Raw genomic sequence first — 260770 nt, forward strand, 5'->3', positions numbered from 1 at the left:
CGAATTGAAGCCAACTCCCCAGCACCTCACAACAACAACAATATACATATGTACCTGCAAGATGTGTATCTACCTAAGTTAAATCAAACTTTATTAGAAATTCATGAGTCTGTTGGAACCGATTGATGGATGTTGTTGTTTAGGTAACTTTAGACAGTTTTTCATCTTTAAAAATGATGCTTCTTGTATAGCAGAAATTAGCAGAATGTCGAGTAAGTACCCTTCCCTATTCTACTTTTAAATACAAAATTAGAGGACTTTTTAGGAATTAAAAATGGACAGCCAGTGCCAGTTTACCAAAACAAAAAAAACAAACCAATTGTTGTCGAGTCGATTCCAATTCATAGCAACCCCATAGGACAATAGGACTGCTCCATAGTATTTCCAAGGAGCAGCTAGTAGATTCGAACTGCTGACTTTTTGGTTAGCAGCCATTGCTCCAGTGCCAGTTTAGTGTCCGCTAAATCCCTGTAGTATTTTAGATCCATTGTACCAATATGCATTGGCAAATTTAACCCAGATTGAGCATAAATTTCATTTTTCACAGGTATGTCCAGTGCTTTAAGTTTCTTTGTTTATATTACTTTGCCCTACTTTGAAAAGTGTTATTTATGCATAAATTTATTGATTTAATTGGACTCATTTTTAATGGTGCTAACTTCTGAATTTCTAATGGTGGCCTGCGCCTGCATAGTCAACCTTTCTTCCTGCCGGAACTTTTTTTACCTGATGCTTTTTTACTGTGTCTCTTTTGCCTTTATTACCTATATGGTACTTCTCCCTTTTCTTTAAGCAATTCACAACCTAACTCTGTGCTACTGTAGTATAATGCTTCTGCTCCTTGTATGATTGCAATGCACCACGTATTTGTACGATTGCAGTCAAACTGTTATTATCTCACATTGGTCATTGACCACATAGTGTCACCACGTCAACTGGTTTGCCATTCCCAGATATTGCATGTTCCTATTAATGCAGTTTTACTCTTTAGGGTCACTCTGAGTCAGAAGCGACTCAATGGCAAAGGGTTTGGGTTTTCTACTCTGTCCTACAGGGTCAATATGAGCTGGAATAGATTCTACAGCAATGGGTTTTTTGTTGTTGTTTTATTAATGGATGGGAGCCCTAGGTGGCACAGTGATTAAGTGCTCGACTGCTAACCAAAAGGTTGGCAGTTCGAATCCATCAGTTGCTCCTTGGAAACCCTATGGGGCAGTTCTACTCTGTACCGTAGGGTCACTATGAGTCAGACTCAACTCAGTGGCAATGGGATTAGTGGATGAACTTCTCACATTTCCTTTATGTTCTATCTTGAGTAAATGTAAATCGCACTAGCCCATCCAATTTCATTTTCTTTTTTTAGCTTTCTGTTTCATCATTTATTATTCTGATCACTATAGTATCTTTTTCCTTAGCATGTGGCACCTTCAGACAAGCTGTTTATGGAGAACTGCTCATGTGAGGTGAACTGTAATGAGATCACCTCCCCACTCTAACAGAGGAAGATGACCAGAATGAAAACCCAGCTCCCATCTGGAAATCATTGAATCCCACTGTACAAAACGGTGAGTTTATATGTTACTCAGTTATATTCTCTTTATCTCCTTTATTGCCTTGTAGTACAATTGTATGTGAATGCACGTATGATTACAAGCTTATTATGAGTTTTTATCTCCTAATTTATGTAGAATATTAATAATAATAATGACTAATATTATGAGAAGTTCTTATGAAGTGCACACTTTTCTGAGTGCTTCATATGTAATATGTAATTTAATCCTAAATTACCAGTTACTGAATATGTTACAAAATACTGTCGTTGTCACCATTTTGCAAATAAGGAAACTGAGGCACAGTTGTTAAATGGCACAGCTGGTAAGTTGTTGAATGGGAATTCATATATAAGTGTCTGACCCCAAGACCTGAGTAATTTTAACCACGATGATATATGACCTTTTAAAAAAAGTACAAGTAAGACAGTGTGTTCATGATGCTGAAACAACCAGTTTAAAAATGTAAAATTAATCCAAACCAGATTGTTCTTTACTGGGATTTAAGAAAAGAATAAAATTGATCAAATTACATTTTTTCATTAAAATCATCTAAATCATTTTTAGCGTAGATAGGATGTGAAAATTAGTTGTCATAAATATATTTAAGTGACACTTTTTCTTTCTTTTAACATCATTGACTCCTTCCCTGTTTGTTTAAACCTCTAATTTGTACTTTTGCATGGTTGTAAACTTAATTTCTTCTGAAAGCACACACATTCACAAATACAACAACTGTTAATTTGGAAAGAAATAGGGTTGGTTATATGGACACATGAACTGTTTTTATAAATTATTTTATAAGATTATTTTCAGATTGATTTTTTTTAATTTAGGAATAAAACTGTGTTTTAGGACACAAAAACTTCAGATTTATGAAGAATTTTACTGATCTCCATGCTGTGAGCTGACAGGCTTTTGGTGCCCTTGTCGCCACCCGATGGCCTACCTCTGACCCCAGCCATGGCGGTGGAGAACGCTTCTGGGTACTCTGACAGTGTTCTACCGTAAGCTCCGGCTGTACATTTCTTCATCCTTTGCCTGAGGACTTCCCCTGAAGCCAAGGAAACTGACTCAGCCCTTGTGCCCAGGAAGCCTGGAAGGGTGAGGTAGCTACTGCTACTCACAGCAAACTTCAAGTCATGGGAAACAAGATATTGTGAATAAATGCTGTAGCCTGACACCCTTCAGGTGAACAATTCTGAAACACCTCCCAAATAAATTACCTACATCCAAGTTCGTATCTTAGATTCTCTTTTGGGACAACCCAAACTAAGATAGGAATTTAGAAAGGAAACCTCAGATAACTGACAGAACTCAGTGTTCTTTTGAGTCCCGCATTTTAATTTTGGCTGTTCAGTGGCTCCCTTAAAAATCTGCTTAGCCCTGTGTACATGTTATACTGTAGCCTGAAACATCTGTATCAGGCAGATAATATATTTATGCATACCTGAAATGTACATTTTAGTTCTTCAACTCTATATTTCAAAGTAAAAACTTTTGAATAATTTGAAAAACATTTGGTGCTATAGGTTTACCTTTTCTGACTGTGGATAGCTCTCTTGTTAAAATCCAGTGATAAGGGAAGGAATGTGTTTCCTTAACTTGACCTTTTATCCTATAGGATGTTGTTTTTTCCAGGAATTCCGTTTTATGGGACTACATTAGGAAAGTGTTGATTTGACAACTGTCATTATAAGTTTCATTTACTGTTTTCTTTTTCTTTTTGTGATTTTTCTGTTCCGGGTCAAAAACCAGTGTGTTCAGGAAACTCTCTAAGTGGTTACCAGTGGATTTGTGACATTACGGCCAACTTTCTCTCATTCAGTGAAGAGTGTTATACATGCAGCCACTCAAGCATTTTCTTCTCTCCAAGATGCTAATTTAGTTACTATTTTAGTAAGGAAACTACCCTTAAAATTCAGAAAAAGTGATTAAAATAGGTTTATATATTTCTATTTATTCTAAACCTCCTCAAAATGCAAACCTGTTTAAAAAAATACAAAAAAAAATGCCCTCCAGTCGATTCAGACTCATGGTAATCCTATAGAATTGAGTAGAACTGCCTCACTGGGTTTCCAAGGAGTACCTGGTGGATTCAAACTGCTGACCTTTCTTCCATTAGCCACTGTAGCTCTTAACCACTCTGCCGCCAGGGCTCCATATTCAGTATTAAAATGACCTTTAGTGGTTACCTGTGATTTAAAATTGACTGTCCAGTGATACACACTTATTTGGAAATTCACAAACATCAAGGTGGTAAGGAGAAAAAGAAAAACTTGTAAACTTGAATTACCTCTGAAATCTATTCTAAAGCTTTATGCAGATGGCCATGGCTGCTTTCTATAGTTGGTTCTCTTAGATACATGTGTGTATGTGTGCTGCGTATGTTGCAAGTTCCTGAAAGTGCTTTTGTTAACACCATAATTTTAAATTAAGTTTTCCAGAAAGCTGTTCCTGCTGTACATTTTGGCATCTAAGATTAGGTCAGTGGCCATAAATCTCATTTATGTACTTAATGCAAAGGAGATAGTGCTGTCTTGGGAATCCTGTGAGCCAGATTCCTTACTTTGCCCCTCTTACGAGATATTGACATATAAAACAAAATGCTCCCATTTTGTTATGCATCTTTCTTCATTTAAAACTTTAAATAAAGAATGTTTATGCAAGGTTCTTTTTCATTCATAAAAATGGAAATCACCCTTAGTGTCTGCATGAGTAGACTTGTATTCTTGTTCATGAATCCGCATGATGGATTGGCCCATAAAATCTTTACGTTTGGCTTGTGCAGCTGAGTTCATGACTGAATACAGAATGATAAAGAAGCTTTAGCATTTTGTAGAAAGCAAAGAAATCATGCCTTCTAGATGGCCCTTAAGCTAGCTTTTAACTGCCTGGAAATCAGCAGAAAAGTATAATCAAACTTGGCATTAAAGGCAGAGTTTAACGTAAATCTTTGGGCCATAGTCTGTAAATTAATGCAAAGGGATTCTTTCACATTTACTTGGTTTTCATTATATTTGCATGGAAGTCTGCCAATCCAAACACGGTTTTTTTGTTTGTTTGTTTGTTTTACCTTTCCATCCAACAGAAGTTAAAATAGAAATGATGAATTGTGTCACTGGCCAGCCCAGCAGCCTATTTCTTTCAACACATTGCTGTGTATTTACTGTTTTAGCTGTATTGTTTTCAATTTCTGGCCAAAGAGTCAGTTTTTGATCCTGGGTAGAAAATGTCAGTGCTCACATTTCCTGTGGGGTTCTGGCCTTTTTGTGCAAAGGTAGGGGAGAGCTAAATGAATTATGATGTTGTCATCTGAAGAAACCACAGTGTGTGTCTTTGCCAAATTTTAGCAAGAACAGAACTGCTCATCTGCTAGTATAAGCCTTTTCTTGCGTCCTCCCAGCAGTTCCCCCAAGCTTCCGCCTGTTCTTTTTAATGCTGAGAATGTAGCCGACAGAAGTCCTTTTAACCTTCCCCTCGCAAGGTTAATTGATTTAATAATGCCCAAAGAGGACACATTTTGCCACAGGAGTTTAGAAATCTACTTTCACAACCGAGCTTAGGTAGTATTACAATTAAGACTAAGTTGCTTCTTACTGCAAATAGTTCATGGAGAATGCAATATCTGTTAATAATTTATTGAAAGCTGACACCCTTCTCGTCCTTCACAACTTCATTACCCTATAGTCTGTGGAAAAACAGACATTACCGGATTGCATCTGTGCATTATAATCTTAGAAATCAATGCATTTTAAAGGTTAGTAAGAGCGAATGTTCATTGTAATCATCTTGTACCATGTTTACCATGCTTATGTGCTCCTCAAACCATCCGTTTATACCTTCTAATACCTTCTACTGACATCCCTGGGTGGTGCCAACAGTTTGCTCTTGGCTGCTAACCAAGAAGTTGGCGGTTGAAATCCACGCAGTGACACCACAGAAGAAAGCCATCTACTTGGGTAAAATCACAGCCTTTGAAAACCGTAGGGAGTGCGGTTCTGCTCCAAAACACATGGGGTCGCCATGAGTCAGAAGCAGCTCCACAGGAACGGGTTTGGTTTTGCTTGGACTAATAGCATTATATTCCTACCTATCTGGAACAACTCATAGAAAAAAAAAATATATCAATTTTAAGACTTGTGATCTATGAGGATTCTTCTTCAGTTTAATTTTTTAGCCATTATTTTGTAACACTAGTTTTAAAAGACGTTTTAAGAGTTGGATTTCATCTATCTTCCCTGACGAATACGTTGAGTTTCTGCGGCGTGCCAGAATCTTTACCCCTCCCTTCCACCCCACCAAGGACTTAAATTCTAGCCAAAGAACACAGAAAATAAGCACAGCTGAAAAAGTAAAAAATACCCTACGTTAGGTAGGGATGAGTACTAAAGGGACAGTGTCTTAGTCATCTAGTGCTGCTATAACAGAAATACCACAAGTGGATGGCTTTAACAAAGAGAAATTTATTTCCTCACAGTTAAGTAGGCTAAAAGTGTTCAAATTCAGAGTGTCAGTTCCAGGGGAAGGCTTTTTCTCTCTGTCTGCTCTGGGGGAAGATTCCTTGTCCTCAAACTTCCCCTGGTCGAGGACCTTCTCAGGCACAGGACCCTGGCTCCAAAGGACGTGCTCTGCTCTGGGTGCTGCTTTCTTGGTGGTATGAGGTCCCCATCTCTCTGCTTGTTTCCCTTTCCTTTTATCTTTTGAGAGATAAAAAGTGGTGCAGGCCATACCCCAGGGAAACTCCCTTTACATTGGCTCAGGGAGGTGACCTGAATAAGGGTGGTGTTGCAATCCCACCTAAATCCTCTCAACATAAAATTACAATCACAAAATGGAGGACAACCAGATAATACTGGGAATCATGGCCCAGCCAAATTGATACATATTTTGGGGGAACACAGTTCAATCCATTACAGACAATGAAGACAGGGACTCAGTAGAGGCAGTGTTAGAGTGAGAGTGTGGCCATCATAGGTAGGGCAACCTGGAAGGCCTTACTGAGAAGGTGATAGTTGAGTAAAGACCTAAGAGAGTGACAGACAGTGCTTGAGGGAGTGAGGTATGCTGGTATTTGGGAGAATATTCTAGCCAGAAGAAATCATAAGTGCACCTTTTCTTACTTTTAGGCCAGCTACATCCTTGGGTTCCTTTTTTCCGTAACATTCATTCTGCAAATGAAAAACTGTGCTGGATTTGGGGTTTACTACAGAGAATAAAATAGACTTATTTTCTGTGTTCACAGAATTTAGAGTCTGGTGGGGAAAATACACATAATTAACCAAAATAAGGGTGTGTGTGAGAGAGAGAGAGAGAGAAAGCAGGAATAGGAGGAAGAGATTGACCTAACCTACATATTTTTGGGTTCTGCGTGTCTGAAGTCATAGCATCAAAACATTATAGCTGGGAGGGACCATAAAAATCGTTTGGTCAGGCAGATAACTAAGAGCCAAATGGTCCAAGTATAAGATGGTAAATTTTGATGTTTACTATGAGGAAATATAGAGTTAAACTAGAAAGTGTATGCTCAGTCTAAAGTTATTCAAAATACTGTATTTCTCTAACAAAACACTGACTTAAGACTCCTGAATCAACCTTCCTGAAGGATTATGTAAAAATATAGGTACTTTTCTCAAGCTACTTAGTCACAAAATTTTCAGTTAGACGTTACACATTTAAGTCTAGAAATTTGTCAGATGTAATACAGTAAATTACTTCCAGTGGAATTCTAATATCAATGGTTTCTCAGTGCCAAAGCTCAGCAAATACTGGATGATTCTGGTGCTTCATTTAGCTTTTAGTTAGTGACTATAAAAATAACGACTTAGTATTTTTAAAGCAGTTCAGTGATGGAATGACTTTAGAACATTAGTCCTTACTTAAAAATAGATTCACCTTGGGCAAACAATACATAAAGAAAAAATAATACGGCTTAAGGTGAACAATAGGCTTTTGTTACCGTGTCTAAATGTGACAGTAACTACAGAGGTCAGCTGGCAACTGTACAGTTTTGGAAAGCTACTGACTTTGGGAACAAAGCGAGGCTGACAAAGTCACCTCTACTGTTCAGATCTGGAGGCTTGATGTCATCCCATGTTCACCCTGTAAACAAAAATATCCAAAGGAAACAAAATGTTTCCCCGTACTTCCCCAAGTGACACATTTTTTGGCTGTTGTCCCAAAAATATGTTCACTGAAATAAGACCAAAAAGAATTTTTAAGTCAGACATAAAACCCAAATTCTCTATAAGAAAGCTAATTCAAAGGCATTCACAGGAAAATGACATGTCAAAAGCCTATTACACCTTCCTAACATCATCCTTAAGTAGAACTTTAGGGTGGAAAAAACAGGCTGTATTCACAACTTGGCCTTATCTTTTACAGTCTAATTTTATGTCTCCACTGTATACGATTTGAGGAGTAAGGATTTAAAATCCTTCTGAAACTCATTCCTGAGCATTGTCTTCATTATTTTGTTGAAATAATATAAAATATTATAATGAAAACAAAACAAAAAATTTGGGAACAGTCTAGATGCTTCCAAAGACATTGATAAGTTAATTATGGAAACTGATGTAACTTTTCAGATTTTTTTTTTCCTTTCTTTTTTTGGATTCCTGCAATCAAGTAGATATAGCCTGAGTCTGACAGTATGTTCAGAGGCATGTAGTACAGTTCAAAACACAAGACCAAGCTGGTGATCTGGTAATTTCCAAGTAGTCAAAGATATATCCCAGAATATAGAACGAACAGTTACAGAAGATACGGAGAAAAGCTAAGAGGTATGTAAGAAAGATCTAGGAGGTCCCACTTGCAAATAAAGAGAACAGAAATAGCAAGTAAGGAGAAATAATTTTTGAAAGTAGAGGAAAATTACCCTGAATTTTAAAAAGACATGAATACTCAGATTAAAACTCCCACCAGAAACTACTCTTGGATGCTATCTACGTGATATGCTATAACTACAAAGAAAAAGAGAAATACAGTCATGTGGAAAGGAGGATGAGAGGAAATACAGGTATGATCAAGTTGATAAGCATGAAGAAATATGTCTGTCCAGAGTCACATTTTGATAAATAAAATAATATTGGGAGGATCTGTGTTAGGGAATCCATATAATTATTTTTTAACTTTTTACTGAAGTATGCTGCACATACAGAAAAGAACAAGAATCAAATGTATAGCTTGATGGATTTTCACAAAACGTTCACACCTGTGTACTACTACCCAGGTCAAGAAATAAAACAGTAGAGGACAACAGAAGTCTTCCTTCCCCTTTGCCTTGTGACCTTCCCAATCACTAGCCTTTACTTTCCTGAAGGTAACCACTATTCTCACGATTAATACCACAGGTGATTAGTTTTGCTTGTTTTTGAACTCTATATAGATGAAAATATTTGGATTTATTTCTTCAAATTCTTTTGTGTCTGGCTTCTTTCACTCAGCATTACAGTGATAAACTTCATCCATGTTGTATGAGTAGCTTGGTTTTAGTTTTTGGTTTTTTTTCGTAGACTTTATTTTTTTAGTGCAGTTTTAAGTTTACGGAAAAATTGTGGAGAAAGTACATAGTTCCCATATGCCCTTTCCCCACAGCCCTGCAGATTATTTAGTTGTTCCAGCACCCTTTGATGAAAAGACTGTCCTTTCTTCATTGAACTGCCTTTGTTACTTTGTAAAAGATCAGTGGACTATAATTGTGTGGGCCTATTTTGGGGCTCTTTGTTTCTGTTCCACCCATCTATTCTCCTGTTCCTTCACCAATATCACTCTATCTTGATGACTGTAGCTTTATAGTAGGTCTTGAAGTCATGTAGTGTCATTCTGCCAAATCTGTTCTTCAGTATTGTGTTGGCTATCCTAGGTCTTTTGCCTTTCCATATAAACTTTAGAATCAGTTTGTTGATATCCAAAAAAATAACTTGCTAGGATTTTGATTAGGATGGTGTTGAATCTATAGATGAAGTTGGGAAGAATTGACTTATTAATAATATTAAGCCTTCCTATTCATGAACATGGAATATCTCTCCATTTATTTAGAACTTCTTTGATTTCTTTCATCAGAGTTTTGTAATTTGCTTCATTTACGTCTTGTATATATTTTTGTTAGATTTATACCTAAGTATTTCTGGGGCAATTTTTGTTTTATTTTTCTTGAAGTGTATTCCATTGTGAAAACTATACCACATTTTTTTATCCATTTTACTATAGTGGACATTTGGGCTGTTTTATGACTATAAATAATGCTGATATGAACATTACTGCACATCTCTTCAGTGCAAATATGTATGCATTTTTATTGAGTAGAACTTCAGGTTTTCCAAAGTGGTTAAAACAACTGACACTCCTACCAGCAGTTTATTAGTGTTCCAGTTGCTCCATAGCTTCACCAACACTAGTATTGTCAGTCTTTTCCATATTTGCTACCCTAGTGAGTGCATAGTGGTTTTAACTTGCAGTTTCTGATTATATATGTTTTCTGGCTACTCAGACATCTTCTTTTGTGAAATGCCTGTTCAAGTCTCTTGCACATTTTCTTATAAGATTGTCCATCATATTTTAAATTGATTTTTAAGAGTTCTAACATTTGAGAGGTAAGCCCTTTGTCAGATATGTATTTACAATACTCTCTTCACGGTGTCTTTTGATGTACAATTTATTCTTTTTTGTCCTTTAAGGTTAGTGCTTTCTGTGTCTATTTAAGAAAAATCTTTCCTATCTCAAGTTCATGAAGACTATGTTGTCTTTCAAAAATTGTATTATTTTATCTTTCACATTCTAAAAATGGACTATGACCATTTTGCTACATTACCCTCCAAAAAGGCTGAACCAATTTATATCCCTACTAAAATATGCATGAGTGTGCTAGCTTCTTCACACAGTTGCCAAAACTTGTGCAAGCTACCTACTAATCATATTTTATCTTTATCAAGATGGTAAATTACAGATAGCTAGGTTTTGTTGTTCTTTAAATTTATGAAATATTTGAGACATACAAAAGTGATTAAAAATATTATTAAAAACACCCAATAATCTACAACCCAGATTTTTTTTTATGTATAGGCTAGTTGGAATAGAGTCTTGAAAACTGAAGAGACCAAGTACTTTGGGAATTGTGATCAGTTATCTCTTATTTATAAAGTTAATGTGATAACAAATTCCGACAAAGTTACCAGCAAAATACATTTTCCCAAGTGTCTGTCCTAAGTAATTTTTTAATTGAGAGGTTTAAGTGTATAAATAAAATTCTCTTATAAATTGCATCTAGGATGAAAAGAGTTAAGGTGCTAGTAGAAAATCTCCCAGGTTAAAACTTTTGACATTAAAGAGTCATGAACCTTAATAGTCCAATGGCATAATAGGATTGATAATCTCTACAGGAATAAAGAGCTGTAGAGGGTATCCTGATGCTCCTTGGGTAGCATTCCTTGGCACTCTTATCCAAGCACTAAGACTTGCTTGGAGAAAAGGAGACTGGCCACAGTAACTAACAATCTTCTACCTTCTGAGAAGCCATGGATAATAGTGGAACTCTCAGCCCATCTCTTATCTGCTACTGTTTGGATGGTAGCTGCATGTCAGCTGGACACCTAGTATTCACAGCATAGTAGTACAAGTATGTCAGTGCCCCCCAGGATGTCAGAAGTAGAGACAGCTCCATCCCAAGTGTTCTTAGCAGACAAGCAAGCCAGTCAGGTTTTGCCAGCAAATGGGCCAGACAACCTTTATAATCTGCACATCCTCCTCAGAGAGCACCTTTGGATTGAAAAATCCAAGTCTCAGTAGCAGACACATTTTGCACAACCTATGAGTTCCAATTTGAGATTTTTCTTCAGCTGTCAAACACTGTTTACACCACAGATGTGAGTGAGGAAAGTTTCTAATTTTCTTTGTTATTTCTAGGACAAGAGAAATTATAGAAAAGTTGTGACACATGAACTTAAAAATCCCTTGCCTCTTAGCACTGTCCTCTGCCTCCTAGATGCAAATGTTTTTGGGTGTCATATTTATCAAAAATCACCAAACAGAAAGGAATGGAAAGAGCTCATCTGGGCCAATTCTCTACTCAAACTCAGAAAAATAGCAGTCTATTTTTCTTCTAAATATATAACAAGACTCAAAAACCTCTCCAATAATCCAATGCTTCATAATTCTTGCAGCAAGGAAGTTCTTTATAAATGTAAAATTTGGCTTTGTTTTTTTGTTTTATATTTTAAGACTAAAGCTTTTAATACTTGTTTAGGAGTCTCCCCCTTAAACCTGTATCTTTGGTTTGCCTTTAAGTATTTACTTTGTATCTCAAGCTGTGTCATCTTGAAAAAGAAAAAAAAAAATCTTAGAATCCTTTTAATTCATTTTCTTAGTTTTTTTTAAGAAAATATATAACCAATGAATTTTGAACAAGTGACTTTAGTGACCAGGAAAAAAAATGTATCTGGCATCACAAAAATGGTTGTTTGTTGACACAGGAGGCAAATTTGGTATTGTATTTGACTTAATTTTTCAGTGTAGAAAAACTAAGAAACATTGATTGAGAAAGTAGCTTAAGAGACTCAAATGGAATTCATTGTAAGTTATTATAGTTTCCATCTATTCTACTCTATTCTAATGATGTAACATATATAAAATCACATTCATTATGTCCATTACTCTTTTTTTTTTGAACTATAGATGAAGGTTTACAGAACAAACTAGTTTCTCATCAAACAGTTAGTACACACATTGTTTTATGACATCAGTTAACAGCCCCACGACAACGTCAACACTCTGCCTTCTCAACCCTGGATTCCCTATTACCAGGTTTCCTGTTCCCTGCTCCCTTCCAGTCCCTGCCCCAGGGCCGGTGCGCCCCTTTAGTCTTGTTTTCTTCCATGGGCCTGATCAATCTTTGGCTGAAAAGTGAACCTCAGGAGTGGCCTCATTACTGAGCTAAAAGGTTGTCCAGGGGCCATACTCTCATTGTTTCTCCAGTCTCTGTCAAGCCAGCAAGTCTGATCTTTCTTTTTGAGTTAGAATTTTGTTCTACATTTTTCTCCAGCTCTCTCCAGTACCCTCTATTGTGATCCCTGTCACAGCAGTCAGTGGTGGTAGCCAGGCACAATCTCGTTGTACTGGACTCAGTCTGGTGGAGGCTGTGGCAGATGTGGTCCATTAGTCCTTTGACTAATCTTTCCCTTGTCTCTTTAGTTTTCTTCATTCTTCCTTGCTCCAGAAGGGTGAGACCAGTGGAGTATCCTATATGGCTGCTCACAGGTTTTAAGACCCCGGACACTACTCACCAAGGTAGAATGTAGAACATTTTCTTTATAAACTCTGTTATGCCAATTGAGCTAGATGTTCCGAGACCACGGTCCCCACAGCGCTCAACCCAGCAATTCAGTCCCTCAGGGAGTTTGGATGTGTCTATGGAGCTACCATGCCCTTGCCTTGTACAGGTTGTGCTGGCTTCCCCAGTATTGTGTACTGTCTTACCCTTCACCAAAATTACTGCTTATCTTTTGTCTATTAAGTGGTTTTCCATCCCCACTCCTCCTCTCCATCGTAACCATCAAAGATTGTTTCTTTTTGTATGTAAACCTTTTCATGAGTTTTTACAGTAGTGGTCTCATATAATAATTGCCCTTTTGTGATTTATTTCATTCAGCATAATGTCCTGTACTGAGTTGCTTTTGTTTGTAGATTTCTTTTCCATTTCTTTTGTTTTTGTAGATTTTGTTTTTATTCAGACTTTATGTTTTTCTTCTTTATTTTGGTGAGGAGGTTCGTTAACTTTCTTTGTGGTTACATTGAGATTTACCCTTAACTTCCTAGGTCTGAACCAGTCTGTTATTACTTGATATTGCCTTGCCTTCCTCTCCATTAGAAAGTTCTATACCTGTACCATTTATTCCCTCTTTTATTGTTCTAGCATTGTTGTCATTTACAGATTAACCTCTCTGGTTCCCCGTTGCAATTGTTTTGCTTTGGCTAGTCCTTGAGGGTTCATTTCCTAGGTTGGTATCTGGCTGGTACAATTTTGCATCCTAGATTCAAGCTGTGGTCTGATGTTTGTTCTCAGGCCAAAGGACTCCCTTTAATAATTCTTGAAAGTTTGGTTTGGTTTTTACATATTCCTTTGATTTCTGTTTATCTGGAAATGTCCTAATTTCACCATCACATTCCAACAAAAGTTTTGCAAGATGTATTATTCTCAGTTGGCAATTTTTTTCTTTCAAGGTTTTATATGTGTCATCCCATTGCCTTCTTGCCTGAATGGTTTCTGCTGAATAATCAGAGCTTAGTCTTGTTTCTCCTCTGTATGTGACATTTTTTTTTTTCACAAGCTGCTCGCGGGACTTTTTGTCTTTGGTTTCAGCGAGTGTGATTATGATATGCCTTGGTGTTTTTCTTTTGGCGTCTATCCTATATGGGGTTTGTTGAGCTTCTTGGATGGTCAGCTTTTCATCATTCATGATATTAGGAAAGTTTTCTGTCAGCAGTTCTTCAATGATCCTCTCTGTGTTTTCTGCTTTTTCTCCCTGTTCTGGAACTCTGATCAGTGGCAAATTTTTGCTTTTGATTGTATCCCACATAATTCTCAGGGCTTCTTCATTTTTCTTTGTTCGTTTTTCTGATTTTTCTTCAAACGGAGTTTTATCCAAGTGTTTGTCTTCAATTTTACCGATTCTGTCTTCTATTGCTTCAGACCTGCTCCTCAGCCTTTCTGTGACACCGTCCATTTGTGAAATCTTGTTGTTTATCTTTTGGATTTCTAATTGTTGTTTTTGTATGATTTCTAGTTGTGAATTTATTTTTGGCATTTTGTTCCTGTATTACTTTCTTGAATTGTTTCATTTTTTGGTCTGTATTTTCCATGAAATTTGTCTGACTTTTCCAAAAATTTGTCTATTTTTTCCTCATTTTTGTCTGCTTTTTGCTTTAACTCTTGGATTACTCTGAATACTAGAGATTTGAATTCCTTGTCTTTTCTTCTACTGGAAAGTCATCAGGTATTTTATGTTGGATGCCTACTGAAACCATCCTGTCCTTTTTTTAATATATTTTTTGATATTGTCTGCTGTCTTTGGGACATTCAGTAGTTATTTTCTTCATTTCTTGATTGTAGATTTTTTTGTTTTGTCCTGTTTTTTGTTTTATTTGGTTATGTCTGTGAAGGCAGGCTGTGAATTCTTTATTGTTTGCTCATCTGTAGTCATGATACTTTTCACCTCCTTGTCCAACAGGAAGGGCCAGTCATTCAGCTATGGTGCAGCAGAGCAGGTCCAGCTGAAGGGGAGGGGCTGGGATGTGTTGTTTGTGGCACATACTAGGGCTGACAGGGTGGCCCAGGAATCAGTGCTGGGCAGGTTCCAGTAAGCCATGCCTGTGCTGCTCAGGGGTGTGATGTTCAGTGCATGGTGCAGGTAGGCAGGAAGGAGGGGGGAGGTTGTGATGTGTGGAGCTAATAAGGGTGTGGGAAAGAGGAGAGCGAGGAGAGAAAAACAGGAGCCAAAAACAAACAAGCAAAGAAAAAAAAAAAAAAAAGAGTGATAAGGGATCTTGCTGTTGGAGTGGAGTGAAGAGAAACTGAGAAATGGAGAAAAGCAAAAAGAAAAAGGCGGGGGGAATAACTAGATCAAAATCTGGAAAAGAAAAGCCCCCAGGACTCCCAGAGTCCCTCCAGTGGGGCTGCTAAGACTGGGGGAGTGGCTCCCAGGCTGCACAGTATAGCCTGGCTAGAAGGGGGTACAGATGTCACCCAGCACCAGGTATTCAGGAGACAGGAAAAGAAGATAAGTGTAGAGAGATGAGAACTGAGAAGTGAAGACAGACAGAAAGGGAAAAAAGAGAGAAAAGAAAGAAAGAAGAAAAAAAGATATTTCCCCAGGGATCCCACCTACATAGGTGTGCAGATTGGGGGAGTAGCTCCTAAGCCGTGCAGTGCAGCCAGCTAGAAGGGGCTCCCAACCTGTAAAATGAAAAAGAAAACAAATGAACAATGCAAAACAAGGAAAAAAAAAGCCCCAGGGAACCCACCAACGTGGAGTCACAGGCCGGGGGAGTGGTTCTCCAGTTGAGCGTCTCTTCATAGCCTTTCGTGAAGAAGCAGAGATGGCACAGGGAGCCAGGTGTTCCAGAGAAGGGAGGGGGAGGTGGTAGGAGGCATGAAAGAAACTAAAAGAGACGGAAAGAACCAACACCAGCTCAGGGGCCTGGCCAGTGTGGGCAGAGCGAATCCAAACAGCCTGAGGGCAAAGCCGTTGCCTCCAGGCCAAAAGACTGCAGCTGGTGGGAAGCAGAGGAGGCTGAAGGGTGGGAAGAAGGGAGGGCTAGGAAAGCATATATCGCTCACTACCAGGTGCCCTGTCTCCTGTTGGGAACTTCGTGAAGCTGCTGTCCCGTACTACCTGTCCTCTGATCTCTGACGTGGGTGGGGCGAATCCAAGCATCATGGATACTGTGCTTCCTGGCCAGCCGAGCCACTGCAGCTCAGAGGTGGAGCAGTGGGGAGAGAATGGGGGGTGGGAAAGCGTGTATCACCGGTTACCAGGTGCTCTGTCTCTTGCTGGGAGCTCTGTGAAGTTGCTTTGCTATGCTCCCTGTCCACCCATCCACAACAGGAGTCCAAGATGGTGGATCCATGCCTTATTAGCTGATAGGGCCTCCTCACGTATCTCCTCGCTTTCCGTCCTCTGTCAGTTTCTTATTTCATTCACTGCTTGGCTGAGCTCTCTCTCTTTTCATTTGGCACTTCAGGTTCCAGGAATGACGTTTGTCTCTGTTTTACTTAGTTTTTCTGGTCTTTGCTGTGGAGGGAAAGCGTGGCACTTCCGTCTGCGGTGCCATGTTGGCCGGAAGTTCTGTGTGTATTACTTTTATCTGCTTTATTGATGGTTACTTGCTCAGGTACCATCTAGACACTCTTTATAATTTTCATTTTAGCTGGGACACCCTTAGAGAGAGATACTTTCTCTCAAGTTCTTTAATAGTTGAGCCCTGTAAAGTTAACGATCATCCCGGGATTAAGTTCATCTCAAGGATGTTATTGCCCTTTTCTCTTTTACTGCTTCAGTCTCATCAGGTGTGGTTCTTCTGGTTTCTTGCTTCTTTATCATTTAAATCCCTTTAGCTTCTTGGCTCCACAAAGATTTTTGCCATTAATATCTAGAGTTTTGAAAAAAGTCAGAGATAAAAATATATGAAAATAATCAGCATTCATTAAGAAAATAGCATTTATCTTAACTCTCTAGTATTCACAATCTATCGTCTACACTGGGTTTAACAAGGAAGTTTCTATATCTCAGATCTAGTGTAGAGGAAATTCCAATCAATTTCAGAGGTCGAAAACAAGATCAGTTTGTTTTAATTGAAATTTGGAGAATCTTTTTTTTCCCCTACTATTGTTTTCCCTACTGTTACTAAATGATAAGGTATTAAAGTCATTGAGATTACTCATTAAAGAAGTATTTATTCTAAAACAAAAACTAATGGATTGTTTCTTCCATAGGGTAACATTTTTTAAACGTGTTCGTTGATTTAACCGTATTAATATAAAGTAGATAAAGAAAAAAAACTTTGGTTAGTCATAGTTGACTGATACCACAAAACGTAAAATTTAAATAAGGCCACACTTAAGTTTTTTCAAAAGGCTGTCAAGGTGGCTTTAAAGCCCGGTACTCCAGGACTCAGCAAACTACAGCCTAGAGACCAGAACCAACCCACCACCTGTTTTTCTGCCACCCGCAAGCTAAGGATGATTTTTACAAATGAACATTTGGAATTTATTTGATGTTAGAGAATACTAACTTTGAACCCTCATTAAACAAAATGTTATCCCCAGAGAAAAAAGAATTTTGCTCTTCTTATTAGTAGTCAAGTATTTTTTTTAATGTATTCAATTTTTATTATGACTTTATTTTAAATTTTGTCAATAGAACACTTTGTTTTTTATTTTGTAAGTAACTACATAATATCCTCACTATTGCCTCTTGGCCTGCAAAGCCTAAAATATTTGCGATCTGGCCCTTTATAAAGGAGCTCTGTCAGTGCAGTGATTAAAACGCTCAGCTGCTAACCAAAAGGTTGGCTATTCGACCCATCTGCTGCTCTGTGGGAGAACGATGTGGCAGTCTGCTTCTGTAAAGATTTACAGCCTTGGAAACCCTATGGGGGAGTTCTACTCTGTCCTATAGTGTGGCTATGAGTCAGAATTGACTCAACAGCAATGGGTTTGGGGGTTTTTAGGGGCCCTTTACCAAAGAAGTTTGTTAACCCCTGCATGATTCCATCACGAGAGGCTGCAATCATACTATTGATAATCATACCATTATAAAGATGAAATATATTTTGTGTGAAGTCTACTCAAGATACCATTAATAATTTTTAGCACAATTATGATTTTTCTAAACTTGTGAATATGTACATATATATAAAAAAAAAAAAAAAAAAAAATATATACATATATAGATTTTTTTTTTTTTTTTCCTGCAGCTACTCTTATATCTAGGAGATTGAAATTCAATGACATTATTTTGGCTCATCACTATGTGAAAAACATGAAGGATTTTTCAGCAATAAACTCAGCATATGTGACCACATTCAAGCTCTGTCTACCTGCAAGGTATTACAACTATTACCATCATGCGAAGAGCAAGTTGCCAAGTGACTGGTGCCAGGCACTTTTCAGTTTATCTCATTTAATCCTCACTAATGTTCACGCTCCAATTTCTCTGGCTCTAAAACTTGCTCCGTATCGTGTTCCCTCCCTTACACTGGCATAGTGGCCTTACTGTTTTTTCCTCCTTGTGTATTTTTTCATGTTTCCTAAATGGATTATTATCACAAGTTTCTGTTCTTTTCCTTTCTTATTTACCTATTATTACTATTTGCTAACAACTGGTGTCAGTAATCCATAGAAGGAGACACATATTTGTGGTAATTCTTGAGAAGTAAAGAGATTCTGGAATATAAGGCAGAGGAGAATTAATATTGGATAGTAGTGTTGTCAGTGAGCCCGAAAAGTAATCTTTGTGGAGCTGGTACACTCACTGTCTTACTGCCTAAATGCTCTATGCCTCCAGCCTGTAGACATTGCTAATGGTCTAAGATGGACCTTTGAATCAATGATTTCAGACACAATCTAAAACAACTGACGAATAGAGGTTTTGTTGTTATTTTGCCCTCATAGGACTGACCTTGGAAATTTATTAATATTAATATTAAAGATCTTGTCCAATTATTTTTACATACTTAGCTATCAAGTTCAGAAAAGAAAAATGACTTTTGTAGTATAATAGAACATGCATAAAGAAAATCCCAGTATGTAGCTTCATAGAAAAGTTGATTTTATAGGAAATTTTCTATAAGTAGATTTTTATTAATTTTGATGGCTAACGTTGTACTCTGTTGAATAGTAGGAAGAACAGGCTAAAGATCAGTTTAGTGAACACAGAGATTGAGCAGACTAATTTTTACATAACCCCATGTAAAATGGCAAAGAGGTGAAAAGCCCAAGAATTTGTTGTACTTAATGTCCTTTCTTTTCCCTTTTGGGGTTTGCAGGTTCTCAGCTTTGTCATGATTCTTTCTCAGTCTTGCTTTTTACCTTCTAGAAATTCTTTCCTGTTCTTTATTCTGGTAGCAGCCCTCCAACTTTGTAGTGTGACTACATATATATCTTTGGAGTTATATTTCTCTTGTCATTTCAGTAGAATTTGGGAAGGGACAAGAGCTAAATGCCTAGGTTCAATCAGCCACCGTGGACCACAACAATATAATCTTAAGATCTGAAAGAAGAGCCTTTCCATATTTATTACCTTGGTTTTTAAATTTTATTTCTTTTTCAGGGTGTGTGTAGAAACCGTGTTGCCAGAAGAACTACTTTTCTCTGTGGATTGCCTTGTTCACCAGAGTGACGTGAAGATTGGTGATGGTCTCTCTCCACCCAAATACATCTTGCATGTTCAGATTATTTCTCACTGGGTCCTAGCATTGGACCATGTAGTCAGTCCATTAAGGTTAGTAGGTTTGCTTATGATTTCCTTGGTTTTGTGACCACTAACAGAATACGAGAAGTAAGTTGAGAAGTTGGCCCTTTTTTTAACAACAAAACTTATAACTGAAATTTTTATTGTGTTAGGGGTCCCAGATAGCACTGGAAAGGGGAAACTTGATTCGTGGGCAAAAATAATTAAGAAAAGTAATTCTATACACTATTTCATCCAAAAAGTTTATTCAAAACAAAAGCTGTATGTATTTTTTGGTAATGAACCGAAAATAAGCAAATTTATTTTATAAGGCAGTTTTTTTAAGTTTAAAGTGATTCCTTGATTAGTTTTTGCAGTGAAAAACTTTTGGTGGTTCTTCTTTGTTGTAGTCTTAGCTTAGGATATGAAGCAGAGATGTTTGTTTGTTTGTTTTCATTGTTGATTCCAACTGAATTAAATAGTGGTCGAAGAATGTCCTCTGGATGATTTTAGTCTCATGAAATTTGTTAAACCTTACTTTACAGCCCAGCACAGGATCAGTTTGATAAATGACCCACATGCACTTGTAAATTCTGTGTAATTACTCTTGAGTTCGGCATCGTATATATGTCAGTTAAGTAGGATTTATTAAACGTGTTCTCCATATCTTCCATATCTTTGCTGATACATTGTTTCCTTGCTTTACCGGTAATAGAGTGAGGTGGTTGTGTAGATTTGTCTTTAAGCTTCTTTTAGTGTGTACCCTAAAAAAATACACTATACAACCTTGACTGACTACATTTTAATATAACATCATGAATTTAATACTTATGAGACAATCAATTTTTGCCTTATATATTTGAAGGTATGTGAAAGGAAATTTAAAATAGTTTTATCTTCCGGGTGGATTTCCTTTTACCAAACAATGTCTAATTTAATAGTAGAATAACTGCACCAGTCTTTTGCTGGTTAGTGTTTCCATGGTATCTTTTTCCATCCTTCTATTTTCAAATACTCCCTCTCCTTATATGTAAGGAGTGTGTCTTAAGCAGCATCTATCTGTGTGTGTTTTTAATACCTTTTGAAAATATTTGTCTTCTAGTTGGAGCAATTACATTTAATGTACAACCCATTGCCATCGAGTTGGTTCCAATTCATAGCTACCCTATAGGACCGAATAGAACTACCCCATAGAGTTTTTAAGGAGTGGCTGGTGGATTCGAGCTGCTGACCTTTTGGTTTGAAGCCATAGCTCTCAAACACTGTATCACCAGGGCTCCATATTTAATTGGAAATTACATATTTAATGTAATTACTGATACCTTTGTGCTTATATTTATCCTCTATTTTCTGTGTGTATCACTTGTTTTATATTTCTTTCCTTCCTTGAATTATTTAAGGTTAATCAGACATCCTCTATTATTCTATTTCCCCCTTTATTGGCTTGTCAGTTATATATATATTTTTACTATATTTTAGTGTATACTCTAAAGAATACAACATACAGCCTTGACTTATTACAGTTTAATATAGCATCATGGATTTAACACTTATCAGACAATTCTAGGACCTTAGAATAGTTTTACTCCATATATTGCCATCCTTTGTGTTATCATTATTAAAAATTTTAATCCTATATATTTTTTATTCTCCAGAAGACATCATTATTACTGTTTTGTACAATCAGTATTAATTAATTTTTCTCCCATTTTCACTCTTTCTGTTGTGTTTCATTCCTTCCTGAATTTCTGTGTTTCCATTAGGGATCATTTTCTTTCTACCAGAAGAACTCACTTGATTATTTATTTTAGTGAGGTTAAGTTGGTGACAATTTTTCTTGGTTTTTGTCTGTCTGAAAATATCTTTATTTCATCTTCACTTATGGAGGCTATTTTTGTTGGGTATAAAATTCTGGGATGACAGATTTTTTTCAGCAGCTCAAAGATGTTGTTCCATTGTTTGTCTTCAATTATTTCAAGTAAGAAGACAACAGCCTTTCCTGTTGCTGTAACTTTGAAGGTAATGCATTCTTTTCCTTCGGCTATTTTCTAGGCTTTTTTTTTTCCCCCATTATCTTTGGTTTTTGGCAGTTTTACTATCATGTGCCTAGGTGTGAGTTTCTGTGCATCACCCGGTTTGAGACTTGATTTCTTTCATTTCGAAAATGTTGTGCCTTTATTTCTTCAAATATTGTTTCTGTTCAGTTTTTCTCTCTTCCCTTCTGGGGTTCAAATTAGACACATCTTTTTTAACAGTTACATAGTACAGCTATAATCTTTTCTATATGTCCATGCTTTTTATTCACCAAGTTTCAGGTGAAATATTTTCCAGACCATTTACCCTCTTATCTACTTCTAATATTCTATTTAACCCTCCTAATGAGTTCTTAATTTTAGTTATTACATTAATTTTAGTTATTACATTATTTAATCCTGGAATTTCTATTTAATTCCTTTTTTTTGTAAGTTTTAGCTCTCTAGAATCTGTCAGTTTTTCACCATGTCATATGATCTTTTGTGCATATTAATTGCAGCTCTTTTTATCCAACCTAATTATTTCAGTAAATGGATCTGTGGATCTTTTTTTCCCTCCTGTTTTGTGTTATGTCTGTTACTTCTTTTATACGAATATCAGATACTGTGTTTGAAAAACTGTAGTGACTCTGGATAATGTTACCTTTCTCTAGAGATCTCTGTTGGCCAATATAATGTTGGCAGATGATTGTATTCTGTTCTGGGACTAGGTTGCAGATTTTATAGTGCTCAGTCTACCTCTGGAGTGTCTCTGCTTCTAATATATGGATATTTGGATTCCCAATTAAGTTCCTGGATTTTTATAAGGGCCCCTTCCCTTTGGAAGTTTCTCAAGTTTTTTCTTCTTAGCAATGCGAGGCTGTGAAAAGCCTTGCTTGGTCATTCAGTAGCATTCTGCATAGCTTCTCATTCCCCTGTTTCATGCAATTCATAATTCAATTAATGACTTCTTATTCTTCAGATCATTCTTTTAGAAATGTATACTTTTTTGTTTATAAAACACTTGCATGCATCGCAAAATATATACTTTCTAAAAGGTGGTAGCTTTCCTTATCAGCATTGAAAACAAAAGGCCCATATAGTTTGCTTTTCCCTGATATCCAAGTAAAGTTTCCTTGTTTGCTTTCTTCTTCTTTTTTACTTTCTTAACCAGGCTTCAGACTTTGCATCGTTAAAGTAATTATCCATGTTTAGATTAATTATAAGATTATGAAATTTAGCATTGTGAGGGACCTAAGATACCATCTACTGTTGGCTTGCCTCCCACACAGTGCTGAAAGTTTCCTGCAGCATCCTTGGCATATGCTCATCCGGTCTCAATTTGGATATCTTCAAGCAAAGGAGCTCATCATTTCCTGAAACAATCCATTCTGTTGGACAACTCTATTTTAAAAATCCTTATGTTGAGCTAAAATATGCCTCTTTGTAACTTCTCATTTACTCATTGTTTCAAGTTTTCCTTCTGGAGTAAGTCAAAACAAGAGAACATTTCAGATAGCTGTACTCAAAGCAAATCTAAATGGCATTTCTGTCTTTTTTTTTTTTTGCTTTCTTGTCCCAAAGCATTGAACATAAATTACTCAACTTGGGTTAATAATCATAATGAAGGGCATCTATCTGGTAATGATTAAAAATTAGCTTTGTATTATACAAATCACCCTGACATTTTGAAGACACAAGTCCTTTTGTAATTATCTTAAATTATAGAAAATTCTGTATAGAAAAAAAGAGTAAAAATATGGCCATCCATTTTCAAAGATACTGTATAACCACTGTGAGAATGTGGAAACAGCCAATTGCAGAGATGTGATTAAAATCTGAGGGTGTGTATTTTTGCTTCCATTTGGTAATTGTAGACTATCTTTTTTAAAACCTGTTGTTTCCAGATTAATGATAACAATCATATAGCAGCTAAAACTTGTTAAATATTTGCTGTTGGATCTTGTCTCTATAGGGTCTTTATAGGATTGCTATAAAAGTTTTTAAAAAAAATCAACCAATTGTTCTTGTCCTCTTTCCTCAGCTAAAATAGGAGTTCAGGGCATCAAAGAAGTCCCAGATGGCACAAATGATTAAGTGCTTGGCTGCTAACTGAAACACTGGAGGTTTTAGTCGACCCAGAAGTGCCTTGGAAGAAAGGCCTGGTGATCCACTTCTGGGAAGTCAGCCATTGAAGACCCAGTGGAAACAGTTCTACTCTGACACACACGGGTGACTATGAGTCGGAATTGACTCCATGGCATCTGCTTTGTTTTTCTTTTTTTTTTGACTTTAGGGCATTGAAGGCTAGACTGACTGTGAATCTTTAGACAATATCTTATCTGCCCCTCAAAATGTGAGAAGAGGTGGAATCAGAACTGTTGTATTTATAAAAGTTAAAGGGCCTAGTTCAAAGGCAAGGAGCCCTGCTGGTACAATCGTTAAGGGCTAGGCTCCCAACCAAAAGGTTAGCAGTTCGAACCCACCAACTGCTCCACGGGAGAAAAGACCTGGTGATCTGCTCCCATTAAAGATTAAAAAAAATATATAGCCTAGGAAATCCTATGGGGCAGTCCTTTTCTACCCTATAGGGTCAGTAAGAGTTGGAATGAACAATGGCACAGAGCAACAACAACAGTTAAAAGGAAATGGTGGGAACGCCTAGTGCCTCAGTTATTTTTCCCAAAATGCCATTTTTGCAAAACTAATCCTATGATCCTAAAGAATGCCCATCCTCATTCCAAGCAGATTTCTCAACCTTTGCTGCACCGTCAAATAGGGAGTTTTAAAAATACTGATGCCTGAACTCCATTCTGATGTAATTGGCCTGGGGTGGGGCCTGGGTTTGGGGAATTTTAAAAGCTCCCCAGGTGATTCAAATGTGCAAAGAAGATTGAAAGCCATGGTTCTAAAACCACCTTGGCACAGGACAAAACATTGTTTTTCTTGCTGGAGTCCGAGATTTGTGATTGCAAAGGCTGGCATGATTAAAGTGCTATTGACAGCTAAAAAGTGTGGCAGGATCATGCAGCTTACAGATATTCACACCTCTGGATTGATGAATCAGCCTGTGAAACATCTGATTCATTCTAAACGAATCTTTCAGAATCCTGCTCCCCCAAAAGTATGTCTTTTTTCAGCCTCAACCTGATAGAAGGTCCTTTCTTCATAAAACAAAGAACTTGGTGAGTTAGTTCCTTTTTGCAACATCACACACTCTAAAAACTATCAAATCAACAATCAGGCAAACTTTGAAGAAAAACACACGTCTTTTCCCTTTGTTAGAAGAAGAGAAAAACAGAGCGTGGAAATACTTCTGTTTGACTCCGTTCTGCCTTCTTTGGGTATAAGGCAGTTACTGTTTCTCCTTTTTTTAAGGAGGAGTTTCATAAAATTAATTTTCATCGGTAGTAATATTAGATGATCCTCATACAAAAGGGCCTCCTCTCTGGTAATGCGTGTTAGCTCTAGGCTGTGTTGAGGAAGATGTTTTTTCACCTTTATATCAAATACTCTTTTTCCTAATGACTTTACATCATCCTCTTTTCTTTCTTTCTTTCTTTTTTTTGGCATATCTTTTCTTTCCTCCTGAGAATGACTAAATTATGTCTGGAAAAGGTAGCTGCCAAATCATGATTCTGACCCATTTGTTAGGTGTTTCTAATTCTGCCTCCTAGACTGAAAGGAATCTCCCATGAGCCAGCAGCTCAACTCTCAGACTAGCCACTGCTCCGTAACGTAACAGTGCCAGAAGGCCCCGCTGCAATCAGACTTCAACTCTGAGAGTTAACAGTTTCCTCACGCCCCCCCCTCTGTTGAGTACTTTTAGCTGAGCCTGTGCATATGACTTCAGTTCATAAAAAGTTTACAAGCGCAGCTGGAATGCTTAGCATTTGCTTGTTACATAAATAAGTATTTGAGAACATATGTAAACTTGACACTGTTAGTACTAGATGTTCCAATAACAAAATAATGTACTTTGAATGTCCATTCTCACATTCAGCCTGCTTATTTTGGCAGTATCTCTTTATCTGCTAACTTCCAGATAAGCACATATTTACTCTATCCATAGTGTTGATCCACTTCTTGGTTTTTTTTTTTTTTAATGACATTCAAGTTACATTTATTACATTTAGCGTATAGAAGTACAAATAACATGGACATTAATACCCCATGTCATTCTTTTTACATGTCTCCATAAAACACACAATATTTCAGCTCCTAAATGTTTATGGCATCTAAAGAAGAGAGAATGCTTCTCTGGACATATGTTTGTACTCTCATTGCAATAGGAATTTGTCTTTCTAACTGTGAGATTATCCAAGTAGTTTCTTCCTCTTTTTACCATTCAGGCACTTTAAATTCAGAGATTTTAATCTATTGTACAAACCTTTTAGGAATATCTTTCCAAATTTTCCTGCCTTTCTCAGATCCTGCCCACCCCCTCCCCATACCTGACTGTACTTTGATCTAGTAGAAACTATTGACAGTCAAGAGCACAGTTCTTGTTTCTTTGTGGTTTTATTTTGTAATTATTTCAAACTTACAGAAAAAATTGCAAGAATAGTACATAAAAAAATTAAAAAAAAAATCAAGCCCATTGCCGTCAAGTTGATTCCAACTCGTAGCAACACTATAGGACAGAGTAGAGCTGCCCCTATAGGGTTTCCAAGGAGCAGCTAGTGGATTTGAACTGCTGACCTTTTGGTTAGCAGCTGAGCTTTTAACCATGGTGCCACCAGGGTTTCAAGAATAGTCTATAGAACACTTAAATACCCTTTATCCTGACTCACCTGTTGTTGATATTTTGCCCCATTTGCTTTATCAGTTGAGTGTGTACATGTACCCCCCTTTCTCTTTCTCATGTGTATAACATGTATGTGTATATACACACATACACACATATTTGTGTGTGTATACACATGTGTACATACATGTATACATACACACACACTTTTTTTTCTGAACTTCCTTATAGTTAGTTGCATGGCCCTTTACTCCTAAATATACTTAAAATATACTTAAGTGGGTAATATTTCCTCATAATTGTCTTACAAAAGCAAGACCCAATTGTCTTGCATACTAAGTGCATTTAAAGTTGATGCAGTAATTTATTTTTTCTGCTCTTCCGTTTGTATTCTTACTGACCCAATCATATCCTCTATGGCATTTTTTTTTCCCTGCAGTACAGAACTCAGTCTAGGATCAGTTGTAATGTTTAGTTTCTTTAGTCTGCTTTATTCTGGAACATTTCTATATAGCTTTTCTTTGCCTTTTACAACATTTTTTTACAGACTGCCATTCCTTCTTTTAGTCATAGAATGTTCTCCATTTTGGTTTTGTGTGATGTTGCTTCATGGGCAGACTCGGGTTATGCATTCTGTGCCTGAATACAACATAAGTGATGCCGTGTATTTCTCAGGGCATTACATCTGGAGGTGCACTATGTCCATCAGCTCTCACTGATGATGTTAATTTTGATGACCCAATTAGAATGTTGCCCAATTTCTCCACTGTACAGTAATTAATTTTTCTCTTGCAACTAAGAAGAAATCTGTGGTGATACAATTTATTGTGTATATACTAGAGCACAGTTTTTTAAATGAGTAGAAGGAAAGTTTTATCGCTATACTGTGAATAGCCAATGATTATAACAACAATTGTAAAGATGGCGCAGGACTGGGCAGTGGTTCGTTCTGTGGTACATAGGGTAGCTATGAGTCAGAACAGACTCGATGGCACCTAACACCAGCAACGACATGAACAGCCAAAGTAGCAGAGTCCTAACGTTGGCCAAATTTTTCTTTTCTACCTTTCCTTAGTCCTGAATTGCTCCTTTTTCTCTCACCCACTTTGCTTTTCTACTGCTTGGTCATCTGAGGCCATTCGATAGCATCCACTTAATCTTTGCTCCCTGGGCTGCCACAGACCGGGTCTTGCTTTTGGAGGCAGATTGAATATGGTAGGTATGTTCTCTGCAGGGGAGTATGCTGAGGTAGCAGTCATCAGGCTCTGGAGCCATAGTGGCCCAGCACTTTACTGAAGGAGGTAAACTGTTTGAAGGGGAACTCCAAATATGGTCAAGCAAGAAAGCAAAACTATGAGCCTGAAACTTGGTTCTAAGCCTCAGAACAACAGATTGTGTAAGGCCCAAAAAGGACAATCGATCATGAGATTCAAAGGCAAGATGAGCAGGTTGGGAGACAAGGTACAATATGTGTTAAGGCAAGAGGTTTAGAGCTAATGCCCTGAGATTGATGGAGGTCTAGCTTTATGTGAAAACATCTTTATAACAAAGAAAGAAGCTTGACAGCCTAAAAGAGCCTGAGCCTGCCTTCCTTGGGCTTTGACTAATAGAAGACCATAACTCATTAAAGGGCATGGCTTTATGAGATGAGAGTTCCCATCAGTGATCCTCTGGATCAGATCCTAGAATAGACTTCAGAGAGAGAGGAGTCCAGGACCTTCTGCACTGGTTGTCTCTAACCATGAGGAGGGGGATAGAGCAGGATTCAAATAGGGTAACCATAGTAAGGAATAACAGGAAAAAGGAATAAAAGACAAGTGGGTAAATGATTTCTAATATTCAGAGTGGGTCTAGGACTCATGCTTCAGGTTTGCAGCGTAGATGCAAGGTACAATGCTGAAAAGAAGGGAACCAACAGAGTTCACTACTTGAATTGTTTCCCTTGGTGGAGAATGGGTTTTCTTTATTTGTAATATTGTAAAAGTTATTTTAAATACCACACTGTGTTATATAAACCTCAAGCTGGCCTCCAAAGATACAGGAAAACAAGAAAAATGTGTATGAAGTTAGTAAGAGTAGATCTAATTAGCATTTTTATAGAATGAGATGTAGATTTACTGGAGATTCAGTAAAGGGGAAAATACCAGAGCACCAGACTAGCACATTAATCATCTGAGAATGTCCAACAGTCTTGAAGAGGATATCCTGGCTGCAGAAAGCACATTGCTGTCTTAAGGCTAGGGGCCCAGGTCAGAACATAGTAAGAACAAAAGATGAACAGTTTTGAGAGGAACCAGCTGGCTTAAGGTGATCCAAAGTGCACAGATGTTAAAGGCTTACTGTCCCAACAATACCTTTACCTAGCACAGGAATAACAGAATAACCATTAAAGAAATTGCAGAACTTGATTTACCATGTTGACCTCGAGGTTTAACTATTTGTGTTTCTTTTCCGTCATGCTGATTTTCTGTTTCTACTGTAATGCTATTTTATTTTGTGTCTTCTGTGTGATGGTTGGAAACACTGGTGGCATAGTGGTTAAGTGCTACAGCTGCTAACCAAAGGGTCAACAGTTCAAATTCACCAGGTGTTCCTTGGAAACTCTATGGGGCAGTTTTACCCTGTCCTATAGGCTTGCTATGAGTCAGAATCAACTCGACGGCAATGGGTTTGGTTTTTGGTTTTGGTGTGATGGTTGTAAGTAAAACAAGAGTTTCTTTTAAAAATTGGAGAGTAATATGTAACTGATCTTGGTTAAAACTATGTACAGCATTCTGTTGCTGTAAGTCTTTAGTAAGTTTACTAAATGGTCTAAGCACAATAACCAAGAATCTATCATTTCCTTCACACTTGCATTAAAATTCATCAAACTATAACACAAGTGGATTTGTGGCAAGTAGAGAGATGGTAGCTCTAGAGTCAATTATGAACCTTCTGAAGTGGTAATTGAATGTACCAGGGAATGATCTAAAACTGAAAACCTACATAGTTGGAATCATGGGATTAATTCAGGAACTAAAAACCTGTTCTGGAAAATGTTAATTATGTTATTGCAGAGTGTGTGGGTGTGTGGTTCAAGTCATGAAAAATTTTTCTACCTTTAAGGAGGTGGTCATTGTTTTCTATTCAATGATAATGAGGGTAAGGAATATTATTAAAGTTATTTGGAAGCATTACACATTCTAGATAAGAGTCACTGTTCATCCTTTAAAGATATTTAAAGTAAAGCACTATATATGGTAGAATCAACATCATACTACCTGACTCAGAGGTACCCAAGCTTATTCATTCAACAAGTATGAACACTTCATAAAAAACCTTTATGAATCTCTCTGAAGCATTATTTAGTCCATGGATTGGCCATGTGAAAATGCCATGCTACATGTATCCAAGCCATACAAGAAAATCTCCCCATTTGCTCTCATACGAAGACGTGAAAACAGTAATATTTAAGCGTCCCGCCTGTGTCTGCCTCTGTTTTTAATTCTAGGACATAGTATAAAATAAGCAGAACTACAAATTTGACTATCAGAATCTGAAAGTACATCACGTCTGTTATTTGTATTCAGGGAATGTGAGGGTGAGTCTATCTAATTTAGCTGCAGCTTGCTTTTTTTTTTTTTTTTTAAACTATCAAACTAGCTTCATGGAGATGAGCTTTGAGGAATGGCTTCAACATACTCCTTTTTTTTCTTTCTTCTCAGGTTAGTGTCACTTCAGAAATAAAAACAAAAATAGGCACACTTATTGGAACATCAGGAGTAACGCTGGGTATAAACGGGCTTAGAATATACTTAACTGTCCTAATCCTTCCTGACACACATCGAGATGAATTGATAACCGGATTTGGCATTTCAAATATTTTTTACCCAAGGCAGGGGCTTTAGGATATTTTCTTGGAATTAGAGAGTTTAGAGATGAAAAAGGTACCATTTATTATTTTCTCTTCCTGTCAGCTTGGAACTTCTCTTTGCAATCATGTCTATAATACTGGACCTGTCTGTTTTTAAATGTTTCACCTGTGGAAGGATGGTCCATCAGAGGATGTGCTAAAATCTTCGATTGTGTGTACAAAATCTTCGGTTCTGTGTACAAAACTTCGATTGTATGTACAAAAATCTTAGATTGTGGTTTTGACTGGATAACGGTCAGATGAACTCAGAGAAGGTAATTTATTGGGAGAGGACCATAGACTTAGAATCAGAAGTGATGAGTTTAGTCAGGAATCTGCAACATCGTTTGTGTATTATCTGGAGCAAATGGCTTCGTGTCTCTCGATTCCCTATTTCCTCATGTGAGACATGAGAAGTTTTGGCTAGCCTGTAAGATTCCTCCAGTGTTAAACACGTTCCATCAGTTAGACATCAGTTTAGTAAGTTACTTTATCAGATTAGCCACATCAATTGATCAGTTCAGCCAAAATATGTAAACCATTTACGTATTGACTGTAAACAATAAGAAAACTGGATTGTATACAGAGACCTTCAATATTTGCTTTCTTAATATTGAAACTACTTTGCCAGATAATGGCAATTTAAAAGATTCTCCTCTCAAACATGGTAGTATTATGTCATTTTGCTGCAGTATTCTCTTCTAAAATATGATCAGCTTACCTATTAGTAAGGCCATAAAATATAAATGAAAAAATCATTTATTTTTAGAACCCTACTTTCTCACAGAACTTAAGGAAGAAAGTAACTACCCCTTAAAAAAAAGATAACCATATTCCCATTTGGAACCCTGGTGGCACAGTGGTTAAGAGCTCAGCTACTAACCAAAAGGTTGGCAATTCGAATCCATCAGCCGCTCGTTGGAGGCCCTGTGGGGCAGTTCTACTCCGTCCTACAGGGTTGCCATGAGTTGGAATTGACTCAACGGCAACAGGTTTGGTGTTTTTTTTGTTTTTTTAATATTGCCATTCCTCCAAGAAAAACAATATCCAAAGAAAAACTAAGCAGTCATTAACCCCCCCCCTTTTTTTTTAATTTGAGAGCACAAAATGATTGGAATGATTTTCTCTTCATCAAATTGATTGTATATTTTTCTACATCAACAGGTTATTTCTGATTGCAAAGACATAACATAGTCTTACAAAGAAGAAGGATTTAGAGTCAGGAGATCTGGCTTCAAGAATCAGTTCTATCACCTACTGCATATATATGATTTTAACAATTTCCTTAACATCTCTGTGCCTCAGTTTCCTTATTTTTAACAAGATAGTAGAAATAATACATGTTGTTGGAGTTTCTGTCAGAATGAAATGAAATAATGAATGTAAACCATAAAGGCTAGTATGCATTATTATTAGCATTAGCTCTTATAAAAAAAAAAAAAACTCGTAGTATTTTATATCTAGTAAAATGTGTTATTACCATCTAACTGTATGTAGATATCTTTTTTTTTTATATTTACTGAAATTATTATTGGACTGAAATATTAAAGGTGAAAGGAAGAGGAATGGAACCAACATCTATTGAGCACCTGGCCACAGCACCAGGAAAAGCCAGACAATGGTCAAATGTATTTTCTAACTTCTACATCAGAGGCAGGGCCTGGCCATGTTATCCCCTCCATAAAAGGAGAGAACTCTTTAGATCACTGACTTTCTGGGAGCCAGAAATCACGGAACAAAGAACAGTTTCCCCAAAATGAGGAAACTCTAGGCTTTCCTTCACCACCTCGCTCCTGCACCGTTTCTCCAAATTTTATTATTTAGTATATAAACTATTCATAAGTATACAGCTTGTAAGTCTAATTGATGCAGTTCCACAGCAAGCTGTGAACTGATGTGTGTATCAGAAGACTGCTGTTAGGGTATGAATCCAGGTGGATATTTAGTTGAAACGCCATGAGAAAAATAGGAAAAAAGAAACACTTTCTTCATTCTGAATATGAGATAATTACTTTTCAAAAATCATTGCAGCCCCAATCCAAGAAGGGACCACAAGGTTTAATTGTGGGTGTGCTATTTACAGATTAATTAGGACATTTAACTTCATTTTTTATACCACAGAATTAATCCCATAAAAATTAGCGATCTCGAAGGAGTCAGTTGTCAGCTCTGACAGGATCTCTTTGCCATAATCTATTAAAATGCTGCTTTTATCTTGTCTTGCCTGTGTTATATTTTATGGATTTTTTCATAAACACTGCCTATACTTCATAAATGTCTCAATTTTCTAGTCTATTAACATTACTTCAAAAGCAATTGATAAAAGAGTAGGGCATGCATAAAATAATACACCAATAATGTGAAGAGCTGGAGGCAAGAACAGTGGGTAGGATCTGCACAGCTTGTGAGTGGAAACAATGAAAGGATGTTTTATCTACTACAATAAAGAAACAAATGATCATTTTTGATAGTAGAAAAAAGATTGCTGGTAATTGGGCAGATGAAAAATGGGTGACACAGAAAATATAGCGTATTTTGAAAATGATAACTGAAATGAGAAAATAAACATCCCCAAGTATATATTTACATCATGGGGACAGTTTTCCCTTTGGTTTGATGTGCTATTCAGCTTGATTTGGCTCAGTTATAGTTATGATGGTCTTATGCTATGTGTAAACAAATTTCCTTTGTATGCATGTTTTAACAAAACTATCCATAATGTACTTTATGTATTACTGCAATAAGTGTTGGAATTAGGTTTTTTAAAATCTTTATAATTTTATTATTTTGGTTTTGGGGGGTTTTGAAATTTGTTTAGTTTTTCCCTTAACGTATGAATGATATGTCTGTAACATCCTGTTTATAAAGTCCTGGTATATGGCCTAAATTGATGTAATGAAATGAAAATCTTATCTGGATTTGTACCACAAATATAATTCACAGGGATATAAATAAATTGACTTCAAAATTAGTCAGTAATTATATATTTAAACCAACCAAATGGAAGACAAAGAAGAGAAAGAGCATTAAGCACATACAGAATTCCTGATTTCCCTTTGCTTTATTTTTCCTGTTTTACCACTCGATTTAGCTAAATGAAACCAGGTATTTTTCCAGGCTTTTATTCCTAAAGCCTCATGCTTTATAAATGGAGGTTCCATAGTGCCTCATAGTGTCTGGACAGTCCCAGCTTACACCTGTAATGATCTAAGCTCCCTGTTTCCCTCACAAACATATCCTGACTTGGAACGCAGGGTATATGGTCACCTATTAAACTGTGATCAAATAAATATTGGAAGGAATGTTTTAACAATATATACATTTTAATTTTTTTTTAATATACATAGCACTATCTGAAATAATTTTGATTTGGTGTTAAGTTCAGAAAAGTCTTGATTTCTATGATTCAGTTTTGTTTACTGGGAAACAAAATCATTTGATTGTTATTCCAGTAAAGAAATAATCTTGAATAACTCCAGTGTGTCATTCAGTTCCAACACTTGGCAAAGGAGATGATTTTCTAATGCCCTGAGAAGTGGTGATAGAATTGGTCATTGACTCATACTAGTGGTACTCTTACGAGGCGGGTAATAGAGCTGCGTAAAGTACAGGATCCAGAATAATGATGATACTGTATTTGACTGAGACCTTACAGGGGTCAGGATGGTCATGATTGAGGGGATTCTTTAGCTCACAAAAGTTTTCAAACAGTATTTGAGAGCCCCAGGAAACAGGCTATGTGGGTAATATCCAGGCTTAGCACGAGGGGCAAAAGACAATAAGCAGCATAATTGTTACCCTGACTTGATTTCCACCCCTCTCCCAAACCCATTATGCTTTCAATCTTCCCCATCTCAGGAAACAGTATAAATATGTGCCCAATTGCTCAAGTCAAAAACCTAGGAATTTTCCGTTTCTTCTTCTGCTCATCACATCCATCAACAAATTCTGTCACCTGTACTTCCAGAACTCGTTCAAAATCTACCCACTTCTTTTTATCTCCATCCTTACAGTCCTGGTCCAAGCTACCTTCATTCTTCTACATGGTTTTACAGTAGCCATATTATCTAGTCTCCCCACTGCTCCTCTTGCCCTTACCCTCACAATTTATTCTCCATAAGCACTCAAAGTGATCTTTTAAGAATGTAAATCTGATCACATAATTCAGCTATTTCCCATTAATTTTACAATAAAATCCAAGTTCCCCACTGTGTGCCCTACATGGCAGACTCTTTATCTGCCCTGTCTCCTACAATTCTCTCCTTTTACATGAGCTCCAGCCACACCATTTTTTATTTATGCGCATCCAGTATGCCAAGATTGTTCTTGCTTGCTGTTGCCTCTGCATGGCTGACTCAGATCATGTCATGGAAGTGATCACATTATATCACAAAATGGAGGCTAACTACATCATTACATAACTGCCCAGTTACATCATCACATAACTGCCAAATTACATCAATACGTAACTGCTAAACCAATGAGAATCATGATCCAGCCAAGCTGACATACAACCTTAACCATCACAGCTAGCATTTATCAAGTACTTACTGTATGCCAGCACTACTGTGTGCTAAGCACTATTATTTGCATGAATTAACTACTTCTCACAATTACCCTATGAAATAGATACTATAACTAGTCTCTCACTACAGGTGAGAAAACCCCAGCACAGAAAGGATAAATAACTCACTAGGAAACGGAAGAACCAAATTTGAACACAGACTGGTTCTTCATCACTATACTGTGCTGCTTCATATGCAGTAGGGTGGACCATGCCATGTAGTCAGGGGAGCCTTTGGGGGATTTGAAGCAAACATGGATGCAGGAAAGGTAAAAGCAGGTCAGTACTCTTGAACGGAGACTATAAACAACTTAAGTGAAGCAGCACAACTCAATATGGACAGATCAAAAGCAGAGCCTGGCACCAGTATCTGGTAGACATCCTTGTAGCTATATCAACTAGGTAGTTGTGAGTCTGGAACTCAAGAAAGTGGCCAGGGCTGGAGATATAAAATTCGAGGTCACAACACATAGATGGCAACTATAATCTAAAAAAAAAAAAAACCCTTAATCTAGGAACCGAATAAAATCACTTGCAGAGAAAAGATAGAGAAGTGAAGAGAAGGATCAAGTCCTGTAGCACTTTTAATAAGATCAGATAATCTTTTGTGAATATATTAAAGGTTAAAAGAAAATCAAGAAAGGGTGGCATTTCAGAAGTAAAGAAAGTATTTCAAGAATGAGGAAGCAGAGAAAAAAAGAAAGAATATGGAAGTGGGACAAGTGTTGCTCTGAGTAAAATATGATAAACAGAGGGAACTGACCTCCAGATTTTGCAAAATGGAAGTTGTCGAGGACAACAAGACTGGTTTCAACAGACTTTTGGTGGAGACGAAAGCCTGATTGATGTTGGCTAAAGTGAAAATTGGAGAAGAATAAACAGCAAATATGGAATATGCTTTCAAGGAGTTTTGCTCTAAAGGGGAACAGAGATAGGGCAATTGCTAGAGGAAATTGGTGTCAAGTGAAGATAGTTGTTAAAATGGGTATTATTACAGCATACTTTTATGCTGATGGGTCTAACCCAGTAGAGTGGGTAAAACTGAAGCTACAGAAGAGAGAAATAGTAATTTCAGAATCCAAGTCTTTGTGTTGGGGAGAGGGGGTGGGAACTATTGTTTAAATAAGAGTGTTTAGCTTTAAATAGGTGCCGGGATAGTTCTATTGTGATCTAAAAAAGGTGCAGTACAGGAGTTTATCTGTTTGTAGATTTGGTATTGGGAAGATGAAATGAGAAGCCAGGTCATCAGCTTAGAGAAGACAAGGTATAAAATTGTTTCTCCAGAGACTAAACCCAACAAACCCAGTGCAAAGACTAGAAAAGTTAAAATACTATGAGAAGGTAGTAGAATGTGGCAGCAATGAAGGCCTACTTAAAATTTGTGATCACAAATTATGTATGTGCTTTTCTCCTGCGACTTTCAGCAGCTTGGGTGGTGACACAAAGCAGCTGGAGAATTGGGTGTAGATTTTGGAATTTTGACCAGAAAACACAATAGAGCCTGGAACCCGAGTGAGGTAAGGTAGGGTGTGAACACATGATGTATGCATGTGGAGGGAGGGGGATAATAAAAAGTAGTGGGATCAGTGAATTGGAAGTCTAAATGAAGTTAAAAATTTTGACAGGTGGATACGAGAATAAGTAGGCTGTAAATTTAAGAGGTGTTACTTAGCAAAGGGAACCCTGGTGGCGCAGTGGTTAAGAGCTACGACTGCTAACCAATAGATCAGCAGTTCAAATCCACCAGCTGCTTCTTGGAAACCCTATGGGGCAGTTCTACTCTGTCCTGCAGGGTCACTGTGAGTTGGAATTGACTCAACGGCAATGGTTTGGTTTGGTTTTTAACTTAGCAAACGAAGTGTTTAAAATCAGGATTGTGGAAGTAATATGGCTGTTGATAGTGAGAAGACCAGTCAGTGCTTCTCGGTCTTTTGGAACTGGATGCTGTAAGGTAAAATGGTTTTTGAAGCACCCCAATATGCCCATATATATAATATGTAATTGAAAAATTTTCATGATGCAAATTTTACCTTACTACATGAAATAAACTCTGATTTTTTTTTTTTTAATTTATTCTCTGTTGCTTAAAAGAAACGACCTGGTTATAATTTATTTAATTGATTTTATTATCACTAATGGGCCAAAACTTGCAGTTTGAAAACACAACTGCACTGTCCAATGATATGGGGTGATTGAGGTGGGATGGAGAAAGAGGTTGTGGGAAATGAAGAATTCAGATACCTGAGAGTCCACAGTGTTAGATGGATTGTCTCCAAGCTGTGAAAGCCACCAGGGATAATGACGGGAGTAATGGCATAGAAATGGGAAATATGTGCTAAATTAGCCCATGAATGAGGGGAGTGCCATGCAGATAGGTACTTGATGATATCAAGGAGGGGAAGTAGGTGGGGTGTGGAGGCTGGAAATTTTGAGGAAATAAGGAGGTCACAGCAGCCCCAGATCCTTCAGAATGTGGGATAGAAAAGAAAAACCAGCCTCCATTTGTGAAGGTTTCAGGGCAAAGTGTAGACTTGGAGTATAGTCTGGTTTCACTCTGAGCAAAAAGGTGAGAAAAGTGTTCAGAGAAAAGATTACGGACATGAGCGATTTTGTTGCTGGGAGATCCTGAATTTCATGGTGCTCGGGGAAAGGCTTTAGGAGGTCAGAGAGGGGTAGGAAATGGGATTAAATGAAAAGAATTTGGGAAGCTTGGGCTGAGATTAACAGGAATCTGATTAGTCTTGGGAAACCCTGGTGATGTAGTGGTTAAGTGCTATGGCTGCTAACCAAAGGGTCGGCAGTTCAAATCCGCCAGGTGCTCTTTGGAAACTCTATGGGGCAGTTCTACTCTGTCCTATAGGGTTGCTATGAGTCGCAATCAACTCAACGGAACTTGGTTTGGTTTGATTAGTCTTGAGGGTAGCACAGGGGAAGGTGGGTTATTGCTCCATATTAGCTTCTTCCACATGGTTGCTTTCTTGACTAGTTTATAGAGGTGAGATGGTGGTGTTTCAGTTGAAGAAGAACAACCTCACTGAGAGCAACAGCCCTGGTGTCTTCTCTTAAATCCTAAGGTAGCTGATGTAGCAATGGGTCAGGGTTTTGGAGCTGTAAGGAGAAGCAAATTCACTGAGCCCTTTGATCTCACCATGCCTCACTGTTCGTCTTCTCTAAGATCTCTGCACAAGCCTCATATCCTCAGGAAAACCTTCTGAATCCCTGGCCTCCCTGACCAAGGTCTTATAGCACCTTGTGCTTCATCATTACCCATACCTCACAGTTGCGGTTTTAAATTTATTTGTGCGATTATTTCATTAAGCTTGACCTGTTACTAGACTAGACTCCATGCCACTGCAAATATGCCTGATTTGTTCACCATTGTATCTCCAGCACATTGCATGACATATAGTTAGTGCTCAGCAAAGATAAATTGAATGAATTAAGGATATCAGGGCTATCAGATGTTGATGACCAAAAAAAAGGCAAAGGAAGCTTCTTAGGAGCAACAGAGGTACTGTTGAAGTTGCATGGAGATCTTCCTGCAGTTAGTGAGCCTACTTTTGAAGGCCTGTGTCTCAATCTTCCTCTTAAAGGGACAATATTATAAGCCCAGTGTCTGAAAGGAAAGACCTATTTAAAAACTATATTAATGGCAACAGTAATTGGCAGACAGGTATGAGATGAAAATACTTGAGGACAGCAAAAATCTGCATACTTACTCTAGTATCCACCTCCTTCAAAGGGAGGTCCTGCATGAACCTCCTCCTGGTTACTTAAATGAGCTGTTATAGATCTGCAAGGGCCTGGGGATGCAGGGTGGAGCCATGAGAAAAGAGGAGCTTTTGGGGTGGGGGTGGAATGAGAGGAGAGGAGGACAGGAAGTAGCATTGCAGCATTCTGAACCAGGGAAACAATTAGTCAAACAGGGAGTCAATTCAGGAACTGGGGCACTTCTAGGCATGTGGTCATGATAAAGCCCATTCGTTGGGAAAAGTTGGAGTTAGTCAAAACTGGAGCTCTTTCCTTATGCTAGCAAGTGTCACTCAAGACAAATGTTATAAGACAGTAATACAGATTTAGGTCATCTGAAACAAAAGTCATAGCAAAGTTGAAGAAGCACCTCTGGAGAAGGTTTCATTCTGTTTCCATTTTGACTCTGTCCCAGTCAGGAGCACCATTCCATTTCTTCTGCACCCACCTCCTCTGTACATTTACAGTGCGTGCTCTTCATCTGTCTTGTTAAGTCCTACGTGTGAGAAGTGAGTTTCTATTCCTTGTTGGATCATCAATCAATAGCAGAGTGGGACACCTCTGAACAATCACTGAGTCTCATCTTTCTGACAGAAAGGAATTCAGTGACTCACCTCTTGCAGCTGCCATTAACTCCTTCAGGCCAAGAGGGCACTGGCCAGCTTTTTGGGGGAAGTTGTTTACTGAGAGGTGCCCTCGTGGCAAAAAGGCTCACCACACCTAAAAGAGAAAAACCATGCGTTCTATTTCTCCTCCTTACAGTGTTGGGAACAATTTGGATTAATTATCTGTTTTTTGTGTGCAAGTGATGATAAGAATTTCAGTGGCATATAGGAAAAGGAGATAAGTCTATTTTTTAAGGGGAATAGTTGCAATTTAGATCCATTATAGTTATACAATGTCATTATGAGATATGAGGAGATAAGTAAATTATTCATATTATAATTTTATTTGTATTCCATTCTTTATTTTTCCTGTAAAAGTCCCTATTTGTTATGAAAACTAGCATGTTTTGTAAAGACATTTATGTTAATTATACAGAAAGATGCTTTAGTCAGAATAGCAAATTCTGTAGTGAATTTCAGGGGTTTTTAATGTGTGATCTCTATGGTGTAGAATATTTCTTGCTAATGGTTCATGCCGTCCATATATCTAGTGATCTTTGAACCCTATGTTCATTATTATGGTTATAGCTGTACCCAAATGGCAACATATTATTAAAATATGAGGTAATGACTGAAGAAACTACATATAATTATGCTTGTAAAGGAAAACAAACCTTCTCGAGTAAGTTTTCAGAAGACAAAAGAATAGCTTTAAAATGTTATACTCAGAGTAAACACATTATGACAGATGAAAAATGCCAGTTTTCAGAGAAAGAGGGGAAGAGACTGAACACAGTATCAAAGGTTATCTGAAAAAAGTTGCTCACTTCCAAAAAATGTACTTTTTTTTTTTAATGGGAAGTTTCCCAGGATTTCCTTTTGATAAATTTGAAGCTTTTTATTATTATTATTATTATCCACATAAAATAAATAAAATAGAAAATCATTTTTATTTCAACAAGCTTTAACCCTGATCCTGCCAATGAGTAGCATCACTGTTTACGTTGTGGTATTAACTTTTAGCTCAGTAGCCCTATTTCTGTGCCGTAAAGCTAGCAGTTTGAAAAAATAATGAAGACTAGTCCCTTTCACCAGCTGGATCGGTTTCAATGCCATATTAGCCCCAAAAATTTAGGGGAAAAAAAACAGGTATCAAATACTGTCATATCAAGAGGCAGAAAAATCATGTCTCACAACAGAGATCCAGACTTGGAGGGCTGATCTCAAGCTAGATGTTCCTGTGGACTGACCAAGAGTAGATCATTGGCCCACTGAACTTCTGCCTAGAAGAGGATATATACATTATCAGTTAAGCCCAACCAAGGAGCTCTGATGACACAGTGTTTAAAGCACTTGGCCACTAACCAAAGGTTGGTGGTCCAAACCCACCAGCCACTCCGCAGAAGAAAGATGTGGCAGTTTGCTTCCTTAACAATTTACAGGCTTAAAAATCCTATGGGGCAAGTCCTTCTCTGTTTTATAGGGTCACTATGAGTCAAAACCAAAGTGGGTTTGGTTTGGGTGGAAGACCAGGCAGACAATTCACATTTGTCGAATATTTTTAATGTACCGATAGCTTGATAATACTGCCAGGCATTTGAAAAACCTGTTTACTTTGGCTTAAGTATAACGAATATATCTTTAGTATGATGGCCTTTTTTCCTAAATACTTTATCAACAAATAATTTAGGAAAGTAGATTTTGGAATGGCATGAATATTTAGACATTTGTGCTGATAATTCTTTTAACACTAGTACTTCTATAAGGACTCTGTCCTGAAAGCTCTCCTAAGAAAGAAAAAAAACTGCTTACTTGAGGAAGCAAGAAAGTTGGTAAACCAAAAAACCCCGCTGCCATTGAATCGATTCTGACTCATAGCGACCCCATAGAAAGTTGGTAGTGAATCAAAAAGAGCGGCAGTGGCTCAGGTCGGGGAAAACAAAGGAGCAGGCAGTGAGAACTGAACAAAATTACGGAAGAGAACAGTGAGAATAGGATAGGATACCTCCCTGACTACATGATTGCCATAAATCTCGACCTGAAAACCCTTCTTCATGTCTGTCTGACCATTCATAAGCAGAAAGGCTGAGCTACCTGCCTTAAGCCTTATGGTATCACAACGTCATCTTCCGTAGGTAGCTGAGATGCCAAAGGTAAACCCTGGAAAATTTGGAAGGCATTTCAAACTGTTAAAGATTATAAGACTAAGCCATTAAGTCAAAGGCAGTTTCCTCTTCCTAAGAGTATACTATTCATATGAGCAAAAAAATATGAAAGAAGAGCCCAAAATCCATCAATTAAAGGGCCCATACATAAACACAACTCAAGAGTGTAATGTTGAGGGACTTTATCATAGCATAAAATCTGTAGGCTGACCGTGTGAGAACACGCTTCTCTTCTGTTGTCATTTACCTGGGTTGCTAACCAGTGCTTAACATACTTTTTCTACCTATTGTTGATTGTCAGGTTATAAGCATATAGGTTTTTACTTTATTCTCAAATTGTCAAAACTTTTTTTTTTTAAGTCAAGGAGGTTATTTTTTTAATACTTCTGCCTTCACCTCGTTGAGGACTAGGTTAGTTTTCTGCTAATGGTTTTGGAGCCTAGGTAAGTAACTTTCCTCATTGCCTGTGAGTAAGTTACACGGTGGACGTTGTTTCTCTTAGACAAATCTAACTTGTGTGAGGAACCTCTAATTATTAACTTCATGAGAGTGGAATGGGGTTTGATTATTTTCTTATTTTTTTCATCCATTCTAATTCATTATTTGGGATTATATGTGCCAACAATAAAGCAGAAGTGATAACCACCCTAACCTTCCAGTGACAAACAGTACGTTAGGCACAAAGGACGGATGCATTAAGTGACGGAGGGCGGGACGGAAGGGGGTAATTATTTGTAGCAATGCTTTTCCCGTTGTTCGGATGAGACAGACTAACAGTGGCAGCAGTCATTTTGCTGAATCAAAGTCCATGTTAGTCGCATTATACACTGCCACAAAAGGTTGTTAAGGCTGGTATTAGCATGTACCACTGAGGACATTCGAAGGACTCGATCTGTCACACTAAATGGCCTTCTTGCCCTCAACCATTGAAGTCTCCAGCTCCTCTGACATGTTCTTTCATTAATGGTCTGGCCTTGACAACTGATCCTAATTGCCTCTGAACCGCACTTCATGTATTATTGGTGTCTGACTGCCCTGGTTCATGTCAACAAGCCACAGCACACACAGGGTGTGCCCACTGCCTTTGCTGAAACCACACTCACATCGTCATAGTCCTCCCAGGGGCTTGGGTCTCACTGGGAGTAAAGCAGAAAGCAAAAGATCTTTCTGTCTCTTAGTAATACTTGATTGCCGGTTTATGCTGTGTACTTATTAAGCTTCCATAAAGACTCACTAAAACATTAAACCAACCGTGCAACATTGCACTGAAGCACAGATGTAAATGCCAACATGCCCTTATTTTAATACATGGTAAAATGTGCGCTTATTGTAAAATCCTTTTTCAGGTTTAGATAGTATAGTTTCCATTCTTTTTCTTTGATTATGAGTCACAATTTCAGTTTGATATGTACTAATGGCCAAAATAGGTCTCTAATGTTATATAGTTTCCAGACAGAAGTACACATTAGACCAGAACTCCCCAAAAGTAAATTATTGAAAGTTTGAATAGAATATTTTACTCTTAACGCTTATCAAATGATTTATATCTGCTGCAGTTTGTAGAAATAGTTAAAATAATTAATGTTAGTGCACTGTATTTATTAAAAAGCCTTTATTTTGTTCCAATATTTCAGAAGACACTTGAAAAGAGACAAAATAATTTAAGATACATTTTAATTTACTATCCTACAAGGTATGCCATTCGCTTACAGCAGAATAATTTAAAATCCAAAACATACTATTGGAAATGCTCAAGATATTTACCATTATTTTCTCAATAGTGTTTCTGCGATTTAAAATTTGCCTCATTCCTCTGACAATTTTTTACAATCACATCTCCGAACGCTAATACAAGATTCTTTCAATCTTTTCATCCTTTTTTATTTATTGAAGGCAGTTTTCTGGTGAGCCTGTTAAGCATGCAAGTTCTACCCAGGATCATAAAAAATAAATCATAGAAGCTCTTTGGTGCTAGGTATCATTTAGCCTAATCTAGACAGTGACATTTGGGCCACTAACAGCATAATCATGGTTATTGCTACAAATTGCTCCATGTTTGAGTTTTAATGTTATAAGTAAATTATGCCACCGGATAAAATATATGTTTCTTTGGGAATTAAACATGTTTATTTCAGCAGTGCGGCTATGGAATCGCACGGAGACTTTAGGCTTCTTTCATGTAGTAATACTGCCACCTTCTGAAGCATGGAGAAATTGTCCTGAAGGTTAGCCATCCTTCTCAGGTGGCCATTTACAGTAAACCAGAAGCAAAAAGCTCCCAGTCAAAGGTATACACATCTAGAAACTGGCTGTTATCATGTAAATGATAAGTTTGATTTTAACTGTCCGTTTTAAGTAGCTATAAATGAGTGACAGTATCCAACCATCATTCAAAATACTATGTCCGCTTTTCATTTTATCCCCAGATACCTTTTATTTTCTAGACTGCAGAGCTATCTTGGGTGGTGATACGGAGTTTTCTGTCAAACAGCTCAGTTGATGTAAAGTTAATTCTGGCATGGAAGTGCACAGCAAGAGCCGTTGCCTGGCAGAAGTGGGACAGAGGTGGCCGTAGCTGGGGTTGTGAGAAGGGGATGGCAAATGTTGTTTTCCTATCATTCAATCAGACAGTATGCCCTTCAGCAGAACAGCCAGACCTCCTAATTCTTTAGAATTAGTGAGATTAGCATGAAGCATATAATGCAGGATGATGGAATTTGTCATAATTTGCATTGTCCTGGAAAAATGCGGGTTGATCTAGCAATGCATCTTGGAGCTTGTCATGTCCCACGGGCAGGTCACGGAGGAAGCTTGGCAGAAATAATTTTGTGATATGTGCATCAGTTGCAAATGCTTCATAAGTGATTTGTCTAAAATAAAACAAACAGGAAGAGGTTCGGAAGGTAGAGAGAGTAGGGTCAGTGCAGAAGCATCTCCAAGAATGGGGTATGCCACCCTCCAATATCATATTCCCAGTGATTAAATGCAAAGACATACAATGAAGGCCTTCATTTTCTTTTTGGTTTTGGTTTTAATGTCTCACAGCCTTAGACCCTTCTTCCATGGTTCTAAGAGTAAGATCTTGGAAAATACACGTGTGTTCTTGCAAGGTTTATTTCTAGAAGCCCCTTACAGAAATTATTAAATGTAACCACATTTAGGAAAGGTTTTCTGCGAGATTGCTCCTGACCTTGATAATGTTCCCAAACTGCAGAAAGGAAAGGATAATCAGCATGTAGTTGACAAAACGAATATGACAATGTTACTTACCTGCAGCAGCGTTTCTGGAAATGGGCATGTAGAATTCAGACAGGCAAGGGGAGCGTGCTTATTTAGCATAGCAGGGCAAGACTCAGAGGTCCAATGTCAGGAACTGACCATGGCTTATTTATGAAGCGCCTGACAGTGATGCCACCATCTTTGATGTTTAGAAATTTCTTCTACCCAAGAACATTATAACTAGCATTTGCAGGTTCTGTTACTTATCATTTCCGTGTCTGCCTCTCTTTCACAAAGACAGTTTACAGTGTCTCCTTTATTTGTCTTTCTTTATACATTTCAAACAAAAGATTAATGCTGGCGGTTCAGTGACACTGATCTTTTATGACAGTTGAACATTTGTGGGTTGAGGGTCTAATAAAAAAAATTTAAGTAAGGAGTTTAAGGAAAATGAAAAAAGTAATCACTCGTGAGGATGAGGCTTATAATAAAACTTCTCACTACAGTGTTAGATAGGAAGAATGCTCTCGGTTTTTTTTTTTTCAGATGGTTATAATTGCAGAATTAGGTCTTATGAAAATGAAAATTACCTTAGGGCACAGCTCAACATGAATAAATCTTTCAACACCAAGTAGCTGAAAACGTGATACACGTGAAACTAATCATGCCAAACAATTACAAGTAGATCAAGGAGAACCATGTGAAGTTTTTAAAAAGTATTATTTATTGAGTCCTATAACATGAAAGTGACTCCGAATAATGTCAGTTCAGACCATTTGAAATCATTTGTTGTTTGTAAAAGAATAGGCTCAGTATAACCCTCATGTTTTAAAACTTGCCTTCCTGTCCATATTCTTCAGAGCTGATTCCTTTCAGACAAATTGTTTTACTAATCAGAGTTAATAACTGCTTTATGGTGTCAATTGTCAAAAAGTAGGTTTTTTTATGGCCATTATTCTGCTCGTATATCATCTATTCACTCATTAAAAGTTTTGGGTTTTTTTTGTTTTTTTTTAACGAACCCTTTTTGCTGGGTTGTAACATTTCAGCCCAATTTCAGCGTTGTGGCTGTAAGTGGATCTTATGTGCAATAGTTGTTTCAGTAAGTGCTGGCATTGGAGATGACACTTTTATTCTGTTTTATACCACATTGTAACTAATTTTTTTTCCATTGTCTTCTTTTCACTGGATACTACAGTACAGACGGTAGGTACCTGTTGCTTCTCCTGTGAAATTTCATTGCTCACAAGAAATGTTTGCAGTACCTGATACTTTGCCTCGGTGGGAACCTTTCTCATATTTTTCCCAAATGGCAAAGACATAGGACTCTTAGATAATCCTTGGGGATTTGGGGCGCCTGTTAGCTTTTTTTTTGTAGAAAATTATGATAGGTAATAAATCTTTTTCAAATAAGTATATATCTCATCACCCACCCCCCCAAAAAAGTTAAATAAAGTGTTAAATTATATTTTTCATACAAAACTTCCTATATTGAATAAACAGGATAAAATAGATCAATTTTTACAGTGCTTTTCAACTTTAAGATTCTGTTATTCTGCTTGGTGACGACTAACCTGGTAATACTAGGTTAGTCGTCACCAAGCAGAATAAAACTCTTGATGTTTTATGAACTATTTATTTAGTCATTTGTTCACTGAGTTAGTATGTGGTCCTACTGTTTATGGGGTCCCTACTATGTCCTGTGAAGGATACCATGAGAGAGTTTATTTCCGATAGGGATGGACAGTGAAGTGAGTGTGGGAGGCCCAATCCACTAATTTAATCAAGAGGTATTAATTGGGCAAAGTGCCTCCTCTAGACTTAATACCATTGTCACTCTGGGAATGAGTCTCAGAAAATGAAGAGATAGCTAAAAGAATTAGCTTATTAACACGCTGTCATCACAGCTGGACTGGATCCAGGTCTCAGTGCTTGCCTAGAAATCCATTGCTGCTACATTATCAAAGTACCTGGGTATCCTCCTGTTTTAAAAGAAGGGCACCTGATTTGTGGGTCTTTGTCCAGACTGTGAATCAACCCAAATCACCAATTTATTTGACAATAAGAGTATTTTATTTGCCCAGGACAGGAGACTTTAGGAAGCAAACTGTACTCGTTCTCCATTCTGCTTTCACTATCTTATCTTCTTTAGTAAGCTTGTGATTCCAAGACTGTCAATGGTATTTGGATTCTTTTTCCATTCTGTTCCAGCTTCAATAGCTACCTCTATTAAGTCTTACTATCATTTTATACCTGTTCTTTAGGATTCTCTATGGTGGACAAGTAGCCTCAAGGAAAAAAATCAAAGATAAAATGATAATTGAGTAAGCAAAAAATCTCATAAAGCCCATATAGCCTAAGGAAGAGTGTGTCTTAGTGATATCTATTGTTGATGTTTCAGGGAAGACAAGTGACTGCCTTGAGTAAACAAGGATCTTAATTAAAGTATTATCCAATGAATTTGATGCTAAATGCTTATTTCTAAATATAAGGAGAACAAATTAAGTAACTAACAATTTATATTAAAATTTTTTATTTAGAAATTACTGCTGTAAAGACAAATGTTTGGCCACCATAAATTATTTGAAAATCTGTCGGCAATGGAAAATAACTAAGAAAGAAACATCAAGGTTAGGACTAGAATACGCTTATTTTAGGTATAGTTTTTTTTGTTTGTTTCTCCACCAGAGTTGGTGATTTTAATGCACATCAATGTGTATAAATTTTGGAGGACTCATGTATGATCTTCCCTTTCATATCTGTTACAGGTTTACTTTCTCTTAGTAGAAAAGTCACTGTACTTGTGACTGGCCCTAACTTGCCATGCAAGTTCTGAAGTTCTTTTACTGGGGTTAAAGGGGAAAGAATATTTTTCCTCTCTCATCTATTCTTATCCTTCCAACTTCATGCCCCCTGTCATGGATTGAATTGTGTTCCCCTAAAATATGTGTCAATTTGGTTAGGCCATGATTCCCAGTATTGTGTGGCTGTCCTCCATTTTGTGATTGTAACTTTATGTTAAAGAGTATTAAGGTGGAATTGTAACACCCTTACTAAGGTCACATCCCTGATCCGATGTAAAGGGAGTTTCCCTGGAGTGTGGTCTGCGCCACCTTTGATCTTACAAGAGATAATCTGCGCCACCTTTGATCTTACAAGAGATAAAAGCAACGGGAAGCAAGTGGAGTCGGGGGCCTCATACCACCAAGAAAGCAGCAAAAGGAGCAGGGTGTGTCCTTTCAACCCAGGGTCCCTTTGCAGAGAAGCTGCTAGTCCAGGGGAAGGTTGATGACAAGGACGTCCCTCCAGAGGTGACAGAGAAAACCTTCCTCTGGAGCTGAGGCCCTGAATTCAGACTTCTAGCTTCCTGACCTGTGAGAGAATAAACTTCTGTTTGTTAAAGCCGTCCACATGTGGTATTTTTGTTACAGCAGCACTAGATGACTAAGACACCACCCCCCCCAAAAAAGTAGGAGTCCATTTGACTATTATAAAATAATTTATATATATCTATATACATCTATATACATATATGTATACATATATGTGGAAACCCTGGTGGCTTAGTGGTTAAGAGCTATGGCTGCTAACCAAAAGTTTGGCAGTTCGAATCCATCAGGCACTCCTTGGAAACTGTATGGAGTGGTTCTACTCTGTCCTATAGGGTCACTATAATTCGAAATCAACTTGACAGCAACAGGTATATACATATATATAGATATATATCATTTGTATTTTGAAAATAAAGCTGAAGTTATAAAATAAATAAAACAGTGAATTCTCACACTGCTTTTTCTCTTCATTAATTTTTATTGCCCAGAAAATTTTTGCAGTCTGCTAGTCCATGATGTAGACAGGGCTCCTTGGAGTATTTCAGAATGAGAATTTAACCAAGTGACAGTCATTTTACCTTTAAAAAAAAAAAAAAGAAGCATCACTTCATTTCCCTCACATGCATGGTAATTTTATTCCTCATGGACGATTCAGAAGGATTTCATTTTGCATATATTATATGGGAAAGATATTATTTGTAAATACGTGATAAGATCATACTCTATGCTTATTAGATTGGGATGTCATCCGGCTTTCAAAGTTTCCGAACATGCATGGCAGAACGTGCATGGTGAGTGAGAATGAGGTGAAAATAGCTATGAAGCCTTCAGTTTGACTGTGGGAGATGATCAGATCACACTTGACAGAACAGAACTGAAACCCAAAAATACTGTCCTGTCAAAGAAACCTTGGTGGCACAGTAGTTAAGCACTCATCTGCTAACCAAAACGTCCATGGTTCGAACCCACCAGCCACTCCGCCCTAGAAAGACGTGGCAGTCTGCTTCCATAAAAATTACAGCCTGGGAAACCCTTTGGGGCAGTTCTCCTCTCTCCTATACAGCCACTATGTGTCAAATTTGACTCGACAGCAATGGGTTTGGTTTGTTTTTTGTGTCCTGTTGGCCCATGGAAATGGAAGATAATTAATGAATTCTAAAATGTATCCTATTGGGTCACTATGAGTCAGAATCAACTTGACAGCAGTGGGTTTGACTTGATTTTTTGGTTTGTCCGTATAAAGATGAACCGTCTTTCTTGCTATAAATGGTGGCCATTGTTTTTACTTTGGGTTGAAGGTGTTTTGATATTGGTGATGAGACTCTAGAGGGTCTTTACCTGAGGGAAGGACCACCTGAGTAATGAGTCATCTGAAATGACCACAGCAAAGATATACAGAGCCAGAAGATACCTGGAGAACTAGTTCTCTCATGATCAGCTTGTAGTGCTATGGAATATATTATATATACAGGATGTCAGAAGTAGTTTTCCAGGGCATTTAGAGTATGAGTAATGTTATGCTTATATATATGCTATCTACCCATATAAAAAAGCCCTGGTGACATAGTTGCAGTTCAAATCCACTAGCTGCTCCTTGAAAACCCTATGGCGAAATTCTACTCTGTCCTATAAGGTCTCTGTGAGTCGGAATCAAGTCGACGGCAGCAGGTGTGGTTTGATTTTTTGGTTTATCCATATGAAAGTAAACAGTCTTTCTCACTATAAATGTTGGCCACTGTTTTAACTTTGGGTTGAAAGTGTTTTGATATTGGTGATGGGATTCTAGAGGATTTTTACCTGGGATTGCAGGAGAGGGAAGGACCACCTGAGTAATGAGTCATTCAAGAACACCAAAGAAACAGATAGCTGGTGCCAGGAAGACAGACAAGCTTGCTTCTGAGAGGCAGTTCTATTCTGACCTATAGTGTCACTATGAGTCGGAATCTACTTGTGGGCAGTGGGTTTGGGTTTGGTTTGATCTGACCAGGAAAGCGAGTTAATGTGATAGAGTCAAGGGCCAGGAAAAGATGGTATGCCCCTCCAGGACCACATAACTACTAGGAGAAAAGACCCAGAACGTAAGTGACAATCAAGTGAAAAATATTAGGATCATTCTTATCTGTATGTTCAGAACTATTAGAGAAACTGGTCAGGGCCAAGGGTCCAAAGCCATGTAGACTGAATATATATTCCTGATACTATGCCAAGCACTTGATATGGTTTATGTAATTCAATTCTCACAACCGTCCTGTTAGATAAATATTGTTATCCCCATTTTCAGGTATGCAACCTGAGCTTCAGAGAGGTTGTGTAACTGATCCAGAATCACACAGCTAGTAACTGGTAGAGTAAGAATATTAACCTCAATTCTGACTTTAAACCTATGTTCTTATTATACAGTATTTTTCAGTTTTGGAAAAGAAGGAACCCAATAAAAAATATTGATCTCCTTTAAAAACTATGTGCAGAAACTGAATCCTGTCTGAGGAGTAACAAAAACAAGTAAAGGGCTGGAAAATTAGTTTTATATGAGGAGAGAACAGAAGAATTGGGGATTGTCCTGGAGAAGCAAGAACTAATAAGATGAGGTGAATATTGTACTTTTGAATATCGTTATATTGTCGACAATCATACAAAGCATCTTCAGAAGAAAAAGGCTGAAGCTATTCTTTTATTAACTAAAAACAGTATACAAAGAAATGCATTTAAGAGAAAACAAGCAAACAAGCAGAAAACAATTTGTTGCATATGAGAATATTTTGACCAGAGGATTTTGCAAGATTGATGTAGGCTGCCTTCCTGGAGCCTCTGTCACTGAAATATACGTACAGAAAACCTGGTTTGTTGTTGTTAGGTGCTGTCGAGTAGATTCCAACTTACAGTGACCCTATGTACAACTAAATGAAACACTGTCAAGTCCTGCGCCATCTTCACTATCGTTATGCTTGAGCTCATTATTGCAGCCAGTGTGTCAATCCATCTCATTGGGTCTTCCTCTTTTTCCCTGACTCTCTACTTTACCAAGCATGATGTCCTTCACCAGGACATCACTGGTCCCTCCTAATAACATACCAAAGTACATGAGACGAAGACTCGGCATCTTTGTTTCTAAGGAGCATTCTGGCTGTACTTCTACCAAGGCGTATTCATTCTTCTGGCAGCCCATGGTATATTAAATATTCTTCACCAACACCACAATTCAAAGGCACTAATTCTTCTCCAGTCTTCCTTATTCATTGTCCACCTTTCACATGTATATGAGGCAATTGAAAACTCCATGACTTGGGAGAGGCACACCTTAGTCAAAAGTGATGTCTTTACTTTTTAATACTTTAAAAAGGTCTTTTAGAGCAGATTTACCAATGCAATGCATCGTTTTTCTTGACTGCTGCTTCCATGAGTGTTGATTGTGGATCCAAGTAAAATGAAATTCTTGACAACTTCAGTCTTCTTTGCTTATCATGATGTTCTTTATTGGTCCAGTTGTGAAGACTTTTGTTTTCTTTGTGCTGAGGTGTACTAAAGGCTGTATAGTCTTTGATCTTCATCAATAAATGCTTCAAGTCCTCTTCACTTTCACCAAGGTTGTGTCATCTGCATAACACAGGTTATTAATGAGTCTTCCTCCAATCCTGATACCCCATTCTTCTTCATATAGTCCAGTTTCTTGGATTATTTGCCCAGCATACAGATTGAATAAGTATGGTGAAAGGATACAACTCTGACCCACACCTTTCCTGACTTTAAACCGTGCAAATCCCTTTGTTCTGTTCGAACAACTGCCTCTTGATCCAGGTACAGATTCCTCATGAGCACAGTTAATTTGTTTTTTCAAGCCACCCTTTGAAATCTTCCATTCAGCTCTTTTACTTCATCATGTCTTCCATTTGCTTTCGTTACTTTATGTTTAAGAGCAAGTTTCAGAGTCTCTTTTGACATCCATTTTGGTCTTTTCTTTCTTTCTTGTCTTTTTAATGACCTCTTGCTTTCATCATGTATGATGTTCTTGATGTCGTTCCACAACTCTTCTGGTCTGCGATCATCAGTGTTCAATGCATCAAATCTATTCTTGAGTTGGTCTCTCAATTTAGGTGGAATATACTTAAGGTTGTACTTTGGACCTTGTGAACTTGTTCTGATTTTCTTTAGTTTCAACTCAAACTTGCATATCAGCAGTTGATGGTCTGTTCCACAGTCGGCCCCTGGACTTGTTCTGACTGATGATTGTGAGCTTTTCCATCATCTCTTTCAACAGATATAGTTGATTTGATTCCTGTGTATTCCATCTGCCGAGATTAACATACATACTATGTGGTTTAGTATGTGGTTTCTAGAAAAGGTGTCCAGCACTCCTCCTTTCTAACACTAACCCTGTATTCTTTTTTTTTTTTTTTTAAGGTTCTTTCTTTTTTTTTTTAATAATTTTTATTGAGCTTTAAGTGAAAGTTTACAAATCAAGTCAGTCTGTCACATATAAGCTTATATACACCTTACTCTATACTCCCACTTACTCTCCCCCTAATGAGTCAGCCCTTCCAGTCTCTCCTTTCACGACAGTTTTGCAAGTTTCTAACCCTCTCTACCCTCCTATCTCCCCTCTAGACAGGAGATGCCAACACAGTCTCAATTGTCCATCTGATACAAGTAGCTCACTCTTCATCACCATCTCTCTCCAACCCATTGTCCAGTCCCTTCCATGTCTGATGAGTTGTCTTCGGGAATGGTTCCTGTCCTGGGCCAACAGAAGGTTTGGGGACCATGACTGCCAGGATTCCTCTAGTCTCAGTCAGACCATTAAGTATGGTCTTTTTATAAGAATTCGGGGTCTGCATCCCATTGATCTCCTGCTCCCTCATGGGTTCTCTGTTGTGCTCCCTGTCAGGGCAGTCATCGGTTGTGGATGGGCACCATCTAGTTCTTCTGGTCTCAGGATGATGTAAGCCTCTGGTTCATGTGGCCCTTTCTGTCTCTTGGGCTCATAGTTGTCGTGTGACCTTGGTGTTTTTCATTCTCCTTTGATCCAGGTGGGTTGAGACCAATTGATGCATCTTAGATGGCCGCTTGTTAGCATTTAAGACCCCAGACACCACATTTCAAAGTGGGATGCAGAATATTTTCATAATACAATTATTTTGCCAATTGACTTAGAAGTCCCCTTAAACCATGGTCCCCAAACCCCGGCTCTTGCTCCTCTGCCCTTTGAAGCATTCAGTTTATCCTGGAAACTTCTTTGCTTTTGGTCCAGTCCAGTTGAGCTGACCTTTCATGTATTGAGTATTGTCCTTCCCTTCACCTAAAGCAGTTCTTATCTACTAACTAATCAGTAAAAAACCCTCTCCCACCCTCCCTCCTTCCCCACCTCGTAACCACAAAAGTATGTGTTCTTCTCAGTTTATACTATTTCTCAAGATCTTATAATAGTGGTCTTATACAATATTTGCCCTTTTGCCTCTGACTAATTTCGCTCAGCATAATGCCTTCCAGGTTCCTCCAGGTTGTGAAATGTTTCACAGATTCGTCACTGTTCTTTAGCGATGCGTAGTATTCCACTGTGTGAATATACCACAATTTATTTAACCATTCATCCGTTGATGGACACCTTGGTTGCTTCCAGCTTTTTGCTATTGTAAACAGAGCTGCAATAAACATGGGTGTGCATATATGTTTGTGTGAAGGCTCTTGTTTCTCTAGGGTATATTCCGAGGAGTGGGATTTCTGGGTTGTATGGTAGTTCTATTTCTAACTGTTTAAGATAACGCCAGATAGATTTCCAAAGTAGTTGTACCATTTTACATTCCCACCAGCAGTGTATAAGAGTTCCAGTCTCTCTGCAGCCTCTCCAACATTTATTATTTTGTGTTTTTTGGATTAATGCCAGCAAAAAAAAAAAAAAAAATTTTTTTTTTTTTTTGTTGGAGTGAAATGGAACCTCATTGTAGTTTTAATTTGCATTTCTCTAATGGCTAATGATCGAGAGCATTTTCCCATGTATCTGTTAGCTGCCTGAATATTTTCTTTCGTGAAGTGCGTGTTCATATCCTTTGCCCACTTCTTGATTGGGTTGTTTGTCTTTTTGTGGTTGAGTTTTGACAGGATCATATAGATTTCAGAGATCAGGTGCTGGTCAGAGATGTCATAGCTGAAAATTCTTTCCCAGTCTGTAGGTGGTCTTTTTACTCTTTTGGTGAAGTCTTTAGATGAGCATAGGTGTTTGATTTTTAGGAGCTCCCAGTTATCTGGTTTCTCTTCGTCATTTTTGGTAATGTTTTGTATTCTGTTTATGCCTTGTATTAGGGCTCCTAACATTGTCCCTATTTTTTCTTCCATGATCTTTATCGTTTTAGTCTTTATGTTTAGGTCTTTGATCCACTTGGAGTTAGTTTTTGTGCGTGGTGTGAGGTATGGGTCCTGTTTCATTTTTTTGCAAATGGATATCCAGTTATGCCAGCACCATTTGTTAAAAAGACTATCTTTTCCCCAATTAACTGACACTGGGCCTTTGTCAAATATCAGCTGCTCATATGTGGATGGATGTATATCTGGGTTCTCAATTCTGTTCCATTGGTCTATGTGCCTGTTGTTGTACCAGTACCAGGCTGTTTTGACTACTGTGGCTGTATAATATGTTCTAAAATCAGGTAGAGTGAGGCCTTCCACTTTCTTCTTCCTTTTCATTAATGCTTTGCTTATCCGGGGCTTCTTTGCCTTCCATATGAAGTTGGTGATTTGTTTCTCCGTCACATTAAAAAATGTCATTGGAATTTGGATCGGAAGTGCACTGTATGTATAGATGGCTTTTGGTAGAATAGACATTTTTACTATGTTAAGTCTTCCTATCCATGAGCAAGGTATGTTTTTCCACTTATGTAGGTCCCTTTTAGTTTCTTACACAAGTACATTGTAGTTTTCTTTGTATAGGTCTTTTACATCTTTGGTAAGATTTATTCCTAAGTATTTTATCTTCTTGGGGGCTACTGTGAATGGTATTGATTTGGTGATTTCCTCTTCGATGTTCTTTTTGTTAATGTAGAGGATTCCAAGTGATTTTTGTATGTTTATCTTGTAACCTGAAACTCTGCCTAACTCTTCTATTAGTTTCAGTAGTTTTCTGGAGGATTCCTTAGGGTTTTCTGTGTATAAGATCATGTCATCTGCACATAGGGGTACTTTTACTTCTTCCTTGCCAATCCGGATGCCCTTTATTTCTTTGTCTAGCCTAATTGCTCTGGCTAGGACCTCTAGCACAGTGTTGAATAAGAACGGTGATAAAGGGCATTCTTGTCTGGTTCCCGTTCTCAGGGGAAATGCTTTCAGGCTCTCTCCATTTAGGATGATGTTGGCTGTTGGCTTTGTATAAAAAATAGATGCCCTTTATTATGTTGAGGAATTTTCCTTCAATTCCTATTTTGCTGAGAGTTTTTATCATGAATGGGTGTTGGACTTTGTCAAATGCCTTTTCTGCATCAAGTGATAAGATCATGTGGTTTTGTCTTTTGTTTTATTTGTATGGTGGATTACATTAATGGTTTTTCTACTATTAAACCAGCCTTGCGTACCTGGTATAAATCCCACTTGGTCGTGGTGAATTATTTTTTTGATATGTTGTTGAATTCTATTGGCTAGAATTTTGTTGAGGATTTTTGCATCTATGTTCATGAGGGATATAGGTCTGTAATTTTCTTTTTTTGTGATGTCTTTACCTGGTTTTGGTATCAAGGAAATGGTGGCTTCATAGAATGAGTTAGGTAGTATTCCGTCATTTTCTATGCTTTGAAATACCTTTAGTAGTAGTGGTGTTAACTCTTCTCTGAAAGTTTGGTAGAACTCTGCAGTAAAGCCATCCGGGCCAGGGCTTTTTTTTGCTGGGAGTTTTTTTATTACCTTTTCAATCTCCTTTTTGGTTATGGGTCTATTTAGTTGTTCTACTTCTGATTGTGTTAGTTTAGGTAGGTAGTGTTTTTCTAGGAATTCATCCATTTCTTCTAGGTTTGCAAATTTGTTAGAGTACAATTTTTCATAATAATCTGATATGATTCTTTTAATTTCAGTTGGGTCTGTTGTGATGTGGCCCATCTCGTTTCTTATTCGGGTTATTTGTTTCCTTTCCTGTATTTCTTTAGTCAGTCTGGCCAATGGTTTATCAATTTTGTTAATTTTTTCAAAGAACCAGTTTTTGGCTTTGTTAATTCTTTCAATTGTTTTCCTGTTCTCTAATTCATTTAGTTCAACTCAATTTTTATTATTTGTTTTCTTCTGGTGCCTGATGGATTCTTTTGTTGCTCACTTTGTATTTGTTCAAGTTGTAGGGACAGTTCTCTGATTTGGGCTCTTTCTTCTTTTGGTATGGGTGCACGTATCGATATAAATTGACCTCTGAGCACCACTTTTGCTGTGTCCCAGAGGTTTTGATAGGAAGTGTTTTCATTCTCATTGCATTCTGTGAATTTCTTTATTCCATCCTTAATGTCTTCTATAACCCAGTCTTTTTTCAGCAGGGTATTGTTCAGTTTCCAAGTATTTGATTTCTTTTCCCTAATTTTTCTGTTATTGATTTCCACTTTTATGGCCTTATGGTCTGAGGGGATGCTTTGTAATATTTCGATGTTTTGGATTCTGCAAAGGTTTGTTTTATGACCTAATATGTGGTCTATTCTGGAGAATGTTCCATGTGTTCTAGAAAAAAAAGTATACTTTGCAGCAGTTGGGTGGAGAGTTCTGTATAACTCAATGAGGTCAAGTTGGTTGATTGTAGCAATTAGGTCTTCCGTGTCTCTATTGAGCTTCTTACTGGATGTCCCGTCCTTCTCTGAAAGTGGTGTGTTGAAGTCTCCTACTGTAATTGTGGAGGTGTTTCTATCTCACTTTTCAGTTCTGTTAAAGTTTGTTTTATGTATGTTGCAGCCCTGTCATTGGGTGCATAAATATTTAATATGGTCATATCTTCCTGGTCAATTGTCCCTTTAATCATTATGTAGTGTCCTTCTTTATCCTTTGTGGTGGATTTAAGTCTAAAGTCTATTTTGTCAGAAATTAGTATTGCTACTCCTGCTTTTTTTTGCTTATTGTTTGCTTGATATATTTTTTTCCACCCTTTGAGTTTTAGTTTGTGTCTCTAAGTCTAAGGTGTGTCTCTTGTAGGCAGCATATAGACGGATCGTGTTTCTTTATCCAGTCTGAGACTCTCTGTCTCTTTATTGGTGCATTTAGTCCATTTACATTCAGCGTAATTATAGATAAGTATTTAGTACTGTCACTTTGATGCCTTTTATGTGTGTTGTTGACAATTTCATTTTTCCACTTGCTTTTTTGTGCTGAGATGTTTTTCTTTGTAAATTGTGTGTTCCTCTTTTTCGTAGTATTTGACTTTATGTTTGCTGAGTCGTTATGTTTTTCTTGGTTTTTATTTTGAGCTATTGAGTTGTTATACCTCTTTGTGATTACCTTAATATTTATCCCTATTTTTCTAAGTAAAAACCTAACTTGTATTGTCCTATATCGCCTTGTATCCCTCTCCATACGGCAGTTCTGTGCTGCCTGTATTTAGTCCCTGTTTTTGATTATTGTGATCTTTTACATATTGACTTCAATGATTCCCTGTTTTGAGAGCTTTTTTCTTTTTAAAATTAATCTTAATTTGTTTTTGTGATTTCCCTATTCCTGTTGGTATCAGGACATTCTGTTCTGTGACCTTGTGTTGTGCTGGTATCTGATATTATTGGTTTTCTGACCAATCTTCTTTAGTATTTCTTGTAGCTTTGGTTTGGTTTTTGCAAATTCTCTAAGCTTGTGTTTATCTGTAAATGTTTTAATTTCGCCTTCATATTTTAGAGAGAGTTTTGCTGGATATATGATCCTTGGCTAGCAGTTTTTCTCCTTCAGTGCTCTATATATGTCATCCCATTGCCTTCTTGCCTGCATGGTTTCTGCTGAGTAGTCTGAACTTATTGATTCTCCTTTGTAGGGGACCTTTCTTTTATCCCTGGCTGCTTTTAAAATTTTCTCTTTATCTTTGGTTTTGGCAAGTTTGATGATAATATGTCTTGGTGATTTTCTTTTTGGATCAATCTTAAATGGGGTTCGATGAGCATCTTGGATAGATATCCTTTTGTCTTTCATGATGTCAGGGAAGTTTTCTGCCAGCAGATCTTCAACTATTCTCTCTGTGTTTTCTGTTATCCCTCCCTGTTCTGGGACTCCAATCACACACAAGTTATTCTTCTTGATAGAGTCCCACATGATTCTTAGGGTTTCTTCATTTTTTTAATTCTTTTGTCTGATTTTTTTCCAGCTATATTGGTGTCAATTCCCTGGTCCTCCAGATTTCCCACTCTGCATTCCAATTGCTCGAGTCTGCACCTCTGACTTCCTATTGCATTGTCTAATTCTGTAATTTTATTGTTAATCTTTTGGCTTTCTGAATGCTGTCTGTCTATGGATTCTTGCAACTTACTAATTTTCCACTATGTTCTGGAATAATCTTTTTGAGTTCTTCAACTGCATTATCAGTGTGTTCCTTGCCTTTTTCTGTAGATTGCCTTATTTCATTTCTGAGGTCATCCCTGATGTCTTGAAGCATTCTGTAAATTAGTTTTTTATATTCTGCATCTGGCAATTCCAGGATTGTATCTTCATTTGGGAAAGATTTTGATTCTTTGGTTTGGGGCGTTGTAGAAGCAATCATGGTCTGCTTCTTTATGTGGTTTGATATCGACTGCTGTCTCTGAGCCATCACTAAGATATCATAGTGATTTATTCTATATTTGCTCACTGAGTCTTGTTTTGTTTTCTTTCAATGTACGTAGATGGGCTACTAGTTTGTGCTGTCTCGATTGTTGTAGCCCTTGAGTCACTTATGTCCTATTACCAGCTGGTTTGGGCTGTTACCACATATATAAGCCTAAGAGTCCATTCACTATTCTTGAGTAGAATCTGATTTGGGGTCATCAAGTGTGTGGTGCAGACTGTCACCTATCCACCTAAAGAAGTAGTGGTGATAGTTGTGTGCACCAGATTCTAGTAGCAGCAGGGGTTCACACTCTAGGGCGGGCAGGATGCTGACAGACTTCCCCCAAGTGCCAGTGAGGTAGGTGTGTCTCTATTCCTAAAGCACTTTGGTGGGTGGGCTCTGCAGCTGTACCTTAGGCCCCCAATGCAAGTACCTCTACAGATTGGTAGGTGTCACCCTCCTTAGACCCCTAAGGCAGGAGGCTAGGTGGTCTGGGGGGAGCTTCAGCCCTCAGTTCCCTGTTGTGGGTCAGTGAGGGTTCTGTTGAATATGTAGAGATATCAGACCTGGGGAACTTGTCTTTCCAGTAATCCGCTAAAACAATTACAGTCAGATCCCTATCAGAAATGCCTTTGAATTATAATAGCCACCTGGTTCCCTGTAGGGATGAAAGCCCAAGACCGTGGGTCACATATGCTTGGCTGGAGCTGGTTCTGTGTTTTTAGTCCAATTAGGGAAGGATTTTTGGTCCCTGGGTTTTTTATAGCTGCTTCTCTCAGGCCAGGAGAACGGGTTAGGAAAAGACCAAAAAAAAAAAGAAAGAAAGAAAGAAAAACTGCAGCGCAGTTCACTTTCTGGCTCAGGAAATTCCAATATTAATGAAGCCGCCTGGGAAGGGGAGGGGAGGGTTCAGATAAATAGGAGAAAGTAGCACCCCGGAATATAGACAAAGTTACTTATCTTGCTTGGGATGACTGTTTTATCTGAGGTTCCTGAGGGGGGCACATCGACTGTGTGCGCTGGCTGGGTAGAGATTGCCCCCGATGGTCAGGCCCAGGTCCCGTGCTTGCACTGTCTCAGAAGCCGCAGTTAGTTCCTCTGCTCCCAGTCCAAAGCCCAGCACCAAGGTTCCCTGGCTGGGACGCTGCCCTCCCGGCTCCAAAACGAGTCGCTGCCTCCTGGTGACTTCTCCTCCTGTCAGCCGCGTCACTGCGCTGCCTGCGTGCACTGGCTGGGCTTCCCCCGAGGTCAGTTCAGGGGGCTAGGGCTGCGCCCCGTGTTTGTGCCATCTCAGGATGCCGTGCTCAGCTCCCCTGCACCCAGTCCAAAGCCCGGCGCCAAGGTTTCCTGACTGGGACGCTGGCTCCAGGCTCCAAAAACAGTCGCTGCTTCCCCGTGGTTGTTCTTTCTCAGTCTCTGTAACTTGGGTCAACTCTTTACATCTGTGTTTGATGGTCAGGGATCATAGATTGTCATGTATGTGATCGATTCACTTGTTTTTCCGAGTCTTTGTTGCAATAGGGATCTGAGGTAGCTTCTACTTAGTCAGCCATCTTGGCCCCGCCTTCCTAACCCTGTATTCTTAAGTCCATCCTCTCTTCTACATCTGTATTGCTCCATCTGTCATCTACCCCTCCTCTCTCCTCCCATTGGCTCCTTCCAGTAAGCCTCCAAAGTGTTCAAACTTCCCCATGCTAAAAAATTTAGTTTTTCCACTGTTTCCTTCTCAGGATATGGCCCCATCACCTTTCTTCTCTTCACCAAACCTCTTACAAAAAGCTATCTACAAAAGTCACAGCCACAATTTCAAAAGGTTGTATATTGTATGATTCTATTTATATAACATTCTTGAAATAACAAAACTGTAGAGATTTAAAGCAGATTAATGGTAGCCAGAGGACAGATATAGTGCATAGGATCGGGGGACGGGGGAGGCTAGGTATGAATACAAAGAGGTAGTACAAAGGAATTCTATTGTAGTGGTGGAATGGTCTGTATCTTGATTGTTACGGTGGTTGCATGAGTCTGTACACGGGCTAAAATTGCATAGAACTATGCGCACATACACGAATGAAAGTTGAAAAAAAGTGGTAAAAACAATAAAGTCTGTAGTCTAGTTAACAGTAATAAACCAATGTCAATTGCCTGTTTTTTGTTTGTATGTTTTTATTTGTCATTGGGAGAAGCTGAGTGAAGTGTACCCAGGACTCTTTGTACTATTTTTACAACTTCCAGTGAGCCTATTAAGTCCCTGGGTTGTGCAATAGTTAATGTGGTTGAGTGATAACTGAAAAGTTAGAGGTTTGAGTCCACCCAGAGGTGCTTCAAAAAGAAAGGCCTGGTAATATACTTCCAAAAAAATCAGCCATTGAAAACTATTAGCACAGCTCTACTCTGACACACATGAGGTCAGTGTCATGGATTGAATTGTGTCCTCCCAAAATATCTGCCAACTTGGTTAGGCCATAATTTCCAGTATTATGTGGTTGTCCACCATTTTGTCATCTTATGTGATTATCTATGTGTTGTAAATCCTACCTCTATGATGTTGATGAGGCAGGATTAGAGGCAGTTATGTTAATGAGGCCAGACTATCTACAAGATTAGGCTGTGTTTTAAGTCAATCTCTTTTGAGATATAAAAGAGAGAAGCAAGCAGAGAGACAGAGGGACCTCATTACCACCAAGCAAGAAGAGCCAGGAGCCTGCATCCTTTGGACCTGGGATTCCTGCATTGAGAAGCTCCTAGAACAGGGGAGGATTGATCACAAAGACCTTCCCCCAGAGCCGACAGGGAGTGAAAAACTTCCCCTGGAGCTGGCACCCTGAATTTGGACTTCTAGCCTCCTAGACTGTGAGAAAAGAAATCTGTCTCTTAAAACCATCTGCTTGTGATATTTCTGTTATAGCAGCACTAGATAACTAAGATAGCCGCTATGAATCAAAAGCGACTCAACAGCAACTGGGTTTTTGTTTGTTTGGTGAGTCTATAATTATGTCAAAATAAAAAGTTAAAAAAAAAAAAACAAACCTCACATCCACCGCTTCTTCCCATCTTCCTTCAAAGCATTGAACTGTAACTTCATCCATCACTCTTCTACTGAAGTTGTGCTTTCAATGTTAGCGTTGACCTCTCTGCAGCCTTCGGCATCCCTGAGATTACCTCATTGAAATACTTTCTTTGATTTTCATGTCTCTGCACTCTTTGGAGCACTGATCTGTCCTTCTTAGTCTCCTTTCCTGACTTATTCTTCTGCCTACATCTTAAAGTAAGCCCTCTTCCCCTTCCTCTAATGCACCAAGCTCATTCCTGCCTCAGTATCTTTGCACATGCTAGCTGCTATGCCTGAAACGTTCTTCCCCCAGGTCTTCACATAGGTGACTGTCTTCGTTCATGTCTTAAATCAAAAGTCTCCCTTCTCAGAGCAGCTTTTCAACTATTCTCTCCAATGTTGTACCTCCTCTCCCAGACATTCTTTATCACATTGCCCTGTTTTGTTTTCTTCATAGTTCTTTTCACTATCTGATATATGTTATTAGTTTTTGATAATCTTATACCTTCCTGCCAGAAGCTCTATGACAGCAGGAGACTCAGCTTTGTTTAGCAGTATATTCTAAACACCTAGAACAGTGCCTAACACATAGAAGATAGTAAATATCTCAGGAATGAAACAATGAATGAGTATTTTCCCACCCAGCCTGGGAATTCATGAAGGCTTTCCTGACATCTGCATAGTGGGCCAATTTTATGGAAAGAAGAATGGATTTTGAGAAGTCATGACTTTGTTAAAGGCCATAGAAAGGCAATGAGCTTCCTGGCTTCCAGCCACTGACACAGGTCAATGGCATATCTCCTCTCAGTCATTTTCAGTGACATGAAAAAAAATGGATTATTAGCACATGTTTTCTGAATTAAAAATAAATTAATATGGGTCAAAATACACTAATGCATATTTAAATAACAATTTTCAGGTGATGTTTTTCGTGACTCTTAACTGTACAAACTATTTGAGGGGATATACCCTGAGACTTTGTTTTAAAATGGGTTGATTATCTTTAAAGTTTTAAAAGGAAGTATGATGAAATTCACCCTTGAGGCCTTCTATAAACAAGAGTTTGCTTAGGGAAGCAAGTCTTAGATGCCCTTTGATTTTTACATGACAGATTACTCAAAAATGTAAATGAAGTGATTCTAAAAGACAATTGTTTGTCTATTGCAATATTTCATTTGAAGAAAAATTCAAAAAACAAAACCAAACCCGTTGCCGTCGAGTTGATTTCGACTCATAGTGACCCTATAGGACAGGGTAGAATTGCCCCATAAGGTTTCCAAGGAGCACCTGGTGAATTCGAACTGTTGACCTTTTGGTTAGCAGCCAGTCTCTTAACTACTATGCCACCAGGTTTTCCCATATACCAGGAGAATACAGAAAAGTAGTCATTTGTCTGTAAAACAAAGACTTAGAAGAACTAACCAGCTTGTTGTGATATCTGAGAGAACTTAACCTGTTAAAAAAAAAAACTGTTTTAAATAAATATTATAAATAAAATTGAGAGAATTCATAGGATTTCCATCCTCACTGAATATAACATAAAAGAAAAATACCAATTTCTTACCTTAGTTAACACTGCTGTAGGCTTTATTAAAGCATCCTGATTTTTAAATTTGAAATTTGTGCTTTTATTTAACATGTTTAAGATGAATCTGTAAATAGTTCTCAGTAGCTATAATATGGAGTACCCAATTTTACATTTAGATTATTACCATCGGGGCTGATGTGTGCTGTTGGGATGTGTACGACTACATGTTGTGGGCTCAGTTGTCAGTGCATTTTCTCTTCCTACCTTTTAAATGTCTACCCTTTTTTTAAGTTCCAGCTTAAATCCCATGTCTTCCATAATACCTTTATCCCAACCATGAGCCAGAAGTGACTTTTGTCTACCCTAACCTCCAATATCCTTTACTGGTTAAGACTCTTCGGTTACCAATTACAGAAGCCTACTTAGCCTATTTAGGCAAACAGTAAGAAGTGTGTTATTATGGTGCTGCTCTACCTCCTAGAACCTCAAGGTAGGAGCCCTGGTGGTTCAGTGGTTAAGAGCTCAGCTGTTAACCAAAAGGTCTGCAGTTTGAATTCACCAACCGGTCCTTGGAAACCCTATGGGGCAGTTCTACTCTGTCCTATCGGGTCACTATGAGTCGATATCCACTTGACAGCAACAGATATTTTTTTTCTAGAAGGGTGCTAGAATCGGGAACCAGAACCATAATAATGATGATAGCTAAGTTTTATGCCGTGCTTCTTGGATACCAAACCTTATTATAAGCACCTTACATATATTAAGTTATTCAATGCTGATGAAGCCCCTAAAAAATAGGTACTATTTTCATCACCATTTCATAGATGAGGAAATGGACGCAGAAAAGGTTTTGTAACTTGACCAAGGTCATGCCTCTTATAAATGATGAACCCAGGTTTTAAACCCAGCCATCTGGCAGTACAGCCCATGCTTGTTAACACTTAGCTAAATTGCCCTTCTGTTGTCTCAACTTTTTACCTGACTCTTCACTCTCTTGTTGCATCTCTTTGCAGTATAACTTCCTCTCTTTCTTCAGTGCACTTGGAAGAATATGGCCGGCTTTCAGCCATAGAGTTTACCTGTTATAATTCTCTCAGTCCCAGTTCCTCAGAATTCTACTACCAATGTGGGTCAGCTTTATCCTGCATAGTGCCTGACAATACTGATCGAAGGAGTGAAGAAATAAATGGTCACTATGAACTACACTATCCTGCTTATGCTCTATATGTGTTACTCTGACTGTTCAGATGGATGCATCTTGCTCTCCTTGTGTTCACTCGTCTTTTATTTACTGTTGTTTTTCCTTGAAATGGTACATTGATTCAGATGCTTTCCTTTGAAGCGAGTTTAATTGTTAACGGGTGTTTTTATTAAATGTTCATTTTATCTACTTGCATGAGACAGCGTTTACAGAGGATATATTTTCTTCCTCGTCTTCTTCAAATTATAAAAAGAGATTTATCTAAATGGTAAAGCAAAAAAGAACAAAACAACAAAAAAAGCCAGAAAGAGTGGATAACTTGTTGGTTTGTTTAAATCAATGGACAGAACTCTGTTCAGAGCTCTGGCGGCACAGTGGTTAAGAGCTTAGGCTGCTAACCAAAAGGTCAGCACTTTGAATCTACCAGCCACTCCTTGGAAACCTTATAGGGCAGTTCTACTCTGTCCTATACAGTTGCTATGAGTTGGAATCGACTCAATGGCAATGGGTTTGGTTTTGGCTTATTCCCAGGGGAGCTGTCTCTGATTTTGGCAGTATAGCAGCATTGTGGGACTAAGGGTTAGTTTCATACATGAAAGGAGCTTGGCTGAACTAACCCTTTTGTACAGATGCCATATATTTTGCTACCAGTGGTTTTCAAGGTGTGTTCATACCTTACCTCCACATTAAGCCCTTCTCTCTATCTCACTGGAACTGTGGTTAGACCAATAGCTAAATAACAAGAGTTTTTTTTTTTTTTTATGTATGTAGTCTTGGCTTCGACTCCCAGTTCTGCCATGTTACAAGCTATGTGACCTTTGGCAAGTTGCTGAGCTTCTCTTGAGTCTATTAAGCAATAAAATGGAGATGACCCTTATATAATAAAACTGGTATGAGAATTACATGTAAATGTATCTAAGCATCTTTCATGTGTTGGAAGCTCAACAATGTTGGCTTTGTTCCCAGTTTCTTTATCAATAGAATATGACTGCCTTAGTCATCTAGTACTGCTACAACAGAAATACCACAAGTGGATGGCTTTAACAAAAAGAAATTTATTTCCTCACAGTGAAGTAGGCTGAAAGTACAAATTCAGGGTGTCAGCTCCAGGGGAATGCTTTCTCTCTCTGTCAGCTCTGGAGGAAGGTCTTTGTCCTCATCTTCTCTTGACTGAGGATTTTCTCAGGCACAGGGACCCCAGATCCAAAGGACATGCTCTGCTCCTGGTGCTGCTTTCTTGGTGGTGTGAGGATCCCCAACTCTGCTTGCTTCCCTTTCCTTTTATCTCTTGAGAGATAAAGGCTGCGCAGGCCACATTCCAGGGAAACTCCCTTTACCTTGGATCAGGGAGGTGACCTGAGTAAGGGTGGTGTTACAATCCCGCCCTAATCCTCTCAACATAAAATTATAATCACAAAATGGGGGACAACCACACAATACTGGGAATCATGGCCTAACCAAGGTGATACACACATTTTTGGGGGGCATAATTCAATCCATGATAATGACCATAGTAAAAAAAAAAATGTGGTAGTCTGGATCCTCCTAGGAAGTTGTCATCCCTTACATATACAAGAAATTTTGAAGGAACATTTAGTACTTCAGGATGTCAGAGTGTATTCGAGGGATAATTTATGACTTTTCCTAGTTGGCCTTAAGAGATAAGATAGACAAGGTCTCCATTATTGTGGACAAAATGCACTAATTAATTAAATCCAAAAACCTGTTAGCTGTAAAACCTACTGCCATCAAGTCGATTCCGATTCATAGCGACCCTATAGGACAGAGTAGAACTGCTCCATATGGTTTCCAAGAAGTGCCTGGTGGATTCGAATTGCTGACCTTTTTGGTTAGCAGCTGTAGCTCTTAACCACTATGCCACCAGGGTTTCCAAAATCCAAAAAATAGTTTTTTCTAAATCCAAAAACTGTATAGAAAAAATTGTTAAAAATTAGCTATACTTGTATTATTGGCATACTACTACTTGAGGGTACAGTTTGTAAATCTGAAAAATATTTATGACATTCAGTCCTGTCTGTCTCTGCCCATGATTTGTGAACCAAAACCCAGATGTTTCTTTCCACCACTGCCACGATCTTTCTCCTGTGGAGCAGCTGGTGGATTTGAACTGCCAACCTTTTGGTTAGCAGCCAAGTGCTGTAATCACTATGCCACTAGGGCTCCTTACCTTTGACTTACAAGTATCAAGATACCTGACAAAATTAGCAAAACTGACTGTACTCTTTCACAGTATTGTTTCTCTGAAAATGAATTTCTACTTCAACACAGCACAGACTGAAGATTTATGGCAAGTGTTAGCCTTTCCTTTGTTTCTTTTTCTTTCATTTTATTTCCTAGTTGGTGCCAGCATACCATTCTTTTGGTTGCTAACAGACAGCAGTTCTGACTCTCAGGATCGCTTCTTGTATTTCAGTTAGCATTTTTAAGAGTTTAGAAATACAGCCTTAACAATGTGAGGAGGAAAAAAAGAGTACAAAATGTGAGGTTCTGAAATTTGTTAAAGTACGTTTATTCTTACTGAAGAAAGCCTTTATTTATTTTATTGTACTTTTGGTGAAGGTTTACGGAACAAACTAGTTTCTCACTAGTTAATACACATTGTTTTATGATATTGTTTAACAATCAGACCACATGTCAACACTCTCCCTTCTCGACATCGGTTTCCCTAGGAAAGCCTTATTTTCTAAATAAGTCTAAACATGTCATTGTGCTTAAGAGTCTCAGGAGGTTGCACACATTCTCCCTACTCTTGGAGATTTAGAAAGACCAGATATTTTATCCTAACAGCAAGCAATATCTTGGGCAGAGTTCATAAGACAGCAGTGAAGATAAAAGACTACGGGGTCTTAAGGAATTGGAATTCTTTAACTTAGAAAGGAATGCCTTCAAGAAAAATTAATAGTCTTTAAATATATGAAAGGATTTCATTTAGGTGATCCTCATAATATGCTTTCACTTTTTATAGGAAACAAGGGGATAAGCCTGAATAGCAGCAAAAGACTTGGAGATTGATATTACGGAACTATTTTAAATGATCCATCAATATAATTACCTGATGAGAGATTTGTGTAATCAGAAAGGTGGTTTCTACATTGAAAACATTCACCTCGACATTCTTTTGCATGTAAACTATTTAGCATTCTCATTTTATTTCCCTTTTGCCTAATGGCCTTTCTTAGCTCTCTCCTTGTACCTTGCCAACCTCACTTTTTTCTATCTCATTTTCCTTCACACATGCCCTGACTGTGGGTAGTTTCACCAAGTCCAATTCCTGGCCCTTTGTTCTTTTTTATACCTTCTATTAATTAGCCTGTCTGTCCTTAAAGGGTTTATAGCACGACTTCATTCATGACTTCATGCGTTTTTAATTCCACCACCCTCCTGCCTTCCAATCTTATGTTTAAAAAAATACGGTATTAGAAGGCATCCTGTAGTCATCTACCATTCACCAAATTTTATCTGCTTCCACCTTTAAAAAATCAAAATAAAAAAGACTCTTCCTCCCCAGTGTTCTATTTATTGGCATAAAATCACTAATCTTACAGATTCCGAAAATAGGGACTCTGAAGTCACCCTTGAATATTTCGTCACCTTGTGTCAAATTTGGCACCAAGTCCTGCCATTTTTTTCCTAAAAAATGCCTCTCAGCCTTGTCCTTTCATCGTCAATCTCACCATTGCATCCCACCATGACATCTGGACTCCTGCAATTACCTTCTATCCGGTCTACCTATCTCTAGTTTTCCACCTTCCTAGTTCTTCCTGAGGAGCCTTGGTGGCACAGTGGTTTAACACTCGGCTACTAACCAAAAGGTCAGTGGTTAGAGCCCACCAGCTGCTCCGAAGGAGAAAGATGTGGCAGTCTGCTTCCATAAAGATTACAGCCTTGGAAACCCTATGGGCCAGTTCTACTCTCTCCTACAGTGTCACTATGAGTTGGAATCAGCAGCAGGGGTTTGGTCTTTTTCGTTTGAATTCTTCCGGACAACAAAATGTGGCTCCAATATTATTGTTTTATTGTAACTGTCCTGCTCAAAATCCTGGCTTCCGTTAGGTTATATTGATAGCATTAGAATCCTATTGGACCACTGGGCTAAAAGACCCATATCCAGCTCTACAATTCACTTCTTTTCCTCATGAAGCTCCCAACAGAGATATTTACACAAGGAACAATAAAAAATGAGAAAAGGGGTTAAATGTAATTTTAGCAGGATGTCTGAAACCTTCAGATTAGAGTGTTCTAGAATACTGATCACAGTGGGAGGTTAGCCTAAACAAGGCCTCGACCAGATACTGTCATGAATAAATCACCAAGCATGAGATAATAAGAACTCCGGGAAGCTAAGTGCTGGTAGGATTGCAGAAGACGGAAAGAGACAAAATGAAAGATATGCAATAGTAGGTAAGGATAAGTACCTGTCTTCAGAATGTCTGACCTCTTCTAACTGATGGGTGAGAAAACAGCAACAGAGAGAGAGCTAGCTAACCAAAGAAGAAAACCTTGCCTCTTGCAGGTCTAGTTTCACAGATAGAAGAAAAGCAGGAAAGAACATTCACCTTCCTACATGACCTTTTGGCACACATAAGTAAAAGTGGCCCAGTCCCACACAGTCTGATTGGTGGCTCCTCCCTGCCCAATTGCCACAGTTTACAAAGTTTGCAAGACTCTTGTAAGCAGGTCCCCGACGGTCTTGTTTTTCACTGCTCTTTCGTTTTGTTTTAATTTATTAATGTTTTTCTCTGTATCTTATGCCGTCCAAGCTCATTTCCATTTTCTGGATTCTAACTTTTCCATCATCTCATCCTTCATCTATCCAAATCCTTGCATTCTCTCAAGACCTATTCATTACCGTCCTCTTCATTTAAATCTTCTACTACTGCTTCCTACAATGATTACAAATTCCTCTGAACCTCTGTGATTTTTATAATTGTCTATCCAGTTTTGTAGCTAATTATTCTTATCTAATTTTTTTGTATCTTAGTAAACTCCTGAAAGCATGTACCATGTCTTTCTTTTCTTTCAAGCAAACTTCCTAGCACATGCCTGTTACACTGTAGAAACACAGCAGTGGAAAGGGCCATAGAGAACAATTTTAGCTGTTTGTTGGTGGATTGATTAAATAATTAACTTTTTTACTCTTAAGCTGTATCTACTGGGTACTGTTAAAAATAAAATTTTTATAAAAGTATGTACCCTGATCTCCCTCCTTTAGACACGTGAGACCAAATCAGAGTGATAATCAAAATATTTAACAATCATTATAAACAGGCACTGACCAATCAGAATGGACTGTGACTGGTACAATATCCAATTTATATTAATCAGTTGAGAGTATAAGCTTCAATTAGTTCAAAACTAAGATAAACTAAAAGTTTAACCCCTGCTCTACCAGAGATAAGCAGTTGGTCTGTATAGCCATATTTTATATATCTTAACTGACTTTTTATTTTTTAACTGACTTTTTATTAGCTCTATCTACAATGCCTATCAAAGCCAATTAAGCTAATTCTATGTTTAACTGATCATATTTTCTTTTCCTCCTTCTATCATAGCTCTCCTCTATGTATGTGTGTATGTACGTGTGTGTGTATACACATATACATACAGGCACATACACACACACACACATATATATATACATACTATAGTATGATTGCCTATTCTATGCACTGTCTATTTAAAACTTTATAAACCTATAAGCATCATATTTGGAATGTCATGTTCCACAGTACATGGTAAGCCTCTCCATGGGCTGCCCCCATAACTATGCAGTGGGTACAATATCAAGCACCAATGAATAGCAACCCCATGCCCTGGGAATAATGTAATAAAGTCCTGTATGATTGCTTCTTATGGAAAAATTACTTTTGGCCCCTATATTTTTAGATTAACACAGCTTTTAAAAGGATATAGCCATTACATGTATCCTGAAGTGCCTGTTTTCAGAGTCAACCAGTTAAAACTGTAAACAACATGGTTGGAGTGTAGAAATAGCCATCTACACATTTCAACATTAATAAGACAATTCAGACGTATTGTTACACTGAGGCAGTCACATTACTCCAAACTAGTGATAATGCCACAACTGTTAAATGACAGCAATATAAAAGAAAGACTACATTTTTTTCAAACTTGTCAATTTACTTTTTTTTTTCACATTGGTTTCATCTTTTTCCTGTCAAGTGTTGAAAATTTGTATCCTTAAACTGAACTCTAACATATTATGGCGATATGTGTATGTGTTTTTAAAGACGACAAATTAGTCTTAATCCAACACATAGAAGCTATGTAATTTCTTAAAAAGGCCGGGAGTGATGTCTGGCCGGGTACTAACACCTTCAGAAGCCATTAGCACAGAGCAGCAGAGAAGGACTATCCTGCAGATGGAGAGAGTAATGTTAAGATTCACACCAGACCTTGTCCTTCTTTGCCTTTTCCCCCTGTGCAAAGGAATCTGTCAGATCTTATTCCTTTCTTTGAAGACATGCCTAAAGAATGTCAGTTCAGTCTGGCTACACTTAGACATCATGTGGAAGACTGTGGATGCCTTCAAGAAAAAGAGACACATTCTGAAAAATGTAATTTAAGAGTCATCAAAAGGAAGTATTTTTCTGTGACTGGGTTGAAAGTTGATGCCTTTTTCAGAATAGTGATGTCTTACATTTGTATTGCCCTTTTTCCTTTTCAAAGCATTGTAGGAGTACATATCTTATTTGGTTCTCATCCCATTCTAGATTCAATTTAAAGTTACAATGCTATGTTTATAATCAAAAATAGTACTGTTGTTTTGTCTCTGACCACTAGAACCAGTAGCTTACGTTTGGTTATTTTTCTAGTAGCCATGACGGATTATTTTTCACTGGCGTGGACAGCATGGCCCAATCTAAAATGGTATAATTATTTCTCTCAGTCATAGTTATGAACATTGGATTATAATATGCTTTCATTCAGTTGTTTCTGAACGCCCAGGAGGAGTCTTCGAACTGTGCTTCTCATGTTATGTTCATAATCAGCCAATGGAGGCGAAATGTCTCCTGTCAAGGAAAACGTCCCTGACCCCACCCAGCAGAGCCAGGTACTCACTTTGTGCCCTCAGAACATCATATATGCTTACTGCATTGTATTGGGAATTCAATGACAGTTGTATGTCATATTTATCTCTACATTCGCGAAACCTGACTCAGTAAATGTTTGTTAATGAGTAAATGCTACAAATGAAAAACGAATATGTGTGTTGTGCTTTGTTGTGCTGACCTGGCATCTCATTTAACCAGCATTCTACATGACTGCTGCTGGATTTCCTCTTACTGAATCTCAGTGTAAGCTCAGCAACCGGATTGGGAGATTCAGTATCTACCTAAGGAATTTCTCTACTAACTATAATGACGACAAAAATAATAAACTATTTTTTTTGTTTTACAGACAACACTTGTAGACTAGTATTCCAGAAGAGAAAGTTAAGACTTAAAGGAAGTTTATTATGATATGACCACAAGATAACATAAAGGAGATACGGGGTTAGGTCAAGTCAGATTAGAAACTTTAAGTGCTATTTTGAGCAAACCTTTGAAAATACCAAAGGGGTAGAATGGCATTGCCTGTAGTAGAAAAAGAATTTAGGGGAAATGAATGTCAAATTCAATCTAATTTCTGAGGAGCAAGATAGTACTGAGAAAAAGAAACAAACTTTATTCTTTGTTTTAAAGCATCCTATTTTTTTTTATCGGTTGTTTAGAAACATACTACATTAATTCTTTGAAAGAGATTTTGCTCCTTGCTCTAAAGAGGGGGGCAGGGGAGGGGAACGGTAACATTTAATAAAATGCTTATTTTAATACTTGTATCCTTTCTTTTAACCCCAATAAAAAACGAGGTTTGCTCCATATGAGTAAATTTTCTGTGTGAAAAGTCAGCATGGACTAGAACAAAAAGGCCATTAAAGAATTACAAGCAGTTACATTTCATTTAAAATATTTCCTTGGTATTTTCATCTTATAAATTCAAGGATAATACAGAAGAATCTTCTAGAGTTAATACCTGTATATTCCCTGTACCACAGTCTCACTGGGGGTTTGTGAAGATAAATGAGATGTTTATAAAGTGTTCTGACACCTCTGTTTGAAATGTGATATGTGAGTATTGTTATTATTAGTTGGTATAATAAACTATCAAATAAAATGTCTTCCGTATTTATCAAGGGTAATGAGCTCAAACCCATTGAGAGGTCTCTCTTCATGAGAAAACGTTCATGTCTTTTTTTCGTAAGGTGTCAAATGGAAATCTTACTTTTGGCACTTGATTATCTGCATCAGGCTAAAATGCCCCAAGACTTAAATATTTTAAAGGCATATTCCTATTTTGAGTTTAAATTTAAATTTTCTAATGATTCCTAAGGGCCAAAATTGCATGACTATCCCATTTTAGTTGTCTGTTTTAAAACATGGAAGTATAAGAATAATCTTATCACAGCCCCCTGCACAGTATTTTGGTAAAGATCTCTCCATTAAGTCTAGTAAGAAAACAGATGTTTATTCATTTGGGATGTAAAGAAAATCTTTAATAAATAGTGATTCATTAAGATTTCTAAAAAATCATTTAGAAAATGTAAAAAGGAAAAAAAGAGAGAGAGACTTAGAACAAATCAGTAAATGTGAATTAAATGTATCCTGAATCACTATTAGAATTTTTTTTTTTTGAAATTTGTTTATCTTCTTTTAGAAGCAGATTGGAGATGACATGAAAATCTGTGATCACACTTTTCAGATAGGAAATTTGTAGGGACTCTAGAAGCCACTATCTGAGAAATCTAAATTAAATCTTTAATGGGAAAAAAATGGCACCAGTCTACGTAAATTTAGTGACCATAATAGAATCTTGAGTTACAAGTAACCTTTCTAATACATTCATTAGTTGTATTAGACAAAACTCCCAAAGTTGTGAATACAGAGACTGCAGCAGTGGTACACGGTAATTTTCAAGAGGACCCTTTTTCATATGACTCCACCTCATATCATCTTTTACGTACACGTGGTATTCATTTCTCTTTCACTACTATAATTAAGTCCCTGAATGGCTCAAACACTTAAGTACTCAACTGCTAGCGGAAAGGTTGGTGGTTCAAACCCACCCAGAAGCGCCTCGGAAGACATGTTTGGTTATTTGCTTCTGAAAGGTCACGTCCTTGAAAACCCAATGGAGTTTCTATGAATCAAAATCGACTCTATGGCAGCTAAGAACAACAGCAAAACTGAAATTAAATGAAACTATTTTTTTTTTTATTCTAATTCATGTGCTGGGCAACTTTAACTTAAAATTTCCGTTCTTTTCTGTGATTCAAAAGACGCTTTTCCTTTTTCCAGTAAAGTCCTAGATTTAAGTCACTACCCCATCAAGACACATCAGTTTATCTAAGTACTTCCACTGCAGATGAAGCGAAACTTTAACATTTCTCTGATTGGCTCTCTTTATAGCTTCATTAATTAAAAAAAAAATGAACCTAAAGAAAGTTTCTGTAACCTTAATATCTAATAATTTGGAGAAGCCAAGCTCTGTATTTGTGTCTGCATTCTGTATGAATGATCAAAGTGAAAGTATTAAATTATCAGTGGCATCTGTAGAAGATAGCAGAAATAATCATCATGAAGCCAACTAGGCTCCACTTGAACTAAGACAGAGCAAAAAAGATCTTCAAGAGAAGAAGAAGGAAAAAGCAAAAAAATAAAACTTAAAGGTAACAAAGACTTCTAGGTAATACTGGATATCAGATGAGCTGAAAGTTTCTAGTTCTGCGTGATAGCAAAGAGAGTGGTGTAATTATGGGCAACGTGCTGGGAGGCTGCTGTATCGCTGTACGGCATGGGAAGGATAAAAATCTCTCTATAAAAGCCTAGTGAAATTGCATAAGGAATGTATTTCCAGCATCTCACGAAAGAAAAAAACTAAGTCATCTGGGTGCGAGATGGGGAAAAAAGGACTGAGGTATGCAGGAATGACTTCCAAGAGGAGATGATTTAATAGGTTGTAGGATTTGACTTCTGGGAATTTCTTTTCATAAATCAGTAATCGAGACATGAATAACTATAAGGATGGGTGGGTGTTAAAATGTTATATAGAAAAATATAGAGAGAGAGAGGTACGACTTACAGTTCTTCGAGAAAAATTAATGAATATCACCAGGCAACAATTTTGCTGGACTCCTCTACAGATCTTATTGATGTCTTTAGGCCCAATACACCCAGAAACAAAGAAAAGGATACTCTGAAGGAATTGAGAGGCTTTCTGAAATGGATTGCCTGAGGTCAGAGGTCAAAAATAAGAACCAGAAGATAATATACTTGTTAAGGAACTCTGCCTTTGAGATAAGGAAGGAGAAGAAAAGGAACTAGGTAAAATAAATACAAATTAGTATCTGAATTTTCATCAGCACTGAAGTAGGTTGAGGGACCATTGTACAAAACCACTTCATTTATCCTAAATTCATAGGAAATAAAATATTCTATTTAAGCGAAGTATTCAGATTATTTAATATGATTTAGTTAAACATTTTGAGTGAAAATCATTCTGAAATACATTCCACTGTCCCCTGGATGTTAAAAAAAAAATGCTGAAGATTTTACTTATTCTTAATGATTTGTGGTCACACTGTGAACATCAATTATTTTACTCTGAAATAGTAATTCTCTCAAGGGCTTTTGAGGTTAATAGGACTGTTTTTCCCTGCTTGGATTTCTGAGTGTTTGTACTTGCTTTCTGTAGTCTTTATGTGTTCTCACTGGCTACTGGTTGACCTGCTGTCACTTCTTAATATCCATGAGCTAAGTCTAGTGACTCCCTCCCTGCCTCTCTGCCAAAGAAAGGTGACCCAACAGAATGCAGAAATTGTCAAACAATTTCATTAATATCACACGCAAGTGAAATTTTGCTGAAGATCATTCAAAAGGAGTTGCAGCAGTGCATTGACAGGGAACTACCAGAAGTTCAAGCCGAATTCAGAAGAGGACATGGAACAAGGGATATCATTGCCAACGTCAGATAGATCATGATCAAAAACAGACACTACCAGAGAGAAGTTTACCTGTGTTTTATTGACTATGCAAAAGTATACGACTGTATGGATCATGACAAATTGTGGATAACGTTGCGAGGAAACAATTGTGCTCGTGAGGAACCTGTACAGAGACCAAAAGGTAGTCTTTTGAACAGAACAAGGGGATACTGCATGGTTTAAAGTCAAGAAACATGTCCATCAGGATATTGTGTCTTTCACCACACTTAATTCGATCTGCATGCTGAGCAAATAATCCGAGAAGCTGGGCTATGTGAAGAATTAGGCATCGGGATTGGAGGAAGACTCATTAACAACCTGTGTCATGCAGATGACACAACCTTGCTTACTGAAAGTGAAAAAGACTTGAAGCACTTACTAATGAAAATTCAAAGACCACAGCCTTTAGTACGGATTATACGTCAACATAAAGAAAACAAAAATCCTTCACAACTGCAACATCATGATAAACAAAAAAAAAAACAAAATGAAGTTACCAAGGATTTCATTTTCCTTGGATCCACAATCAACACCCATGGAAGCAGCAGTCAAGAAATCAAAGGACAGCATTGAATTGGACAAATCTGCAGCAAAATACCTCTTTAAAGTGTTAGAAAGCAAAGATGTCACTTTAAGGACTAAGGTGCGCCTGACATGGTGTTTTCAATTGCCTATATGCGTGTAAAAACTGGACAATGAATAAGGAGGACTGAAGAAGAATTGATGCCTTTAAATTATGATGTTAGCGAAGAATATTGAATATACCATGGACTGCTTTCAGAAGAATGAACAACTCTGTCTTGGAAGAAGTACAATCACAATGTTCCTTAGAAGAAAGGATGACGAGACTTCCTCTCACATACTTTGGACATGTTATCAGGAGGGACCAGTCCCTGGATGAGATGGACATCATGCTTGATAAAGTAGAGGGTCAGTGAAAAAGAGGAAGACCCTCAACAAGATGGACCGACACAGAGGTGCAACTATGGGCTCAAGATGGCGTAGGACTGGGCAGTGTTTCGTTCTTTTGTACACAGGGTCGCTATGAGTCAGAACCAACTCGATGGCACTTAACAACAACAACAACATACTGTGGGCAGGAAAATCAGACAAGAAGCTTGATGTAACCATAACTAATGTAAACCATGTTTAGAGGGGACATCTGAGAAATTTTATTAAGATTGTGAGAGCTTAAGTATGTAGCTCTTTTAGAGCCTATATTGATGGCTTGATGCCTTTATTTTAGAGAGGAAGGTGAGAAGGGGCTTGCTCTGTGGTTCTTAATGACTGCATTGTGGATAGTAAACGTTGTGACAACTTATTTTGATGTTTCATTTATCAGTTAACTTGTTTGAAATTATCAGTGTCATCACTATTCCAAATATACAAGGAAGTTGTAGAGCATGTTCTGGAAGCCAATCCTGTGAAGCTATGCTTTATAACTGAAATCTTATCTATTTTTACATTTATTGTGATGAATAGATACTAACATTAATTACAGGAAAAATATATATATGTAAAACATACACACAAATATACATATATATGATATGTGTTAAAGACAGCTACTCCTAGTAGGAAGCGTACTGTATATGCATAGTCATGACAAAAACTCCCCTTTGAACAATTCACAGGCAAACTAATCCTTCTCTTCCTTGAGTTGCCCCATAAGGTTTTGCAGAAAGTGGAGCAAGAAGCACTGAATTGGGCTTGCCTCTACAGAAATATGACAGAAGTTAAAACACACCAAATAGAAATCAAGAGGGGTAAGTGAAGGAGGGATGATCCTGTAGGAAGAATCTAAGGAAAGGATGAATATGGAGAATATAACAGAAGGGCCTTGGTGGCATAATGGTTAAGCACTCGGCTGCTAATCTACAGGATGGCAGTTTAAACCCATCCAGCAACTCTGTGGGAGACCTGGCAATCTGCTCCCATAAAGATTACAACCTAGAAAACCTTATGAGGCAGTTCTACTCTTTCACATGGGATCACTATGGGTCAAAATCGACTCCAAGGTACGTAACAACAATAACAAGGGAAGTAGAGTGGATTTTAGAACCTAAAGAAAGCGTAAGTGAGTATTCAACTAGTGGAAACAAAGGAATCCTTATGAAACCACGTTGTTGTTGTTAGGTGCCATCAAGTCGATTCCGACTCATAGCGACCCTATGTACAACCGAATGAAACACTGCCCGTTCCTGCACCATTCCCACAATCACTGTTATGCTTGAGCCCTTTGTTACAGCCACTGTGTCCATCCATCTTGTTGAAGGTCTTCCTCTTGTTCATTGACCCTGTACTTTACCAAGCATGATGTCCTTGTTCAGGGACTAACCTCTCCTGACAACATGTCCAAAGTATGTAAGATGTAGTCTCGCCATCCTTGCTTCTAGGAGCATTCTTGTTGTACTTCTTCCAAGACAGATTTGTTTGTTCATTTGGCAGTACATGGTATATTCAGTATTCTTCACCAACACCACAATTCTTCTCTCTTCCTTACACATACATATGATGCGATTGAAAATAGCATGGCTTGGGTCAGGCACACCTTAGTCTTCAAGGTGACATCTTTGTTTTCAACACTTTAAAGAAGTATTTTGCAGCAGATTTACCCAATGCAATGCATCTTTTAATTTCTTGACTGCTGCTTCCATTGGTATTGATTGTGGATCCAAGTAAAATGAAACCCTTGACAACTTCAGTCTTTTCTCCATTTATCATGATGTTGCTTATTGGTCCAATTGTGAGGATTTTTGTTTTCTTTATGTTGCAGTATAATGCATACTGAAGGCTGTAGTCTGATCTTCATCAGTAAGTGATTCAAGTCCTCTTTACTTTCAGCAAGCAAGGTTGTGTCATCTGCATAACGTAGGTTGTTAATGAGTCTTCCTCCAATCCTGATGCCCTATTCTTCTTCATATAGACCAAGTTCTCAGATTATTTGCTCAGCATACAGATTGAATACGTATGGTGAAAGGATACAACCATGACATACACCTCTCCTGACTTTAAACCATGCAGTATCCCCTTGTTATATCTGAACAATTGCCTCTTGATCTATGTACAGGTTCCTCGTGAGCACAATTAAATGTTCTGGAATTCCTATTTTTCACAATGTTATTCATAATTTGTTATGATTCATGCAGTCAAATGCCTTTGCAGAGTCAATAAAAAAAACAGGTAAACATCCTTCTGGTATTCTCTGCTTTCAGCCAAGATCCATCTGACATCACCAATGATGTCCCTGGTTCTATGTCCTCTTCTGAATCTGGCCTGAATTTCTGGCAGTTCCCTTGTCCGTATGCTGGTGCAGCCACTTTTGAATGATCTTCAGCAAAATTTTACTTGCATGTGATATTAATATTGTTCAACAATTTCCGCATTCCTTTGGATCACCTTTCTTGGGAATAGGCATAAATATTGATCTCTTCCAGTTGGTCAGCTAGGTAGCTGTCTTCCAAATTTCTTGGCATAGGCAAGTGAGCACTGCCAGTGCTGTGTCCATTTGTTGAAACATCTCGATTGATATTCTGTCAATTCCTGGAGCCTTGTTTTTTGCCAATACCTTCAGTGCAGCTTGGAGTTCTTCCTTCAGCACCATTAGTTCCTGACCATATGTTACCTCTTGAAATGGTTGAACATTGACCAATTCTTTTTGGTATAAAGACTCTGTGTATTCCTTCCATCTTCTTTTGATGCTTCCTGCATCATTTAATATTTTCCCCATAGATCCTTCACTATTGCAATGCTAGGCTTGAATTTTTTCTTCATTTCTTTCAGCCTGAGAAATGCTGAGTATGTTCTTCCCTTTTGGTTTTCTATCTCCAGCTCTTTGCACATGTCATTAGAATACTTTACTTTGTCTTCTCAAGCCTCCCTTTGAAATCTTCTGTCAGAACAAAGCCAGGAACCAACTGTGGAACAGACCATCAATTGCTCATATGCAAGCTCAAGTTGAAACTGAAGAAAATTAAAGCAAGTTCACAAAAGCCAAAGTATGACCTTGAGTATATATCCCACCTGAATTTAGAGACCATCTCAAGAATGGATTTGACGTGTTGAACACTAATGACCAAAGACCAGGCAAGTTAAGGAATGACATCAAGGACATCATCCATGAAGAAAGCAGGAGGTCATTAAAAAGATAGGAAAGAAAGAAGACCCGAATGGATGTCAGAAGAGACTTTGAAACTTGCTCTTGAATGTTGAGTAACTAAAGCAAAAGAAAGAAATGGTGAATTAAAAGAACTGAACAGAAGATGAAACCATGTACTAACTGTAAAAGATAAATGTCTAAGTATTGGGAAAAAAAATGAGTAAGCATGTTTCAAGGAAAATTGAGTTACTATCTTGACTAAGGTTCATTGCTACATTAGCATATCTCTAAATTTTCTGAGACAACTTGGTGTAGAAGAAAGGACATTAAGCATAGCTGGGCTGGTAAAGAGCATTCCAATATTTAGCAGATACTTAAGCCAAATTTGGAGCCCAGGTGATGCAGCAGTAAAGAGCTTGGAGGCTAACCAGAAAGTCAGCAGTTCGAATCCACCAGCCACTCCTTGGGAATCCTATGAAGAGGTTCTACTCTATCCTATAGGGTCACTATGAGTTGGAGTCCACTCAGTGGCAATGGGTTTGGTTTTTTGGTTTGGGTTTTTAAGCCAAATTTCCTTTTCTCACTTATGAAATGAGGTATTTAGACCAGATGATTTGCAACATCATTTCCAGCTCTAAAATTCTATGATTTTCTGAGGAGCACATTATATGATATTCATTTGGAATCTGTATAGCCTACTAAGTGTCTTTGAATTTTCATCTTACAATAGTCATGACTATTATGATGGCTGTCATGTCCATTGTTCTCTTCTAAAAGAAACTCCTGTCCATTACCCTTGTGGAGTAAACCAGCCCCACCTCTCATACCATCCATGCCTTATTGATCCAAGGAAGGCTCAAGGACAATCAATCCATCAATAATCCAATGGCCTTTTGAGGTTGTGACACACAAACCAAGAAGCAACAAGAATAACACCTTACCCAAAAAGATATGAACTGGGCCAGAATTGGGCTGCTAGGGTGAGAAGAGTGCATAGAAAGATGTCATAAAACAGGAAAAACCATGATTGATGTTCCATAGGGGAGCTAAAGGTAGAGTCCATGAGAAACTAGAACCTAATAAGTAAAGTTCTATGGTATAGTATATGAGAAAACCATTTGGTAGAGTTCCTTTTATTGTTTGCATTTATGTTGTAAGTAACACATTCAAATTGTTTAGTAGTACCACCACTCAATCAATAGATAAAATTTTTAGATTGCTGGTGACTTACACTTTCTTACTTACCTACTTATAGGAGAAGTGCAAAAGCACACATACACACACAAAGCTGAGACTAGAAAATAACTTCCATTAATGTTTGAATGCTACGAGGGATATCCCTGCACAACTGCTGTTGAGAAGGTCATGTTGTTATTGTTAAAAATATATATATTGTTAGGTGCCATCAAGTCAGTTCTGACTCCTAGCGACCCCGTGTACAACAGAATGAGGCACTGCCCAGTCCTGAACCAACCCCACAATCATTGCAGTGCTTGAGCCCATTGTTGCAGCCACTGTGTCAATCCATTTCGTTGAGGGTCTTCCTCTTTTTCACTGACCCTCAACTTTACCAAGCATGATATCCTTCTCCAGGGACCGGCCCCTACTGATAACATGTCCAAAGTAGGTGAGACAAAGTCTCTCCATCCTTGCTTCTAAGAAGCAGCATGGCTGTATTTCTTCCAAGACACATTTGTTCGTTCTTCTGAAAGTCCGTGGTATATTCAATATGCTTCGCCGACACTGTAATTCAAAGGCATCAATTCTTCTTCAGTCCTCCTTATTCATTGTCCAGCTCTCCCATGCATATGGTGCAATTGAAAATACCATGCATTGGATCAGGCGCACCTTAGTCTTCAAGGTGACATCTTTGCTCTTTAACGCATTCAAGAGGTCCTTTGTGGCAGATTTATCCAATGCAATGCATCTCTTGATTTCTTGACTGCTGCTTCCATGGCCGTTGATTGTGGATCCAAGTAAAATGAAATCCTTGACGACTTCTGTCTTTTCTTATTTACTATGATGTTGCTTATTGGCCCAGTTGTGAGGATTTTTGTTTCCTTCATGTTGAGATATAATCCATACTGAAGGCTGTGGTCTTTGATCTTCATTAGTAAGTGCTTCAAATCCTCTTCACTTTCAGCAAGCAAGGTTGTGCCATCTGCATAACACAGGTTGTTAATGAGTCTTCCTCCAGTCCTGATGCCGTGTTCTTCTTTATATAGTCCAGCTTCTCGGGTTATTTGCTCAGCGTGCAGATTGAATAAGTATAGTGAGAGGATACAACCCCGACACATACGTTTCCTTATTTTACACCATTCAGTATCCCTTGTTCTGTTTGAACGACTGCATCTTGGTCTGTGTACAGGTTCCACATGAGCACGGTTATATGTTCTGGAATTCTCATTCTTTGCAATGTTATCTATAATTTGTTATTATCCACATAGTTGAATGCCTTTGCACAGAGGTTCTTGTAATGGCCTTCAATCTAGAATAACACTTTAGTTCCAGTACTTATGAGGTATTTTCTGGAGTTAAATTTCCTGTAGTATCTCTTTTATCCCTTGTATGTTGTTGTTGTTGTTAGGTGCCATCGAGTTGGTTCTGACTCATAGTGGCCCTGTGTACAACAGAGCAAACCACTGCCCAGTCCAGCACCAGCCCCACAATTGTTGCTGTTTGAGCCCGTTGTTGAAACCACTGTGTCAGTCCACCTCGTTGAGGATCTTCCTCTTTTTCACTGACCCTCTACTTTATGAAGCATGATGTCCTTCTCCAGTACCTGCTCCCTCCTGATAACATATCCAAAGCACTTGAGATGAAGCTGCGCCCTCCTCATTTCTAAGGGGCATTTTGGCTATACTTCTTCCAAGACAGCTTTGTTCATTCTTCTGGCAGTCTATGGTATTTTCAGTATTCTTCACCAATACCGTAATCCACACGCAGCAAATGTATACCTATTAATCCCCATTTCTTGAGCCTGGGTTGCATATAGCCCAAAGAGCCTACTTAAGAAGTCGTTATACTTTCCAGATCACTCCCACATCTACTAAATCTCTTGACAACATTTCGAAGTAGGTTGAACCCCTTTTCATCATGTGTGTGGAAATTCAGAAGCTGCAAGTGACCTTCCAGGAGCTTTTGGGCATAACTGGTGTTTTACAGGCCTATAGGAATGAATATAGTCAAAGTAATTGTCCAAAATGGTATTTCTTTGACTATATGCTTTACCCTCTCTGTGGAAAATCCAGCTCCACAAGTTTTTCCCAAAGAAGTTATATGTTCCTAAGAAATAGCTTAAATAAACACACACACAAAAACGAATACCCTTGTGGCAAAAAAAACCCTAAGTCATCTGGCTGTTTATGGAGCTTCCACCGTTTCTTCCCCTGCTCCTGGTTTCCTATGCTGATGCCATGTATCAAAGCTGATGCCTGCCCATGTCATTACTGACACTTATTATGCTCAGTGTTGAAGGCACTAAATTTTATGGCAACAGTACCTACTCTTTTCCCAAGTCACCAGCACTCTCCTGTATCACTATCAAACCAGTGATGTTGTCTATCAGACCTGAAGTAGCTGACACCATTGCCTCTAATGTCCACGAACAGACTCTTTTTTAGTTTTTCTTTATGCCCTCTGCATATTTCTTACCCCCAAATTCCGGAATGATATATTCAAAATCATTACTACCTTCAGCCATCACCGTCACCCCCTTAACACACACACACACACACACACCTGCACACAGTGAAGCTTACACATTAACCCTGAACCAAATTTGTGAATTTCTACTTTCTTTCCCTTTAGGTCAAGATATGGGCTCTTTCACTCCTATCTCCAGCATCCTAACTCTCTCATGTAAATGGATCCCTAGTGGACCCAGCCTACTGGTCCTGCAGACAAGTCCAAACCGAGAAAAAAAAAAAAAAACCCACTGCCCTTAAATAGATTCTGACTCATAGCGACCCTATAGGACAGAATAATACTGACCCATAGGATTTCCTAGGCTGCTATTCTTTTTGGAAGCAGATTGCCACATCTTTCTCCTACAGAGTAGCTGGTGGATTCAAACTGACTATCTTTTGGTTAGCAGCTAAGTGCTTAACCATTGTGTCACCAGGGCTCCTAACATAGCTAAGTCCTAGAGTGAACACAGATCTTAACATCTACATTACTAATTATTAGTGGAGCATTTTCAATTATATCCACGCAGCCTTTTCTGTAGATTATTGCTGATAATTTATATGTTACTTTTTATTTCTAAACATACAAAATATTGTATTTTAGGCACATTGAGTATCTTGAGAACCCTCAAAAGTAGATTTCAAAACATATCACTTAGGAGAATGGTATTTTACCTCTGTTATTTTCGTCTCAGAAATTCATAACCTCAGTCTAAGTATGAGAGAAAATTCAGGCAAATCCAAATTGAAAGTCAGTCTACAAAGTACCTGACCAGTACTACCTGAAATGTCACGGTCATCAAAAAAAAAGGAATGTCTAAAAAACTGTCACAGTCAAGAGGAGTCTAAGGAGACATGACGACTAAATGTAATGTGTTATCCTGGATGCAATCCTGGAAGAGAAAAAGAACATTAGGCAAAAACTATGAATCTGAATAAAATACGGTCTTTTTAGTTATAATAGTTTGTCAGTATCGATATCTGCTCATTTGTTGTGAGAAATGTACCATGATAACGTAAGGTGTTAACAATAGGGAGAGACTGAGTGTGGGGTATTTGGGAACTCTCTGTATTATCCTTTCAACTTTTCTGTAAATTGAAAACTATTCTAAAATAAGTTCATTAACATAGATATATGTATATAGGTATATTTACATATATACATGTATGTGTTTATATTATATATTATTTTTATCTATACCAAAACTCAAACCCATTGCCATCGAGTCGATTCCAGAGTAGAACTGCTCCCTAGGGTTTCCAAGGCTGTACTAGACTGCCATATCTTTTTCCTGCAGAGCAGCTGGTAGATTGCAACTGACGACTTTTTGGTTAGCAGCCAAGCTCTTAACCACTATGCCACCAGGGCTCCATATTGCTCTATACATATATAAATATAATACATATATATGTATACATTAAATATATATTTATATACATACATATATATAAAATATACACACACACAAACATATACACACATATATGTAACCACTTGCCTTTACTCGGTATATATTATTGCCTAGTTGGACAAAGATGGAAAAAAATGGACCCTACTTGCTAGCATGAGGATTGTATAAGGTTACCATTCAAATTATTTAGGAGTACCACCACTCAACTAATAATTCATCTGGTTAATTATTTAGCAATAGACATCAATTTGTAAAATCAATGCAGCTTTTTAATACAGTTTACACCGAAATTACTGAGAGTAAACTGGCACATCCAAAAACGCAAAGACATATTTGGATGCTCTAAAGATGGTAGGATTGCTGCACGTAGTTTGAATAACTTCTAGTGGCTGCGGAAGTGATGCCTAGATAAAGATCAGAGAAAATATCAGAGAGGAAAGTAACATTTTTCTGTGGGGGAAACAGCTTCCCAAATAAAATCAGTGTTAATTCTTGAAGAGGTTGCAGACACGTTTGAAGGAATATCTTTGTGCCAAGAACTACTGAATTTCAGATCATTTATCTTGAAACCTTTGGTTAAGTATCATCTTTAGTCCTCATTTATCTTCAGTCACTTTTACTCTATTGATTTTCAAACTGATGGATGATTGAAGGTTTTGAAGTATGGTTTCAGTGCAGCTGGTCTCTTTGAAGAGATTTGAGGACGCTCCAGTTCAGGGCTAATATATAACCTTCATTTCGTGATGTTAATGTTTATTTGCTAAGTATCTTGTCATAACGGATCATTCCACTGTCACAAAAGGAAGTCTGATACCATCTTATTTCATTTTTCCCTGTTTTCAAAAGCCCTCAAAACAATTTTTACATCACCTTTTATACTTCATATTTTCTAGAACGTTGATGCCTCTAGAGTTCAATGTAAACCATAGTTGCAAATTGGACTGCAAACAAATTTTGCTTAAGGCACAAATCATGAATTGAAGTAATAATCACCTCAAGATGAAACTTTTTTTCTGTCTTTTAAAATCAAGATGAAAGTAGGTCAATGAAATTTAGGATATTTTCGACTATGGATTGTATTGTTTGCCAGTACCTAATTTACAATTACAGAACCCCATGAATATTGAAATGATTCAGCTTCCCATTATAAATGTATGCGGCAGTTTGGTTGTTGATCAGTTTATGAAGTTAATGCAAATGGAACTGTCTTCCTGTCAGCATTTGAAATCTATAATGCAGTCGTGTTGTATATTCAGGGACAGGCCATTGACAGTCAATTAACAAGTTTGATTGGTATGTCAACTCATTCTTTTGAATTGTTAATAGTATGTTAATAGCATTCATTTCTTTGTGCAGCCCCATTTGCAGCTTCACAGTTACAGCTATTTTTTATAATTCTGAGTAACCTAAAATAGTGCCTTAATAATAGATTATTAAACACCTGTCTAGTGTAGCTTAGGGAGGTTTTTCTAGACTGGGAGTTTGCGGTGGATCCCTTTGATATTCAAATCAACAAATGATAGCCTTTTTATTCAAAACGTAAAGTCTTTTGATGGTTAGCTTGTTAAGAAATATTCAGCTCTAGTCTGACCTGATCTGGTTTCCCATGGAAAAGATCTGATGCCGTTTGAAGGTTCATAAATGGAATGCCAATGACAATTTGTTGTTGACGTTCTGCCGCCTCAGCCCTCAGATGCTGCTGGTTGACGTACCGCTTTAGCTTCGCCAAATAATCCTTGCAGGTAAATGATCTACGGATTGAGCAGATAGCTTCAAAGCAAAAAGGGCTCTTCTGTGGTCTGGATTTTTAGGCTTGGAGGGGTACTTAAAAAGATGCATCAACGCTGACAGATGAATCTTAAGGCATAGAATGACGGGAGAAAGCCGAAATGTGGGAATATTTTTTAAGTGACTAGCATATTATTTAGAGTTTTGAAAACCTTCAAATGTCGATCAAATCTCTTCCCCATAGCAGATTTATTTCTACCTTGGTTTTGTTATGGTTGTTTCGTCTGTGTGCACAGGTTTACCCTCACTTTCCTGGGGAAGTTGATGAGACATTAAATGTATTATTCCCGAATGGTGCTTTGGAATAAGGTTGTGAGTTCATTTGCACAGCCATGTTTTATTCATATAGCCTCTGTACACCAGAATATAAGAATCTGCCATTTCTCTAAGCCTAAAAAAAATTGTCTATACCAAGAAGGCAGTAAAAATTTTATTCCTTTTTCCCTCGTTTTCCACTCCCCTTGATGATGCTTTCTAGGACCTACTATTTGTATTTAATTTCATGAGCAGAGTTTCTTTCGGATAAAGAAAAAAATCCCTATCAATGTAGCTCAGATATTTAAAATTTTTTTATGCTTCAATGAATTTGGAGGATCAATTCGCTTCTGTTGGAATTTTAGAATTAGATGGTGCTTGTTTTTTTTTTTTTTTTGAACAGATTGCTACTCAAACACCCTTAATATACAGATAAGGAAACTGAGGCAAAGAGTAAGATATCACACGCGGTGGTGCAGACCTAGGTCTCTTTATCCCTAACCCTTTACATATTGTGCTTGCTGCCTGAAGTTTTCTGGCTGTAACGTGAAAATCTTTTATACGGTGGTTTAAGTTGGAGAGCTATACTCAATACCAGTTTTTTTTTTTTTAAAGATATATATACAAAGAGTATACATTTCTCAATATGTAACTAAAATATCTATAAATCAGGAGGAGAGAAGGGAGAAAGGAAGTTAACTACTGTCTTGGATGGTTTATTTGTTCACCCTCTGCCCTTAGGCTGGACCACAGAACTTATGACCTATTTCAGAATGGGCGAGGAGAGGAAAAGAAGGGGCATGCAAACAGTAATTGAGAACAGATTTCATTGTGTCTACCTTAAATAGCCATCTGGCCATGTTTCTCAAAGTGTGTTTAATGGCTCACTAGTCCCACAGGGTGCTTGGCCACCAAAAGTTTCCGTGCCTAGCGAGTCAAGGCACATATGCCCCTGATTGAGTTTCACCTATCATAATGCTTGTTGGCATAGTAAAGACTCTGAGAAGTCCTGCAGTAAAGTAACTTGTTCAACTCTATTTTAACCCAACATTTCCCAGACTAATTTGAATACATTTTTTGTTTGTTTGTTTGTCTTCAAACCTATTAACATCTTCCCATGGAAATTTGGGAGATGCTAGAACACGGTGTGTAACCTTGGGCAAATTATTTAATTTCTGTATGCTTCAATTTCTTCATCTGTAAATGAGGATAATAATAGCACCTATTGGCATAAGACGTGAATGAGCTAATGTACGTAAAACACTTAGAACAGTGTCAACCATGTTGTGTTATATAACTATTTGCTATATTAGACTATATAGCTATTGCTATATAAGAGATGCGTAGATTAAAGAGACAATTCTGAGGTAGAATTGACAGCAATCTGGAAGGGAGGCGGAGAGACAGAGGAATGGAAGAACCAAGGATAACACTGGTATTTCAAGTTTAGGGGATGATTGAATTTAATTTTATAAATAGAGATCGTATATTTTTCAGAGAGAGACTGTTCGTGTGTCCACAGCTTGCCAGCAGTTTCATAACAGCGGCCTTCATCTCAAGGGTGACTAATTGAACATACGTGTGGACTGCTTGGCACAACTACTGGTAAAATAAGACAAAAGTGACTAACTCATTAACTAAATTGGAAGTATATAGGTAATTTTTTTTAATATTAATGGCATGTACAGTGTTAAAAATCATAGTAAAAAAAATTTCTTCCTTATTTGTATGTTCACAAAAGTTTACAGATGGCTCTGCTAAAGCCCTTCTAATGTTTTTTATTCTATTTACTGTTTCATAAACTTCCTCCTCTCTCCTCTTCCACTTTCACATTTAGAGTTTCTTGGGGTCTGGATCTTTTTTATTTTTTTATTTCCATATCCATTCACAATTGATATCTGAACCAAAAAAAAAAAAAAAACCCATTGCTGTCGAGTCGATTCCAACTCATAGCAACCCTATAGAACAGAGTAGAACTGCCCTATAGAGTTTCCAAGGAGCACGTGGTGGATTCAAACTGCCGACCTTTTTGGTTAGCAGCCCTAGCTCCTAATCACTACGCCACCAGGGTTTCCAGTTGATACATAAAAAAAAAAATTTTTTTTTTTTTTTTTATAGTAGGTGCTTAATGAGTGGTTCGGGTATATAATACTTTAAACATCATTACTCTAACTTTATTCAGAAAACAGAAATTCAAAAATATTCAGTAAATTTAAAACCCTAAAATGGTATTGGCCCACGGCATAAATATGAACTGCCATGTTACTTGAACGTTGATAAAAAAAATTAACCTAAACTTTTGGTTCAATGCTTATTAAATAAGTTTTTCTGATTTATACAGCACCTCATGTTGTGGCGAGGACATTTTAAATCACCTACTTTAACACTACACCTCTCTTAGCTGCTGTGAGACCCCCTTCTTGGCATGACCTTCTCTTTGAAGACACAGGAAGCTTTAGTCTTTTAGAGATGTTAAGCCATTAGGTTATATATTACACATTTTTATCAGAAGTTGGTTCACTGCTCACCCTACTACCTCAAGCTGTGCTTATAAGTATTTTAATTGACTTTTATGTTGTGCCAGTTTTCCTGATCTCTAACACGTCATGCAGATGTAAATGATGGCAGAAAAGGCATTATCAGCTCCCAATTCAAGACTACATATGCTATTTTTAAAGCTCTTTTTAACTCTCCAATTGAAGAAGCATATTACTTTGTACTCTCCACTCTATTTAAGCAATATCGAGATTATAAATCTCACCTACAAAGAGACAAGAAGTAAAAAATAACCAATATAAAGACTGTGAAAGGTCTTCAAAGTTTTAAAGAAAATTCTACATAAAATAATTTATTCATGCCTAAACTACCCCCCAGGAATATAAATTTATACCACACGTCTCCTTAAGTATTTCTAAGGTTTATTTTTATATTTAGGAAAGGAATGTATGCTTTGAAAAGGGTGACCATGAAAAATTCTGTTATTCCAAAACCTGTTTGTATTTAAATACCTAACTTTTCAATCTAGGTATTTTTCTGTAATCACACATCTTTCCTAATTTCCTGTAACATGCCAGCTTTTCTCCAGGTGGTCATTTCATCCACGGGAAGAGAGATTGCTTGTTCCAAGGCCACGTCAATGACTACAGTGCCTGCAAGTATGAGGGCTATTGTTATTCAGTAAAAGAAGCACAGGCCTAATGTGTTCAACCGCTACATAAACTTTTGTCTTTATATGGACCATTTCTTCTTCAAGTAATTGTCAAATATCCCAAAGGTCTGGAATTCTGTAATATAATTCTATATTATGAGCTTTCACCATCCTTATCCATTGTCAATTGTGATATTTCAGACACATTTTCATTAGAGGTATTATTAGAGCAAGGAAACTATAATGTGTATACTTGTATTACCTGTCTTTTCATTATATAACCATTGCTGGCAATTATATTTAGAGCTCTCCTAGACTGGGTAAAATTCTAATCCTATGTAAATTTACTGTTTGTTTAAAAAAAAAAAACTCTTGCCATTTAAATAAGTCAGTAATAGTTTGCTGCTAATGTAGTTTTGAACATAAGAATTCAGCCACTGACAAACCATTATGACTTTGCACTCTTTACCACTGATTTTACACTGTCATCCACCCTATTCAACTTTAGAATCAGTAAAATTTGTCATATAGTTAATCAGGGTTTCAGACTTGACTCCACGATCTGACCGAAAAAAAAACCCATTGCCATCGAGTCGATTCCGACTCATAGTGACCCTATAGAACAGAGTAGAACTGCCCCATAGGATTTCCAAGGAGTGCCTGGTGGATTCGAACTGCCGACCTTTTGGTTAGCAGCCGAACTCTTAACCACTGTGCAGCAATCAAAACAACAGCAACTTTGATCTGATATCTGGTTTTAATGCACAGTTTCTTATTTTTATTATTACTTTTTTTTTTTCTTTATTAGCTCAGAGAAACTAGTTAAAACAACCAAAAGCAGTATTTCAAGAGGGGAAAAGAAATTGCATGCATGTGACTTTATCTTTGGGTATGGGGGATAGTAACAAACTGTTGTTGTTGTTGTTGTTGGGTGCAGTTGCGTCAGTTCCAACTCATAGTGACCCTACATACAACAGAATGAAACGTGGCCTGGTCCTTCGCCATTCTCACAATGGTTATGCTTAAGCCCATTGTTGCAGCCACTGTGTCAATACATCTCCTTGAAGGTCTTCCTCTTTTTTGCCTACTATCTGCTTTACCATGCATCACGGCCTTCTCCAGGGACTGATCCCTCCTGACGACATGTCCAAAGTATGTGAGACGTAGTCTCAAACGTCATGACAAACAAGAGAAATAATAAAAGATCTCCCCACTCAGGTGTTTTCTCCTCCTCCTCCCAACTGATTGGAAACCCTGGTGGTGTAGTGGTTAAGTGCCACGGCCCCTAACCAAAAGGTCGGCAGTTCGAATCCGCCAGGCGCTCTTTAGAAACTTTATGGGGCAGTTCCACTCTGTCCTGTAGGGTCGCTATGAGTTGGAATTGACTCAACGGCAGCTGGTCTGGGTTTTGGTTTTCTCCCAGCTGAAGCAGATATACTAAAGTTCTTATTAATTACTTGGGGCTAAAGAGATTTTTTTTTTTTTTTAAAGAGATTCAGTTTCAGTAAGTTAAAGAAATGCAGATTTATCCTGCAACTCGCTGGAAGTTATTTGGTGGCAAGAAAGTGGGTTCCAGTAAGGAAAGCCGGCAGGCCAGGAATGGTGCTTCACTCTGATAGTGTATGAAATTATAGCACGTGGTTCAAACAAAATCAATAATCCAACTTTTATGTCCCTTGCTAGGTACAGTGAAAGTTTTATTATTCTGCCATCATTTTATTCTTGCTGGATTAGGTAGGTCATGTACTATATAGCAGGACGAAGCAGCTCAAAAAGAATATACAAGATCAAAACTTGTGTTTTTACTAACATACTATAATGATCATATAATATTCAAGGAAAGATGCTATAAAAGTCGGACTCTTATTTCCTTAAATCACTATAATGTCTTGAATCATATTTAGATACTCAATTTTACCTTTTAAAAAAAGGAGAGAATTTTGCTCCTTGGCATGGAATGAGGAAACTGAAGTATTCCTTAATTGGAACTAACAGAATCAGCAAGAGAGAGTTTGTTTCAACATGAAAATTGCTGTACATGAACAAGGAGAGAATATCTGATCATACTTCTGCTCCTTTGATTTAGCTTTTTCTGCCTCATTCTTTTTCTTTGGAACAAGAGTATTTTCATAGAAAAGAAAAATTGTTCTGAGGGACGATCTGCACAAGCCATAAAAGCCAGATAATAAATTTACCTGAAAGCATCAACTTCTAAAGTATGTTTGCATAGTAAAGTATGGACCAGGCCAAAATACAAGCTTTAGCATTTTCTCCTTGTTATCACCTCGTTAAGCTCCCCATGTCTAAGCCATGCCTCCTACCGTCACAGGTATGGTGCCACTCATTAAGAAGAAGGGGCTCATTACCAATTCTCATTAACATCAATTGGAGTTTTAAAGCCAAATCCCTGGGCTGAAAATTTACCCCCTTAATGTTCAACACAGGTGAACGAATAAAATCGTTTAAATGCTTGTGTCATGGGGTAGTGCAAATGTGCTCTCCCAGAATGAACTAATTGCTTACTGCAGCCTGCCACTAAGGCCATTGCTCAGTAAAAGGCAGGCAAGAGCCTTTAAGGAAACTCCGACCCAAAAGGGAGACACTGATGGAGAAACAAGTGGGGGGCTGGGGGAGGGAAAGCGCTGATTTCAGAGTACCCGAATTATCATCTGGATATGAGTCATCTTTTTTTTTTTTTTTTGAGAATATAGGGATGAACAAAATCAGCAAAACGTTGTTGGAAACGCTGACAATTAAGTGATCAACAAATAGGATTGGAATGAATGAATTATGAAATAAATGCATGTTCCCAAGCATGTTTTAACTTGCTACTGAAACTTATCTCTCAGAATCATTCAGCGTTTACTTGAGAATATCCTGGATCATACTCCTTAAGCTTTTTTTGTTTGTTTTGTAATTGTAATTTCCAATGGATAATACTGTAAATTATTTTCTGGTGGGAAGCTCTTAAGTTAAAACATTTCAAAATGCTTCATTTCATAAGAAGTTAAAATGTGTTGATTTGGTTGATTTAAGAGAGTCTTCCTACATTCTTTGAAGTGATAAGCCATATGGGAATACATTTTCTAGGACTGTAAAAGCAACTTCCCCTTGTATCAGATAAGACTTTCTCTCCTTTATAAATCCAGAGAGTAACTAATTTTTAAACTAAAATTTCACTTTCCTTCCCAATTTCCCTTCTTTACTTCAGTTTAAACATTGATCCAACAATATCCATAAAATTAATATTTGTCCCTAGACTGTTTGTGGGTTGGAGAATTGTTTCTAGTTTTATGGAATCCTGAGTTACATGATAGATTCTTTTATACATTGTCCATATTTTTCCTAAGTGGACACATTGTTTATATTTAAATCATATTAATGGTGTGTACCATGTTTACCCTCCCTGCAAAATGTAATGATTTTAGTCTAAATTTTTCATGAGACTCAGATTCCTTCATAATGTTGCTGTCTGTCAACAGCAGTTGTTAAATCATGGAACATTGTGGCTGGAAGGAGCCTTCAAGCCATCTAGTTTTATTGAAGAAAACTGAGGTCCCAGAAATTTATTTGACTTCCTCAAGCTCCCAGCAATGACAAAACCATAAGTAGAATTTTGGTCTCCTGATCCCTGGTTCTGCCTTGGTGTTAATAGTTGACTCAACCCAAGAATCAGTAGCATCGCCGCCCCGTTTTATGCCATCTTCTTTCACAATTCCAAAATTATTTTAAATTTGTAAGTCATGAGAGTAAAAGGAAACCTCTAAAAAATATTCTTCTGAATATATGGGGAGATCAGATCTTTTACTTCACCTGCTTAAAATTTGAAAGACAGTGATAATGGATGCATAAATGCATCATGGGATGAATAAATTGTGTGAGTTAGAGAAGAGAAAATGAATGTGCTCATGAGAGAGCAAGAACATCAATCAATGGTTGCATGGTGTTTGCACCAGTGTGTCTAGGGGACACCTCACCAATCAATCATTCAGGAAGTTCCCTCCAGCTTTCAGAAGGAGAAAAAGGTTTTATACTAAAACACTATAGAGAAAGCCAAGCATTTGAAGAGGTCATTCAAGGGATTCTTCTAGTTCCCAGTGGGGAGGTAGGGAGAGGGGGTGCAAAACGCCACAGCCAGCTTATAGTTTAGACTTTTTTTTTAATGCTGATTTTATTATCATTCTCATTTTATATTGATTCAAAGGTATTAGTTAAATATCATTTCGTACATCCCATTCTGAGCATTAAAAAATGGTATTTGTATATAGCCTGTGCCCTCTGCTTCCGTAAAGATAGCAGCCTTGGAAACCCTGTGGGGGCAGTTCTACTCTGTCCTATAGGGTCGCTGTGAGTCATAATTGACTCCATGGCAACGGGTTCGGTGGGGTTTTGTTATTGTTTTTTGTTTGATTGGTTGGTTTTTGTTTGTTTTTTAGCCATCGCTTTATCTTTATAAAAAAATTATTTTTTTATTGTGCTTTAGGTGAAAGTTTACAGAGAAAATTAGTTTCTCGTTAAACAATTAATACACAAATTGTTTTGTGACATTGGTTGCCAACCCGGCAATGTGTCAACACTCTCCCCTTCTCTACCTCGGGTTCTCCATTTCCATTCGTCCAGTTTTCCTGTCCCTTCCTACCTCCTCGTCTTTGCCTTTTGGGCTGGTGTGCCCATTTAGTCTCAGATACATGGTTGAACTAGGTGTGTTATTGTTTGTTTAATATGCCTCTCTATTCTTTGACTAAAGGGTGAACTTCAGGAGTGGATTCACTTGTGAGTTAAAAGGGTATCCAGGGGTGTTGTTGGGTTTTTGTGCCCTCGAGGGAGTTAAAAGCGATACAGTGTTTACTCTTCAAAGTTTTCATCACTAATCCTAAATTATAACCAATATTCAATTTTTCTTGAGCATTAAACATCCATATATTCACTGGAAATATCTCAGTTTCATGAACCATTTATCCAATAATTATTGTTTATGTGCAAGGTCCTACATTAAAAAAAAAAAAAGAAAGAAAACATTAGCTGCTGCCTTTAAGTAACTTGCAGACAAGTAAAGCAAATAAAATTTGTTTATAAATGATTATGATGCACAACAGAAAAGAATTAAGTGACAGAATTTTGTAGAAGACATTGTCTATTCCAAAATTCCCAAGTAGATAAAGAGAAGCACAGGAAAATGAAGAGGTCTGCCCAAGGTAATTTTGTTACTGAGTTACATGTCTGCGAATTGGCTACCCAAATGGCCCAGTTCTCAGTGTGGTATTTGACCCTAAAGGTGGTGTACCATTTGCATAGCTCATTGAAACAGGAAACATGTTGAAATGTCTTATGAAATGTTGCCTAGGCATGAGGAAAGGCAACTATTGCCACAAAAAGTGGAGCCCTGATGGCCTGTAGTTCGAATCTACCAGCTGCTCTTTGGAAACCCCATGGGGCAATTCTACTCTGCACTATAATGTTGCTATGAGTCAGAATTGAATTGACAGCAGCGACAGGAGCAACATAAAGTGATTTGGTAAACAGGAAGACATTCTTACCACACAATCCTGACAGAAAGACTTAATTTACTGCTTAATGGCCATTCTTTCTATGATGACTTTTCAAATTCAGAAACTGGGAGAGATACTATGTAAGGATAACCATCAAAGTGAAACTGTAGAAGTGAACCCAAGCAGCCAAACAATAACTATGTGTATTCATCCATTCCCAACCAAGAAAAATGGTATCAATTATGATTTACAGTATGAAAACTACAGCATCTAAAACAGCGTGTGGATCTTAGTATAGGCGTTGAAAGCATGGGCTTGGAGACTGGACACATAGGGTTTTAATCCAGTCTTTGCCATTTGTTAGCTGAAGGACCAAAGATTTCTCTTTCTCATCTGTAAAAAATTAAAGTACATTCCTCCTTTACCACTCTTGATACAAAGACCAACCTTCCATTTAAAAACCTGAGCTCTTATCATACTTTGTTTCGTGTTATTGTTTGCAGTAGGTTTTTCTGTTGTTCTGCTAGCTGATAATAGTAGACATATTAAACTAAGTGGGGACAAGAATCTCTTAGTGCCTAAGCAGTATTGTACACATAACAGGCACTTGATAAATGACTGTTGATTTGAACTTTGTGGATAAAGATCAGAGAAGCCAACCAGAGTTAAGGTCTTGTGATTAATCAATAAATCCTTACCAACCCCGTGCCATCCCAATTTCACTAGTATCACTATGGGTCAAAAGCAGTATTCAGCCCATGAGTAATTTTCTAGTTTCATGAGTTTTCCAAGACCACCATCAGAAATAACAATAATAAACCAGAAAAAAAAAAAAAAAAGTTGCCAGAAAGTCGATTCCAACTCATAGTGACCCTATAGGACAGAGTAGTACTGCCCCATAGGTTTTCAAGGAGCAGCTGGTGGATTCGAACTGCTGACCTTTTGCTTAGCAGCCGAGCACTTAACCACTACGCCACCAGGGCTCCGTAACAATAATAGCTATCATTTATTGACAGCCAGTTGTAAGTCTGGTGTTTTCCACATACTAACTCACATAGTCCTCATAACCACTGTCCACAAGAGATATTTTAACCCCACTTCCTTTTATATCATCAAAATGAGACTTACTTAGATGGATGTTAACTAGGGGGACAAGGTCACACAGCTTGGAAGTGAAAAAGCCTGGATTTTAACTCAGGTCTAGCCCAAATGTCCTTTTTTTTTTTAATTCAGTTATATTTACAATATTACAGGTCTTACCTTGCAAACTTTCCTACTTTGTATTTTATTGAAAGGATGATATCCACTAGTGAAATTCAAAGGTGTGTAAAACATTTATACAGCTTATCAGTAGCATTTAATTTAAATCCCCATGAGACTTCCTTCTGGAGTCCCTGGGAGGCACAAACAGTTAAGCACTAGATGACACTAACTGAAAGACTGGTTGTTCAAACCAACAAGAGGCGCCTTGGAAGTAAGGCCTGATGATTTGCTTCTGAAAGGTCACAGCTTTGAAAACCCTGTGGACCGGTTCTACTCTGCACGCATGGGGGCACCAATTGTCGGAATCTACTCAACAGCGAATAAAAACAAAGACTTTCTTAACACCTTAACTGTTTACTTTCAGAATTCTCAGGTCCAGTTCCCTCAACAACTTACCGTATGATGTAATTTGGGGGTGCCATGTATTATCTACTTATCAGTTCTTTCTGCTATAAACTACAAATGGCGTCTATTAACAGAATACATCAAAGCTGTCATGGGAAGCAGCATGTGAGAGGTCCAGGGCTTGGGATCTCCATGTGGCATTGACCTTCCCCAGTTTGTCCTCGCTTGCTTCTATGCCTAAACTGCTCCTTTTATATCTCAACACTGATTGGCTTAATACATACCTTACACCGATATATCCTCATTAACATAACAAAGAAAACTCTATTCCCAGGTGGGATTATAGCCACATGTATACAAAAAAAAAAAAAAAACCCTATTGCCACCAAGTCAGTTCCGACTCATACCACCCTATAGGACAGAGTAGAACTGCACCATAGGGTTTCCAAGGAGCGGCTGGTGGATTCAAACTGCCAACCTTCTGGTTAGCAGCCAAGCTCTTAAGAATTGAGCCACCAGGGCTCCTGCACATGTACAGAGATTAGGATGTACAACACACATTTTTCGAGGGCACAGTTCAATCCATAATACTGACCCCATGTTTAACGGAATGAAAGTTTTCTTTGTCCTGCACCAACTTCATTATCATTGGTATATTTGTGTCCATCGTTGCTGCCATTGTGTCAGTCCATGTCACCGAAGGTTTATCTTGCCTTGGCTCGCTCTCCATTTTACGCAACATGGTGTTCTTTTCCAGCAATCAGCCCCTCCTGATGATGTGTCCACAGTAATTGAATCAAATATCCTGGATCCGTAGAGTTTCCTTGGCTAATTTTTTGAAGTAGATCACCAGGCCTATCTTCCTAGTCTGTCTTAGTCCGGTAGCTCCACTGAATCAAGTCCACCATGGGTGCCCCTGCTGGTATCTGTAATACTGGTGGCATAGTTTCCAGCGTCATAGCAGCATACATGCCACCACAGTACAACAAACTGACAGACAGGTGGTGGTATATGAGTAATAGGTACCTGACTATCAAGAACACTTAAGGTTTTCTAACATATGATTAGAATAAAGTACATCCCCTTAAAGGTTACATGGCCCTATAACTATTGCTTTTTAACTGTCCCACATTATTCCTATTGGAAAAATTTCACCAAAATCCAATTTGAAACCTCCTACTTCTTGGCTACTTATATTGACCTAGGAATCATCTTTATAAAATGATATAATTTTTCCACAAATAGTGTAATGCTGACATAATATGCCAGACATGTGACATCTTATATTTACACATATAATGAGATTAAGAGCATAAAACTTAAAGCCAGAAATCTGTTGTACATTTCTATATAAATAGTACATTAGAAAGCACTTAGTTCTTTAATTCCATCTTATCACACATCAAGCTAAGCATATGTTGTGGTGGTGTTATTTCAATATACTATTAGTCACGGTTTTCTTTTTTTGTTTCTTTTTTCAGTAAAAAAAATTCATACCACAAACTAAACTTAAAGACACAATCAGTAATTTCTAAGTTGAATATCCTTTAACAGTAATATATTTTCCTACAACACAGACAGCAAACCTAACACAGTGTATGTCACGCATTGTGGGAAAGAATAATGTTGTAAGCAGAGACCTTGGTATACAGGAATTCTAGCATTTGGGAAATCATTACTGGACAACACTAAGTAGTCCTTATGAATTTCGAGTTTTTAAACATTGTACATTCTAGAGTTTGCCCATATTCAAAATTGAATTTTTGTGAGCAAGAGTGTGAAATTGTAGTGCAGTAAGGCTCTCTCTGTTCGCTCAGGAGCTATATGAGTCAGACAAAAGAGAAACTTTTCATAGTTCTAATATTTTTATTGGACCCTTTCTGGCTACTCATTGACCCTTATACATACATGTGGAGACTCTATCCTAGAATCATCTCCTAAGACAAGGATTTGTATACAAGTGATTTGTGAAAGAAGTTCAGGGTGGGGAAGGGAAGGAAACCAGGCACGGTGCTGTCTCAGGCAAAAGTCCCCAAGGTCCAAAAGTCCTAAACTCTAGAGTATACATTATACTGTAGAGAACCGAAAAGCCAAACCCTTGCTGCCGAGTCAATTCTGATTCATAGTAACCCTATGGGACAGAATACAGATACCCCATAGGGTTTCCAAGAAGTAGCTGGTGGACCTGAGCTGTCAACCCTTTGGTTAGCAGCTGAGCTCTTAACGACTGTGCCACCATTGCTCTTTAGACTGTAGAGTTGTCCCCAAAAGGCAAGCAAACTGGACTTTCCTACCCCTGGATGGTCACTGAGAAACTTCCAGACTCTTTGCCTGCTGAGAGCCAAATGACTCCAGTAGCCCAATGGATGTGGCTTTGAAAGCTCACCAAAGGGAAGTGAGCACACAGAAAAGGTGGAAGAGAACCCAGGGGGATCTGGCCAGGGAACAGACATCGTCTGCCACACAGGCTCTCTCCCAGATGCCAGAAATGGAAGTAGAGCCTGACTAAAGATCTGTTTTCCTTGGTATCAGTTAAGAATATTTTGGTTTCAGAATACAGAAATAGAACAGATCTCCCTCCATCCAGTATCCATGCAACATCTTTTGGTTCCATTTCTCAGCTCTGCTTCCTCTGGGCTTACTGCATCCTGAAGTGACCTCCCATCAGCTCAAACCTCTCCTCTTATGGCCATGGCTATTCCAAGCTTCATATCCCTGTACCACCAAAAACGAGTAGAAAAGAGGGACTTTATATCCCAATTTTCCCAGCAAAAATTGTAGATTACTTGACTGGACCAGTTTAGATAACATGCACAATCCTATTCTAATTTATAAGGTCATAGACATGCATTACGTTCATTGGCTTAAGCCTATTACCATTCCTGCATTCCTGGATCTGGCATAAGTCAGGAGCGGAGTCAATATCATTCAAACGTCATAATTTGAACATTCAAGACAACCTTAGAAAGGAAGAAGAGGAAAGTGAGTGTTAGGAAAGAAATTAATAAATAACCACCTTTCTCTTGTTCTTCTTATAAATTTGGATTAACTGTATTCTGAACCTAACTAATTTTAGCCTACAGATATGGCAGTGTTTGAGTCAAGTTGTAGGCCAAATCTGTGTTAGCATGATTGGTTTTAACTGGAGGAAGGGATAAGGAATTCCCCAAAGTTAGGCTGTGGTATGTGAAACACGGCATATATTACCACCATCATCACTCCACGCCCACAGACAAAAGAAGCCTTATACTGTACTTACTCTGATGAACAAAGGTTTGCCATTAAATATGGCTTTTTAATTTGATGTCCCAAAAATTTCCTATGGCCTCAATATTTGGGGCAGGCCAGAAGAGCAGCCATTCCTTCATTCATTCAGTAAATATTAAGCACCTAATATATACCAGGAGCCCTAGTGGCTCAATGGTTAAGAGTTTGGTTGCTAACCAAAAGATTGGCAGTTTGAATCCACCAGCCACTCCTTGGAAACCCTATAGGGCAGTTCTACTGTGTCCTATGGGGTCGCTAAAAAATAGACAAACAAAATATTTTTAGAGGGTGATAAATACTACGAAGAAAATAAAACAGAATGACTTGAAGTCAGGGCAGCGGAGTGTTTATGTGAAGAACTGAGACTTGGTTGACAACAGGAAGCCAGCCATGCTAAAATCTCTGAAAAGAACATTTAAGGCAGTGGAAAGAGCAAGAATAAACGCAAGAAATAGGAATTAACTTAGCGTGTTAGAAGAAGAGAGGAAAAAATCCAGCATGGTGTGTGATGAAGGCAGAGGCGGGTGCAGCTGGAGAGGATGCCAGGCCAGAGCCCATGCCCGAGCCCTCCATGTCTCTCCCTGGGGGCAATTAGTGTTCGGTCTGCCAGGTGAACATATAGGAGCTGGAGATGAACTTCAACTTCCTGCTGTCTTCATTCTTCAACTCCATTCTTAGGGCAGGGACTAGGGTTCTTTAAGCCACTGGTGCACCCTCCAAAGCCCTGACAAATCCTTGATGGTTTGTTCTGTACAACACTAATTTCTTTAACTTTTATTGATTTTGCATTGGAATAGCTTTGCTTTTTCCTTACTTTAGAACCTGTACAAGTATATAATATCTAGGATTTTCATCTCTTTTAACAACAAAAAAAACTATCTCGTGCATACCATTTTATACTTTTTCTTCCCCCACTTAATAAGAGACCATGGACATTATTCCAGGTCTGTACATGTAGCTTCTCTTCATTCTTTTTCATCTCTGCAGGATATTTCACTGATGTTGTTGTTGTTGTTAGGTGCCGTTGAGTCGGTTCTAACTGACAGCGACCTTATGTACCACGGAGCAAAACCCTGCCTGGTCCTGCGCCATCCTCCCAATTGTTGCTGTGCTTGAGCCCCTTGTTGCCGCCGCTGGGTCAGTCCATCTTGTTGAGGGCCTTCCGCTTTTCGCTGATCTTCTAATTTACCAAGCGTGATATCCTTCTCCGAGGACTGATTTCTCCTAATAACATGTCCAAAATATGTGAGACGAAGTCTCCCCATCTTTGCTTCTAAGGAGCACTCTGGTTGTACTTCTTCCAAGACAGATTTGTTCATTCTTTTGGCAGTCCGTGGTATATTCGGTATTTGTCGCCAACACCACAATTCAAAGGCATCAGTTCTTCTTTGGTGTTCCCTGTTCATTGTCCAGCTTTCATATGCATATGAAGCGATTGATAACACCATGGCTTGGGTCAGCTCCACCTTAATCCTCCAGGTGACATCGTTGTTCGCTTTTTAACACTTTAAAGAGATCTCTTGCAGCCAATTTGCCCAGTGCAATGCCTCTTTTGATTTCTTGACTGCTGCTTCCATGGGTGTTGATTGTGCATCTACGTAAAATGAAATCCTTGACAACTTCAATCTTTTCTCTGTTTATCATGGTGTTGCTTATTAGTCCAGTTGTGAGGATTTTTGTTTTCTTTGTGTTGAGGTGTAATTCATAAGGAAGGCTGTGGTCTTTGATCTTCATTAGTAAGTGCTTCAAATTCTCTTCTTTCAGCAAGCAAGTTTGTGTCATCTGCATAATGCAGGTTGTTAATAAGTCTTCCTCCAATCCTGATGCCCCATTCTTCATATAGTCCAGCTTCTCGGATTTGCTTAGCATACAGATTGAATAGGTATGGTGAAAGGATACAACCCTGATGCACTCACTGATGAGTGTACCATAATTTATTTCACCAATTGCCTATTGATAAACTTCTACGTTATTTAAAATTCTTTGCTACTGTAAACATTTCCACAGTCAAGCATTCTTGTACAAATATGTTTGCATCCTTGTGGATCTATTTATGTAGGATAAATTCTCCATGATGTAATTGCTGAGTCAAAGAGTATGAGAATTAAGATAAATAATGCCAGATTGCCCTATGAAAATGTTTACCATCTCCCACACTTAGCCAATACTAGAACTAATCAAACTTTGCAAATCTGATAGAAGAAAAATGTTGCAGAAGCTCTTATTTTAATCATCTACAAATTCCTAGATTATTGCCCTTCATTTCTGGAATATTTTAACTCCAGGCCCTCTGTCAATTCTTCGTGATTACAAAGTCCTTCCAAGGTAGGTAGTCCTTCCAAGACCTACTTTTCTCTACCCTCAGACAGCAGACCTCATGCTCATACACTGAACCTTGTCATTATCCATCAGTGAAACCCCTCTGCAATCTTACTTCAAGCATCTCACTCTTTGACTTCCATCTGTTATTTCTCCAGTTCACTGCCCATAGTCCTGTCAATGCTTCTTAGCCCTCTCTTCTCCTCCTTTTCTCCTTTTCCCTGGATCTCAAGGCCGCTCATTATGATCACGCTATGCATTCACTCTCACCTTCCTTGTCCCTCTTTCCTTCCCTCCATTACATTCACCTGACAGAACCCCAGCCCCAGTTAAACTCAGCTCACTGCCTACTCTTCATCTGCACCTGGACAGCTAAACATGGCTAAAGAACAACCACAGCCATACTGTCTCATCTCTCTTTAAATTTGTGAGCATTTACCTTAACTGAGCACTTAGTGCTAAACCAGCAATCTTACTATATTCCCTAATCTACATATCCCAGGACACTTCTTAATGACTAGTTCACAATTTCCCCTCTCATCCCAGACCTCCAACACCTCTTCCCTCCTCTTGACTTTCTGATGATGACCTTAATTTACTGAGATAATGGATGCAATCAGAGGAAATTTTCTACACCCCCTGTCCATATTTAATATTCTATCCACATCTGCCTTCCTCCTGTTACTGCAGATGAGATATCTTTGCAAGTATCTGAGGCCAATTTTGAGGCAAGGTAACTTGAAACTGTAAATAGAAATACTGAAAACAATTTAATTGAATCTTTGCATGTGAGCAAGTCAAGGTAGAAAGGGATAAGTTTGCTGTTAGCCCTCATTGTATGCTGGACATGACAGTACATGTAATCTAATGCTTCATTTCATCATGGAAATGGAAGACAGGCCTTGAATTATTTGACCTCCACCCTCATTTAATAAGTTGTGACTCAAAGGAGTAAAACGACTCTCCTTTAAAAAAGGGGAGAGAGGGCAACTAGAGGAACAATGGCAGGCAACATAAGGGTAGGTTCACAAACTTTTTCTTTTTTTCTGTAGAAATTATCAAAAATAAATAAAAGGAAGTAAAAACAAAAATGTGTGATCAATACTATAACTAGAGAAGGATCAAAACGCATTATCTAGATATAGAACAATTTAATCCAAATTGAAATAAGACAATAGAAATCTACACAGAATTCCTCTTCTAGAGAGCTATGTACTGAGGGGATAAAATGTGAAGGAAATTGTTTTTAAAAAACAACTTACTGGGTATCTCCCAATTGTATCCTCAGTTTGGAGGGATAGAAATTGGGGCAAAGAAAAAGATGTTGTTAATTCCATTTGGAAGCATCAGTCTTTTATTGTTTCAAAAATTACCTGAAGCCCTGATTGGAAGAGCTACCAAGCTTGATCATTTCTGCCTGGACTCAGGAGGAAAGTGTGAGAAAAAGTCTCTATGGAGCAATCGTCTTTATCAGAAACAGCAAGCAGCAGCCAACAAAGTCAGGAAAAAAATGTTTTACCAAGCCGTACAGAACACACAGGAAAATATCTGGGTTACACTGAAGAGGGGAAACAAAGTGAAGAACAGAGTACCACTCAACCCTAACTCTACTGACATATCAAGGAAATGGAGAGGCTAACAAAAACAAAATCCCTTGACACTTCCTCACACCCTCCCCCTCAACAGCTATGAGACAAGTGACACTGCACATTGGCACATGCCCACAGTGTATGTTCTGATGGCAGATTCACTGACTTCCCAAGCATTCAGGGAGGAAATCAAGAGAGACTTGGAATGAATGACCTCATTGAGAAATGAGACCTAGCAAATAAATTTTGCTCCTACCAAAAAGAAAACCGGGGACAAAGAAACGGAACATACAAGATTCAAATAGAGAGGATACGTTGGAAGAAAATGTACTTCAAAAAATGGTATAAAAATTTTTCAACTGCTTTGCACTCTCCATGAAATTGAAGAGAATGTGGACTTTATGAAATAATAGAATCAAATACGGCATACGACAAGGAATAAGATGAAAATTAAGCTGGAAGAATTATAGAAATGAATTGAGGGGAAAATAACACAAGGAAAAAAATTCAAAGTATTAGAAAAAGCAAAGAAGAGGCTCAGCAACGTAGAAAACCCAGACAGTGATGAACAGTACTGGGAAAAGTCACACAGCAAGAAGAGGTTAGAAAGAGTTAAGTACTTCAAAATACCAAACTAGATGTGAAGAACAATGAAAATTTAACATGTGGAGCCCTGGTGGGGCAGTGGTTAAGAGTTTGGCTGCTAACCAAAAGGTCAGCAGTTCAAATCCACCAGCTGCTCCTTTGAAACCCTATGGGGCAGTTTTACTCTGTCCTATGGGGTCGCTATGAGTTGGAATGGACTCAACGGCACACAACAACAACAAACAACATGTGGTTAGTGTATGCTGAAAAAAGAAAACAGAATAAATGAAATCCACAAAAATTCAAAGAAAAATCTCTGGAAGTGAAAGAAAACCTGAACCCACAGATCAAAAAAGTTCAATTTGTTTCAGAAAATGTTCATAAAGAATGACAAATATGGAAATATATCTTTAAGTTATTAAACTTTAAGGGTAAAGAAACCATTTAGAAAAAAGAAAATGACTATATAGGTTAAGGGGGAACTCACAGGCTCAGGTTTTTTTCACATTACAGATGTGAAAACAGTGGAACATTGTCTACAGAATTTTCTGGTGAAAACCGTACACTTCAGCCAAATTGATACACTTGAGAAAAAAATTCTTAAATATGTAAGGACCCAGGAAACACATCACCCATAAGTGATTTCTCAGAATCTTAAGACATAATCCACACTTCCATTTCCAACAATATGATAGATTAGATTCTAGGGTTGAAAGATTTAAACAAAAAACCAAAATCGTTGCCATTGAGCTAATTCCGATTCGTAGCAACCCTATAAGACAGAGAAGAACTGCCCCATATGGTTTCCAAGGAATGGCTGGTGGATTCGAACTGCCAACCTTTTGGTTAGTAGCCGAGCTCTTAACCATGCAATATTTGAGATGTACTTAGCCTAAATGATTATTCCTTGTTTATCTGAAATCCACACTTAACCAGGCACTTTGTATTTCTAGCAACCTTAGATAGTCTGGAGAACATCCCAAAACATACATGTAGAAATGTTGGATTAAAAAAAAGACAAACAAAAGCAAGAGAAATCTTTAGATGAATAGATAGAAAGCAAATTGGTAAACTGAAGCTGCAACTGTGGAAATCATTTGCTAATCATGGTAACCAAAATGCTTTTGTGTGGTTATTTAAAGACAAAAAAAAAAAAAAAAAGCTTGGAGCTGTATAAACTGAAGAGCCAGATCTGAGGCCTGTATTCAAGGACTCTTGAAGGGCTACAATGCCTGTGAAAGGATGGTGTCGTGGATTGAGTTATATCCCCCCAGAAATACGTGTCAACTTGGTTAGGCCATGATTCCCAGTGTTGTGTGGTTGTCTTCCATTTCGTGATTGTAATTTTATGCTAAAGAGGATTAGAGCGGTATTGTTACACCACCCTTACTCAGGTTGAGGTCGCTATGAGTCAGAATTGACTCAATGGCACTGGGCTTGCTTTTGGTTTTTTAGTTATGTTGAGGTGTAATCCATGCTGAAGGCTGTAGATTTGGATCTTCATAAGCAAGTGTTTCAAGTTCTCTTCACTTTCTTCAAGAAAGGTTGTATTATCTACATATCATTGGTCATTAATAAGTTTTCCTTCAATCCTGATACCATATTCTTCTTCATATAGCCCAGGTTCTCAGATTATTTGCTCAGCATACAGTTTGAATAAGTATGGTGAAAGGATACAGCCCTGACGCACACCTTTGCTGACTCTAAACTGCAAAGTATCCACTTGTCCTGTTCAAACACCTGCCTCTTTGTCTATGTTCGGGTTCCTCATGAGCACAATTAAGTGTTCTAGAATTCTCATTCTTTGCAATGTTACCCATAAGTTGTTATGATTCACACAATCAGATGTCTTTGTGTAGTCAATAACACACAGGTAAACATCTTTCTGGTATTCTCTGCTCTCAACCAAGATCCATCTGACATCAGGAGTGATATCCCTTGTTCCACGTCCTCTTCAGAATCTGGCTTGAATTTCTGGCAGTTTCCTGTTGCTGTACAGCTGCAACTGCTTTTGAATGATCTCCAGCAAAATTTTACTTGTGTGTGATATTATTGATATTGTTTGATAATTTTCATATTCTACTGAATCACCTTTCTTTGGACTGGGCACAATTATGGATCTTTTCTAGTCAGTTGGCCAGGTGGCTATCTTCCAAATTTCTTGGCATAGACAAGTGAGTGCTTCTAGTGTTACAACCATTTGTTGAAACATCTCAACTGATATTCCACCAATTCCTGGAGGTTTGTTTTTAGCCAATGCCTTCAGTGCAGTTTGGACTTCTTCCTTCAGTATCATTGGTTCTGGATCACACGCTACCTCCTGAAATGTTTGAACGTTGACCAATTCTTCTCGGTACAGTGAGTCTAGGTATTCCTTCAATTTTCTTTTGATGCTTCCTGCATCATTCAGTACTTTGTCCATAGAATCCTTCAGTAGTGCAACTCAAGGCTTGAATTTTTTCTTCAGTTCTTTCAACTTGAGAAATGTCAAGCATGTTCTTCCCTTTCGGTTTTCTAACTACAGGTCTTTCCACATTTCATTATAATACTTTACCGTGGATGACCCTGCTGATATTTGAAATACCAGTTGCATAACTTCCAGCATCACAGGAACACACAAGCCACCACAGTATGACAAACTGACAGGCAAGTGGTGGTTTAGTATCTGAGTTTTAAAAAAGTGTGCCATTGTAATTTAAGATGTTAGCATTGGGAAAAGACTGAGTAAAAATATACAGGAAATCTCTGTTATCTTGGCAACTTTCGTAAAAATTTTTAATTGTTCCAAAATAAAAAAGTACTTTAAAAATAAATCAAAATAGCCAAAATCTTTTGAAAAAATGATCTTTGTGGTAGATGGAAAAATACATGATATAGCAAGTATGTTAATGGTGGTGGTGTTATGGATATTCGCTGCAAAATTCTTTCTACTTTGCTCTGTGTTTTTAAATATTTCATAATAAATATGAGAAAGAGGTCATTGTAGGTAATATGAAGAGAAAGCTTAGCATAGTAAGGTCTAAATGAGCCTGTGGGATTTAATTCTGACTCCATTGTGGATTTCTCATATGATTCTGTGCAAAATATGTAGCTTGATTTAACTACCTGAATTACTAATTTAAATTATGAAACCAGTCCATCCTATCTTCAGGTCTAGATAAAATTGCCTTATTGTTTTAGAAATACTAGATGTAAACCCAATACTGTCAATTCCAACTCATAGCAACCCTATAGGACAGAATAGAACTGCCCCATAGGGTTTCCAAGGAGTGGCTGGTGGATTCTAACTGCTGACATTTTGGTTAGCAGCCAAGCTCTTAACCATTGTGCCACTAGATACTAAAAAAAAGGTTTTTTTTTTTTGTTGTTATCTCATCAGCAGAGGGATGTTAGTTGCGCTTGGTACTTTTTTAAATGATACTAATGACATGGTGGTAGAATCGGAACAACTACTGCCCTGGACTTGGTCAGCATTCTTGTTATGCTTCAGCACCGTTTTATTTACCATCCAAAACCGTAATTTTTTGGTTACTCACTCCAATACGACAGTAACTCCAGTTTTGAATGGTGCATATTTCTCATTATGAGTCTAAACACACAGAAATTGCTCTGTTTTCAGTCACTACACGGTGTTAGAATAGCATATGAAAACTAGTATGACACATTTGCATATTTTTCTGTATTAAAAACCTCATGAAACAGTTATGGAAGATACACAGCTGGTGCTTTTGAAGTATTTTTTTTAAAGAAACCCTATCTCCTTTCCTATATTAAAAAATACACTTTCAAATGTATCGTCTGAGCCAAAAGAGTTGCAAACCTTTAAGCAGGAAAACTTATTCATAGAAGAGAAGAATTTTAAAGGAAAGGAATTGTAAATCTTCAGTCATTGTGTCCAAATGATAGATTTTTAACCTAAAATGATAAACTATTTCTTCACCAAGTCAGATATACATGGTAAGCAAAAAGTAATCAGGAAACTCCTACAAAATATGGCTGCATTTCAGCAGAGAGACTGTTTACCTAGTCTACAGAATAGTTAAAGGGCTGCTGCTTTATTGTAAAAGAGAAGACTCCACTTTGTGACTTAAAGTGACAATTTCTGATCTAATGTAAAGGACTTTTTCTTTTCCGAGCATTTTCTGTATCTTCATGAAAACCAATAGTAACACCTTACCTTATAATTAAAAAGGAAACTGTATGCCCTTGAAAAGCTAACTACTCTCATTTTAACAGTTGCCAAAAAAGAGACCCAAATTGAAAAACAGTGTTGTTGCATTTTATTATTTTCTCTAGGATCTAAATATGGGCTCTTTCAGTTTTAAGAAAACATGTTTTTTTCAACTCTATGATCACATCTTGTTCACTTGATTAACATATAATTCAAATGCAGACTATAAGTTCTCATTTTGTTTCTGAATTATAGGTTTGTTTTTCTTAAAAAGCTTTTAAACATAGGAAGTAGAGTCAAAAATTTCACATTTCATAGTTCAATTTCACATTAGCTAAAAAAATAAGAGGGTCCTAAGTAAAGGAAATTGTCATATAAGAAATTAAAAGTTTGCCACTTTGAAGCTCTAATCCTACTAGAAAAAAGATGATTTCTGTCTAACTTGATCAGCAATAGGTCTTTATTGCTTTAAGTATTAATTGATTAGGTTCTTATTAAGGTCAAAGGTACCCTTGGCTGACCAGAGGTGACCAATTAGCCCCCCTTGTCAGCCATGCTTACTTACATTGACTGAACACGATGGTAGTTATTCGACTGTCAAGTCAGAAGGTCAGTGAATCTTTTGTGCCCTTTGTCCTCCAAAAGGGCAGCAGTCATTCAGACACCAGAACGCATTCGTAACAAAGACTTTGTTTATTACTTATTGACTTAAATCACTCTTAGAAACAGGTGTTTCATTCTCTTTGGACAAATGATATATCATTTCTTTGTGAAACACTTGAGGTCAGGTTGAAATCCTGTGGTTAATTGTGTCTGAGGATTTTGTTCAGCAAGCAGCTTGCCCTTAAAACTCTAAATGGCTTTCTAAAAAGCAAACTGAGCAGGTGATGATATCCTTTTACAATATAGACATTTCTTCTCCTGCTGAAGTGACTTTGCTGTAATTGCAGCAAGCCGGAACAAGTTGGGGACCCAGGTGCTGAAATGCCTCTGGGGCACCAGTCTCAAAGTTGAGGTTGAAAACCACATTTGAGCCTCACCTTAATGAGGACTTTGGTATGTTTTTTAAATACATTACCGCTGACATGGGAGATTGAATGTTTGCATGGAACAAAAAGGAAATGAGAATTCAAAGATTATGCATAAACTGGTCATCTTAATTTTCCACCTATACTCCCAATAATTTTTATCATCATAAAGCGTTACTCCTAATTTGTATTTTACTGATGTAACTAGTTGCATTTGTTGGGATCTAATCATTTTTAATTCTTTTACTTTTCCCACTTATCCTCCCCTACTTAAATTTAATGTCGTTATCCCTTATATTTTCTGTTATTGATTCAGATATCCCTGATGATTCCAGGAATTAGATTTTACAGAAAAAATTGTTTAGTACAAGTGAAGTTGTGCCTCCAGATCCAAGTAGAAACTCAAGAGTCAGCCAGGTCTTTCCTTTACTTTCTGTCAATCCCAAGTATATATCCCAACAAGCATCATATTCCACAATTTTACTTGCTGAATATCAATAAATACAAGTGCCCTCCACTCCGGCCCCACGACCCTGCTCCACTTCAGCAACTTGTCTCTTAATTGAACTGTTATCTTCTTTCCAGCCTCTCAAATGATTGTCGGGCCCTCTGTTGGCATAGGCTAAACTGTGATTCCTTCAGGATAGGGGCAGTACATTTTCATATAGTATTCCCACCACATAGTTCAATGCCTGGAACATACAGGTAGTCAGTAAAACTTTACTGAATTAAGACATGAATGACCATCGTTAGCTTTATGCTTTACATAAAATGTAAACTCTGACAGATGGTGATTTTTCTAATTTAAGAACCCATTAAATCAATCTTTCCACTAGTATTAAATTATCAATTAGTACTTTCTTAGACCATCATAAGAAACCATAAATTATAAATCAATAGCATTGAATATGAAGACAGTATAGAAAGTTAGGGTTAAATGAAAAAATTACTACCAAAATTCTTGAGTAATTAAGGTATGAAGACAATATAAACTTGTTGCCATCGAGTCAATTCTGGCTCTTAGCAACCCTAGAGGACAGAGTAGAACCGCCGCATAGAGCTTCCGTAGAGCGCCTGGTAGATTCTAACTGCTGACCCGTTGGTTAGCAGCCGAGCTCTTAAACACTGCACCACCAGGGTTTCCACCAAGACAATATAGGGATTTATGTACACTAAAAATACTTACTTTGTTTAAAGTGAGATCACTTGATTTTTCTGATGATTCAACATTACGTTGAAAGGTTGTTGGCTGCCGTCAAGTCGGCCCTTGACTCATGGCTACTCCAAGCCCAACAGAATCGACGCTCCCCAGTCCTGCGCCACCGCCATGATCTGTTGCAGATCAGACTGTCTTAATCCATAGGGTTTTTACTGGCTGATTTTCGGAAGTATATCGTCAGGTCTTTCTTCCCAGTCTGTTTTTGTCTGGAGGTGCTACTGACATCTGCTCTGCATCTTAGCAACACACAAGCCACCACCGGCAGACAGGTGATGGCCGCACATAAGGTGCATTGGCCACAAATCAAACCCACAACCTGCATCGAAGGCGAGAATCCTACACTGCACCAACACTGCCCTCATAGATTAAAACTCAGCACTTTTGCTTTGGAAACCCTGGTGGCATAGTGGTTAAAAGTTCAGCTGCTGACCAAAAGGTCAGCAGTTCAAATCCACCAGGCGCTCCTTGGAAACCCTATGAGGTAGTTCTACTCTACCCTGTTGGGCCGCTATGAGTAGGAATCAACTTGATGGGTTTGGGTTTTTTTTTATTTATATATTGTCTACCATGTACTGAACACTTATAATATACTATGTGTAGTCCTCTCAAGAACCATGTAATACAGATATCCTAATTATTATTTTACAGATGAGAAAACTCTGGTTCACAGGGCAACTTGTCCAAAAGCACATAGCCCAGGTTTTGCTGGCTGCAAACCCCAAGCTCTTACCTACTGTACTAATTGAACTCCACTTTGCATCCTTCTTTAGAACAACCTATTTAAAATAGTTCTGAAACTCCACTAAAGTTTGTATAAAAATGCTTCATATCCAATGTTGGGGAGGGGGGATATGCCAAAGATGAGAGAAGTGGCAGTAAGAATTAAAGGTAATATGACTTTGTAGTTAAGACTACATAGGCTTTGACATCACGCAGCCCTACTCCTGAGTTCCAGGTCTGCCTCTGTAACCTTGAGTGAGTTAGTTGAACTCTCCAGGTTTCAGTGTGCTTATCTTTAAAATAAATATAATAAAAGTTGTGCGAATCAAATGAGATTATGCAGGTAAAATCTTTACCACCATTTGTGCCTCGGTAAAATGGTAGCTATTGTTGTTGTTAATAAAGGTTTCTCGGCAACTAAATAGTTTGTGGTATATGTGCTTCCCTCCTTGGCTGAATCTGTGTACTCTGGTATTGTGGTGTAGGCAGTCTCTGGATTACAAACAAGATCCATTCTCGTGTCTAAAGATAAGTCGGAACAGGTGCACGCGGTTCTTGCTTAGCCTTACTTTAGTGCAAGAAAAGGCTGCAAACCTATTCAGTGATTTAAAAGCTTCAGGTACAGCAAGTGAAGGTGATTGTGATGAAGAATTTGTTGCAAATAGGGATTGGTTCAAGTGTTTCAAAGTGAGGTCATATTGCACGTTTACATAACATTGAAGGGCAACTAAGAGTTGTCCACAAGTCAGACTCTTGTAACCCAGGGACTGCCTGTATATTCCAAACGCCAGGTATTACCCTGAGATCTGTAAGACCGTACGATTTTACGGTTGGTTTAAAGATGCTGTTGTTAGTTGCCACTGAGTTGATTCTGACTCACAGTGACCCCAAGCGTGCAGAATAGAATTGCTCCATGGATTTTCAAGGCTGTGGCCTTTTGGAAGCAGATCACCAGGACTGTCTTCTAAAGTGCCTCTTAAGATATCCGAATACTAAGTTTGTGTGGGAGCCTCGACGTTGATGATGTTTACCAAGTAGGCAAGTGGCACAGAGAGTATTGTGTGTAGAGCAAGCTATTCCTGGTCCCTCAGGATGCTACTCAGATGAGCCATAAAGGACATTCACCTTTTTGGTGAATTACCATGTTAACTGTTGTTATGATGATTTAAAAACTAAATTCACAGAGTTTGCCTGTTTGAGCACCAAGCTCTATGATACTCTCCTAGTTACACTGCATCAGAGTTGTTGTTGTTAGTTGGCACTGAGTCAGCTCAGACTCATGGGGACCTTATGTGTAACAGGACAACTGTGTTGCCTGATCCTGCATCGACTTCATAATCTTTAGTGTGTTTGAGTGCATTGTTGTGGCTATCATGTCAATCCATCTCATCGAGGGTTTCCCTTGTTTTCACTGCCTGTCTACCAAACATGATGTCCTTTTCCAGTGATTGGTCTTTCCTGATGGCATGTCCAAATTAAATGAGCCAAATTCTTGCCATCTTCACTTCTAAGGGGCATTCTGGTTGTATTTCTTCTAAGACTAATTTGTTCATTCTTCTGCAGTGCATGGCGTATTCAATATGCGTCACCAACATCACAATTCAGATGCATCAATTCTTCTGCCTTCCTTTCTCATTGCCTAGCTTTTGTATGCATATGAGGCAATTGAAAGTATCAGAATTATGAAGATATTAATTCATGATTGAAAAGATCTCTTGAATTCTCTGATGTGCCTCAACCGTTTGTCTCTTCTGCTTCCTTACCACCTCCATGGGTGAAAAGTCCTGAAGTTCAAGGGGATAGGAGCTCTTCATCTTCTCCCATCTGATCCTTGGCCCATTCTGGTGAGGTTAATTAGGAAAAAAATATGGTTATTTTATTTAACAATAATTTTTTTAAGAACTGGCCAACTCTTACTGTTTTATTTATTTTACTTATGCACAAGGAGGTCATGTAGAGCACAGGTTTTATTATTTTTATGCCCTTTATTGAGGTGATGTCAAAGACTCTATAGTCAGGTAGAGGAAGAAGGAACAACAAAGTGAATTTCACCACACTGAAAGTATGTTGACTTTGGGCATCATCTACTCATTAATAAGCGTTTATTGATTGCCTGCTGTATGCCGATAGCTTAGACCTTATGCTAGGTGTTGAGAATGTTATTGTTGTTGTTATCCTTGTTGTGTCTTGTTGAATCAATTCCAACTTATAGCAACTCTATATGACACAGAAGAATTGCCCCCATAGGGCTTTCTAGGCTATAGCCTGGTCACCAGATCTTTCCCCCCTGCCGAGAGCAGCTGGTGGGTTACAACCGCCAGCCTTCCTGTGAGCAGCCAAGCACTTAACCCTTGCACCACCAGGGCACCATAGGTGTTGAGGATACTCTGCCTGTTTCCCCGAGTTCATTTTCACTCATCCTTAAGAAGAAATACAACACTGATTTACACTCACAATAAAATGCTGTGATTCAGCCATTAATGCCAAGTTAAGCTCTTGTTCAGATATCCTTGGAATAATCACAGTTTAAACTTAATGGTTGGTATGCGATCTTAAAGGAATAAACTTCTCATATTTTACTGTTTTTTAGCATGTCCAGACAATCCCCTGTTGTATCTTGCTATTAGTTTGTCTAACCTTTTTCAATCACTTTTTATTGCTATAATAATAGGTATAGTTGCCTAGTTGTTACCTATTATCTCTGGCTCTGTTCTCACAGCTAAAATAAAGCATGATGCCATGGATCACCTATTTAAAAATATATATTTTTGTTTATTTTAAGCAAGGGAATTGTGTACATTGGAAGTAGAGGGATATTCTTTATTCTTTTTTCCATTTTTACAGAGTTTCCAGTGATTTTTAGTATTTGGTCTTATCAGGACCCTTCCCTTCTCATCCATGACATTGCTTCAAAAATGAGTTGTTTCAGTAAATATTATTGAGTACCTACCTTGTGCTAGGAAACCGTGGTGGTGTAGTGGTTAAGTGCTATGGCTGCTAACCAAAGGGTTGGCAGTTCGAATCCACCAGGTGCTCCTTGGAAACTCTATGGGGCAGTTCTACTCTGTCCTATAGGGTCATTATGAGTCAAAATTGATTCAGCGGCGCTGGGTTTGGTTTTTACTTTGTGCTAGGCTCTATTCTGCCCTCATAGAACTTACATGCCAGTAGGGGGAGACAAAAAAATAAACAGGATAAGGAAGATCGAGGATGGGAGTGGTGGAAAGGGGAGGAGAGGGGGAACTGGGGTTACAATTAAATAGGGTGCTCATAGAAGGCCTCATTGAGAAGGTGTCATTTGAACAAAGGCCTAAGGAAGGTGAAGAATTCAGCCAAGGAGGTTAGTGGGATAAGCCAATCCAAGTACAGGAAATAGCTGGTGGAAATATGCTGAAGTGGGAGTGCTGGAGGTTTGTGGCTTCTTGGAGGGAGAGTAAGTTAGGCCATATGGCTGGAGAAGAGTGAAAGAAAGAAATAGAAAGCGAGGTCAGAAAGATAGGGGTAGAAGGCCAGGGATTGTGTCAGGCCATATTGGCCCTGGGAAGGAATTTAGACTTTACTCTGAGTACAATGGGTAACCAGGGAGATTTTGAAAGGACGACTGACCTAATCTGACTTATATTTTGAGAAGATCTCTCTAACACTGTGTTGAACATAGACTCTACCTGGGCAAGGGTAGAAATGAGGGGGGCAATTAAGAAGTTATTTCAGCAATCCAGGTGAAAAATCATAATGGCCGGGATCAGGGAGGTAGCAGTGAACTTGGTGAGAAGTGGTTGGGTTCTGGATATATTTTGAAGATAGAACTGACAGTATCTCCTGACAAAAGAAAGAAGGGGTAAAGGAAAGAAAGCACTAACAATATAGTCTAGTGGAGCTGGGGGCAAGATCAGAGAAATACAAATAAATGTAAACAAGCACAAAAATGTGTGATAAAACAAAAATTCATATCCACAATGAATTATCTTTACTGGGGTTCTTCATTACTTATATACTTGCTTTGCTGACATTTTGGGCAATACTGTTAACAGCATCTCGTTCGATAATTACAAATTTGATGACATCTTTTTTTTTTCCCCCGAGATTTGGTTGAATGCAAAGAAAAGCTTTGAAATGTAAATACTTGATAATTTCTTCTTCCCCCAAAATGGATTGAAACATGGCAAAATCTTGAGTCAGTCTTAGAAAGGACCATCTAATTCCAGAAAAACGTAGGAATCCTGGGTCTAACTCTCAGGCAGATAAGAAATAGCTGAATACGAAATACAGACTTTGGGCAACTTTAATTCTTTCCCAAATCAGGTTTACATGAAATATTTTTTAATTCCTTGAGTCAAGTACATGAATGTCTCTAATAGTTGATACGAAACCAAAAACCTCTTGCCATCAATTAAAAAACACACTCTAATGTCAAGTAAAAATTATTTTGTTGTTATGTTTAATAGTAGATAATCCTTTTCTGTTATTTACATTAGAACAAATTGTAATTACTGAAGTCCAAAGAATTGTACAGCACTATTTAAGCACTCATGTAAGAATACAAAGACTAGTATGTTGAAAGAGTAAAGTTTCTGAGACAACGTGGGGCAAGTTTGGAAAGATTTTTAAGGAGTGTAAAAATGGTGTGGGGGCGGGATCTGACCTCCAGCCCCACAGAGGGGAAGGAGAACAAAGGTCAACAGTGCAAGGATGACTCCCATGAGGCAGAGGCCAGACAAGCCTCCTCTCTCCACCATCTTTATTCAATTTTGACACCAACCATCCCGCCCACAGCACTCTCTACTGGCTTCAATAATTCATTGCAATGGCCACACAGAACTCACAGATCATACTTATGATTACAGGGTTTATTAGGGAAGTAACAGTTACAATTCAGGCTCAGCAACACTCAAGATACAGTTCTTCCATCAGGATAGCTTCTTCCCAGTCGTGCTCACAGGCACACCTCTCCCTGCCCCTCAGTATCTGCCCAAAGGCACTCAGCTTTCTCTCTCGGTGGGGTGAGAAGCCCACCAAGCCGTCTCCTGCTGCCAGGTCTCTCCTGTTAGTCTCTCCTTCCTTGGTGGTGATAGGCTCCTCTTCTCTGTTCTGGAATTGGCTGTCTTCTAAGGCAAAACTGACCAATCCTCTTGGATTTCCCTATCACACAGTCCTGCCCAATTACCTGGGTGGGAGTTATAAGACCATGGCTAGAAAAGCCACACAAAAATAATCAATCAGTATTCAATCACATCACAAGAAGAAACTACGATATTCAATTTTAGAAGAAAGGGAGATGACATGGTTTGACAGTGGCTTTCTTATTACACAGAATACTATTTTGGTTATCTTCATAATTGAGTCTGATGATATACTTTGTCCTTTAACAGAAAATTATATTTCTAGTATCTTTCTGGGTACATTTCTCTGACACTAAGCAAACTATTTGTCGGAAGGAAGTTGAATTTACCAAACCAGTCAACCCCAATTCACGGCAGCCCCATATGTGTGTCAGAGTAGAACTGTGCTCCATGGAGTTTTTCAGTGGCTGATTTTTCAAAGGCAGGTCGGCAGCCCTTTCTTCCAAGGTGTCTCTGGGTAGGCTCGAATCTCCAACCTTTTGGTTAACATCTGATTACATAAAATGTTTCCACCATCCGGGGACTCCAACTGAATTGAAGATGGTTTGTATTATTTTAAATAACCTTTTCCTCTGCCCTTTGCATCAGAAAGCCTTAGTCACTCAGCACTGGGTCAGACCAAACCCACTTTTATTACTTTTACTGCAGAACATCAACCCGTATTGCTGGATCAAACATGTTGGTGTTTGCTCCTTCATCTACTCAAGGTGACCTCTAACAAAATTCTGACTGCTTTTCTATCCATTTGTCTGTGAAAAGAGTTTCCATTTTAAACTCCCAATTTAACAGTGGGAAAAGGTTAAAAAGAAAGTCAAACCCTCCTCCAAAAAAAAAAAAAATCGTCCACAGTTTCCCACTGAATCGGAGCCAAAAGCTCTGCCAATTTTGCTCTCATATCTCCGAGCTGTAGCCTGACCCTTTATGTGACCAGTCGGGCTTGTTGCACAAGATCTATCTGGGCGCCTTTCTGAAAGTGCTATCTTCGTCCATATTTCAAAACACTCACAGATATTTTATCATTAATTAGTATTCATATTATGTCTCAAACAATCTGTTCAAGAATAGGGGAAGTGAACTAGTTGAACAGCTCCTCTGTTTGTCTAGTAATTAACATGGATGATGTATGTAGAGGGAAGGCCTTGTAAGGGGAGAAGGTGGACAAATGTTGGGTAGGTAACTCCTGGGACATTTAAAAACTTACCTATCTCAGAGGCTGGGCTTCTACAGAAAATTGTACTTGGCAAACAGGGTGGGGAGACACAGGCCTCTTTAAAAATAGACCCAGGCCTCTTGGATTCACAGCCTCCTAGATTTGCTTTTCATCATGTTAGCATGCCACTTGGGAGCTGGCTGGACTCCCTCGTGCAGTGACATATATTTCATAGTGTGTTTTTTTTTTTTTTTTTCAAACCATTTGTTCTTTCAACCACAACATGGTTTTCATTTCTCTTTCGAATTTGAGGGTGTATATATAGATTGATCAAAACAATGTTTTCAACATTCCAAACAATTTAGAAAGATAGTGGATGGGTGTCAGTTAATCTATTATGTTCCTCTCCTCCTCCTCCCCCTCTTCAGCTGCTAATCTTAGATCTTGTGTGCCAAATTGTGTAAGATATTCTTCCAATAACTACATGTGTGACTCTTTTGTGAGCTCTACAGACAGTTACGAGGACAGATTTGGAGTTGCATATGGGACTGTCACATGGTTTGATTGCCTTGTCTTCCAGGCACTGCGATTTCTTTCCACGGAGCTTTAATATTGAGGAAATTTTAGTTGTGATAAAAGTTCAGAAAAGTCTCTGTAAAAGGATTTAAACAACCCAGGAATAGGAAGGATTTTTTTTTTCTACTTACCACCAATCTATATTTTGCATTTATATTCACTGAACTGTTCAAATGTTTACTCTTTCTAATAGTGGAGCGGGGGAGTTGGGAGGGATTCAGGGCTTCTTTTGAAAATCAGGAGAGTTAAGAGACTTTATTGTCCTTCTTGCTCTTTTGGAGCAAAATCTAGTAGATGTCTGAACCGAAAAAGAAAGCAGATGCTTTGTAAAAAGGTCTCATAGCTCATGTCCAATTATAGAGGCTGATTTGCAGAAAAATGTGATCTACCAACTGTTAGGAGCCAAAAATCCTGTATCTTTAGTCTCTGAAATGGATAAGGTGCAAATCCATTTTCAACTTCACAGGCACTTGCTGAAATTTTTCTTTTGAGACCCAAGCCCCATGTATCCCTCTCATCCCGTGAGGGATACATAGCCGTAAAGCAAGGTCTTTCTCCTAATCTTATTTTACAGGTTTCTCAAGGGTAAATGATGTCCTCATTATACCTGTGTTCAATGAATTAGGACTTATGACGCTGTACAAATGTTAATCACACATACTCACAGATAATTATTTTGAGGCTCAGTATGTGTGGCTATGTGTCCTCAGATTAATTTCATCCAGTAAAACAAATACGGTGGTTAATTTTTCAGAATTGCATTTTTAGTCCATGAGTAAACTCAGTCATCTTTGTCGCTCTGGAGGAAAAGTCTTCATTCAGAAATAATAATAATGGATCTCAATTATTGATTGCCTGCTCTTAACCAAATCCTCATATAATAGATGTTTTATGTATATTATTCCTAAGCCTCAGAAAAATCCACCAAAGTAAATATTGTTATCTCCATTCTTCCAGTTGAATAAGAACTTGATAGATAACTTGAATGAAGAGAGAAGTGTGGTTTCTTATTTTGGAGCTTAATTTTCTTTTCCTGTTTTAGGTTGGAGAAGCACGGTACCTTGCTGGGCAAATCGCATTAGTACCTTGCACAATGAAGCTTGTGAGTGGTGGAATACAAACAGAAGCTACCTCGTCCTTAAGTCACACCCTGAAAATCCTGGAGGCTTCACACAGAGGTGCTGGATTTCACCACATCCTGGTGGCTCACTGCTACATCACAAGCAGCAAGTTCATTGCCACTGCTCTTGCTACCTGGCAGAAGAACTTGAGAACACAGAAAAAGGTACCTACGGTATCCATTTTATTTCTCATCTGCAAAAGAGCAATTTATGCAATGGTTTTCTTCAGGCGGTATCAAGTCTTTCTAAGCGCATTTCTTAGGGGTTTGAACTAAATCTGGCATAATGAGGTTTGATTGAGCTGTTATGTTCTGCCTCGTAAGTGGCTGTGCACAATTGAGAAAGAAAATTGCTTAATAGAAAGTTATAGTCATCACTAACTTTATCTTAATTCCCCAAAGCAGTAAGTTAAGAATTCTTAAGAGCAGCTTGGAGCTCTTAGAAAATCCTGAAAAATACTCTGTTTAGAAATATTTCTTTCTGCTCATAAGTCACACTGCACTTTATGGGGATGGGGGGTTATCCTTCTCATATTTTGTTCACTTGGGGAAGGTTTTATCTATTTCTCCAAGGACCTTTAAAAAAGGCCTCATCTTTCCATTCTTCTAAAATATTTAAGAGATTCTTTTTCTCAGCAGGAGGTCTGGTTTAGGATTGTAATTTTTAGGGGTCCCACAGACATCAAAACTGGTTTCTGAAATATATTGAATTGTGATCGTATAGTATAGTGTCATCAGAAAGAAAGAGATTAAATAATAATAACATATTAAGTTGATGATGGGAATTTATTCTGGGAAGAACTTATAGGGATCCATTCTTTGCTGACACCAAAGCTACATTGACAGTACAGTTATTATTCTAGGATGATAGAATTATCCACCCAGTAAACCCATGAGCCTCACCTGAATAAGCAGAATAATAAGAGTTTAGTAAGGTTACTAGATACAAAGGATATGTGCAAAATATATCTTACCTTCTGAATATCAGCAATAACCAGTTAGAATAGATAATGGGAAAAAAGATCCCATACACAGTAGCATCCAAAACTACAAGAAATTTTAGGGTTGCTATATTATATGAGTCAGAATCAACTTGACAGCAGTGAGTTTAGTTTTAATTTTGGTTTATAAAGAATACCATAAATCTTTATAGCAGGATGAAGGAAAAATATACCATGTTTCTGAATGGAAAATATTTAATGATACCTATCTTCTATGATTTTAAAAATAAACTTATAGAATCAAGTCTTATAGGGAGTGAACTTAAAACAGTATGTCTGAAGTAGATGTGAAAGAATAAACCAGGCAAAAATAGCCTGGAAATTTTTACCAAAAGAAGAAGAATGAGGAAGAGGAAGAGACGGAAGAGAAGAGAAGGTGAGGGGAAGGAGAGAAAGAAGAATGAGAAAGACTTCTACCACCAAATATTAAAATGTATTGTAAAGATACAATTAAAATCATGTGGCATTGGGGCAGGAGCAGATAATAACGAGTGGCTCAAAATTGAAATCACTCTTAAAGTTATGTGTGTCCATGTTTCAATCAAACAGGAACACAGAGGTCTTGCCGCCTGTTTCTGACTTGGCAAGCCTTATTTGGTGATACCTTGTTTTCCATGAATGGGCTTTCTCCTTGTCACACCTGAAACAAGGTGGCATTTGCAAGCAGTCAGCACTGTCTGCCTCCTTCTTTGGTCATGACACTTGTGGGTTTTTTGAAACTAGTGGAAACTAAAGCTTGCATCTCTGGGAAGCTTTCTTTGTAACTCCTGGGTCTCTAGAATTCTTGCAGAAGTTGCTTTCTCTAATTCGTAGGGAAAATATTTCCTGGATTTATACTTTGTTTTAATTTATTTTTGCTGTGGCTGACACATTTAAATTTTAGCTATTTCACAGATTTTTCCCACTGGCTTCATTTGGTATTCAATGAAAACTAAAAATAAAATGATATCAAATTTTAAATTATTTAAGCTAAACTTAAGTTTTAATGTAGAATAAACATATTTGTTCATAATGTATTTCCTCGCACTTATCTACAGATGTGTGTCCCAATTTGGGAAGAGTTGCACCAAGGAAACAGTTTGTATGACGTCTTTCAGAGAGGCTGGTGGGCAAGATAAGTGCTGGTCATCTTTATAAAACAAACCAAAATCAAACCCGTTACCACTGAGTTGATTCCAACTCATAGTGACCCTATGGGACAGAGTAGAACTCTCCCACAGGATTTCCAAGACGCAGCTGGAGGATCCGAACTGCTCACCGTTTGGTTAGCAGGTGCATCTCTTAACCACTATGCCACTAGGGCCCTGGTCATCTTTACAGATCTTGCAAAATGAAGGGAATTTCTAGACATACCAATCAAACTCACCTTACAACTAAATATAATGCAAATTACCACAATAAACAGAAAATCTGAGCATTCCAGTTAGTTGTACTTAGTTTCCTACTTAGTTAATGTCAATTAGGTACTATTTATAGTAATTTGCTACATAATCATTATATGTTGTTCTTTTGATGCTGTAAGAAGGTACACTTATAGTTAAGAAGAAAACGAGTTTGGAGAAAAGATCATTTTGCTGAGTTGAAATTTATAGCCAGTATTGTAAGGCATAAGGTATAAAGGAATGTATCCAGCTTTGCTTTAAAAATGGCATGCTATCAGAAGTTAAGTGATCCTTTTATAATTTTCTATAAAGTGAAAGAAAAGTGTTTTTAATTTAATTACCCATGCCTAAAAAGATATTTGAGTATATTCTTAATGGCATAATTAGTAATGGAAACACATCGTAATATGCTATTACACTCTTTCCTGAAATTTTTCCTTTCTTCAGTTTTCTTTGAAGGTACTAGGAGAGTGTAGGACTGCCACAATATTATTCAACATGCCGATACTTTTTAGAATCATAATGTTGGTTGTTCAAACCTTACTAAATTGACTTGACAGTTCCAAATTAAGTATCATCTTGTGTTTTTCCTTTCTCCATATCTTTTTAATGACAGTGTCATATAATATGATGGTTTTATGAGTGATTTTGATACCTCATTCACCAGAGTAATCAATGGGGAAAGGAGCCATATGGGTTGCAGTCCATTTGTATTGGATAGGACAGATGGCATTATTGATAGATGGAAATATTCCAGATATTTATTGTGTAATGGTATCGCAGGGACTTTGACTTCTGAATTGTAATATTTTAATTTCTACAATAACTGGCAAATCGAGTAATTTATTTGGTTATCATGTATCCATTTAATCATAACAATGTGTGAATTTTAGCATTAATTACCTTTCAGTTAATACTTTTTTTTTTTTTTAACATCATGGGCATTTCTAAGGCTTTATGTTTATTTACGTGATTTCTGACCAACCTATCATTTTGGTCTTGAGGACCTTAAAGCTAACAACAACATTTGGAGCAAACAATAAAAGTTGAAGACAGGATGCCAGCAGGTTTCTCCCAACAGCACCTTCGGCCCATGGGAAGTAGAGAAAGAATGGGTAATGTTACAGACTCTCTTTATATTTGCTCCTTATAGAAGTTTCTACCCTCAATAAACTTCCTAAAATTATTTTATAACATGATTGAGGACAAAAGAACATGATAATGGGATTCAGGTTCTAATTAGATTTTATTTTTTTAATTTTAAAATGAGTCATTCATAGAAGCGTTCCTGCTGCAGTAGTATCATTAATGCACTGTCATCTCAAATGTTTGCCTTCATTCCAAAACTATATTAGCACTGGCAGAAATAAATGAAATCCAGGGTGGATAAGAACTTGACTTTTTACTGTGTATACTTTTGTATTGTTTGAATATTTAGTGTAAGCATATAGTCAGTCATGCCTTATTTTTACAACTGCAAAGTTAAAAATGATAAATTGAATGATTCCAAAAATTTCTATTGCCATTGTTTTATTTTGAAAATGCTATCCATCCCTATTATTGAGGGCCTACTGTGCCTTTAAACACTGCCAGGAGCTCTCTGATAGTACCTGCAGGTTGCTTACTATTCTATGTAGAAAGCAATGTAAACTCCTTAAGGGTAGCGACAATGTTTTCCAAACTAAAAATTGGAACACATTGTACAACAGTGGCTTTGTTTGTTTGTTTTAGTTTATGAGATTGTTATTGTGAAAAAATGGCAAATGCCTAAAAACTAAAGGTTCTTACGTACAACTAAAATTTATCAAGTTGCCTTCATCAATGACTGACACCCCTCAATTTCCAGTATCTAGCATTCCATTTTGCACATAGCAAGAGCTCAATGTTTGTTGATTGTGGTATTGATAAACAAGGTAGGATGATGTACATTTACAAAGAAAATTGGAAATATTAGCTTAGTTACACACTTTCAAAAATGATAGCATGGTCCCTCTAATCAAATAGAACTTTATACTGGATTTTGATAAGATTGTCTTTTAAATAGATTTTTATAAAATAATAATAATAATTGCTTTGAAAGAGTAAGTTGACCAAGCTTTATTCAGTCAAAAATATCTTATCGTGCTCAGTGGGCCAGGAGAAGGAGCTATTTTAGAACAATCCAGAGACATGGCATTAAAAATAGGCTCTACCTTATGATTTAGAGAAAGGACAGTAATTGCATTCCTCCTCCTCTTGCAAATACAACTGGGCCAAATAGATCCTGATGACTCCAGATATTTGCATTACTCTAGAACAATTTCAGAAGCATTAATTAAAATGGCATAGATAATTTTTCTGATAAAAATTTCAGGACCAATAATAAACCAAGTAATAATAGACTAGCCCTAATTGAAATGATATGGAATTTAAAATATTCTATATATATATTCACCATTTCTCTAAAAAAAAAAAAAAAAAAAATCAAAGTCTGAGTAATATAAGGAGCCCTGTGTATTTTGTTGTCACTATAGGGCCACCAGGAGTTGGAGTCGACTCGAGAGCGATGGGTTTGATTTTGGGTATGGGGGTGCTATGACTCAAAATTGACTGGACAGCAATGGGTGTGGTTTTTTATTTTTGTTTATTAAAGCCTTTTATTTCCTTTACTTCTGAAATAACATATATAAGAGCTTGCTGATAAAATTTGGGAATGCATAGTTTTCATGTTGAAATTTGTATCTATTTTGCAGCTTTTAACTTTCCCTGATCTATTCTCAATATTTTCATTGTCTGTGTTTCTTTATCTCCCTCCCTCCTTCTTCCCTTGGTACTCTCACTCACTGAAGGACAGAAAGGCAAAGACAGGCAGATCAGCTATTACTTTGGATCACCAGACAGGAAAACTTCTTCTCAGGCAACACTGCAATGTGATTGGGTTGTTGTTTTTGCTTTTTCTGTTGTTGTTTTAAGACTTTATTTCTTCCTTTTTTTTTAATGTTTTGTGTATATGGAGAAATTTTGTTAGATCACTCTACTAATGGAAAGAAAAGAAGAATCCATCTCTAGAACTGAGCTGTTTGGTTACTTCTGTAGTGAATGAGTGACTTTTTCATTATATTTTGCTACAGGTTTTTCCCATGAAGCTTCTTAACCAGAGTTTTGAATACGACTCCTCTCTCCCACCCCACACCACACCCCGAAAAAAGAATCATACATTCCTAAGACTAAACCTCAAATCGTAATTTGTGGTTCGAGGATTTTCCCAAATCGTTTAAAGATAAACTCTGTGTATTAAAAGTGCTTTAGGTAAGCAAAGCCTGGGTGGAAGCAAATTTTCTTTGTAATATTTTCAGAGCACTGGAATATTTATCAGCTTAACCATCTTTAAAAACAACACCAGAGTACTTAATATAAATTTTTAAATTTAGTCCTGAGTCATCTGGACTTTGATTCAATCAAATTTATCAAGAAAAAAGAAATTTTTTCCCAAGCCACCTACCTAATTTCCAAGGCAAGACAATGGCAGTTGATCATGCTGATGAATAAAGAAATTAATTTTGGCACACTAAGGCAGTGTATAAGCTGAAGTTCTTGAACAAAAGCAGCCTGTCAACTATGGTGCATTTAAGTACAGGAAAGATTGATGTTTGCCAAATGTAAAATCAGAGAGAAGCAAGTATGTTTTCAAGCTTAGGGGATTGCCAACAATGAAAGGGAAAATAAATAAAAATTTATTTGTACAATATTGTTATACCTTGTCAAGGAAATGTTAATTGAAATCAGGCCTCCTTTTAAAAAAACATAACATGAAGATTTCCCCCAAAAGACTACACAAGAGTCTGACGATTAATGCAAAATGGGGTTTTAAAGGCACAAAATGATTGCTGACATTAACAAAAATTGTGCTGTTAGATCATCAAAAAGCTAAACCCTAGATTTTGTTGTCAATGATCTGTACTGATTAATTAATATAATCAGTTATGTTACTAAGAGAAAGCTAAGATTTTTGAAAAGTATCTACATGAACCATGTGAAACTCCATCATAAATTCGATAGCTAAAAAATACTCAAGCTTCTGTTTATTCCTTCAGGTTTATGGCATTTATCTGGTAGCTAGATATTATTTGAATGTGCAATGATTTGAGTTATTAAAATACAGTTCGTTTATGATCCATGTTAAGAACACGCAGTGCATTCAAATAACTGGGTAGCACTGGGTCTTTCACCTCAGACCTGGTATGTTTCATTTCCCTGAGGTTGGGGTTAAATTGAGATTTTGTATTCATTCAAAGTAATTGTAATGAGAATATTCAACATGAGTCAAATGGAGAATAGTGGCACCCTAGAAGTGCTTAGAAATAATTTCCTTTTTTTTTAATACATTGCTCCATCGTGGGATGGAAAAAGATTACCACGCCTTGTTTAACGATGTTATATTGTTCTGTTTGTGAATCTAATGAAGTCTTTGGCAGTAAAGAACACAAATTGTTCAAATGAATTTTAGAAAATAAGAAGGCATCTGAATCAAATAATTACATATTTGAAATGCATGAGATACTATTAACAATGTTTACCTATAGAAAATCAGAGATTTGTATTTAAAAAAAAAACCCTCTTAGTATTTTCTTTTTATTCTCATAATGGAAAGGGGGATGGGTAGGTGGAATAGTACTTTATTAGCACACAGACATGGGAAAGGATTACCCAGTAGTAGAGCTATGTACCCACGACAGATTTTTCCAGACTACTTTTTCCCTTGAAGCAGTGTTTCCATTTGAGCATCGTAAGTGATTTTCCGTCTTTCTCACTAAAGTGCTCAGGTATATTAGCACCTCTTTCCCTCTCAGGATATTGACTTTGCTGAAGCCAAGAGGAAATAAATTATTTTTGTGTGTCAGTTGTTTATCAGCGTCTTCTCTCTTGTGTTTAAATAGTAATCGTCGTTGCTAAACTAGATCAGCCCATAAGAACTGGTCTCTCACTGAACGACCTGCTACTGAAAACCCTATTATGTTATGTTGAATGGTATCATGTGATCTTAGAGAGATCCTTTACAAAAGAATGCAAATGTCGATAAAACTCATTGAGTTCTAAATGATATTCAGAAACTGTTTTAGAGATAAAACATACATAGTGATCGCTAAGGGCCAGGTCATACTCTCTCAGGAGTATCTGGTAAGTTGAGTCTATGGAACAGGCTGAAATAATACAACATTTTCTAATACAGTTGTAGGCTTCTACACTAAGTGGCAATGTGTTTATGATGGGCATATTCTGGCATAGAAGCATATTTTGAATATTCCAATAAATTCAGCTATTACTTTGGGAAGAAAAAAGTGTTGCTTCTCCTAAGAATTACTAAAGAAGAGAAAGTCTTCCATTTGGTGAACTCCCTGTGGTAACTTGAAAGTTCTGCTTTAAAATGACCATTCTTGGTCTTCCCATTACTATTCCAAAAAAGCCCAGATCAGTTGCCATCGAGTCAATACCAACTCATGGCAACTCCATGTGTTTTAGAGAAGAACTGCGCTCCATAGGGTTTTCAATGTTTGCGATCTTTAAGAAGCAGATCACCAGGCCTTTCTCTCAAGGTGTCTCTGGGTAGATTAGAACTGCCAACCTTTCCTTTAGTAGCCAGTCGTTTAGCTGTTTGGGACACCCAGGGACTCCTTTCATTACCGTTAAACCAAAACCCAACCCACTGCCTTCAAGTCGGCAGTTACTATTCTTTGTTTGCTTGGTGAAGGCCTTTCAACTGTGCCTAGAATATAACCACTATACTGTAAACAGCAGAGACAGTCAGCATCTGCAACAAGGCAAGGATTTCTGCCAATAACATCATAATTTAACATTATTCTGGAGGTTCTACACAATTCAGTAAGGCAATGAACTGAAGTAAGATATATTAGAAAAAAGGAGAGCAAAAAATTATTTTCATGTAATCATTTCCAATACAATTTTGATCTCAGGCATTCCTAAATTGCCCAGGTCTCAATCACCTTGTTTCAGAAGAATATGGTAAGTTGGGATAATGGAAATGGCCTAAAATAATATAACTTTTTCTAATACAGTTCCAGGTTCTCACCTTAAGTGGACACGTATTTACATAGAGCACATTCTAACATGAAAACATCCAACATAAACGAACTGAAAAACTACTTGAAATTAACAAGAGTTAATACGGCAGAAGGTAAAATAAATAAAACATTTTTTAAAATTTTCATTCCATTAATAATATCTTGCTTTGGGGGTGGGGAAGGGAGAAATGAATCCACGGTGATAACCCCAGTTACAAAATACCTAGTAATATCCTTAATAAGAATTACACGAGTAATTACAAAACTTTCCTGAGCACCACATAAGAAGACAAATAAATGTCATGAATTATGCTTCTGGATGCGAATGTTGTAAAGACAGCAGTTAATGTACAGGTATAACTTTAGCACATCAGTCAAAATTCTAATGGGATTATTTTAGGAGCATGAAGAAATTATTCTAAAATGTTTAGGATTCATAACAGCAAAGAACAATTTTAAAAATATAGTAAAGGGGAGTATGACCTGTTAAATATAAAAATATTTTCCAAAACTACATATTTAAAATGGTACAGTACTACTACAGCTAGAATCCACAGGTCATTGGAATGAAACAGGTAAACATAAAGTTAAACCTAGTATTTCTATGAACGAAATATGACAACAGAAGATCCAAACAATGTGAATAGGTTGGATTGTTCAAAGAAGGATGGTAAGAGATTTGACAACAATTTGGTGAGAAAAAAAAAAGAGTGATTTAAACTAATACAGACATTAAATATACTTTTTGAAGAATTTTAAATTACAATGAAATTCTCAGAAACTATAGAAAAAATATACAGTTGTTTCTAGCATATAAGTCTAGTCAGGGAAATATGTGTGTGTTTGTATGCACACGTGGAGCCCTGGTGGTACAGTCAGTAAGTGCAAGCTACTAACCAAAAAGCTCAAACCTACCAGCTCCTTCCTCCTCAGGAGAAAGCTGTGGCAGTTTGCTTCCATAAAGATTACACCCTTGGAAACCCTGTGGGCAGTTCTCCTCTGTCCTATAGCGTCGCTATGAGTCAATGGCGTCTTCACGGCAACAGGTTGTTTGTTTGTTTTTTTATATGTATGCACATGGAAAATAAACTGGTAGGAATTATACCAAAATAGGATAAACGGTAAAAAGAAGGAAATGTTGGTGAGATTGCAGGTGGTTTTAGTTTTCTCTTTTATTACTTTTTCATTTCTAGCTTTTTCCTTCAATTATAATATTCCCTAATCAGAAAAAAAGGAGGGGGGGGGGGGTCCTGTTTGGTTTTTAAAGCAGTCATGTTATCCAAGTACCTTAAAAAAAAAAATCGAACCCATTGCTGTTGATTCGATTCCAACTCATATTGGCCCTACAGGACAGAGTAGAACTGCCCCATAGAGTTTCCAAGAAGCGCCTGGTAGATTTGAACTGCCGACCTTTTGGTTAACAGCCATAGCACTTAACCACTATGTCAACAGGGTTTCCATCCAAGTACATAATCACTATTATATATGTCCTAGCATAAAGTAGAAACTTGTTTTGACAAAAATAGTTTTGTTGTTCTTTTTAATCTCTAAAATGCAAAGGATTTCGTTTTCTTTCCCTTTCATAATATACAATTAGAATAAGATCTATAAGCTGGGAGTGTAGAGCAGCGCCCACGGTTGTATCTCCACCACGTAGCAAAATGCCTGATGTGTAGGAGGCATGCAATAAGTGTTTGACTGAGGAAATAACTAGTTAATTAATACAAAACCGGTCCATTTCCCCTCCCTCAAAAAAAAAGGCAATGAATTGATTCTTTCAAATAATCTTCTGTGTGTTAGTCTTCTGTTTTTCAGGATACAATCTAATCAAGGAATGCCAATACCTAGGTTAAAAACAAAAAACCAAACCCAGTGATCCCTAGATTATCTAGTATCAAATGTGGACCAATTCAAAATTTTCCTGTTTTTATTTGTAGTCCACCTAGTTAGAAGTAGTACAATTTAAAAGACAAGAACTGAGAAGACCAAAGAAACATCTTTCCATTCTCCATTTTGCCCAAGCTAACCCTAGAATTCTGTAATCTTCCTAGGGAACTATTGGTTTTGGAAATCTAAAACCAAACCCAGAGCCATCCAGTCGATTTCAACTCACAGTAATCCTGTAGGACGGAGTAGAAATTCCCTAGGTTTTCCAAGGCAGGAATCTTCATCAGAGCAGACTGCCACATCTTTCTTCCGAAGAGCCTCTATACCACCCAATAAACAGCAACACCAAGCCTTTGTTCCAGACTTGATCTCCACTATCATCCTTTCTTTCGCTGTGTTTCAGAGACTCTCTGAGCATTTGGTTTAGGTTCTCTGTTTTCTTGAGATTCAGTTTATCTCTTTTGGGGAGGCCACAACAACTTCTTCCACGGGAGAAAAGAAACCACTCATTTGCACTTCTCAATTTAAGAGTTCACCTTTAAATTCTGGGGAATCTTTTGCATCAAAACAACTCCCTGGAACCTAAAACAACTCCCTGCAACCTAAATTGTAATGATATCACAATGATGGATCTTTTCTTTTCCTCCAGGCCTACAGTAATTTCGAGAGCTGTATTTTTTCTCTTTCTTGCATCATATACCCCACTTTCCTCTTGCTTTCCCTTAAGCATCTTCTATTCTGCGTGGAGAGGTGTTTCTTTGTCCAAAATAGTTTATATTCTGCCATTTTGCTTTGTGTTCTAAGTGAATTACCTCGTTCTTTTTACATAACACAAGGACTCTCCAGTTAAGAGTCCTAATGTATCATGCTTGAAATACAGCATAAGATAGCATAGTGACATGAAAAAACACTGGTCTAGGAGTTAAGAAATTTGGGTTCTAGGCCTTACTGCTTTTCTTTCAGCCAAAAGCTAAAATGAATGGCAGGTTATACCACTGGGTCCTCAATTTCTAAAGAACTATCTCTAAGATGGCTTCTACCTATCACAGTCTTTGATCATATCATTCATTTATTTATCTAACCAAGACCATTTATTGAATTCTTACTAATTTCCAGGCACTCTGCCAGATATTTGGGATATAGAAATGATCAAGTCACAGTTCTTGTGTCCCTGATACAAAACGCATTGCTTTCCCCATGAGACCATGAGGGAAACAGTTATTCTACCACTGAGATATTTAATCTTGATTTCTGATTGAGCTTCCTAGACGGGGACTTTTAAAACTAGAACATTAAATTGTGTTATATGTTAGTGTACTCAAAAGTATCTGGACCATTGATATTTACAGGAACACATTTATTTTTATAATCACTTCCTGATGGTACTAAGAGTAGGGCACTACCTGTATACAATTTCTAAAAATCAGTTTTGAGCACCTCCATGATGATTTTTCAAATGAAGACTTCTGAGTCTGTTATGCTACTACTTTCAAAAATTTAGGAAGGTGCACCTTTGGTATTCTTCAGGAAGAATGTAACACATTTCATATTTCTTCACCTAAGGAAATTGCTTTTAAATAAAAGAATAGCCAGATAGCTTTCTGAGACAAATAGTATTGCTTTGCACTTGACTCAATGGGTAGAATAAATGAATAATTTTCTATGCAAGTATCTTGGTTTGCTTACAACTTTCTGCTAAGGCTCTGAGACCTTTAAGCAAAGGATTCCACCAATTACATTTGTTGTATATATGTGTGTGTACATTTTTTTCAGAAAGCATATGTTAGTAGGGCTATTAAGCAATTAGCTTCATGCATATAGATAGTTCATTTTGCACCAAACCATATGATGTGACTGGAATTTATAGAAAACCATCTTTCTTGCCAGGAATTGAGGCTAGTTAATTCTCTAGCTTGGAAAAGTGTGGTCTTATGGCTGCAATCTGTATCCTTCAAAACTAAAAGCCGAGTATTCTATATGTGATAGCTTTGAAAAGTCCATAAAATACAAAAATTTTGTTTTTATTAAATGAAGAAATGGGAAAGAGGGTAAGAAAATCTAAGTAGAGTACCTGGTTCGCAGTGCCTCATCACTAAATGTTTGTTAACTGCCAATAACATGAAGCCAGCAGGCAGTAAGTTCGTTTTTTTATAAAAGATGTGCCACGAGGTCTTACGTGCTTGTCAGATTTGGCTGTGAGCTTTCTAGCAGTCTATGCAAAAAGGGAAATGCAATCAGCAGCAGAATCTGTAATGCCCATGAGATGAAAACAAACTGGCTGCTCAGGAGAAGCCTGGCTATTTTTAGGGGTTTAATAACTATTTCCAGAATGACCGAATACTGCAGAAATCTGAGACATTTGGCACGAGGTCACTGGGGTCTTAACCATCTTTACAGCAAACACAGAAAAGAGCTTCATGTGGCTGTTTTTCAGACCAACAGGATGATGTCATTGGAAAACTGGTTTTAGGGAGGTAAAATGTCACAACTACCTGATAATGTGCCTTAATTAAAATAGATATATACTCTGAAACACCCAGAAATCCTGAAGCAGTGGGACCTACTGAATACACTTCAGGCACGTATACCTTTTCCATACATAAAATAAGGTTCATTGCCACTTCTTGAAGTGCTAGTTATACTTTACAAAGATAGCGTATTACTGTCTTGTCTCATTTTTATAGCACTTACATCATCCTAGATCCCTGGTCATAGCCGTTAATCAGGTTTGGGTTTTGTTTCTTTTTTTTTTACTTTTTAGAGGGAGAAAAGATCTTGGATTATTCTAAAAATCCATGGAATGTCTACCACAAGATGCAAAATTCTACATGATTGGCCTTTTGTAAATATTAAGCAAAATCAGTAAATCAGAATGATCAGATTAACATATCTTAGCAGAAGCATGCATACAAAAGGAAGTGTTGACGGTCTTTATGAAAGCTGTGTTTCCCGTTTACTGCTGCCATTTTTATTGTGGATTTCCCTGTTCAGCACTTAGTTCCAATTTTTTTTTTTTTTTAAATTTTTATTAAGCTTCAAGTGAACATTTACCATTCCAATCAGTCTGTCACATGTAGGTTTACATACATCTTACTCCCTTCTCCCACTTGCTCTCCCCCTATTGAGTCAGCCCTTACAGTCTCTCGTTTCGTGCCAATTTTACCTTCTTCCCTCTCTCTCTATCTTCCCATCCCCCCTCCAGTCAAGAGTTGCCAACACACTCTCCTGTGTCCACCTGATTTAATTAGCTCACTCTTCATCAGTATCTCTCTCCCCCCCACTGACCAGTCCTTTTCATGCCTGATGATTTGTCTTCGGGGATGGTTCCTGTCCTGTGCCATCAGAAGTTCTGGGGAGCATTGTCTCTGGGATTCCTCTAGTGGCAATCATACCATTAGGTGTGGTCTTTTAATGAGAATTTGGGGTCTGCATCCCATTGGTCTCCTGCTCCCTCAGGAGTTGTCTGTTGTGTTCCCTGACAGGGCAGACATCGAATGTGGCCGGGCACCAACTAGTTCCTCTGGTCTCAGGATATTGTAGGTCTCTGGTTCAAGTGGCCCTTTCTGTCTCTTGGGTTCTTAGTTGTCGTGTGACCTTGGTGTTCTTCCTTTGCCTTTGCTCCCGGTGGGTTGAGACCAATTAATGTATTTTAGATGGCTGCTTGTTGGCATTTAGGACCCCAGGTGCCACAATTCAAAGTGGGATGCAGAGTGTTTTCATAATAGAATTGTTTTGCCCATTGATTTAGAAGTCCTCTCAAACCAAGTTCCCCAGACCCCAGCCCCTGCTTCGCTATCCTTTGAAGCTTTCATTTTATCTCGGAAACCTCTTTACTTTTAATCCTGTCCAATTAGGCTGACCTTCCTTGTTTTGAGTGTTGTCTTTCCCTTCACCCAAAGCAGTTCCCATCTACAGATTGATCAATAAAAAGCCCTCTCCCTCCCTCCCTCCCTCCCTCCCTCCCTCCCCCCTTTGTAACCACAAAAGTATGTGTTCTTTTCCGTTTTTTCTATTTCTCAAGATCTTATAATAGTGGTCTTATACAATATTTGTTCTTTTGCAACTGACTCATTTCGCTCAGCATAATGCCTTCCAGATTCCTCCATGTTATGAAATGTTTCAGAGATTCGTCACTGTTCTTTATCGATGCGTAGTATTCCATTGTGTGAATATACCACAATTTATTTACCCATTCGTCCGTTGATGGACATCTTGGTTGCTTCCAGCTTTTTGCTATTGTAAACAGAGCTGCAATAAACATGGGTGTGCATATATCTGTTTGTGTGAAGGGTCTTGTATTTTTAGGGTATATTCCGAGGAGTGGGATTTCTGGGTTGTATGGTAGTTCTATTTCTAACTGTTTAAGATAACGCCAGATGGATTTCCAAAGTGGTTGTACCATTTTACACCCCCACCAGCAGTGTATGAGAGTTCCAATCTCTCCGCAGCCTCTCCAACATTTATTATTTTGTGTTTTTTGAATTAATGCCAGTCTAGTTGGTGTCAGATGGAATCTCATCGTAGTTTTAATTTGCATTTCTCTAATGACTAATGATCGAGAGCATTTTCTCATGTATCTGTTGGCTGCCTGAATATCTTCCTTAGTGAAATGTGTGTTCATATCCTTTGCCCACTTCTTGATTGGGTTGTTTGTCTTTTTGTGGTTGAGTTTTGACAGAATCATGTAGATTTTAGAGATCAGGCGCTGGTCTGAGATGTCATAGCTGAATATTCTTTCCCAGTCTGTAGGTGGTCTTTTTACTCTTTTGGTGAAGTCTTTAGATGAGCATAGGTGTTTGATTTTTAGGAGCTCCCAGTTATCTGGTTTCTCTTCATCATTTTTGGCAATGTTTTGTATTCTGTTTATGCCCTGTATTAGGGCTCCTAGGGTAGATCCTATTTTTTCTTCCATGATTTTTATCGTTTTAGTCTTTATGTTTAGGTCTTTGATCCACTTGGAGTTAGTTTTTGTGCATGGTGTGAGGTATGGGTCCTGTTTCATTCTTTTGCAAATGGATATCCAGGTATGCCAGCACCATTTGTTAAAAAGACTATTATTTCCCCAATTGACTGCCACTGGTCCTTTGTCAAATATCAGCTGCTCATAAATGGATGGATTTATATCTGGATTCTCAATTCTGTTCCATTGGTCTATGTGCTTGTTGTTGTACCAGTACCAGGCTGTTTTGACTACTGTAGCTATATAATAGGTTCTGAAATCAGGTAGGGTGAGGCCTCCCACTTTCTTCTTCTTTTTCAGTAATGTTTTGCTTATCCGGGGGTTCTTTCCTTTCCATATAAAATTAGTGATTTGTTTCTCTATTCCCTTAAAGTATGACATTGGTATTTGGATTGGAAGTGCGTTGTATGTATAAATGGCTTTTGGTAGAATAGACATTTTTACTATGTTAAGTCTTCCTATCCATGAGCAGGGTATGTTTTTCCATTTAAGTGTGTCCTTTTGAATTTCTTGTAGCAGAGTTTTATAGTTTTCTTTGTATAGGTCTTTTACATCCTTGGTAAGATTTATTCCTAAGTATTTTATCTTCTTGGGGGCTACTGTGAATGGTATTGATTTGGTGATTTCCTCTTCGGTGTTCTTTTTGTTGATGTAGAGGAATCCAAGTGATTTTTGTATGTTTATTTTATATCCTGAGACTCTTCCAAACTCTTCTATTAGTTTCAGTAGTTTTCTGGAGGATTTCTTAGGGTTTTCCATGTATACGATCATGTCATCTGCAAATAGTGATAGCTTTACTTCCTCCTTACCAATCTGGATACCCTTTATTTCTTTGTCTAGCCTAATTGCCCTGGCTAGGACTTCAAGTACGATGTTGAATAAGAGCGGTGATAAAGGGCATCCTTGTCTGGTTCCCGTTCTCAAGGGAAATGCTTTCAGGTTCTCTCCATTTAGAGTGATATTGGCCGTCGGCTTTGCATATATGCCCTTTATTATGTTGAGGAATTTTCCTTCAATTCCTATTTTGGTGAGAGTTTTTATCATAAATGGGTGTTGGACTTTGTCAAATGCCTTTTCTGCATCAATTGATAAGATCATGTGGTTTTTGTCTTTTGTTTTATTTATGTGATGGATTACATTAATGGTTTTTCTGATATTAAACCAGCCTTGCATACCTGGTATAAATCCCACTTGATCAGGGTGAATTATTTTTTTGATGTGTTGTTGGATTCTATTGGCTAGAATTTTATTAAGGATTTTTGCATCTATGTTCATGAGGGATATAGGTCTAAAATTTTCTTTTTTTGTAATGTCTTTACCTGGTTTTGGTATCAGGGAGATGGTAGCTTCATAGAATGAGTTGGGTAGTATTCCGTCTTTTTCTATACTTTGAAATACCTTCAATAGTAATGGTGTTAAGTCTTCCCTGAAGGTTTGGTAGAACTCTGCAGTGAAGCCATCTGGGCCAGGACTTTTTTTTGTTGGGAGTTTTTTGATTACCGTTTCAATCTCTTTTTTTGTTATGGGTCTATTTAGTTGTTCTACTTCTGAATGTGTTAGTTTAGGTAGGTAGTATTGTTCCAAGAATTTATCCATTTCTTCTAGGTTTTCAAATTTGTTAGAGTACAATTTTATGTAGTAATCTGATATGATTCTTTTGATTTCATTTGGTTCTGTTGTGATGTGGTCCTTCTCGTTTCTTATTCGGGTTATTTGTTTCCTTTCCTGTTTTTCTTTAGTCAGTCTAGCCAATGGTTTATCAATTTTGTTAATTTTTCAAAGAACCAGCTTTTGGCTTTGTTAATTCTTTCAATTGTTTTTCTGTTCTCTAATTCATTTAGTTCAGCTCTAATTTTTATTATTTGTTTTCTTCGGGTGCCTGATGGATTCTTTTGTTGCTCACTTTCTATTTGCTCAAGTTGTCGGGACAGTTCTCTGATTTTGGCTCTTTCTTCTTTTTGTATGTGTGCATTTCTCGATATAAATTGGCCTCTGATCACTGCTTTTGCTGTGTCCCAGAGGTTTTGATAGGAAGTATTTTCATTCTCGTTGCTTTCTAAGAATTTCCTTATTCCCTCCTTGATGTCTTCTATAACCCAGTCTTTTTTCAGGAGGGTATTGTTCATTTTCCAAGTATTTGATTTCTTTTCCCTAGTTTTTCTGTTATTGATTTCTAGCTTCATTGCCTTGTGGTCTGAGAAGATGCTTTGTAATATTTCGATGTTTTGGATTCTGGAAAGATTTGTTTTATGCCCTAATATGTGGTCTATTCTAGAGAATGTTCCATGTGCACTAGAAAAAAAAGTATATTTTGCAGCAGTTGGGTGGAGAGTTCTGTATAAGTCAATGAGGTCAAGTTGGTTGATTGTTGTAAGTAGGTCTTCCGTGTCTCTATTGAGCTTCTTACTGGATGTCCTGTCCTTCTCCGAAAGTGGTGTGTTGAAGTCTCCTACTATATATGTGGAGGTGTCTATCTCACTTTTCAATTCTGTTAAAATTTGATTTATGTATCTTGCAGCCCTGTCATTGGGTGCATAAATATTTAATATGGTTATGTCTTCCTGATCAATTGTCCCTTTTATCATTATATAGTGTCCTTCTTTATCCTTTGTGGCGGATTTAAGTCTACAGTCTATTTTGTCAGAAATTAATATTGCTACTCCTCTTCTTTTTTGCTTATTGTTTGCTTGATATATTTTTTTCCATCCTTTGAGTTTTAGTTTGTTTGTGTCTCTAAGTCTAAGGTGTGTCTCTTGTAGGCAGCATATAGATGGATCGTGTTTTTTTATCCAGTCCGTGACTCTCTGTCTCTTTATTGGTGCATTTAGTCCATTTACATTCAGCGTAATTATAGATAAGTAAGTTTTTAGTGCTGTCATTTTGATGCCTTTTCATGTGTGTTGTTGGCCATTTCATTTTTCCACATGCTTTTTTGTGCTGAGACGTTTTTCTTAGTAGCTTGTGAGATCCTCATTTTCATAATGTTTAACTTTGTGTTTATTGAGTCGTTACGTTTTTCTTGGCTTTTTTCTTGAGTTATGGGATTGATATTCCTTTTTGTGGTTACCTTTTTATTTACCCCTATTTTTCTAAGTAAAAACCTAACTTGTATCCTTCTATTTCGCCTTGTATCACTCTCCATCTGGCAGTTCAATGCCTCCTATATTTAGTCCCTCTTTTTGATTATTTTGATCGTTTATCTATTGATTTCCATGATTTCCTGTTGTGTGTATTATTTTGTTTGTTTATTTATTTTTTAGAATTAGTCTTAATTTGTTTGTTTTTGTGCTTTCCCTGTTTGAGTTGCGTTGATATCAGGACGTTCTGTTTTGTGACCTTGTATTGTGCTGATACCTGATATTATTGGTCATCCGGCCAAACAATCTCCTTTAGCATTTCTTGCAGTCTTGGTTTAGTTTTTGCAAATTCTCTAAACTTGTGTTTATCTGTAAATATCTTAATTTCTCCTTCATATTTCAGAGAGAGTTTTGCTGGATATATGATCCTTGGTTGGCAGTTTTTCTCATTTAGTGCTCTGTATATGTCGTCCCATTCCCTTCTTGCCTGCATGGTTTCTGCTGAGTAGTCTGAACTTATTCTTATTGATTCTCCCTTGAAGGAAACCTTTCTTTTCTCCCTGGCTGCTTTTAAAATTTTCTGTTTGTCTTTGGTTTTGGCAAGTTTGATGATGATATGTCTTGGTGTTTTTCTTTTTGGATCAATCTTAAATGGGGTTCGATGAGCATCTTGGATAGATATCCTTTCATCTTTCATGATGTCAGGGAAGTTTTGTGTCAGGAGTTCTTCAACTATTTTCTCTGTGTTTTCTGTCCCCCCTCCCTGTTCTGGGACTCCAATTACTCGCAAGTTATCCTTCTTGATAGAGTCCCACATGATTCTTAGGGTTTCTTCATTTTTTTTAATTCTTTTATCTGATTTTTTTTCAGCTATGTTGGTGTTGTTTCCCTGGTCCTCCAGAAGTCCCAGTCTACATTCTAATTGCTCGAGTCTGCTCCTCTGACTTTCTATTGCGTTGTCAAATTCTGTAATTTTATTGTTAATCTTTTGGATTTCTACATACTGTCTCTCTATGGATTCTTGCAACTTGTTAATTTTTCCACTATGTTCTTGAATAATCTTTTTGAGTTCTTCAACAGTTTTATCAGTGTGTTCCTTGGCTTTTTCTGCATTTATCCTAATTTCATTTGTGATATCTTTAAGCATTCTGTAAATTAGTTTTTTATATTCTGTATCTGATAATTCCAGGATTGTATCTTCATTTGGGAAAGATTTTGATTCTTTTGTTTGGGGGGTTGGAGAAGCTGTCATGGTCTGTTTCTTTATGTGGTTTGATATGGACTGCTGTCTCCGAGCCATCACTGGGAAACTAGATTTTCCAAGTTTCCAAGTAGTCAGCTAAAAAAAAAAATGCAGTCAGATCCCTATCTGAATTCTCTCTCTGGCTCCGGGTATTCGGATGTTAATGGGGTCGCCTGGAGAGGGTGGGGGAGGGATCTGAGAGCTAGGAGTGTAGCACCACAGAATATAGAGCTGAACACCACGTTCACGCTCCACCCCCGTTCGCCAAAATCCGGGCTGGACGGGTCCCTGGCTAGGACACTGCTTTCCTTGCTCGGAAACCAGTCACTTCCTCCTGGGGACTTCCTCCCGTGCGCGGCACCGCTCGTGGGCACTGGGTGGGCGTTTCCCGTTCGTGTGGGCCCGCCCTCAGGGTCTATTCAGGCGATTATAATTAGGTCCCGCGGTCACGCCCCACCTGTGCGCGCGCCCAAATCCCAGCGGGATGACTTCCGGGTTAAGACGCTGCTTTCCCTGTTCGGGAACCAGTCACTTCCTCCCTGGGACTTCTCCTTCCAGAGTGCCACACCTCTCGTGCGAACTGGTTTGGCGTCACCTGCACGGCCAGGTGGGCCCGCCCCCTGGGTCAATTCAGGGCAATAAAAATGGACTCCGTGCTCACGCCCCGCTCGTGCGCGTGCCCAAGCCCCGGCAGGACGGCACCCCGTCTGGGACGCTAGTTTCTGCGCTTCGGGACCAATCAGTTCCTCCCGGGGACTTCTCCTTCCGGTGTGCCACACCTCTCGCGCAAACTGGGAGGGCGTCACTCGCACGACCAGGTGGTCCCGCCCCCTGGGTCAATTCAGGGTAATAAAAATGGACCCCGCGCTCATGCCCCGCCCGCGCGCGCGCGCGCGCATGCCCAGATCCCAGCGGAATGGCTCCCCGTCTGGGATGCTGCTTTCCCTGTTTTGAGACCAGACACTTCCGGGGATTTCTCCCTCTGGTGTGCCGTGCCACACGCGCGGACTGGGTGCGCGTCCTCCCGCACGAACGCGTGGGCCCCGCCCTGGGGTCACTCCAGGGAAACACAGCTGACCCCCCTGCGCGCGCGCCCCGTCGGCTTCTCGCCTAACTCCCGGCGGGACGGCACCCCATCTGGGAGGCTGTTCTCCCCCCTCTCAGATCAGTCACTGCCTCCCGGGTGTTTCTCCCTCCGGCTGTGCCCCTACGCCGCCCGCGCTAACCTGCTAGGCTTCCTCCCGGGATGGGTTCGGGGGGGAAGGGGTGGGCCCCCTTTCTGTGCCGTCTGCCCCCCTGGGCTCTGCCCCAGATCGAGCTCCGAAGGTCACCTGCCTGGTGCGCTGGCTCCTAGTTCTGAAAACAGTCGCTGTCTGCCCGTATTTGTTCGTTTTCTGTCTCTAAGTCTGTGCTTGTTGTTCAGAGTTCGTAGATTGTTATGTATGTGATCGATTCCCTTGTTTTTCCGAGTCTTTGTTGCAAGAGGGATCCGCGGTAGCGTCCACCTAGTCTGCCATCTTGGCCCCCTCTCCCCAAGCAATCTAGTTCCAATTTTTTAAATGATCCATTTCAACGCTAGAAAGCAATATTCTTCGACTCATATGAGTTTTGGGTTGCATTTTATTGCATTAAAGATTGCGGAGCTTTACTGTGAATTACAGTATTAGCATTCTTTATATTTTAGAGGACTGTGTTCACAAGAATTATTATGACTGATTCCAGAGGTTCTTTGCTTGGACCTTTGAAGACAAAAGTCCAATGCAATTTAACCTTCAATAGAAATGAGGTCATTGTACAATTTCAAAAATTTGAAAAGTACAAAAAACAGTGGGTATTTCATTCAAGAAAAGAATTTCAAGATGTACCCATTTGAAGATAATTTCAAGTAGCAACCAATTTACCTAAATATAGTTTGCAAGAACTTTGCTTATAACTTGGTTGCTTGGAGCTCAAAATACGGTTTTCATAGAAACAATGCTATAAATTCAAGTCCATTCAATGGATACTTAAGTGCCAAGGCTATCTCTACCCTTCAAGAACTTGCTTGCTGGTAGTGTGAAAAAAAGGCAAGAACACAAATAACTCAGCAAACCCCTTTTCAACACATTGTCAAGTGCCTTATAAGGCAAGCTCAAACATGGCAGAAAGCCACCATCGAATTTCAGAGTCAAAGAATTCATAAATTGTTACAAGTTTATTCTATAATTGACTACCAGAATTTGGATGGTTTGTACTAATATCTTAACCTCTTCTCATTTTTTTCTTCTCCCAGCCTAACTACCTCACTGTCCCACAAAAGGAACAGGAAGGTATGAAGCTGAGCTCTAGCTAACAGTGATCAGAACTTTACTGAATCAAAAAAAAAAAAAAAAAGTTTTATTAAGCTTAACACCTCTACCAAGGATTCCCCCATTGCTTAAGTAAATGACTGATACTCAACCAAAAAAAAGACAAATGGCCAAAGCTTTGGTGCTTTTTACCTCTTTGCTAGAACTATGTATGAAGGATGGCAAGCTACATACTAGCAAAGTTTCTGACACCATCATCTAATTTCACCTGTGATATTTTTGTTTAGGAATTCCTAGGTGGCACAGATAATTAAGTGCTTGACCACTAGCCAAAAGGCAGGCAGTTCAAAGCCACCCAGAGTATCGGACCTGCTCACAACCCATTGTAAGGAGCTGAGTCTGCAGCCTTTAGGCAGTTGTGTGGGGACAGATGGTGGAGTTCGCCTGCTACTTAAATATTTCCTTGCCTCCAACACCTGAATCTGACCTTCTGCTTTGCATGTAGGTTCAATGCCTGCAAGACTTTCAGTATCTGTTTACCCAAATTTTTGACTGATCTTTTAAGCCTCAGTTTCCTCTTCTGTAAAACAATTTTATTAATAATACCTCAACATACTGTTGCTGTGAGGCTTAAATGAGATAATGAGAGTGAAGTCCTTAGTATAGTGCCTGGAATATGGTAAGTACAAGCCATTATCCACTTTTCATGAAATCTGCTATTAACAGATTTTATCATCCTTTATGCAGCTAGATGGCTGATTTGGGACATTTGACTAGAGGAAAAAATAGATTAGTGTTGGCTATGGGAAGTTTTCATGCTTTCAAACACTTTAGTGCTGTGAGTACTCTGACGACTTGAAGAAAGCCTGGGGTTTCAGGGGCTGATGTCAGCCAGTGGCTTCTGAGCTTTTATTCTTAATGAGGAAATGGTATTCTCTCTCTCTCTCTTTCTCTCTCTCTGCAAAGAGGGAGAACCTAAGTCAATCTTCAGGTCTCCTTGTCCTCATATATTATCTTTTCCTTTGACTTCTGCTCAAAATTGGGGAATAGAGCACCAAAGTCAGAAAACCCCAGGCTCTTCCCATTTTGGGGCAACACGAATGAGAAATCTGACATAAAAGAGATGGAACGTTAGGAGGAAATAAATGAAAATGGATCCTAGAGGGCAGCATTAAAAAAAAAAAAAGTGTATAGAAAAACTCTGTTAACTAGTAAATGAGTATTTTTGACAAGGTTTTCTTGTCATCTTCTTTGACTGGTATCAGAGTTTTCATTTAAACCGTGTCATATTAGATGCTCTGAGCAAAAGCCAATTATATTCTAGATGCCTGATGAAGACTGAACATCAGAATAGAAGTTTGAAGGCAGTGCTGTGGCAAACCATTTGCTGAGAGCCTGTTTGAACCATGTCTATTGGTTTCCTTTTCTCCCTTGGTGTTTTATCATATTTACAATGTATTTTCATGTGTTGTGTCTTCCTTCTTGAAAGTCTTATTTACAAGTGGGTGTCATTGTCCCAGAGACATATTGGTTTAAAAAAATAAATAAAAAATTATTTGTTTAGCAATGACTAATTATTTTTCTTGATGTTTTCTTTATCATCTGTAAGGTGGAATAAATTTCTCTGATGCATTTTAAAAACTCCCAGTTAATTCTCTAATTCTGGTTTCTAAATCAAAACTGGTCACAGCATTCTGACTCTAAAATTTCTTAGTCTGAGGAGTATGTTGAATTGACATCCTTCTTTGAAGGGGTCTTATCTAGAATACTTCCTTTCAGATATTTGCATGTGGCTACTTTCATTACTACTAACAAACAACTACTGTGACCCTCTGGATCAGTAAGTAAAAGTCAAGAATACAAAGGAGAGAAAAGTGGGAAACTGATTTTACATATGAAAAATTATTCAACAATAATTGTAGAAATTAAGCAATATCCAAGTATTGGTCATTTGTCTTTGATTTGCTTGTCTGTTGGGATGACTTGCTTTCTTTATTAAATGAAAACTCCTTGCCCTCTTTTGTAAACTTTGGATCCTTTAGCAAAGCAGAAGTTACTGAGTGTGCCCATTTCTTTATTTGAGTGTCCCAATTTTTTATCTTGGCATTGTTCTTATAAAGGAGAGAGGCCTGAAAACTTTTTTTTTCCTTTTCAGTGATGCTATTTCCCACAAAAATTTCATCATTTCAGATACTAATCATATAGATTATATATTTTCAACATTATATTTGCCCTTTTTATTCATAATAATTTTGAGATGAAAGATAGGAGTTTAGTGTTATAAATGTGTGACGCGTTCTGTTGGATCTCTTAGAACTTTGAATATAATTCGATATAGCATGTATCATCCTGAGTTACAGTCTCTGGTTTATGTGTCTCTCTACTACCCTTTTTCTCCCTCCCTCTCCTTTCCAAAGATTGGTGGTTTTCAGAAAATAAGAACGTTGCCTACCTTACGCTCATTCCTTATCATCACACAAATTCTTGGCATGCTGCTTAACAAACAGTGGGTGCTCAATAAGTGCTCTGTAAATGAATAAGTGAAAGAGGTTGATGTTACAGATACACGCAAATTGTGTTGGATTGCTATAAATTTTCAAATTCATTGTTGTCATCGGGTGCCGTCAAGTCAGTTACAACTCATAGTGACCCTATGTACAACAGAACAAAACACTGCCTGGTCCTGTGCCATCCTCGCAATTGTTATTACTCTTATCAAACAGTGTTCATTTTCTTATCTTGTTCATTACTCTGGTCAAATAGTGTCAATTAGTTATCTCTATCTTGATATATACAACTAGGGGCAGCAGCAAATTCTATAAGTATCAATCCTGAAACTTAATCTCAAGCAGGTGAAATGGTTTCATGCTGTGAATGTGGTCACTGAAGGCCTTTTCTAAGCTTAGAGTGGGATTTAGAGTTGCTTACACACGTGAGGAATAATGGTTAAACTGGAAAGTAACACTGCCAGTAGGGGAAAAATAGAGCCATTCTGCCTTCAAATGGCACAACTACCACCTAAAAAGGGGTGAGTCGGTGTCAAAAGGTAGAGTAGGATGAAGAGGGAATTAATACTTATTATCACTACTTTGCTTATCACTACTTTGCACCAGCCACCATGCCAGAACCTTTACATGTTACTTCCTGTAGTTCTTACAGCAGCATAGGAGCTGCGTAGTATTATTCCCTTTTATTAGGGAGGAAATGGGATCGAGTAGGTGTGCTGGGATTTTAGTTGGGGCTCTGCAATCCAAAAACCATTCTCCTGCACTGTAACAGAGAGCGTAATCGTGTTTTACCTGCCTTAAATCCTTTCTGGAATAAGGCAGGGAGTGAATCAATTATACAAATTATTCCCACCAGCTTTTTCTGAAGTCCCATTCACCTCAGCGGTGGAATGAGTCAGTGTCAGTAAGGGTCTTCATAGTGGAAGAACGCAGACACTGACTTGAGATGAACTTTGGTGCGTTCCCCTGTTTTGCCTCTTCATGACCCTTTTTAAGTTATTCATCCATGCTAATATTTAATTCTAACATTTGTGAATGAGGATGTTTATAGGATTTTCAAATGCCAAATACAATGCCCAAAACAAAGAAGGCCTTCAAAAATGGCCGTTGAATCACCATTTGAACAGAATATTGCTTCATTCTTCTTCCTGGAGGTCTGCTTAAAGAAGGACTTGGCCATTAGAGCAGAATAGAAAAAGAAAAGGATTATCTCCAGGGAGAGCTTGGCTGATTTTATGACAAGGGGGATATACCTCAGGGGTATGGGTCAGTTTGATGTAAAATGCCTTTGACATACAATGAAATATGGCATATTACATTGAGTTTATATTCTTGCTTGTTTTTTGCTTCATTAAATCGTGATTGATGGTACATCATGAAATTCATCAAAATTTTGAACAAACTATTTTTGAGAGAAAAGTTACAAAGATACCTTCAAGGATTTGCAAATATGTTTTAAATTATAATCAATGCCATAATAAATGCACTTCAGAAGTAATATAATTCCAAATTTGGGTTTTTCCTGGGTCTTTAGAATGGACTTTCCTAAAGAAAAATAAAAAGGGGAGGGGGGATTACATATGAGGCTGAGTCGCTGGTACGGTGTTGAGTTGAAGGAGAATAGTGTGAGGGAGAAAAGAAAAGAGAGGTTGGAGAAGTTAAGGCAAAGTACAGAAAACATGTAATGGAAGCCTAAGGAATTAAAAGCAAATAATCTGACAAATTACTAATTTGCTATTCTCTAAATTATATAATTTCATCTCTCAGAAGCTAAAGAAACATGAGAAAGATGGGAATGGCGCATCAAGACAGACATCTTTGTGGTACAAACATAGGAATAGTGATAGAAAAAGTACGTGTAGCATGAATGAAAGCTGTTGAAAACACTAAAATATTTAACAATAACAAGTCATTTAAGCACAATTTTTGGAGTGAGAATTAGAACAAAGAACTGATAGTCTCATTGCTTGGGAAGCATAAAAAGTCGAAAGAAAAGGTGTCATCATTCACTTCTTACTCTGCTTCTATCTTCTCCAGCAATGACGATGATCTTCAAATTAGAAAGGGCAGAGAAAAAACAACAGTAATAACAGTAAAAGCGGAAATCAAACCAGCTACTGTGGAGTCTGTTCCAACTCATGGCAACTGCGTGTGTTTTTCCGAGTAGAACTGAGTTCCATAGAGTTTTCAGCAGCTGCGATCTTTTGGAAGCAGATCTCCAGAACTTTCTCCCCAGGTACCTGTGAATGGGTTTGAACCACCAACGTTTCAGTTAGTAGCCAAATGCATCACCATTTGCCCACCCAGGGACTCCAGTAATAACAGTAGTACCTTGTTATTGACATCAGGCTTGGCCTGTTTCTTCAAATTCCATAGCAAGTGTTCTCCAAAATCAGAGCAGACAGAAATCACGAATTCTAACTGGTGAAAAGTAAGACTGTCCCATTTCCACCTTCTTCTTTTAAATTCTAATTAAATTACATTGTATACCCCCTTCTTAGATCATAAAATCTAATAAATTGAAAATCATAATAAAAGAAGCAGATCTAAGGAGCAGCTAGATGACCCTGGTAATTACTGCCCCTGAAAAGCAGCTGGGGATAAATATTAAAGAAATTTAAACCATTACATTTGGGAGCTATTATCCAACATATAAATGGATACCACTAAGGAAATCTATCCAACTCATTTTCAGCAGTTATACCAATTTATTCAGCTACTGGTGATACATTTGCAACTTATCCTGATTAAATCATTCAGAATAGAATACTATGCAAAATTAGACCATATGTGGAGACAGCATCCTGAAGCGGGAAGATCATAGGCTTTAGACAGACCTGTGCTTGTATACAAGTTCCCAAAGTTGTTAGCTGTGTAATATGGATTGAATTGTGTCCTCCAAACATGTATGTCAGCTTGGTTAGTACGTAATTCCCAATATTGAGTGATTGTCCACCATTTTGTCATCTGATGTGATTTTCCTATGTGTTGTAAACCCTACCTTTATGATGTTAATGAGGTGGGAATTGCAGCAGTTATGTTAGTAAGGCAGGACTCAATCTACAAGATTAGGGTGTTTTAAGTCAATCTCTTTTGAGACATAAAAGAGAGAAGCTAGCAGAAAGACAAGGCCTTCCTACCACCAAGAAAGCAGGGTTCTGCTGGGAGCAGAACTCACCCTTTGGACCTGGGGCGCCTGTGCTGAGATGCTCCTAGGCCAGGAGATCAATGATAAGGACCTTCCTGCACTGCTGACAGAAAGAAACAGTCTTCTCCTGGAGCTGATACCCTCAATTCAGACTTCTAGCCTACTAGACTCTGAGAGAATAAACTTGTTTGTTGAAGCCATCCACTCGTGGTATTTCTGTTATAACAGTGCTAGATAACTAAGACACTGTATAATCAGAAACTGAGCATAATAGCACCCATTTATCAGTTGTTATAAGAATTCAGTGAAATGATGTACTTGATACTTTCGGAACTCAGAAATATTCATGTGAAAATTGCCATCTACTAGTAAGTCCTGTAGGGTCTCTATGAGTCAGAATCAACTCGACGGCAGTGGGTTCTGTTAGTCGTTTAGTAGCAAGCACCTACCACCTGAAAGGTCCATCAATGTTTCAGCTCTACCTTCTAGATAATAATCAGCTTGAAATTTTTTTACTAAAGAACCACAACTCTTCCTCATAGCTACATACCAGGCTGCTCTGTCACCTACTGTCAGTCATCCACAGTTAATTCCAGATTGCTGTAGGCTCTTCTTCAATAGTAATTTAAAGCATTTCTCTGTCCTCCCTGTTTGGAAATACCACACTTCAGAACACTATAACCCAGCTTGTTGAGTATCCTGCTGTTGTCTCTTCCTCATACATAATCAGTCAGAAGAATTGTGTTTTGATGAGTATCCCTTCAATCTGTTGGTCTGACTGCTTTCAAGGACTTTATAGTTATTACTCTTTTCCTGTCACTTGATATTCAGTTGGGATGGCAGGTAGCCTCGATTAAATTATTTCAAAAGGTAGATGTAATGTCAGCACTTGTCCATGTTTTATATACTTGTAGAATATTAGAGAGCACTTTTTTTCAGTCATTGTGTCGTGGATTGGATTTTTCTGCCACACTGAAGCTGTATTTTTTGTCAATGTATATGAATTTTGTCAATTATATACACACACACACATACTTTCTATTCCATTTTCTTAGTCAATTTCTAGATAAAACCTGAAAGCTTTCTTTTATTTCCATATTTCCAATGGAAAATCTTAGATTACCCATTGGATCTTTGCTAGAGATTGCTAAAGGAGCTTGATTGTCTTTAGAGCAATTGAAAATACATAGTGAAATGCTGACTCCATGATGTGATCCACTGTCCTATGAACAGTTCAAGGCTACACAAGTCCTAGGTGACTGTTACCATGGCTTCCAATGTTACCTATAACCTACTGAGTATGAAGAATTAACCCAGGTTTCCAAAGGCATCATCTGATTGATATATGCTCTTAGGACCTAGCTGCATCTGAAGGTGAACAAAAATGTTTGCATTAGAGAGAATGTATCAGGAAACCCAACTTTCCTCCTTTTACAATGGAAAATGGATCAAGCAAGCAATCAACCTTAGTGTATATAAGTGAGAGTTTTTTAGGTCAGCTTCTTCATACCATGATGATCCTCTTGACCTTGCCATTTGAATGGAGAAATTAGCCCCTATTTGAAGTTTTAGGTCTGCTCTGGGCTTTGACACCAATTCAATCACTGCAGTGCAAGGATCATGAGTTGATTATATAGCCTGGAATATGTGTCCCCACTCTTGCGGTAACTGCACTTCTAGGAAACTCAGCTTCCTTTTCTTTCTTGGACAGATTTAGAGTAGTTTTCCTGGAACATCATTAATGTCATTCTTCTCAAAAGGGTCCTGCCTATCAGACTTGGCTGAATGAACCCATTGCAAAAAATAAATCTACACAAACACAGCAAATAACCAGAGAGCATCAGCTTTTAGAGTAATTTACAGAGTTGTGAGAATAAGCAGATAAATTTATCAGTCGTTACACTTACATCTGTTGCAGTTTGATTTGTTGGAAACCATGTGAGGTGGAATCTACAGTATATATTCATTTTTCTAACAAATTATGTGCCAACGAACTATCCTGGACATCTAGAGTCTCGCGGGTGAATTCATACTGATGCTTCAACTCTCCAACAGTATCTTGGTTAAGTACTGCTTTTAGCCCCAGGAAATGATTTTAATCTACAGGAAAGAATTTTTAATAAATTTGTACTAATATTCACAACTACAGGCATGTTAATTTAGTTTTTAATTTAGATATTGCTGTGTTGCCTCAAAGATGGTTATATTTCAACCTTGTACACAAGGGAAGAAATCCTAGCTTAATAACTGGAGATTGTGTTTTTTGGGATTCCAGATTTTGGTTTATATCATAATTGATTTATGACTTTGGCTCTTGCAGAGTTACTTTTTCTCTATTCTGAAACAATCATCATACTGAATGGCAGATATTGCAGGACATATCAAGCGAGTTGAGCTTCAGCAATTACTGATTTCATCCAGACTCAAGAACTTCTGTTTGTCAAGAAGTTAATATTTTTTAAAGAAGATAAAATGACTTTACAACCTATAATTATTTTCTTATTAATTACATTTTTATAGTATCTTGATTAGCTGGCACTTGATGCTTAACTTTACAGTTTAGCTCTGCAGGGTCCTTTTAGACATTATTATTGCAAAGAAAAATCAAAAATCAAGCGAATTCTGAGTATTATACTTGAAACAATGGAAGGTGCAATTGCGGAAACAGCTAAGTGTGGCGCTATAGAACTTGCTCGCAGCTTGGTGCCCAGTCCCTGCTGAGAAGGCAATGTAGGGGAACTGGCAGAGTTTGACTACATCTGCTCCCTGCTGCTTTAACCTGTTTCATTCTTATTATCCTTACTGTTTAGATATTTTGCCTGCAAAATTAATTCTTTAGCTGGGAGAACACATGATGAAAGAGGACGTGATTTGGAAAGAAGGGCTGTTTAAAAATTAAAAGGTATCAGCAAGGGAGATTAAAGGCTATAATGAGTGATATGTTTACTTAATATCAGTTCAAGAGCAGAAGCTCAGGGGGTAAAGCTAAGCTGTTTCCCGGTTTCAGTTTTCTGAAAAGTGGGCTACAGCTTCACGAGGTGTGTTCTTTGTTTTGCATTGTGTGTCTATACCAATACTGTTATTATTTATCAAAGAGATAAATAAGAGGTACCAAAGTTTTGGTGATGCGGAGACCCTGAAAACAATCAGCTTTTGCCAGCAGTGTTTTATTGTAGCCACGTACTGAGGAGCGACCTATACCCAACCGCTTATAACGTATGCCTGATCACCTAACAGAAACAGGAGCTCAAAGCGCAAGTAGCCCCTAAGATTATTAATGAGATAATAATAATGTCATTTGTATGGCCATGGAGGAGCCCTGGTGGCGTAGTGGTTAAGAGCTCGGCTGCTAACCAAAAGGTCTCAGTTCGAAACCACCAGCTGCTTCTTAGAAGTCATGTGGGGCAGTTCTAATCTGTCCTATAGGGTTGCTATGAGTTGGAATTGACTCGACAGCAAGGGCAACAGATACAGCCATTGAATCTTGCTATTTAGACAACTTTCCCACATTCCTTTGTTCCTCACCTCAGCTTTCTGAGAGACTATCCAGGTAGGTTTTATTGTCCATTTTATAGATGTGAAGATGGGAAACTTGAAAATACATGCCATTTAGGTCTTGGGGAACATCTAGCTCAATTGGCATAACATATTTTATAAAGAATATGTTCTACATTCTACTTTGGTGTGTAGCATCTGTGGTCTTAAAAGCCTGTGAGTGGCCCCCTAGAATACTCCACTGGTCTCACCCCTTCAGGAGCAAGGAGAATGAAGAAAACTAAAGACACAAGGGAAAGATTAGTCCAAAGGATTGATGGACCACATCTACCACGACCTCCACCAGGCTGAACCCAGTACAACTAGATGGTGCCTGGCTACCACCACTGACGGCTCTGATAGGAATAACAATAGAGGACCCTGGACAGAGCTGAAAAAAAATGTAGAACAAAATTCTAACCCAAAAAGAAAGACCAGACTTGCTGGCCTGACAGAGACTGGAGAAACCTGAGATTATGGCTTCTGTACACCCTTTCAGCTCAGTGATGAAGGCACTTCTGAGGTTCACCCTTCAGCCAAAGATTGCACAGGCCCATAAAACAAAATGAGACTCAAGGGGCACACCAGCCCTCGGGAAGGACTAGAAGGCAGGAGAGAACAGGAAAGCTGGTAATTGGGAGCCCAGGGTTGAGAAGGAAGAGTGTTGACATGTCGTGGGGTTGCTAAACAATGTCATAATACAATATGTGTACTAACTGTTTGATGAGCAACTAGTTTGTTCTGCTCTTCATCTAAAGTATAAGAAAAAAAGAAAGAAAGAAAATACATGCCATTTATCATAACTGGATGGAAATTGTCAGTAAGCTGAAACCAAACCCATTTCCGCTGAGTAGATTCTGGCTCATAGTGACCATATAGGACAGAGTAGAACTGCCCCATAGCTTTTCCAAGGAGAGGCTAGTGAATTCAAACTGCCGACTTTTTGGTTAGCAGCCGAGCTCTTAACCACTAAGCCACCAGGGCTCTGGAAATTGTCAGTAGGTCATAAATCAGTGCACAATCCTATTGATGAAGGGTAGGAACACCATCTTTGGATTTGCAGTATCGTGATCACCATTATATTCGTTGTCTTTCTTAATAATAAACCCACAAAGGATCCTAGTTCTTGAATTGTTGTTGTTGTTCATTGCTGTCGAGTCAGCTCCAACTCATGGCAACCTCATATATAACAGAATGAGTGCTCACCATCCTCATAATTGTTCACATGTTTGAGCCCATTGTTGCAGCCACCATGTCAATCCATCTCATGGAGAGTTTTCCTCATTTTTGTGGACCCTTGACTTTACCAGTCCTCAAATAGAAGCCAAATATATTAGGTTTTCACCCAAAATTGCACATTATTTTTGGCAGTGATATGGTTAGAAATATTCTGCAAAGAAAAGTATGTGAAGTCTAGAACATTTCTCAAACTCTTTACCCTTAAAAATATGAAAAAATTCTTGCAAATGTCAAGTTTTTGCCTACACTACCTTTCGTATACTGTTACCTGCTCATGTAAAACTATAAAACTAACTCTGAACTCTTTACCTGTAGCTTTTATACAACTATACAGCCAAAAATGTAAAGATTAAATAAAAGCAAACTTACAAAACCAATACGATTATACTTAAAAGCATTTCTTTAATGTGATACATGCTGTAATTACTTTATTTTTATCAACAAATACATGTGCCTTCATTTAGAAGGGTAATCATTTTAATAGCCCTCTTTATAACATTGATTAATAAATAATATAATTTCACAAAGAATCCTTATTATGTATTTACTTCTACATAGTGCTATTGATCTACTGCAAATTAATACTTACAAAAGTCACAGTCATGTGATTTATCACCTTGCCAAAAATATGGTGCAGACCCCTATGGTACAGCTTCTTTCCTGGCTGGCATGGCTATTTTGCCAACTGTCATATAATGACTCATTTCTCCCACTCTTTCTGTCTACGTGACCCTCTGTAAAGCCTTCTTTTGTGCAGCATGTCATAATATCATTTGGCCTCTACTTGGGACAAGGGCATCATTTATGTGTTAAGTCCACCTCGGTTCTTTCCCTTTTAATATAAGATAGTTAAAGTAGTGCATTACTTCACTGCAGTATCAGTCCCTGATGTCAAATCGTAATTTCAATTTATTAAACAACTTAGGAAGCTGAAGTTTTATTCCATTAAAGTATCTTTCAAAGGCCAATTTTTACTACAAGTTTTGTCTTTATAACTGGCAAAAGAATCTGAAGGCAATAACAGTGTACACAGGAGAAATAAAAGCAGTGTTAATGCCCATGTTTGCACATATTGGTGTCAAGTGAACACTTTAATTGACAGGTCCTTTAGGTACACTGGCACAAACACAGATGTAAACATGGGCATAAACACATGTGGCACTACGAAATGTGAGGTGGTCATCTAGATGAATCTAAAAATGTTTATGTTATCCTCAGAATGACCCTATGAGATGGGAATTAATGCTATCTCCATTTTATGTACGAGGAAATTGAGAAGTTAAATGACCGTCCTAAGATTGCATAGCTAGTAAGTAAGTAGTAAAGCCAGCATTCAAGCCCTGGTTGTCTAGATTGAGTATCAATACTCTTAATCAACGGGAGTAACAATTGGGAGGACAGTAATGTCAACACAACTACATTCAATAGCTTCTTAAATGCACATGTTATCTGACTTATATTGCCTTTAGTGAAAAACATAAGAATGGAATTTTAAAAATTGTTTTCAATGCCCATTTCATTGTGGACACAAGAAATAGATGTTAAAAATGTTGCTAAAATATTGATTTGAAAGGACAAGATACAATTTTTTCAAGACAGTAATATGGGCAAATTTATTATTTGTTTAATGAGGTATTGTAGAAATCATTGGATAAATATATATATACAAAAAAAAACCAAACCCATTGCTGTCGAGTCAATTCCAACTCATAGCCACCCTAGGACAGAGTAGAACTGCCCCGTAGAGTTTCCAAGGAGAGCCTGGTGGATTCAAATTGCCGACCTTTTGGTTAGCAGGACTAGCACTTGACCACTATGCCACTAGGATTTCCAAATATATATGCTTATGTAAAGATTACAGCCTTGGAAACCCTGTGGTGCAATTCGGCTCAGTCCTATAGGGCCGCTATGAGTTGGAATCAACTTGATGGAAACATTTTACGTATATATGCACTAAAGCCAAGTGTCTTATTTCAAAGGGCAACTAAAAACTGAAGGAGACTCAGATCTCATATAGACAGTGTATATTAAAGCCATTTCCATTTGAAAATGTACTTTAAGTCTTTCTCAAAACTATCATTTTGAAATGTGGTACAAATGAATATCTCTTAAACCCAAGACTCTGAAGTTTCAACAGCAATGTACTTCCCACGCCCCATGAACCTGGCCATAGCAAGCATTTACAGGCTTCGGTTTTCAGGTTTACAAGAATGGAAGCGATATGAGGAGAGATGGATGGAAATGGATTAATCTTCTGGGAAAGGCTCACTGATGGCAATTTCCCAGATGAGTAGACTAATAAAATAAATTAACAAATACAGATACATTCAACCCTATGCGTATACCTTCAAGCCAAGCAATTCTTATCACCAACGTTTTTAGGCAGAACCACGCACCATAAGATTGTTGTTTCTGATCATGTATTTTAGGAGCGCAGAAAGGTATTAGTCACCTTTACATTTCATATGTCACCTGAAAAACATTATGGTCTGAAGTGGTAGTTAAAAGAGATAATTTTGTGTAATTAAGGCTGGTAAATAAGCCAAATGACAACAGATGCTTTAAAAGACCTACATTGTGAATGATGGCATGAAAGGGAACTCTGAAAGGGTAAGAAAAACAGGGGTGATGGCAAAGTTAGGCCTAGTGATAGTAAAGCCTTTAGATACCCTAGCTCTTCCTTTTTTTTTCCATGTTAGATGACTAGATAATCCTCATTTCTCTGAGTGTGACAGCACTTTTCCTAGGTATAAATTAGAGATAGTTATTTTAAGACCATCGAAGAGGCATAGTGATAAAAGTTAGGATGGACATGGATTTAATTTCAATAGCTCCATCACAACGCTATGCACAATACCTTACATTTTAAACGGCTTAGCACACTCACAAAAGATGGAATATGTGTATTTGTGTGCACCAGGTAATCGATCACAAGGAATGATTATCATTTTCTTTTGGGAAATAAACTGCATTTTGCCTTAAATTCTCACATTTCTTCCCAAGGTTGAAGTGTCAGCTGACAGCATGCAGAAATTTAAAGTAATTGATTTAACAACCTCGGACAAGGAGAGCATGTATGAAAGTTTGTCTCAGTGTTTGACTTGACTCTGAAAGCGTTTCTCTAGACTTATTTTCTAAACAGCACCCTAGTACTTTGGATGAACAAAATGGCCTTTAAGCTTGCATGAACAAGGTGTTTCTTTTCCTCTAGTGCGAAGCTTCACTATTTCATCTTTTCAAACTCTTTTACTGCACTCGGTGCAGACTTATATTGACAAGGGTAGAATTTATCTCCTGGAGGAGAATGCCATGCTTCTGTTAAGTGCTAATATAACATTTATGTGTTGGTGCCTTAATAACAGCTCCAGCTTACCTAATGAAAGTTGAAAGCAAACAGTACTCTCTGAGATTTTATTATGACTGAAGTGACTGCAATTTGAGGCAAATTATCCTTATTTTTGTTCCCATATCAAAAACAGAGATGCTAAAACAATTGCTACGTGTTTGGTATCGAATTAGGTTCCACTCTCCTTAATCTACAAGGAAGAGCATTTTTCATGTAAACAGCTCAGGAGGGTCAGAGAGAAGAGCTGTTTCTGTGAAAAATGCTTGTCAATAACTTTGTGAGTGAAGTTTGGAATAAAGTGCTTGTAACCTGTCATTATTCCTTCCTCTCAAAGTTGAGAGTGAGTGGATGAAAATTGAACATGTGGACTGAAAGCAGGGTGAGTGTTATGGCCTTATCGACTTCAGGTAAAATGACTGTTTTAACTTGTTATTATTTTTCCATTCAGAGGTCAGGCAATGTACAGTATTACCAGCATAGACTGCAGTGCAAGCAAATTGGTATACAAAAAGGCTATTACCCACACTCACAAAGCAGAGGAAAGTATAAGTCAGTAGTATCAAGTGCACTTGTGATCTCCACAAAAACGAAACAACTGACAGTGATTTGAAAAAGAATAGCATAGATAGGTAAGCATGAAGCAGCTTGTGTTGTTAGGTGCTGTCAAGTTGGTTCCGGCTCATAGCAACTCTATAGGACAGAGTAGAACTGCTCCAAGGAGCAGCTGGTGGATTTGAACTGCCAACCTTTTGGTTAGCAGCCAAGCTCTTAATTACTACGCCACCAGGGCTCCATGGAGCAGCTGGGAGGCAGAAAATATAAACTTGCTTAAATAAAGGTGCATATGTTCAGAAGGCAGGTGAGAAATATACATTGTAGTGACCTTTTTTTTTAATCACATATTAATAATACTTGTTTTACAAAGGAGTTGTGGCACAATGATTAAGTAGTTGGCTGCTAACCCAAAAGGTTCAAATCCACCAGCGGCTCCATAGATGAAAAGACTTGGCGATCTGCTCCTGTAAAGATTACAGCCTAGAAAACTCTATAGGGCAGTTCTGCTCTGTCCTATTAGGTCACTACGTGTCAGAACTGACTCAATGACACATGACAACACAACACTGAATGTTAGACATCCTAGTTCTTCATTTTACCTAATTTTTTTTCCTGTTTACGAATAAGAAGTACCTGGGTAGCGAAATGGTTAAGTGCTCGACTAGTAGCTGACAGGTTGGCTGTTCAAATCCACCCAGAGGTGCCACAGAAGATAGGCCTGGTGATCTGCTTCCAAAAGGTCACAGACTTGAAAACCCTATGGAGCCGTTCTATTCCGCACACATGGACCATCAAGAGCTGGAATTAACCTGAGGACAACTAACAACAATAACAGTGAGCATTTTGAAAGTAATTAGCTGCTGAATTTTCAAGAACATCTGATGTGCTATTTTCAAAAGCAAAATATTGCTGTGATCTTCCTTTTCCTTAGAGGATAAAAAAAAATCAGTGAGGCTTCCAAACATCAAATACCCTTTTCTTGTCTTCTGGAGTCTTATTTCTAGTTATGAAGAACAGCTTAGGAGTTTAGTGGCTATTTTAGGTTTGCAAGAAAAACATCCTTTTCTCCAGGTAGTCCAAGCCCATTGCCGTCAAGCTGGTTCCGACTCACAGTGACCGTACAGCACAGACCAGAACCTCCCCATGGGGTTTCCAAGGAGTGCCTGGTAGATTCCAACTAGGTTTTTCAGGTAATCCAAGGCCTACAGAAAGTATATATTTAGTGGTATTGTTTAAACACTTTTATTCTTCCATTTCCGAAGGCCATCTGGTGTTTTGACTTTGACTCCGATACTGCCATTATAGAACCTCTTGGTCAGAAAATGGGGAGATTGGCCTAGAAATTAAAAGAGGTTACATAAGGGCTCAATGATTGGAAGCAAGTTTGGAGGGAGGAAGGCTTATACCTAATTTTTTTTCTTTTATTGTGCTTTAGATGAAGGTTTACAGAGCAAATTGGTTTCTTATTAAACATTTAATAGGCATATTGTTTTGTGCCATTGGTTGCCAACTCCACGACGTGCCAACATTCTCACCTTCTGGACCTTGGGTTCCCCGTTTTCATTCATCCAGCTTTCCTGTCCACTCCTGCCTTCTTGTCCTTGCCCCTAGGCTGCTGTTCTTGTTTAGTCTCGTATACATGGTTGCGCTACGTGTATTATTGTTTGTTTTATGGGACTGTCTAATCTTTGGCTGAAGGGTGAAGCTCAGGAGTGCCTTCAGTACTGAGTTAAAAGGCTGTCTGTGGGCCACATACTCGGGAGTTTCTCCAGTCTATGTCAGACCAATAAGTCTGGTCTCTTTTTTGTGTGTGTGTGAGTTTGGATTTTGTTCTACATTTTTCTCTAGCTCTATTGCGATCCCTCTCAGAGCAGTTAGTGGTGATAGCTGGGCACCATCTAGTTGTGCTGGACTCAATCTGGCGGAGGCGTGGTAGTTGTGGTCTGTTAGTCCTTTGGACTAATCTTTCCTTTGGGTTGTATATAATTTTAAAGAAATGTTTATGTGACTATTCAATAAAGTCTCAAATATTACAAAGAGTTTGTGTTCCTTTACTTTTAAATACATTTTCCCTGGGTTCAAAATAATTGTAATAATGACCTACAGTAAAAGAAATATGTTGACATTTCCTTGCTTCCGATTTGCTCCGTTAATTCATTTATTTAAACAAATATTAACTGGTTGGACATTGTGCTAATCATGATGATACAATAATTTTAGGAGAGTCCCTGTCTTCATCTAATGAGAAAGGGCATCAGGAACATAGTGAGATAAATTGCCATGATAATGCTAGAAGAATTCAAGCTCCAGAGTGGCAAGGACTTTTATCTGTACTGTGCCATGTCCTAACCACCTAAAGCTAAACCTGTACATGGCATACAGTTGACATCTGACACATATTTGTTGAATGCTGAATGGACTTGATAGGGACATGTACAGGGTGTTTAGGAGGCTAAAGTCCTAGTGGTGCGTGATTAAGGGCTCAGCTGCTAACCAAAAGATCAGCAGTTTGAATCCACCAGCCACTCCTTGGAAACACTTTGGGGCAGTTCTACTCTGTGGTACAGGGTTCTGTGAGTCAGGATTGGCTCCACTGCAATGGGTTTGGTTTTTGGTTTTTGGTTTTTGTTTGTCTTAGAAAAAGATTACTCGGGCTGAAGTGTTACAAATAGATTGAAGAAGATTGGAGTTTGGAAGACCAGTTAGGAAGCTTTGCAGAAATCTAAGCAACATATAAATAACAGTGACCTGAGTTAAAATAAAAGCAAAGGGACAGAGATAAATAGGCATACTTAAGTGATTCTAAGGAGTTAGAAATAACAAGATTAATGATTGCTTGGAATAAAGTGGGGAGAAGGAGCTAGGGAAGACTGAAGAGACAAGGACAAGACCCAGCTCTCCAGCCTTGAACAACTGAGTAGATAGAATACATTTCCCAAATGAGGAAGATATGACCGATAGGGGAGGTGGCAAGTTCATTTTTTGACACACTGAGTTGCTTAAGGCATCATGTTGTTACATCCAGGGTTTCTGTACTGATACCCTCCTTCCTGTAGTCCCAGACTAGACTGCACAAATCCATTACAACTGTTGTCTTTGTTGTTGTGTGCCATTGGGTTGATTCCAATTCATAGCGACCCTATAGAATAGAAGAGAACTGCCCCATAGGGCTTCCAAGGAGCAGCTAGCTGGTGGATTCAACCTACCAACCATTTGGTTAGCAGCCTGAGCTCTTAACCACTGCACCACCAGGGCTACCCATCACAACTGGATGAAACAAATACAAGTACCTATCATAGTAATTATAAACATGATTTTCTTACATACGACATAAATTGCATTCTACAATATAAAATATTTTTTCCAGATAAAAGTCTTTATGGATTCAAAGGTCAGCGGAGCAGGGGCGGGGGTCTGGGGAAAATGGTTTGAGGGAACTTCTACGTCAATTGGCAAAATAATTCTATTATGAAAACATTCTGCATCCCACTTTGAAATGTGGCGTCTGGGGTCTTGAAGGCTAACAAGTGGCCATCTAAGATGCATCAATTGGTCTCAACCCCCCCGGAGCAAAGGAAAATGAAGAACACCAAGGTCACACGACAACTAGGAGCCCAAGAGACAGAAAGGGCCACATGAACCAGAGACCTACATCATCCTGAGACCAGAAGAAATAGTTGGTGCCCGGCCACAATCGATGACTGCCCTGACAGGGAGCACAACAGAGAACTCCTGAGGGAACAGGAGATCAGTGGGATGCAGACCCCAAATTCTCATAAAAAGACCATACTTAATGGTCTGACTGAGACTAGAGGAATCCCGGTGGCCACGCTCCCCACACCTTCTGTTGGCACAGGACAGGAACCATCCCCGAAGACAACTCATCAGACATGAAAGGGACTGGTCAGCGGGTGGGAGAGAGATGCTGATGAAGAGTGAGCTAATTATATCGGGTGGACACTTGAGATTGTGTTGGCAACTCTTGTCTGGAGGGGGGATGGGAGGATAGAGAGAGAGGGAAGCTGGCAAAATTGTCACAAAAGGAGAGACTGAAAGGGCTGACTCAATAGGGGAAGAGCAGGTGGGAGTACAGAGTAAGATGTATGTAAACTTATATGTGACAGACTGATTGGATTTGTAAACGTTCACTTGACGCTTAATAAAAGTTAATAAAAAAAAGTCTTTATGGAATACAAAAGTATATGAAGAGTAGACTGTTTCTTTCATTTATTTATTTATTGTACTTTAAATGAAAGTTTACAAATCAAGTCAGTCTCTCATAGGAGAATTTATACACACCTTGCTACGTACTCCTCGCTGCTCTCCCCCTAATGGGACAGCACATTCCTCCTCTCCACCCTATATTTCCCGTGTCCATTCAGCCTGCTCCTGTCCCCCTCCTCCTTGTCATCTCTCCTCCAGGCAGGAGTTGCCCACATAGTCTCATGTGTCTATTTGAGCCAAGAAGCTCACTCCTCCCAGTATCATTTTCTATCTCATAGTCCAGTCCAATCCCTGTCTGAAGAGCTGGCTTTGGGAATGTTTCCAATCTTGGGCTAACAAAGGGTCTGGGGACCATGGCCTCCAGGGTCCCTCTAGTCTCAGTCAGACCATTAAGCCTGGTCGTTTTATGAGAATTTGAGATCTGTGTCCAACTGTTCTGCTCCATCAGGGATTCTCCGTTGTGTTTCCTGTCAGGGCAGTGATCGGTGGTAGCTGGGCACCATCTAGTTCTTCCAGTCTCAGACTGATGAAGTCTCTGGTTTACATGGCCCTTAAGAGTAGACTGTTTCTGAGAGTTAAGTTATTGTGATTATTCTGAGTCATGACTCATCAATGAAAACTACACCACCACTAACGAAGTCACAGCAAATGAAGCTTTGTAGCCTTTAGGAGTTAATTATGAGTGTATCTGTGCAGGTAAATAGACTTAAATATTTTTGCATTTACAGTTATTTGCCATGCAGGCACTAAATTAGTGTGCTGAATTGAATGTTTGTACCTACATATGTATTTAAACATAGTATAATTTTTTCTTTTATCTCACTGAATTCTACCAAAAACATTGAAATAAACATGAAAGAGCTATTCAAAATGCAAGCATATACCAGAGCTCCCACTTTGTATTGTTACTTTAGAGTATAATATTCAACTATTGAAAGAGCCCTGGTGGCACAGTGGTTAAAGCGCTCAGCTGCTAACCAAAAGGTCGGCAGTTTGAACGCACCAGCTGTTCCACAGGAGAAAGATGTGGCAGTCTGCTTCTGTAAAGACTTACAGCCTCAGGAGCCCTATGGGGCAGCTCTACTCTAACCTATAGGGTCACCGTGAGTCAGAATCGACTCGAAGGCAGTGGTTTTGGTATTCAGCTATTGATTGATTAAATAAACAGCTTATAAATTGAAATACTGTGTATCTCACCTTTATTTCAACTTATTTCCATTTCTTTATTATGTAATTATTTAATTTACCACATACTTAAGCACGTATGTGTAAATTATTTCTAATAAGTTCCCTGGAACACCAGCAGCTGCATTCTGACATCAGCATCTGACGGTTATCTTTTATTTCTGGGAAGAACCCGAGTGTCATGGCAATGCCAATGACACTAGCAGTCTACTGGTAGTGGTGGTAGCTCCCCATTTTCCCAGAGATGCTGCCATCGAGTGTCATGTCATTGCAGTGGCAGATGGACCATTTAAAAGGATGTATTTTGCATTGAAGGAGATATCTGAGGGTTTGCAAAATGAATGTGAAGCTGAGGAGTCCAGCTCTGCTTCCAGTGCATGATCTCCATTTCTTTAAGACGGACATCATCTTCAATTTTGTTACCTAATTTAAACAGGGCTCTAAAAGATCTGATGGCTGTGTTTATACGAGCAAGGAGAAGATTCTCAGAAGACAACAAGGCAGTGCCGTTGTGTTCTAGAATACTCTATAAGAAAGACAGCACTGATGCCGAAGTTCTGCAAGCAGGTAAGGGGACTATTAGGAAGGTGGAAGAAAAGTACAGACTGTGGAGTCCTGTCATATGTAATTGTCAAAGACGGGAAAAGAGAGGTTGAGAGAGCATGGGAGATTTTTGCCACCCATCCAGCCAGTGCTAGCGAGCAACAGATGGCAGATATGAATCCACTTTCTCTCTGATGATCTCAAGTCTCTTGTGCCTTTTGTGTAAAGCTCTAAGTGATTCAAGTTTAAAGAAATGTAATTTTTTCCTACACTATAACTCTCTTTATTATATTTCATGTTGTATACTGTAAACATTTATACTTACATACATTCATTCATATTAACAAATTGTTACATATACAGTACCATCAATACTATACTTTAGAGATATTTAAGGGATCTAGGCCAACCCCAATGCCAATCTGACCCCACAGTGTACACACATAAATGAGCGCCAAAATCTCATCCCCAAAACTGGCTCTGACTCAGTGTGGACTTCCACCAACCATGTACTGAAAAGGCTTTGATTCATCGTCCCAAGAGATAGAAACATAACCACATGCACTCGGTGTAGCTCACTGTGTGGCTGGTGACCAAAATGGGAGGTCTGAATCAAAAGGTACATCTCATTGTCATCAAGCAAGCCAGACTCAAGAGTCAGAACTTTCAGGCCAGCAACTAGTTAATTTCCAATCTGAATATCAATTGGAAATTCTCACTCTTCCCAAGCCAATGAAAATTTTGATTTTCGTTGGACCAGCCTCACATAAATGGGACTGAACTGACTGCATTGATTCAGAATAATTAATCCCAATTCTTTATAGTATTAGCCTAAATTGTGTGCATAGCCCTTCAGTGGGTTTTTAAATGCAGTAGTACCTCAGGTCTTGCGATAGGTGCATTTGAATTCAATATTTGCAAATTGAATTGTACCTTGAACACTTTATGGAAGTTAGCTTTTCAAATGCATCATTTTCTACATCAGCTATTTCTAAAGTAAAGGGTATAACTACCTGTTCACCTATCTTTTGTTTAAATACAGGCTTTAATGTATTGAATATATTTGAACAAGAAGCTTTCTGTAGCTAATTTTTTATCTTTAGGTTTTTGGTGATTGTTTCTTTGCAGATGAGAAAGAATAACAATTCTATCACACCAACCTTGTGGATTATTTTCTTTATATTACAGGGAAAAGAGCAAGTCACAGGTGGTTCTGGTCACCATTTCAAGACCATTCACCTGTTTCCTTAGTGAATAGTCAGGTATAGAATCCTTGTTATCTGGGATCTAGTTCAGCGTTCTTTTCACCGTTCCACCATCAAATGGAAGAAGAAAGGGAAAAAGGTTGTTGGAAAATAGAGAAGTGGGTATTTACCACAAATGCCATTAGAAGGCCTATTAATGTCTTTGAAATCAGCTCATACAGGAAAAAACAGAAATTATACTAACAAACTTAGTGACTACTGAACACAACTAAATCCTTGTGCAGCTTTGGGGTTTTTTCACAGTTTCATCCTTTCTGAAATAAAATGTACCATAAATGGCCTTCACACACCACCCTATGGCAACTTTAGTTTGGGGAAAATATTTGCTATACATGCCTTCATAAAAATAATTCTGGAAATATCTTTTTTTTACCTGTATGCTGCTATGTAAGGACAGGGGTCTATACATTTACATTTTCATGAATATGAATATGAAATAGTAGTTGATCTGTATTAACTTAACCGGTGTAAAAGATGGCATTCTAAGATCCCAGTATTCTATTTTTTCCCCTTTTACCCTGGAGCAATATTAGAAAGAAATTTCAACTTGACATTTTTAATAGATTTAAAATATAAAGTGAAGAAAGCAATGACAATGTAGCAGAGAACAAGCTCCTCTCGTTCAGGAAGGAAGGAATGAACATAGAGCCAGGCAGAGGGTGGTTGTTCTGCTAAGACTAGTTTTAGAGGAAAAAAGAAATCAACCTTATCAAATGCATATCCTTTTTTGCAGTTTGCCTACTTGATGGCTGACATTCCACCATCTCATAACATTCTTTCAATAAGTTATACTCATTTTGTTTAAAAAAGAAATTTAACATATATTTAAATAGTGCCATTTTGTGGTGGAGAGGAACTGTGTGCTGAGTTGTGCGTTATACTAATGGCGTTGGGTGCAGAATGAGTCATCATGGTTTTTATTTATTCATTCATCCTTGGATCCTTTTAAAACTCTCCAAGGCCCTAATGACCATCATCATTATCATCAGTAAAAACTGCTTTCTGGTGAAAAGGCAATAGGCATTAAATTTAGAGGCAGCATTAAATTATTGGTAAAGAGGACTTGAAATAGCACTACACGTATATTCCTGGACACAATATACTGAGGGTTCATATAGTGGCCATGAGGCAATCTTCTTTATAAACTTTGTAGGAAGATACTCTTTTTTCCTTTACAAGGCAATATCATTTAGCTCAGGAGAAAATAGAAGCCAGTTCCTATGCTCCAGTATTAAGCACTGGAAGTCAAAGTTAGCAGCCATAAGAAGGGTTGTTAACTGCAAATAAAACTTAAAAAAAAAATTATTGATATCAAATTTGAATTTTAAGCATTTCCCCTACCCACTACAGTTCCTTGCACGTAGTAAATAAACACTGTCCAGTGAATGGGTAAAAAATTAGGGAGAAGAGTTTTGAGCTAAACCTTATAGAATCCTTTCTGTCTTAGTATTTTCAATATTGTGTTGTCATTCAGCAAACATAACAGCAGCAATACTTCTCTGGGTAATCTCCAACAACAGCGTTAGAATTACAACCTCTGGGCCAAGTTCTGCTCATTTTGGGGTGAATTTAGTGTAGCATCTGAAAGTGAGGGTACCTTGTGATAAATCCAGAGGGTCAGTATGCTCGGGAGTCCCCCTATCCTTCACTTATCAACAATTGCATCACAATTTGGACAGTCTTCCTCTCGTGGAGACATTGTAGATTAGAGCAAAGTGTTCGGAATTTGGACCAAGGCTGAGTTAGAGATTATTTTCTGCTGTGAATGGTCCAATACCTTAAACTCTGTATCAAAGATCAGGGACTGGCAGATGTCTGACTTTGAAGTATCTGGTCAGATATTTGAACTTCCTGCCTTGTAAAAAAAAAAAAATATATATATATATATATATATATGAAGCCTGGTGGCGCAGTGGTTAAGAGCTCATCTGCTAACCAAAAGCTTGGCAGTTCGAATCCACCAGCCTCTCCTTGGAAACTCTATGGGGCAGTTCTACTCTGTCCTATAGGGTCACTGTGAGTCGGTATCAACTCAGCGACAATGGGTTTTATATATATATAGAAATTTCCGTATGGAACAAAAGAATTACCATGTAATGTAAAATATAACTTTTAGTATAGCCTTTTGTCAATAAATTTTCCATCCCTATGAATACAGTTCTTTTTTTTACAATTTGGTAATTTTTTTTTAAATCACAAATGACAGGTATCTTTTTTAAAACAATTAGCAATTTCTTCAGAATCTCGATGTCCTTTTCTATAAAATGGAAGTGATAGCTAACCTTGTCCATATTTAGGATGGTAATGGTGATAAGTTCAGATAATGTCTGTGGAAGTGATTTTGTTCATTGGTAAGTATTGTTAAGTTGTTATTGTTGCTGCTATTTTTCTGAGACTCCTAATGACCTTAAAAAGGCTTTTAAAAGGGTATAATTGGGGTCTCCTTTTTTAACATATTTTGGCATTTGTTTGTCCAAAAATTTTAAGACATGGTTTAAAGATATGTCTAGTTTTATTGTTGAACTTTATAAGTAGAATCCCTAATCTAGGCATATACAGAAGTAGAGGACACCCAAGGGAATTCACTTCCAATGACATGCTTAACTCCTCTGGCTCCTTAATATTCTAAAAAAAAAAAAAACAGAAAAAATTTTTTTCCTTGATCAGAACATTTTTGTCTATTTCCTTTTGCAAAGTGAGGTCATATCTCCCTTAAGCTCCTCTTTCCAACTCTTTTAGAGTGGCGGGATTTTAAACCTCCTATTTATTTGGCTAGCCTCCCTTACCACAGCGGATTGACCAATGCCTCCCCAAGCTGACATGCTTATCATGGAGATCCTTTTGAGAAAAGTTCTGCAGTTTGACATTTTTCAATAGTCTTTTCTTTTTGTTAAGATCCTTAACATCAGAATACAAGCATTCCTTACTTTTTGTTTAAGAACTTTGAACAAGGTGCAGGTAGGGTTTCTCACTGTATTCTTGTTACATTCACAGCATCATTATCTTCTAATTCTCTATAAAATGTTAATGGAGGCCCAAAGAACATCTTTTACTTCTGTAGTTAATGTTTTTGAGCTAGAAAAGTCATTCTTAGCTATTGGTTTGAAATAAGTTCTGTATTATCATCAGTTTTATAGGACGTACGTTAGGAAATCCAGTCTATAGAAGTTCTCTTAAATGATGTTTTAGTCAGTAACTTGATTGTTTCTATTACTCTAAGGAACCTGCCCCAAAGTTATTTGAGATGAGATGTGTAATAGTTAAGACTTTACAGGCATATAGAATTCTACTGATCTCCGGGAGTTTCCGGACAATTCAAAGCTTCCTAAATCTTGAATACACTACAGACTTGTGAAGTGAAATGGCAGTCCTGAAACTTAGGTCGTTCTGAATTATAGACTAGTATTAGTATTTTTTTTTTTTTTTAGCTGGCTAAGTAGACTTGAATCCACCAGCCGCTCCTTGGAAACTCTATGGGGCAGTTCTACTCTGTCCTACAGGGTCGCTATGAGTCGGAATCGACTCGATGGCACCGGGTGTTCTGGGTAAGTAGACTTGGGTATTCTAATTACTGATCAGAATAACTTAACTAAACATATTTAAGCTAATTAAAGGTTTAAACAGCTTTTGTCATTAAAATAACTTCTGGGCTGAGCATTTGCTCTGTTTCAAAACAGGCTGAATTGAGTCCTGGCAAATTAAATTTCGTACAGCATCTGCAAGCATCTTTATATAGATTTGAAATTAGTTAAGTAGAACAATTTCAGTTTCCATACTGGTACTTAAAGAATTTGGAATTTAAAACCAGAGAACGTTTATTGTTGCTGATGTCCTTGAAAGGTTCACCACCAGTTCTCCCTTCGTTAGCAAATTTTTATATAGTTTAAAAAATTTTTCTCTTAAAAATTGAGTTCCTTGTAAGTGAATCAAGGCACCCTGAGTGGCGCAAACAGTAAAGCACTCAGTTGCTAACCAAAATATTGGTGATTCCAACCCAACCAGCAGCTCCATGGGGGTGGGAAAAAGACTTGGCAATCTGGTCCCATAAAGATTACAGCCAAGAAAATCCAAAGGGGCAGTTCTCCTCAGCCACATGGGGCCACTATGAGTCGAAAACAACTCAACAACACCTAACAACAACATAAGTAAATCAAAAAGGGATTTCTGCCAAAGTGAACCATAGAATGAGAGGAGGCTTTCAACTACACAACACTGAAAGTTCCGTTTGACAAATATGTATTGGGGTACGAAGATTAATATGACACAACCACTGTCCTCTTATGACTTAAGTCCTAGAATAAAGAGGGGATATGTATTGAAGCAATGGGTTTGGTTTTGGCTTATGTAATGAAGGTGAGCGCTGATGGCCCAGTGGTTAAGAGCTCAGCTGCTAACCAAAAGGTTGACAGTTCAGATCCCACCAGCCACTCCCTGGAAACTCCATGGGGCAGTTCTACTGTGTCCTATAGGGTCACCACAAGTCGGAATCAATTCTACGGCAACGGGTTTGGCTTGTTGGGTTTTATGTAATGAAAGTGTTAGACTGAGGGCTGACCTCAATTTGTTTGACTGCAGTATTTGTGTGATCCTAACAATTCTAAATATTAATCTGTAAGAATAACAGAAGATTTTTCATTATCACCCACTTTTTACCCACAGCTCGGATGGGTCTCATTTTGAAGAAAATGTTGTATAAGTAAATTTATTAAACAGGTAATCTGGGATAACAGTGGCAGCGTACTTATTGCATAAAAAAAGAAGGAAGGACAGGCTCTTTCCTAAAAAAATTCATTGTTAAGGTCATTTAAATCGCATCTGCCTATAGTGGTATTAACATAGAATCAATCTTGCAGATACTCAGTTTACGTCCAGTTCTCCAAAGGTGACAATCTGTAAGACCAAAGCCTAGGATAGTGATGGTTATAGACTGAACATTTTGTAATACGAGAACACCTTTCAAGAGTTGACATATTTGATTGGCATTAGCTGTTAAATTGACAATATACCTGATCACTCTACCCAAAGCCAAAGGATGGATATAAGGCACAGGGGAAAAATTATCGCATTGTGGCCCATCTAAAAGTTGGCTTTTCTCCCCGCCAACAAAACTACTATATTACAATTGAAAATAGAATATGGGCAATGAACTATTTTTATTCCAAACTGTTAATTTAAAATGAATACATTAAAACAAAACAAAACTGGGAAAGTTGCTGACTGCATAGGGGAGGAGAATTTCACTGCTGTTTCTTAGGTTTTTTTGTTAAGAAAGCAATGATTTTGCCAAGTTTTGTGGTTCAGGCATCAGAACTCTGCTGCTATTCCAAAAAATAAAAATAAATAATAACTAGTTAAATTAGAGTTTGGGGAAATGGATTAGATTGTAATGTATGCAACCAATTAGGCAACACTGACTTGATTCACTGTGATGTCTAAAATGGCATTTTAAAAAATGAAAGTAGCTAAATTTGGCCCTGATAAAATATATAGCAGCAATGGGTTAGGAATTTTGCAGTTTTGCCCAAAGAGTCCAATCAAACAACCCATATATTAGATGGCCGTTAACATGCTGGCAGCTGAATTTTTTACATCAGTTTCCAAGGTTGCACAGTAATTACATCTACTGTGAGTCATTTTTGCAGCATATTTTATAAAACTTTTACAGGTTTGCTGGGAAGGGATTATTCAAAGTCACCTTTTATAGATTCTGCCATGAATATTAGACAATTCTGTGAAAATGTTAGTGTTTATCACTTACATTGCTTCTGGTTTAAGTGTACTTGGCATTTGAGAGTGTAGTATAGTATATGAGTGGCGCTTCCTTTTCTGTGTAGACCGTCTGTTCCCTAGCATTGCTAGTTTATGTTCCCGCTGAGTTGCTGCCAGAACAAAATAAATCCAGTTGCCTTTTGCTGCTCAAGGCCAACCTAGCAACCATGGAAGGAATTAGTTGTTGGGAGCATTCGTCCTAGCGTGGCACTAGAGAATGGTGGTGTTCAATATCATGACCAATACAGTCCACAAAGGGCTTGCTCGTTTGGACGGCCGACCGATTTAGGTTTAATATTTTGGTGCATGCCCTTTTATTCTTATTCCCAATTATATCCAGTCAGTGCCCAGAGATGTACTTGAGACTGTGGTTGAGCAAGCTACTTAGCATAACTTTTAGATCCACTGCTTCTTAAATCAAACGTGCTTTAGTTTATTCTATTTGCATTAGTACATTTTCACAGCTGAGTGAAAAGTCATGATCTTTTCTTCAAATTAATATTTGGAACATACCTACTGTCTTATCTCAAGCACGGTCATGCATTCATTCCTAGAATATAAAAGCCAGGTGAGAAATATAAGATGCTGTATTGGGGGAGGAGGAGAGGGACGTGTATAAGGTACATTTACCCAAGCAGTATCAGTACTAGATTTCAGGATGGAGAAAGTATAAATGGCAGTAAAGCTTGGACTCTATGGAAAACTTAAAGGCAAGAGAGAAGGGGCTAAGTTGGTCTTGTTTGCTAGAGAATGCGTCAGCACAGAGTTCAGTAAAGCCCAAATAAGAAGTGGTGATTCTTGTTCAAACAATGTGGGAGAGAGAAGATTAGGATTGCCACAGCAGAACCAGCCTCTTTCACCTTGCTGCTCACACAAGGACCCAAAAGCAAACATAATTTTGTTTTCTGCCTTGACCTCACTTTTGCCATCGCTCAGTACAGGTGTAAGCTCTGCTGGAAATCTCTGCCTTTATCACTTTGAAATCTTGATTTGCAAAGAACTCTTCTTGGCTGTTGTGGCTATTTGTTTATGTTTTTTTTTTTTCCTTGTTCAAAGGAGAACACATTTTTGAAAGCAGAGCTCAGACCTCTAAAATTCATAAATAGCAATTTCTACACCTTTAGAAAACTATTTGAAAACTGCTCATTTCTTCAATGTGTATGTCCATTGAGCATCTGCTTCTTACTGGGCACTCGGCTAGGCACTGAGGAATCACTGGTAAACAAGACAAAGATCTTGCCTTCAAAAAGTTAATGTTCCAGTGGGAGAGAATTGATAAATAAATTATTATAAGTGCTATGGAGAGAAATACAGCAGACTAAGGGAGAGAGAAACACAGGGTAGTGGCTGTTTTAGATAAAATGCTCAGGGAAGGCCTTTGTGAGGAGGTAACACTTGAAGAGAGATCTTGAGGTTTGATGGACCAATTTTATATGGCCTTTCTTGCCATGGCCTTATAACTCCCACCAAAAGATTAGGTGACACTATACAAATAAGGTGTTTGTGGCCCGTCAAAGGGATTGGACGGCTTGCTAATAACATGAATAAGGCCTATGGCACCCTTGTGGGGGTTGGGATCATGCAAATAAGGTGTATGGAACCCTAACAAGGCGATTGGTCAGTTTTGCCATCCATTAGGCTCAGTGGCTTAAGAGCTTGACTGGTAGCCAAAAGGTTGGCAGTTCAAATCCACTAGCTGCTGCTTGGAAACCCCATGGGACAGTTCTACTCTGTCCTATAGGGCTGCTATGAGTCAAAAGCCACTAAACAGCACTGGGTTTAGTTAGTTTTTTTTTTTTTTTTTTTTTGGCTTAAAATGAGCCATCCCAAAGGCAGAAATGGGAACTTCCCTACCACCAAGTAGAAGAGGTGGGAGTAGAGTATGTCTTTTGGACTGGCCCTCTGCCTCTCAGCCCTCAGTCCGTAGGCTCCTTAGGCCTTTTGTGCTGGTCTGGCTTCTGCCCTGTTTGGGCAAGTGTTACAAAACTCCTAGAGAACCTTGAGAACCTCCCAGATCCAGGAGACAGAGAGAGAGCTGTAACACTGGAAACAGCAAGAGATGTTGAGAAACAGCAGCAGAGAAACAGTGGCAACAGAGGCAGAAGAACCAGGAGACTGGCAGGAGACAGTGTGGTGGGCTTCCTGGCCACAGAGCAAGAAATCTGAGTGTCTTCAGGCAGGAGGCTCATCAGCAGAGTGGAGTGCCTGTGGGTACCTGGTGGAGCTAGATTTGCTGATGCACAGAGTGAGATAGCTGTGTAACTTCAGGTCGAAGCTTACTGTTGGAATGGGTACCTCTGGGTGCTTATGGATGAGTAAAGAGTTTTGTAACACTTGCCCAAACAGGGCAGAAGCCAGACCAGCACAAAAGGCCTAAGGAGCCTACGGACTGAGGGCTGAGAGGCAGAGGGCCAGGGAGAGGCCTGCCTGAGGGCCTGACTGAGAAGAAGCTATCCTGAACTGCATACTGAGTCATTTCTGATTCTGTATTATAACTAGTTACCTCCCTAATAAACCCCATAACTGTGAGTATGGTCTGTGAGTTCAACGTGGCCATAAACCCAAACCAAAACCAAACCCGTTGCCATCGAGTTGATTCCGACTCATACGATCTCTGTAGGACAGAGTAGAACTGCCCCATAGAGTTTCCAACGAGTGCCTGGTGGATTTGATCTGCCGACCTTTTGGTTAGCAACCATAGCTCCTAACCACTACGCCACCAGGGTTTTCTATGCGGCTGTAGCAACAAATTATCAAGCCCAGCAGAGAAGCAGACAGTGCCCTGGGAAAGACCGCTGGTATCAAGATTAGTAAAAAAGGTTGGAGAGAGGAGGCGTGTCTGACCTCCACTTCATAGGAATCAGGCTTGGGCTAATGCTAATGGTGATTCTCTCTCCCCCTCATGAAGTTAGAGGAGGTCTGATGCCCCAACATGCCATTTTTACAGACCTAGATGAAGTGAGGGAATCTACATCGTGAATATTATGTTGGGGGAGGTGAGGGGGGTGAAGGAGTGGGGGCAGGAAACCTATTCTTAGGCTGTACAATAGTTTAGACTAAAGATACTGATGCCTTGGACTACATTGGTAGCTCTTGAGGTGCTGAAAGTTGGTCAAGATTCGTGATGTATTTTGAAGGAAGACCTGATAGGATTTGTTGGGTGATTTCTATGAGAAATGTAATGTGGCAGGGAGTGGAGGTGGCTGCTGGCACTCTGGCCCTAGCAACTGGAGAAATACTAAAACCTCTTGTCAAAAGGGGGAAGGCTGAGGGGCCATATTTTTGCTCTTCTTTACAGCAGATGCTGACATGTGTATCAGCCAGTCAGGTGAGATGAGTAGACATAGATACACAAGTGTGGATCTCAGGAAGAGTTCAAGGCTGGAAATACAAATTTGGAAGGTGTCAAAAGGGATGAAATCACCTAGGGAGTTGAAGGAGAAGTAAAAACCATCAAGGACTGGGGGTTCCTTTTAGAAGTGGAAGAGTTAGAGGATTCAGCAAGGGAGACTAAGAAGGAGAGTCCCCTGAAGTAACATGAATACTAGGAGAGCATGGTGTCCCAGAAATTACAGAAGGAAAAATGTGTTTCAGGAAGTCCAGACAGCTTAACTGCATCAAATGCTGCTGACTGATCAAGTAAGAACTGACCATTAGATTTGGCTAGAAGAAGAATGCTGGGGATCTTAAGTAGGATTTTTTTTGAGGAACACTGGAGAAGAAACCCTGATTGGCATGGGTTGGAGAAGGAAGGAAGGGAAGAGGTGGAGCACAGACATAGGAGCCTTTCGAAGTTTTTACTACGAGGGAGAACAAAGAAATGGGACAATGGAGGGGACGTGGGGTTTAGAAAAGAGTAAAATGGGAGGTGTTACAACCTATATTTTTTTGCTGATGGGAATGAATGTGTAGAAAGGCAGAAACTGAAAGTTCAGAAGAAAGGCAGGCTAATTGTAGAGGTGAAACTTTGTAATGGTCTGGAGGACATGGAATCCATTGTGCAAGTGGGGGGGTCAGCCTTACGTAAACACGTGGTTCATCCAGTGTAAAGGAAGAGAAGGCAGAGTACATGGTATAGGTTTGGGAACGGAAGATGAAGGAGTCCTCTTCTGATTTCTCCATTTTGTACTGAAATAAAGGCAAGATCATCAGCTGAGAATGAGGAGGAGAGAGGTGTTGGAGGTTGGAGGAAAAAGGGAAGAGTCCAGGTGTAAAACAGTTATCTTAGAAAACAGAAGAATAAACTGACTAGACAAATGCAGTAAGAACGCTGAAGGCCCATCTAAGACAAAAAAAAAAAAAAACACTCATGCCATCACGTTAATTCTGACTCACAGCAACCCTATAAGACAGGGTGGATTTGCCTCACAGGGTTTCCAAGGAGTGGCTGGTAGATTTGAACTGGCAACCTTTTGGTTAGCAGCCATAGCTTGCTGTAGCACTTAAGCACTGCACCACTAGGTCTCTGGGGAATATAAGGGACCAGGGAATATAAATTTAAGATGCAACCAATGAGCATTTCTGTATTTAAATAAGTCAGCCTGTGTCTTTGCTGCTCTGTGTAGGAGGGAGGTAGGTAGACAAAGGGGCTTTGCTAGGTAAGATAGAGAGAGAAAGGAGATCCCTCCCTCCTCCCAGTTGTCTTTTGCTAAAACCAATTTCCCTAACTAAAACCCATTGTATGTGCTGGTATGTAGGTGCTCAATTTTTTTCTCAGTCATACCCTAACTTGAAAACTCAAAAGCTGAAAAATAGCTTTCCTGACATAAGTACTATAATTTGTTCTATCTCTCGCTTATTTAATTCAGTTGAGGAATCTTTTTTTTAATCCTTTTTTGCCAGTTTTTCTTTTGTAATACGTATCAGCACAAGTTGTGGAGAAATAATTATGGATGTTATTAATATTGGTAGTTTTTCAGTTTCAAAACAATTTGTTATAAAATGTTTAGAAGAATATACTAGTTATACAAGGAGGTTTATTTAAAATGAGTCAGATTAAATTTAGTAAATGTATATAACTCCTAATTCCATGAAAGCCATTAGTGAGTTTAGTTTTATCGAGAGCCATGATGAAGGTAACAATTCAAATACAGATAAATCAAACCCAGAGGGGTGGGTGGGAATGCCTATATATCTCAACTGGTACTTAAAAAGCAGAGATCTTAGTCCATTCAAAATGGAGGTTTGGGTCATGTACTTTTTTCCCAATTCTGTTCTTCCACTCCATTTACAGAGGGACCAGGGTGCAAAATGGGAGCATACAGTAGAGAATTGGTCACTATAGGAATACAGAAGACAAGAAGGTATCACAATTGGAGTTTAGGCAATGGCAGATATCCTCTGTCCTTCCTCTACCTGGTTGGAATATTGTGATATTTAAGTATTACCTAGGTTGGGATATTGTGATATTTCAGTATTTACCTTAATACTGAAAGTAAAAATATTTATGAGAAAAGCAAAGAAATTATAAATCTGGAAGACCTGAGGAGGAACGTTTTTGCTAGGTAGATATGGGGACCTACTTAGTAGACACTTTGACTTTTGATTGTTATAACTGTGTGTCCAGGCCTAGAATTTAGGAAACTGGCTGACTCTGGAGAGTAAAAATGAAAATATTTCCTTTTCTTTCTTCATTGTTCAACTTGTTCACAAGAGCAATAATGGCAACAAAGATTCAGCGTGGACACCTTATTCAGAATTAAAGACTAGGCATTGAGTACAAACATCTATTGTCTTATATTTTCTCATTACCTTGATTGTGCATGTGTAGGAACCTCAACACTGGGCATAGTGGACAGGATTGAATAAAGAGCCAGAAAATAAGGCAAAGGAGTACTGAAACATGGTCTCTAAAGCCTGGTCTTTGGACAGTTTCATGTAAACTTGACTGCTTTTTATTATCAGTGATTCTTAACTTCTGAGGGGTGGGGGTGGCCATGGACTGTTTTGAGAATCTGGTGAAGGTTGTGGCCCATCACCCCCGCAACAAAATTTTATGCATATACATAAGTTTTGAAAACAATGTCAAAGTTCATTGAACCTGAGATTAAGAGTCTCTGCATTATACGGTCTTAAAAATGCAAGCAGCCAATGAGTTATTTATTATGTGAAGTTCTGAATTTGATGTAGGGGTAGAGTGGTGTCTTGGGTACATATTTTCTGTGAATCATCTTGATTCTCCTCATTAATTTCAAAGACTTATATACTGAAACAGAAAAATTAGAACAACTACTATTTGAAAAGCTTATGGTATTGTAAAAGAACACAACCATCAGAAATATTCCCAAATATTTTTAGGACCCAACACTCTGTATTCACCCTTCTTGGCCTCAGTCTCATCTCTTGCTATAGAGATCGCTTTTCTGAAACAGATTGTGTAGTGGTTCCGGGTAATCAAGATCCAGTCTTGTAACCCAAAGTTACTGCAGTATTTGTCAAATAATTCAGAAGATAATGTTTTAAAATCTCTAAAATATAGTTGAAAAAAAAAAAAAAAAACCTTTTCTTTGGTGAAATTACCTATTCGGGTTCTGTAACTCTGTAATAGAAGATCTCTCTTATAAATGTTTAGGTCAATGCCTAGTTTCCATAAACAGAAAGCACCTACAATTGTATTTCTCTATTCATGACCCGTTGGGGGTTTCCTGTGCATTAGACTTCAAATAACAATAGAATTGTTAGGGCAAAGGAGAAAAAGAAGAATCAAATCAAGATAAATTATCCATGTCTCCCAATCAAAAGTAAAAACAGCCTTTCTTTAACAGCTCAAGTGAATTTTCATTCCCACGTCTTTATGTCCACGTTTAGATTTCCCTCAAATAAGTGTACCCCCCAACCATTTCCCATTCCCCCCAACACACACAAACACTGAAAGTTATTTAAAGCAAATATTATTAAAGTCTTAAAAAGTGTTGGCAGTTCAATTAAATAATAATAATAACCCATTGCTGTCAAGTCAATTGCGACTCATTACAACACTGTAGGACAGAGTAAAACTGCCCCATAGGGTTTCCAAGGAGCAACTGTTGGATTCAAACTGCTGACCGACCTCTTGGTTAGCAGCCAAACACTTAACCACTGGCACCACCAGGAATCCAAGAGGGGTTTTTTAACCTTAAACTACAAAAGAAGATATTATTATAACTCTTTCCTTTTATGCCATTCTATCCCAAAAAGAGGACTTTAAAATTAACATTACAGATTTTTTTTTAATTAGTTTATGCTTTCAAATGTTTCTTATCATCTAAAAATAGCTTCCCAAATCTTCTTCAGCTTGGCCATTCATATGTTCTGCTTCCTTTTGTATAACGTATGCCAAAAAAAAAAAAAAAGTATAAAACCTATTTTTGTGTTTTTTAATTGGTTAAAAAAAAACTGATACATAACATATATTTAATATGAGAAAAATATTTTATGGTTTCCTTAAATCTGGACCGAGTTTCTATAAGAGAGAACAGGAATCGTTAAGCATTCTGGATTCCCTTCATGTTTCAGATGTGAATCTCGTCACAGGTGAAAGAAAATGAAGTCTCTTGAGTGTTGTCTGTGGACAGGATCTTGGTCAGACACCTAGTTTGCTCCATATCTAAAAATATAAGTGACTTGGTAGTATAATAACATTTGAGATGAATTTTATTTAAAATATTTCAAATTCTGCCTAGAAAATGTGGTAGAAATTAGTATGGGTCTTATTTATTTTCAGTGATACAACTATTACACGATTCAAAGTAATTATATTAACATCTTATATAATATCGCCTTTCCTATGGAAGAACATAGGATCCAAACAAGACTGAACTTCATCTGTGCTTACCTTTTTAATGAATGTGGCCTCATATTTTTACGTGCACATCCAAACATGGTAAACATCACCTTAGCATGTGCTTCATGTAAGGACGGCCAAGCCTGTGGCTAGCACATTGTAAGACCTGGAGATGCAAAGTCTCCGTTTGCCTGTAACCCTGGGGATTTATGGACCAAGACTGTGATTGGTAGAAAGAGCAATGGACCAAGTGTCGAAAGCCCTAGTACCATTTCTAGAACTTTTTAACCATGTAAAAGTGGTTGAAATCCTTACTCCTGGAGTTTCAACAGACTTCTCTGTAAAATGGAGGCCTCATGAAGCTGTTTGAGAATCAAATGAGATAATGAAAGTGAACATGCTTCAGAAACTGCACTACACACACAAAGTAAAAGAAAATCTGGATGCAGATTGTATTGAATAGTTCTCTGACTCCTTTTCGAGTCAATTCCAAACGAAAAAAAAAACAAAAAACTCATGCCATCTAGTCAATTCTGACTCATAGTGATCATATAGGACAGAGTAGAGGTAGGGTTTCTAAGGAGTGGCTGGTAGATTCAAACTGCCGACCTTTTGATTACCAGCCGTAGCTCTTAACTACTGTGCCACCAGGTTTCCCATTTTATAAACCCAGTCCTTTTTAATAATACTGTATAGTGATGCAAAAAGATTTGGGAAATGTGCACTATAATCGTACAGGAGAAGATCTGGTACTTTTCCATCTCAATTAATCTCTGCCGAAGGTCATAGACAGGCCAGAGCTGAAGGTCCATTTTCCTTTTCAGTCTTGTCTAAGCCTTCAAATGTAGAGGGAAGAGGCAGCCGGTTATAGGACTTCAGTTTTCTGAAAACCTCTGAGGGAAGGGAACATTTTTCTCACTTGGCTCCCTTATTCACATTATCCCAAATTGAATAGATTTCTTTTTTTTTTTTTTTTTCTGTCTTCATCGCCTCTTTGTCTCAATCAAACTTGTGAGTGCCTGATTAAAATCATCAATGGACTGTGATATTTCTGCGAGATGTCTTACAACAGTGTAGGGCCAATGTGTCTCCAGGGCCTCATAGGTTTGATAAGGTTAAGGCTACTAGAACTAAAAGGAAGTTACTACTATAATATTCTCAATTTCATAATAGTTCAGGCAATTTGTCTATTGGTACTCCTCTCAATTATAATCAAAATGTAAAAGTGCAGCACTTTCAAAAAGATATATATATTGTTTCATATTGCATTGACATCCTTCACGGGGAGAAGAATTTTCTATTTTCTATTCAACACATAATATTTGAGCACCTACTATGTGCCTGACAATATGCTGAGGATGAAGGAATAAAAGCAATGGTTACAATGATATTCACCACTGGTTGAGGCCCTACTTTGTGCCAAATACAGGGCTCCACGCTTTACATGAATAATCTCAGGTAGCCCTCGCAACAGCCCTGAGAAGTAGGTATTATTGTCCTCATTTGAGAGATGACAAAAGGAGATTTAACAAAGTTAATTAAGTTGTCCAAATTTACCATTCAACACATATTTATGGACTATATAAATCAGATGTAAGCTGACCATTACACCCTCTGGAGATCTAGTGAAGATTGTCTTGAACCCCTCAATTTTGCAGCTTTTGAAATTCCAGGACAGGGAAAAAGATAATGGCAATCTGCTTCCGTAAAGATTACAGCCTTGGAAATTCTATGGAGTAGTTCTACTTTGTCCTAGAGGGTCGCTATGACTCAGAATCTACTCAACAGCAATGGGTTTGGTTTTGGTTTTTCCCCAAATTTTCTATGGATTCTCCTGAACTTCTGTCTCTTGGGTTCCAGTTTATGCCCCAACCCAAATTGAAACTCTACCCTTTCCTGGTTTTCACAGCAAAATCCCTTGCATCAAGTATTTATGTCATTTGCAGACTTTTGGAAGATTTTGAGGGGTCCCCTAAAAGAGGCTTACATTACACTACTCACATCTTCCATTTATTCATGTTCTTTCTCTCTGTCTCCCTCCCTCTTACTTCCTTTCTCTTTCACCTTCTCTTTCTTTCTCTCTCCTTCCTCTGTCTTTCCTTTTTCCTCAATTTTTTTTTTCCTACAGTGTTTTAGTCATCTAGTGCTGCTATAACAGAAACAGCACAAGTGGATGGCTTTAACAAAGAGAAGTTTATTCTCAGTCCTGTAAACTACAAGTCCAGGGGAAGACTTCCTCTCTCAACAAAGAGAAATTTATTCTCTCACAGTCTAGTAGGCTACAAGTCCAAATTCAGGGCATCAGCTCCAGGGGAAGTCTATCTGTCTCTGTCCACTCTGGAGGAAGGTCTTTGTCATCAACCTTCACTTGGTCTGGGAGCGTCTCAGCACAGAAACCTCAGGTCCAAAGGACGTGCTCTGCCCCCGGCACTGCCTTCTTGGTGGTATGAGGTCGCCATGTCTCTCTGCTCACTTTTCTCTTTTATACCTCAAAAGAGATTGGCTTAAGACACTATCTAATCTTGTAGATCTCATCGATATAACTACCACTAATCCATCTCATTACATCATAGTGATAGGATTAATAACACTTAGGGAAATCACATCAGATGACAAAATGGCAGATAATCATACAATATTGGGAATCATGGCCTAGCCAAGATGACAGATATTTTGGGGGGACACAATTCAATCCATGACATTCCACCCTTTGGCCCCCAAAAATTCATGTCCTTGCCACATGTAAAACATATTCACCCAATCGTGTCATAGCAAAAGTCTTAAATCAACTCCAAATCCAAAATCTAAAAATTCTTCATTTGTGAAATCTAGAATACAAGTCATCTGCTTCCAAAGTACAATGATGTAACAGTCACAGGTAGGTATTTCCATTACAAATGGGAGAAATTGGAGGGAAAGAAGACCTAACAGGCACCAAGCTAGTTAGCAGAACACATTACATTAGCCATTAAGGCTTGAAAATAATCTTCTGTTCTCTAAGACCATTTACACAATAGCCCTGCCCTCCAGACTCTAGGTATTAGCCATACTCTCCGGATTCTGAGAGCGCGCCCCTTGGCCCTGGGCTTCAGCTCCGCCTTCCAGGCCCACTGGGATGGCAACCCTGCTCCCTCGGCTTTATGCGCACCATTCTCCTAATCCATCTGAGTGCCAGCTCCACCTTTAGAAACCCCAGAGGCCATGGCTCCAACCTTTGAAACCCAAAGGTCGTGGCCATACCTTTTGATACTGAGGCTGCTCGGCTTCCTGTGTTCCTTGTCTCTTCAGCTTCTGTTTCCTGGTTCCTTGGCCTTGCAGCCCTTGGACCTCATGCCCACATCTGCCCTGCTGGGGCAAGTGTTCCAAAGCTCTGTAGCTCCACCCATAAGTGCTTGGAGGTATCCCACACCACCAGTAAACTTTGGCTGCAAGGCACTCGGCTCTCTGGCTCTGTGGGTTAGCAAGCCTAGCTCTACCAATAAGTGCCCAGGGGCACCCCACTCTTCCAGGAAGCCTTCTACACACAGGCACTCAGCTCTCTCATTCTGTGGGTTGGCTCCTGTGTCGTCTCGCACTGGTCTCCTGGTTCTTCTGCTGCTGGTCCTCTGCTGCTGCTGCTTCTCTGTTGTGGCCTGTCCTTTCTCGCTGCCATTTCTCTGTTGCCACCAGTTCTCTACTGCTACTGGTCTTCTATCCATTCACAGTTTTAAAACTGCTTCCACATTTTAGGTGTCTGTTAGAGTAGCACCCCACTCTCTCAGTACCAAATTCTCTCTTGATCATCTGCAGACCCCAGGTTGTTAATGAGTCTTCCTCCAATCCTGATGATGCGTTCTTCTTCATATAGTCTAGCTTCTCAGATTATTTGCTCAGCATACAGATTGAATAAGTATGGTGTAAGGATACAACCCCAACGCACACATTTCCTGATTTAAATCAAGCAGTATCCCATCATTCTGTTCAAATGACTGCCTCTTGGTCTATGCACAGGTTTCTCATGAGCACAATTAAGTGTTCTGGAATTCCTATTCTTTGCAATGTTATCCATAATTTGTTATGATACACACAGTCGAATGCCTTTGCATTGTCAATAAAACACAGGTAAACATCTTTCTGGTATTCTCTGCTTTCAGCCAAGATCCATCCATATCAGCAGTGATATACTTCTGTCTTAGGCTGGGTTCTCTAGAGGAGCAAAACCAAATTTATATGTCTCTCTCTCTCTACATATATACACAGCTTACTGAATTGTAGAGGCTGGAATGTCCGAAGTCTGTGGATCAGGATAGAGGCTTCTCTCCATTCACATAGCTTCTGGGTCTGGCAAACCCAAAATCAGCAGGGTGTGGAAAGCAGGGCTCTTGCTCACAGGCTGTGAAGATTGACAAATCCTAAGATTGTCAGGCAAGACTGCAAGGCTTCTCCTGATTCATATAGCTGCAGGGGCTGGCAAACCCAAGGTTGGCAGGTCGGTGAGCAGGGCTCCTGCTCACAGGCTGTGAAGATCAACGAATCCCAAGATCAGCAGATAAGTTGATAGCTCAAGTCCCAAGAACCAGAGGTCAGATGAACAGGAGGCAGCCGCAGGATCCAGAGAGAGCAAAAAAGCCAGAACATCTGCTTATATTTTTATGTAGGCCAAACCCCCAAGGAACCTCTCTTTCAGCTGATTGGCTACTCACAGAAGATCCCATTGTAGGAGTGATCACATATAAACACTGAGAATCATGGCCCAGCCAAGTTGACAAACAATTTTAACCATCACATACAGAATCAGAGGTCTTCAAAAGCAGAGTTCCTATTGTGTATTAACCACTGAGAATGAATTATGTACAAATATTATCTGTGCATTTATTTTTCTAGTTCAACAGCATCACTAAACAAAAGATAGAGTCTAATTCTACTGATTCTTAGGCAATAAACAGCGTATAATTTTAAAAATTGTGGGGGAGGAGGAAACATAATATACCAAATATCCATGTGCCCTCTTTATTCTTTAGAATTAGGTACTTTGTGTCCATTATGGCAGAGGTTGGCACTTTTTTTCTGTAAAGGGCCAGATAGTAAATATTTTTGGCTCTGCAGCCCTTACAGTCTCTATCACAACTACTCAACTCTCTGTCGTTGCATGAATGGGTGGGGATGTGTTTCATAAAACATAAATATGGATGCTGAACACTGAATTTCACATGTCATAAAATATTATTCTTTTGATTTTTTCAACCATTTCTCAGTTCACAGATCATACAAAAACTGGCAATGAAGGCTACATCATGGTGTCATTTATAGTTGTGAAAGAAACACGGAATGTTGTCACATTTTACTGCCACACCCTAGCTAAGTCTTAGAAGAGTTAACACATCTTCCAGAAGAGAATGATACTCTCCCCACTAAATACCACTAAGCCTTGTTTCTAACTCTTTTCTCTCAGCTCAAAAATGCAATATAATACTGTTTCTAAGAAGATAAGTTATGGACTAACAGCCTGAGCAGGATGTATTCTCCTTTGGGCCAGTGTCTCCCAAAATGTGTTCCATAAAACTCAAACTCCCCTAGATTTTAATGTCTTACAAAAAAAAAAAGCAGAGTAGGAGAGGAGGAACACCTATGATAAACAATTAGGTATATGCTCATAGAAACAAAGCTAAGCATGTTTCCTTTTTATAGAACCTTAGGTTTTTCAAAGATTTTAATATGCTAATGTTGATTGTGACTCTCTAAGAGGACAACATAGTACCCAATGTTTCCTAACTTACTAGCTACAGAGCTCTTCTTTCTTAAAGCATCTCAAGGGACTAATATTCTCAGATCTAAACACCCGCTACTCAAAATGTGGCTCCCGGACCAGCAGCATTGACATCACTTGTAAGCTTGATAGAAATGCAGAATCTCATGCCTCATCCTGACCTACTGAATCAAAATCTTCATTTTAATATGATCCCCAGGTGTTTTGAATATACATTACATTTTAAAAGTACTGCTCTAGTACATAGTTTGCAAAGAACACTTTCATTCAAGCTAACATGTAGAATAGTATTGATCCAGAAGCGAAAATAAATCATAACATGAATTACTAAACCTTTTGTTTACTAAGAAATTAAAATCCACTTCTATGGGTTAAATTTGAGTAACTCAAGCTAGTTACCTACATCTTTTTTATTTTAATCTCTCCTTTTCTAATTACGTCCCGATGTTTGCTTTTCTTTTTGTTGGGGGGAGGGAAGCAAGGGGAAGGGGCACAGCAACTGAAAAATAGACTTCTGAGAGATACAGTAGTTGTCTCTTTTGTTCTGAATGTCTTCAAAACCTTTAAAGAAAATCATTTTGGAGCCAAAAATGTAAACTAGAAAAAAGCCTTCCCTATTTGCTTCTGATTCTTAATAGAGACACTAATTATCGTCATCATCATTCTTGAATGTATTTGCTATTCTCTCAAGGAGCATACAAATCTTTGTTATCATTTGTATTACTTTCAGTAGATACAGTAATTTCCTACATAAAAACTCTAGCACCTGTTATTCCCCCACAAGCTTGTGTATTTAGGTAGGAGTAACAGCTCGATTTGACTGCTGTTCACTGTAGGTAGATTACTAAGGAGTCTTGCATAAAATTTACTACGGAAGCTCTGCCTTCCAGACATATATTTGCTTGAAACTCCTGTGATCCATGGTCAAATAGTTTTCTTATACTGGTGAGCACTTATTATGAATAACATAAGAGGCGTTGTTGTACCCTTCACCATTGGCAGATACTGTTTGGAAACCAAATGAGATTCGCAAATGGGCTCATATAAATTTTCATTGTATACCACAAGTTCAGATAACTAAGGAACTTCTCTATTGCTATTCTGAAGCCTCCCTTTTTGTTACTACTGTTATTAAACTGTACCATATGATGAGAAATATGCTCCAGATTTTATTCTCTACTTATAACTCTGATCTGTCATCCTCTCTCTCTCTCTGACTCCTCAGAAAGAGTAACCTGATTTTAAAAGGTGGACATGAGGCACAAATGAAAATAACATTCATGTTGTCTCTCTTTGCAAAATTTCTTCCAGTTTCCAATTTGCTGGTCCCTTTTGTAAAACGGTTCAGGATATAAGATTAAAAAGTCATAAGACTCTCAGGGGACCAGGTCCTCATTCTCCTCAGAGAAAGCCAGTGAGAGCATTCTACATTAAAGAGATATGTGGGCCATGAGGCAGAACAAGTATCTGGGCCACATCCATAGTTAACAGGGATGAATATGCCTAACAAAAATATTCCTCCATGCACCATGCGATGGTGGTACTGAGAAGACCCTAATGCCAGTGCAGTGAGACTCTGAACAGGTGACCCTAGTTGTGTTTTATTGCAGAGTGTTAAATTGATGCTTGTTCTTGTGCACATTTCCCTGACGTTTAAGGCCTTCAATTGTTATAAAACTCATCTGCTTCAATATTTCAGCCTAATTTTCTATAAAACTGAGATCTTTTGGATGATTCTTGACCACAACAAAAAAGTCAGTAACTAGCTATCTCATCCAGACCATCTTAAGTATAAGGTAACAAACTTAAATTAGACCTCAAATTCTAATTCAGGCTAAGAACTGTAGGCTACCATGTGACCCATGTTGATTGAATTAGGATTTATATATTTTTGTCTTGTTACTGCTCATCTCCCATCTTTCTGGCCTCACCTCGCATTTTGCTGCTTCCATTTTACCTTTTTTGATTTCCCCAACCTGATGGCGTCTTTCCCTCTTTTGAATCTCTAAAGTTCCCATGGGGCATATATAATACTGTCTACCTCATGCTGTGTTTATCTGTCTACTTCACATAAATAGCACCCTCTTCATATGGTTGTTATGAGGACGAAATAAGTAGATATATGTAAAGTGTCAGTCCCTTTGTACCTGCCATGACAGTGTCATTATCATCATCATCGCCATCGTTTATAATATTTAGAAGGCCTTTCATACTTCTAAGTTATTAAGGAATTTGCCTGGATTTTCTTCTAGTACTTCTATGGTTCCGATTTTTACTTTTAAATATTTGATCCATTTCGTGTTTTAGGCTGATAAACAAGGTAAGGTATGGATACAATTTATATTTCTCCACAGGGCTACTTCGTAATTTCGCTATCATTTAAGCCTTCTGTATCACCCCCACTGATTTGCAATGCTGACTTTATCATATACTGCTTTCCTGTAGGTATTTTGAATCTCTTTATATGCCAGGATGACACTTAACTCATAAAAATTTATACTTTGTTTCTTATCTAGTAGATGTCATTTCCCCTCATTGTTCTTCCTCTAGTGACTCTTGCTTATTTGTTTTCCTAAATGGACTTTGGAATTAACGTGTATCGTTGTTTGGCACATGGGGAAGGAGGAAGGAGAACACCACCACCAGGGGATACAGGTCTGGGCTTGGGGAAGTTGTACAAACCAACGTCTTTGTGTTGTTGAGCTTTCCTATCTCAGTACATGATTTGTCTTTACATTTGTTCCAAAACTACTTTTTGTATACCAGGAGTGTTTCTTCATACCAGTCTCACACATTTCTCAAGGTTTATTCCTTAATACTTTACCTTTTTTGGTACATTTTAATGAGATCTTTTCTTCAATTATATCTTCTAATCGATTATTTGTATGCATGAAGGCTTTTTTCAGTATATCAATTTAATACCCCCTGGTGTGATTTTTTTTGGTGCGATGGTTAAGAGCTATGGCTGCTAACCATATTGTAAGCAGTTCAAGTCCACCAGCCGCTCCTTGGAAACCCTATGGGGCAGTTTTGCTCTGTCCTATAGAGTCACTGTGAGTCAGAATCAACTCAATGGCAACAGGTTGTTGTTGTTTTTTTAATTTTTATGTGCTTTAAGTGAAAGCTTATAAAGCAAGCCAGCCTCACATACAAAAATTTATACACACCTTGATATATACTCCTAATTACTCTCCACCTAATGAGACAGCACACTCCTTCCCTCCACTCTATCTTTTCGTGTCCATTCAGCCAGCTTCTGACCCCCTCCACCCTCCCATCTCCCCTCCAGATAGGAGATGCCAACATAGTCTCATGTGTTTACTTGATCCAAGAAGCTCACTCTTTGCCAGTGTCATTTTCTAACCTATTGTCCAGTCCAATCCTTGTCTGAAGAGTTGGCTTTGGGAATGGCTCCTGTCTTGGGCTAACAGAAGGTCTCGGGCCCATGACCACGAGGGTCCTTCTAGTCTCAGTCAGACCATTAAGTCTGGTCTACAAGTTTGGTTTTTAATGAATTTTTATCTTGCTAAACTTTCTTATAGTACAGTAGTGTTTTTTTAGGTCATTCTCTTGGGTTTACCAGGTATATAATCATATCTTCTGTGAACAGTATAGCTCTGTATCCTCCTTTCCTGTTTTTATATCTCTGTTCTTTTTCTCTTATATGATTGTGTTGTCTAGGAAATCCTGGTGGTGTAGTGGTTAAGTGCTATGGCTGCTAACCAAAAGGTGCTCCTTGGAAACTCTATAGGGAAGTTCTATCTGTTCTATAGGGTCACTATGAGTTGGAATTGACTTGACGGCAATGTTTTTTTTTTAATACTCCAAGGTCAATGCTAAACAGTAGGGTCCTAGACATTGTATTAGATGCTATCAGTGGTATGGAGGATGGATTTGAGGGGCAACATTTGAGAGAGAGAGCACTTAGGAATTCTCATGGTCATATAGATGAGAGATGTTGGTGGCCTAAAGTAGGGAAGTTGCAGTAAGCATGGAGAGCACAGTGGTTAAGAGCTGTGGCTGCTAACAAAAAAGTCAGCAGTTTCAATTCACCAGCTGCTCCTTGGAAACCCTGTAGGGCAGTTCCACTCTATCTTATAGGATCACTATGAGTCAGAATTGACTCGATGGCAATGGGTAGAAGATATTTAGGAGGTATGATCAAGAACACATGTTGACTGGATATGTGGTAATAAGGAATAGGAAAGAATCAAGAATGACTGCGAGGTTTCTAATTTGAATATCTGGGTGGATAGTAGGAATACCAGAGAGAAAACAATTATTCTAGATTGTTAGGATCAAATGAGATAATGTATAGATTCAGTCTATATATAAGTTAAACACGTTCTGCAAAAGACATTAATGTTAAGAAAGAAACTGATATATAACATCTGTTGAATATATGGAATCTATAAAAAAAAATTTTTTTTATTTATAGATTAAACTATAATTAACTAAATTGGGGAACCAAACCGTAGTAAATTCTTACAGCTTGTGAGGTAAGTGGAAGAAATATAAAATAGTGTTACTGTTAAAAAAGATGGTGGGGATAGATTTACAGGATTCTTAACAATTTAAATCTTCCTGTTTCTTATTTATCCTGAGGTGTTATTTAACTTACCCTTTATTTCTTCTGAAACAATTGCATTACAGTAAGAGTAGATAAATATAACCCTGGAGTACTGTAGATCACTGAAATGTTGGTTGCTTTAAACAAAAAGAAGTATCAAATCAAGGCAGTTTCTAGATTGCTGTTCTCCTGGGCACTGGCTCATCATTCAGAGCTGTCAAGGGGTCTTGTCACTCCCGAGCTACTGTGACATGCAGGACTAATTGTTTGCCAGCCCAAGGCATTGCGTGTCCCACTTTCACAGGCTTAAAGACAAGCATCTTCTGCATTATCTGCTCACTCTAATTCTTCTATATTAATGGCACAATAATGTGTTTTAAATTCCTTTGTTTTATATTAGTAATTCTCACTCACCTGCTGGGGTTTAATCAAGTATTCACTCAACCCACAGATGATTCACATTATCTCAGACCATCTGTCTCAGATGTGACTTTCAGATGCATTTTTAAGCTATCCCTAGTTTGGAGAGCTTGCTTTAAAGAGCATATAAAAATCTTGATCTATAGTCCAATCCTCTCAAAAGTCCAACTATATAACGTTTTTCCAAATTTCTCCAGGCCTTAGTGACATGGCCACCTTAAAAATCCTAAAGAACTTGTCTGAATGACCCCTTTATCACAGATTCTGCTGCCTGGTGTTGTTTACAATTTTATATTGCTTGCCCTTTCTCTCTAACTACATTGAAGACTCTTGAGTGCAAACGCAGTCTCACATCTTTTTTTTTTTTTTTTGCTTTCCCTGTGCATGAGATAATGCTCTGTACATTAAAAAAAAAAAAATTACTGATAACATTAAAAAAATTGTAAAATAGCATTGTGATTAAGAAAAAGGGCTATGGATCCTGGCTTTAAATCCTCCCTCTGCTACTTAGGTGGTCGTAATGTTGGGCAAGCTCTCTAACCTTCCTGCTTCTCAATTTCCTCATCTGAAAAACAGGGATAATGTTGTAACTACTCATAGGATTATTGAGGCGGATAAATGGGTTAATAGATGCCAAATGTTTAGATCAATGTTTGGCATATAGAAAACCCATAAACCTGTTGCCATCGAATTGATTCTGACTCATAGTGACCCTATAGGACAGAGTAGAACTGCCCTGATAAGGTTTCCAAGGAGTGGCTGGTGGATTTGAACTGTCAACCTTTTGGCTAGCAGCTTTAACTCTTAATCACTGCACCACCAGGGCTCTGACATATAGAAGGCACTATATGAGTGTTTTCCTGACAGTGATGATTTATTTAATAAATCTCAAACTGCTATGTGTAATATGTACTAACCATTGTTTCCCTGGAAAAAAAAAATTCAAGAGCATCATCCCCTCTTCCCCTCACCCCTCCCAAGTTAGATTTCAACTGCACCAAGACATCTATGAACAGACTAACATTAATATTAGATGGGAAGGACCGTTTAGTTAGCTGCTTGGTGACATGTTGGATGATAAGGTAATGATGGACATTCACCAAATAAACACCGTTCGAAGGACTCTAAAAAACTTAGAGTTTCCATATACCATTAAGGATTTCCTGGGTGGCAGAAATGTTTAAGTACTCAGCTATTAACTGAAAGGCAGGCAATTTGAAACCACCCAGAGCAACCTTAGAACCCTGGTGGCACAGTGGTTAAGAGTTCGGCTGCTGACCAAAAGTTCAGCAGTTCAAACTCACCAGTCTCTCCTTGGAAACCCTATGGGGAGTTCTACTGTGTCCTGTAGGGTTACTATGAGTCAGAATGGACTTGATGACAACAGGTAGAAGCACCTTGCAAGAAAGGCCTGGTGATCTACTTCTGAAAAGGTCACAGCCATTGAAAACCCTATGGATCACAGTTCTACACTGACACACATGGGGTCACCATGAATCAAAATTGACTTGACCACAACTGGTTTTTTTGTTTATATATCACTAATATGTAGACCCCCCCCCCGCCGCCGCAAGTGTCTGTCAGTTTGTCATACTGTGGGGGGTTGTGTGTTGCTGTGATGCTGGAAGCTATGCCACTGGTATTCAGATACCAGCAGGGTCACACATGGAGGACAGGCTTCAGCTGAGCTTCCAGACTAAGACAGACTAGGAAGAAGGACCCGGCAGTCCACTTCTGGAAAGCATTAGCCAGTGAAAACCTTATGAATAGCAGCGGAACATTGTCTGATATAGTGCTGGAAGATGAGCCCCCCAGGTTGGAAGGCACTCAAAAAATGACTGGGGAAGAGCTGCCTCCTCAAAGTAGAGTTGACATTAATGACGTGGATGGAGTAAAACTTTCGGTACCTTCATTCGCTGATGTGGCACAACTCAAAATGAGAAGAAACAGCTGCAAACATCCATTAATAATTGGAGCCTGGAATGTACGAAGTATGAATCTAGGAAAGTTGGAAATTGTCAAAAATGGAATGGAACATGTAAACATTGATATCCTCGGCATTAGTGAGCTGAAATGGAGTGGTATCGGCCATTTTGAATCAGACAATCATACAGTCTACTATGCTGGGAATGACAGCTTGAAGAGGAATGGTGTTGCATTCATTGTCAAAAAGAACATTTCAAGATCTATCCTGAAGTACAATGCTGTCAGTGATAGGATAATATCCATACTCCTACAAGGAAGACCAGTTAATACAACTATTATTCAAATTTACTCACCAATCACTAGGGCCAAAGATGAAGAAATAGAAGATTTTTATCAGCTGCTGCAGTCTGAAATTGATCAAACACGCAATCAAGATGCATTGATAATTATTGGCAATTGGAATGTGAAAGTTGGAAACAAACAAGAAGGATCAGTAGTTGGAAAATATGGCCTTGGTGATAGAAACAATGCTGGAAATCGAATGATAGAATTTTGCAGGACCAACGACTTCTTCATTGCAAATACCTTCTTTCACCAACATAAACAGTAACTATACACATGGGCCTCACCAGATGGAACACACAGAAATCAAATTGGCTATATCTGTGGAAAGAGACGATGGAAAAGCTCCATATCATCAGCCAGAACAAGGCCAGGGGCCGACTGTGGAACAGACCATCAATTGCTCATATGCAAGGTCAAGCTGAAACTGAAAAAAAATCAGAGCAAGTCCACGAGAGCAAAAATATGACCTTGAGTATAACCCACCTGAATTTAGAGACCATCTGAAGAATAGATTTGACGCATTGAACACTAGTGACCAAAGACCAGACAAGTTGTGGAATAACATCATAAAGAAAGCAAGAGGTCATGGAAAAAACAGGAAAGAAAGAAAAGACCAAGACGGATGTCAGAGGAGACTCTGAAACTTGCTCTCAAACGTCAAACAGCTAAAACAAAAGGAAGAATTGATGAAGTAAAAGAACTGAACAGAAGATTTCAAAGGGCGTCTCAAGAAGACAAAGTATTACAATGACATGTGCAAAGAGCTAGAGATGGAAAATCAAAAGGGAAGAACACGATTGGCGTTTCTCAAGCTGAAAGAACTGAAGAAAAAATTCAAGCCTTGAGTAGCAATAGTGAAGGATTCTATAGGGAAAATATTAAACTACGCAGGAAGCATCAAAAGAAGATGGAAGGATACACAGAGTCATTATACCAAAAAGAATTAGTCGATGTTCAACCATTTCAAGAGGTGGCATATGATCAGGAACTGATGGTTCTGAAGGAAGAAGTCCAAGCTGCTCTGAAGGCATTGGCAAAAAACAAGGCTCCGGGAATTGATGGAATAACAATTGAGATGTTTCAACAGACAGATGTGGCATTGGAGGTGCTCACTAGTCTATGCCAAGAAATATGGAAGACAGTTTCCTGGCCAGCTGGCTAGAAGAGATCCATATATTATGCCTATTCCCAAGAAAGGTGATCCAACCAAATGTGGAAATTATGGAACAATATCACTAATATCACACGGAAGCAAAATTTTGCTGAAGATCATTCAAAAATGGCTGCAGCAGTATATTGACAGGAAACTGCCAGAAATTCAGACCAGTCTCAGAAGAGGTCGTGGAACCAGAGTTATCATTGCTGATGTCAGATGGATCCTGGCTGAAAGCAGAGAATACCAGAAGGATGTTTGCCTGTGTTTTATTGACTATGCAAAGGCATTCGACTGTGTGGATTATAACAAATTATGGATAACATTGCGAAGAATGGGAATTCCAGAACACTTAATTGTGCTCATGAGGAAACTTTACATAGATCAAGAGGCAGTTGTTTGGACAGAACAAGGGGATACTGATTGGTTTAAAGTTAGGAAAGGTGTGCGTCAGAGTTCTATTCTTTCACCATACCTATTCAATCCGTAAACTGAGCAAATAATCCGAGAAGCTGGACTATATGAAGAAGAACGGGGCATCAGGATTGGAGAAAGACTCATTGACAACCTGAGTTATGCAGATGACACAACCTCGCTTGCTGAAAGTGAAGAGGGCTTGAAGCACTTGTTAATGAAGATCAAAGACCACAGCCTTCAGTATGGACTACACCTCAACATAAAGAAAACAAAAATCCTCACAACTGGACCAATGAGCAACACCATGATAAACGGAGAAAAGACTGAAGTTGTCAAGGATTTCATTTTACTTGGATCCACAATCAACAGCCATGGAAGCAGCAGTCAAGAAATCAAAAGACGCATTGCATTGGGTAAATTCGCTGCAAAGGGCCTCTTTAAAGTTTTGAAGAGCAAAGATGTCACCTTGAAGACTAAGGTGCCCCTGACCCAAGCCATGGTATTTTCAGTTGCATCATATGCATGTGAAAGCTGGACAATGAATAAGGAAGACCGAAAAAGAATTGACGCCTTTGAATTGTGGTGACAGGGAAGAATATTGAATATGCCATAGGCTGCCAAAAGAACGAACAAATCTGTCTTAGATGAAGTACAACCAGAATGCTCCTTAGAAGCAAGGATGGTGAGACTGCGTCTTACATACTTTGGGTGTGTTGTCAGGAGGGATCAGTCTCTGGAGAAGGACATCATACTTGGCAGAGTACAGGGTAAGCGGCAAAAAGGAAGACCCTCAATGAGGTGGATTGACACAGTGGCTGCAACAATGAGCTCAAGAATAACAATGATTGTAAGGATGGCTCAGGACCAGACAGTGTTTCATTCTGTTGTGCATAGTGTCCCTATGAGTCGGAACTGACTCGATGGCACCTAACAACAACAACAATATTTAGACCAAGTCTGTGTAAAGACACTGTGAAGACAAACATCGTAAAGTCTTCCAAGTTTACCTTTAGTAGCAACATTAGTGGTGTTTCTGGAATACGGTATATCAATATGATTATTCTAGGAAAGGAAGGAAAGGGGGAGGGGTAGGAAAGGAGAGAGAAGGGCAAAGATTGATAAAAATAACTGTAAAAGGTTGTGCTGAAATAATGCAGAGGTAAAAATCAAATATCATCTTCTACTCCCACTCTACATAACATCCAAAACAAAAGATATTGTTTAAAGTATGAATATGAGAACATTCATGAAGAAGAGAAACTAGAAGTGAGAAAAGGAAATATTGATCTAGACACGAGGCATCCATAACACTTAAGCAAATTGTCTTGACAGTCTTAGGTTCTGATACCACATTTTTTTTGGAAACATTTTGTGGTTCAAATATATTTTAAAGACCCAGAAATTGAAGATTATTGCACTGGGAACATTATAAATTCTTCTTCATGAACTATTTTTGTTTTCTCCATTACAAAATTAATACATATTCACGTGTACACATGTACATACATATACACACATGCACACATATACACGCACACAAAACTGTAAGTCCATTACATTCGTCTAACCCTTATTACATTTTGGTGTTTCCTTTTCAGGGCTTTGGGTTTTTGTATTTGTTTGTTCTTGTTTATTTGCGTATACATTTATGAAATATTACACAGATACTATTGCAAATGGGATTTAAATGTTTCATTACGTTCCTTGTGCTTTAATCAGTCTTTATTTTTTGAAATGAAGCTATTTAGGAGAAGTGTTTTTTGTACCTCAAGAAAAGTGCATTGATAGAGAGATGGGTAGTAGATATATATAGAAATATCTCCAGCCATCCTTTGCACAGTGCTTCAATAAAAAATTGTTCTTTAATTTCTGGCTGGGAGTGCTACTTCAGAACTTGAAGCTGTTTTCATCTCTCTGTGTTCGAATGAAGTCAAGAATTGTTCATTAACTGTTTAGAACTGGATTGCACCAAAAGGAGAAATGACAGGCTTTGACAAACTGAAGGAAGTTCCCACAGGCAGACAGGAATAGGAAACAAGTGTTTTCTGAGGAAATGCTTCCTGAGCCTTCAGGAGGAGCCTACCAGCTTAACGAACAGAGCTAGAGCTGTTTCCCCAGACACTCATACCGTCTGTATCAGCTAAGCAGCTCCCAAGCAGTGTTTTCCATGTTCTGACTTCTCTAATGGACAGCATTTGTCAGTGACTGGTTTCATAAACTCCAGCCCAGTGCATTTTACATATACCCCCCCATATAGAGGAAGATTAATCTGTTTCATTAAAGGACACTAGGAAAGCCAAAAATAAAACTGTGGGTGCCAAACAAAAGATAGCATGTCTACACTATTAAACCTGAACTGATTGTAAATATGGTCCACCTAGCCCAAATTAACAATTGTGAAAATTTTCAATTTATTGCTACTGGTTTGAAATAAACCAACTTGAATTTTTGAGAGAAAAGAGACAGAGAAGAAAAGTCTAATTCCCAGAGCAGGTGGAAAAGATATTTTAACAACCCCTCTTGTTTTCAGATAAAATATTATGCACCTACGAGAGGCAACAGAAAGTAATGCTTTTTGGAGAATGGCCCCCAAAAATAAGAACATAATTAAATTAAATTTTTTAATTAAATTAAATAACACCAGAGAAATTTCTGAGCTAAAAAGTCATTAGGAAGTTAGCATCTTTATAAAACTATCATAAATAAACTAAGCTCCTGGTTTTTGGAAAAGTGTACCCTTTTTTGAAGAGTATTTTATAGGCTGAGTATAATAAGTAATTTTCAAGTACAGTAAGTCTCTTAGAGTTATCAGTGTTTGTAAGTTTTTCTTTTCTATATTATTGGAGTTTTCTTTCATTCTTTTTTTGTTGTTGTTGTTATCTTTTGCTTACCTTTTTGGTCTAATTTATATCAAATTTAAGTTAAAAACCCAAAAGTACTTCTTAAATGGTTCTCAAAATGAGCCTTCTTCAGAGAAGTATGAGGTAAGACGTAACCGCATTCTATTTGTATTGCTGTGATAAAATTTATATTTAGGCAAGGTATATTTCACATCTAAGTTTATTTAAAGTTGAATGTAGACAGGTTTAGCAGGCCATGGATCAACCCTGGGCACCTTCATTTTGAATGCCCCTTTACACCCTTCACTCTGCCTGTGAAATGTCATCATAAGAAAAACACCCAAGGTTCATACCAACAAAGGGAGGACAGCTAGGTTAGAAGATCCAGCGTGGAGGTCTGAGAGCAAGGGTTAGGTAAGGATCCCAAAGATAATAAAGGAGGTAGTAAGAGAAAAAAAAAAAAAAAATTTTTTTTTTTTTTTTAAGAGAAGGGTCTAGCAATAGAAGAGAAGAGTTTGTCAAGTATCAGCTCCTTTTACTCTCAGAAGTCAGAATTTCCTCCAGTTTTTGAGAGATTTCTGTAATAAAAATTGTGGTCTGCAAGCTGTTGTTCTGCTAATTCTCACAAGGATCACATTTTCTTTGAGAAATGAAGGAGATCTGAAAAATTATAAAGTTCCTATGAAATGCTGACTGGGACTCTGTCCTGAGGGCTGTGAGCATTTGCTTAATGAGGTCCAACCCAACATTACTTTCATGTGTCCTTAGTCCTCATGGTGTTTATGTCCTGATTCCGTCCCCAAGTCCATACGGAATTAGTAACCCTAAGGATCCACAGCCGTAATAGAGGAAGGCTGTGTCCGCCCTTGCCCTACACCCTGGGGCAGGACCCTTCAGTCCTGACTGCTCCTGAGGAGAGATGGCCTCAAGAGACACACATGCACCCAGCCCGCCACTACATCGTCTGACCTTGTTTCCCTCTTCGTTTGGAACAGATTTCTGGCATCTCTGTTGAGCCCCCAGTCTCTTTAAACTCACACTAGCACTTCAGCAAAACTGTTGTATCTTTATAACACTTTTAAAATGCAGAGTTTTCAAGGGTTTTTTTTTTTTTTTTTAACTTCTTTCCTTTGACTAGTGCATGTATTGAAATAGCTGTATAGCTTTGCCTGGTAATAAATAACTCTTTGGAAAAAAAGAAATACTTAAGATGGATATTCTGTAAAACTCCAGAGTTATTGTGAAATCACATTTTTATCTACCATTTTTAGAGCCTATTTGATTTATCCCAGTTTGGCATATTAGAATAGACATGGGGGATACAAACAGCCTGATAGTTAAAATTTTGTCTGCATATGAATCTCCTCTGGCTTCCTTCTCTGCCAGGAAAATTTTTCCTGTTGTCAGTCAACTGATCCTAATATCTTCTTGGAACACAGCAAACATTTTAAAGTGCAAAGCAAAAGTCCTCCCCCAGCCCTGGGGAGAAAAGTTTTTTTCTTCCTTGAGCTGTTGATGTCTTTAAGAGAAATGACTTCAGTTGGCTCAGTCAGACGATACAGGACACATTTATAGCCATATAAAGGAAAACGTTTGAATACCAGTACCCTTGATTTCAAGTAAGGTTTATTTTGGTAACATTGTTTAAGAAAATCTGAGTCACAAATTGCATAGCGGCTAAGTCTCTCTTTAGCAACAGCAGAGGAGTGGTTTTTTTGTAGTTGTGAATTTCGTGTATCTTTTGTTCGAAAAAGTCCCATGTTAGAATGCGTTCTGATACACGTTTGTCGATTTAGAAAGGAATTCTGGCCTCCCGGCCACAGACTGCATTGCTTTTAATTCACTGGTTATTTCTAATTATTTTTATAGAGTTTTAGTCAGAATTAATTACTCAGAACCTAAAGAAAAGAATGACGGAAGACAGCCTTTTCTTAAACACTTTTAAAAGGTCTTGTTTTAAGGTAGACAAAACATCGCTGTAAGGATTGATCCAGAGTCTCTAATCTTTGAGTTTATTTCAACAATTATCCCGGTGCACCTTTTTTTAAAACTATCGGCTACACATAAATTGTTAACATGATAGGAAACAGTCATGGGGAACATTCAAAAACCAGGAGACAGTAGTGATCACTGAAAAGAGATTTAAACAAACAAACAAAACCCCATTCTATTAGAATGTCTGTAAAGCTCTTCACCGAGCTTGTATTTTAGAAGAATGACGTACAGGTTAGAATTTGTAGCTGAATAGGAAGCGGGGGGAAGGGGGCGGAGGTGCAGAAAAAAACCTAGGGATGAAGAAGATTGGGTAGGAAATACAAATGCTTTTGAGCTCGAAAATTTTCGTTATCAATTTGGGTTAAAAGGAATACAATGGTTTAGATCAATTTAGATAAAGCAAGTGAAAGTTGACCAAATGAGACTGTAGAAGTACATTATTTCAGAAGTAATGAAGGTAATGTTTTATTTGAAAGGTGTTTGGCGAATAATGGCTGTAGAGACTGCCCTTAATTTTGTACATTTCAGTTTTTCATGGTATCTAGGAAGAATGAACCAGGCGCACCTTGGAAACTCTATGGGGCAGTTCTACTCTGTCCTATAGGGTCGCTATGAGTCAGAATTGACTTGATGGCACTGGGTTTTTTAGGAAGAATGAGATGACTTGCTGAAAATAATTACATTAAGTAAATATCAAACTTTGTATGTACTCCAGAGATTTTGGAGTTTGGGGTGTGTGTGTGTGTGTGTGTGTGTTAAAGTTAGTGCCATATGCTCAAGATGATTGGTGTGTGTTTCTAACTTATACTTTCAAAGCAAGTGCATACTATCACAGCATTTCTTCTGTGACTTTCTAAAGGATTCTAATCTGTGCACTTCAAGCACTGCAGTTGAATCTAGCTCCAATGATGACATTTTAATAAAACTCTACTCCAGAATCTGTATCATGTGGCTGATTATCTCGGAGGGGGAAAGCCCTAAACATGAAGGAAATAAAGAGTCCAATAGTATACATGACTTCAATAATCTAGACGTTGATCTTCGGTGAAAACAAATTTAACACTAGCAGAATTTATATATATACGTATATATTTGTAAATAGGAAACCCTGGTGGCGTAGTGGTTAAGTGCTACGGCTGCTAAAGAAATGGTCGGCAGTTCGAATCCACCAGGCACTCTTTGGAAACTCTGTGGGGCAGTTCTACTCTGTCCTGTAGGGTTGCTATGAGTCAGAATCGACTAGACGGCAGCCGGTTTTATACATATATATATATATATACACATATATAAATCGAATTATATATATGTATTTGAAATTTATATATAAGAATTTCTATTCAAGCCATTTGCCATTTGCATCAATTTTCAAAAGTGCTTAGTAAACTTTAGTGCTTGGTTTTTGTTTCATTTTATTTTATTTTTGTTTACGTTTGCAGAGTAGGTCATGCAGTTGGATGGGAGATTGATTCAATGGTTTTTTGGACTCAAATTAAATAATTCATTCATCAAGACTTTAAAAAAGAACCTATGAATATAAATGGTGATTTAAAGAATAATTTTTAAGAAAATTATGATAGACTTCAGTTGAGTTGATTAAAAATACCATGCCTTAATAAGATATAAACAATTTCACTAGCTTTTGTAAGTTTTTCTCTCTACAGTATTTGCCTTTTTAGGGAAGCTGGATGATAAATGACTTATCAAGGAAACCCATCAGGAACAATCATGGTATGTACCTTTAAGTAAGCCCAAGTATCTAACTTGCAATTTGTGAAATGGAGGTGAGTAGTTTATCAAAAATGGTACCAGAAGATCACAGTAATGGTCTTCAATCATTTAAATGATTAATAAGCCTAATCATATTAGTGATTTAAATGTCTACAACTTTTGGTAGCATATATTCAAATCCCTTTTATAGGTATTCAGATTTATATCCTTATTGTCATCAAAGCCCTACAAATAAAAGGATTTTTTTTTTTTTGATGCTAAGTTTGTAAATACTTGTCTTGCTTGAAAACACAAATTTCTACTTTATCCTTAAGGATTATTTCATTCTTTTCACACCTTTAACAGCCTTTTGTTTGTTTCAGGAATTCGTTATCTATGGCTGCTCTAAAACATTACCACAAGCCTAGAGGCTTAAAGTAACACAAATTCATTATCTTACAGTTCTGGAGATCAAAAGGCTGAAAGGGGCTTACTGGGATAAAATCAAAGTGTCATCTGGGCTGCATTCCTTTAGGAGTCTCTATTGGAGAATTTGTTCCCTTGCCTTTTCTGGCTTTGAGAAGCTATCCTCATTCCTTTGCTCATGGTCCCATTCTTTCATCTTAAAAGCCAGCCGCATCTGGCCAAGTCCTTCTCACGATGATATCTACTTGGTTCTCTCCCTTCTGCCTCCCTCTTTCACTTAAAAGGACTCATGCAATCAGAACGGACCACTTGTGTGATTCAGAATATTCTCCCTATCTCAGATCAACTGATTAGCAACCTTAGTTCCCTCTGCAGCCATACCTCCCCTTTGCTGTCTAACGACATATTCACAGCTTCCAGAAATTAGGAAGTGGACATCTTTGTGGGGGGTGGGGGGGAGGCATTATTCTGCCTACCATATAGAAGGTGCCTGTAAATTAATAATTCTTGAAGCTAGGTGATGAGCACACAAGGTTTCATCGTTCTATCTTATTTTTTATGTTTTAACTTTCCCATAATAAAAAGTGAAACATAAATAAATTCAGGGGGCTATATCACTCAGAAAACTGTGCCTAGAAGGGAAAATTTAAACATTCCAAATTCAACCACAATACCTTATTAGTATTCAGCTTTTTAAGAAGTTTTCATGTTTATTTCTAGTGAGCTATCTGAAGAGAGAAAATAATTCAACAATTTTAAATTTTAAAAATGTAGGCATGCATTTTGCCTCCAGCAAACAGCCCTTCCTCAGATTTTATGTAAAAAAGAAAAAACGTTAAAATAATTTTTAAAAAATACTCATTACAGAATCTTAGAATGTTTAGGTGTGGGGAGCTCTTCGAAATCATCTGGTCTAAGAACTCTCTGACTTTCCTGTCAAATGTTCACCCACAGCCTGCTTGAACGTCTGGCAGGACTGGCAGTGACAGGGAGTCCCTCCCTCCCAAGTGGTTTATTTAATATTTAGATACCTATGATTATTAGGGTTTTGTTCCATATATATGGCTAACCCTTGTGTCCTAGTGGTTAAGAGCTAGGGCTGCTAGCCAAAGAGTCGACACTTTGAATTCACCAGGCGCTCCTTGGAAACCCTATGGGGCAGTTCTAATCTGTCCTAGAGGGTCACTATGAGTTGAAATCGACTCAGGGACAACAGGTTTGGTTTTTATTGTTTTTTTATATGGCTATGGAGAACAACCGTAGTACCACTTCTATGTAACAGCCTCCCAAATATTTGAAAATAGCTGGTGTGTGACCTGGTCTCCTCCAAAAAAAAAAAAAAAATTGTCCTTGAGTCAATTCCGACTCAGTGACCCTATAGGTCAGAGTAGGACTCCCCATAGGGTTTCCAAGGAACCGCTGGTGGATTCTAACTGCTGATCTTTTCGTTAGAAGCTGAGCTCTTAAATACACCACCACCAAAAAAAAAAAAAAAATTGCCATCAAGTGGATTCTGCCTCATAGCGACCTTATAGGACACACTAGAACTGCCCCATAGAGTTTCCAAGGAGCACCTGGTGGATTTGAACTGCTGACCTTTTGGTTAGTAGCCGTAGCAGTTAACCACTACACCATAATGGAAGCTGAATACCTTCAGATCCTTCAGAAATTAGCTGCAACCTGAACTTGGTGAAGAATGAAGACTGTCTCCTCATGGAATATCCTATTTGAGATAAATTCGTCAAATGAAAATTCCTCAAAAGACTCATTCATCTGCTAAATTGAATCATAATACATTGGGGAAATCTAAAGATTTTAATCATGGCTCTGCTGCAGAAGCCAGCCCCTTAGACTTACTGTGTTCCTTACCTTCCATAGCAAACATATTTAAACTGGATGTTGAGTGGCTGCTTCTAACCTAGACCTGGTTGTCCTGCATACGGGTGAGCTGTGAGCACACGTGATTGGGCTAGGAGGGTCAGGAGAGCCCAGAGTGGTACTGCTGACTGAGGGGCTTGCAACCTTCCCTGACGACTTCTTATTAAATAAAAGCCAGATGAATCTCTGCCTCTGGAACTTGAGGGTGAAGTTGCTCCCTTTCCACCGATCAGCAGGTTTTTAAGATAAATTTTATCTGAAAAATTTTCACAGAAAATGTAGATCCTACTTTTTACTCTTCTAGTACCTAATTTGAATAGATTTGCTGAGTAGCTTAAAAAGAAAAACTACACAAGCAGCTCTGACCTTGTGAAATGTGAAGCTTTTAAAGCTCATTTTACATATCTGGTTTTCCCTGAAACACCTTGTTTCTAACAGAACCTAAGAAGGACCAGAACCATGCCATTAGATTTTATTAAACAGTAAGGGTTAAGATTCCAGACAGAGTTAACATAGGTCTGAAATTGGTGACAGAAACCTACTGATTGGAGGCCTAACTGATAGTTAGGAGGCTCAGTTCTCCCTACCTTGCGACACAGTTAATTGCTTCAGCTTTTGTCAGCCAGGGCCTTACGCTGAACAGCTGACTGAAAATATAAACCAAACAAAGCCCTGGTTAAGACATTTTGTCCTCAGAGCTATTCAGTGACTTTTCTGAACTGAGGTGCCTGATTTTCTGTGGCTCGTTATACATTTTTATTGACTCTGGGCATAGTACCCCCTGGTGCCTGTCTATCATTTACGCTATTTTCAAAAAAGGGTCACCTTCTGTTCCCCCAAATCATAGACTTATAGGACATGTGACAGTTCACCCATACACAAGTCACATGCCTGACCCAATACAAGCCTTGTTTACTCAGGTCAATTTTCTCATGAGGAACTGGTAGCCTGTGGACCCAGCTATTACTCTGTAGATACTTGAAACACTATCTTGCTTTTTACCACTTTGTGGAGAAATCTACCAGGAGCAGTTTCAGGTTATTTGCAGCTTTTATTAACTTCTCCAGTCCCTGGAGAAGGACATCATGCTTGGTAAAGCAGAGGGTCAGTGAAAAAGAGGAAGATCCTCAATGAGATGGATTGACACAATAGCCCAAACAATAGGCTCCAACAGCAACAGTTGTGAGGATGGTGCAGGACCAGGCAGTGTTTTGTTCTGTTACGCATAGGGTTGCTATGAGTCAGAACCTGCTCTGCAGCACCTAACGACAACGTTAACTTTTGTCTCTATGGACAGGAATTGGTTGTGGGTCAAGAAGCATGAACCCAACATAGACCATTCTCCTCACTCTACCTCCATTATTGATATTTATACAAAAATAAGTCAGATTACTAACACTAGAGCTAGTGTTGGTTGAGATAATCTTTTAACACAGCAGTTAACTTTTTTATAGTTTGTGTTCTGGCCTTTCTTCTTTTGAACCTACTTCTAAATAATCTTATAACTATGTCTGAATATACTCAATTAAAATTCCCTTATAATTAGGAATATTTGACTGATGCAATTTAAGTCTGCAAACTTACAGTAGCCTGAATAGGTAACTCCCCCTGCCAATCAATCATTGTTAAAAGTAAGGGCTATATGTCAACTATTCTAAAACCAAAAGTTAGTATACCAACTTCTCACTTATCAACTTAAGTTCCAAAGAACACGTCATTATGCAAAATTCAGCGTTACGTGAAAATGGAGGATGACCACATCAGACCACAAAATGTAGGATGACTACATCATTACATAACTGCCAAATTACATTATTGTATAACTACCAAACCACTGATAATCATGGCACAGCCAAGTTAGCACATAACCTTAACCATCACAGCCAGCATTACTCTCGCTTCACACCTCAGCTTTCGTTACTGCCAGATGTACATCATTGATGTGTAAAGTAGTTGGGTAGTAGATTTCTTACTATTGTCATAAACGCAAGATGACAGATAACAAGATAGTCGATAAGTGAGGAGTGGGTGTATATTTGTTGAGTGCATTTTTTAACTGGTTTAAAAATTGCAAATCAACCAGCAAGTTATCTCATTTTGTTGGATTGATATAAATGTCACTAAGAGGTCATCGTGACAAATATTTAGGCTGTATAATTACTAAAGACAGCTATTCCATGAGTTTTCTTAATTAAGATTGTGTTTTAGTTAAGGGGGATCTAGCTATACTTCCTTTAAAATTGTGTTCAAGATAAATCACATCATCTCCGCTATAGAAACAGAGCTTCAGGGCCTCTATCACCCATCTGCCCACCTGATTAAATGACTTCCAAAACACTATCTTAGGAAATCCTAGCCTTTCCAGTGGGTACAATTTCAGCTCATCTCAGAGGGCAGTTTGGCTTTCTGTCCTTCTTTGGTTCTTTAACTACCACAAAAAGATGTAAAGTATCTCTAGTATCTGCCAAGATTCACGGATGTCTATTCAGCTGGCCTGGTTCATAGCTCTGTTATGTCTTCTCTCTCATTTTTTTTCACCCGATTTTTAACTCACTTTATTTGTGATTTTCGTGTGCTGCTTAAAATGCTTTCTGTAACAGATATTCAATAAATGGATGAATGGACAGCCAGAGGGATTTCACCCACTTAAGAATGAACCTGAATCCTGCTCTGTAATACTGTCTAGTGTTTTTTAACACACACCATTGTCATCTTTCCAGCCTTACTCTTGACATTTTCCACCACACTCCTCACACACCAGCATACTCAAGTGAACACAACTCCATAAACATACCTCTTCTTCTTTAGGACAAGTTCCTCAGCTATTTGGAACCTCAGTCTCTTATCAGAAAAATGGGAATAATATCTACCAAAAAAAAAAAAAAACTTTTTTTTTTTTTATAGAGTGGTTGTAAGGATAAAAATGCATTAATTCATGAAAAGCTATTAACATAATGCCTGCTACATAGTTGTTGGTTTTTATAGTGCTTACTATATTTTTCCAAAAATCCATGCTAGGCACATTTCTTTTTTCTACCAAAAATAGTGCCTTATTCACCTGGTAAATTCATGTTTATTTTTCTCATGCCCTTCCTAATCCCTGCAAATTAGGGTCTTCCTTCTCTGCACTTTAAAATACATTAAAAGACCTGTCTCTCAGTTTATCACACTGTGGTGGCTTGTGTGTTCCTGTGATGCAGGAAGCTATGCCACCAATATTTCAAATACCAGCAGGGTAACCCATTGTGGACAGGTTTCAGTGGAGCTTCCAGACTAAGACAGATTAGGAAGAAGGACCTGGCAATCTACTTTTGAAAAAGAAGAAAAAAAGCCAGTGAGCACCTTATGTATAGAAGCTGAACATTATCTGGTCTAGTTCTGGAAGATGAGCCCCTCAGATTGGAAGGCACTCAAAATACAACTGGGGAAAAGCTGCCTTCTCAAAGTAGAGTCAACCTTAATGGTGTGGATGGAGTAAAGCTTTTGGGACAAAAGCCAAAGTATGACCTTGAATACTTTCTGCCAGAATTTAAAGGCCATCTCAGGAATAGATTTGACACTGAACACCAGTGACCAAAGACCAGAAGAGTTGTGGGATGACATCAAGGACAATATACATGAAGAAAGCAAAAGGTCATTAAAAAGACAGCAAAGAAAGAAAAGACAAAAATCGATGTCAGAAGAGACCCTGAAACTTACTCTTGAAAATTGAGTAGCTAAAGCAAATGGAAAATTGTGAAGTAAAAGAACTGAACAGAGGATTCCAAAGTGCAGCTCAAGAAGACAAAGTATTATAATGAAATGTGCAAAGATCTGGAGTTAGAAAACCAAAATGAAGAACATACCATTCCTCAAGCTAAAAAAACTGAAGAAGAAAACCAAGCCTTGAGTTGCAATACGGAAAGATTCTATGGGCCAAAAATTGAATGATGCAAGAAGCATCAAAAGAAGATGGAAGGAATACAGAGTCACTGTACCAAAAAAAAAAAAAAAGGTCAGTGTTCAACCATCAGGAGGTAGCATATAATCAAGAACCAGTGGAACTGAAGGAAGAAATCCAAGCTGCACTGAAGGCATTGGCAAAAAACAAGACTCCAGAAATTGATGGAATACCAATTGAGATGCTTCAACAAACAGATACAACACTGGAAGTGCTCACTCATCTACACCAAGAAATTTGGAAGACAGCTACTTGGCCAACTGACTGGAAGAGATTCATATTTGTGCCCATTCCAAAGAAAGGTGATCCAATGGAATGTGGAAATTATAGAACAATAGCATTACTGTCACGTGCAAGCAAAAGTTTGCTAAAAATAATTTTAAAACAGCTGGAGCTGTACATCGATAGGGAAGTGCCAGAAATTCAAATCAGGTTCAGAAGAGCATGTGGAGCAAGGGATATCATTCCTGATGCAGATGGATCTTGGCCGAAAGCAAAGAATACTTGAAAGATGTTGGTCTGTGTTGTATTGATCATGCAAAGCCATTCAACTATGTGGACCATAACAAATTATGGATAACATCACAATGAATGGGAATTTCAGAACATTAAATTGTACTCATGCAGATCCTATATATCGACCAAGAGACAATTGTTCAGACAGAATACAGGGATACTGCATGGTTTAAAATCAGAAAAGGTGTGTGCCAGGGTTGCACCCTTTCACCGTATTTATTCAATCTGTATGCTGAGCAAATAATCAGAGAAACTGGACTATATGAATAAGGTGCCACCAGGATTGGAAGAAGACTCATTAACATCCTGCAATATGTAGATGACACAACCGTGCTTGCTGAAAATGAAGAGGACTTGAAGCACTTAGTGATGAAGACCAAAGACTACAGCCTTCAGTATGGATTGCACCTCAACATAAAGAAAACAAAAATCCTCACAACTGGACCAATAAGCAACATCATGATAAATGAAGAAAATATTGACGTTGTCAAGGATTTCATTTCACTTGGATCCACAATCAACTCCCATGGAAGCAGCAGCCAAGAAATCAAACAACATATTTCACTGGGCAAATCTGCTGCCAAAGACCTCTTTCAAGTGTTAAAAAACAAAGATGTCACTTTCAGAACTAAGGTGTGCCTGAACCAAGCCATGGTATTTTCAATTGCCTCATATGCACCTGAAAGCAGAAAAATGAAAAAGGAAGACCGAAGAAGAACTGATGCCTTTGAATTATGATGTTGGCAAAGAATATTGAATATACCATGGACTGCAAGAGCAAACAAATCAGTCTTGGAACAAGTACAGCCAGAATGTTCCTTAGAAGTGAAAATAGCAAGACTTCGCCTCACTTAGTTTGAACATGTTATCAGGAGGGGTCAATCCCCGGAGAAGGACATTATATTTAGTAGAGGGTCAGCAAAAAAGAGGAAGACCCTGAATGAGATAGACTGACACAGTGACTGCAACAGTGGGCTGGAATATACCTACAATTGTGAGGATGGCACAGGACCGGGCAATATCTTTTTCTGTTATACATGGGAACCGACTGGATGGCTTCCGACAACATAACAACAATATACCTTTATTATTGTATCTACTACATTATACTTTTATGATGTCTGATGTCTTCCCAAATTTATTTTCCCCATTAGATTGTTAAAGATGGAGGACCTGGTCTCCTTAACTCTTTCATTATCCACAGTACATGTAGTGACCACTTTCTTTTTCAGCCTCTGGGGCTTATTGGGAAGCAGTTTTCCCACCGACAGACAGTGTGTGCTGACCCAAGGTGGGGGCCTTTATGACTGTTTGAAACTGAAGAAATGAGTGTGTGTCACAACTTACTGTTTTTACAGGGTATTATATGAGGTGATGGTTAATCAATATATTTTTTAGGAAAAATATGGATTTTGAAAATTTTGTTTAAGTGGTACGCATATGTACCTCTGGACTCCAAGGATAGAATTAGGGGTACACATACGTACCTCTGAGGGCAGGATTGTGGGAGGGGGGAAAGAAAAACAATCCATACTACCTAGCAAAACTTCAGAAACACTCAATGATTCAACGTGGTTCTATTAATTAAAACACATGGTATCAATGAAAAATTCAAAGCAGAAAATAATTGGGTATTGAAAATTAATCATATCTCTGATGCTTATACAGCGTAGATCTTCAATATATGTTAAGGAAGAAAGGACGGAAAGGAGGGAGGGAGGAAAGAAAGGGAATGAGAGACTGAAAGAGGGAGGGAGGAAGGGAGGGAGAAAGGAAAGTGCAAACAAACAAATGGATGAATCCAGCCTTCTGGCAGCTCTCCTGTCCTCCATCATTCCTGGAAGATCCCCAACGGTGATGCATTGATCTCATTTACAAATTCTGTCAGCACGCTGATTAACAGTTCCCAAGTTTATCACTCAGGGCATAAATAACTCTGGTTCTGCAAGATATTAATTCATTCACAGTGACTAATTTGCCTCCTACTTGATGATAATGCCAACTATTGACTAAGGCAAAATCCCTCAGCTTGCCAATTCCCTCCCCCCACCTAAAAAAAAAAATCACTTATTCAGAAAATGGTTCATGTAGGAAAGAGGCAGGCAGATGCTTTTGAAATTGACAAAGAAGAGGCAAAATTCGGTTCTTTTGGAAAAAAAGAAATTATTCCAGTAATTCAGTTAGCTTCAGTGGTGAGGCTTTGGGAAAGACAAGAGAAATGGGAAATGAAGGATGAGGGAAGAAAGGGTAGGTAAGCTTATTGATTTTCTTCATCACTTGCTTTCTCTTTGGTGATTTGCCCTGTCTAGATTTCCCAGGTTATAGATGGAGGTTTCTTATTGATCATACCTTTTATATTGGAGAAAAGAAATTCAGTCAGAAAAATAGAATTAACTGTTAACTGAAAACATTTTCTCTTAAAGTGCTTGTTTTTCTCTCTTGATGAGACAAAGATGATCTTTACAAACAGCATTCTTTTTTTTTTGAGATACTGCTCATTGGCAGGAAACCCTGGTGGCATAGTGGTTAAGAGCTATGACTGCTAACCAAAAGGTTCAGCAGTTCAAATCCATCAGGTGCTCCTTGGAAACCCTATGGGACAGTTCTACTCTGTCCAATAGGGTCTCTATGAGTCGGAATCGACTTGACGGCAACAGGTTTAGTTTGGTTTTGGTTCATTGGCGATAGAACTCATAAAGGTGAGTAAAGCTTACCCATTTTATGAACAAGTATGTCAAGCTCTGAAATGCTACAATATATAAATTTCCTCAGAAGCCTGTCAAATGATCCTAGTAATAATAAAGTTTGCCTAATTTTTTCTATAGTGAAATCATATGAGGTAAGTAAAATGTAGATGAGGCTTACACACACACACACACACACACACCAGTTCTCTTATTACCAGGAGAAGGAATGACCAGATAGAGATCAAGAAGTCTTTTCTCATCTTTCAACCCAAGTTCTTTACCAAGCCATTTGGTTTGCAGGCCCCAACCATACCTGATTAACTCCTACCTTTGAAGCAGACTTAGCACTTCCCTTAGCAGCTTGTTGTAATTTCTTCTTTCTTCCTTCTGTATCTCCTCTCCCCAAAACCTCCAATCCAGAAACCGTCTATGATTAATCCTACTCCACTCTTACTCTATATCTTCAAGTAAACACTTGTGTTTTGCATTTGTCTCTTGTTTGACCTCTTTTCCTGGCTCCATTTTGGCTCTTCGTTTTTCTTACGTCTTCTGACACTCTCTCTCTCCTCTCCAACTCCCACCTCACACTCCCTTCCTACCCCCACATTCATGCTACAGGTATGCAATTTCTATCCTTTGCAGCCTATCCTACACACCAGTGTCATAGTATATTTTCTGAGTTATAATTTGGGAAAAGTTCAAATTTCTTCATCTCTCACTATAAACTTTTTGCAATGTGGCTGCAGCAGCCTCTCTTTTCAGCCACATCAGCCAGCATTTGGGGTTTTGATTACCTCCCTTCTCATTCAAACCTGCTTGGTCACATCCTCCCTAGATCAGTAAAGGACATGACCAGCAGCCAGTTGTTCAAGTGAAAGATCTAGGAATAAGCTTTGAATTCTCCCTTTTACTCCCCACATCCAATCCATCACTAAGCCCTGTAATACTACTTCCATAACATATGCCCAGTCTGTCCATTTGTACTACTGCCTACCCAAGCCACCGTCATCACCCAACTGGGCTACTTCAGTAGCTCCTGTTTGGTCTCCCTGTATACTCCTGCCTCCCTATAGTCCAGGTTCTATATAGCAGCAGATGAGGCCTTTTAAGACATAAGTTAGATTACGTCATTCCTCTGCTGAAAACCCTCCACTAATGTTTCAGTCTTCTTAGAATAAAATTCATACCCCTGACTCTGAGTCTTCTGGTTCACGTGAACCTCAGCGATCCCCACACCTACCATTTTATTATCTCCCACTATGCAACAACACTGGCTTTTCTTATATTCTTGTACACATTTTCATCTCAGAGCCTTTGCACTAGCTATTCCTTCTGCCTACAGTGCTCTTCCTCCTATACTTTGCATGACAACTCCCTTTGTCATTTTTTTCTCAGCCTCCATGTCACTGTAGTCCCAGACTACCCAATATAAAAATAGCCGCTAGGTCATTATCACCACTCCCTGTGTAGCATTTATCTGATATTTCTTTTTGCTTTTTATTTGCATATTTGTTTTCTGTTCTAGTCACTGCTGAATCTCCTATATCGAGAACAATGCTTGGCTCTGAATAAATATGTGTTCGATGAATGAATGAACCTTGATTTCCTATTTCCATCCCCTGTACCTAACACTGGACAGTATTCCTGATGGTGAAGAATAATAGGAACAAAACAAAAGGTGATATGAAAATCGGAATGGAGTAGGTATGGAGATAGGAAGACAGGAACAGTAAAAGAGAATGACCTGACAGCAGAGTGGTGGTCTTGTTGGATGATAGTTGAGAGACAAAATCAAATAAGATCTTCACCCTCAGACTAAGAAAGTTTGTATCAAATCTAATAAATTATTAAAAAAAAAAAAAAAATTTTTTTTTTTTTTTTTTTTTTATAGGAGCCTATTATTCTTAAACCAACACAGACTGTAATCTCCATGAGGGCAGAGACGTTTACTTTGGTCACTGCTATCAACCCAACACCTAGAATAGTTTTTGAAACACTGTAGGTGCACAATGAATAGCTGAATGCACACATGCATGAATGAATGACTGAATGGGCATAATATTAGCTCTAGGATGAAAAAAAAAATTTTTTTTTAGGATGCTTTATTTGGAAATGGTTTATAAGACCCAAAAGAGGTAAGAAGACTGTAGAGCTCTGTAAATTCATTGCCATCAATTCTGATTTATGGTGACCCTATGTGTCACAGAGTAGAACTGCTTCATAGAGTTTTCTTGGCTGTAATCTTAACAGAAGTAGGTCACCACACCTTTCTTCCATGGAACTTCTGGGTGGGTTCAAACTGCCAACTTTTAAGTTAGCAGTCAAGTACAAACCACTTGCACCACCCAGGGACCTTGACTATAGAAAAATGTTCTTCAAAATCTAGACCATGGAGGGAACACAACAGAGAATCCCAGTTGGAACAGGGGAAGAGTTGGATGCAGACCTCAACTTCTTATAAAAAGACCAGACTTAATGGTCTGACTGAGACTAGAGGGACCCCAGAGGTCATGGTCCCCAGACCCTCTGTTAGCCCAAGACTGGAACCATTCCCGAAGCCAACTCTTCAAGCAGAGATTAGACTGGACTATAAGACAGAAAATGATACTGGTGAGGAGTGAGCTTCTTGACCTAAGTTAGCACATGAGACTATGTGGGCAGCTCCTGTCTGGAGGCAAGATGAGAAGGCAGAAGAGAACAGGAGCTGGTTGAATGGACACAGGGAATACAAGATGGGGAGGAAGGGTGTGCTGTCTCATTAGGGGGAGAGCAGCTAGGAGTACATAGGATGGTGTGCATAAGTTTTTGTATGAGAGACTGACTTGATTTGTAAACTTTCACTTAACACACAATAATTAAAAAAAAAAAAATCTGGACCATGGATTGTATTTAAATGATTTATTAAAATTTAGCATCCTGGGACTTTCCTGAAGCCTACTGAATCATCTAAGACTTGGGCCAAGAATCTGAATGTTACAAATTTCATGTGTGCTTCTTACGTGCACACTGAAGTTGAGAATGACTGCCCGAGAAGAGGTAAGATGATGAAAGTTCTTAAGGAGGATTTGCATTTCAGAGATTTAGTGAAAAACGACTTGCTAGAATTTTGTGAAGGAGAGGAAAGAGTCAAAATGGCCAAGTTCCCAACCTGGCTGGCAGAGAGAATGACACTGCCATTGATAGAAAATAGGAGACTTGTACATCAGTATGAAGAGGACTTCTCATTTTAAAAGCTTATAAGATAATAGATTTTCACCTTTTGGAAGGCAATGGCAGGCAAATACAAAGGTGACATGTGGGCTAAGCTAAGAAAAAATATGTGCTCCTAAAGCCACAGAAGGTACCACACTGTAGTAAACAGCAAAGGTATGGCCTCTGCATTCCATGGTATGACGGTGCTAAAGACAAATAAGTCTTGTTTCTTACTGTCAAAACCTATATTAAAGGCATGTTACTCTTGTTTATTTCGTAGCAAAAGCATTGCATATGTCTCAGTAAATGGTTCTTTGTGCAATAGATCCTTGAAATTGGCTTCCTCCCAGATATGACATTGGAGCAACGCTAGAAAGCAAGAAAGGAACGCCAGAGATCTAATTTGAGGAAAGATCTGAAAGCGAATGTCTCTTGTATATACTAACATTTTCGAAAGTTGTTTAGTGTTTCAGATTTTATTCATAACTCTTTGACTTTAGAATCTAGAATCCATACTTTTTTGTACAAAAATAGGCTGAGGCCAGTGAATGCTACTCATGAAAAGAGATCGTAAAACATGGGACTACTCCTGGCACGTGTTAGCCTCAGTGCTTCCATATTACGAGGAACCTGACATTTTAGAATAATTGGAATACCCAGTGAGTTGAATGCCCAAAAGTAAATTAGCCCTTCCCACCATGATAAATAAGCGTTTAATAAATACTTGCAGAATGTTCATCATAAAACCCTGAGTTCCCCTTGTCAGTTTCCAATCAATCACTGTCAGACGAGAGAAGAAGCAAAAGAAGGCAGCAGGCGTTAGAATGTGCCTACGACTGTACTCATGAGGCTGGCACTTCGCTGCAGCCATCTTGGAGGCTCCGATTTTTATTTGAGTTTGATGCAAAGGTAAAGGCAATAAGTCAATTGAATTATTCTGCAGACAACTCTTTTCTGTTTCTTTTCTAAGTTGAACAAGAAGTAATGTTGACCCCAGTTTTTAAAAAGAGGGGGCAGGAAAAAAAATGAGACCACTGCTTGAAAATTTATGCCGCAAAATTGGAGTCACAAGTCAGGTGTGGACTACAATGACCCAGTCCTTCATTGTTCCTGTCCGTAAAGTTGTGAGCCTGTCTTGTCTCACAAAAAAAGCCAAAGGCCAAGTGTATCAAGATCTCTTATTGCTTTACTTGTAAGAAAAATACTATGGTTTTCTTTTTCAATAGACTGTATGTATATATATATATTACTACTCTTCTCCCACCTGGAATCCTTGGGTGGTGCAGTTAATGCACTTACTGCTTACCAAAAGGTTAGTGGTTCAAGGCCACCCAGGGGCTCCTCAGAAGAAAGGCCTGGCAATCTACTTCCCAAAAAAATCAACCATTGAAAACCCTGGGGAGTACAGTTCCACTCCAACACACATGGGGTTGCCATGAGTCAGAATCAACTCTACAGCAAAAGGGCTGGCTCTCCCACCTGCTCCTTTTCTCCCCTCACCCTCGAAAATGATGAAATGAACACACCAATGAAAAGATCATATAAAAAGGGGACGAGAATTTGCTTCATCGAGTTCTTTGCATCATAGATGTCTATTCTTAGGGTATCCTTCATGTAGGAATTCTAGATCAAGAAACTGATCCCTGACGAAGAGACAGTTTGTAAAAGCATGCTAGTATAATGACTACTGAATAAATCCCAATTCAGTATTAAAAAGAAGGACCTTAAAATTACATATGTATTCAGTCAGTAAATGTTTGTATACAGCTTTATACCTGCATGACATAATCACGTTCAATGCAAACTATCAGCGGCATGCTAGGCTTTATCCAGCAATGACAAAAGAGTAAACTGAAGATCTCGGATTCTCTCAGCCTTTGGAGTGCTAGTTAGAATACTGCCAAAGGCATCTTTTGCTTGGTCACCTGGGAGCCCAAGCTATCCAGAGGATGTCCAGTGCAGAGGCAAAGACAACAAGGAGAGACATGATCCGTACAAGGAGGCTCACAGCATTGGGCATAAATGGCGAGCGAAGTGTTCCAAAAAAGAAAGAGCATTTGTGTCCTTAGCTTGTTGTGGAATGGCTAACTTTAGAAATATGAAGGCCCTTTCCCTTCATCTTAATACTGTAGTACTTCTATCATTTTTATCACTTTCTTCCACGTGGATAAAGATCTATTCATACACTACAAGGAAAAGTGTTTTCTTTCTGAAAAGAGATATATTTTTGTAGTGTTCTATGTGTCAAGGACAACTTAGATCAGAAGGCATAAATTAGATTTATTTTAAAGTCTGGCTTTCTAGAAGACTAAATTATGACATTTTATTTCACTCAGATTTGGCCTGCAAACAAGCTACTTTGTACTGAAGGTATATTTTTGTAGATATTAATTACATTCACAGACCTTTTGTGAGTAATAGATTATGTGGTATGTGTAAGCATACTTTATTCATTTAGTAAAGTGCTAAGAGTCAATTTTTTTAGTGAGTGAATTTAAAAAAAAGTTTTAAAATTTAACCCTCTTTAAATGTACTGTGTTAATATTTACCTTTATTCATCAGGGTGATTGAACTATGATGGTTTCACACATTACCTGAAAATAAATAGCTCTTAACTTTTGCCTTATGTGTAGTCCTCCCCAACAATAGCTAATCAAATTTGTTTAGGAAGCAAAATTTAAAAATAATCTTTCATTCTTCACAGTCGACAACTACAAAAAAATTTTTTTCCATAAGATTATAATGCCTTTTGTAAAGCATAAGAAAGTGTGGCACCAGAGACATAAATATGAGAGAAATAAGTCACTTTCAATCATTTAGTTTAAAAACAATTAAATCGAGCTCATGTCTCAAATTCCATCTTCTATGTCAGGAAAAATGAGAGTAATTTAGAGAGGCATCATACCTTGTGCTAAATATTTCAAACCCAGGACCTTTATCTAAATTATAAGTAAAGAAAGAATTATTTAATAACAATTCAGGCACTCCCAAGCTGTGAGCAACCATTTTGCAAAGGTCAAAAGCTCATAAATAAAGTGATACATAGTCTCCTCACCCAGCTGTAACAAGGCTAAATTGGTGCCAGTATGGAAACTTTCTAGCCCTCATCTCTCCTAGTCCTTTCCATTCTTTGTCTTCACGACGATTGTGCACGAAATTTGCACAGCAAGTCAGCATGCCTCTCCAAGACTGAGAAGACTCAGGCCCCTCCATTTATTGAGGCTGCCCGTATATTAAAATTAAAGAAATGTAAAAACAAGGTTACAAAATTTGCAGAACATTTGAAAGGTTCAGTCCTGTCAATGAATCTCACTGACAGCATGGGTAACCTCATTAGGAGAGAGCATCTAAATTTGGCTCTCCTGACTCTGACTATAATTAGCTCTGCTATTGACTTCCAGAAACCCTGGTGGCCTAGTGGTTAAGAGCTATGGCTCCTAACCAAAGGGTCGGCAGTTCAAATCTGCCAGGCGCTCCTTGGAAACTCAATGGGGCAGTTCTGCTCTGTCCTATAGGGTCGCTATGAGTCGGAATCGACTGGACGGCACTGGGTTTGGTTTTGCTTTTGGTATTGACTTCCAGCTTTCATTCTTTTGCAGTTTTCTAATGAGTTTTTCTGCCACCAGCATGTCACACCTCCAATCCATCCTCCATATTGCTGCCAAAGTGATCTTTCTAAAATGGTCACTTGATCACATTATCTCCCTGGTGAGGGCAGGGACTAGTCCCCATCAGGTTTCTAGTTACCTGTAGGGTAAGTCAGGCTTCTTCCCATGGCGACCACAAAGGCCCTTCCCTGCTCCAACCCTGTCTTGCCCCTCCAGTTCCATCTTCCAGTGCATTCCTTCTTTCCTACCTCAGCCTCCACGCGCTGTACACTTTTCATTTGTTCTCACTGTTTCCTGTGTCTAGATTGTTCTTATTCTCTTCATCTGCCTGCCAAGCCAGGGCTTCTCCTTCTCCATTGACCACAAGCCTTTGCTGACCCTTTCAGGCCACTCTGGTCACCTTCTTTTTTGGCCCCACTGTTGGAAACCCTGGTGGCATAGTAGTTAAGTGCTACGGCTGCTAACCAAAAAAAAATAATAAAGAATTTAAACCAAAAGGTCGGAAATTCGAACCAGCCAGGCACTCCTTGGAAACTCTATGGGGCAGTTCTACTCTGTCCTATAGGGTTCTATGAGCCAGAATCGACTCGACGGCACTGGGTGGGTACTCCAGTTAGAGTTCCTGGCTGGCGCAAACAGTTAACGTGCTTGGCTGCTAACCGGAAGGCTGGCAAGTCAAGTCTACCCAGAGGCACCGTGAAAGAAAGGCCTGTCAATCTACTTCCAAAAAAATCAGCCACTGAAAACCCTACTTTGACCCAAATGGGGTTGCCATGAGTTAGGATTCACTCAGAGGCAATTGGTATCCTAGTCACCATTGCCATAGTCTTTGTAACATCTGTTACCCTTAGTTATGTGTTTCCTCGCCTGACTATGCTTGAAGTTTCTTGAGGGCAGAGACTAGGTTTTATCCCTTTTGATATCCTCAGTGCCTGGGGCCCGGGCAGTACTGGTTGCGTTACAATGTTTTCATCTTTTGTGTTGTGGTTCAGTTTACTTGATTTATCTTCATTTCTTTCCTCTCTTACCACTCCATTTTTAAATTTTTAAAAATCACTTTAATCTTGAGTGATAAGAGTTAGAATAGTGGGATTCAAAGACATCTATCATGGATAAGTAGAATTATGTTTTGAAGGGAAATTCTACATAATAATTTTTGAAAAGCCATCTGCTTCTAAATTCCTTGAGAACGTAAGCTTCTCCGTGACAATTTCCATACATCTCTTTCTCTTCTCAGTACTTAAATCTGCTTTTCTTCAAGCACTGAGAGACAAGGAAATTTAAACTTTTTATTCAGTTTTATTATTTCTCCCTTTGGTTTGATTGCTGCAGAATTTTTTTTCTGCTACTTGTTCATTTCAAATGTGTAATATTTCTTCTATGTTGTGGATTCAATGACTTCTTGTGGGCTGGCCTGCCAGCCCCAGCACCATCCCTAATTTTTTCTGTTGAGAAATGTACTTTAAGTTGCAAACAATCTGCCTCAAAATCTTTCTGGAACTTAGCACGTTTGTAGGTTGTGGATTCTCCACTGAGGTTCGGAAACCCAACTTGTAGTACTTTCATTTATTCATTCAGCAAGCAAATATTGAGTAACAGTAACCATGAGGATCAACCTCAGGCTCTGAGGATGGGGAGTGGGAGGAATTACGTCCCTGCCTTCAAGAGGTTTGTAATTTACATGCAAATTTTGCTGGAAATCAGTATGTTTCTCTTTCTGCCTCTCCTATATTGCCTCAAGAAAACAAATAAATTCCATTTATGATCCCAACTGCATTGAAAATAGTTATTATAATAACAAATTAACTTTCCTCCTTCTCAGAAACACTTCATAGATATGAGAAATATTTTGTCATATTTGTTTCCTTAAATACTTGTTTGAGTTTGTAATCTTTCAAATATGTTTTTCTTACAAATAAGCTGCTTTCTATCTGAAAGAGATTTATGACATTTGTTTATTTCATAATATCTACATTGATCCTTGAACACCCCCTGGAAAGATTTCTGAAACAATGTGCTGATTTTTATAACCCTCTATATCTCCAGCCTAGACAAGAGAAGATCCATCCACCATTTGTGGTCTCATTTATTGTCTTCTAACAAGAGAAAAGGATAATGGGTCTGGATATGTAAGGTCTTTAACAATGTACAATCCTAAGCATTTAATATGTGAATTAGTGGTCATAAATGGTTATCCTTTAATCAGATCAGAATTATTCTTGGCAACTAATGGATGTATCTGTAAAATGGAATTTGCCCATTAATGATAGAAAGGTTTCTAAAGATCTTTTAACGTGAGATAAATAAAGCAGTAGATCAAGAGAAGATAGGGATATTTTATAATAATCACTCTGAAAGAGCTATTTCAAGTAATAATTACCCACACAGGAATGATGGGAAAATTTCTAATGGCTATAGCTGTAAGAATCACTTACTATGTAACAAGACAAATCTGCTATTTCCCCAAGATTAAAATGGAAACATTTCTTTAACAGGAAAACAATGTCTTAATTCACTCTCTTAAAATTTTTAAATTAAATTAGTAAAATGCAACATTTTCACTATGCAGATTTACTCTGTATTTTCCTAAGCATAGTATATATATATTTTTTAAATCTATCCTTCTTTGTAGAAAAAGCTGCCAAAACAATATATTCCCTTTCTATTCCCATAGAAGCCTTTTTTCTACAAAATATGTCTTACCTTCCTTCATAAAGTTATTTCTTTAGTGCCACCGTTTCTACTTTTGGTGGTTTTGTTTTTCTAACTCTCCAGTTTAAATCAGTTTATACTTTGTGGCTTGTCTGATTATGAAACCCTCTTCTGTGAAGCTGGTCACACCACCCATAAGGCAAATTTTTGGAGGCAGTACGAGAGGAGAAAACAGGTCCACTCCTATTATTTGGAGCTGAATAAAGGAAAGGAAAACGTGGATCATCTTGCTTGCCAGTTCACTCATTTCTTAATTCAACTAGTATTTACTAAGCATCTACTCTGAGTTGCCACTAGCTCAGGGAGCAGACATAAAGCCAGGAATGTAGACACACAAAGAAAATTGGGGATGTAGACACACAAAGAAAATGACCATAAATGCAACCCCAGAAACACAGGAACTTTGTATGTGGAGCTCCTGAGCTTGGGCAAAGAGCATTAAACCCTCAAAACACAGTTGCAATTTGAATTAAATCATTTTAGTCCACTTAGTAGATTCTACTCTTCTCAAGATTCCATGGTTTCTTTTACCAAGATACTTCTTAATTACATTAAGCTGTGAAAAGATAAAGCTGACATCAGAAACCAGGAATGGAAAGCTTCTAACAGTAGTCCTAGCATTGTTTTTAGAGTATAAACCTCTCTTTTTCTACCACTATCCTGTTTTTTTTTATCCTGTTTGAATTTTTATTGAAAAGAATGCATAGACCCTCAGCAATCATAGATCAAATGTTAACAATTTTTACTATTCTCAAGCCAGTCCTGTTAAAAGAAAACCTCTAAATGTCTACCATGTACATATGCATAAGACATATCCATTGAATGTACCTAGACCCACTGGAATCTTATGCAACTCACCCAGACTTGTTTGAAATTGGGTTTCTCAGTTCAGGTGCCATGGAACCTGAAAGCTATTAATCGTAAAGAAGAGTTGACAATCCACTTCATGGTCAGTCAGAAACCTGGACTCAGAATCTTGCTCTATTGGTTGCACTTCCTCCTTTCTGTCCTACATCAAACCCTTTAATTTCTGGTCAAGAAGATCCCCTAACTTGCATCATCTAGGCCCCCCTTGCCTGTCAAACAGTAGATTCGGTTCTGTTTTTTTCCATCTCTGATGATCTTTGTATATGGACTCTGACACACCCATGATCTGTAATGTGTATTTTTTTTTTAACTTAACAAATATACAATGCTTACTGTGTGTCAGACACTGTCCATAGAACTTTGCACATATGGAACCATTTAAGTAGTGATTTGTGATTTTTTTTGAGGCAGGAATTGGAATCACAGATCCTTTTAAACAGCATCACTTAGCAGTGAATGAGCCTAGCTGACTGTCCAGCATTCCTATCTTACCACCCAGTTACCTGCAGCACTCTTCAGCTTTGTTTTTTACTTATTTTCCACAGTAACTGTCATGAAGCTATATGAAAAAATGGCTCAAAGAAGAAAGCCGACTGATAGAAATATAGAGGAAGCTAAGAAATTTCAGGAAGGCTTTTAGCCAGAAAATAGAAATTTTGGATAGACTAAGCAGCGGCATTTTGCATATGAAAGTGGATCAAATGTGTAACATGAAAGAATTCATAGAACCTTCATGCAAAACAAGCCATTTTAGAGCGAAGTTCCATGCCTCAACCACCACGGTGATTGCCTGCCATGGGGAAGAGAACTTAGTGAAATTTGAATTTGCTTTCCTGGTGTTAGGAAGATATGCACCAGAAAGAGCTATCATCAGAAAATTACCCAGAAGTCAGCATAAAGTCAGAACAAGCACAGTCATACAGATAACATCAGTAAAATCAGGGGTTCACAAAAGTCTTCAAATCTATCTTTGTAGATTTCAAAAGCCCACCACACTGTTTATGGTACTTGAATATTACATAATTTTTGTAACTTCCCACAAACATTTGTAATAATGCAGTTGGCATAATGTTTTGCATAATGTAGCAAAGCTTAAATGCACACAAAAAAACTAGATGCTTCCTGGCTACCACTGTTGAATGTTCTCACCAGGAATATAATGGAAAAATCCTGATAAAAAGGGAGAAAACTGTGGAACAGAACTTCAAACTCTTAAGGAATCCAGATTTACTGTTCCTATTGAGGTTGGAGGAGTCCCCGAGACGATGGCCCTGAGTTACTCTTCAAACATGGGATTGGAACTGTCTGGTGAAGTCACCTTTAAACTAAGCAACATTTTAGCCCAAAGAGAAAAGATTGTCACCCTTGAGTATTGCATTATTTTAAAAAACAAAAACTATCTATATAGAAACAAAGGGTCAAAAGCTATCTAAAAGCATAGATGAGAAGGTTGGGGTTTGGGAAAAGGAGATTAAGTAAATGGAAGTGAAACAACTAGAACAGAAATAATGAAAATGTTGACACAATGTGAAGAATTTAATCAATGTCACTGACTATTACACCTAGAAACTATATTTTCACTAAAAATAAAGTAAAAAAAAAAAAAAGCTGAAGTGCAAATAGTCATTATCCTCACTACTGGTTTTAGTAAAAGTAGTTAAAACAAAAATGACATCCACCCTTCTATAGCTCATGTTTACTGTGCAAATATCTTCAACAATTTCCTTTGTTTCCAGTCCAGAGTGTCTGTAGCCATACATGCTCTCTCTCTCTGGAAGCTGTCCATTGATTTTTCTTGATAATTCGTGGCCTCAGATTCTTAATCATTAACTCTGTTTTGATGGCAGAAACCCAAAAGCCAAAGAATTATCTACTGTGAAATTTGTTCATCAGAGTTTAGGTTTACATTTTCCTGTGCTTGTAGTTTTTACTTATTTCCTTATACAAGTCAGAAATAAATGACAGTTATGATCACGATCTGCTAAGTTTTGATTTGGCGGTTTATATTTGCAATTTTTTTTCCATCCACAATTGTCAGGAAATAACTGACTTAAATGATTGGGAATCTTTCTTCCTCCTTTGATTATAGTGTTGTCAACTGGATTTTCAGTTTGTTTCCTGAGTATTTTAATGTAACAATAAAAATAGTGTCCATTATAAAGTCTTTGGTTTGTCAACTGCAAAATCTTCTCAGATTAAAAGCCAACTTAAGTATTCAATACCCACTAAAGTTATACATTTGTAAGAAATAACTTTTAACATCCAAGTTTGTAAAGGAATCAAATGCCAGACAAGCTATGTCTCTCATTAACAGTAAAATTGTGATTTCTTTTAGTACTATAATATCAGTGATGAAAAATGGGGGAGAGCAAGGAATGGAAATAAAATATAGAAGAACATTTTCCCTAATCTTTTTTTAATTTATGGATTAAACTTCAGCCCCGTAATGACCCAGATTTCTGTAATAACATTTACCTAACTCTGAAAATAGGTTAGCCTTGCATATTGTGATGGTATAATCAAATTAGGTATACTGTTGTTATTCTGGGGTAATGCCTATATTACCACTTAATATGACTATTATTCAAATTTATGCACCAACCACTAATGTCAAAGATGAGGAAATTGAAGATTTTTACTAACTTCTGCAGTCTGAAATTGATCAAACATGCAATCAAGTTGCATCAATAATTTCAGGTGATTGGAATGTGAAAGTTAGAAACAAATAAGGAACAGTAGTTAGAAAATATGGCCTTGATGATAGAAATGATGCCAGAGATCATATGATAGAATTTTGCAAAACCAACAACTTCTTCATTTTAAATACCTTTTTTCACCAACATAATTGCCAAAAATACATATGGACCTCACCAGATGTAATACTCAGGAATCAAATCGACTACATCTGTGGAAAGAGACAACGGAAAACTGAATATCATCAGTCAGAACAAGGCCAGGGGCTGACTGTGGAACCGACCATCAAGTGATCATATGCAGGTTCAAGTTGAAGCTGAAGCAAATTAGAATGAGTCCACGAGAGCCAATGTATGACCTTGGTATATTTCACCTAAATTTAGAGACCACCTCAAACATAGATTTGACTCATTAAACACTAAATGACTGAAGACAGATGAGTTTTGGAGTGGCATCAAGTACATTATACATAAAGAAAGCAAGAGGTCATTAAAAACACGGGAAAGCGAAAAGACCAAACTGGATGTCAGAAGAGACTCTGAAACTTGCTCCCAAACACTGAATAGCTAAAGTGAAAGGAAGAAATGATGAAGTAAAAGAGCTGAACAGAAGATTTCAAAGGGAGGCTCAAGAAGAAAAAGTATTATAATGAAATGTGCAAAGACCTAGAGGTAGAAAACCAAAAGGGAAGAACACGCTCAGCATTTCTCAAGCCGAAAGAACCAAAGAGCAAATTCAAGTCTCGAGTTGCAATATCGAAGGATTCTACAGGGAAGATATTAAATGATGAAGGAAGCCTCAAAAGAAGTTGGAAGGAATACACAGAGTCAGTGTACCAAAAAGAATTGGTTGATGTTCAACCATTTCAGGAGGAAACATCTAATCAAGAACCAATGGTACTAAAGGAAGAAGTCCAAGCTGCACTGAAGGCATTGGCAAAAAACAAGGCTCCAGGAATTGATGGAATACCAACTGAGATGTTTCAACAAATGGATGCACTTGTCTATGCCAAGAAATTTGGAAGACAGCTACCTGGCCAACTGACTGGAAGAGACCCATATTTGTTCCTATTCCAAAGAAAAGTGATCCAACAGATTGTGAAAATTATCAAACAATATCATTAATAACAGACACAAGTTAAAATTTTGCTCAAGATCATTCAAAAGCAGTTGCAGCAGTACAGCGACAAGGAGCTGCCAAAAATTCAAGCTGGATTCAGAAGGGGACGTTGAACGAGGAATATCATTGCTGCTGTCAGATGGATTCTGGCTGAAAGCGGAGAATACCAGGAAGATGTTTATCTTTGTTTTACTGACTATGTAAAGACATTCAACTGTGTGGATCGTAACAAATTGCAGGTAACATTACAAAGAATGGGAATTCCAGAACACTTAATTGTGCTCATGAGGAACCTGAACATAGACAGAGAGACAGTCCTTCAAACAGAACAATGGGATACTGAGTGGTTCAAAAATCAGGAAAAGTGTTTGTCCAGGTTGTATCCTTTCACCATACTTATTCGGTCTATACGCTGAGCAAATACTTCAAGAAGCTGGACTATAGGAAGAAGAATGCAGCATCAGGATTGGACAAAGGCTCATTAATAACCTGCAATATGCAGATGACACAACCTTGCTTGCTGAAAGTGAAGAGAACTTATTGATGAAGATCAAAGACTATATAGCATTGAGCATGGATTACACCTTAACATAAAGAAAACAAAAATCCTCACAACTGGGCCAATAAGCAACATCACAATAAAAAGAGAAATGATTCAAGTTGTCAAGGATTTAATTTTACTTAGATCCACAATCAACACCCAGGGAAGCAGCAGTCAAGAAATCAAATAGCGCATAGTATTGGGCAAATCTGCTGCAAAAGCCCTCTTTAAAGTGTTAAAAAGCAAAGATGTCACATTAATGACTAAGATGTGCCTGACTCAAGCAATGGTGTTTTCAATCACCTCCTATGCATGCAAAAGCTGGCAATGAATAAAGAAGACTGAGAATAATTGATGCCTTTGAATTACGGTGTTGGTGAAGAATATTGACTCTCTCATGGACTGCCAGAAGAAGGAACAACTCTGTCTTGGAAGAAGTATGACCAGAATGCTCCTTAAAAGCAAGGATGGCAAGACTTTGTCTCCCTTTGGACATGTATCAAGAGGGACTACTCCTTGGAGAAGGGCATCGTGCTTGTAGATGGTCAAAGAAGAAGGTCACCAAAAAAGAGGAAGACCCTCAACGAGATGAATTGACACAGTGGCTACAACAATGAGCTCAAGCGATTGTGAGGATGGCGCAGGACCTGGCAGTGTTTCATTCTGTTGTACATAGGGTTGCTATGAGTTGGAACTGACTGGACAGCACCTAGCAACAACATGCCAATATTGTTTCAAATTTAAAATCTGCCTACTTTTCTCAACTTCAGGACCTTAAATTAGCTCTCATCTTAAGGTGTGTAAATTCATTTATTCTGAACCAAATGTAACCTCCCTTTTAGGGAGGGAGTGTGTCTTTAAAAGGGTCATTAATAAAACCCTAATGAGGTATCTTGGACTTTGGAGAATACGCTTGTCGTGAGTTTTGCACAAAACAATACCAAATATACAGATAAGATTCCATATCAAATATACAGAGGCGGAATGTTCCTGACAAAATCAGAACATTCTAAAATAGTTTTTAAACTTTTTTAATGCCTTTGAGAAACACCAAAGCAATTACGTTTATACTTTTTAAACCAAAGGTCTTAGTTTTTCATGATGGCTTGGCTACCTCAGACACACCGTTAAAAATTGGCACTCCTTGTTTGATTGGTTACTCAGATGACTTTACTACTTTAATTTTGAGGCTATAAATGGTCTATTTCTGGGACCATGCAAATACTCAAATAAAAAGCATGCCAGTTTACAAAGCGGAAGGACTAGTTGAAGAAAAGTAAATACGAGAACATTAACAGGGATGCAAGATCTGTAATAAAGTGAGGCTGAAACAAACAAACAACAACAAAAAACAATCAAGCTGTGAATAAATAATCATTGTAATGACAGCAGAGCTTTTAAAATGCAACAACAATAAAATTTTACCTCAGGCTATTAGTTGGCATCCAATAGAGAATCAGTGATAATGGGAAGCATAAGAAGGGTATAAAAATTTTGGCAGTTGTTAAAATCGTCAAAAGTCAAAATATTTTTATTTTGTGACAAATCCATTCTCCCACTAAGTTCACACATGACCTTAGGCCTGGTGCAAAATTTCAAACTGGCCATTTTCTATGTTCTGGCCACTGAAATATTGATAGTTGTAAGTTACAGAGTCATTGACCTGCGTAGAATCTCAAGAAACTGTCTGGTCCCCTGAACAGGAAGACACCTAAACCATTTAAGACCAAATGTCAACTACCTAATTTTAGAGATCTTCAGGAAAATTGCTGCTGTTGTGTTTTCTTTTCTTTTCTTTTCTGTTCAAAAATGATTTAGTGCATTTATCTGTTATGTTTTGTGGCTCCTGAGTTCAGAGCATAAACTATCGTTTATTTGTTTTTGCTTTTAATTAAACGATCTTAGAAACTTTCTCTTCAAATTTCTCTTTATTTAACCTTTCAACATTGTGGAGCTGGTTTTCATATGAAAAAACAAAAAAAACAAAGAGAAACTTCCTCCTAGGCTGTAACCTTCCATGATGAATTCCAGCCCAGAGCAAAGTTTTATGATCCACTGTCAACTCCCTGAAAAATGAAAGGACAGAGAGGTTTAATTGTAACATGGATACTTTTTGGACTGGATGTTAACCCCTCGAATAAGGTGTGTGTGTGTTTAAATATAAAAACTGACCGTATTTTCCTTTTCCAATTTGAGCATGCAAAACCATCTATCTTCATAATCAGGGCAAAATCTATTTCATACTCTGGACTTGAAGCAAAACTCAGAAGGGGAATGAAAGAGCATTACCCATCCAAGCAATAGACTGAGGCAAGTTTTAATTGAAAAGAAAAATCCCATCATCTATTCATTTTAAGAGCACAAGCTGCATTCAGCACACAAATCCTTCATTATTCACACATGGAAGTTATGTATTTAATGATTAAGTCTCTAAGGATTTATTTGATAGAATAATCTAAATTTCTTTAAAAAGGAAATAAAGTGTGGTTTTTTAATTCTTTAAAGGACAAGTTACAAGGCATGTAAAAATAGAACACAGGCCTTTAGCTTTTAAAGCTAAATCTACAATTTGCCTATCCATTGGTTTGTTCCTCTGGATATCAGTAACGTCCAGACTTCATCTAATAATGGCTAATTATGTAGTTGTTTATCAGCTCATTTGAAACATTTTGAGAATCAGTCTAGCTCAGCAAATTACAGTGCTTGAGGCAGTTCTACATTCTAGAAAATTATAATATCCCCACAAGGCAAAGAATTAATAATAAAAATCCTCTTTTGTAAAAGATTATCATTGCAGAGCAAATGGAGCAGAGCGTCCCTATCCCACTGCATTTAATATTCTCATTTTTTTTCCCTGAAACTTTGATGGAGAGGCAATGAGAATATCTCTGTTTCATGAACTTATTAAGAGGCACATTTCTAGAACTCCTGTGCTATTCTGATTCCTAAAACTGCAGTGCTATTAAGAGCCAATAATCACAGAAGGGCGGGATGATACAATTTGCTATTCCTGAACATTTCTGAAACTCAGTAGAGCCCAAATTTTTGCCCATTTCAGAAAGCTTCGTTATCGAACTTCTCTAAGCCTCAGTTTACTCACCTGTAAGATGGAGATAATAACAAAAGACAGGCTCCACGTGTTGTGAGGGTTAAATGAGATAATGCAGGCAATACACCTAATCCAATGCCTGGCATATGATAAGACTCAATTATGCTAGTCTGGGTTATTATTATGGTTATTAGTATTGTCATTACCTCTTGTGATTCATGTTATGTATATTTAATGAGCCGGGAAAAAAAAAAAAAAGTAGTTATAGCACTTTCAAATACAAAGGTTTTCATATCAGCTGAAAGTTTCAAATGAACTTACTGCCCTAGCACTTTTTAGGCCAAATCTCCCTCGCCAAGCTAGCATTAAACCAACCAGAATAGGCAGAATGCTTGTATACAAAGATAAATCACCTAGGTTCTAGTTTGGAATTATTCCAGTCTCATAGCAGTTGGGCTTGACAACATAATATTTAAAAAAGAACACTTGGTGTTTCTTCCGTTGAACTCTGCTCAGAAGTGTTGAACCCTGTCTTCATGCTTCGGGTTTTGTCATAGATTTTGCCATCTTCATTACCACCACATTGGATCATGGCACCATATTTTAAGAAAAAAAATTAAACACTCTGGATGCCTTAGCTGGAACACGAGACTGTTTGCCTTGTGGCATTACTTGTGCAGAATATATGCACTGCTTTATTTTGTCAACCAGGATTACTTTTCGACATCCCAGTAAAATTCAATGTGCTGCCTTTAGTTTATAAATATAGCTGAATTCTTGCAATTTTTTTTTAAACAAACTGTATTTCCTCTGTATATATGAGTTCAGTTAACACGTGCTCCTCAAAAGCCAACTCTAAGGTTTAACTCTGGGTCTGATGGTGGTTCAGTTTCCCCTTGCCGTTCTTGGCTTCTGGACGTCCCTGCCTATCTTGACATAGGAAAATAACTCATGTCGAAGGGTATTTCAATCTGGAGGACAACAGATGGATTCTGTTAAGCTTTCTTTGCCCTAAAATGTGAAAAGCAAACTATCTATCCAAGCAGAGGGAGTAACTGTTGCAATTAGGTGCTGTCCACTATACTCCACACCCAGTTCCTGACTCTTTCCTATTGGTAAAGCATGCTATCAGTTTTTCTTGAATTTAAAAACACCCCGGGATTGCCCCTTCTCCTTTATTCTTCCTAAAATCTTCCTAGGGAAAATGAAATCTATAGCAGGGATTGCATACATAGAAGAATAAAATGGGAGCAGACAAATTAAAAATTCATGTAGGGTAGAGAAGCTAACATCTGTAAAAACCGACCTGCTGTAAAGCAGTGACTTCGGAATGAAGCTTTTACCTGTAGATTAATGGGACTCTGGCAAGCTAGAGGAGACTATTTTGAACCCTTTCCATCACTAAAAACTGTTTATATGGGTTACTGTCACTCTACTTATTATGGAGGTGTTTTCGAAAAAACTAACCTGGAAGGGCAAAGTGTCTTTCACCAACGGTTTCCAGAATTCCAATCAAACCCATTACGGCAGGCGGTGAAAGCAGCGCCTTTTCATCACTACCATCACAGCTGTAGTTGTACTGGTGTTATTGTTTAATCTGTCCATGTTCAGCATGCTGTAATCACCATAATTCACCCTAACGTTAGGTGATTAGCAGCCCCTGTTGTGGTGAGAATTAAACACCACTCACACAGCGGCTGTGACCTCTCACCCCTCGTGGAATGGGCCAGGATTGCTTTGGCTGCGAGACAACTGCAGGAGCTCACGTGATGACGCCTGCACTCTCGCAGGCCAGGGGATAAATGGGAAATTTCACTTCCCAGCTGAATGTGTGGATCCCTCAGCAGCCATATCATAAAAGTTCAATTCCTCCACCTCCCTCAAAAAGCTAAGTTATTCTTAACCTGGGAATAGCTAAAAAAGGATTTTTTAAAGTACTGCTGTCATGGGCTACACCAGAAGGCAGAGTGGCGTTTTTAATAGAAAGATAACAGTTCTTAAATTTCATTTGCAGCCTCATCAGTAGATTAACTGCATGTCGGACGTATAAAGAAGGGGTTTGGGGAATGTAATGCTTCTTTGTTGCAGACTGAAGTTGGTACAAACGGCAGTGGCGTCACGGGGGGAAGGTGTGGACTGCACCCTCTGACATCAAAAAGACCCCAGGGTCCAAGGCGGCAGCGGTGGCGGTGGCAGTGCGCGGGCCTGCGCTGCTGGAGGAGGGGCTGCCAAGGCAGTGGCGTCACTAGCATTAGTGTCACTGGTCATCAGTGTGGTACCTCTTCACACCCCGGCCACTGTCAGTCAGAGTGTGGGCACGGGCGGCACCCACGATTGGGTGGAGAGGAGGGTCTCTGCCTTGGCCAATGGGAGACAGGACGAGCTTCAGCGAGCCAGGTAGGGCAGGGCTGGGAGGGACAAAGCCTGCACTGCACTACATTCAGCCCTGTGCAGGGGTGGGGCTGGCAGATACACCCACGGGGCTGGGGGTTCGCCCACTGGCAGAAGAGTTGGGGGGGTGTTACCACAGTCGGTGACACCAACCCTAGTGACACCACTGACAAACGGGACAAGTCCACTGAATGACAACAATTGGCAGGCATATACAGATAACTAGCCATCCTTTATCAACAGGGAATACATTTCCTTCTATGGCAAAGTTCTATGTTTCGTGGAACATTGTTAATCGTAAACACTATACCAATCCGGTTGCAGCCGGTCGATTCGATTGGTAGCAACCCTACAGGACAGGGTAGAACTGCCCCATAGGATTTCCATGGAGGGCGGGTGGATTCGAACTGCTGCTGTTTTGGTCAGCGGCTGAGCTCTTAACCACTGTACTACCACAGCTCCATAAACACTATGGAAGTTGTTATTTAATTTCACAGACCTTTCAGATGATAGCGTCAATTAGACAGAATTAGAAAATTATTTCCTGACAACGAATATAGCAGGATGAAAAGTGGTAAACAGTGGATTTAAAAATATATGAAAAATAAGCACTTACCGAATGTTGCCATTTACCACACCACGCTTTTGACCAAAGTGGGAAAATGTAGCATGTTGAGTTTAATTTTCTTTAGCACAGTACAAAAGCTCTGCATTTTTTCTAATTACCACTTCCCCAAGTCAGCTCAAATAGGAATAGACTCACTTGGTTCAGCTCAATTTCCACAGCTTGACAGGCACTGATATCAAAATTAATTCTAAAATAAAACTTCATGAAAGAAAATCCTATTTGACAAAAGAAGGATTGGGCTTGAATCGCAGTTGCATTTGCATTGTGAAGGCCCATTTTGTTTTTTATTGTATATAAAATAACGCCTAAGGAGAGACTGAATACCCAGAGAGAGTTCATTTGAGGCATCGGGATAGTATCTGCCACATGCAAGTAAAGCAGAAGCCGTTTTTATGACATCTTCAGAACTTGGAGATTGAATTACAGTTTTAGTAATCATCCTTTCCCCTTCTCCAGTGTCACTTTTTGGTAACATATCGCGTAGAAAAGACTTATGGTACCAGTTTTATAAGCTTGCAATAAAAATATAACAACTGTTGTATTAAATTATTTAAGTTGTAAACCACTGTGAAAAAGGAGAAAAAGTTTTATCGACATGGAGGCTGGAAACTGATTATGATGGAGAACAAAATGTATTGTGCTGATTACTCCCCGGTTTTTCCCTGGTTTAGCATATTGTAAATCTTCAGGATACCTTTCAAGTCAAGGTCTGGCTACGTGGGGTTCTTTTATTTATTGATTATTCAGAACTGGCCAATGGTGAGAGGGAAATGGAACCTGTGTAGCTCCAGATTACCAATTGATTTTCGCAGGGTTGTGAGTTCAAATAAAGTCAGAAGAAAAAGGTAATATGGAGAGACTTAAGGTTAAGTAAAAGATGTTAACCGAAAGAAACCTAATAAATATTATATGACCACATTCCTACAAACTTAGATGCCAGAGATTATCTAATCTTTCCAGGAAACGTTTTACTTATTTTATATTTGTTTTAGGAGCAACCAGTACCTCTACTTTTCAGCAGACTGTTCTGCTGCTGAATGCAAATGACTCTAGGCTGTCTTCTCTTCCCCAGTATTCCTCCCTGGGCCTATTAGAGCCTCTCCTCCAATGTCAGGCTTCTTCCAGAATGCTCTGACCATGAGAGCCTCTTTTCTCTTCCATTTCTAGTCCCCACCTAGGGATCTAGAAGCATCCTTTGGCTTGGTCAGAATAGTGGCATTCCACACTCAAGCACTCCCATGCTAACTCACTCTGCTTCCATGTTTGCTGGATACTGAAACATAGCTCATAGCATCATCTATTGACATACAAATACACACACACACACATCATCAGATTTTATTTCTCTAAAAGAAATTAGAATAGGGAAGCCACCTATTCCTACCTGGTAAATCTAACCACACGATAACTGGAGGTCAATTGATTTCTTAGTGTTCTCCACAATAATAATTCTGGCACCCTTGGCTGCAGCTACAGAAGTTTTTCCCCCTCTCACCTAGACTCAACGGCAACAAGATGGCTATATTCTTGCTTTGATGGTAATGATATCGTATTTTTACACAAATAGCATATGCCTTCTGTCTGCCAGCCTTGCCCTTCCCCAGCAAAGTATTTCGTAAGCAAACAAACACAGAGGGTGCACGTTATTTTCGTAAAAATATGGTAATAATAATAATAGAAATTACATGTCCCAGGTGCTGTATGTTAATTTATTTAATCTTCACAACATCCCAAGGAAATAAGTATTTTTCTGACTCTACGGATGAAGACATTTAAGGCTTGTTCAAAATCAAATAGTTAAGATGTATCAGAGTCATAATTCAAATTTTAGTCTGGTTGATTCCAAAGTCCACAGGCTTAATGACTGTACTATATTAACATGAAATGATCCCATTTCTAAGTCATCATCAGCAAAAGGAAAGAGTAGGTTAGGAAGAAGCATGGAAGACCTCATGTTCCTCTCTGGATGTGCATATTTGCTCATTGTTTCATACATTTGTTGAATGCAGGTAACGTGTCAGATTCTATTCTGTGGTCTGGGTATATAAAGATTCTATTCTGTGTTTTGGGAATACAAAGATGAGTAACATATGGTTATTGTCTTTATTATCCAATGATAGGGAAAATCAGGTAAACAATTGCAGTTCTGTATGATATTGTAATTGGAGTGTGTACAAAGTGCTATAGAAGCACCAGGAAGAAATTAAAGCCCGGGAATTCAGTGCTTTCACTTAACTGCACAACGACTGTCTCCCCAGGACAACAGTAGATCCTCTAAGTGAGAATCAAGCATACCTTCTTCCTCAGCTAGGAAGCTCTATGAAAGTAACTATCTGTTTCCCGTTCCCTGAACTAAGAAGAAAACCATCTAGCTAGGTCAACTCCATCCGTTTACCCAAAATCAAAGACCTTTCTTCTTCCTCCCACACCTCCATGCTTATGAACCAGGAGCGCTCATATCGGTTTGGAGTAATTTGGTTCAGCAACCTGGAATTGGAAGATAACTCTCTTAGCCTACTTCCTTGACATCTACAGCCCGTAAAGGTACATTGCTTGGTTTAGTTTAGAACCTCTTACACCTTCACTTCCAACCCCACAACAATGGGACTTGAAATTAAGCAGTCACAGACATGCATAGCTAGTAACAAAACTACTGGTTCCCTTAACTATTCCTTAATACATGATCTCTATCATTGAGACATCCTACCTGGCTGGCTTCATTGTAGGTATATGACCCATTAGTACAGAACAGTACTGTCTCCTACACAACAGCCACAGATCACCATAGGTATCTCTGAAAATGGTTCAGAGAACACCAATACTTCCCATTGTCTATATTCTATATTAATAAGAATGATTAACTTCAGTTCAGAACACAGGAGTCACTATAGTTATCAGTCATTATGCTTGGCTTCCTAGATGTACAGTTTCATAGGAGAACCAGAAATTGAAAACGCCTTAGTCAAAAAAAGTCAACATAACTCCATAAATGATCCAAGATGACTAGCGTTATTATTCCTCTAACAAAGAATGACCAGTGTCTTTGTAGTACAAGTGTCTATTAATTTTTCTACTAAGATAGGAAAGAAACAGGTTGTTTGACCCCTGGCAACAAAAATCTATGGAAATGCAACCAGAATGATCTTGAAAATAAGTTTGCCTGACTCACCTTGAATAAAGAAGGCTATCAGGAGCTTCACCCAGGCTGAGGGCTAAAGAAAAGAGGATCTTCGGAGGGTTTCTTTCAAAGACCAGGGTGTATGTATTACCCAGCAGATCATTATGGATGCCCTGGTAGGGTTTAAAAGTGTCCTAAAGACTACGAGCAAGTGAAGTATAGCGTGTAACCCAACAAGTGCCAGGAAACCCTGTTTCTTCAAGGAAGCTATCCTATTGGTAGGGACTGGGAACTGGAGTGTTTATGTAATGAGAAAAGATTAGAGCATCATAACATATACTTTAGAGAAGAACTGAAAGGCAAACACAGGAAGGAGATGCCCATTCGGTCTCTAGAAAAGAAACATTTCTGCAATTTATCCTATAAAGGAAAGAATATATAGTGGCTTGGAACAACCCACCAGAGATCAACTGGTTTAGTTCTCAGGAGAATGTCATACAGAGACAAATATTCTACAGATACAGAATGTTATACAGAGAAAAATATTCTGAAGATAGCAACAGTTATTGCTTACCATAAACCTGCTGCCACTGAGTTGATTCTGACTCATAATGACCCTATAGGACAAAGTAGAACTGCCCTATATAGTTTCCAAGGAGTGCCTGGTAGATTTGAACTGCTGACCTTTTGATTAGCAGCTGAGCTCTTAACCACTATGCCACCAGGGCTCCATTGCTTATTGCTTACCATAGGAGATTATAAATACAGATATAACTATAAATAATAACCCTGGTGGCACGGTGGTTAAGAGCTATGGCTGCTGACCAAAAGCTCGGCAGCTCAAATCCATCAGGTGCTCCTTGGAAAGAAGCCTTATGGGGCAATTCTACTCTGTTTTTTAGGGTCACTGTGAGTTGGAATCGACTCGATGGCAATGGTTTTGTTTGTTTTTGGTTATGAATAATCACTAGGACTGCTGATAATGCAGTAGCTTTTCACTGTACATCCACCCTCAGACAGTAAGTAGTAATGCCTTTGAATATCACGGAAATCAATGTACGCAAAGGACTCAGTTGAAAGTACTTAGTTTTTCACTCCAGCTGTCAAACAGGCCTCTCAAAAACTCCCTAAGTATTGGAAAGAGTGACCTGGGGGTGAAAGTTCATAGCCCAGGACCTGATCCCTTGAGCCATCCAGGTCTCAATCTCTGATGATTTTGATTAATCCGTGCTGACAAACCAGATTTGGATCAATAGAAATTATCTGTAACAAGAAACAAATTGTGTGTTTAGTAAGTTCAGTGCAATTTTTGGTGGCTTTAAATTTCTATGGAAAAGACCCTATTGACTTTCGACATAAAAATTCCTACCACTTGAATGTAATATTGCCTTGGGTGATAATAAATTATGGTGTTCGGCTGTCTCTCTAGGGTAATGTATCTGTTTACTCTTAAACTATGAGTATGCTTTAATTGTTACTTATAGAGACTTCGGATCTATTTACATAATGTAAAAAAGCCAGAACATGAACCTCTTACACTATTTTCATACACCATCCCTGTTTAAATGAAGCAGCAAATCACAGCCAATTTCAAGCCACTTTACAATCTCAGCTCAAATTATGCAATGGCTTAGAATAGTAAAAAGATGTCCCTAAAGTTGCTTCGTCTTCAGGATACAGGGGACCTCAGGTGTTGGAGAGCTGCTGAGAGGCAAAGTGGGTGAACCAATGAACCAATGTTGAATTTATATTGTACTTTTCACACAGGAAGATTATCTAGGCCTTCAGTACACCTACGCGGGAATCCATGTGTGACATCTAACTCTTCACTTAATTTCCTTATGGACCATTTTTCTGGAAAGGAAGATGGAAAACTTCAACCAGCCACAAATGGGCTGAGACCCACCAATCTCATTTCACATCTAGCAGGTGTCCCATACAGGGTCTGAAACCAAGCTACAAAGGTGAAAAAAAAAGAAAATTCTTTTAAAGCTTAACGGAGGGTCCTGTATAGGCGCTTACGTCATCAGCTTAGGCTGGGTTTGTCTTCATATGTAGGAGCAAGCCTTGCCTCGTAATTCTCTGCAGTTTAATATTATTAAAACCCTCTTTTTTAGGAGAAACTGTTAACTTATGTAATAAAAGGACCTCACTAATCATTTAGCTCCAAAGGAGGAAAAAAACGTCTAAAGGCCAGGGCTTGAGGTCACAGGTCTGCGGGGGAATACTACAAGGTCTGTACTTCATCAAATGCAGGGACTACAGGAAGGTTTCACCTCTTAACCAGGTTGCTCTTTTTATGGCAGAAACAGACCTGTTCAAACCATTCTCTGCCTTAAATGGATAAAAATCCCTTTGAATATTCACTAGACTCCTCTTGCATAGCTGCATTCGTTATATTAAGCATTTTAAATAGACTATTAGTGTTTGCTTTGAATAGTTGTACCACTGTGCCAAGCACACACAGGGCAGTAGGTGAAAGGGTAAAGAGCCCTTGTTTAATCGAATTTACATGCTGTGTGAGTCTAAATTGTTTAGCTGCCTGATAGAATTTTTATAAAGCCTAAAATAAATACCCATAAACTTAAGATACACAGGAGAACTAAAAAGCTGCTTGTTTTATTTCTTCAAATGTCATACTTTTTTCCCATGACATAAAGCAAATAGCATGATAAAATGCCTTCAATCTACCATAAATTATGGAAAATAACCATTGGCTTTTCAGGGTAGTTTGAGATATAAATACTTTGAGATTAACGTCGTAGATGCTGTTCAGATGTGAGCAAGAGATATTGCCAAACTCATAATTGTTCAAATAAATCATGAATATGATATAAATTAAAAATTAGAATGGTAGTAGCCACACTTGGGGAAAAAATGGCTCTAGAATAGCCTAATTTAGTCACAAAATAGATTGAGTTGAAATTGTACAAATCTGAAAACCATTGACAGTGGACCCAGGACCACCATAAATATATCTCAAAATCTGGTTGATTTTGTTCTTGGCTGTCTCCATGCTGTAAGTTTCCTGGTTCAGTGGAGCCAACGTATAGATAGATTCAAGTAACTATAGATAAATTCCCTCAGCCCACTAATGTGTTTACCAACTATCCTAATATCATTTAAAAGAAAGAATGAAGTAGAAGCAACCTTAGGGAGATACAACCCTGGTGTCCTAGTCCCTCTTTCAGAAAATTGTGTATTCTCAGATCTACATCTCCAGCCCTGACTTGTCACAGAACTCCATTCCTGTGTGTTGTCTATATACGGTATGTCTCTAGTTGAGTTTTCCTCAGCATCTCAGACATTATAAATCAGAGGCCAGCAAACTATGGCTCAGGGGTCAACACTGGCCAGCTGCCTGGTTTTGTAAGTAAAGTTTCATTATAAAACATAGCCACGAACATTCATTTACACTTGTCTATGGCTTCTTTTGCAAAGAGCCCTGATGGTGCAACAGTTAAGCGCTTAGCTGCTAACTGAAAGGTTGGCAATTTGAACCCATCCAGTAGCTCCATGGGAGAAAGACCTGGTCATCTGTTCCCATAAAGATTACGGCCTAGAAAACCCTACAGGGCAGTTCTACTCTGTTACATGGGGCCACTATGAGTCGGAATTGACTCAAAGGCACCTAACAATAACAGTAACATAGCTTCTTTTGCCCACCAATGCAACAGTGTTAAAGTTGGGTATTAGTAAGAGACCATATGGCCTGCAAAGCCAAAAATATTTACTATCTGACCCTTTACAGAAAAAAAAAAAAAAATTTCATCTACCCATTATAAATACAAAGAACTCAGGACCTTTTACAAAACACATGTGCCTCTGTTCCGTTCCTACTACTATTAACCCTAATTCCAAGCCTTATCACAACATGTTTATATTTTTGCATAGCCCGCATTCTTGTTATCTATTGCTGCGTAACAGAATATCCTAAAACTTCGTTATTTAAAATAACAGCCATTATATTATAGTTCATGATTTTGTAGATCAAAAATTTAGGCAATGCTTAGCTGGGCGATTCTTCTACACCATGTGCCATTAACCAGAGTCACTTATTGGCTGGGGAGATTCACCAGTAATAAAGTATACATGGACTAAATTGACTTTTTTTTTTTTTTACTAATCTGAGGTGCACAATTTCTCATGGGTTTCATCTTTGATGTGGTGAAAAACAGGTGAAATTGTGCAGTCCTGTTACAGCAGAAACTTACCTCATTTTTTATTAGTCCCTATGTTGATCATTTGCCTATTTGCACTTATAAATATTGGTTTCTTTCCCCTACTCTGCTCTATATTATAGGAAGATCAACCCCTACAGGCTGTTTTTCCTAGGCTCCTTGTTAATTTCTGGCATAGTTTGGCCAGTGGGAGACATTAATGGGAGACTGGAGGGTGACAGACAGGCAGAAGCCAGGATTTCTCACTTTCTCTCTGCTTCATGAAGATCTCTAGCAGTGTTGGCATGTTTATTCCTTCATTGGTTAGACCTTCTCTAGTTGTGTCCTCTAGTGGCTGGTCCTGGTCTCTGAGCTTCAGAAATTTTGTATTTTCCCTTGTCCTTCCAATTCAAGGGTTGTTAGAAGTTTCCTAAATTTACTACAGGTAGTCCCCTGACTTACAATGTATTCGAGTTACAGTGAACAGCACTTACAACTGTCAATGTGCCTGGAACATTGCATCTTCCTGAGAGGAAGTTATAGGAAAATGCACGCAGAGGATATTGAAAAATTGCTGATTATGTGAACATGCTCCAAGCATTTGACCAGGGTAATATGATGGAAGAAGTCAGTGGAAAAATCGTCCATATGGCAAGAACACTGAATTTAGCACTTGATATTGCTGATGTGGAACAGCTCACAGATTACAAAGAAGTGGAATTGACAGTTCAGGGCTTACTGGATTTTAAAGAGGAAAGAAATGCTAAAGAAGAAAGAAATATGAGAAAAAGGGAGGAGAGAAATTGTCAAAAATTTTACAGTGAAAGGATTAGCTGCAACACTTTCTAAACTAAACCAAAGGCTTCAGTTGCTTGAAAATACGGACCCAAACGCTGATCGCTTTGCTGAAGTTGATAGGCAGATTCAGGAAGCAGTGAGATGTTACTGCGAAATGTATGAAGAAAAAAAGAAACAGACAACTCTCACTAATTTTCTAACTAGAAATGCCATCCCTGTGCCCAGGGATAATCCAGATGATCCAGAACCTTCCACAAGTGGAGTTATTACCCCAACTGACAAAATGCCAATGTCGTCAATTCTTCATTACCAGAGTAAATTTTTATGACTTGTGTATTTTTTTATGTATGTATTTGTAGACCTGGTGGCTCAATGGTTAAGAGCTCAGCTGCTAACAAAAAGGTCAGCAGTTTGAATTCACCAGCCAATCCTCGGAAACCCCGTGGGGCAGTTCTACTTTGTCGGAATCAATTCAACAGCAACGGGTTTGGTTTTTTGGTAAGTATGTATTAAAATATATCTGTAAAATTGATATATGCACACCCATGTTTATTGCAGCTCTGTTTACAATAGCAAAAAGCTGGAAGCAACCAAGGTGTCCATCAACGGATGAACGGGTAAATAAATTGTGGCATATTCACACAATGGAATACTACACATCGATAAAGAACAGTGACGAATCTGTGAAACATTTCATAACATGGAGGAACCTGGAAGGCATTATGCTGAGCAAAATTAGTTGGAGGCAAAAGGACAAATATTGTATAAGACCACTATTATAAGATCTTGAGAAATAGTAAAAACTGAGAAGAACACATACTTTTGTGGTTACGAGGGGGGGAGGGAGGGAGGGAGGGAGGGAGTTTTTTATTGATTAATTAGTAGATAAGAACTGCTTTAGGTGAAGGGAAAGACAACAGTCAATACCTGGAAGGTCAGTTCAATTGGACTGGACCAAAAGCAAAGAAGTTTCCGGGATAAAATGAATGCTTCAAAGGTCAGCGGAGCAAGGGCGGGGGTTTGGGGACCATGGTTTGAGGGGACTTCTAAGTGAATTGGCAAAATAATTCTATTATGAAAACATTCTGCATCCCACTTTGAAATGTGGCGTCTGGGGTCTTAAATGCTAACAAGCGGCCATCTGAGATGCATCAATTGGTCTCAACCCACCTGGAGCAAAGGAGAATGAAGAACACCAAGGTCACACGACAACTAAGAGCCCAAGAGACAGAAAGGCGCCAAATGAACTAGAGACCTACATCATCCTGAGACCAGAAGAACTAGTTGGTGCCCGGCCACAATCGATGACTGCCCTGACAGGGAGCACAACAGAGAACCCCTGAGGGAGCAGGAGATCAGTGGGATGCAGACCCCAAATTCTCATAAAAAGACCAGACTTAATGGTCTGACTGAGACTAGAGAAATCCTGGCGGCCATGGTCCCCAGACCTTCTGTCGGCACAGGACAGGAACCATCCCCGAAGACAACTCATCAGACATGAAAGGAACTGGACAGTGGGTGGGAGAGAGATGCTGATGAAGAGTGAGCTAATTATATCAGGTGGACACTTGAGATTGTGTTGGCATCTCATGTCTGGAGGGGGGACGGGAGGATAGAGAGAGTGGGAAGCTGGCAAAATTGTCACGAAAGGAGAGACTGGAAGGGCTGACTCATTAGGGGGAGAGCAAGTGGGAGTAGGGAGTAAGATGTATGTAAACTTATATGTGACAGACTGACTTGATTTGTAAACGTTCACTTGAAGATCAATAAAAAATATATATATCTGTAAAATTATATGTAACGTTTCTAGCCCCCTAAAGCAAATAAATATTGGGTTTATAAAGATACTGGTCATAAAAGGCAATAATAATGAAAACTAACAAAAAAAAAAAATGAGGTATCCAATTTATGTCAAAACCGATGGAGTCATCAGCAGGAGACCCCATCATAAATCGAGGACTACCTGTAATCTCTAAATTGCTACGCTACCTCCTATTTGTCATCTCAGCTGTAAAAATCAGTTCCCTGTATTAAATTCCACCTGTTCTAAATATCTAAATTAGTTTAGTGTTTAGTTCTCCTGATGAGACCCCAACTGATTTAGTCCTCAACACAAAGCATCTACTCAAGGCAGGGCAATTTTCTACCTCATTCCCTAGGCCCCATGTGCCTCTCATGGTATTTTTGGCCTGGGTATCTGACATCATTCTTCAAAGCCCAGCTTAAGCTTCATCTTCTCAGAAAGCCTTTCAATATCACTCCCATTTTTACAAATTCAACTCCATCCTTTCTTGATGATTTCCAATGTGTGCATCTTCCAGTTTATAATTTCTTTTAGGATGCTGGTGCTTGCTTTTTATTCCTCAGAGTTCCTACAACAGTGTCCAGACACACTAAACTCTTGGTAAATGATGCCCTGGTTATTAGACTTTAACTTACGACTTATTTATTTTAATATAATATCTTCTACATCTGACCATATTTCTGTTAGGCATCAAGACCAAGGTAATCTGCACTCCTTAAGAAGATTCTGAGTGAATTTAGGAGTGCTTTTTTCTTTTTATTGCCCTTTCACCAGCCTGGATAAATGTGTTATAATGAAAACCTCCTCAGAGTTGGTTTTTATTGTTGTTGTTGGAGGGAGAGAGTAGAACCTACAGGGTATAATTCAATGTTCTATACGAAATAGCCAGAATGTTCCTTGGAAGCCAGAATGTCGAGACTTGGTCTCACAAACACTTTGGACATGTTATCAGGAGACACCAGTCCCTAGAGAAGGATCTCATGCTTGGTAAAGTAGAGAGTCATCAAAAAAGAGGAAGAAAGTCAGCAAAAAAGCAGCTACAACAATGGGTTCAAACATAGTAATGATTGTGAAGATGGCACAGGACCGGGCAGCATTTTGTTCAGTTGGGTATGAGTCAGAACTGACACGATGGCATCTAACAACAACATACGAAATAGATACCAAACAAATATTAAATGGATTGTATAAGCCCACATTATGATTAATGGATTTGTGCCAATAAATGAAATGTTTAAACATGACAGTCCTTTGGACTCTTTTATAAGGTACAACTAATTCTGGTGTATTAAAAAACAAATAAAATATGGAGGGCGGAGCCAAGATGGCGGACTAGGCAGACGCTACCTCGGATCCCTCTTACAACAAAGACACGGAAAAACAAGTGAATCGATCACATACATAACAATCTACGAACCCTGAACAACAAACACAGATTTAGAGACGGAGAACGAACTAATACGGGGAAGCAGCGATTGTTTCCAGAGCCTGGAGCCAGCGTACCAGTCAGGTACGGCACAAGCACAGAGACCTGCTCCACCCCCCTGAACTAACCCCGGGAGGGGGACTAGCCGGTTCCACGGGCGGCGTGGGACGCAGCCGTTAGGAGAAGTCCCCGGGAGGCAGTGACTGATCTTGGAGCAGAAAGAGCAGCATCCGAGCCGGGGAACCGTCCCACAGGGATTTGGACTGCACGCAGGTACGCCATAAACACGGAGAGTTGCTCCACCCCCTGAACTAACCCCGGGAAGGTGACCATCCGGGTCGCGCGGGCGGCGTGGGACGCAGCCGGTAGGAGAAGTCCCCGGGAGGCAGCGACTGGTATTGGAGCGGGGAGAACAGCGTTCCAGCCGGGACACTCGGTCGCGGCACAAGCACGGGGAGCTACTCCACCCATCTGAACTAACCCCGGGAGGGGGCCCACCTGGTTCACGGGGGCGGCACGGCCACGCGGCTGGAGGGACGAGAAGTCCCCGGGAGGCAGCGACTGATTTTGGAGTTGAGAGTGCACCGTCCCAGTAGGGGAGCCTTGACGCTGGGCGTGGGGCTGGAAGCGGAGGATCTGACCGTGACTCCAGCGGGCCAGACCCCCCGGGGGCAATCTCCACACAGACAGCACACATAGGCGACGCGCCCGCGGGAATCTCAGATATAATAGTCATTCCAAGCAAGACAAGCAACTCTGGCTATATTCTGAGGTGCTACTCTCCTATCTCTCTGTTCCCTCCCCCACCCTCCCCAGGCGGCTTCATTAACATCTGAATAGCCTGAGCCAGAGGGAGAACTCTGATAGGGATCTGACTGCAGTTTTTTTTTAGCGGATTTTCTGGAAAAACTAGTTTCCCAGTGATGGCTCGGAGACAACAATCCATATCAAACCACTTAAAGAAGCAGACCGTGACAGCTTCTCCAACTCCCCAAACAAAAGAATCAAAATCTTTCCCAAATGAAGATACAATTTTGGAATTATCAGATACAGAATATAAAAAACTAATTTACAGAATGCTTAATGATATCACAAATGAAATTAGGATATCTGCAGAAAAAGCCAAGGAACACACTGATAAAACTGTTGAAGAACTCAAAAAGATTATTCAAGAACATACTGGAAAAATTAATAAGTTGCAAGAATCCATAGAGAGACAACATGTAGAAATCCAAAAGATTAACAATAAAATAACAGAATTAGACAACACACTAGGAAGTCAGAGGAGCAGACTCGAGCAATTAGAATGCAGACTGGGACATCTGGAGGACCAGGGAATCAACACCAACATAGCTGAAAAAAAATCAGATAAAAGAATTAAAAAAAATGAAGAAACCCTAAGAATTATGTGGGACTCTATCAAGAAGGATAACCTGCGGGTGATTGGAGTCCCAGAACAGGGAGGGGGGACAGAAAACACAGAGAAAATAGTTGAAGAACTTCTGACAGAAAACTTCCCTGACATCATGAAAGACGAAAGGATATCTATCCAAGATGCTCATCGAACCCCATTTAAGATTGATCCAAAAAGAAAAACACCAAGACATATTATCATCAAACTCACCAAAACCAAAGATAAACAGAAAATTTTAAAAGCAGCCAGGGAGAAAAGAAAGGTTTCCTTCAAGGGAGAATCAATAAGAATATGTTCTGACTACTCAGCAGAAACCATGCAGGCAAGAAGGGAATGGGACGACATATACAGAACACTGAAGGAGAAAAACTGCCAACCAAGGATCATATATCCAGCAAAACTCTCTCTGAAATATGAAGGCGAAATTAAGATATTTACAGACAAACACAAGTTTAGAGAATTTGCAAAAACCAAACCAAAGCTACAAGAAATACTAAAGGATATTGTTTGGTCAGAGAACCAATAATATCAGATATCAGCACAACACAAGGTCACAAAACAGAACGTCCTGATATCAACTCAAATAGGGAAATCACAAAAACAAACAAATTAAGATTAATTAAAAAAAAAAATACACATAACAGGGAATCATGGAAGTCAATAGGTAAAAGATCACAATAATCAAAAAGAGGGACTAAATACAGGAGGCATTGAACTGCCATATGGAGAGTGATACAAGGCGATATAGAACAATACAAGTTAGGTTTTTACTTAGAAAAATAGGGGTATATAATGAGGTAACCACAAAAAGGTATAACAACTCTATAACTCAAGACAAAAACCAAGAAAAACGTAACGACTCAACTAACATAAAGTCAAACACTATGAAAGTGAGGATCTCACAATTTACTAAGAAAAACGCCTCAGCACAAAAAAGTATGTGGAAAAATGAAATTGTCAACAACACACATAAAAAGGCATCAAAATGACAGCACTAAAAACTTATTTATCTATAATTACCCTGAATGTAAATGGACTAAATGCACCAATAAAGAGACAGAGAGTCACAGACTGGATAAAGAAACACGATCCATCTATATGCTGCCTACAAGAGACACACCTTAGACTTAGAGACACAAACAAACTAAAACTCAAAGGATGGAAAAAAGTATATCAAGCAAACAATAAGCAAAAAAGAAGAGGAGTAGCAATATTAATTTCTGACAAAATAGACTTTAGACTTAAATCCACCACAAAGGATAAAGAAGGACACTATATAATGATAAAAGGTACAATTGATCAGGAAGACATAACCATATTAAATATTTACGCACCCAATGACAGGGCTGCAAGATATATAAATCAAATTTTAACAGAACTGAAAAGCGAGATAGATACCTCCACAATTATAGTAGGAGACTTCAACACACCCCTTTCGGAGAAGGACAGGACATCCAGTAAGAAGCTCAACAGAGACACGGAAGATCTAATTACAACAATCAACCAACTTGACCTCATTGACTTATACAGAACTCTCCACCCAACTGCTGCAAAATATACTTTTTTTTCTAGCGCACATGGAACATTCTCTAGAATAGACCACATATTAGGTCATAAAACAAACCTTTGCAGAGTCCAAAACATCGAAATATTACAAAGCATCTTCTCAGACCACAAGGCAATAAAACTAGAGATCAATAACAGAAGAACGAGGGAAAAGAAATCAAATACTTGGAAAATGAACAATACCCTCCTGAAAAAAGACTGGGTTATAGAAGACATCAAGGAGGGAATAAGGAAATTCATAGAAAGCAACGAGAATGAAAATACTTCCTATCAAAACCTCTGGGACACAGCAAAAGCAGTGCTCAGAGGTCAATTTATATCAATAAATGCACACATACAAAAAGAAGAAAGAGCCAAAATCAGAGAACTGTCCCTACAACTTGAACAAATGGAAAGTGAGCAACAAAAGAATCCATCAGGCACCAGAAGAAAACAAATAATAAAAATTAGAGCTGAACTAAATGAATTAGAGAACAGAAAAACAATTGAAAGAATTAACAAAGCCAAAAGCTGGTTCTTTGAAAAAATTAACAAAATTGATAAACCATTGGCTAGACTGACTAAAGAAATACAGGAAAGGAAACAAATAACCCGAATAAGAAATGAGAAGGACCACATCACAACAGAACCAAATGAAATTAAAAGAATCATTTCAGATTATTATGAAAAATTGTACTCTAACAAATTTGAAAACCTAGAAGAAATGGATGAATTCCTTGAAAAACACTACCTACCTAAACTAACACATTCAGAAGCAGAACAACTAAATAGACCCATAACAAAAAAAGAGATTGAAACGGTAATCAAAAAACTCCCAACAAAAAAAAGTCCTGGCCCGGACGGCTTCACTGCAGAGTTCTACCAAATTTTCAGAGAAGAGTTAACACCACTACTACTAAAGGTATTCCAAAGCATAGAAAATGACGGAATACTACCCAACTCATTCTATGAAGCCACCATCTCCCTGATACCAAAACCAGGTAAAGACATTACAAAAAAAGAAAATTATAGACCTATATCCCTCATGAACATTGATGCAAAAATCCTCAACAAAATTCTAGCCAATAGAATCCAACAACACATCAAAAAAATAATTCACCCTGATCAAGTGGGATTTATACCAGGTATGCAAGGCTGGTTTAATATCAGAAAAACCATTAATGTAATCCATCACATAAATAAAATAAAAGACAAAAACCACATGATCTTATCAATTGATGCAGAAAAGGCATTTGACAAAGTCCAACACCCATTTATGATAAAAACTCTTACCAAAATAGGAATTGAAGGAAAATTCCTCAACATAATAAAGGGCATCTATGCAAAGCCAACGGCCAATATCACTCTAAATGGAGAGAACCTGAAAGCATTTCCCTTGAGAACGGGAACCAGACAAGGATGCCCTTTATCACCGCTCTTATTCAACATCGTGTTGGAAGTCTTAGCCAGGGCAATCAGGCTAGACAAAGAAATAAAAGGTATCCGGATTGGCAAGGAAGAAGTAAAGTTATCACTATTTGCAGATGACATGATTATATACACAGAAAACCCTAAGGAATCCTCCAGAAAACTACTGAAACTAATAGAAGAGTTTGGCAGAGTCTCAGGTTATAAAATAAACATACAAAAATCACTTGGATTCCTCTACATCAACAAAAAGAACACCGAAGAGGAAATAACCAAATCAATACCATTCACAGTAGCCCCCAAGAAGATAAGATACTTAGGAATAAATCTTACCAAGGATGTAAAAGACCTATACAAAGAAAACTACAAAGCTCTACTACAAGAAATTCAAAAGGACATACTTAAGTGGAAAAACATACCTTGCTCATGGATAGGAAGACTTAACATAGTAAAAATGTCTATTCTACCAAAAGCCATCTATACATTTAACGCACTTCCGATCCAAATTCCAATGTCATATTTTAAGGGGATAGAGAAACAAATCACCAATTTCATATGGAAGGGAAAGAAGCCCCGGATAAGCAAAGCACTACTGAAAAAGAAGAAGAAAGTGGGAGGCCTCACCTTACCTGACTTCAGAACCTATTATACAGCCACAGTAGTCAAAACAGCCTGGTATTGGTACAACAACAGACACATAGACCAATGGAACAGAATTGAGAACCCAGACATAGATCCATCCACGTATGAGCAGCTGATATTTGACAAAGGACCAGTGTCAATTAACTGGGGAAAAGACAGCCTTTTTAACAAATGGTGCTGGCATAACTGGATATCCATTTGCAAAAAAATGAAACAGGACCCATACCTCACACCATGCACAAAAACTAACTCCAAGTGGATCAAAGACCTAAACATAAAGACTAAAACGATAAAGATCATGGAAGAAAAAATTGGGACAACCCTAGGAGCCCTAATACAAGGTATAAACAGAATACAAAACATTACCAAAAATGATGAAGAGAAACCCGATAACTGGGAGCTCCTAAAAATCAAACACCTATGCTCATCTAAAGACTTCACCAAAAGAGTAAAAAGACCACCTACAGATTGGGAAAGAATTTTCAGCTATGACATCTCCGACCAGCGCCTGATCTCTAAAATCTACATGATTCTGTCAAAACTCAACCACAAAAAGACAAACAACCCAATCAAGAAGTGGGCAAAGGATATGAACACACATTTCTCTAAAGAAGATATTCAGGCAGCTAACAGATACATGAGAAAATGCTCTCGATCATTAGCCATTAGAGAAATGCAAATTAAAACTACGATGAGATTCCATCTCACACCAGCAAGGCTGGCATTAATCCAAAAAACACAAAATAATAAATGTTGGAGAGGCTGCGGAGAGATTGGAACTCTCATACACTGCTGGTGGGAATGTAAAATGGTACAACCACTTTGGAAATCTATCTGGCGTTATCTTAAACAGTTAGAAATAGAACTACCATACAACCCAGAAATCCCACTCCTCGGAATATACCCTAGAGATACAAGAGCCTTCATACAAACAGATATATGCACACCCATGTTTATTGCAGCTCTGTTTACAATAGCAAAAAGTTGGAAGCAACCAAGGTGTCCATCAACGGATGAATGGGTAAATAAATTGTGGTATATTCACACAATGGAATACTACGCATCGATAAAGAACAGTGACGAATCTCTGAAACATTTCATAACATGGAGGAACCTGGAAGGCATTATGCTGAGCGAAATGAGTCAGAGGCAAAAGGACAAATATTGTATAAGACCACTATTATAAGATCTTGAGAAATAGTAAACCTGAGAAGAACACATACTTTTGTGGTTACGAGGGGGGGAGGGAGGGAGGGTGGGAGAGGGTTTTTTTATTGATTAATCAGTAGATAAGAACTGCTTTAGGTGAAGGGAAAGACAACACTCAATACATGGAAGGTCAGCTCAATTGGACTGGACCAAAAGCAAAGAAGTTTCCGGGATAAAATGAATGCTTCAAAGCTCAGCGGAGCAAGCGCGGGGGTCTGGGGAACATGGTTTGCGGGGACTTCTAAGTCAATTGGCAAAATAATTCTATTATGAAATCATTCTGCATCCCACTTTGAAATGTGGCGTCTGGGGTCTTAAATGCTAACAAGCAGCCAGCTAAGATGCAGCAATTGGTCTCAACCCACCTGGAGCAAAGGAAAATGAAGAACACCAAGCCCACATGACAACTAAGAGCCCAAGAGACAGAAAGGGCCACATGAACCAGAGACCTACATCATCCTGAGACCAGAAGAACTAGTTGGTGCCCGGCCACAATCGATGACTGCCCTGACAGGGAGCTCAGCAGAGGACCCCTGAGGGAGCAGGAGAGCAGTGGGATGCAGACCCCAAATTCTCATAAGAAGACCAAACTTAATGGTCTGACTGAGACTGGAGGAATCCCGGCGGTCATGCTCTCCAGACCTTCTGTTGACACAGGACAGGAACCATCCCTGAAGACAACTCATCAGACATGAAAGGGACTGGTCAGCGGGTGGGAGAGAGACGCTGATGAAGAGTGAGCTAATTATATCAGGTGTACACTTGAGATTGTGTTGGCAACTCTTGTCTGGAGGGGGGATGGGAGGATAGAGAGAGAGGGAAGCCGGCAAAATTGTCAAGAAAGGAGAGACTGAAAGGGCTGACTCAAGACGGGGAGAGTAAGTGGGAGTAGGGAGTGAGATGTATGTAAACTTATATGTGACAGACTGATTGGATTTGTAAACGTTCACTTGAAGCTTAATAAAAGTTATTATAAAAAAAAAAAAAAAAAAAAAACAAATAAAATATAATTTATACCTCTTTAAATAGAATGGATCCATGGTGGTGCAGTGGTTAAGAGGTTGGCTGCTAACCAGAAGGTCGGCAGTTTAAATCCACCAGCCACTCCTTGGAAACTCTGTGGGGCAGTTCTGCCATAACATACATGGGGTCACTATGAGTTGGAATCAACTCAATGACAACAAGTTTGGTTGGTTTTGGGGCTAAATAGAATCATTATAAACGCGGGGGGGAGTCCCATAGAAAAGAAACAGGTATAATTAGTTAATTTAAGATTCAATCTCTTGACTATACCCCACATATTTATGCTCTGAATTCATATTTTATTTTATTTTCCCAGCACCTTGACAGTGCTAGAAACATCAAGGGTATTCAATAAATGCTTTAATTGTCATCCTATTATCCTATGTGCAATAAAAGTCACTAAAGAGATAACATTCCTGCCATCTAGTTAAGAAAGGGACTATTTGGGGCAAAATTGTTCAATGAGGAGGGTTATATTTTGCAAAATAAATTACAAATAAGAAAATTTGCTATAATATTTACTGCTTTAGGACCAAAAAAGTGTGGACCAGAACACGGCCCAGTTTGAGTTTTTAAGATCTAGTATTACCTAACTCAGTGTCTGGTATTCCAAGATGACATTAGAAGAAGCCTTCCTTTCCTTACAGAGAAGTCTAATGGCTGGCTAATTTTGAAAATGAATTTCTTCCCTGCTGCTGTTCTTCACCACGGAGACAGTCGTCTGAATGCTTTACAAAAAGGGCCTCGAGCCTCTTCATGTTTCACCTTTTCATCGCACCGCGATCATTTAGAGGGCAAGCTTGTTCCAGACAGCTTTAATTAAACTGTACCGAGGATGCAGAGAGATGTCAATAGAAATGATCCATAACATGAGGCTAAGCATGTACTTAACAGCGCTCCGTCCAGTTCAATCACCTTCTAACATTTCAGTGGCTTTACATTCATGTAGCACAGACTGAATGTGTGTATGTATTTTTTTTTAATCCATCCCATTAGTGGCCATATGCTGGGGGCTTCAGTGGATACCAGAACTGTCTGCAATCTGCCAGGGATTTAGGGACATCAATAATTTGTGAATAGTCATGTTGGTATGGTCGAAGGGTTAAGTGCTCTGCATACCAGGGCCACCTCTTTGGGGATTTGAACTCTTAGCTGACTGTTAGGAACCTTATCCCCTCTGAGGTTTTCGACTACATGCTGCTTGTCAGAGCCATCCAGCTGTAGCTGGGAAGCATTATTAGCTCTGGGTTTTAAAGATCTGTGTTAAGTACCGATAGAATGGTATCTTTGAGTCAAAAAGCAGTTAGAGTATATTGGGGCCACTTCAAGGAGGTTTTCATGTTAAGCGTATGTACTTTCCTTTTGCCTTCATACATTCCTTGTGAACAGATAACACAGCACTCTTTTGAGAAAGAGTTTATATTTAACGTTTGCTCCCACAACTTGCTAGTAGATTAGATTGCATCAGCCAAAGTAGAAAGATAAATGTCTCCTGAAAACAAGAGAAGTTTTGGCATGAAAAGGTTTTCTTCCCATTCTCTTCCCCTCCCCATGGTGGGGAATGAGAAACGGTTACATGAATTATTTTTGCAGTTAAGCTATTTTGTTGGTCTTGCATGAAGATTTCTCAAAGTGGCTTTAGTACCGATAGCAACAGAGGTCACGTAGTGGCTTTTGCTTCACGTGTTGGCCTGTAACTTCACGTACACCTAAGTTTTGTCTGTCTTGCTCACTGTTGTGATGCCTGCACTCAGCACAGTGCCTGGCAGATACGGGTTGCCCTCAAGTCAATCCCTACTCATAACAATCCTATAAAACGGAGTAGAACTGCCCCATAGGGCTTCCAAGGCTGTAATCTTTACGGAAGCAGATTGCCACATCTTTCTCCCATGGAGTGGCTGGTGGATCCGAACTGCCAACCTTTTGATAAGTACCCAAGTTCTTAACCACTGTGTCACCAGGGCACCTTGCCTCACAGATAAACCCAAAACCCATTGCCATCGAGTTGATTCTGATGCATGCGCAGATAGTACCCAATAAATGTTTGCTGGCTGGCTGGAAGGATGGATAGAAAAAAGGAAAGAAGGAAGGAAAGGGGAAGGGAGGAAGGGAGGGAAGAAGGAAGGAAGGACAGAAATGTTTGGGGAAACCCATCAGTGTGATCTGCATATAAGTAGTTGCTCTCAGTAGCATTTTTCTAAAAGCTGTTTGGGGTCTGGGAGTGGTGTTTAGCAATAAAACATGTTTCAGCCATTTTAATGGATATGGCTTTCAGAGCTGACTTACATTATTAGGACCTCTTGGTAATAGTAGCACTTAGTTTTCTCGTTGGGTAAATGGTAGGAACAATTACGTTGTGATGACATGTCTCCATCAGGTTATCGTTTTTCTATCCCGTATCTCAATGTGGTTTGGTTTTAATATGACTGAATATTCCCATAGTAAAGTGTATTGTGGTTGGTTTTCTTAAGGAGAGGAGTGATTATTAAGCAGAAAGGCCTTTAGCCATTCTCTCCTTGGATATCTATCTGATCTTAAAGATAGTTTGTCTAGTTCACAGTTGATTTTTTGTGTGTGTTTGTTTCCAGTAATTCTAGCCATCTTACGCTGAAATAGTTTTACGCATCACTTAATTGTCCCTAGCTGACGTCTAGAAGGTCTTTTTAAATTTCTTAACTGCACAGTGAGGTCTCAGTGGACACCTAGATTGTGTCTGCTTGGGAAAACGCCAAGCACTAATGAGTATTTTGTTTAATGTAATGGAAACTGAAAGTACATGGCTTCTTCCCTCACTGATCAATGCCCGTTTCTGTTGTTTGAGTGTATCTATACATCCTAATTCAAGAAGAAAGGTCACAAGAGGGCAGAGCACTTAGTGTCTCTAGGACTTGAAGATTCAGAAGTTTTGCTTATATGAGGCTCAGTACCAACAGAAATTACTTGAGTACACGCTTTAGCTAATTGTGTTCAGATATGCGATCCATTCTCTCAAACCCAAATCTCATCGCCTGTTAGCTCTACTAACTTTTAAGAATAACAATAAAAGAATTATGCTGTTAAATTCTAGGCCAGGCAATACAGGCTTGTATGTAATTGCCTATTTATTTTTTCATCATCTATTTTATTATTGTAAGATGTTTGATATAGATTGTATTTATTATTTACTTTTTTCAAGCTTAAGTCACAATTTGTCTAACACAAATTTTAAAGCAAATAATTAAAACTCTACTTCTTCGTTATATAAAAAGTCAAATTTGCTGAAAAAACTAACCTTAAGCAACTCAGTGGGCCAAATGATCGAGCACGTTTGGGTGAAGAGTAATGGTTTCCATGTGTTACTAACATTCTACACAGAACTAAGTGGAAAGTGCAGAGGGTGTTTCTGAGATTTCATTGAACCGTATCTGGTTGAATAGATACAGAGCCCCCTTTGGTAGTATTTATAATTTATAGCCTCCTTGCATGCACTAGATAATTTTCAAAAGTAAAGATTTCAAGCCATTAAAAAACTCTAAAGAGATTTACCTCTCATCTAAAGATTTCACGAAAGATCTGTGGAGATGGTAAGAAAAGATGGGTTTTGAATCTGAAGAATGGAAAAAGCACTGGGAATAATTTACTTTCTAAACCTTGAATTTAATGACTCACTTTCTTGTTATTTATTTCCAAGCCATCATCTTGCTTGAATCATGCTATCTAGTGCCTTTGGAGGCTCTGGAGCTGTGCAAAAAAAAAAAAAAGTGCAAGCCTCCCCAAATTAAAGTTTATAATAGAAACCTTGCCTGACCCTTAATAATTGTTACTTGACCGAAACACGGTCATATCTAAACTAAGTTGCTTATTGCACCAAACATGAAGTCCTTTGGCCCTGAGGGTTGAATATTGATCAGCCCTACTTCTGTCAATACTTGCCTCTGGTGTCAACAGTTTTTAACGTGGAATGTTTCAGAGGCGGATGGCCTTCTTAATCTACACATACTCAAATTATTTAATTCCTGTGTACTACGATTTTTACCCAGTTAAAGAATTTTCTTTTCTTCCACACTCTTGATTAAGGATTGAAGATTTGGCATCACTGTGAATATGTTACTAAATGTCATTACGATAAAAGTTTAGCTATCAATGAGCCCTATATTGGGTACAAGATTGATGTAAAAATCGTCACTGACAGAAGTTACTTTAAAGAAGATTTAAAGCAAATGTATTACAAATTTGACAAAAGTAGCTGACCTATTTTTTAATCCTGAGATCATGGGGAAAATGGGCTTTTAAAAAGAATATTTGAGTGCTTGTCTGTCCTTGGAGAAAGCAGTAGCAGGTTCTTTTATTTTTTAAGCTGTGGTATTTTTCAGATTGTCAAATGTGTATCAAAAAGTTATTCTCTTGGCAAATTTTATGAATTTCAGTTCCATTTTCTTGACAATTTAAAATTCAATTATCCAGTTATAACTAAAGGTCATTAGTCTAATGTGGCAACTTCGTGACAGTTTTAGTTACAAGAGAATTTCTCGGTTTAGAGAGGAAATTCTGCCATATGAGAAAATTTTATGGTACTTAGAAGTTGGATGGCACTGTGAAAAGATTTTTGTTTTCTTCGGGTGCTTTTGTGGCTTTTTGGTAAAAAACATATACTTAATATTCCTTCAGACCCCAAGTTCATAATATATGGTATCACATGGTTTCCCCTCCTCTCTGAACACCACCAACAAATTAGCAAATGCCTGCTGATGTTGCTGGGTTTTATCATCGTCAGATTTTATCTTAAATGTTTCTCTAAAGTTGCTTTCATTTGTTTTATTTTAAATAATTTTAACCTGAACATCATTTCCAGATCTAAGGAAAAGCATTTTTCATTTCCAATCTGTTAAAAGTAGACTTTTGGCTAAGGCTAAAAACCAGAAAAATTTGGGGTTGGGGGGAGCTTAGGAAATATCTTAGCATTAGTTCCATTGGGTATGATCATGGAGGACTCCTTAGGCAAAACATACCACAGGACCAGACACAATGGCTGCTGGTCATCACATCCATACAAGAGTGTTTGTCCCCATCCAACTCCCAAAGAAATTGACTTGGCAGTGGTGGGCGAACAGACTCGACAACTATTGATTGTGTGCCTGCTCCATGCAAGGTCAATAATGAAAACTCATGGTTTTTCTGTTTTTACATTTTAGGGTTCCAGACATAGCTAGAAGACCAGATGGACAAGAAGTCACCAGCACTGGTTCTGGTACTTATGACCCGTTTACCCAGAGAAGCGATTCTCCACGTGACCTCCTGGCTTAGCACTTAGATCATGAAACAAGACTCGAAACTCTGCTGACAGGAGTGAGCTCTTCACGTTCACAGTTCTTAGCACCCTCTGAAATGTCTTGGTCTCCCTGGTGCACAGCGAAACTAAGGGTTTTGATACTGCAGTTCCCAGCCCTTTGGTTAAGCAGTGATACCCAAAGTAAACTTTTCTACCTACCATACACATACGTTTTGCTTCATGGGTTCAAAAATTAGCCCTGTCAACACATACTCCCTCAACTTTTAGCTCCCTGCTGGAACTGTGAAAAGCCAGCTTCTTCTGACCCACTGATTGAAACTTGGTTTCTCAGTTATGTCAGCGTTATCATTTTTGTCCACTGACTGGAGCTGCAGTTGAGGGTTGTATTTGGCATTCCATAGGACTTCCCTCTCAACTTACTTCATTCCTGGTGGAAAGGTAGAGGGCACACTGAAGCTCTTATGATTTATTTTGAGGCCCAGTACTTAGCAGGGAATGTCTTTTCTATATATTAAAAAAATATATTAGATTGCTATTTTTATCTACTACCATGCTAAAAAGGAGCCCTGGTTAAGCACTCAGCTGCTAACCGAAAGGTTAGTTATTGAACCCAACAGCCATCCTGTGGAAGAAAAGATCTGGCGATCTGTTCCTGTAAAGATTATAGCCTTAGAAACCCTGTGGGGCAGTTCTGCTCTCTGAGGCTGTTCTGCTCTGTCCTGTAGGGTCCCTATGAGTCAGAATGGACTTGACAGCACACAACAACAACAATGCTAAATGTGCATTTTACCTGCATTATCTCATTTAATCCACACAGCCATCCTCTAAAGGATAAAAAGATGTAAATGGCTTAGATAAGGATATAAGGACAAACTGGGAAACAGGACTTGAACCTAGACAGTCTGACACCAGAGCCTTTGCTCCTAACCATTTTTACTTCTTCTCCAGGAATGGCCTTTCTATAATTAAAATCATATAATTTTTTTTTCTTTTTTGTTTGTCATTGTTAGCTGCCATTGAGTCAGTCCCCAACTCATGGCAACCCCATATGCAATGGAAGGAAACACCACCTGGTCTGCACCATCCCCGTGATCGGATGCAGATTGTACTGTTGTAATCCACGGGGTTTCCATTGGCTGATTTTCAGAAGTAAACTGACATTCATTTTAGAAGAATGAATTCTAAAGAAAATAAATACAGACCGTTGGTCAAAATGGTATCTTTTTATTAATATACTGAAGATAGGAGTTAAAGCTCAGAGGTATGTATAAAAAATTAAAAGTATGTATATCTACTTCTAATTTACACATTTGTACACAGGAGTAGAAAATGCAGTAATATTTCTGCCTTTTTAGATACTTAGCCCATCCTTCCACCACCTAACTGTTTCGATGCAGGTTCCACAGTGTCCTTCAGCTTTCCTATGGTAATCAAAAGGTTCAGTGGAGCTATTTGCGTAGATGTAATCAGGGCTTATTTTGAATAAAGGGTGACTGTGACTTTCATTATTCCCTGTGATATGTAAACACGAATCAAGAGAGATTCCTCTTGAAACTTCTCCAAGGAATGGTGTGCATTTCCAATTAATCTCATAACTCGCCTTTAATTGTTTGGCTGTGATCCATAATTGATAGACATTATTTTAATTCAGATAACAGAGAGAGAGAGGGAACTCACAGGCCAGAGAATGGGATATACATCACTTTTTAGACACATTTTACTCACCTACTCAGTGGGCTTTGTTGTTGTTGTTTTGCTTCATTTTGTTTTGTTTTTGAGGCCTCAACACACTTATACACTTTGGCTGATAGGACCTCTGTGAGTGACCCTTATTGTCAGTTCTTAACAAATTGCAAAATGACTTGCCCCCAAAGATCCATCAAATTGGTGACAGACCTTGTTCAGGGTCCAGGATATCCAGGCTACCAATGACCTCTCAAGTGTGGGGTCACTAGAAACTCTCTTAAGCTGCCAGAAAAGATGGCTTTTGAGGAGCAGCTTGACTGGTGGAACCTGGTACATTAGGAGAAGGAAGGCACAAGGAATCTGGAAGAAGTTATGAAAATGAAAGTGACAAAGCAGGTAAGAGAATGAAGAAATATTGAGAGAATGCAAAGCAATTCAATACAGGCAGTTACCAATTTAAGACTGGGTTCTGTACGCATGACTCAGTCATAAGTCTGTTCTGACATAAGCCAAATACTTCATTTATTTATTTATTTTTTAGTTTTCATTATTATTGTCTTATTATCAGTGTCTTTATACATCGTAACATTGAACTTCCGGGAGTGAACATCTGAGGATGAAGACATCAGCAAATTACGTGCTGCAACACCGTATGTAGTAAAAAAAAAAACATATTACTAATGACAAGATGTGCCAAAAAAAGACAGTCGTAAGTACGGGTTCATAGGAACTCAAATATGTCATAAGTCAGGGACTACCTTTATTGCCTACATGATAAAGTCCAAGTCCCTTTTTACAGCATTCAAGGCCCTCTACCATGTGATGCCAACCTATTTTTCAAGGCTTACCTCCCAGCACTCTTCCACGTGTTTTGTATCCCGCCATCACACTGCGAGGGTTTTCTCGGCGGACATGGTGGACTTTCACACATCAGTGTCCCCGGATGTGCTTCCTTCTCCACCCTCCACCTCATCCATTTGGCAAAGTTTTACTTTGAGTTTTTAAGCGTCACTTTCTTTTTATGAGCGTTCCAAACTCCCCTCTCCCTCACCTCCACTCACAGCCCACAACCAGCAGAAGTAATCGCCTTCTACCTGATCTCTAGTTCTTTCAACGTCTCCTTTACGGTGTTGACATTTGCTAGAGATCAAACAAAACATCTTAGTCATCTTGGTACACTCAGGCACATAGTCAGCTTTCAATGCATTTGTATTAAACGGTGCTGCTTTTTGTATGGCCAGGCTGGGTCCTACTCCCCAGATTCTCCACTATGCTCCTCCTCCCTCGCTCTCATTTCTAGAATGTTCTCCGTAATAATAATGATGATAGCTTGCATTTGTGAAATACTTCAGAAATTATCAAGTACGTTCTTATCCATTATCTCATTTATTGTCACCAGTAACAGCTGTAGCCACTGGTGAGTTTGTTAAAAGACGGCGCTGCTGCGCCTACCTTTACTCCGTCAGGCGTCCTCGGTCTAGTCTGCATGTTTATTTATTTTGTAAAGCAGCTTTGTTTCTTAATAAATTAATAAAGCAGTGCTCCAAAATCTAGGGCTTCATGCAGTTTAAATGATCAAGAGCTAAGCCCCAATTTCAGAATATGGAGAGGAAAGTAGTAAAGCTACTCCTTTCCAGCATTAAGAAAATGGTAAAGTAATGTAATACTTCTTTGTTGTTTGCCCTCAGTAAAAGCCTGAGTGAAGGGTTTAAAGATGCACGTATCAGGTGTTCTAACTGGACAAACACAGGCCTGGTTAAGAATGGAAGCAGGTGCTTGCTGCCTAGGAGCTCAGCCCACGTTCTGTCCCCAGGACCCCCGCAACACCCACCCATTAGCATGAATGGCTCCTTTCTTGTGAAGAAAACAGTGATTTAGTAACTTTTCAAAACAGTCTTCATTCCAGGCTAATGTGGGGGGCACCGTCCATAGGAGAGGATGTTGACGGAGCTGTTTTGTTGTTGCTGCTAGGTGCCATCAAGTCAGTTTCAACCCACAGCGACCCAGTGTGACAGAGTAGAGCTGCCCCGCAGGGTTTTCTAGGCTGTAATCTGTGCAAGGGGGAGACCCGGTGGCGTAGTGATCAAGTGCTATGGTTGCTAACCAAAAGTTCACAGTTCAAATCCCCCAGGTGCTCCTTGGAAACCCTATGGGGCAGTTCTACTCCGTCCGATGGGGTCGCTGTGAGTCAGAATCGACTTGATGGCAGTGCGTTTGGCTTGATTGGTTTTTCCTGCTTTCACTTCCTCAGGCTGTAATAGAAACAGTGTGTATCAATATGGTGGTGTGACTCTTGTGTGTAAATCAATGCAAATAGCTATTAAATGTACAGGAAGTATGCATAACCATCTTTTGACACAATTTGTTCTAGTGATTTTTTTTTTTTAATCAGAGTTCCCAGATCTGCTGCCAGAGAGCATCTCCCAGACAGGCTTATAACAGTGTCTTTGCATCTGAACATGGTGCCAGGGATCCACAGTGATGGAGGGAGAAGACTTTCGGATTTGAAATGTACCGAGTTGTTGCCACTAGGCGACAGACCCCCACACGACTACTTAACTAGCAAGGTTTGGGGGTACACATAAACACATGTATGTATTTAATTTTTGGTTCCAAAATCTTTATTTTTTAGTTCTGTTTCTTTGATTTTACTCACCATCCTGCTGTTCCCAAAAGAATTTAGCATTTAGCGATTGTAAGTATCAAAATTAGTCTAGGCTGATGACTCTTTCAGCATCCAAAACAACAAAGGTATGTTAGAAGACTGTATCCGTGCACAAGGAAAGTTGTAGGCAGTTATGGAAAAGTGGGCATTTTTTTAATGAGCCTTGATTTCCCTCTTGCTTAAGCGTATCAGGCTGTGAAAATACCTATTACCATATTTTTTTCTCTATCTATGTTACGTTCATGTGCGCGTATCTGCCTATCGGGTCTCACACTCCTTCTCGCAGCCTTCCAAGGGTTACTCCTGCACTGCCTCTCATTGTCGGGCGGTAAGAGAGATGGACAGATCGGGCTAAGGCAAATAGAGCCTGCAGAGAGCAGAAACGGATTTACTAACTCTGATGATGGCTTCTAATGAGTCCTTACCATACACCTGGCTGGGTTGCCATAAAGCCAGCTGAGCCGATCGCCCTAAATAGGTTAAAAGATGACATGGAGAGATTTTAAGCAGAAATGATCTCATTTTTTCTTCTCACCAGTTATATGGTTAGCTGGTTCATGCACTGATTTGTTATACGGCATAGGGCTGTCTCACAGGGCCTGCCAGCCATCTGAAGTCCTGATGACAGCGAAAACTGACTGTCTCCTGGGAATGTGCCAGAGAGGAGGTCTGAAACAGCTCCTGTCCTTCAAGGACACTCTTTGCCATCTATTATCTCCTACCCGTGTGCAATAGTCTAGTCTTATCGAAAATACACTGATTGAATAAAACTTTTATTTTAGATAATGAATGCATGATTTAATCAAGGGTTTGTAGTACATGGTATTATAGTTCCCTAAATGAACACTGAAATCCTAAAATGGGAAAACTTGTCATCGGTCCAAGTTAAATCAGAGCCATTTCCTTCAAACTGCCTACTCTAATACAATACCAACTCATTTGATATTTTTTTAAAAATCTGTTATCTTACAGAACTGCTTAACTTTTTTTTTAAGCTGTTTTAAAGGAGCCTGTTTTCCCTATCATAGGTACATCTGGCATCAGGCAAACATTACCACCATGGACAACTAACTAACTCATGATGGTTTTATATTTTCATATTTTTTACAGACTGATCCAGGTTGATATATTAGCCTAGTTTTCAGAAGTGAATCTTGAAATCTTGTACTCTTGCAATCTTTTTATTTTTCAAACCCTAGAATTTGTTTGGCATGTCCTGAAATGTAATTAGAAAATAAAGACAAGAAAAGAGAATCAAGCCCTTTGGTTCTATCCATCTAGTGCCCCCTCTACAGCTGACTTCCTAGGAGGAATTATGGACTTGGGGTACCAATGATGATTTTGAAAGCTCTTTATACTTTCAATCATTCTTCCTTCCTAAGTTCATTAGGTACATTGACTCGTGTTTGCATTCTATTTTGAGAATCACATTTTGACCAAATGTAATGGGAGTTCGATAAGTCAAACCAAGCAGGAGAAGAATCTGTTGACTGCCTTTGTAAATCTAACATTCAGTAAATTTTTAAAAGAAGTTTGAAGCTTTGAGCCACAGGGAATGGAAGCAGACTATTTTCTGTAATGGTTCTGCTTCTGCATCTTAAGTTAGAGAGGCCAAGCCCATCCTCTTCCAGCATCATCCTTCTGATTTGGCATCTTCTTTTTTTTTTTAGTGGGCCATCCCTTAGCAATGTACAGAAAATCTTAGCTGCTGTGTCTAATATGCCATATTCTTCCTTTAAATATTCACCCAAGGCCCCAAGTTAATGGATGTGTTTTTAATAAATCTAATACACAAATCATCCATCAGATATACTTCAAAATAGAGCAGCTATCAGATCACCCTGAAAGATTCATTAGAACTTTTTTTTTTTTTCCAGACATATAACTGAGTTAAATGTGCGTCAATTTAAAGCTGAGCTAAGAAATGGCAAAGTGCTTTACGGACTGAGAATCAAAAAGATGGGAATTCTAGCCCTGTGCCTATTGCTGACTTGCTTAATGACTGCAGTAATATCTATCTATGCCTTACTCCTAACTACTTTTCCCACTGGCCGAAACCCAGAACAATGTCTATTGAGGATTTTGAGCTTCTAAGAAATGGCCTTAAGTAAGTCCAGCTGACAGCAGTAAAGCCTTGCTCTTATAAGCACGGACTTAGCTTGCCTGGGTTCAAATCCCTGCCCGACCAAAGCTTGCTTACTTAATCTTAGGTTAATACTCTATTGAAGGGCATTAATTGTCCTTTTGCTATTACATACACTACTGAGATGAACATCTTTTAACATACAGATATATTTGTGCATTTATATAAGTGTATCTGTAGGGAGAATGACTAACAGTAAATTTCTTCAATCTAACATTGCATAATTTTAAACTTGGGGAAATTTAAAATATTGCCAAATAGCCCTTTAAGAAGGTGATACCAAATTTATACTCCACCCACCGTATATGGTATATGCCTACACAGTGCATGAGCAGTTTTAACTTTTTTGTCTTCATCAGCCTCAGAGGTGAGATGGGATTTCATTTTAATTTGCACTTCTTTAATTTTAAGTAAAGGTGAGCATCTTTTTATATTTCAGCAGCCATTCATTATGGTTCTTGTTAGCTGCTGTTAAGTTGATCTCGACTCACGGTGACTTTACGGACAACAGAATGAAACAGTGCCCAGTCCTGTGTCATCCTCAAAATTGCCAGCAGGTTCAAGTCCATCACTGCAGCTATTGTGTAAATCTATATCACTGAGGGTCTCCCTCACCCTTGCTGACCCTCTACTTCACCAAACATGATGTCCTTCTCTAGCAATTGATCCCTCCTGATGGTGTTCCAAAGCCAGTGAGTCCAATACTGTCCTATTGTGATCCATAAGGTTTTCATTGGCTAATTTTTGAAATGAGATCACCAAGCCTTTCTCCCTAGTCTGTCTTCATCTGGAAGCTCCTCTGAAACCTGTCCACCATGGTTGAGCCTGCTGGTATTTGAAATACTAGTGGCATAGCTTCTGGCATCATAGCAATAGACAAGTCGCCACAGTACAACAAATTGACAGACAGATGGTGGAGCCATTCACTTGCTTATGCATAATTTATTCCCACTTTTCTACTGAATATTTGGTCTTTTTCTTCTTGGTGTGTAAAGCTTTTGGTAGATTAAGATCTTTGTTGAAACAGAAAATTTGAAAAGCAGTTCTGATTCATTTCAGTCATGAGGAATATTTATAAATTCGAAATTTCTATGACTGTTGACGTTACTAAATGAAAAAGGGTAAAACTTTCTCGGACATGAACAGCAATAGGCTGTAGCTGTGTCCTACCTAAATTATTACCTTAACAATCATTGAATGAATCCATATTGTATGCAAAGCAAAATGCAGAGGAGTATAAGATATGACCTCTGTCCTTAAGGAGTTCATGCTAAAAGACATAGGACACACTCACCTAAAATAATGATAATAAAGGAGTGAGTCCTGTAGACCTTAAATGCTCTAGGAGTTCAGTTAGAGTGGCTAAAGTGTGTTACTGAAAAAGCACAGGCTTGAATAGGCAGAGAGAAAGATTCAGAGGTACAAAGGTGTGAAGCAAGTGAGAGGAACTGTAAATAGACAAGGGTCGATGGGTTAGAGGCTTTTATGGGGGAAAAGCAGGAAAGTTTAGAAATGGAAAGATGGGTTGAAGGCAAATTATTGAAGGCTATCTGGTGTAGCTTGGATTTTATGCTGTAGGAGCGACTGAATGTTTTTGAGAAGAGTATTGACACAATAAAAATAAATTTTTAGAATTATAATTTTGACATGTGAATAATGAATGAATGACTGGAAAATATTGAGCTGAGAAAGGGCATGACTCATAGTAATACTTTCTGTGGGAGAGAATCAACTTAGTTTAGTGGAAAAACCAAACCCATTGCTGTCAAGTCAATTCTGACTCATAGCGACCCTATAGGACAGAGTAGAACTGCCCCATAGTTTCCAAGGAGCGCTTGGTGGATTCAAACTGCTGACTTTTTGGTTAGTGGCTGTAGCACTTAACCACTACACCACCAAGTGGTTTGTATTTTCTTCAATTTACAGTGTATAAAGGTGCTATAGAACTAATGCTACATAATGTTACCTTAGAAAGTAAGACTGATCTGACCCAAAATTCTTTGTCTATTGAACTTTCCAACACAGTACCTTTTTCTAAATCTGTGATTCAACTTTCATACACCACCCCCCACCCCCCGCCCCCCACCCCCCACCCCCCACTCCCCACCCCCACTCCCTCATTCTGAGCCTTCCCTTGTTAGATCTGGAATTCATACTGATTTTCTTGCAGACCTGAAAATTCCATACATGCTATTGTCATTCCACCTCATCTGTCATCCTAGGGAATGGCTTTATTTACTTTTGCAATGTGGAGAAATGAGGTGATGGTAGAAAGAGCTTAGAATAATGAGAGGAAGGTGTTAGCTTCGTAGAACTAGGAATTCCTTCCTTATTTCATTTCCTTTACATGTTGGTAAGGGTTAGATAATTGATCTGGGTCCCCTGCACTGAAACATG

The 260770-nt window shown here is 38.4% G+C and overlaps 1 protein-coding gene across 1 annotated transcript; it reads left to right on the top strand.

Annotated features, from left to right (window-relative positions):
* The first annotated feature begins 205 nt into the window (after positions 1-205).
* Positions 206-125309, top strand: LOC126084412 (uncharacterized). Its single transcript, XM_049898998.1, is given in 7 exon segments — positions 206-212; positions 1479-1565; positions 18021-18150; positions 19376-19512; positions 19515-19546; positions 119625-119867; positions 125196-125309. Coding segments are annotated over 7 exon segments (750 nt in total).
* The last annotated feature ends 135461 nt before the right edge of the window (positions 125310-260770 follow it).

Source organism: Elephas maximus, chromosome 10, assembly GCF_024166365.1.
Source record: "Elephas maximus indicus isolate mEleMax1 chromosome 10, mEleMax1 primary haplotype, whole genome shotgun sequence".
In the NCBI taxonomy this organism is placed as follows: Eukaryota; Metazoa; Chordata; class Mammalia; order Proboscidea; family Elephantidae; genus Elephas; species Elephas maximus.